Source organism: Solanum verrucosum, unplaced genomic scaffold (assembly GCF_900185275.1).
Source record: "Solanum verrucosum unplaced genomic scaffold, falcon-dt-bn FXZP01000196.1, whole genome shotgun sequence".
Classification (NCBI taxonomy): Eukaryota; Viridiplantae; Streptophyta; class Magnoliopsida; order Solanales; family Solanaceae; genus Solanum; species Solanum verrucosum.
Genome location: NW_026020420.1, coordinates 3,600,735 through 3,889,092, shown reverse-complemented (window position 1 = coordinate 3,889,092; position 288,358 = coordinate 3,600,735). Strand labels below are relative to the sequence as shown.

The 288,358-nt window shown below is 32.7% G+C and overlaps 34 protein-coding genes, 3 non-coding genes and 3 pseudogenes across 42 annotated transcripts; 19 read left to right on the top strand and 21 right to left on the bottom strand.

Annotated features, from left to right (window-relative positions):
- Positions 1–11,571: 11,571 nt before the first annotated feature.
- Positions 11,572–13,902, bottom strand: LOC125806985 (uncharacterized). Its single transcript, XM_049486735.1, has 3 exons — positions 13,858–13,902; positions 12,103–12,520; positions 11,572–11,693 (listed from the first exon to the last, which is right to left on the bottom strand). Exons 1-3 carry the CDS (start codon positions 13,900–13,902, stop codon positions 11,572–11,574), a joined length of 585 nt encoding a protein of 194 aa, XP_049342692.1.
- Positions 13,903–16,039: 2,137 nt separating this feature from the next.
- Positions 16,040–16,630, bottom strand: LOC125806992 (uncharacterized; annotated as a pseudogene).
- Positions 16,631–18,685: 2,055 nt separating this feature from the next.
- On the bottom strand, positions 18,686–19,273 carry LOC125806991 (uncharacterized). Its single transcript, XM_049486743.1, has one exon. It carries the CDS (start codon positions 19,271–19,273, stop codon positions 18,686–18,688), a length of 588 nt encoding a protein of 195 aa, XP_049342700.1.
- A 2,221-nt stretch (positions 19,274–21,494) lies between these two features.
- On the bottom strand, positions 21,495–24,829 carry LOC125806990 (uncharacterized). Its single transcript, XM_049486742.1, has 2 exons — positions 24,744–24,829; positions 21,495–21,996 (listed from the first exon to the last, which is right to left on the bottom strand). Exons 1-2 carry the CDS (start codon positions 24,827–24,829, stop codon positions 21,495–21,497), a joined length of 588 nt encoding a protein of 195 aa, XP_049342699.1.
- A 4,773-nt stretch (positions 24,830–29,602) lies between these two features.
- LOC125806869 (uncharacterized) lies at positions 29,603–47,008 on the bottom strand (annotated as a pseudogene).
- Positions 47,009–49,949: 2,941 nt separating this feature from the next.
- Positions 49,950–50,863, bottom strand: LOC125841110 (dirigent protein 17-like). Its single transcript, XM_049520124.1, has one exon. The coding sequence runs from the start codon at positions 50,800–50,802 to the stop codon at positions 50,314–50,316; it is 489 nt and encodes a 162-aa protein (XP_049376081.1). The 5' UTR covers positions 50,803–50,863; the 3' UTR covers positions 49,950–50,313.
- Positions 50,864–55,176: 4,313 nt separating this feature from the next.
- LOC125841114 (E3 ubiquitin-protein ligase SGR9, amyloplastic-like) lies at positions 55,177–56,831 on the top strand. The gene is made up of 2 exons (XM_049520127.1): positions 55,177–55,793; positions 56,394–56,831. The coding sequence occupies exons 1-2, from the start codon at positions 55,228–55,230 to the stop codon at positions 56,713–56,715; spliced, it is 888 nt and encodes a 295-aa protein (XP_049376084.1). The 5' UTR covers positions 55,177–55,227; the 3' UTR covers positions 56,716–56,831.
- Positions 56,832–62,766: 5,935 nt separating this feature from the next.
- On the top strand, positions 62,767–64,897 carry LOC125806788 (uncharacterized). The gene is made up of 4 exons (XM_049486538.1): positions 62,767–62,868; positions 63,103–63,223; positions 63,782–64,143; positions 64,619–64,897. Exons 1-4 carry the CDS (start codon positions 62,852–62,854, stop codon positions 64,851–64,853), a joined length of 735 nt encoding a protein of 244 aa, XP_049342495.1. The 5' UTR covers positions 62,767–62,851; the 3' UTR covers positions 64,854–64,897.
- Positions 64,898–66,270: 1,373 nt separating this feature from the next.
- On the top strand, positions 66,271–68,286 carry LOC125806785 (probable protein phosphatase 2C 38). Its single transcript, XM_049486533.1, has 4 exons — positions 66,271–66,615; positions 66,874–67,241; positions 67,584–67,820; positions 68,062–68,286. Exons 1-4 carry the CDS (start codon positions 66,315–66,317, stop codon positions 68,284–68,286), a joined length of 1,131 nt encoding a protein of 376 aa, XP_049342490.1. The 5' UTR covers positions 66,271–66,314.
- An 8,307-nt stretch (positions 68,287–76,593) lies between these two features.
- On the top strand, positions 76,594–79,280 carry LOC125841039 (glutathione S-transferase L3-like). Its single transcript, XM_049520034.1, has 10 exons — positions 76,594–76,751; positions 76,976–77,050; positions 77,173–77,233; positions 77,414–77,500; positions 78,009–78,107; positions 78,251–78,353; positions 78,437–78,513; positions 78,613–78,720; positions 78,857–78,937; positions 79,027–79,280. The coding sequence occupies exons 1-10, from the start codon at positions 76,741–76,743 to the stop codon at positions 79,030–79,032; spliced, it is 708 nt and encodes a 235-aa protein (XP_049375991.1). The 5' UTR covers positions 76,594–76,740; the 3' UTR covers positions 79,033–79,280.
- Positions 79,281–79,779: 499 nt separating this feature from the next.
- LOC125806957 (probable serine/threonine-protein kinase PBL7) lies at positions 79,780–82,640 on the bottom strand. The gene is made up of 5 exons (XM_049486709.1): positions 82,526–82,640; positions 81,042–81,157; positions 80,586–80,766; positions 80,091–80,503; positions 79,780–79,989 (listed from the first exon to the last, which is right to left on the bottom strand). Exons 1-5 carry the CDS (start codon positions 82,599–82,601, stop codon positions 79,780–79,782), a joined length of 996 nt encoding a protein of 331 aa, XP_049342666.1. The 5' UTR covers positions 82,602–82,640.
- A 1,963-nt stretch (positions 82,641–84,603) lies between these two features.
- Positions 84,604–88,650, bottom strand: LOC125807017 (WRKY transcription factor 44). Its single transcript, XM_049486767.1, has 6 exons — positions 88,579–88,650; positions 87,302–87,533; positions 87,024–87,155; positions 86,014–86,723; positions 85,589–85,744; positions 84,604–85,095 (listed from the first exon to the last, which is right to left on the bottom strand). The coding sequence occupies exons 2-6, from the start codon at positions 87,518–87,520 to the stop codon at positions 84,909–84,911; spliced, it is 1,404 nt and encodes a 467-aa protein (XP_049342724.1). The 5' UTR covers positions 87,521–87,533; positions 88,579–88,650; the 3' UTR covers positions 84,604–84,908.
- An 8,885-nt stretch (positions 88,651–97,535) lies between these two features.
- On the top strand, positions 97,536–102,322 carry LOC125806982 (protein REVEILLE 8-like). Its single transcript, XM_049486733.1, has 9 exons — positions 97,536–97,701; positions 98,615–98,672; positions 99,196–99,319; positions 99,415–99,570; positions 99,680–99,805; positions 100,734–100,843; positions 101,031–101,090; positions 101,821–101,942; positions 102,024–102,322. The coding sequence occupies exons 1-8, from the start codon at positions 97,547–97,549 to the stop codon at positions 101,920–101,922; spliced, it is 891 nt and encodes a 296-aa protein (XP_049342690.1). The 5' UTR covers positions 97,536–97,546; the 3' UTR covers positions 101,923–101,942; positions 102,024–102,322.
- A 946-nt stretch (positions 102,323–103,268) lies between these two features.
- On the top strand, positions 103,269–105,778 carry LOC125841028 (60S ribosomal protein L4-1-like). The gene is made up of 2 exons (XM_049520021.1): positions 103,269–104,425; positions 105,512–105,778. Exons 1-2 carry the CDS (start codon positions 103,310–103,312, stop codon positions 105,623–105,625), a joined length of 1,230 nt encoding a protein of 409 aa, XP_049375978.1. The 5' UTR covers positions 103,269–103,309; the 3' UTR covers positions 105,626–105,778.
- Positions 105,779–116,481: 10,703 nt separating this feature from the next.
- Positions 116,482–119,706, top strand: LOC125807006 (APETALA2-like protein 3). Its single transcript, XM_049486757.1, has 10 exons — positions 116,482–116,975; positions 117,662–117,687; positions 117,810–117,840; positions 117,955–118,042; positions 118,114–118,259; positions 118,415–118,459; positions 118,552–118,655; positions 118,765–118,907; positions 119,026–119,139; positions 119,365–119,706. Exons 1-10 carry the CDS (start codon positions 116,485–116,487, stop codon positions 119,614–119,616), a joined length of 1,440 nt encoding a protein of 479 aa, XP_049342714.1. The 5' UTR covers positions 116,482–116,484; the 3' UTR covers positions 119,617–119,706.
- Positions 119,707–122,060: 2,354 nt separating this feature from the next.
- LOC125806956 (serine/threonine-protein kinase STY13-like) lies at positions 122,061–123,113 on the top strand. The gene has a single exon (XM_049486708.1). It carries the CDS (start codon positions 122,061–122,063, stop codon positions 123,111–123,113), a length of 1,053 nt encoding a protein of 350 aa, XP_049342665.1.
- Positions 123,114–124,061: 948 nt separating this feature from the next.
- On the bottom strand, positions 124,062–126,356 carry LOC125840972 (subtilisin-like protease SBT3; annotated as a pseudogene).
- Positions 126,357–126,599: 243 nt separating this feature from the next.
- LOC125806955 (OVARIAN TUMOR DOMAIN-containing deubiquitinating enzyme 9-like) lies at positions 126,600–128,328 on the top strand. Its single transcript, XM_049486707.1, has 2 exons — positions 126,600–126,607; positions 127,743–128,328. Exons 1-2 carry the CDS (start codon positions 126,600–126,602, stop codon positions 128,326–128,328), a joined length of 594 nt encoding a protein of 197 aa, XP_049342664.1.
- A 6,885-nt stretch (positions 128,329–135,213) lies between these two features.
- On the bottom strand, positions 135,214–137,633 carry LOC125840973 (subtilisin-like protease SBT3). Its single transcript, XM_049519963.1, has one exon. It carries the CDS (start codon positions 137,509–137,511, stop codon positions 135,325–135,327), a length of 2,187 nt encoding a protein of 728 aa, XP_049375920.1. The 5' UTR covers positions 137,512–137,633; the 3' UTR covers positions 135,214–135,324.
- Positions 137,634–138,652: 1,019 nt separating this feature from the next.
- Positions 138,653–141,160, bottom strand: LOC125840971 (subtilisin-like protease SBT3). Its single transcript, XM_049519962.1, has one exon. It carries the CDS (start codon positions 141,144–141,146, stop codon positions 138,831–138,833), a length of 2,316 nt encoding a protein of 771 aa, XP_049375919.1. The 5' UTR covers positions 141,147–141,160; the 3' UTR covers positions 138,653–138,830.
- Positions 141,161–144,470: 3,310 nt separating this feature from the next.
- On the bottom strand, positions 144,471–146,229 carry LOC125841040 (40S ribosomal protein S23). The gene is made up of 4 exons (XM_049520036.1): positions 146,101–146,229; positions 145,021–145,176; positions 144,786–144,912; positions 144,471–144,693 (listed from the first exon to the last, which is right to left on the bottom strand). Exons 1-4 carry the CDS (start codon positions 146,103–146,105, stop codon positions 144,553–144,555), a joined length of 429 nt encoding a protein of 142 aa, XP_049375993.1. The 5' UTR covers positions 146,106–146,229; the 3' UTR covers positions 144,471–144,552.
- Positions 146,230–147,287: 1,058 nt separating this feature from the next.
- Positions 147,288–152,673, bottom strand: LOC125806987 (interactor of constitutive active ROPs 2, chloroplastic-like). Of its 2 annotated transcripts, XM_049486737.1 has the most exons (4): positions 152,610–152,673; positions 150,768–150,857; positions 149,638–149,818; positions 147,288–149,131 (listed from the first exon to the last, which is right to left on the bottom strand). In XM_049486737.1, the coding sequence occupies exons 2-4, from the start codon at positions 150,791–150,793 to the stop codon at positions 147,467–147,469; spliced, it is 1,872 nt and encodes a 623-aa protein (XP_049342694.1). In that variant the 5' UTR covers positions 150,794–150,857; positions 152,610–152,673; the 3' UTR covers positions 147,288–147,466. The 2 variants fall into 2 exon arrangements, with proteins under 2 accessions (XP_049342694.1, XP_049342696.1); XM_049486739.1 differs by lacking the exon at positions 152,610–152,673 and having other exon boundaries at positions 147,288–149,128; positions 150,768–150,963.
- A 2,156-nt stretch (positions 152,674–154,829) lies between these two features.
- Positions 154,830–159,041, bottom strand: LOC125841041 (protein IQ-DOMAIN 3-like). The gene is made up of 6 exons (XM_049520037.1): positions 158,803–159,041; positions 157,726–157,825; positions 157,305–157,625; positions 156,882–157,103; positions 156,329–156,448; positions 154,830–155,927 (listed from the first exon to the last, which is right to left on the bottom strand). The coding sequence occupies exons 2-6, from the start codon at positions 157,798–157,800 to the stop codon at positions 155,220–155,222; spliced, it is 1,446 nt and encodes a 481-aa protein (XP_049375994.1). The 5' UTR covers positions 157,801–157,825; positions 158,803–159,041; the 3' UTR covers positions 154,830–155,219.
- A 3,139-nt stretch (positions 159,042–162,180) lies between these two features.
- On the bottom strand, positions 162,181–170,662 carry LOC125806795 (importin subunit alpha-9). Its single transcript, XM_049486547.1, has 11 exons — positions 170,338–170,662; positions 169,824–170,049; positions 169,059–169,212; positions 168,569–168,671; positions 166,395–166,579; positions 166,028–166,107; positions 165,087–165,237; positions 163,863–163,944; positions 163,725–163,783; positions 163,344–163,649; positions 162,181–162,718 (listed from the first exon to the last, which is right to left on the bottom strand). Exons 1-11 carry the CDS (start codon positions 170,387–170,389, stop codon positions 162,554–162,556), a joined length of 1,563 nt encoding a protein of 520 aa, XP_049342504.1. The 5' UTR covers positions 170,390–170,662; the 3' UTR covers positions 162,181–162,553.
- Positions 170,663–176,348: 5,686 nt separating this feature from the next.
- LOC125806797 (uncharacterized) lies at positions 176,349–177,769 on the top strand. Its single transcript, XM_049486549.1, has 3 exons — positions 176,349–176,456; positions 177,037–177,224; positions 177,582–177,769. Exons 1-3 carry the CDS (start codon positions 176,393–176,395, stop codon positions 177,600–177,602), a joined length of 273 nt encoding a protein of 90 aa, XP_049342506.1. The 5' UTR covers positions 176,349–176,392; the 3' UTR covers positions 177,603–177,769.
- A 3,214-nt stretch (positions 177,770–180,983) lies between these two features.
- On the top strand, positions 180,984–184,692 carry LOC125807007 (cell number regulator 8-like). The gene is made up of 3 exons (XM_049486758.1): positions 180,984–181,443; positions 182,938–183,140; positions 184,305–184,692. Exons 1-3 carry the CDS (start codon positions 181,134–181,136, stop codon positions 184,536–184,538), a joined length of 747 nt encoding a protein of 248 aa, XP_049342715.1. The 5' UTR covers positions 180,984–181,133; the 3' UTR covers positions 184,539–184,692.
- An 869-nt stretch (positions 184,693–185,561) lies between these two features.
- LOC125841014 (cytokinin riboside 5'-monophosphate phosphoribohydrolase LOG3) lies at positions 185,562–287,612 on the top strand. Of its 2 annotated transcripts, XM_049520012.1 has the most exons (8): positions 185,562–185,566; positions 283,488–283,621; positions 284,302–284,399; positions 284,694–284,724; positions 285,448–285,547; positions 286,691–286,761; positions 286,878–287,021; positions 287,127–287,298. In XM_049520012.1, exons 2-8 carry the CDS (start codon positions 283,496–283,498, stop codon positions 287,217–287,219), a joined length of 663 nt encoding a protein of 220 aa, XP_049375969.1. In that variant the 5' UTR covers positions 185,562–185,566; positions 283,488–283,495; the 3' UTR covers positions 287,220–287,298. The 2 variants fall into 2 exon arrangements, with proteins under 2 accessions (XP_049375969.1, XP_049375968.1); XM_049520011.1 differs by lacking the exon at positions 185,562–185,566 and having other exon boundaries at positions 283,423–283,621; positions 287,127–287,612.
- LOC125840989 (L-type lectin-domain containing receptor kinase VIII.1-like) lies at positions 188,145–190,573 on the bottom strand. Its single transcript, XM_049519983.1, has one exon. The coding sequence runs from the start codon at positions 190,540–190,542 to the stop codon at positions 188,380–188,382; it is 2,163 nt and encodes a 720-aa protein (XP_049375940.1). The 5' UTR covers positions 190,543–190,573; the 3' UTR covers positions 188,145–188,379.
- LOC125841002 (peroxidase 21-like) lies at positions 198,266–201,393 on the bottom strand. Its single transcript, XM_049519998.1, has 5 exons — positions 201,292–201,393; positions 200,618–200,766; positions 199,992–200,180; positions 199,190–199,355; positions 198,266–198,848 (listed from the first exon to the last, which is right to left on the bottom strand). Exons 1-5 carry the CDS (start codon positions 201,371–201,373, stop codon positions 198,445–198,447), a joined length of 990 nt encoding a protein of 329 aa, XP_049375955.1. The 5' UTR covers positions 201,374–201,393; the 3' UTR covers positions 198,266–198,444.
- LOC125841016 (uncharacterized) lies at positions 206,599–207,692 on the bottom strand. Its single transcript, XM_049520013.1, has 2 exons — positions 207,522–207,692; positions 206,599–207,109 (listed from the first exon to the last, which is right to left on the bottom strand). The coding sequence occupies exons 1-2, from the start codon at positions 207,690–207,692 to the stop codon at positions 206,624–206,626; spliced, it is 657 nt and encodes a 218-aa protein (XP_049375970.1). The 3' UTR covers positions 206,599–206,623.
- On the top strand, positions 208,884–208,955 carry TRNAP-AGG (transfer RNA proline (anticodon AGG)). The gene has a single exon. It is a non-coding gene; the product is annotated as a tRNA-Pro (tRNA).
- On the bottom strand, positions 209,583–216,283 carry LOC125840988 (protein FAR1-RELATED SEQUENCE 12-like). 4 transcript variants are annotated; one of them, XM_049519978.1, is made up of 2 exons: positions 213,771–216,283; positions 209,583–210,197 (listed from the first exon to the last, which is right to left on the bottom strand). In XM_049519978.1, exon 1 carries the CDS (start codon positions 216,144–216,146, stop codon positions 213,804–213,806), a length of 2,343 nt encoding a protein of 780 aa, XP_049375935.1. In that variant the 5' UTR covers positions 216,147–216,283; the 3' UTR covers positions 209,583–210,197; positions 213,771–213,803. The 4 variants fall into 4 exon arrangements, with proteins under 4 accessions (XP_049375935.1, XP_049375936.1, XP_049375937.1 ...); XM_049519979.1 differs by having other exon boundaries at positions 210,043–210,142; XM_049519980.1 differs by lacking the exon at positions 209,583–210,197 and adding an exon at positions 210,624–210,642.
- Positions 221,216–226,365, top strand: LOC125841007 (syntaxin-71-like). The gene is made up of 9 exons (XM_049520002.1): positions 221,216–221,505; positions 221,608–221,733; positions 224,361–224,520; positions 225,323–225,408; positions 225,521–225,589; positions 225,667–225,711; positions 225,793–225,855; positions 225,937–226,013; positions 226,158–226,365. Exons 1-9 carry the CDS (start codon positions 221,350–221,352, stop codon positions 226,171–226,173), a joined length of 798 nt encoding a protein of 265 aa, XP_049375959.1. The 5' UTR covers positions 221,216–221,349; the 3' UTR covers positions 226,174–226,365.
- Positions 226,919–226,991, top strand: TRNAK-CUU (transfer RNA lysine (anticodon CUU)). The gene has a single exon. It is a non-coding gene; the product is annotated as a tRNA-Lys (tRNA).
- On the top strand, positions 228,195–229,614 carry LOC125806954 (peroxidase 44-like). The gene is made up of 2 exons (XM_049486706.1): positions 228,195–228,410; positions 228,490–229,614. Exons 1-2 carry the CDS (start codon positions 228,195–228,197, stop codon positions 229,612–229,614), a joined length of 1,341 nt encoding a protein of 446 aa, XP_049342663.1.
- LOC125806953 (peroxidase 44-like) lies at positions 234,724–235,783 on the top strand. Its single transcript, XM_049486705.1, has 2 exons — positions 234,724–234,939; positions 235,019–235,783. Exons 1-2 carry the CDS (start codon positions 234,724–234,726, stop codon positions 235,781–235,783), a joined length of 981 nt encoding a protein of 326 aa, XP_049342662.1.
- TRNAK-CUU (transfer RNA lysine (anticodon CUU)) lies at positions 237,494–237,566 on the top strand. Its single transcript has one exon. It is a non-coding gene; the product is annotated as a tRNA-Lys (tRNA).
- LOC125840999 (zinc finger protein JACKDAW-like) lies at positions 244,306–247,078 on the top strand. The gene is made up of 3 exons (XM_049519995.1): positions 244,306–244,815; positions 245,233–245,632; positions 246,003–247,078. The coding sequence occupies exons 1-3, from the start codon at positions 244,674–244,676 to the stop codon at positions 246,928–246,930; spliced, it is 1,470 nt and encodes a 489-aa protein (XP_049375952.1). The 5' UTR covers positions 244,306–244,673; the 3' UTR covers positions 246,931–247,078.
- On the bottom strand, positions 251,519–252,034 carry LOC125806952 (BAG family molecular chaperone regulator 5, mitochondrial-like). The gene has a single exon (XM_049486704.1). The coding sequence runs from the start codon at positions 252,032–252,034 to the stop codon at positions 251,519–251,521; it is 516 nt and encodes a 171-aa protein (XP_049342661.1).
- On the bottom strand, positions 252,541–258,010 carry LOC125840996 (small RNA degrading nuclease 1-like). The gene is made up of 12 exons (XM_049519991.1): positions 257,828–258,010; positions 257,112–257,291; positions 256,930–257,019; positions 256,352–256,420; positions 255,844–255,984; positions 255,563–255,679; positions 255,415–255,484; positions 255,097–255,197; positions 254,589–254,723; positions 254,394–254,501; positions 253,460–253,564; positions 252,541–253,321 (listed from the first exon to the last, which is right to left on the bottom strand). The coding sequence occupies exons 1-12, from the start codon at positions 257,858–257,860 to the stop codon at positions 252,977–252,979; spliced, it is 1,494 nt and encodes a 497-aa protein (XP_049375948.1). The 5' UTR covers positions 257,861–258,010; the 3' UTR covers positions 252,541–252,976.
- Positions 287,613–288,358: the final 746 nt, after the last annotated feature.

Here is a 288,358-nt window from a genome sequence, read left to right as displayed (position 1 = left end):
TAGTGTAGACCATGTTGAAGACATCCTATATGGAAGGCCCATTAGGTCAAGGTTTGGTGCCTATAAGTAAAGGGCTAGCTAGGTCGCCTCTCATCTTCTTAACCGTATGGAGACCACCGCATTCAACTCCTAGTTGTAGGAGAAGCAATGAGAGGAAGACCTAGTTGAATGTTCCACATGTCTGAAACACGCTTCCGCATTGATAAACAAGATGACTTAACAGGTATGCATCTTAATCTAGCTTTCTTATGATGTTTATTTACAAAACATAGTAGATCTGAGAAAATTAAAAGCAGCCCTTCCAATGATTGGGTTCGACTCGTCAAAATTCAACCTTAAATAGGCCAACTTAGTGTGTCCTACAACTAAGGATTTCTCCATCTTCATTCCTCCTTATATCTCATCTATTGAAGGCGCGCAACTTCTTAAGATCATATGTTTCTCCTTCAAGCCAATTTGAAAGAGTAAACATGAATGACAAACTTGGCTGAAATTCCAAAATGATTTTGTCTCAAACATACTTCTTTTCGAGTAAGTGATATCTCAAAAGAACTGAAACAAGAGGGGAGTCAGAATTAGGGATGGCAATGGAACTGGGCTGGGTGGGGGCGGGAGGGTTTCGACTTATGCGGGGCGGGTTGGGTTTCAACTTATGCGGGGCGGGAGGTTTCAACTTATGTGGGACGGGGCGGGGCGGGTTTCGACTTATGCGAGGCGGGTTTGGCTCTATGCGTGGATGGGGCGGGGCGGGGTGGGTTGAAACTTTTTGTAAAGAATTTAAAGCGGGTGTGGGGCGGGTTGCGGGTTCCTTGTCTTCACATTAAATTTTGTTGTACATTCATTCTTAAAATTAAATGTTGCATTTTAAATTGGTTTCACAAGTTCGAATTCAATCATCTCTTGACTATTGTCATCCAATTTGTATCAAATTCCCCTCCTTATTAATAGTAAAATATAATTACTCATTATAATAAAGTTAATAACAGACATATAATATAACTAGACCAATTTATTTATAGGCAACTGCTAGAAGTTAATAACTGGCATATAATATGATTAGAGAAAAATATAATTGGTAATCACAGTTATTTAGAGTATGTGATAAAAAATGCTAATCACAATAATGAAGTATAAATACCCTCTCTTTGTCCGTTTTAAGAGTTTAGATTATAACATTTCACTTTGTTGCAATACTTATTCTAAAAAATAAATCAGTATTTTATGATTTTTTAATCTTATTTTTATATAAATTTCAGTTTTAGTATGAAACATAGTTAAAAAACAGAACAAATTATGAGGAGTGGAGCAGGGTAGGCGGGTCTATGTGGGGTGAAGCGGAGCGGGTTAAAATCATAATTTTTTACTTTGCGGGGCGGATTAAAATCTTTCCGGGTTCACCAGGATTTTCCTGGCAACACGCCCCACCCGGTTTGCGATCCCTAATTAGAATCTCAAAATTTGGGGATAAAATTTGATCTTGTTTTGAACTAAATACCCTTTATCATTCACAAGAAATTTGTAGAAGGTTTGTTCTTTTAAATGTTAATAGAAAGTTCAATGGGGTTTAATTTTAAATATCACATTTATTGTATACTAGCATGGTGCGTAAGAAAGCAACAGGGTGCTAGAAAACTGTAATAGTGTAAAAAAAGAAAATAAGAATATTGGTTACCACTTTGGGAAGAATAACTATCCAAGATCGACATTACATTCTCTAACAAGTTCATTGGCTTTCTTATATATGGCCAAACACCATCTAGAGAATGCGGCACACCAATTGACTTCTTTTCTATTTTCACTATTGCGATTTTTTGGCATCTTGCTGCTTTATGACCCTCCATGCTAGAATTAATACAATAAAAATATATAATACATTGATCAATTGTTTTCAAGAAATGTGTCTGCGCAAAAAAAATTTGATCAATTGTTTTCAAGATCAATATATAAAACATTGGTCTGATGAAGATATATTGAAATCAGATATACAATGTGTGTTTGATTTATAGACTAAGGAGATAGAGGTTAAAATGAAAGGTATACTAATTAAGAGTTAAGTGAATTTTACTAATTTTCTAAATGGAGAGTGCCTAAAATGCCATTCAAATTATTTGAATTAGTACAAATCTACCCTTCATCTACCTTTTGTTTCGCCAGATACCCCTGGCGTCAAATATTTGGGGTCGAAAGGTGGATGAAAGATAGTTTTATATTAATTCAAATAGTTAAGGAAATCCACTTTAACTTATTAAAATCCACTTTATCTCTTAATTAATATACTTTGTATCCCTTTTAACTTCTATCTCCATATATAGTCTATAAATCAAACACAAATGTTCTTTCACATCAACACCTTCTTCCTCCTACATTCAGCTTTGAAGCATCGATAAAAATCATACCATCCATTAACAAGTTACTAGAGGTGAGGTTTGTCATTATTTTCTTTGTTTTTCACCTTTGTTCTTCACGTTTTATCATCATCATCATCAACACATGATAAAACTTTAAACGCGAAGAACAAAGGTGAAAAACAAAGAAAATAATGACAAATCTCACCTCTAGTAATTTGTTAATGGATGGTATGATTTTTATTGATGCTTCAAAGCTGAATGTAGGAGGAAGAAGGTGTTGATGTGAAAGAACATGTGTGTTTGATTTATAGACTATGGAGATAGAAGTTAAAATTGGCTAAAAAAGTTTATTAATTAAGAGATAAATTGGATTTTAATAATCTTCTAAATTAGTCAAATCTAATCTCCTCGCTGAAAATATTGTTTCCTCCCTAAAAAAAGAAGAAGAAGGCATAATACATAAATTAGACCCTTAATTTGACTTCAAATTATAACTTTGACCTTTAATGTCACGCCCCGAGCTACCCCCGAGACGCGGACACGGGACCTAGGACCACAAGTGATCCCAAGCTAACCCTGCTGGCATGATCATGAGCATACTAAAGAAAATAAACTGATGCGGAAGCTAAATCATAAATAAATCTGAAAATATGGGAAATACCCATATACTGTAACTGAATATATCAAATCTGAGAGTTTAATACAAAAGAAATATCAAACTCAAGATACTAAGCTGAATCTAACTATGTCTGAAATAAGCCTCTAAACTGACTAGAAATGTTGGGACATGCCCCAACTAGATCTAGCAAAACTGAAACTAAAGACTAAGAATACTGAAAAGAAACTCATGACTATTGTCCTCGGAGAATGAGGACTCACCACTGATTCTGCTGAACTGGAGATCGGGAACCGATCTAAGCGTGATCTGGATGCTGAGAACCTGAACCTACATCACGAGAAGATGTAGCGCACGTATGCGTCAGTACTTGAAAGGTACTGAGCATGCAGGATGGAGTAAAGCTGAAATAACATATAACTGAACAAAGCATACTGAGCAATGATATAATCTGAACATGATATAGATACTGAAATACTGAATACTGAGCTAACTGAATGCAATGACCAAATTTATAACATGCTGAGACTGAATACTGACTGTACTGAAATATGGTCAATGCAATAGAGTCTAACTGAACTGTGGGAGCTACTAATAACCGACATAAAACCACATGAGCTAAATGTGGAGTCCGATGTATACGCCCCATCGAGAGGACCCAATATACCCTGCCAGAGGTATAGAGGCATGCTGGCGTGATCACTAAACTGATGTTGCCCACAGAGGGGACTTACACCTACGTGGCTCGTAGTTCTGGGACTATATGGGTACGCTGAAACCCTAGTCCAACTCGGTATTATGCTACTCCCAATGAATTAAGTGGTTAACTAGTTATGACTGAATTTCTGTAAATACTGGATAGCTCGAAACTGAACATGCAAACTGAGAATGCAACAATTAATCTGATAATGATGCATTCATAAACTGAGGCATGTATAACTGAATATATTATGACTGAAATACTGAATAGCTTAAAATACTGACATATAGATACTCATACTTGAAAACTCCTTTTTAGAAAACAATACTCTGATCATTGATGACTTGGGAAGTCATACTGCATAAACATTGATGGTACCATACTATTCATACATTGATGACCTACTCAATTGTCATACTAATCATGTTTTAGAAGCTCTTTCTCAAACTCATCTTAACTTTCTCAAAATCTCAGTTTAAAACTCAAGTGTTGTCTTAAAGAAAAGCTTCTCAAGATTTATAACTCAAAATAGGGTGTATACTGAAATATACTGATAATGTGGCATAAAACTGGAGCATGTATATCTGAATAACTGAAATATCTGACCTAGCATGTGTAATTCAAGAACTAACGAAATACATAGCTAGGGTTCTGAAATTTATGCGATAAACTGAGCATTAACATGATAATCTGATTTGGAACATTTAAATAACTAATTCATGATGATCTGTTGAGATTCTAGAAACCCTAGGTCTGTTCATAATCATGGAATCAAGAATCTGGCTGAATTCTAGGGACCTAATGGGCGAAAGGAACCCACTAGTGAAATCCCACATACCTGGTGACGAATTCCACGGAGAAATCCTTTGATTTCGGGGTTGGAACTGAAGGAAACTTGTTGCGTTCTTGAACTAGGGTTCTTGACCTTTTTCTCCTCTCTTGCTTCTAATTTTCTAAGTTTGATTAATGATTTGACTTAGGTAAGTTCTAGTTATGTTTCTAGGTTTAAACTGATTAAAATCTCATGATTTAGGGTCTAAACGACGTATCTTAGGGGTTAAACGAAATAGGAAAAGACCAAAAGACCCTTGAATTAGCTGCTGTCGGAGTGACTGACGGACCTGACTGACGGTCCGTCAATCAATCGACGGTCCGTCGATTGGGTCCGTAGGTCGAGTCTGCCCGACAGGTTTTCACTAAAACGGGCATAACTTTTTACTCGGAGGTCAGAATTTAGTAAACTCGGTGGCGTTGGAAAGATAATTCAATTATCTATCTAACCATAGTTCATGGGACACATAATTCATTTTGTGCTAAAAGTTATGACCATCTGAAATTGACCCATCAGAATTTTCAGCTAACTGGCCACTATCCTTCGATCTACGGTCAGACCTACGGACCGTGGATCGAATGACGGTCCGTGCTGGTCAACCGTAGTTCATGTCAGAGGCTGGGTAAAGGAGGTCTTGATCCACGGACACAGACCACGGACCGTGGGTCTGTCCGTGAGTCGAGACTTAACCAATTTTCTGAGCTGGCTGGGGAGGGGTTGCAGTGGCGAACCACGGACCACCAGCACGGGCCGTGGTCTGACCTACGGTCTGTGGATGGTGACCGTAAGTTGCACCTGCAACTTCTCAAAATCTGCATTTTTGTCTATTTTGAATACGGGGTGTTACATTTAACTTTGTCACTGCACAAGTAGACACTTTAACTATCCAAAACTTAAACAAAAAAAATACTCAAATCCTACCTTGCAAAATGCGTGAAATACACCCAAATTAGGCGCGCCAGAGGTAAAATTGAGGGCCCCAACAGTAAAAAAATTATTGAAAAGACTATTAAATCTTTAATCAATCCTTTTATATATATATGCCAAAAAAATAATAATCAAATTACAAGTCTTGGGGTGTGTTTGGTATGAAGGAAAATGTTTTCCTAGAAAATATTTTCCTAGAAAACAAGTAAATTTTTGACTTATTTTCTCATGTTTGGTTGGTGAATAGAAAATAGTTTCCGGAAAAGATTTTTTAGTGTTTGATTTATGAATGAAAAATATTTTTGAGAAAATATCTTTTAATTTTACTAGAGAGTAGAAAATGATTTTTGAATTGAAATTGAAAATATTTTTTTAAAAATAAACTAAATTTTTTTTGGGGGAAGGTGGGGATGAGATGGGGTAAAAAAATAAAAAATTTGAAATTAAAAATATTTTAAAAAAACAAATTTAAATTATTTATTTTGGGGGAGGGGGTGTCGCAAGTAGGGGTGGGATGGGTTGAAAAAAATAAAAATTTGAAATTGGAAATATTTTTTCAAAACAAACATTAATTTTTTTTTGGGGGGGGGGGGGTTGAGGGTGGGGTGGGGTGGGGTGAAACAATTAAAATTTGAAATTGAAAATATTTTTTAAAAACAAACTTTAAATTTTTTTTTTTGGGGGGGGGGGGGGGGGAGGGGCTGAGGTAGAGGGTGGTTGTCACGCCCAGAGCCTACACCCTGGGTGGGACCGGCACTCGAAGACCATTGCTGACCTCAAGCGAACCCTTGGCCTGGCTTTCTTAACTCATCAGAAACTTAACTTAACAGAATAACTTCATGCAATGCAAAGTCATAAGACAACTTAACTGATACAAATCTGGCCAAAAGGCACCTCAAGTCTCAAAATAGAATATTTACCTATATACATATAGATGAGAGACTCAATTCTAACTGACTGACTGTCTATGAAGCCTCTAATATACTGAGATGGATGTTGGGACAGACCCCGCAACACCCTAATAGAACAAAACTAAGTACACAAAGTAATTGGGTCCTCCGGAATGCAAGGAGGCTCACCACTGACTCTGGAGTGCTCAGCTGGATCAACGACGTGCTGGATGCTGATCCGGGGTACCTGTATCTGCATCATAATAAGATGCAGGCCAACTGGCATCAGTACATAGAATGTACGAGTATGCGAGCTGGAAAGCTAAACCACGACTTAAGCTTGAAAGGAATACAAGAGATAATACTTACCTTGACTCTGTTCGACTCATGAACAATTGAACTCAAAAATAGAAAGCAATAAGACACATGCAATATATATATTTAGCTTACAAAACAATGTAAACAACTTAGCTCGTTAATGATAAAACAATAACAAACTCAACTTTTCTTGTTTAAAGGTAATATAACTTTTGTGGGAGGTTCTTTAACCGACAACCACCACTATGAGCCCTAGTGATGATACAACGTTTTACCTCACGTTGCCCAAGGACCATCCTATACCTTGCCGTGATATAGGACCTTACTATTGCTTAGTGGATCCACTAGCTTAATCTCACGTAATCATCTAAAAAGAATGATACGTCAAGTCCCATGTTGGCGCATGGTTCTTATGGAGAGTTGAGTTAATGTGAACTCGTCTCCCCAATTCGGTGCTCAATACTACTCCCAAAATACTTTGGCTCATAAATGCTTTAAACACATCTTTCTTTAATTGAGATAACTACTCAAAACTTAGCCCAAAGGCTCTTTTGGAAAACATGGTTCCCTCCTTACTTAAATGTAAAAACATTTATAAACTTCTTTGGGAATACTTAGTTCCCTAATAGCTTTTGAGAGAATGGACTCAACTTTAAACTCTTGACTTAACTTGAAACCCAAGACTCTTACTCAACTTGAAAATCTATACTTTTCACTTGACTTGCAACTTGAACCTTAAAACGACATTATAACGTTCAATAACGACTCTTGAAAAGCTTTAACGACTTGCTTGGACTTGCTTCTTAACTTTACTTGACTTGACTCTAACTTCACTTGACTTTGATACTAACTCGCCTTGAATTGGATTATGGATTCAAGACATATAATCGCATGTTTATAGATGAGTTCGGGAGGTTTAAATGTACATTAGAGTGTTGGAAACAACTAAGAAACATAGGTATAACACCTAGGAACATGCATGAGAAAGTGTGGAAAGAAAGGGGGAACTTGGCGTCCTTGGCGCTCTGCAAGGCGCGGAGCGCCAGCCCTTGAAACTCAGAGGGCCAACTGAGGCGCTCTGCATGGCGCGGCGCCCCAAGGGGTGAAGGCCAGTGCACTTCTTGGGGCGCTTTGCAAGGCGCGACGCGCCACCCCTTTTCTCCGACAACTTCGACTTTTCTCCTCCTTTACTCCAACTCTAAACCTTCTAAACTTCAAGGTTTCCAGCCCCAAACATTTAGAATCATAAATCCCTCAATATTCAACAGATTACAACTCAAAAACCAACCGGAAACATGCCCCAAATCACAAGGGACTTCAACAACACAATCAACAATATCAACAACACAACCATCAACTTCAACAACACAACTAATCCTCTTTCTCAATAATAAAATGAGTTGGGTGTGTGGGGGAAAGAATCAACCCACACTAAGAACTCACATACCTTGGTAGGGATCACCCCTGACGAAAATCCACGATGGAACTTGACGGAAACTAGTTGATCTCCTCTTTCTTCTCTTCTTCTTCCCCTTCTTCTCTTCTTCTTCTCTTCTTCTCCTCAAGCCCTAGCTTTTTACCCTTTTAAAATGGGATACAAATGATCCAAAATCAGCCTAACACAAAATATAACCCCAAAAGAAAAACTAGGGAAAAGACCAAAATGCCCTTAAAATTTCCGAACGGATTCCCTGCCAACTGCCCAACTTTCAAAGGGCATAACTCACTCATATGAACTCGGAATTGAGTAAACTCGGTGGCGTTGGAAAGATCTTTCCAAGGGATTTCCAAACATAACTGGAACTACTCCTAACTCATCCTGATCTAGGAGTTATGACTGCTCAAAGTTGGCCAAAACTCACTGATTTCCCACACTTGACCAAATTTCCAGATTTTAAATTTTTCCAAAAAATGTCTATTTCCAATTTCAAGCTTTTTCATAGTTATTTCAAATTGCCGGATGTTACAGTGGCGGGGAGGGGGGGTCAGGGTGAGGGTGGGGTAAAAAAATAAAAAAATTGAAGTTGAAAAATATTTTTTAAAATAAGCTTTAAATTTATTTTTTCAGTAAAAAAAAATTAGTTTTTCAACAAAAAAATTGTAATTTGAAGTTGGAGAAAAGTTTTGGAAAATGTTTTCCTTAATTTTGTAAGGGAAGTCTTTTTTTTTTTTTTAGGAAAATGTTTTCCTTCATACCAAACATTTTCCGGAAAATGTATCTAATTTTCTGTGTGAACTTATATGATGGTTTTTATGTTTTTAGTTTTTACTATATCTTTAGCATGATTGTAGTCAAAATTCAAGTGATATACTGTCAATAATATAAATTCTTGTTCAACGAATTCACTAATCCATACTAATTAATAATTAGTAACCAAAAAAGTTTGTTTCACTCCAATGAGTTGCACCCTGATGAACCCATCACATCTGGTTCTCTTTTTGGGAATGAATTAATTTATGTTTGTTTTAGTATAAAATAATTCATTTAATAAGTGTAGAATTATATGTATTCCTGATGATTCTTTTTATATGTATTCATTAATAATCTAGAATAAATTTACTTTTAAAAGGTAATAATAAAAGGTACTATTAGTATGATTGTAGTTAAAATTCATGTGATATACTATCAATAGTACAATTCTAGTACATACTAATATGACTGTTGTTGGCAATTCACATTAGAATCTTTGCAGCCCGATTGACTTCCTTGTCCGGCATATCATCATATGTGTTTTTTGTCATCTTTATTTTCTATATATTTCCTAATAAATAAAATAAACAAAAGTAAAATTGAAAATCAGCTTTAAATATAGTTGTAATATCTATTAGTGTCCATTTCTTAGTCGAAGCATAAAAAAAATATACCAATTTACTTGAGAAGAACAAGTGAGCGAACAATTAAAGCATGTTTGACCAACCTTCTGAAAGGTCAAATTTTTCTTTATCTAAAAAGAAAAATATTTAATTTGTTATAAAGATATGTTTGACCGAGATTTTGGTGTGAGAACAAATATTTTGGAGTACTAGTAGAAACTTTCAAGTAAGAACTGATAAGATGATGAAATTCAATAAAGACTTTGATTCAATCATGGTAAAGATTAAAAATCAGTCAATTCTAAACAAAATATACCGAAATGAATGAGATCGAAGAAAATCTTTTTAGCTATCTTTAGGTAAAATATCATGTATTTATATATTAGGAAAATTTTATTAAATAGGTACGAATATTTATTTTTCAATCCAACAACTAAACAAAATGGTTGATTATATGTGGAAAAATATTTGGGATAACTCATTGGGAGATTTTAAACAACAAAAATTATTCCAATCAGATTTTTAATCTCCAACTTAATCAAAGTGAACACACAAAATTAGGATGGGCTAAATACTGAACCCTTAAATATATATATATATATATATATATGAAGAATCATCATCATCTTCAACACACGATAAAACTTTAAACGAGATGAACAAAGGTGAAAAACAAAGAAATTAATGACAAATCTCACCTCTAGTAACTTGTTAATGGATGGTATGATTTATATCGATGTTTCAAAGATGAATGTAGGAAGAAGAAGGGAGAATTTTGTTCATTTCAAGATAAAAAGGAGGAGGAAGAAGATGTTGACCGAAAGAACATGAATGGTGTGATGAAGATATATTGAAATTAGATACACAATTTGTGTTTGATTTATAGAAGTTAAAAGGACTAAAAAAGGAATATTAATTAAGAGATGAAATGGATTTTAATAATCTTCTAAATTAGTCAAATGAAATCTAATCTCCTCACTAAAAATATTGTTTCCTCCCTCCAAAAAAAATAATATTCAAATTCAAATTACAAGACTTGATATATCTAATTTTTTTGTGTGAACTTATATGGTGGTTTTTTTTTATTTACTATATTTGGAAGCTCTACATATAATATTATAAATTACTATTTTTCCTAAATATAAGATAAGATATTTAACATGGTTGTAGTTAAAATTCGTGTGGTATAGACGTAAACAATCTACATATAGTAGGATTCTTTTTTCGATGAATTCAATAACAACAACAATAACATAACAATTGTAATCCACAGGTGATGTTTAGGAGGGTCTAGTCACTAGTGTATTCAGACCCCACCCCTACCTCAAGAAGGTAGAGAGGTTATTTCCAAATGACCCTTAGCTCAATCCAATTCATTTTTTTCTTATTTGATTCCAATGAATTGCACCTTAGTGAATGCATCGCGCCTGGTTCCCTTTTTAGAATGAATGTTATATTTGTGAGGTTTGGGAGGGTATAGTATATATACTCAGAACTTACCCTTATCTCAAGAAGGTAGATAGGTTGTTTTCAAGTGACTCTCGGCTCAAGCAGTGCATATTAAAGCAGTTTAATATATAGCAATCAAACCAGCAAAGGAGTAAATTTGTCAAATTGTCCCTCATGTTGATGAAATTGTATAGTAAAGCTATTTATCTCGTCTTTGTATCAATAATGTCACTCAACATAAATCTTGTCTTCTACAAAGTAATTCCAACCTAAAAAAACACCTTGCACCAGAAATTTGACATGAAAGGGGGGCCAAGAATCAAATTGAGTGGCCAACAACAACAAACTCAGTGAAATTACACGAGTACGATTTAGGGAGGTTGGTGTGTATGCAGCTTTCCCCCACCTGTTGAAGGTAGAGATATGTTGTTTCTGATAGACCCTTGACTCAAATAAAGCATATCAAAACAGGTATCAACATGAGTCGCCATTTAAGAAAGTTACAAAACTATCAACTTATAGGACCATTTGATTTTTCTTTCACATGGTCAGATATTGTTTTAATTAGGAACTAACAAGCATTAGTAAACTAATGATATTTATATTAAACTAAAAAAAAAAAAGATGATTACAACTGAAAGTCTTTAATCTTTTGTTTACAAAATTCTTTCCAAAGTTCACGTTGAATCATCTTCAAAATCTTCTCCTTGTCTATCTCTATGTAGATAAGTCCACCTACGCTTTTCCCTCTCATATTTTACACATGGATCGTCTAATTCATAGTGCAGACGGTCCAGCCCTCCCCTCAGGGGCGTTGCCATGTGCATGTTGGACACCCTTCATCGGAAAAACATACCGTATATACAAGTAAAATGATACACAAAGTGATTAAATAACATATTTTGGACACTTAATACAATTGGTTGTAGTTAGCTTAGCGGTTTTAGACCCCTTTGACGGTTCCAGATGCCTTGAATGAGCTAGTGCTTGCGTGTTCAAATCTCACTAGCAATAATTTTTTTTCCCTTTTTGAAAAGAGCTTTTGTTGTGCAATTTCTGGACACCCTTTTGTAAAATTCCTAGCTCCGCCACTGCCTCCCCTTACAACTTTGTTAAGTTGTGAACCGGAGATGTTTCCCCTTTTTGAAAAGAGCTTTTGTTGTGCAATTTCTAGACACCCTTCATAAAATTCCTAGCTCCGCCACTACCTCCCCTTACAGCTTTGTTAAGTTGTGAACTGGAGATGTCCTCAACGATGAATTGTGAGTCCCTTGCCAAAACACAAACATCATCTCTAGTCCTAACACCTCCGGGCAATCTAGCAGCTGCATCTCTTACTAAACAGTGAAGAGAAAAATGAGTCGGTCTATTTGTCTTAAGAATATGGTGATGAAGAATCCTTTTTAATGGTTTGCCTCCACGCCTTTTTAGCGGAGCAACAACAGATTTATGACCATCGATAGTTGTATATGAGAAAGCCCTTTCAGGTTCTCTATACCTTAGAGCTTCTTCTCTACGGAAACAAGCTCTTATTTCCTCGCTGCGGGGGTGAATCGTTTCGAGACTATTCACAGCTCTTGATTCCTCTGACCTTTCGCCAAGATTGAATGACGTGCATGATTTGTTGTTGGCTTTAATGAACTCAAATCCAATGTAACAGTAACCAACTTCTCAACTATATCAACAAGACTAGAGTTCAATTACAAATCCACAAAGTAAATGCAATAACCGCAAACAACAAAAATCCAAACAAAATCATAGAAATACTAAACATAAGAACTAGGGAATTGATAGACGGTAGAAGGGAGATGAGAAGCTTAGACTCAGATTGGGGATGAGAAATGTAGAAACTGCCTTTTGCACATAATTGACGATCCCTCTGATAGTGATGCCCTGTTCTATTTAACGACAACCAACAGTACCCTCAGCCTGGATCCCAAATTATCCTTTGTGAAGGCTTGGCCCGATTGCTTTTACTTGGCCCAATATCTATTTGTGTGATATCCTTGTTGGTAGGGGTGTACATGACCGGGTTGGTTCGAGTTTTTCAAATATCAAACCAAACCATTTGTGTCGGATTTTTAAATCTATAAACCAAACCAATAAAACTCAAGTTTTTCAACCTCGGGTTTTTTCGGATTTTTTCGGTGCTTTCGGATTTTCGGGTTTTTTCGGTAAAGTATTCATACAAACATATAATTTATGTGTACTTCAAATATTTCTTTAGTGCTACCAAAATACAACTATCTAAGGTGTTTCTTAGGAAAATAACCCAAAATATGATATGAGTAATGACACTAAAATATCCAACAAAATAATAATAATAATGAAATCGCGTAAAACAAATATTGCAAATTAACAAGTCATAATGAAAATTATCATAATTTAAAAGTACTAAATCATGCTAAAATAAGTTTAATAAGTATTAGTTACATGACTAAATATTAAAGGAAATTAAAATTAGATAATGTATTTGAATTGTCTAAACCAATATAAAACAAAAGAACAAATATTCAATATTATTGTCATTCTTAGTGTTGAATTGATTTTCTTTTTGCATTAGTATTAATTTGATTTTATTTGAAGCTTTATTATAATTATCAACATATGTGGACTATACTTTTTATTGAACCATTAAGAATTCTAGGTTTCAAATTGAAATAATATATTAAAAGATAAAAACTATGAAAAAGTATAAGAAATATTTAAAAATTATATCAAAGTAAATATTTTTATGTATAAAATAAAAATTTTAAATTATATATATAATGTCGGATTGGTTTGGTCTCGGGTTGTTTTTTTTTTAGTTAAAACCAAACCAACCCAAATATAGTCAGGTTTTTTTTTTTCAATACCAAACCAATCACTAGTCGGGTTTTTTCTCTCGGTTTTCGGTTCGGTTTTGTACACCCCTACTTGTTGGTATCCTTATTGGGCTGGGGCTGATTCACAACATTGGCCATTTGCATTAGAATCTTTGCTGCACGATTGACTTCCTTGTACGGCATGTCATCAGATGTGTTTACTGTCATCTTTGTAAGGAGTAAGGTGTTTGATCAAAGTTTTTGGTGTAGAAACAAGTACTTTTCGGATAGACAGTGTGTGTTTGATTTATAGACTATGGAGATAGAAGTTAAAAGGGCTAAAAAGGTATATTGATTAAGAGATAAGTGGATTTTAGTAATTTTCTAATTTAGTCAATCTAATCTCCTCACTAAAAAGGTATATTAATTAGGAGATAAATGTATTTTAATAATTTTCTAAGTTAGTCATCTAATCTCTTCCCTCAAAATATTTCTTCTACCCTCCAAAAAAAAATAAAAATTCAAATTCAAATTACAAGACTTGATGTATCTAATTTTTCGTGTGAACTTATATGATGATTTACTATATTTAGAAGCTATATATATAAGTTTATAGATCACTATTTTTCCCTAGTATAATGAAACATCTTTAATACAATTGTAGTTAAAATTCGTGTGGTATACAATATTTTTCATCTTCATTTCTCCTTTATCTCATCTACTGGAGGCTACTTCTTAAGATCGTATAGAAAGGGAAAAATCTTAAAAGGCACTGTAATATTGAATGATGAAGTCCTGCACCAAATGATCTCAGTTTATGTAGCTTATGTATGCAATATGATCTCTTGTGGTTTCCCATGCTAACAGTCGAAAAGACCTGACGTTCTCAGCTGAACTCCATCTCTTGTGAACTTATTTTGGTCCAGCAAAAAGGAAAAAAAGTCCAAGCATCGATTGATCAATTAGACTTGCACAATGCATCTAACTCTGTACTTGGAGATCAAAGCCACAAGCAATACATCAAAGATGACTTTTAGTGGCAATTATTAACAATAATAGCTTAATTGCTGCTAAATATGTTTCTTTAGTGGCAATTATATTTTAGCACTATTTGTAAATGCGGCAAAAGCCTATAGCGACATTGGATCAATGACAATTAACTAATATTGGTAAAGGGTTTAGCACTCTTTGTTGATGTGCATATTTATTGACACTAAAAACTGTTTTTATTGTAGTGAGGGGAGTCTTTTAGCTGAGAGCGCTGGCGTGTTTCTATTGGAATAAGCATCATTCATGAGTCATGACCCCATTGTCCTGTTTCTTTATGAACCAGGACAATTAGTGCTTCAGGTGCCGCTAACACTGTACTTCCGAGCTTGATTCGACTAGTGCTTGTATAGTGCTAAAGGTCATGCGAAATTCAGGTCAAGGGGGAGATTTGTTAGGTATTAATTGTCTTGAGTTTCTTACCATAAATAGTTTTTTTTTTTTAGGAAAATGTTTAAAATTTGACTAGTCTTAGCGTTTTGAAAGTTTTGATTATGGGGGAGAATTTGTGAACCTCCTTGTATTCCGAGTGAATTGGTTGGGGTTATTTCTCTCTATATTTTGTACTTTCATATTTATAGTGTATTGCTCATCTCCTTTGTGAATGTAGGTCGGTAGACTGAACCATGTTAAATCTTTGTGTCTTTTGGTATATTTCTCGTTTGTCTTCTTACTCATGATCTTTCGAGGTTTGCTTTGCTAGGTTCTACATGACATTTACTTATTTCGGTCCTAACAAATTTCTCAAATTGTCACTCATGTTGATGAAATTGTGTAGTGAAGCCATTTATGTCACCTTAATATCAATAAAATCACTCAACCTAAATCTTGTCTGCTACAAAAAAACTCCAACCGAAAAAACAACCTTCTTGCACTGGAAATCTGACATGGAAGGGGCCCGGGAACAACATGAGTGGGCCAGCAACAACACACCCAGACCCAGTGAAATCCCACAAGTAGGATCTAGGGAGATTGGTGTGCACGTAGCTTACCCCTACTTTTTGAAGGTACGTAGAAATATTATTTCTGATAGACCCTCGGCTCAAATAAAGAATATCAAAACAGGTATCAACCTGAGTGGCCATTTGAGAAAGTTACAGAATTCTCAACTTATTGGACCATTCGATTTTAGGAACTAACAAGCATTAGTAAATCAACAAGCACATCTTTTTTTGAACTAATGATATTTATATTAAACAGAAAAATATCCAGAAAGATGCAGTAATACAGAGACATGATTAAATTTTACAGCTGAAAGTCTTTAATCTTTAGTTTACAAAATTCATTTCAGAGTTTATGTCGAATCATCTTCAAAATCTTCTACCTTTCTATCTCCATGTAGATAAGTCCACCGATGCATTCCCCTCTCATATTTTACACACGAATCGTCTTCATAGTGCAGACGGTCCAACCCTCCCTTTACAGCTTTGCTAAGTTGTGAATCGGAGATGTCCTCAACGATGAATTGTGAGTCCCTTGCCAAAACACAAACATTATCTCTAGTCCCAACTCCTCCAGGCAATCTAGCCGCTGCATCTCTTACCAAACAATGGAGTGTGAAAAAAGGTGGTCTATTCCTCTTAAGAATATCATAATGACAAATCCTTTTGAATAGTTTGCCTCCACGCCTTTTTAGCGGAGCAACAACAGACTTCTTTCCGTCAACAGCTGTTTATGAGAAAGCCTTGTCAGGTTGTGTGTACGTTAGAGCTTCTTCCCTACGGAAACAATCTCTTATTTCCTCGCTACAGGGGTGAATCGTTTCAAGACTATTCATAGCTCTTGATTCCTCCGACCATTCGTCAAGATTGAATGACGTGCATGATCTGTTGTTGACTATTTGCATTAGAATCTTTGCAGCCCGATTGACTTCCTTCTCCGGCATATCATCAGATGTGTTTTTTGTCATCTTTATTTCTATATATGTCCTAATAAAATAAACAAAAGTAACATTGAAAATCAGCTTAATTTAAAAATATAATTGTAATATGTAATAGTGTCCAACTTCTCAATGCACCTCAATTTCTTAGTCGAAGCATAAAAAAATATACCAATGTAGTTGAGAAGAAGAAGCGAGCGAAAAGTGTGTAACTTTTTGCTGGAAGATATACGATGCACATCCAATCATAGATGTAATTATATTTTTTTAAAAGCGAGCAAAAAGTTAAAGCATGTTTGACCAACCTTCTGAAAGGTCAAACTTTTCTTTATCTAAAAAGAAAAATATTTAATTTGTTATAAATATGTGTTTGACCGAGATTTTGGTGTAAAAACAAATATTTTGGAGTACTAGTAGAAACTTTTAAGTAGAACTGAAAAAAAGATAAAATTCAATAAAGACTTTGATTCAATCCTGGTAATTAAAGACAAAATATCAGTCAATTCTAAACAAAATATACTGAAAGAGATGAGATGGAATTAAATCTTTTTAGCTATTTTTAGGTAAAATATCATGTATTTATATATTAGGAAAATTTTATTAAATATGCATGAATATTTAATTTTCAATCCAACAACTAAAACAAATAATGGTTTCCGTGATATATTAACAAAATGGATAGTTATATGTGGAAAAATATTTGGGATAACTCGTTGGGAGATTTTAAACAACAAAAATTATTAATTCCAATCAGATTCTTAATCAAAGTGAACACACAAAATTAGGATGGGATAAGTACTGAAACCTTAAATACATATATGAAGAATCATCATCATCTTCAACACATGATAAAACTTTAAACGCGACGAACAAAAGTGAAAAACAAAGAAAATAATGAGAAATCTCACCTCTAGTAACTTGTTAATGGATGGTATGATTTATATCGATGCTTCAAAGCTGAATGTAGGAAGAAGAAGAGAGAGTTTTGTTCATTTCAAGGTTTTGGAGGAGGAGGAAGAATTACATTTTAGCCCTCTTTGTAAATGCCACAAAAGACTATAGCAACATTGGATCAATGACAATTAACTAATGTTGGCAAAGGGTTTAGCACTCTTTGTTGATGTACATATTTATTGACGCTAAAAACTGTTTTTAGTTGAGAGCGCAAGCTTGTTTCTATTGGAATAGGCATCATTCGTGACCCCATTTTTTTTTAAAAAAATTATGACCGTATGTTGGTGAAACCTCTATATTGATGAATAAAATTACAAAGCTAAGGGGAGCTTAAGCTCAACCATTGTTCCAATAGCTGCTTCGCAAAAACTAAGGTTCTGACAAAAACTATACAAGTTTTGCAAAATTTTACAAGTCCAGAGTGCCTCCATTGTCCTGTTTCTTTATGAACCAGGAAAATTAGTGCTTCAGGTGCTGCTAACTCTGTACTCAGAGCTTGATTCAACTAGTGTTTATATAGTGGCCGGTAAAGGTCATGCGAAACAGCAAAAGATAGCTCAAAACGAAAATTCACTAGCCATGGGGTAAATTTCTCAAATCGTCACTCAAGTTGATGAAATTGTGTAGTAAATCCATTTATCTCACATTTATATCAATAAAATCACTCAACTTAAATCTTATCTCCTACAAAAAAAACTTCAACCGAAAAAAAAACCCATCTTTTTGCACCGAAAACCAGATATGGAAGGGGGTCCCAGGAATCAACTTGAGTGGCCAGACATGTAGGATCTAGGGAGGTTGGTGTGTACGCAACTTTCCCCTAACTTTTGAAGGTAGAGATATTATTTCTGATAGACCCTCGACTCAAATAAAGCATATCAAAACATGTATCAACCAGAGTGGCCATTTGAGGAAGTTAGTGAATTCTCAAGTTTTGATTTTAGGAATTAACAAGCATTAGTAAATCAACAAGCACATCTTTTTTTGCACTAATGATATTTATATTAAACATAAAAATATCCAGAAAGATGCAGCAATACAGAGACATGATTAAAATTTAGAGCTGAAAGTCTTTAAATCTTTAGTTTACAAAATTCACTTCAGAGTTTATGTCGAATCATCTTCAAAATCTTCTACCTTTCTATCTCCATGTAGATAAGTCCACCGATGCCTTTCCCTCTCATATTTTACACATGGATCGTCTTCATAGTGCAGACGGTCCAACCCTCCCCTTACAGCTTTGCTAAGTTGTGAATCGGAGATGTCCTCAACGATGAATTGTGAGTCCCTTGCCAAAACACAAACATCATCTCTAGTCCCAACTCCTCCAGGCAATCTAGCCGCTGCATCTCTTACCAAACAATGGAGAGTGAAAAAAGACGGTTTATTCCTCTTAAGAATATCATAATGACAAATCCTTTTGAATAGTTTGCCTCCACGCCTTTTTAGCGGAGCAACAACAGACTTCTTTCCGTCAACAGCTGTATATGAGAAAGCCTTGTTAGGTTGTGTGTACCTTAGAGCTTCTTCTCTACGGAAACAAGCTCTTATTTCCTCCCTGCAGGGTTGAATCGTTTCGAGACTATTCATAGCTCTTGATACCTCTGACCTTTCGCCAAGATTGAATGTGCAGGATCTGTTGTTGGATATTTGCATTAGAATCTTTGCTGCACGATTGACTTCCTTCTCCAGCATGTCATCAGATGTGTTTTTTGTCATCTTTGTTTTTTATATGTCCTGATAAAATAAACAAAAGAAAAGTTGAAAATCAGCTTAAAAATATAGTTTTAATATCTATTAGTGTCCATTTCTTAGTCGAAGCATAAAAAAATATACCAATTTACTCGAGAAGAACAAGCGAGCGAACAATTAAAGCATGTGTGATCAACCTTCTGAAAGGTCAAACTTTTCTTTATCTAAAAAGAAAAATATTTAATTTGTTATAAATATGTGTTTGACCGAGATTTTGGTGTAAAAACAAATATTTTGGAGTACTAGTAGAAACTTTTAAGTAGAACTGAAAAAATGATAAAATTCAATAAAGACTTTGATTCAATCCTGGTAATTAAAGACAAAATATCAGTCAATTCTAAACAAAATATACTGAAAGAGATAAGATGGAATTAAATCTTTTTAGCTATTTTTAGGTAAACTATCATGTATTTATATATTAGGAAAATTTTATTAAATATGCATGAATATTTAATTTTCAATCCAACAACTAAAACAAATAATGGTTTCCGTGATATATTAACAAAATGGTTGATTATATGTGGAAAAATATTTGGGATAACTCGTTGGGAGATTTTAAACAACAAAAATAATTCCAATCAGATTCTTAATCTCCAACTTAATCAAAGTGAACACACAAAATTAGGATGGGCTAAATACTGAACCCTTAAATACATATATGAAGAATCATCATCATAGATCTTCAACACATGATAAAACTTCAAATGCGAGGTGAAAACAAAGAAAATAATGAGAAATCTCACCTCTAGTAACTTGTTAATGGATGGTATGATTTATATCGATGCTTCAAAACTGAATGTAGGAAGAAGAGGGGAGAGTTTTGTTCATTTCAAGGTAAAAAGGAGGAGGAAGAAGATGTTAACTGAAAGAACATGAATGGTGATACACAATGTGTGTTTGATTTATATAGAAGTTAAAAGGGCTAAAAAAGGAATATTAATTAAGAGATGAAATGAATTTTAATAATCTTCTAAATTAGTCAAATGAAATCTAATCTCCTCACTAAAAAATATTGTTTCCTCCCTCTAAAAAAATATATTCACATTCAAATTACAAGACTTGATATATCTAATTTTTTGTGTGATCTTATATGATGGTTTTTATGTTTTTTACTTTTTACTATATTTGGAAGCTCTACATATAAGATTATAAATTACTAGTTTTCTTAAATACAATATAAGATATTTAACATGGTTGTAGTTAAAATCCGTGTTGTATATACGTAAACAATCTACATATAGTAGGATTCTTTTTTCGATGAATTCAATAACAACAACAATAACATAACAATTGAAATCCACATGTGATGTTTAGGAGGGTCTAGTCACTAGTGTATTCAGACCCCACCCCTACCTCAAGAAGGTAGAGAGGTTATTTCCAAATGACCCTTAACTCAATCCAATTCATTTTTTTCTTATTTGACTCCAATGAATTGCACCTTAGTGAATGCATCGCGCCTGGTTCCCTTTTCAGAACGAATGTTATATTTGTGAGGTTTGGGAGGGTATAGTATACTTAGAACTTACCCCTATGTCAAGAAGGGAGATAGGTTGTTTCAAGTGACCCTCGGCTCAAACAGTGTATATTAAAGCAGTTTAAATATAGCAATCAAACCAGCAAAGGAGTAAATTTGTCAAATAGTCCCTCATGTTGATAAATTGTGTAGTAAAGCCATTTATCTCGTATTTGTATCAATAATGTCACTCAACATAAATATTGTCTTCTACAAAGTAATTTCAACCTAAAAAACACCTTGCATCGGACATCTGACATGGAAGGAGGAATCAACTTGAGTGGCCAACAACAACATACTTAGTGAAATTCCACAAGTACGATTTATGGAGGTTGGTGTGTACGCAACTTTCCCCTACCTTTTGAAGGTAGAGATATGCTATTTTTTATAGACTCTCGACTCAAATAAAGCATATCAAAACAGGTATCAACATGAGTCGCCATTTAAGAAAGTTACAAAATTATCAACTTATTGGACCATTTGATTTTTCTTTCACATGGTCAGATAGTCATGTTTTAGGAACTAACAAGCATTAATAAACCAACAAGCACATATTTTTTTTTGAACTAATGATATTTATACTAAACAAAAAAAAGAGATGATAACAGCTGAAAGTCTTTAATCTTTTGTTTACAATTTTTTTTTAAAAGTTCAAGTCGAGTTATCTTCAAAATCTTCTCCATGTCTATCTCTATGTAGATAAGTCCACCGACTCTTTTCCCTCTCATATTTTACACACGGATCGTCTTCATAGTGTAGACGGTCCAACCCTCCCCTTACAGCTTTGTTAAGTTGTGAATCGGAGATGTCCTCAACGATGAACTGTGAGTCCCTTGCCAGAACACAAACATCATCTCTAGTCCCAACACCTCCGGGCAATCTAGAAGCTGCATCCCTTACTAAACAGTGAAGAGAAAAATAAGACGGTTTATTTCTCTTAAGAATATCGTGATGACAAATCTTTTTTAATGGTTTGCCACTACACCTTTTTAGCGGAGGAACAACAGATTTATGACCGTCAACAGCTGTATATGAGAAAGCCCTTTCAGGTTCTCTGTACCTTAGAGCTTCTTCTTTACGGAAACAAGCTCTTATTTCCTCGTTGCAGGGGTGAATCATTTCGAGACTATTCACAGCTCTTGATTCCTCTAACCTTTCACCAAGATTTAGTGTGCATGATCTATTGTTGGCCATTTGCATTAGAATCTTTGCTGCACAATTGACTTTCTTGTCCGGCATGTCATTAGATGTCATCTTTGTAAAGAGTGAAGTGTTTGATCAAGTTTTTAGTGTCGAAACATGAAGTATTTTTGAATATTTTTCAGATATACACGAGTGTGTGTGTTTGATTTATAGACTATAGAGATAGAAGTTAAAAGGGCTAAACAGGTATATTAATTAAGAGATAAAACTGATTTTAATATTTTTCTAAATTAGTCAATCTAATCTCTTCACTAAAAAGGTATATTAATTAGGAGATAAATGTATTTTAATAATTTGCTAAGTTAGTCACCTAATCTCTTCACTCAAAATATTTCTTCCACCAAAAAAAAGTCATAACACATAAATAGGACCGTAAACTTGGCTTCAAATTATAACTTTGACTTCAAACTTTTAAAGTGCACAAATAGGCACTTTAACTGTCTGACTTTTAAATAAATAAACACTTGAGTCCCACCTGGAAAAACGCATGATGTGCACTCATTCTGCATGCGTCAGGAGTAAATTCCGAGGCCTATAACAATTAAAAATGATGAAATGACAATTATACCCTTAATGAATCCCTTGTATATATATCTATATATTTTCAAATCAAAATCTCATCTTTCTCCCTTTCTTTCAAACCAACATTTTTTCCTCCTCTTTAGCACGATTTTTGCTCATTTTTAGTACAAATGGCTTCTAATTTTTTTGTCATCGTGGAAAAAGAGCTATAATTATAATATGACCCATATGTATGAAGTTGTAAGAAAAGAACTGTTAAATTAGGTCTTAGGCCTAACTCACACCCCAAAAGCTAGCTCAAAGGGAGGAAGATTGTCCAAGCCTTATAAGATGTCCACGCATCTCATTAACCACCAATGTGAGACTTTTTGCTTTAACACTCCACCTCACGCCCAGTGCTTAGACATCTGGTGTGTGGGCAATTTTGGGCAATTTTTTGACCCACCTCACGCCCAGTGCTTAGCCTCTGGTGCGTGGACAATTTTGATTATTTTTTTGGGCCCCAACATTAAGTGAGATGGACCCTACTCTGATACCATGTTAAATTAGGTTTTAGGCCTAACTCACACCCCAAAAGCTAGCTCAAAGGGAGGAGGATTGCCCAAGCCTTATAAGGAGTCAGCCCATCTCATTAACCACCAATGTGAGACTTTTTGCTTTAACTTAAGAATGAATTTACACTCATGGTGACAAAAAGATTCTACCATGTATCAAAAATAAACTTTCAAAAGGGCAAAATTAAGGCATACCTGGACTAAATTGAGGAAGATGAACAGATAAACATCAGGTTCAACAGAAATCTTGAACGATTTTTCCTTTGATTTGCTAGATTTTGGTTGTAATCCCTAGCTAGGGTTTTGAAATTTGGAGAGACAACCGGATGAAATGAAGCTATCTTTAACCCTTTACCCTTTTATATTTATTTATTGAAATTAATGTTGTTTTTTTTTTAGTTCTAAAATTGACGTGTAAAATATTTAATTAATTGATAGCCATTGAGTGGCTCACTAATACACGTTGGAGCGTTTGCAATTCACGCTCTTTAGCTGCAAAAATCGAGTGTTTATTTATTTAAAAGTTGGATAGTTAAAATGCATGTCTGTGCACTTTGAAAGTTTGACGTCAAAGTTATAATTTGAAGCCAAGTTTAGGGTCCTATTAAGGTGTTAAGCCAAAAAAAAATCAAATTCAAATTACAAGACTTGATGTATCTAATTTTTCGTATGAGCTTATATGATAATTTTTATGTTTTTATTTTACCATATTTGGAAACTATATGTATAAGCTTATAGATCACTATTTTTCCCTAGTATAATAAAACATCTTTAATAAAATTTTAGTTAAAATTCGCGTGGTATACAATATTTTCCATCTTCATTTCTCCCTATCTCATCTACTGAATGTTTTAAAAGGCACTGTAATATTGAATGATGAAGTTCTGCACCAAATAATCTCAGCTTATGTATGCAATATGATCTCTTCTGGTTTTCAATGCTAACAGTCGAAAGGACCAGACGATCTTAGTTGAACTCCATCTTTCGAGAACTTATTTTGGTCCAGCAAAAAGAAAGAGTTCAAGCATCGATCGATTAATTAGACTTGCACAATGCATCTAACACTGTACTTGGAGATCAAAGCCACAAGCAATAAATAAAAAATGATTTTTAGAGGCAATTATTAACAATAATAGTTTAATTGTCGCTAAATATGTTTCTTTAGCGGCAATTACATTTTAGCACTATTTGTAAATGCGGCAAAACCCTAGGGCGACATTGGATCTAATGACAATTAACTAGCCAGTAAAGGGCTAAATACTCTTTGTTAATGTGCATATGTGTTGACGCTAAAACTTGTGTATGTTGTAGCGAGGGGAGTTTCCAGAAGGCGAGCACAAGCTTGTAACTATGTGAATAAAAATCATTCATGACCCATTTGTCCTGTTTCTTTATGAACCAAGAAAATTAGTGCTCACACTGTACTTCCGAGCTTGATTCGACTAGTGCTTGTATAGTGGTAAACGTCATGCGAAAGATAGCTCAAGAGAAAAATTCACCAGTCAAGGGGTAAATTTCTCAAATCATCACTCATGTTGATGAAATTGTGTAGTAAAGACATTTGTCTTCGCTGCAGGGTTGAATCGTTTCGAGACTATTCATAGTTCTTGATTCCTCTGACCTTTCGCCAAGATTGAATGTGCAGGATCTGTTGTTGGATATTTGCATTAGAATCTTTGCTGCACGATTGACTTCCTTGTCCGGCATGTCATCAGATGTGTTTTTTTTCATCTTTGTTTTCTATATGTCCTGATAAAATAAACAAAAGAAAAGTTGAAAATCAGCTTTAAAAAATAGTTTTAATATCTATTAGTGTCCATTTCTTAGTCTAAGCATAAAAAAATATACCAATTTACTCGAGAAGAACAAGCGAGCGAACAATTAAAGCATGTGTGACCAACCATCTGAAAGGTCAAACTTTTCTTTATCTAAAAAGAAAAATATTTAATTTGTTATAAATATGTGTTTGACCGAGATTTTGGTGTAAAAACAAATATTTTGGAGTACTAGTAGAAACTTTTAAGTAGAACTGAAATAATGATAAAATTCAATAAAGACTTTGATTCAATCCTGGTAATTAAAGACAAAATATCAGTCAATTCTAAACAAAATATACTGAAAGAGATGAGATGGAATTAAATCTTTTTAGCTATTTTAAGGTAAAATATCATGTATTTATATATTAGGAAAATTTTATTGAATATGCATGAATATTTAATTTTCAATCCAACAACTAAAACAAATAATGGTTTCCGTGATATATTAACAAAATGGTTGATTATATGTGGAAAAATATTTGGGAAAACTCGTTGGGATATTTTAAACAACAAAAATAATTCCAATCAGATTCTTAATCTCCAACTTAATCAAAGTGAACACACAAAATTAGGATGGGCTAAATACTGAACCCTTAAATACATATATGAAGAATCATCATCATAGATCTTCAACACATGATAAAACATCAAACGCGAGGTGAAAACAAAGAAAATAATGACAAATCTCACCTCTAGTAACTTGTTAATGGATGGTATGATTTATATCGATCCTTCAAAGCTGAATGTAGGAAGAAGAGGGGAGAGTTTTGTTCATTTCAAGGTAAAAAGGAGGAGGAAGAAGATGTTGACTGAAAGAACATGAATGGTGATACACAATGTGTGTTTGATTTATAGAAGTTAAAAGGGCTAAAAAAGGAATATTAATTAAGAGATGAAATGGATTTTAATAATCTTCTAAATTAGTCAAATGAAATCTAATCTCCTCACTAAAAAATATTGTTTCCTCCCTCTAAAAAAATATATTCACATTCAAATTACAAGACTTGATATATCTAATTTTTTGTGTGAACTTATATGATGGTTTTTATGTTTTTTACATTTTACTATATTTGGAAGCTCTACATATAAGATTATAAATTACTAGTTTTCTTAAATACAATATAAGATATTTAACATGGTTGTAGTTAAAATCCGTGTTGTATATACGTAAACAATCTACATATAGTAGGATTCTTTTTTCGATGAATTCAATAACAACAACAATAACATAACAATTGAAATCCACATGTGATGTTTAGGAGGGTCTAGTCACTAGTGTATTCAGACCCCACCCCTACCTCAAGAAGGTAGAGAGGTTATTTCCAAATGACCCTTAACTCAATCCAATTCATTTTTTTCTTATTTGACTCCAATGAATTGCACCTTAGTGAATGCATCGCGCCTGGTTCCCTTTTCAGAACGAATGTTATATTTGTGAGGTTTGGGAGGGTATAGTATACTCAGAACTTACCCCTATGTCAAGAAGGTAGATAGGTTGTTTCAAGTGACCCTCGGCTCAAACAGTGCATATTAAAGCAGTTTAAATATAGCAATCAAACCAGCAAAGGAGTAAATTTGTCAAATAGTCCCTCATGTTGATAAATTGTGTAGTAAAGCCATTTATCTCGTATTTGTATCAATAATGTCACTCAGCATAAATATTTTCTTCTATGAAGTAATTTCAACCTAAAAAACACCTTGCATCGGACATCTGACATGGAAGGAGGAATCAACTTGAGTGGCCAACAACAACATACTTAGTGAAATTCCACAAGTACGATTTATGGAGGTTGGTGTGTTCGCAACTTTCCCCTACCTTTTGAAGGTAGAGATATGCTATTTTTTATAGACTCTCAACTCAAATAAAGCATATCAAAACAGGTATGAACATGAGTCGCCATTTAAGAAAGTTACAAAATTATCAACTTATTGGACCATTTGATTTTTCTTTCACATGGTCAGATAGTCATGTTTTAGGAACTAACAAGCATTAATAAACCAACAAGCACATATTTTTTTTTGAACTAATGATATTTATACTAAACAAAAAAAAGAGATGATAACAGCTAAAAGTCTTTAATCTTTTGTTTACAATTTTTTTTTAAAAGTTCATGTCGAGTTATCTTCAAAATCTTCTCCTTGTCTATCTCAATGTAGATAAGTCCACCGACTCTTTTCCCTCTCATATTCTACACATGGATCGTCTTCATAGTGCAGACCGTCCAACCCTCCCCTTACAGCTTTGTTAAGTTGTCATCATGGAAAAAGAGCTATAATTATAATATGACCCATATGTATGAAGTTGTAAGAAAAGAACTGTTAAATTAGGTCTTAGGCCTAACTCACACCCCAAAAGCTAGCTCAAAGGAAGGAAGATTGACCAAGCCTTATAAGACGTCCACCCATCTCATTAACCACCAATGTGAGACTTTTTGCTTTAACACTCTACCTCACGCCCAGTGCTTAGACCTCTGGTGTGTGGGCAATTTTGGGCAATTTTTTGACCCACCTCACGCCCAGTGGTTAGCCTCTGGGGCGTGGACAATTTTGATTATTTTTTTGGGCCCCAACATTAAGTGACATGGACCCTGCTCTAATAACATGTTAAATTAGGTTTTAGGCCTAACTCACACCGCAAAAGCTTGCTCAAAGGGAGGAGGATTGCTCAAGCCTTATAAGGAGTCAGCCCATCTCATTAACCACCAATGTGAGACTTTTTGCTTTAACTTAAGAATGAATTTACACTCATGGTGACAAAAAGATTCTACCATGTATCAAAAATAAACTTTCAAAAGGTTAAACTTAAGGCATACCTGGACTAAATTGAGGAAGATGAACAGATAAACATCAGGTTCAACAGAAATCTTGAAAGATTTTTCCTTTGATTTTCTAGATTTTGGTTGTAATCCCTAGCTAGGGTTTTGAAATTTGGAGAGACAACCGGATGAAATGAAGTTATCTTTAACCCTTTACCCTTTTATATTTATTTATTGAAATTAATGTTGTTTTTTTTTTAGTTCTAAAATTGACGTGTAAAATATTTAATTAATTGATAGTCATTGAGTGGCTCACTAATACACGTTGGAGTGTTTGCAATTCACGCTCTTTAGCTGCAAAAATCGAGTGTTTATTTATTTAAAAGTTGGATAGTTAAAATGCATGTCTGTGCACTTTGAAAGTTTGACGTCAAAGTTATAATTTGAAGCCAAGTTTAGGGTCCTATTTATGTACTAAGCCAAAAAAAAATCAAATTCAAATTACAAGACTTGATGTATCTAATTTTTCGTATGAGCTTATATGATAATTTTTATGTTTTTATTTTACCATATTTGGAAGCTATATATTTAAGCTTATAGATCACTATTTTTCCCTAGTATAATAAAACATCTTTAATAAAATTTTAGTTAAAATTCGTGTGGTATACGATATTTTCCATCTTCATTTCTCCCTATCTCATCAACTGAATGTTTTAAAAGGCACTGTAATATTGAATGATGAAGTTCTGCACCAAATAATCTCAGCTTATGTATGCAATATGATCTTTTCTGGTTTCCAATGCTAACAGTCGAAAGGACCTGACGATCTCAGTTGAACTCCATCTTTCGAGAACTTATTTTGGTCCAGCAAAAAGAAAGAGTTCAAGCATCGATCGATTAATTAGACTTGCACAATGCATCTAACACTGTACTTGGAGATCAAAGCCACAAGCAATACATAAAAAAATGATTTTTAGAGGCAATTATTAACAATAATAGTTTAATTGTCGCTAAATATGTTTCTTTAGCGGCAATTACATTTTAGCACTATTTGTAAATGCGGAAAAACCCTATGGCGACATTGGATCCAATGACAATTAACTAGCCAGTAAAGGGCTAAATACTCTTTGTTAATGTGCATATGTGTTGACGCTAAAACTTGTGTATGTTGTAGCGAGGGGAGTTTCCAGAAGGCGAGCACAAGCTTGTTTCTATGTGAATAAACATCATTCATGATCCATTTGTCCTGTTTCTTTATGAACCAGGAAAATTAGTGCTAACACTGTACTTCCGAGCTTGATTCGACTAGTGCTTGTATAGTGGTAAACGTCATGCGAAAGATAGCTCAAAAGAAAAATTCACCAGTCAAGGGGTAAATTTCTCAAATTCTCACTCATGTTGATGAAATTGTGTAGTAAAGACATTTATCTTGCCTTTATATCAATAAAATCCCTCAACCTAAATCTTGTCTGCTAAAAAAAACACCAATCGAAAATACCACCTTCTTGCACCAGAAATCTGACATGGAAGGGGGCCAGGAATCAACTTGAGTGGGCCAGCAACAACATACCCAGACCCAGTGAAATCCCACAAGTAGGATCTATGGTGGTTGGTGTGTACGCAGCTTCCCCTACCTTTTGAAGATAGAGATATTATTTCTAATAGACCCTCTGCTCAAATAAATCAACCGGAGTGGACATTTGAGGAAGTTAGTGGATTCTCAATTTATTGGACCATTTGATTTTAGGAACTAACAAGCATTAGTAAACCAATAAGCACATCTTCTTTTGAACTAATGATATTTATATTAAACATAAAAATATCCAGAGATGCAGCAATACAAAGACATGATTAAAATTTAAAGCTGAAAGTCTTTAATCTTTAGTTTATAAAATTCATTTCAGAGTTTATGTCGAATCATCTTCAAAATCTTCTACCTTTCTATCTCCATGCAGATAAGTCCACCGATGCCTTCCCATCTCATATTTTACACACGGATCGTCTTCACAGTGCAGACGGTCCAACCCTCCTTTTACAGCTTTGCTAAGTCGTGAATTGGAGATGTTCTCAACGATGAATTGTGAGTCCCTTGCCAAAACACAAACATCATCTCTAGTCCCAACTCCTCCAGGTAATCCAGCCGTTGCATCTCTTACTGTTGGAATGTATGCATCCACGACTATCGATGGGACCAGGTCCTCAACATAGTTACAATTTTAGACAGTAAAGAACAAATGCTGACAGTAAAGATTGACAAGCAACTTTACGTGGAAACCTCCTTGCTCAAGGGAGTAAAACCACGACATGTTCTCAACAGGACTTTTCAAACTGCTTCCACTAATCTTCTCCAAGCAAAAGTAAAAGCCAGTTTACAAAATGAGATTAGCCTGCTCATCTCCACACTAAGTAATATCTCATATCACTTAGCTTAGCCAGAGCAGATACAACACTGCCCACTATACTAACCCTCACCGATTAATATAGAATTTTCTAAGCGGATACCACACCGCCCACTAAACCACCACTCTCTGGACGATTTAGATTTTGACTAAGCAACAATAATGTTGCCCACTAAATCACGTAACTCTAGATGACTTAGACTTTTAGAAATCGAAAGAAGATATGAATCATTTATAGATTAGGATCAGATTTACAATGTAAACACATAAGATACAAAGCTCTTAAGTACAACAAAGACTCTTCTTCACTCTATCAGGTCCCTTTCTTGAGTTGAGCAATGTTCTTCCTTGAAGATGGCCTTCTTTTCAAGCTTATGAATTTTGAGAGAAAATCCAAATTTAGTTTGCCAAATCTTGAGTTTGTGTATTTTGGAAAGAGATAATATAAATCAACACAAACTCGTTTAAACAATCCTATTGGCTGAAGGCCTGTTGTTTAGAAAAGTTGTGCACCTACCACATCAGAGGTGGCAGCTTTTCTGACAGCTGTCTTGTAACCTTTTTATATTGCAGTCTTGCAGGGACCAAGTCCCTTGCAAACTTCTTTGTGGGTTCTTGAAAAGGTTTGCTGGCTGACTTCCTTCTTAAGATGAATGAATTTAATATGTTGTTTGTCATGTAGAAAATATCAACCATAAAGAGTTATTACCCGTTGGACAAACACCCTCGTCCATTTTGATTGGTGTAGTACGCTAACGCCTCACCAACCTCTGACACAACAGCTTTACAACCGTACCCCATTATAGATCTGGACGAGAGAACTCTGCCTGGGATCAGGACCCTGCATTTGTGAGACATTGAAACATACAATCTCGTCCGCTATTGCTATTGGTGTAGGACACTGCATTTTTCACCTACCACCTGACATGACAACTTTAAAGATGTACTCCATCTGTATCTGGACGAGAACACTCTGCCAGGGACCAGGTCCCTGCATTTGTGAGGATCATCAAAACACCTAGAATATAACATTTTCTCCCTTTTTGATGATTACACACAAATATTCCTCCCACTAAGTTTATTCCTTCTTTTCCCTGTCAGCAGTCCCAATAACAAGGATATGGTTCCTTGTTAGATCGATAAGTTTGTTAAATCGTCAAAACTTCATATCAACTTCGAATTAACATCTCATATCAGCTTCGAACTAACATTTTCCCCCTTTTTGATGATAACATACTTATTCACCAGTTCCCTCTATCAACAAGACCTCTTCGGGTAATTGGAGTTTCATTATCCCCGAAGTTTGTCAAATCATCAAAACATCAAACTAGCATTTTCCTTTTTTGATGATGACAAACTTTTTCACCCGTTCCCCCTTTCAACAAGAGCTCCTTAGGTAACCGGATTTTCATCATCCCCGAAGTTTGTCAAATCATCAAAACATCAAAATAGCATTTTCACTTTTTTTTTTATGATGACAAACAACTTCTTCCCCCTATCGGTAGGACCAGGTCCTCCTCAAAGTAACTAACATCATTGATCTCTCATACCTTAACAATTTTCCCCCTTTTGACATCATAAAAAAGGGTTAAAGCAGTAAACCAAGTTGACAGAAAGGCAGTTCAAGTAAATTCATGGCCACTTGGGCAACACTGAGCATGAGTAAAAATGCATAAACTAATGAGACAAGTTAGTAGAAACAAGACATTATTTCATTCATACACAAAAGATCGGCAATCAAAGCATTGCACATATTATTACAAATGAGAACCAAAACACTGCCCACTGAGTTCCGATAGAAAACAAGAAGGACTGACACGGGAGTTTAGGAAGAGAGGGGATGACTTAGAAGCAAGGGATTTAAAAAATAGAGCTAGAAGATCATATCCCTTAGCATGATTTTTCAGAATATCTCTTGAAGTTCAGCATGATTTGCTGCCCAGGCTCCATGTTGAACCTTCAACGCTGCCAGTTTTTTTTTCTTTCTTCAACCTGGTCCCTCGGATAGTGCTATTTCAGAAGCTGAGCCTTTAGGCAAACCATTTCAGTATTCCTGTTAGCAAGATCAACTTTTATAGCTTCCAACACTAGCCTGAGTTTCACATAACAAAAAGATTGATAAAATCAAACTTACTCAAGGCTTTCGAGATGAATAGATAATAATTGAGGAACCAAAAAGAGAATTTCAATTTATATTTTTTTTTTTGAATCAGACACCCTCATATTCAGAATACTTTAGTTCTCAGAATATCAACTTCTTTTTTGAACATCATCTTTCTCACCATCTCATTTTTTCTTGTAGGACCTGGTCCCTCTTCACACTTAAAAACATCTTCATCAGAAAATTCTCCAGTAGGAGCAGAGGGTTTACACATTTGAAGTGTTTTTTGAGAAAGTAGAAAAAAGGTTCTGAAAATTTCTGATTTTGGATGGGGATTTGAAAAGAAGTATAGAGTATAAAGGAAGAGAAAAGAAGTATCATTTTGGTACTCAAATGATGGGATAACGGTGAAATACCTGAATGACAGACATGTGGCAATTGCAACGGTTCTCATGCATAATTCAAACTGCAATGTTAAGATTGCTAACCTTCGAGAACGGACCAGGTCCCTCTCTATAGTTTGAATGTGATAGCCTAGATCTGTCATGACCTCCTTTTTCCTTCAGCCCTTTTGTCATATGTTTATACCTACAAAAGTTATAAGACTGAACTTCCTAAAACATGCATAACTGAAAAAACAAGGATACCTGCTCCCTTTGCATAGTCATGAGAGAGTTGATTGCTTCAGGCAAGATCCATTCAAGCCAGTTTCAGCATTCCCAACTTCAGTTTGATCATCTCAGTCAGGTCTTCTAAGAGCTTCAAGTTGCTGCTTGATTTATAAGAATTGATCATATCAAGTTGCACTTGCTACATTCTCTGCCTCAGTTGATGAAAGAGCAACTGAATCTTGCCTTTTAGTTCCCCATGAGTGAGAGATCAACCTATATCATAAGTCACTCCTGAGGTACTCTTTCCATCAACTTGACACCCAGCATAATCAGCATCACCATGTACTCCAAATCAAATGTCTCCTGATGGACAGAATAGAACCGGGTCCCCTGTCATCTGTAAATGTCTCAAGATTCTCTCAGCAGCCTTCAAATGTGATTCCTTTGTATAAGAATGGAATCTTTGAACCAGGTTCATCAACATCCAACTTCAAGATAGTGCCCATGGGAGTATGAATTACCTAGGCATCCATAACATGAAACTTTTTTTAGCAGCTTCTCTGAACTGGTACCAGATCCCTGTCTTTGATCAGACATCAATTGCCTTGAACGTTGTGCTATCTTCTTCTCTGTAGCTATCTTCCTATGAGAGTATACAACTGGTCCTTGCTTAGGGCTACAGTGAAGAAGTCAGCCACTTGATCTTCCATTTTGCAAAACTTCATTATGAAATTACCCCTCCTTAACATTGTCTTGACTTCAAGCATGTTAAGCCATGCAACTCATTGATGTACTTTTCTTGACACCGGAGGATACCTTTAGAGGTTTGCTTGATCTACAGCTCCAAGAAGAAATTTAATTCTTCCATTTTGTTCACTTCAAAACTCATTATTCATGAGTGTAACAAACTCTTCATACAACACCTTAAAGGTTGCTTCAAAGATGACATCATCAGTATGTACTTGAATAATCAGCAATTTCTTTCCTTGTGATTTCAACAAGAGGGTTTTTGACAATTTTAGCTCTTTTGAAGCCATTGTTGAGGAGGAACTTGGATAACCTATCAGCTTGTTGGGGAACCAAGTGTCATACTTTGCTTCTTTCAAACTGAGCTTGATCAGCTTCTTCATTCTCACCGTCAGAATTCACATTATCAGTTTGAAATGAGTCATTTTTGTTCAACACTATCTAACGGACCGGGTCTTTCATCAGGTTCATCATCTGCATCAGCTTCTTTGGGGTTGCTGGATTCATGAGGATGATGTTCTTCAGCAAGCTCACGGTTTAGATCATCTCTCTGAATCTGAAACATCTTTTCCATCTCACAATTTTCTTTGTTTTGCAACTTACTTCTAAATTCTTCAAGACTCATCAAAAATCACATGAACATCTTTTTCAATGCACATATTTTTTTAAACACCGGATAAACCTTGCTGGAGGAAGAGTATCCCACAAGTAATCTTTCAACATCATTGAGATTACACTTCTCAAATATCATCATTTTGGTCACAAAACATGTACTATTCACCATTTCAGCCCGAAAGTCCTTTGAAAGATAAAAAGTCTGTTTATACCACCTGAAGGATGGTCTGATCTGCTTCTCTTCAACACCATCGTCACAACATTTATCATCTGCAAATTTCATTTTGAGAAGACCGAGGACCAGGTCCTTTGACAAAAGTTTGTGCAGTGGAGAATCACTCACATGAGCACGTCTTTTGTGTCATACCTCAGCATTCTTACCTTGAGCATTGAGGCAAGTTAGGCAGTCACCACGAGCAGCATTCAGATCCGCAATATACATGTTCTTGCATCTCTTTTCTGTCAAGATCATCATCCGAGAGAGCAAGTTTGTGACAACACAATTATCTCACAAGAGCTTGATTTCGTTTCTGTTCATCACAAATTTTTGAAACACTTAGAAGATTGTACTTCAACCCATTGACATAGTACACAGCTTTCACAAGAATGTTCCACGGACTTTCAAGTCCAACCTACACAAAAAATGTACAATTTCTTGCCATTGCCAAAAGAGACACCTCCACACTGAAGTGTCTTTTGAGAGAGGAAGTTTTCAGTTTTCCCAGTCACGTGTTTTGAGCATCCGTTATTCATGAACAACCACTGACTGTTACTACTTCCTCTTACTTGCATTGCTAATCACTTGTTAGCCTTGGGAATCCATTTGAGACGGAGTTCCCAGTACGCAGTTAACGGTGTGATAAGAAAGTCTTTTGTCCAGTGAGGCAGACTAGTTTTCTTCAACTTAGATCGATAAGCAGGACCAGGTCCCTTTTTCAGTCTATTCCTTTGTTGGGAATAGTTTGATGAGCTTTCTCCATATTTTTTCAGAACAGGACAATCATTTCTAAGATGTCCATCTCGACCACAATACACACACAACAGATTATCAGCATCAGAAACAGATTTTTTGTGAGGATTGTATGGGGGATCTATCTTCTCAGAGCCCAACCATCTTCAACTGTTGTTTCCTTGACCAATTAGATCTGTAAGGATCTTAGAGGAATTGGTCCATTTGAGGGATTTTTGAAGTTCCTCTTTTACACGGATCAGGTCCCTCTCCAACTCAAAATTTCTTTCCAAAGCCAATTTCATCTTCATTTCAGCAGTATGCAGCTTATTTTCAAGCTCCAGTTGCAAGCTATTTGCCTCGTTTTTTCCTTTCAAAATTGTATTAGTTACCCCCTTTATCTTTTCCTTCAATTCTAGATTTTCAGCTTCTAGAATAACCATTTGATTTTCAATATCAGATATTTGGGGAACTAAAGCAATTTTTCCATCTCGAGAGATATCTAGGTTATTATTTACGAGAACATCCTCAGTTGTTAGCGTACTTATCACATCAAGTAATACAACAACTAGTTTTCTCAATTTACTGGTAGAAAAGGTATTCAAGTTTTGCTTGAAATATGATAGGGTTACCTTTTCATCAGCATCCTCCTCATCTGACTTTCCCATGAAAGCATCATTAAAGTGCTCAGAATCATCTGAATCACTTTAGGAAATTTCCCATGCAGCCACATCTTTCTTCAGTGCCTGGAAAAAGGCTTCTCTTCTGCTTAGCTTGTCACGGACCTGGTCCCCCTCTTTGTCTTTACCTTCTTCATTCTTGACAGATTCCATGTGGTCAGCTTTGTGCATAGGACAGTTTCCAACGGAGTGACCTGGTAGATCGCACTTGCCATACACTTCACTTGAGCTGGTAGCCTTGTCATGATTTTCTTTCTTCTGATCGGCCTCATCAATCAGATATGTCCTCTTGTCTTTGCCCTTAAGAAAGAGACCCTGCCCTTTTCTATGCATCTCATGAACTTGAAGATGCTCAAATAGTGTATACATCGTCATTACATCAGGTTCTCTTGTCTCATTTTCAGTCACAAAATCATTTGTCCAAGATCTAGGAAGAATTTCTAGTATCTTAGAGAATTGTTTGGCAACAGGGACTGGTTCTTCAAGGAACATGAGCTCATCTATAATGGTGGAGAATCTGGTGCGTATTTCATGAATGGGTTCACCTTCTTTCATGGTGAAACCTTCAAACTGAGTGATAAAGAGATCTAGCTTAGATTTTTTTATTTCCTCAGTGCCCTCATAAGTTGTTCTCAACAGATCCCAGATTTCCTTGGCTGATTCACAAGATGAGATCAGATCGTATTCATTTACACTAAGGCCACATATCAGTAGCTTTCTTGCTTTGTGATATTTCTGAACTAGTTGTTTGTCAGAGTCATTATACTGTTTTCTAGTTTTAGGAATGACTCTTGTTATCTCTCCAACCTTAACTTCCATAGTTGGCACATAAGGACCTTCACATATCACGTCTCACACTTCAATATCCTCAGTCATGAGATAGTCTCTCATCCGAATCTTCCAATGTCTATAGAACTGACCATCAAGAAGATGAGGTTTTGTGGAAGACTGACTTCTCTGCCTGTTTAGTGGTGCAGTCATTCCTTTAAGATATTTTCTTTTTTTGGTGTTAACCAGATAGAAAAGTCAAACTCTGATACCACTTGTTGGAATGTATGCGTCCACGAGTATCGATGGGACCAGGTCCTCAACACAGTTATAATATTAGACAGTAAAGAACAAATGCTGAAAGTAAAGATTGACAAGCAACTTTACGTGGAAACCTCCTTGCTCAAGGGAGTAAAACCACGACATGCTCTCAATAGGACTTTTCAAACTGCTTCCACTAATCTTCTCCAAGCAAAAGGAAAAGCCAGTTTACAAAATGAGATTAGCCTGCTAATCTCCACACCAAGTAATATCTCATATCACTTAGCTGAGCCAGAGCAGATACAACACTGCCCACTATACTAACCCTCACCAATTAATATAGAATTTTCTAAGCGGATACCACACCGCCCACTAAACCACCACTCTCTGGACGATTTAGATTTTGACTAAGGAACAATAATGTTTCCCACTAAATCACGTAACTCTAGATGAATTAGACTTTTAGAAACCGAAAGAAGATCTGAATCCTTTAAAAATTAGGATCAAATTTACAATGTAAGCACATGAGACACAAAGCTCTTACGTACAACAAAGACTCTTCTTCACTCTATCAGGTCCCTTTCTTGAGTTGAGCAATGTTCTTCCTTGAAGATGGCCTTCTTTTCAAGCTTATGAATTTTGAGAGAAAATCCAAATTTAGTTTGCCGAATCTTGAGTTTGTGTATTTTGGAAAAAGATAATATAAATCAACACAAACTCGTTGAAACAATCCTATTGGTTGAAGGCCTGCTGTTTAGAATAGTTGTGCACCTACCACATCAAAGGTGGCAGCTTTTCTGACAGCTGTCTTGTCACCTTTTCATATCGCAGTCTTGCAGGGACCAGGTCCCTTGTAAACTTCTTTGTGGGTTCTTGAAAAGGCTTGTTGGCTGACTTCCTTCTTAGGATGAATGAATTAAATATGTTGTTTGTCATGTAGAAAATATCAACCATAAAGAGTTATTACCCGTTGGACAAACACCCTCGTCCGTTTTGATTGGTGTAGTACGCTGACGCCTCACCAACCTCTGACACGACAGCTTTACAACCGTACCCACTATAGATCTGGACGAGAGAACTCTGCCTGGGATCAGGACCCTGCATTTGTGAGACACTGAAACATACGATCTCGTCCGCTCTTCCTATTGGTGTAAGACACTGCATTTTTCACCTACCACCTGACATGACAACTTTACATATGTACTCCATTTGTATCTAGACGAGAGCACTCTGCCAGGGATCAGGTCCCTGCATTTGTGAGGATCATCAAAACACCTAGAATATAACTCGAGGTCAAAACGTGTACAACATATTGGTGATTTCCAAATTAATTAACTTGAGAAGTCGCCACCTAATTATTTTTAAGGTAAATTAGGATACCTAAATTTTAACTATGTAATGCTAAAATTGACTTCAATTAAGGTCTACTAACTTATGTGATTCCAGGTAAGAGTTCTAATTTATCCTAAAGGGAAGGGGTAAGGCATCCTTTAAGATTAGTTTTAAAACTATTAACCGGCCAAACTTAGGTTTATAACAAAGAGATTATCTATTTCAATTTTAATCGATTTTCTAGGGGGTGTAGAAAAGGATTACTTTTTGAGAAAAAATGATTAAAAAAAAAAAGCATTTTAAAGTTATAATGCGTGAGAAATGCATATATGCATTTTATATATATAAAAAGGGTATATGCTTATGAATGATGTATCATGATGAAAAAGTGGTATGAGAATGCACAAGAATGTTGCATATAAAAACAGAGAATTAGTAAAAAATAAATAATAAAGAAAGCATGTTTGGGTTAAAAATAAATAAATATCTTTTTTTTTACGTAAAAAGAAAGGTTGTTAAAGGGGTGGGAATGCACTCTTAAGTTCTGTATTTTTTTTTTGCCAAGAAAATCTGCACTCTAGAGTTCATAAAAACTATGTTTAAGTCTCAAAAGATGCTGCATTTTTTTCAAATAAATTCAAACCATAAAAGATGATAAAGGGGGTGCATTTGAGGCCTAAAAAAAAAATCTGCACACAAAGCTATTAAAGTTGTATTTTATTTCTCAAAAATCTACATTTTAAGGGTTCAAAATATGTACGTTTTTGGACTTCGAAACTGATTTTTTTTAGACTCTTTAAAAGCTGTATATTTTCACTAAAATTTGCATTTTTGCCATTAGGAAAACTGTCTCTTTGCACATAAAATCTGCACTTTTGAACTTTCTGAAAATTACATTTTTTATGCTAAACAAATCCATATTTTGGCTTTACTCTTTATAGAACAGATAAAATAAGAAACAAAGAAAAAAAACAATTGGTTAGTAACCATATATGCATATCTACTCAAGAGAGGAAACTACATATCACAAACTACCTTTCTAAGGTTCAAGTGTTCTAAGCCCAATTCTTTATCAATGAAATCAAAAGAAATAAAAACACAATAAAAGCAGATAAGTGCAGCAAACTACATAACATAATTAACGGCAAACAAAATAAAGGAACAAAGATAGAAAAACAAGATATAGAGATATTTCATCCACTCTCGCTTCATTTTCTTCGGATAGGAGAGAGTAAAAGAGATGAATAATGGACATCGCTTTCTCTTTCCCCATTTAGGTATGTAGGAGGAGGACAAGAGACATGCTTGAAGGGCGAAATGCAAGTATACTCGTTCTACAACAACGTGGAGTCTCGTTTGAGACTCATTGCGAGCTCCGGCAAACCATGTGAAATAAGAAAGAAGAAGCAAACATTAGAAGAAGAGCATTTAATTTTAGATGAACATAAAAGAAAAACAAATCAACACCAATACATATAGGATCATGCTCATCACAAAAAAAAAATTCATAAGGTATATAAATATACAATACATCACAGTAAGTATATCGAAAGCTAAAAAATAACTTCACTAGTGAGACAACTCAAACCCTATGCAAAATAAAAGAAAGTTATGGAGCAAACTTCTTTAGAACACAAAAAAAAAACGTTCAAATGGACCATAGTAATCAAGTAAAAAAAAAGTTTTCATATAAATAGACATCATTTACTAACTCGAATCCACTCCTTTAAATAAAAATAAAATAAAATCAATAAATCTAACACATTATATAAATAGGCGAAAACTTATGTATTTTTTCAATAGGAAACTGTTAGTCAAAAATCTGTTCATGCTAAGATCAAAAAATAACATTTTGGCTTGCTATATAATTATTTCGTGATCATTTGCAGAGTTGAAACAAAGAAAATTATCTCCGATTAAAAGTTAAACGTCAAACTTATAACTATACAAAATGCATAAATAGATTAAAAGAAAAACTAACACAGGTTGCTGATGTAAGGACATCTCCATAGAAATCTCAACAAAACATATTCATACGATCTTAATACATGGATTAAAATGTCTAAAGCATATGTTCACACAAACAAAATCATGCCTTACAGATAAAAATGGAGAAAAGCAAATATTATAAAGTAAAAGAATAAGATAGCATTTTCACCTGTTTCGGAGCAGCAAACTAGAGTCCTTGATCAAAGATCTACACTGAAACTCGAACTACTTCACACTCGTCCACGCGCAAGACTCCGGAGACAACGAAACAATAAGAAGCTGAATATTTTCCAGAGTAACAGAGATGTTTTGCAGCAGTTTGGTTATACAATATTTGACTAAAAATTATCTCCAAAAAGCCCCCCTCAAAACGGATGCTTAAGGCTCGCATTTATAGAGTAAAAAGCTAAGGTTCCGAGGGTTCTTTAGGCGGGAAGATTTATTTCAAAATCGAGTCACAAAACTCCTTTGAACTTCGAACATCATACCATGGCAGAAAATTTTTCAGAAGCGATTTATTTCTTATGACCAAAATAGTGAGTCTTGACTGAAGCGTAAGGATCTGACGCATTTTTGAACGTAAAAGTAGACGATCTTCTGCCACACGCCATGGGAAGAAGGAAACTTGCTGGAAAATGGCCAAGCCAAATCTGAAATTTTGAGGAGTGGAGCTCAAGATTTGTCAAAAATGGAGATGAAGCCAAAAGAGAGTTCCCTTGCTAAAGAAAGAGAGGGAAGCGTCTGATGACACCAAAGGAAAGATAATAGATTGTTTTTTGGGAAATCCAAGGGTATTTAGGTCACTTTAGGTGGATTAAAGGAGGGTAGAATAGGTAGTTTAGGATATTTGGGATTCTAGGACTTTAATTTTGAATTGACTGACCAATGAGGAGGAGACAAGTGGCAAGAGTGTGCTGATCAATGAGAGGCATGTGAGGGCGTATGGCAAGCATGTGTTTTGGAACGTTGGCGCCTTATGTGGCGCTTACGTGGATGTTCGTGTGGCGCTTACGTGGAAGGAGGAGTGTAAGAATGGGCTTCTTCTTGGGCCAAAGTTGGGTTACATTCTAGCTTGGGCTGAATTTTGTTTGGGTCTTTTCTTTTCTTCTTTTAAAGTTTTTGGGCTTCTAAATTAATAACCAATATTATAAGATGACAATTACTAGTTTATGAAATAAAAATATATTATGACTTTATACTAATATAAGATATGAATACTAAACAAGAACTTATAATTGATTTAATAAAATGCAAAACTTGAAATAAGGTGAAAACAATCGATTAATAAAAAGAAGGTCTAATAAATGATAATAGTAATTTCGATAATAAAACATATAATTTAGAAGATAAATAGTCGTAGTAGTAAAAGTAGTTGTGAAAAGGATAGTTTTATACGTTATCAAATTAAAAGCTCGAAAACAATAAATCAGAAGAAAGGAGGGTCAAAATTGGTCATCAACAGCTTGTCCCTCTTTGACCAGAGACGATGTAAGAGTTTTTGGGCAAAGAAGTTGACTTAGAAACCAATTTTGTCCCGACCAACAACTGCATCAAAGTTTGCCCCGGTACGAATTATGGTGTTATTGGGTATTGAGATCAAGGAGAGTATTTGAGAGTGAAGTTCGAGGTAGACCTTTGACCTTTGTTGGTGAGTTTGACTCTCCAACAAATTGCTCCAGTTCGCTGCTTAGAAATAGTTCCACGTTGTGCTAAAGCTCCTGCAGAACTCAAACTTGACGAAACAGTTAAATAATATTAAACATAAAGCATGGTGTGATAAACACAAGGAAATAACACCTCCTGGGTGTGAATTTATGAAAATGTGGCCTTGCGAACCGAAATGATTTAATGAGATGAATCTTGCAAAATTTATGAAAAAGGGTTTAAGGCCGCTGATTCATGAGAAATGATGCTTTTCGGCGATGATTAATGAAAATGAGGCCTTAACCATATAAATTATGGATATGAGGCTTTTAGCCAAATGATTTAAAAATGCGACTTTTTAAGCCATGTGATTTATGAAAAGGAGGTCTTTGAAAGCAATGCAGACTGGTAAAGCATCAGTATATTTGAAAGCATATGTGCAATCAACTGAAAGCATTTGTGCAATGCATTAGAAAAGCGACAAAGCCATGTAGGATTCCTTTTAAATACTTGAAAGTATTTGTGCATTTGAAAATATGCATTTGTGCGAAATATAAAGCTTTTGAAATATTTAGAAGCATTTGTTCAGTGCGTTTGAAAATAATTGAAGGCATTTGTGCAGTGCATTTGAAAATATGTATCTGTGCGAAGCATTTGTGCGGTGCATTTGAAAATATTTGAAAGCATTTGTGCAGTGCGTTTAAATTATTTGAAAGCATGCATGCTAAAAATCTGAAACTTTTTGTGCGGTGCGTTTGAAAAATATTTCGAAGCAAATGTGCAGTGCACTTGGAAATATCTAAAAGCATTTGTGTTGTGCATTTAAAGGCATTTATGCATAGCAAAATCATGCGCAATGTGTTTTATTAAATAATATTTGTTATCAACACATTTGAAAACTTATAAAGCTTTACTTATAAGTTTTCGAATTATAAATTTATAAGTAAGTAACTCAAACCACTTGACATATAGTCCTTTCGATGCTATGAATGTTATTGACTTCTCAGCTTCTGGTAATTCTGATAAACCTACACTCAAAGAAAAATTATAAGTTTTGGGGGAGGTTGATTCGCGTTGACTTTGAAGGTCTGGCTCTTCATACTTCTTTCTTCCAGCTTTGCTTGGACTCATAACCTCTGTCCATTCTAAATCTTGGTTAAATGAATAACAAGAAAATAAATAAAAAGGAAACGTTTGATTGAAAATCATATTTGAAAATAAGATAAAATTATATACGTATATATATAGCAAGAATTTGTCGAACTTCAAATTGTGGCATGTCATGAAACAAAGCGAACGTCCTTTATCTGAAGTATTTCTTCTGTCGAATGATTCGATTGACCATATACTCTTCAAATATCTTGATATCTTCTTGCAATGATGCCCCTTAAAAATTGTCCCAGTTTTGCGAAAGAGATGCGTTGTCCTTTGGTCGTGATGATTCCAAACCTTCTATAGGCTGCACACTATTCTATCATGGCACCAAGCCAAACATAACCTAAGGATACAATTAAAATTGAAATAAAGGGGCCGAACCCTCCTCGGGTTGCCTACGTATCCGAACGGAATCAGGCCATACGTAGTTCGCTTATACAAAGAAATGGAGAAATAAAAAAAAATTGAATAAAGTGACCGAAGCCGATATAGGCCGCCTACGTATCCCACCAAGGGTATCAGGCCAAGCGTAGTTCATATTACATAGAAAGGAAATTTGCAAAACCTATTAAAGGACCAAATCCGATGTGGATTTCCTACGTATCCCGCCATGGGAATCAGGTCAAGACGTAGTTTCCAATACATGACAAAAAGATTACAAGAAAATGAAATAGAAACCTCTAGATGTAGTATCTCTTAACCGCATCTGCATTGATAGCTTTTGGCCATATCTTGCCATCCATTTCTGCTAGAATCAAAGCTCCTCCAGTCAGTACTCGGTGAACTATGTAAGGTCCTTGCCAATTAGGTGCAAACTTTCCCTTAGCTTCATCTTGGTGCGGGAATATTCGTTTCAACACCAATTGTCCCGGTTCAAACTGTCTCAATCTTACTTTCTTGTTGAAAGCTTTGGCCATTATGTGTTGATAAAGTTGCCCGTGACAAACTGCATTCATTCTTTTTTCATCAATGAGCATCAATTGTTCATACCGGCTTTGCGTCCACTTGGCATCACTTAACTCAGCTTCTTGGATGATCCTCAGAGATGGTATTTCGACTTCCATTGGTAATACTGCTTCTGTTCCATAAACCAAAAGATAAGGCGTTGCCCCAGTCGATGTCCTGATTGTGGTGCGGTAGCCAAGAAGGGAAAAGGACAAACTCTCGTGCCAATGCTTGTAGTTATCTGTCATCTTCCGCAATATCCTTTTAATATTTTTGTTGGCGGCCTCAACTGCTCCATTCATCTGAGGTCGATAAGGAGTGGAGTTGCGGTGAATAATTTTGAACTTCTCATATATCTCATGCATCAAGCCACTATTGAGATTAGCTCCATTATCTGTAATAATTGACTCGGGGATCCCAAATCTACAAATGATGTTATTGCGAACAAAATCTTTTTAGCGGAGCAACAACAGACTTCTTTCCGTCAACAGCTGTATATGAGAAAGCCTTCTCACAGGTTGTGTGTACCTTAGAGCTTCTTCTCTACGGAAACAAACTCTTATTTCCTTGCTACAAAGGTGAATCATTTAAAGACTATTCAATGCTCTTGATTCCTCCGACAATTCGCCAAGATTGAATGGCGTGCATGATCTGTTGTTGGCTATTTGCATTAGAATCTTTGCAGCCCGATTGACTTCCTTCTCCGGCATATCATCAGATGTGTTTTTTGTCATCTTTAGTTTCTATATATGTCCTAATAAAATAAACAAAAGTAACATTGAAAATCAGCTTAATTTAAAAATATAATTGTAATATCTAATAGTGTCCAACTTCTCAATGCACCTCAATTTCTTAGTCGAAGCATAAAAAAATATACCAATGTACTTGAGGAGAAGAAGCGAGCGAAAAGTGTGTAACTTTTTGCTGGAAGATATACAATGTACATCCAATCATGGATGTAATTATAATTTATTTTTTTAAAAGCGAGCGAAAAGTTAAAGCATGTTTGACCAACCTTCTGAAAGGTCAAACTTTTCTTTATCTAAAAAGAAAAATATTTAATTTGTTATAAATATGTGTTTGACCGTGATTTTGGTGTAAAAACAAATATTTTGGAGTACTAGTAGAAACTTTTAAGTAGAACTGAAATAATGATAAAATTCAATAAAGACTTTCATTCAATCCTGGTAAGACAAAATCAGTCAATTCTAAACAAAATATACTGAAAGAGATGAGATGGAATTAAATCTTTTTAGCTATTTTTAGGTAAAATATCATGTATTTATATATTAGGAAAAATTTATTAAATATGCATGAATATTTAATTTTCAATCCAACAACTAAAACAAATAACGGTTTCAATGATATATTAACAAAATGGTTGATTATATGTGGAAAAATATTTGGGATAACTCGTTGGGAGATTTTAAACAACAAAAATAATTCCAATCAGATTCTTAATCTCCAACTTAATCAAAGTGAACACACAAAATTAGGATGGGCCAAATACTGAACCCTTAAATACATATATGAAGAATCATCATCATCGATCTTCAACACATGATAAAACTTTAAACGCGACGAACAAAAGTGAAAAACAAAGAAAATAATGAGAAATCTCACCTCTAGTAACTTGTTAATGGATGGTATGATTTATATCGATGCTTCAAAGCTGAATGTAGGAAGAAGAAGAGAGAGTTTTGTTCATTTCAAGGTTTTGGAGGAGGAGGAAGAATTACATTTTAGCCCTCTTTGTAAATGCCACAAAAGACTATAGCAACATTGGATCAATGACAATTAACTAATGTTGGCAAAGGGTTTAGCACTCTTTGTTGATGTACATATTTATTGACGCTAAAAACTGTTTTTAGTTGAGAGCGCAAGCTTGTTTCTATTGGAATAGGCATCATTCGTGACCCCATTTTTTTAAAAAAAAATTATGACCGTATGATGGTGAAACCTCTATATTGATGAATAAAATTACAAAGCTAAGGGGAGCTTAAGCTCAACCATTATTCCAATAGTTGCTTCGCAAAAACTAAGGTTCTGACAAAAACTATACAAGTTTTGCAAAATTTTACAAGTCCAGAGTGACTCCATTGTCCTGTTTCTTTATGAACCAGGAAAATTAGTGCTTCAGGCGCTGCTAACTCTGTACTCAGAGTGGTAAAGGTCATGCGAAACAGCAAAAGATAGCTCAAAACGAAAATTCACTAGCCATGGGGTAAATTTCTCAAATCGTCACACAAGTTGATGAAATTGTGTAGTAAATCCATTTATCTCACATTTATATCAATAAAATCACTCAACATAAATCTTATCTCCTACAAAAAAAACTTCAACCGAAAAAAAAAACCCATCTTTTTGCACCGAAAACCAGACATGGAAGGGGGTCCCAGGAATCAACTTGAGTCAGACATGTAGGATCTAGTGAGGTTGGTGTGTACGCAGCTTTCCCCTAACTTTTGAAGGTAGAGATATTATTTCTGATAGACCCTCGACTCAAATAAAGCATATCAAAACATGTATCAACCTGAGTGGCCATTTGAGGAAGTTAGTGGATTCTCAAGTTTTGATTTTAGGAATTAACAAGCATTAGTAAATCAACAAGCACATCTTTTTTTGCACTAATGATATTTATATTAAACATAAAAATATCCAGAAAGATGCAGCAATACAGAGACATGATTAAAATTTAGAGCTGAAAGTCTTTAAATCTTTAGTTTACAAAATTCATTTCAGAGTTTATGTCGAATCATCTTCAAAATCTTCTCTAGTCCCAACTCCTCCAGGCAATCTAGCCGCTGCATCTCATACCAAACAATGGAGTGTGAAAAAAGGTGGTCTATTCCTCTTAAGAATATCATAATGACAAATCCTTTTGAATAGTTTGCCTCCACGCCTTTTTAGCGGAGCAACAACAGACTTCTTTCCGTCAACAGCTGTATATGAGAAAGCCTTGTTAGGTTGTGTGTACCTTAGAGCTTCTTCTCTACGGAAACAAGCTCTTATTTCCTCGCTGCAGGGTTGAATCGTTTCGAGACTATTCATAGCTCTTGATTCCTCTGACCTTTCGCCAAGATTGAATGTGCAGGATCTGTTGTTGGATATTTGCATTAGAATCTTTGCTGCACGATTGACTTCCTTGTCCGGCATGTCATCAGATGTGTTTTTTGTCATCTTTGTTTTCTATATGTCCTGATAAAATAAACAAAAGAAAAGTTGAAAATCAGCTTAAAAATATAGTTTTAATATCTATTAGTGTCCATTTCTTAGTCGAAGCATAAAAAAATATACCAATTTACTCGAGAAGAACAAGCGAGCGAACAATTAAAGCATGTGTGACCAAACTTTTCTTTATTAAAAAGAAAAATATTTAATTTGTTATAAATATGTGTTTGACCGAGATTTTGGTGTAAAAACAAATATTTTGGAGTATTAGTAGAAACTTTTAAGTAGAACTGAAAAAATGATAAAATTCAATAAAGACTTTGATTCAATCCTAGTAATTAAAGACAAAATATCAGTCAATTCTAAACAAAATATACTAAAAGAGATGAGATGGAATTAAATCTTTTTAGCTATTTTTAGGTAAAATATCATGTATTTATATATTAGGAAAATTTTATTAAATACGCATGAATATTTAATTTTCAATCCAACAACTAAAACAAATAACGGTTTCAATGATATATTAACAAAATGGTTGATTATATGTGGAAAAATATTTGGGATAACTCGTTGGGAGATTTTAAACAACAAAAATAATTCCAATCAGATTCTTAATCTCCAACTTAATCAAAGTGAACACACAAAATTAGGATGGGCCAAATACTGAACCCTTAAATACATATATGAAGAATCATCATCATCGATCTTCAACACATGATAAAACTATAAACGTGATGAACAAAGGTGAAAAACAAAGAAAATAAAGAGAAATCTCACCTCTAGTAACTTGTTAATGGATGGTATGATTTATATCGATGCTTCGAAGATGAATGTAGGAAGAAGAAGGGAGAGCTTTGTTCATTTCAAGCTAAAAAGGAGGAAGAAGATGTTGACTGAAAGAACATGAATGGTGAAACACAATGTGTGTTTGATTTATAGAAGTTAAAAGGGCTTAAAAAGGAATATTAATTAAGAGATGAAATAGATTTTAATAATCTTCTAAATTAGTCAAATCTAATCTCCTCAGTAAAAATATTAATGTTTCCTCCCTCCAAAAAAGATATATTCAAATTCAAATTACAAGACTTGATATATCTAATTTTTTGTGTGAACTTATATGATGGTTTTTATGCTCTACTTATAAGATTATAGATTACTATTTTTCCTAAATATAATATAAGATATTTAACATGGTTGTAGTTAAAATTCGTGTGGTTTATACGTAAACAATCTACATAAAGTAGGATTTCTTAATTTTTCGATGAATTCAATAGCAACGATAACAATAACATAACAATTGTAATCAACATGTGAGGTTAAGGAGGGTCTAGTCACTAGTGTACTCAAACCCCACCCCTATTTCAAGAAGGTAGAGAGGTTACATCGATTTAAGCAATGCATATCAAAGCATGTTAAAAAATAAGATACACAAGTAAATAAGACTAATCAAATACTCTAAAGCAAGAGTAAACTCAACTAGCTACTGACCTTTCATCCTAATTTTGAATCTCTACAAACTCCTACCTAAGGTCAATTCTTGATAAGCTAAACATTTCTCATGTCCTATTTAATCACCCCATCACAATACTTCTTCGGCCGACCTCTACCTCTCCTTAAATCCATCATTGTCAAATTTCCACACCTCCTCACTAGACCTTTTGTGTATCTCCTCTTCACATGCTTGAACCATATCAATCTCGCTTTCTTTAGCTTGTCCAGCACAATCTCTCTGATCACCTTGTCTTATATATCTTTATTCTTAATCTTATCTCTCCTAGTATTCTCACATAGCCACTTCAGCATCCTCATTTTTACAACTCTCATCATCTGAGTATGAGAGTTTTTAATTGACCAACACTCCACCGGTCCACCCCCATACACATAGTCGGCCTAACCACACTACTCTATATAAAACTTGCCTTTAAGTTTTGATAGTATCTTCTTATTAACGAATTTACTAAATCCAATTCCATTTTTTTTGTTTGTTTCCAATGAGTTGCATCTTAGCAAACCCATCGAGCCTCTAACCAAGTCCACCTTTACAAACTTGTTTATTCCAGATAATTGGAGAAGCTTACTCACTACTTCAATATTGTATAAATGACTCTTGGAAGGTACCTTAGAGAATGCAGGAAGAGGTACTGCAGGAGATCAAGATACTATTAGTAGAACATGGAGTGATTACTAGGCACTGCTTTAGAAAAGCTAACAAAATAGCGGACAAACTGGCTTCTATGAGCCATAATACTAATGTAACTAAGGTATATACACAGTATAGAGACTTACCAACAGCCATCAAATGTTTGCTAACTACCTATAGATGGCAATTCCCATCATTTAGAGTCAAGATCAGAAAACCGGGAAGGCTCCAATATGAGCCTTCTTGAAGCTTTCCCTTTGCCACTGTTTTGGGCTAACTTTTTTGGTTTCCGTCATATGTATACATCTTCTATAGAATGCTAATCCTAGCCCTCCTTCTTCATATGTAATCAAATTTCAGTGGCAATCAAATCAGTTTTGGAGGGGAAAAAACCATCGCGCCTAGTTCTCTTTTTGCGAATAAATTTGTTTGTTTTAGATTGAAATGAGTCACTATAAGAATATATATTCTATATGCATTGATGATGTGATTTTTTTTTATTATGTATTAATTAATAACAATAAGTTCACTATTTTAAAAGCTACATAAACAATTTACAAATCACTATTTCCTTAATAGTAAAAGACATTTAACATGATTGTAGTTAATATTCATGTGATAGAAAATAGTGCAATCCTTTTTTCGATGGATTCACTAAAACCATATGAATTATGAATTAGATTCCATTAAAGCTGCACTTAGAGAACTCATAACTCACTTCACTTTTCACTTGTATTAAGTACAATCAAGCATAAAAACTATTCCAAATATTTTTTACAAAAAGTAAAATCAAGCGCTAACTCTCTCTTCAATTACAAGAAGTCAACAACATATATTTCAAAAAAAGAAAAAGTTAATTTTTTTTGGATCCTATGACGCCGACTAAGTATTTTTACACAACTACTTAGAATGAGAACTTAAATAAAATTGAAAAAATGATGTCTTTGGACTAATGATTATTAAACTGGTCGACAAAACTATAGAGATTCAACTCACCAGACTACATCTAACCTACCGTTCTCCACAAGACGTCTCGGAATTCTCATGGCTTGCTCATGAAGCTGGATAATGAGCTAAAGTACGTCATGCCATGTTTGACATTCCCGGAGTTCTACATAAAAACGACGTTTTTCTTCAACATGTCTTTTTCATCTTTTATACCTTGATTTCTAGTTATACCCCCGAATTCCTGAATGGATCTCTGCTTTCTCTTATTGACCTTTGTGGCTACTGTTATCAATGGAATAGTAATGTCCAAAGGCTGAAGGAGTTGTTCCAACTCACACCACTCAAGATCTTCGATGTCGCCATCTTCATACTTCACCCTGAACCAACCAACTTCCCCATCAAATTCAATAACTTTCCCATAGTAATACTGGTCCCCAAACAACTTGCGAACTTCTCTTCCTACAAGCCATTGACCAAAACTAGAATTCTTATGTGATTCTGCATCAGTAACTATTGGACAGGGAAAATTGACGTCAGCATTTGAAGAAACAAGAGGCAACCCATTAATAACAACAGCTGGCTCTCCAGGTATCTCAAATACTCCAGGTGCTAAAAACTCCTCCACGTCACTTTCTTTGCACGGAAAATCCATTTACAGCAGTCCTTCCAATCAGCCCTATGAGTAGATGACCAAGTTTCTGTTATACAATGGAGCTTCGCACTAACAAATAATAAAAAATTAAACCGAAACATCAATAAATACGGAAAGAATAATCACAACACTTGATAATCGCAATTCAGATCCTTTTCAAAGAAAAACTAGAGGAAAACAGAGAAGATAATTCAATTAACCAATAGCCAGTTAACAGCAAACATGCCATTTCAAAACACTATTATGACTGCTAGATTCAGAGCAGCTTTAGCAAGTATACGACTAGTTGACAATAAATGAAGAAGTTTAACGGCATGAGGAAACAAAATATATAACCATAACACTCTTCATTTACCTTGCGGATTAATTGCCAAGAAAATAATTTCTTGTATATTTTTTATAAAAATATGAATAAGATTATGCAGACATTGGACACTTGCTACCTGTTTGTATGTAAAAACACAATAGTAATACTGATGGCAACAGTTCCTTCCCAATATAGAAGGAAAAAGATTTAAAGCTGTAACTACATTGCTAATATGTTACTCGCTTGGTCAGAATTTTTCTCTCTTTATCATTCTTATTTATTATTTATTTGCAAATTTAAGAAAAATCCTAAACTACCAAAGCCACGCAGTAAGTGAAAAGAAAATCAATAAAACTACCTCATTCCACATTTTACATTGTATCTTTACCAAAAGAAGAGAATAAACTGAAAGAAACAACACTATCAAAGTCGGCAGGATATGCAACATTGCAGCTATTCACTAGAGAGCTAAACTATCGACAAAAATATTATTATTAGTGCTAGGGGTTCCAGAAATCCACGTTATCAATGCACTTGCAGACTATATAAAGGGAAAATCGTAAAAGGCACTATAACATTGAACGATTAAGTTATTCACAGGTAACTCTGAACACCAAAGCGACACAGTAAGCGAAAAGAAAATCAATAACTCTACCTCATTCCACATTTTACATTGTATCTTTACCAAAAGAAGAGAATAAACTGAAGAAACAACACTATCAAAGTCAGCAAGATGTCTAACATTGCAGCTATTCACAGGAAAGCTAAACTCATCGACAAAAATATTAGTAGTATTAGTTACTACTAAATTTGACCATCAAGTTCACTCTGTACTAAAAGATAATCTTTACAACAACAAAAATATACACGGAGTAAGGTGGGGTCTGGAGAAGGGGAGGATGTAAGTAGACCTTCGGCTCAAATAACTCATAACAAAGCAATGTTAAAAATAGCATATAGACGCAAAGCAGACATAACAAATAATAACGGAAATCATTACGTAGCATTCAAAAAAGGCACAATACCAACATCAAAATAATTTGATAACCGAAACAAAGAACAATATGTATTAACAGAAATCAGAAACCGAGTGGGCAGAAACTACGAGATTAGTGCTAATGCTAGTTTAATTAATTGGAAGTTTAGTACTATAAAACAAAGCACAACATAGCAGATAAACATTTTCCGCAGAAATGTTCACACACTAATACCAAAAAAAAGGCGGATTAAGAAATAGGATTAGATCACTAAACTGAAAGGTTAGTACTAATTTGAAACCGTTAATCGCACAAAAAGCAATTGAAGTAAATTAACAATTCGTCGTGCCTGTTAATAAAATTGACAGGGGAAGGGGTTTAGGGCATTCGAGTTCATGAGAGAATAAGAAGATCATGCGTGAATTGGAACTCACAATTAATATTATTAACCGGAAAGTGATGGACAAAGAGTTCGCCGGAGAGAAAAAGGTTGAATTTTGACGCCGGAGAACGAGTTCGATGACGGCCGGCAAATTCTGGAATTTTATCAGATGAACTTTATCCAGTCAATTTGCGGTCTTATTATGTTAAAAAGGCAAATATGGATAAAAATTTATTGTTAAATCATTTTTTATGGATGAAAATGAAAATGGATAATTAATTAATTTCAGTAATTAGTGTAAAGTGATTTTTTTTAATCTTTAATTATTTACCTGTGTCTTAATTTTAGAATAATTTATGACAAGGACAAAATTGAAAGGAAATAATTAATTCTCTCTTAATTTTTTTAAATTGATAAATATTTAGGAATAACTATATTTAGAATACATTGTAACTACTTCAATTATTTAGTTCTTGTTACCGGTTATAATTTATAGGTCATAATCATGTAAATAAGAAATTATGATATACGAGATTAAACTGAAAATGTATTAATGTAATTCTACAAATAATCTAGGATAACTAGTGTACTTCTTATGATTTATTTGGTACTTTTTCATAACGACGATAAAAAGTTAAATATATTTTTATAGATGTATAGCAAAGTACTCTCATAATATGTCAGGCACACTACTTATTTATTCAGTATGAAAATGATGCAAGAAAATATTGGAGAATATATTTTTCCTTAGCTTGCTGAAGTTTGGAAGTACTTCCTTATGTGTGAGTAAGAAATGTTTAAAATTTTGTTATTGGGGCAAATCCATCCATAAAAGGTGTTCATTATATTGTTATTGACCTATATTAGTTGACCGTCCTCCTAAAACTTTACTGATATATCATGTAAATATACCATTATAGGTGTAGGGATTATATAAGGTTATTTTCCTAATGTTTCGAATGAAAAAAATAGATGATTGGATTAGCTATGTACAAAAATGCATACCTTGCATGAGTGAGTCCAGAGGCGGAACCAGTATTAAAAGTTTGGAGGTTCTAAATTTCCTTTCACTTCTTTAACATTGAGTTGTCAATCAATTTAGTTAGGACTACACAAGTTATTACTTAATTTTCTAGTAAAAATATAAAATCTATGAAAAAGCTATTGGATTCGTCTGAACTCATGAACCCCACCTAGCTCCGCCCCTGCTTGCATCTTCTAGAGAATATTAAATTATATTGTGAAAATCAAAAAATTATTTGTCTTGTAATTATTTCTATTGAAATGAAATTCAAGTTATAGTTGAAAGAGATCCGTTTTTACAAGAAAAAAAACTTTTGTAAATTTCCTAAACTAGGTATTTTCATTGAAATGTTACATATAGTACATCTAATAAATTATAAATTTGTTTGTATGGACATTAAAAGTAATAGTTCATATAGCAATGACATTGATTTATTTCTTTATCAAATAATTAAAGCTATATTTTGACTATGATTTCCGCTCAAATTATTATCATCTCTATGATATTGTCATTATATTCCAAGAGTGGGGAAATACATTTTATACTCTTCTGCTTGTTCTTTTACACCTTATTGTTAACAGAGATAATGATAATAAAAATAAAAAAATAACACAAAAATAATCGTTCATCAAAATTATAATGAGAAAATATGTAATTTTTATATATTAATGTATAATATACATAAAATATATTTTTATATTATACTTAATTAATGAGTATAATTATATTAATGGATCGATCAAATATGTAATTTGTTCGTGATAATAAAGGATCGTATTGTTGAAGTTGTTTAAACAAGACACTAGCTTGTGGACATTATATTCCTAGCCACTCCATTCCATTCTACTCAACCAACCTCACATCCCTATATGTCCCACTAACACATTATATTGTCCCACACACATATAATTACAGGTATGACGTGATGGAAATGATTTATTCTTAATCAAAAATCTTAGATTTGAGCTCTAGATATGGGGAAAATTTTATTTGGAACGTCATCCTATATTGCAGTGCGTGATTCGAATCTAGTCAAAAATTTATTATAGTGCGTGATTCAAATTTAATCAAAAATTTATAGGACTATAGGTAATCTTTTTACGCAATTTCAATTTATACAACTTGATTAATTTCATTCTCAAATGTACCATTATATAGTCTTGAACTACAGTTGTCTTGTTTTTCCTCCTCTCGTATCTCTTTCATATGTGGCCATAATTTTGTTATACAACTTTTCTTATAGTGGTTGTTTTGGTCTAATGCAATTTGTTTTGTTGCTATTTTTAAGATTTGATAATACTTTTTTAGTATTTTTGGTAAATAAATCTTTTTCCAACGCGCTGTTCCCTAAATTTAATAAGAAAATAAAATTTGTTAGCATCTATATCTAATGAAAACTTAGAAGTGTTCACATTTTAAATACATTAAAAGACCAAAAATGTTCAATAATATATTTGAAAACCTATCAAAAGTCCCAAATATTTTCTTTAATTCTAAAATGTCTATGTTATCCTTAATGAATATAGCTACATAAACGTCTATGATTTATTTCAAATTACAAGTTTAATTCTTTATTAAATTTTGTATTGAATTAAATTATATCATATAAATTGGGACAGAGATAGTTAAATTGTCATGCATGATTTAGTCAAACACACGCCCTATATATAAACCCCACACTTTCACCAAAAACTCAATTCCTTTTACCACCAATAATGCACATGATCCCATAAAAATGATGGAACATCAAAAATCCTTAGAAGCCATAGTCATGGAAGTTCTTTCTACCCTAACCCCTCTTCAACTCACAAAATTCACCCACCACTTCTCCTCCCTCTACCACCACAACTGCCACCGTATTTTCTCTCTCCTCTCTTCTCCCACCCTCTTCTCCCTCACTCTCCACCACCTCAACTCCCTCTCCCTCCACCGTAAATCCCTCCTCATCGCCCGCCACCTCTTGTCTAAACTCGCGATTTTAGCCTACTTCGTGGAGAAAAACACGATTCTACTACCATCACCATCAATCACTACCATGAGTCTTCGGGATGTGGATGCGGTTTTGATGCTCTTACTATTATGTGAATTGCGCCAACATGAACCTGGGGCGTTGCACAACGCCCCACTATCGTGTTGGCGCAATATTCTTCGTGACTATATGGCTAAGGACATGTTGAAACTATCCGGTATTGAAAGTTGTAGTAGTGAAGTGATAATCAAGTTCATTGAGCTAGTGGCTAAGTGCAAGAATTTTGTTAATGTCATGGCTTGCGATGGTGGTGACCAGGGGCGGAGCTATGGGTAAAAACATTCTCTCCCCCATCAATATATATACACGTTAATCGTATTAATTTATATGATGTTGCTTGACTGAACATAAATTTTAAAAAAGAATTTTATGGTCTAAAACAACTCATAGATCGATATTTTTGTACGGTGAAATTAACCTTTTAAAGTTAAATGGTTAAAGAATGTAAATATATGTTATTCTTTTTAATGTTGACCAAGAAGAAAATTATGTCATACTCTCTCCGTTTCAAAAAGAATGACCTTCTTTTTTTTTAGTTTGTTTCAGAAAAAATGACCTCTTTCCTTTTTTGGTAACATTTTACTTTCAACTTTCCACGTGAAATGTTTAAGACCACAAGATTAAAGGATAATTTTGTACATTTGACATAACTTTAATTTAGGGCCACAAGATTCAAAAGTCTTCTTTATTGTCTTAAACTCCGTGTCAAGTCAAACTAGGTCACTCTTTGTGAAATGGAGGGAGTATAAATTAAGACGGAGGAAAAAAATATTTACTTGTCACACGTAAAATGTTGTACTCCTTGACATAATTAAAAAGAATCTTTGAGTAACACAACACGTTCAAAATCCTAATATTTTTTCATTTGTTAGAATTTCTGACTCCGTCACTGATACTGATGAACGTAAAGACAAGAAGAAGTTAGCGGCATCCGTGGCGGTGGTGGTGTCGTTGTCGTCATCTAACGGTGGTGGAGATGATCAATGTGTGATATGTAAAGAAGACATGAAATTAGGGAGAGATGTTTGTAAATTACCATGTGATCATTTTTACCATTGGAAATGTATATTGCCTTGGTTGAAGAAGACAAACACTTGTCCATGTTGTCGGTTTCAGTTACCGTCCGATGATGTTTTTGCTGAGATCCAACGGTTGTGGGATGTTCTGGCTAAGATTAGTGGTGGTGCCACGTAGTTAATTAATTGCAGCCAGAAAATTAAATTAGTGGATTAAATTGTAGTAGCTATCTTTTTCAGCTTATCAATAATCCAAAAAAATATCTGTACAAAATTTATTGTTACAAGTGGAGTACTCTTTTTTCCACTTAGAACACGTGGCAAATGCATAGATATACATGTTTTGTCTTAGTCAATCATGAGTTGTGGACTTAGACCGAAAGCCCGACACGAATCGCAAGCGCGTAAGCATAGATTTTCTGTTTCAGCCTTCTTTAGCCACTTTCGCATCTATCGTATTTGGAAAAGTTTATTTCATGGCGGAACATTTAGCAATGTCAGCAGATTGGCGAGGGGTGTCTGAGGATAGGTTAAGGCAGTGCCTGCTGGACTTGAAATATCATGAGCAGCAGGATGTTGAGGTCCGAAGTAGGGTCACTCTTTGGTTTATAAAGATCTTGTAGTAGCGGATTTAGATGAAAAATTATATTGTATATATAAAATAAAAATTATATTTTGTAATGAATATGTATAATATATGCTAAAGTTTATCATTATATGTGAATTTGGGAGTTTAATTGGTTTAAATGCGAATAGTTAGGATTAATCTGGATTTAGTAGAAAAATATAACTGTGGATTATTAGTCCATTAAGGATATAAATGCCTCCGCTTTTATTACGACGAGGATTTAAATTTGTGCAAATTCTTAACGGAAGGGAAAAAATGTTCATTGTTGGATAGTAAAAAAGGCAATTTTAATCTTTTTCAGTTTAAAACTATAGACTATTAATTAATAAAACATCAGAGATTGAACTTATAGAATTTATTCTAATTGCGTCTCTAAGAGCACATCAATGGATTATCTTATAGATTCAAACGAATTCAAAAGCTTTTTGATGAATAGATCTTATATTTTATATTTAAAAAATTATTACATATATATATAAATATACTGCGAATCCAATTACTAATAACGTTGAATATTAGATGAAAAGGAATAAATATAATGGATTAACATGGAAAATGTGTAATATATTAATAGAGGTAAAGCAATGGGAATCACTCGTTCTTGATAACGTACTTCGTTGACTCTTTTGCTTTGTGGCTGAGCTTATGTGTTTAGATATACGCTAGATATTCATTTTAATCTGTGTAATGATATTTAATTAAACATAATTTTTAGTGGATATAAATCGTCTATAATAGGTATACTAGTGATTACTATATGTGTATTAATATTAATTTAATTTGGGTTATTATAAGATTCACATCAAATATCATATATGCAATTTTATATCGTCAATCGAAAATTTAGATGCTAGATCAATAGTTATATTTTATTAGTAGGAATTTCTTGCGTATGATTTTTCCTTATGGACTTTTTCTTTAGTAAGTTTTATATGGTGAAATTTTCAAAGCAGATGAGATAAATTTGTATAATTGATGTCTTATGTTTATAGGAGAAAATATAACTATCTATCACTTTTTATAATTTTTCAATCGTAATATAACATTCGATCATTATTGAAGTAACTTTCTCGTATCCATAATCTTATAAATCTTTGTAAAAGGCAAAGGTTCATATGAACTTGTTTTCTTTATAAAGTAGATTAAGAAATTTCTTTTTGGGTCAAGATGTATATATGAGAATATGTATATATCATAAATGTTTATCTAACCATATTTAAGGTTTTTATTGATTCAGCTTAATATTATTGATATGAAGATTGAGCTTACTTCATCTTAATAAAAGATGGGGTGGCAATAACTCAAGTTATCAGACAAACACACATAGTACACTTTTTTTTAATGTTTATTTGGTACATGGAACTATTTTAAATTTCTAAGGATTTAAAGTTGCAACTGTCAAGTGCAACTTTGGGGGAGTAATACACGAGTTTGTATTACTTTAATTTGACATGAATTTGAACTTATGATAGTTTTCTTATTTGCATTTGTTTAATGAAATTCATTTACATTAAATATGTTATTTATATGTATTATTACAAATTAAAAGGTTGGTGTATATTAAAAATCTATTATTTATTTATTTTTTAAACAATTTGTGGCGGCGGTCATAAGGCTCCACACATGAGATTATGTAAATATTGATGATATCATATCACTGTAACTTTAAGCCCATGGAAATTACATTTTTGGAAACATTGATCATATTAGGGAGGTCATAATGATCATATATTAACTTTAAAAACCTCGATTAATTAAGAAATAATCTTGTATGTGGCCGTGACGGTTATTATGGAGGTTTTTTAAAATTGTCACGCAGTTCCTACTTTTTTGCTTTTCAATTTGTCCATTTTCATCATAACCATTGTACTTATAAAGATTGTCATCGATAACTCAATATGAAATTCAAGCACGAAATTTAAATCAACGTCAAGCACTTGAGACACCTTCAATAGAGACAAGTGTAGAGTGTAATAGCAATGTCACTCAAATTGCTAGTGAACCCATAAAACGACTCATTTGATAAAAAAACTTCACGAGGCAGGACACTTAATAGAAATCGTGTTATAGTTATATATCAATTCCTTATTTGGATTTTTGACAGAGATTGTGAGGTTCGATTGAAGTGAGAAGCATCATGTGTCGTTATACCTCTATATCAATAGGAATATTCGCCGAGCTTGTTTGAATTGTCTTAAAAATTGATCAAATCTATAAATTAATATGAAAAAACAATGTATACAAATACAAATAATAGTAATAAAGATGAATACAATTATAAGAGTGCTGAAAATAAAGTGTAAAGGTCATGTTTGCACTATAGGATGAAAGTAATTACATTAATATTATAATTTTTATTATACCATAAATTTTAATTTTTTTCTCATTTCCTCCTAAATATTACTGACTCTATCCCTTTTTATATGTCATTCTTTTCTATAAATAGTTGGTTCATAATACTTGTCATTTCATAAAATTAATACATAAATTATCATATTGTTCCTTTTTTACCCTTGTGAGTTATTAGCTTTGAAAATTAATATACATTTGGCCAACTTAGAAAAGCTAAGTAAATGATTCATGTTCGTTGGTTAAATTAATTAATCAAAATAAATCAATTCATATTCATTGATTGAAAACTTGAGTTCCAAAAAAATTAAATAAGGGTAGAAGGGTAAAGTTGCATCATTTCTTGATGCAAGTGCAAAGTAAAAAGGTGGCATACTCCCTCCATTCGATATTAATTGAATTTGAGGCATTTTCCATTTTTCAAATTAACTTAATTGTTCAGTTTTCAAGACTACTTTTAGAGTATTCTTCCAATTTTACCATTCATTTGGATTTTCAATCTGATGACTTCAATAAATTTGACAATAATTAATAAGGGTAAAAATAGAAAACTATGTTCAATTTATGTCTTAATCTATTTTTCTTAAAGGGTGTGAAACACCTCAAAAAATCAATTAATATGGAATGGAGGGAGTATAAAAAGGGACAGAGAGAGTATTACTTACTCCCTCTGTCCCTAATTATTTGTCCATTTTTTCTTTTTTGATTGTTTTTAATTACTTGTCCATTTTGACAAATCAAGAAAGGACAAAAAATATTTACCTATTATATCCTCAATTAGTTACTTTAAAAAAGATAGAATTTCTTGAAAATCTTAAGTTTTTAATTCATCCACTTCATAATTAATATGGATAAATTGATAATCTCATGACTATGTCATTTTTATTAATAAGTGTGTCAATTCAAAAATAGATAAATAATTAGGGACAAAGAAAATAATAAATATCACGTAATTTGAGGGGGAGAGAGCAAGTATTTATGTAGAGTTGAGAAATAATTTTAAAGTAGTTAGTACAGCAGTAATACTTCAACGTTGGTAGGGACAAATTGTGGCGTTCTTTTCTTATCAATAAAAATTTGTCAATCATTTATATCAAATCAATATATACATTTATTATACTTTCTTTGTCCCTAATTACTTGTTTATTTTCTAATTAACACACTTATTAAGAAAATAATTATTGACATAGTAAGTTTATTATTTTACCCCTACTAATTATGAAGTATATGAATTAAAAAGTTAAGGTTTTCAAAAAGTTCTATATTTTTCAAAGTAATTAAATGAGGGTATAATAGGTAAAAAAATTATCCTTTCTTGATTTGTCATAATGGACAAATAATTAGAAACAACTAAAAAAAAAAAAATTGACAAGTAAATAAGGATAGATAAAGCATGTATTTGCATGAAAATTTTTAGTACTTAATTACAATAGTATATTTAATGGAGTTTTACAATTTGGGTCTAGAGATGATACAGGGTATGCAGATTTTATCCTTTTCTTATAAGTATAGAAAAGTTATTTTCGAAAGATTCTCGATTTAAAAGTAGTAAATTCAAATACAAAGAATCAAAAAACATAGCAATTATCTCCTCTGTCCCTAATTACTTGTCCACTTTTGAATTGACACAATTATTGAGAAAATAATTAATGACATAGTGAGTTTATCATTTTACCCCTATTAATTATGAAGTGGATGAAAAATTCTACATTTTTCAAAATAATTAGTCATTTAATTGAGGATATAATAGGTAAAAATAATTTGTCATTCTTAATTTGTCAAAATGGACAAGTAATTAGGGACAACTATAAAAGGAAAAGTGGACAAGTAATTAGGGACAGAGGGAGTATTAGTTAAGGGAAGCAACAAGAAAGGAAGAAGAACATAAAATAGTGTGATAATCGAAACATAATAAACAAAAGATGGTGATAAATATCAAAAGCAAGAATTACGTTAATATAACTAGTACAAAAACAAATACGAAAAAGCTTAAAATCCTTGAAAAACAAAACGATATTCCACTGCCTACTAATCTTATACCCTGATACTTAATACATAATTAAATAAATTTACATACTTCATTAAATTATTTAATTAGAATAGATTAAATTAATTTGATATAAACACCAAATAGATTTCGGTGAAATAAAAAGGATATAATCAACACGAGCAATGAGTGAAGCGAAGAGACAACAGTGCGGTTTGGGCGGTTGAACTACGGACAAATGCTGCGAATATCACGTGACTATAATCTAGCCACAACCTCATTCATTTCAAAATTTCAAAAATATTTTCATTAATTATTACTATATTTTAATTACAATGATCAATCATTTCAACTTTATATTTGAAAAATAGAATCTAAAGTTTGAAAAATAGGACGAGTTTTAATTATTATTTTTTTGTTTTACCTTATAAAGTCTAAATGTGAGTTTAACTTTCAAATACAATTCTTCAACTAAATCCACAGATTATTATGAAACAATTTGAAACTTAATATATTGCATGAGTGAGAACTTAAACTGGACTCTACACACGGTTCATTTTCAAATAAATCGATGAGCAGAGACGAAGTCAGAATTTAAAGTTTATGAATTCAGAATTCAAATCTATTTGAATTTTTGGGTTCTAAATTAAAAATTTATATATATTCAACAGATTCTTTACGAAAAATATAAAATTTTGACAAAAGTTATTGGGATCGGTCGAGTTCTATACTAGCTCGGCCCTTGTTGATGAGGTGATAGGTCATATCGAACTTAGATCAACAATAGATTGTTACATGTGTGAACATCCTATATTAATCGCTAGAAAAGAAAAAAAGGTGCATATAAGATGTAATAATATCTTTCAATACTGTAATACCTTTTGAGGAAAATTTCCAAGCTTAATTTGAACGTTAAAGTGAATAATATCATATCATATTATGAGTATTTTGTCCTTACTTTTAACCCAACAATATGTTCTACAATTTTTTGTATTCATTTGAATCATGTAAATTGTTATGTTACTTAATATAAATTGCATTAATGAGAAGTTAAAGTGGGACAGGTGCAACTTTGAAGTGAAGTAACAGAAAAGGTCATTTATAGTGAGTGGGGCCGACACTCTACAGTTGTGTATTTAAAATTAATTCAAATTCTTCCTACCTACTTTATTATCCTCACATAAATAAAAGATTTTTTGCAAAATCTACACTCCTAAAGTACTTAACAATAAAAACAAAATTTAAAAAAATAAATAAAATTGAGGTGTGAGTCCCCTTATTAAAAGGGAATCAACACTATAGAGAATTTACTTTCTTGAAGTAAGAGCCAAATAGAAGAGATAGAAGAAAATGCAGATCAATAACATGTTTGACGGAACTCAATAACTTTATTAGATTATGTAAATTATTTGTTATAAATTTATTTAATATGTATAAATTATTATTTTAGAATCTACCAACTCAAATGAGGTGGTATTTTGAACTCGTACAGTTTAAATTTTGGATCCGATTCTGCTAACTACCAACCTCTGTATTTTTTAGTGTGCTTTGTCTAAAGTTTCTTACATATTCTGTTTTCTTTCTTTTTTTCCTTTTTTCAGTGAGAAGAAAATGGAAAAAGAAGATGGTTTGAGGACAGTGGAGTGTCTAAGAGGAAGATTAATTGCAGAAAGAGCAGCTTCTAAAAAAGCAAAAGAAGATGCAGAGCTTATGGGAAACAAGGTTTTTTTTTCTTCATCTCTGTTTTTTTTTCCGAGTGAATATGATAGTAATGGACATTTTGTTTAATTCTACAAGTTTCTCATGATTAGATTTGTTTGATTATAAGTTACATTGTTCGGATTCTTCAAAATATTGCCTTATCCGTGTCTGATTCTTTGAAAATGCATAGCTTTCGAAGGATCTGATATACCTACATTATGCCTCACCTCATATAACCAGCTTTCGAGCTAGCCAACAAGCAAAACGAGTTATGTTAGAAAGAGAATAAGGTGGTGGGGGTGGGGTGGGGGTGTCTGAGGCTTTGATAGAGGGTGTTGTTGATGATCCGTAAGCCCTATTCACTCTTCTTTTGTTTTAAGCTATCGATAGTCATGTTCTTATATTTCTATATAAAATTCCTTCTCGGAATTGCAGGACAATAGATGTTACAGATGATAAATCAATTTTTTTTATATATCTGTTACTTTATCTTTGTCTGCCTATGATGATACTACTAAAATACTTTGTCAGAGTCCGAGCAACATAATTTATTTATTTATTTCATTTTGAAATTTACAGCTGATTGAACTGGAGACAAAGTTGAAAGAAGAGAGCAAATCAAGAAACAAAGCTGAGAAAAAGCTCAAATATTTTATAAAAAAACTTGAATCCATGAACATATGTTATATTTCAGATGAATCAGAGCACTCAAGTTTGTTTGATAAAAGTGAAATTTCATCTGTTACATCTACAACAACTACTAGTAACAGCAGCAAAATAATCTCTGAACAAAATTCCCAATTTAAAGACTCTATGATCAGTGATTTTCAAGATTCTCAAGAGCTCATATCCCAAGAAAACTCAATCAACTTTGACAAAAATAGCAAAGATGATGACAACAATTCTAAGGAGCTGGAATTCTCAAATTCAGATGCTAATAGGTATGTAAAATGTCTAAACTCGACGTTGAAAATCTTACACAGAAATCTTAGTAGCTTAGTTAGTTGGCTACTTGAACTCTCACTTTATTGATGAAAGTTCGATTATCCACGTTATAATCCTCAATCCCTACCCTAATTTTGAAGAAGATTTTGTTTTTCTAAATATAAAAATATGTTACTTGAATAGTAGAAGGGTAAAATTACTCCAAATCAAAGAGTAAAGGAGTAAATTTGACCCAAATGAGAGGGAAAAATAATTGAGTTAGAGACACTTTTTCATTGTCATGTTGGACGTCAATTAGCCCCATAGTGGAAGGGGGTATATTTTGGACCTTAGACTTCACATCTATCGCCCTTTTGTTCAGATAGTATAACAAAAGGTAAATTTAAACCTTTTCAAATAGTAAAGAGGCAAATTTATTTATTTTCCCTTCGATTCTTTTATTTGATCTAACATTTTTATCTATTATTCTAGCTCAAAATCATTAGTCCACGAGGAATGGGAAAATGGAGAAGATGAAAGTTATTTTCAAGGAGACAATGTCAATAACTCTTTGGCATTAGTTCCACTAGATTTGCCAAAGCCAAAATCAATTGATCCAATTGTTCTTGATGCTACTGTTAGAGAAGTTCTCGATGCACTAAGGCATGCTAAAGAGAAACTCCAGACACAAATGGAGAGAGGACGCGGTATGATTAAAGTTGGCTAACTTAGATATATAACAAATCTTGTTCGTCTTGATTTAGAGTACCATGAGGCTAATTAGTATTTATAGTCGGTGAGTTCCAATTGAACGTGATCTTATTATATGTATATATTTTAATTTTCTTTTTTTGCATTTATATGTTGATAATGTCATACTATATTTAAGCAAACTGAGGTTGATGTCATGTGATATTCTTGTAATAAAGGACATTATTTGGTGATCAAAGATATTTATTGAAGTATAATTTGTCATATGTTTGGTTGGTAAGTAAAAAAATATTTATCGAAAAACATATTGCATATATTAAATAATATTACCAAATTTGGTACGAGTTTTAACAAAAAAAGAGTTTAGTACTATTAAATATTGGTAATAACACACTTTAAAATTAAAAGTTACGATAGTTGTTAGGAAAATGACTTTCTTATGAGAAACATTTTCTTCAAAAATGACATTGGTCCTACCAAACATCTTGCTTTCATGTATGGAAGTAAAAAAGAGAAAACAAGTAGCGAGAGCGAATCAATAAAATTGTTGACCTAAAGCTAAAATCTTTTTGTTTCTAATTAATAAATAAAGTCTCGTATAAAATTGTATTTGAAAATTCTTCTTCTTATTATTTTTTTGTTATAATTCCTTTTCAATTAAAGACAGCTATTAACATAATTTATAAGTAAAAAATATCAATACGCGTGCTTATACAATTTCTCTTAGATCCTTTAATTTCGTAAATACGCGTAAATCGTTAATATCGGAGTGACAATAGACAAAAGCTTGATGAAAAAAAAACTAAAAATATAATTTTAGCCTTATGATTAAAGACCTAGAGAGAACCCTAACCGCAATCACAACCATTATAACAATAACTTAAATTGTTCAAAAATATAACAACCAAGAAGCATAGAGACACTCAAATAGAGATAATTACGGAGGTTCACCATGTATTATATATACCCACAAAATAAAATAAAAAAAGATTGTGGCAAACAATTTGAGATCTCATTTAACATCAAAACCCAAAAAAGATCATTTGGTAAAGAACTTCCAAAATCCCAAATTTGTTTTTTTTGTTTCCCATTCCCTCTTTTGATCCAAAAAATTAAACAAACTCTGTCACATCTTTTTTTATGGGTTTTTACAGCTAAGGCTGTTGTTGAAAATTGACACATTCATACAAGGACCACAAAGATTGACCATATACTATATTCTTTGAACTCACATAAAAACTTTTTCTTCAATTTTGCCCATACACATTTGGTTTATTTCATTTCTTTGGAATTTTGTTACATATTCATGATCTATAGGCCTTGTAGTGCTTGTCATTCATTCAGAGTTGGAGTCAGCTATATGAATCCTCGAGAAATTTAGTAACTTGTTGAATGAAAATATTCCAAATTACTAGTTATTATTTGGAGAAATCGCGTATTCATATATAGATAGTACTGATTGCAAGTGAAAAAAAACATGGTTATGTTGTGTTGGAGGCCTTCTGTTAAACGGGATGGTAGTCGTAGAGGCGGAGATCCGAATGGGAGGTTTAAAGGATTAATGTGGTATAAGGATTTGGGAGATCATGCAAATGGAGAATTTTCAATGGCAGTTATACAAGCAAATAATTTGATGGAAGATCAAAGTCAGCTGGAATCAGGGCCATTGAGTTCTGTGAAATTAGGACCTCAAGGAACATTTGTTGGTGTCTATGATGGACATGGAGGACCTGAGACTTCGCGGTTTATAAACAATGCTATGTTCTCCAATCTCAAGAGTACGTATGTGTAATGTTTTTAATTCGATTGCATGATGTTTCATTGATTTTGTCACGAACCTTATATGTCGAATCCAACAACAGCTAGCATATCCAGTGCAACCCCATGAGTGACTATCTGGGAAGGGTAGAGTGTACGCAGAACTTACCCCTATCTTATATGTCTAAATCTTTAATCCGCCTCTCAATGTATTATTCTCCAAAGTTGTTTGTGTTTGAAATCTGAGAATATCTTTGTAATCTTATTCTCATTTTCAGAATTTGCATCAGAACATCAAGAAATTTCTGCTGATGCCATAAGAAAATCTTTCTTGAAAACTGAAGAGGAGTTTTTGTCACTTGTAAAGAGACAATGGCAAGAGAAGCCACAAATTGCAACAGTAGGATCATGTTGCTTGGCTGGCGTAATATGTAGTGGACTCTTATATACCGCGAATGTTGGAGATTCGCGTGCAGTACTAGGCAGAGTAGATAAAGCTGCAAAGAGTGTAGCAGCTATTCAATTGTCAACAGAGCATAATGCTAGTATCGAATCCGTGAGAGATGAGCTTAGGTCATTGCATCCTCAGGATTCACAGATTGTGGTACTCAAACACAACGTTTGGCGTGTGAAAGGTATTATACAGGTATGTGTTGATAAAAATAGTCTCAGTTCTTTGGTTATCTGTTGTTAATAACAGAAGCTCTTATTTTCGCGTTTCTCATTCCTTACCTTAGAAGTACTCTTTCCCCATCTGCCTGATCAATGATTCTGTATGCAACATATAAATGTATTTCTGCATCAATATATCGACAACTCTCAATAACACAGGCAATGTCAGCTCGATCATATGTTTATATTGGCAACAAGAGGGTACCTAATGCCCCGAGCCAAATGGAATTAAAATACATCTAAGAATTGTTGATGTAATTGATCTTCAAAGGCATTTGATTGATAGTGATGTTCCTAATATATCGTCTTAATATAGGTTTCAAGGTCCATTGGTGATGCATATCTTAAGAAATCAGAGTTCAACCAGGCACCATTATTGGCAAGATTTCGGTTGCCAGAGCCCTTCTCGGAACCAATCCTCAGCGCGGAGCCATCAATATCAGTTCACAAACTCAGTTCCAAGGATCAATTCGTCATATTTGCTTCGGATGGTCTATGGGACCATCTTAGCAACCAGGAGGCTGTTGACATTGTTCACAATCATCCTAGAAATGTAAGCTTTCAATAATCTCTACTAGTAATCTCTATTTTTACCTATGTTGATCGGACTCTCCAAAATGCTGCCGAACTAGTGTTGGATCCTCCAAAAATGCGCTACTTTTGGAGGATCCACCACGCACCTGACAACATTTTTGAAGAGTCTGAGCAACATAAATTTCTACATCGACAATCATTACTGAATGCACAGCTTCTGAATCAGATTGTTAACATATACTCCTCTTCACTCTTAGCAGGGAATTGCTAGAGAACTTATCAAAGCTGCTCTACATATAGCAGCAAAGAAAAGAGAAATGAGATATTCGGACCTAAAAAAGATCGATCGAGGAGTAAGAAGGCATTTCCATGATGATATAACAGTTGTAGTTGTGTTTATTGATCCATATTCTATGAATAGAAGCTCTTCTCGCAGTTCGATACTCTCCATTAGAGGAGGCACTCCCTCCTCTCCAAAAATGTAGTTCTAAATGACACTTCATGAGTCAATCCGCTTGCCAGAGGCGGAGCCAGAATTTGAAGTTTATGAGTTATGAATTTGCCTCTGGATTTGTAGCTCGTTTTAGTTACAGGGTTCAATTTTCTAATACAAATAAAGGGTCTAAGCAAAAACACGGATTCATCTGAACTCGTAACTAATAGCAACAAAAGAAGATGGCAGAGCTTCTCTTTGTGAGGATTCAATGTCTTAGTCTTCTTTCATTTCCTTGTAGTTTTAGAATTGAAGTATGTTGTTCCCTTCATTGTTTTTTTTTTTTTAATTGATGGTTACTTCCTGAGTAACCAAAGAAAAACGTCGATACAAACATTTGATAAGTCATCTTGTTGCACCGTGCAGAGTAAACAGTGAATTTGACCGGCTATATATGTTAAGATCCCCTTATTGAGTCTAGCATATCCTATTCACCATGCACATTTTGGAGTTCAATATTAGGTACCAATTAGAGTGGTGCAATATTTTATAGCAACAATCAAAGCTTTGAGTATACCTTGATTTGTAATTTGAATCATGTATAACTTGATACATCAATTGGTGTACTATTTTATATCAACAACAACATGGATAAAGTACTAAGGGGTCGTTTGGTTTGAAAATGAGTTATGATGGGATAAGTTATGTTGGAATAAGTTATGTTGGGATTAGTTATGATGGGATAAGTTGTGTTGGGATTATTTTTTATTGAGTGTTTGGTTTGTTGTATTCAAAATAATAAATTTTAAGAACAATTTATTTGTTTACAAAAATGCCCTTCATTAATGTAAAAAGTGATATAACAAAAGGGTTGAAAGAGACATTTTTGTCATTTACCTATTTTATCCCGGGATAAGTTATCCCGGGATTACTATACCACCCAAGGAGAGGGATAACTTATCCCGGTACTAATTATTAATCCCGGGATAAGTTATCCCGAACTTGCCAACCAAACAACAAAATAAGCGGTACTATAATTTAATCCCGGGACTATTTGTTATTATACCTCACACCAAACGAGCCCTTAAAAGAACAAAACTACTTTTATCTTTTCTAATAACTAAGGTTAAAGCATCCAGGGTATAATTGTAAGGTCACTACTTCTAAATTTTAAAAATAAATTATGGGAAAATGCATAAGTACCCCCAAACCTATGTCTGAAATCTCAGAGACACATTTATATTATACTATGGTCCTATTATCCCCCAGAACTTATTTTATAAATAATTTTCTACCCCTTTTCGGCCTACGTGACACTTGTTGACACCCAATTTTGACCCTCCACAATATAAATTAATCATCGAGCTTCTTAAATATCAAACAATTTGAAATAATCGTCTTGAAAAATCCTAAAAAATATATATTTTAAAATCTCTTTCTAATTAGTTTTGGTTAGTTTTTATTTATTTATTATTTTTTTCCAGAAATAATTATATAATTTTACATGTTGGTTTATATAATTTTCATCTTTTATACAAATATTTAATAAATAGCCTAAAAATAATATTTAGCATAATTACACATTTATTTCTTTGAATTAGTGAATTTTATAATTTTCTATAATTAGCTCTCTATTTTAAATAATGAATAAGTCTTGATAATTATTTTGTCTTGTTTTAAATTAAAAAGTTCAAATAATTAATCGATAATTATTCATCTTATTTTAGTGTTGACTCGATTTGGCTATATCTAAGTTCAATTCGGTTAGAATAGCAATTAAAGTGGCCAAATTTTAAATTAAAAAAAAAAGGGCCATCCTTTTGTTCTTAAAACCTGTACACACATCCACGCTCAAACGCTCTCTTTCACCTTTCCCAACCCTCACACACGCCTCTTCTCCCCTTTCTTCTTCCCAAAACGCTAAAGTCAAGCAAGAACCTAATTTCTTCATTTGCCCATCACCCCTGTCAGTTCCTCTCCTTATTTTCAAAGATTACAGGCCTCGGAACAAGGTTTGTTGACTTCGGCTGAGAGAAATCTCACCTAAATCTGATACGGATCAAGATGTATCACATCGAATCCAGATCTGCCGGGGTAGGTTATTATCTTGCTTGTTTTCCTTCCATTCTCTCCCATCAATCTCTCATCTCCCGCTCAAATGGCTATTAGAATTCAAACCTTTATTTTCAACTATAAATACATGGTATTGGTGCCATTTAGAGAGGACAGAAACACGGAAGAAGAGGAGAATAGTATTCCACGAAATCGAACCACGAAGGTTTGAGCCTCAGATTTTTGATTTTCTTTCAAGTTCTTTTACTCATCTGTTGGTGGGTCGAAGGTCGAATCATTCAAGCTCGTCGTCCTAGTCTCGCTGCCCAGAAGGAGGTAAAATACTTCTAACTTTACTTTGTGTAATTCCTGTTAGTTTTAAGTATACCTTTCTTGATCATTGTATTGGTTATTATGTGTTAAGATTGAGTGGTTTAGTAACAAAAATCTGATTTTATCTTGTGAGAAGTTTAGTTTGTATGAAAGAACTCATAATTCTTGGCTTGAGTGTTAGTTGATCAGCTTTCCTCTATTTCGTTTCCAATGTCTATATTCACCTGCTCGCATCTCGTATTCAAGTTATATGACTAATCATCTCACTGAATGTCACTGCCCGACCTTCAGAACGAGCTTATATTTTAGGGTTGGTTGATTAATGTTTGGTATTACTTGATTAAGCATTCTGTTGGAAAGTCGTGTTGATCGAGTACGCTATAGTTCTTATTTGTGCTATTGCCTATTTGAGTTATATAAAACTGATTGTTTGCTGTAAGTTTTGGCAGAGTTAAGTTCACTTTCTTATCGTTTGTCAGATTGAGATTCGCATCCTTATCGTAGCTGCATTTTGATATCATTAAGATCTCGTTAAGTTCGAAAAGGGCACGAGGCTACCTCTTCTTTAAAGCCATATTTGTTAATCAGCACCGTAGGTTGCCATTTTGTTTTCACTATTTTTCGCTCTTAGCATATCTGAGTTCATGGTTATTCGAAATTCTATATTATTCATCTAAGTTGTGGTTTGGTTGCCTGTCGGTTCTATTTCGATTTATCTTAAATGTTGTCTTGTTCTATATTCAGCATGGCAGATTCTACTTAAAATCTAATTCCAGCTTCTGTATAGCTGATTAGGTTCTTTGTTTAGCCCAAGCGTAAAAATCATAATCTGGTTGTTCCAACCTGTTTGCTACCTATTGTTTAGCTTTAGTCCTTGAAGACTACTGTTTAGAATAAATGTGATTACTTTGAATAATTTTAGCTAGTACATGCGGAGAATTAGTTGAGTCTTAATTTGAATTAATGCTTCTAATTGTCTAATTTGTCTTCAGCCTTTAGTTGTGATTTAATTTTGAGTTTAAATGGGTGATATAACATTCAATTATCAATGTCTACGATGTTCTACAATACATTGCTCCTGCTGTGCTATTTCTTCCTTCCTTAGGCAGTAATAAAAAATGTTAAATAATTTAGTAGTTGCATAACTTGTTCTTTGCGGTGGTTCAAATTTTAGTGTGTTTTTTCATGAAGTTATCTCTTGCAATTTCTTTTCAACAATGGTTGTGAACAATTTCAAGTTAAATAAATTATCATTCTAATTCTTGTCATTTTTTTTTATGCATGAACTCCCTCGGTTTTGAGTCCGTAGGACTCCCCTTTTCCTCTTGCATCTCGAGTTGGTTGAAACTCAACATTCCTCCTTCTTCGAGTCAACTTGGCCATTGTTTCCAAGTTTTGGAAGCTGATACAAATAATAGGTTTCGAGAAACATAGCTTGTATACACTGATATACGGCGATATACGCTGACATATATGGTAAAAATGCAGCAGCCACAGGTTGAGGTCGGGAATAAAAAATACAAGTGTCCGAAAGCAAGAACTACATGAAAAGGGCTAAGAAACGATCAATATACACCGATATACAACCGGTGTATATGCAAAAAAGGGATTTGGGTTAAAGCCCCAAAAAATTGGCCCAAAAGGGGGCCCAAATTCATTTCTCCTTTACCTTTAAAGCATTTAATTGTCTTTATTTATTGTTTGTTTTTCTTATCATTAACTCTAACTTTAGAATTATTAATTAACTTAATTAGATTCCCCAAAAGATGAGTTATTTCTTTGTGTTGGTTTAATTTTAATACATTTCATGTTTTGTGTTCATTTTTTTAGTGATCAAGTATATTGGTCAAAATTTTATATTTTCAATTAAATTAAACTTTTGTACTTAAAGAGAGATGTTCTTTAATGCTTTTAACTTAATCACATTTTACTCATTTTAAAATTGTTTTAAGTTAAAGTATTTTTCTAAAAAAAAAACTTTAAAAGGTGTTAGTCAAAACCTTTTCAATTAATTGAAATAAAAATATACTTAGTCTATTTCTCAAAGAGGTTAGTCAATTAATAAAAAATAATTTTCATGCTTTAATTATTAAATTGGTTTAAATTATTATTTTTTAAATGAATTAAATAAATTCTAATTAGTCTAGTTTATTTAATACTAGGTAATGTTGCCCGTGCTAAGCACGGGCACAGGCCCAATAATATAAATGATATGTTTTGGGCTAATAATGGAGATTTTTAAGCGATTGTTTGTGTGGATAAAGAAATAAGTTTTTTTATCACAAACTTGTACTTTCTTTAACGTTATTCAAGGCACAATAAGACTACCCATATACAACATTTTTGAAATATTTTATGTTGTCAATTATCATGATTTATAGTATTTTTACGATAGATTCACTTAAAGAGTGAGTGTACTTTTTTGTATTTTTTTTCAAAACATATTTTATGTTGTCAATTATCATGATTTATAGTATTTTTACGCATTTTTTAAATATAAAAAACCCAAAAAAAAATAAGACAAATAAATTAAAATGGACCCAATTTATGTTGCACAAATAAAATTTGGAGAGTCATCCAAATTTTATTTTTAAAAAAAATGTTTTAAGTTATTAATTATTGTGATTTATAATATTTTGATGTAACTTTCAAATAACCAACATTACTGGTCACTTTGTCCTAATTTATGTGATATGGATAAAATTACAAAATTAACCCTTTAAAAATGTCTTTAAGATATTTTTAGTTGTTAATTATTATTATTTATAATACTTTTTTGGTAATTTTTAAATGATATGTGTTATTTTTTCTGTCTCAATATATGTGAGCCTGAAAGAATTCTGAGAGTGAACCTATTTTATTATATAGCTTCTAAATATTTTAAATTGATAATTATTGTAATTTTTAATATTTTTTAAGTCATTTGTAAATGATATATGTTGCTTCCTTTGTCCCATTTTATATAGTATAAATAAAATTGCCGAAACCAACTAAATTTTTAATATATTTTTTAAAATATTTTAAATTATTAATTATTGCGATTTATAATATTAAAAAAAAAAGGTACAAAACTTGTATCAGCCTAAAAAATGACCACCATAATTCGAAGCCTACAGAAATCAATATGGTTGTACGTAATTTTTAAATACTTAATATGTATTACTCCACCTGTCTCAATGTATGTAGCATTGATAAAATTTCAAGATTCAATCAAATGTTGTTAATTGTTAAGATTTATAATACATTTTACGTAGTTTTCAATAATTTCACATTAAACAATACATATTACTACTTTTGTCTCATTTTATGTGACATTGATAGATTAATTTTAAGAATCAGTCAATTTATTTTTTACGTTTTTTTAATAAATATTTTAAGTGGTCAAAATCACGATTTATTGTATTTTATACATAATTTTTAACGATAGATTAATTTCAAGAATTAATCGAATTTTTTTATATGTATTTATTTTTGAAATATTTTATGTTGTCAATTATCATGATCTATAGTATTTTTACGCAATTTTTAAATATAAAAAAAAATTAAGACAAATAAATTAAAATGGACGCAATATATGTTATTTTTGTTGTCTCAATTTATGTGACACAAATGAAATTTGAAGAGTCATCCAAATTTGCATTTTTTTAAAAAAAGTTCTAAGTTATTAATTATTGTGATTTATAATATTTTTATGTAACTTTCAAATAACTTACATTGCTGGTCACTTTGTCCTAATTTATGTGATATGGATAAACTTACAAAATTAACCCTTTTAAAATGTCTTTCAGATATTTCAAGTTGTTAATTATTATTATTTATAATACTTTTTTGGTAATTTTGAAATGATATATGTTTTTTTTTCTGTCCCAATATATGTGACCCGGATAGAATTTTGAGAGTCAACCTATTTTATTATATATCTTTTAAATATTAAATATTTTAAGTCATTTGTAAATGATTTATTATATTATATTATATTATATTATATTATATATATATTATATTTATTTCTACTATATAATAAAATGGAGTTTATTATGATATTATATATTATATAAACTCCCTTTTATTATATAGTAGAAAAATAAAAATATATTATATATATTATATAGTAGAAAAAATGATTTATTATATTATATATTATATATTATATATTATATATTATATAGGGAGTTTATGATTGGACATCACAATGTCCCATCATAAACTCCGTCTTATATAATAATAGAATTCTAATCACTTGCAATCTAATTCAAATATTTTCATTTTTGGGTCCCTTTTCTCTAAAAATAAAAAATAATAAAAAAATAAAAAATGTGTCATTTATTTAGTTATTTTCTCAAAGTTAATCAAATATATTGTAAGTTATTATTTTTACGCTAAATCATCATTTTCTTAAAAATTAGTCAAAACATGTTTTGGTCAAGTCACAGGTCAACCGTATGTTAGCAGACACTTCGAATGCTTAAACCCTTCTCGAAGTGTAAATTGAACCCCGAACTCTCTTTGGTATTTTCAAATGATTTTTTCTGTTTAAATCTTTGAAAATTACAAGTTTTCTTAATTTCTTTAAAAAATTAAGTGGCGACTCTTTCTAAGTATTTTTCAAATTGTTTTATGCTTAGAACATTTCAAAAAGTGATTTTTCTAAAGATAGCTAAATTACGACACGACAACAATATCCTTGAAAAAATTGTCAACACACGCTGGGCCCAGAAGATAGTGCCACGTAGGCCGAATAAAATAAGTTCTGGGGGGTAATAGGACCTTAATATAGTATAAATGTGTCTCTGAGATTTCGGGCATAGATTGGAGGTACTTATGCATTTCCTAATTATTTTAATTTTTAAATGGTATCGTGTATATTAATTTTAGTGCAATGACCTAAACACCAACAAGAAATATTTTTTGTATTACTAATCTATATATATAACTAGTTTCTATAAAATTAATATGTGCATTATAATTTCGATATAACTTTGTCTAACAAACGCCCCCTTAGTACTCATATCATATGACTTTGTGTAGTCAAGGATAAATGTATAAATTAAGCACTCATATCATATCGTCAAACTAGATAGACGTGTCATTTAATTTGGCTTCAATTTGTATCTATATCCTTTAATTTTAGATGTACACAAATAGACATTTAAATTTATATAAAATTAAATAAGTAACACATGCATCCTACCTAGCGTCTCAAATGGTCAATTTGCGTCCTACATGACATTTTATATGTATAATGTCACATAAGACACATGTCTGTATTTGTTAAATTTTATATAAGTTTAAGTATCTACTTATACATATCTAAAGTTTAAGGACATAAATACTAGGCATAATGCATAAACATGACCCTTGACTTGGCTTCAGCAGACAACTATGTCCTCCAACTTTGAGTGTACACAAGTAAGTACTTAAACTTGTATAAAATTGAATAAGTAGACACACGTTTCCTATATGACATAATACACGTAGGAAGCCACATAAGACAGTAAAATTGTCATGTAGGGTGTCATTCAGGACAAATACGTCTATTTGTTTAATTTTGTACAAGTTTAAGTGTCTACTTATACACACTCAAAGTTAAAAGTCATAGCTATCCGTTGACGCCAACTAAGGTCATGTTTATGTATTACGTCTAAATATTAGCTGAGCACAAGTCAAATGACATATTTATGTATTATGCCTATCATTTTTGATTATCATAAGGAAATTGGATTTTTTAAAAATTTCTATAGTTCTTTTATGGCCTTTTTATCCTATATTTTTATTATTATATGTAAGAAATCTAAAATTACTAAAAAAATTATTATTTTATAAGTGGTTAAGAAATCTTAATTTCTCGGGCACAGTAATGAAATTATGAATGCGGATGGTTTTTGAGGAAGCTAGATGAACATATCTACACTTTTGGAGAATGTTCAAATTGAATAGTCATAAAAGAGTACAATTTCCATTTCGTTTGTATAACGCTCAGCGATGACACACTTTACTAAATTTGGTCAGTGCTCACCGAATAACCGAAACCCCCATCCCCTATAAAAAATCCAATTTTCCATCCCATTTGTTCATCAAAACTCAAAAATTGTATCTTTCGTAGTAAATCCAACAAACATTAATGGCTACTCCGTAAGTCTCTCTACCTTCCTCCTTTTTTTCTTTTTTCTTTTTCTTTGCTTCCTTCCTCCTTTTGTTTCTGATTTTTTTTTCAAGTGTAATTCATGGTCAAGATAATATCAATTAGTTTAATGTTTATCGAGAAATCAACCAACACATAGTGGTTAGAGTGATATTGATTAGTTTGATTTTGCACTTTTAATTTTTTAATGAATGTTAATGGGGGTTTTCTGCAGAAGTGTACAACAAATTCGTCCTGCATCTCTTGATTCTACTTCCGAACCGCCAGCCCTGTTTGATGGAACTACAAGGTTAATATCCTTTCTCTTATGTACAAATCTGATTCAAATTTCAAAATATTTAAATGAAGTTTGAGAAATTATAATCAAAGGAAAAATAATTTGATAGATTTTGAACTTTTTTTTTTTTGAAGGTTGTATATCAGTTATATATGCCCTTTTGCACAGCGTGCGTGGATTACCAGAAATTTCAAGGTTCCTTAATCAACTGCAAATTCATTTCCGTATTTTTTGTTGTTGTTAATATTATAATAATTACTCTTGTTTTATTTTTCATTTTTATTTTGGATGTAGAGTATACTACTTAGAATCTTTAGTTTATGTAGATGAATAATGGTGTCATAAAATAAACTTTGAAGTTATTGACAAATGCAGGGTTTGCAAGATAAGATCGAATTAGTTCCAATTGATCTTCAGAACAGGCCTGTTTGGTACAAGGAAAAAGTGTACCCTCAAAATAAGGTACTTTCTATTGAAGCACAAAATTCATCTTCTATCGATCCAGTATATATACATAGCTGAACTTTATACTAGCTGTAATGTTATATCAAAGCGAATACCTTAAGCCTTATTGTGAAAAGTAAGTGAAACTGGCCTAGTGTTGTCAGGGGTGGATCTACCATTTAAGTTACAAGTTCGACAGAACTCAGTAGCTTTGGCTCAAACTTTGTGTTTATGTTAAGAAATTCACTTAGTATGTACGAAAGATCTATTCAGAAAGCAGTAAGCAAAAATGTCCATGGTTGTGGTTGTGAACTCATAAACTTAAAATCCTGAATCCGACTCTGAGCGTCATGATAGATGCCAAATTTTTAAATGCTAGAGAACTCGAAAATAAGATGCAGTGTGCTTGCGACTTTTAAAGAAGTAATCTTTTTTCTTCAAATTCGAGTTTTCTGGCGAACCTGATACATGAAGAGCATATCCTTTGCTTCGATTTGGTTATGTGTTTTGTTCTATTCTTCCGTAGGTGCCCTCTCTGGAACACAAAAACAAAGTGATTGGAGAAAGTCTCGATCTGGTTAAATATATCGACAGCAACTTTGAGGGTCCGTCTCTTCTACCTGATGTAAGCTGCAAAACTCATTCTTGGCCTAAACAGACTATTCTTATTTTCAACCCTCCCCTCCTTCCCGACGTGGCACTAAAACGTTGACAAAAGAAAAGGAAGCAAAAGTTTTAAATTTGATGTGATTTGGTAAAATGGTTTAGGACCCTGAAAAACAGAAGTTTGCTGAAGAGTTGATAGCTTACAGCGATACGTTCCTGAAAGAAATATATGGTAACTTCAAAGGAGATATTGAGAAGCATGCTGGTGAGATTCTTGAACATTTGTGTTTTCAACTTCATTTTGTAATTTTCTCACGAGATGTTAACAATAGTTCACACTTGCACCAGGACCTCAATTTGACTACTTAGAAAAAGCTCTCGACAAATTTGATGACGGACCTTTCTTCCTAGGCCAATTCAGTCAGGTCAGTTATATTAGTACAATGTGTAAAGTGTAAGAAGGTATCTTTAGCTTTCCGAATTTTAGAAGTTCATCATATTGATGTTGAAATTTGGTGCATCAGGCCGACATAGTGTATGCTCCCTTCGTTGAAAGGTATCAAATCTTCTTGAAAGAGGTGTTTGATTATGATATCACATCTGGGAGGCCAAAACTAGCAAAATGGATAGAGGTATGCTAACTTTACTTGCCTTAAAATTGTGTCATGAAGGTACCTGGCGGCTTTATGACAGCCGAACTAGTTTAGGACTGAGGCATAGTTGACTGATTAATTGATCGAATCGTTGTGTTGTACGATTACCCTGCAGGAACTGAACAAGCTTGATAGCTACATTCAGACAAAAGCTGATCCTAAGGAAGTGGTGGACTTATATAAGAAAAAATATTTGGTAGTTACTCATATGTAAAGAACTTGATATGTTAATTTTGCTTGGTGTGAGCATTCTATGCTAATTCTTTCTCCATCTGTTCATTGCAGGCGTAAAACTGAATAAAATGCTCGATCCATCAACGTTGTTAAATTACGAATAAGGGGTGCTTCATGCTCAGTTCATGTCAAGAAGTTGAAGGATTATACATTAGTAATACATAAATAAAGTGGTTCTATGTTTGTTTGTTATCTGGGAGACTTGTATCAGCATAGTAATAGCTGTTGTAGCATCTCATGTATTAGAATTCTGTTTTGTGTGTGTATATCAAGCTAAGTACTTAATGAAGTATTAAAGTTCATAATTCTCTCTTGACATCAAGAGTTGATTTTTGAGATTGTTTCACATATAAAGATGAGATGGGACGATCGTTCAGAGGCCACAGCGCGACTACCATAGGAAAACCCGCCTGAAGTTGAAACATATTCTTTGGCCTGAAAATAATCTAATATTGGGTATTCATGCAAAAAAAAAACATAAATTGGGTATCACCTAAACGCCATGAATTTTTTGCAATAAAAGGAGTCAAAAAGATGTAAATAGAACAACGGTTAGTAAATGCAAAATTCAAGTTTTGCCTCAGAATTGTCAGTTTTATTTATTTTGACATATATATGACCATACTCAAGGTTCTGTGTACATATTGATATTCTTGTCCTATTATCTTTATTTTTTTTAAAATCGTGGCAGCTCCTCGATTAATTTCTTAGGTACCTATTACCTTCCACCAGTACAACTAAGCATTTTAGATGCACAAGCACTTCAATATTTGATTTTCAGCAACACTTATCAGTTGCCACCATTCAGGACAGAGTTACAGAATCATATTTTCCTTGAGCAATATAAGTTAAGGATGTTACTACCTCTGCCATGGTAGGACGCCCGTGAGGTTGCTTTTGGACACACGTGTTTGCGATTAGAACAGCTTGCTTCAAGCCTGTTGCAGGATAATGGCCTTGAAGTGCTGGATCTGCCATTTCTGAAAATTTGTCATCTTTGATCAATGGTCTTGCCTGACATACAAAAAAAATTCAAAAGGAACACCACAGCATTTTCGTCACAGATAGTATACTAACTTGAACGAAATTCATACAAAGGGAAAACATAAAGTTACCCAAGCAATAAGATTGGACTCTTCTCCATCTTTTGAATTTCCGATATCTTTCCTTCCTGTAAAGATCTCCAAAAGGACAACCCCAAAGCTGTAAACATCTGATTTCACACTCAATAGCCCTGTTTGTACACTCACCTCGCATGTTGTGGCATGCTCTGGTGCTTGGTGCCCATAATTTCCCTCAAATGTTGCAGATACATGGGTTTTACCGTCTGGAGGCCCCAGTTTTGCAAAGCCAAAGCCAGATAACTTAGCTTGATATCCCTCCCCAAGCAAAATGTTAGAGCAGTTTATACCGCGGTGTATTACAGTTGGCTGTTGTTTGTCATGTAAATACTCTAATCCTTTTGCTGCTTCGGAAGCAATTTTCATCCTAGTGTTCCAATCAAGTTGGTTCTTATCAGGAGCGGAATCTGCAGAAAATCTTTAACTCCAGACATCATATGAAAACAACTAAACACAACAAAAAGCATAACCAACTACGAAAACAAATACCATGAAGATGCTCTTTCAATGATCCTAGTTGAACGTTTTCATAAACGAGAAGTCTATGATCACCATCAGCACAATAGCCAGCTAGACTAACAATATTAGGATGGCGTAACCAACTTAACATACAAAGTTCACCAAGAAAATTCCTTTTTCTATCATGATCCACTTTCTGGATAGCAACAACCTGCACCAAATCATATAGAAGGTTTCAATCTACAGTTCTGTCACAACTTGGATATCAAATGCATATAATCAAGCGTATTGTCATACTGAACTAGCTAATTTTATCAAATGATCCTGGTCATTGACACATTTGATTTACTTCGGTTCAATCTATTGTTGAAGGAACACGTGTTGCGCCATATCTACAATATGAGGCCTCAGACATACAGTTTTGAGAAAGCCTGCCACTTCTCTCTCTGTCCTATCTGATTATAAGAAAACCATAGGAGCATTAACCTGATTAGAATCGATCTGTCCTTTGTAAACTCTTCCGTAATCACTCTCTCCAAGAAGACAATCCTCATGAAAATTGCTTGTTGCAGCTGCTAATTCCTCGAATTCAAAAATCTTGACTGCAATGTGAGTGGAATTCATCATTAACAGCTTTGTAACATGATGACAAAATTGTGCATCATCAATTTACAAGATATAACTAAAACTAAGTGGAAAGTTTCCAAATATGTCAAGAGTAACCAGCTGATGAACTAAAACCAAGCGAAAAATCAAGAAACTGGCACAAAGATTCATCTTTTAATTTTTTGTTATTCCTATTGTTTGTAGGAGAGGTCATATCAGTTAACTTCATGAAATGAGATAATTTGTTGCAGCACCTTATTCGATGACAGTAACATCAATTTTTTAGAGAGTTGAGGGACATTAGATCAGCTTCCTCAAAGAAAGTATTATCCTTGTTAAGTGTCCCACTTTAATTGAGGAACGGTCTCTATTCTCCTTATATAGTTTTGGATAATCCTCAATTCATCTAGGATTATATCATCTCTAGTCACGGGGTCAACAGTTACCAAGTACGGTTGCAATAATGATCAAGTTGCCTTAGCCTAACCAAGTAAGATTGCAGTAATAGTTAAGTGACCTTAGTCAACTGATCTGAACAAGTTTTTGAGTTAACGATCTATTTTAGGAGGTCTATAAGAAACTATAGTTTGATAAGTAAACCACTCACTAACCTCCAATAAAGGGATGTTATGAAGAGACAGCTAATGCAACATAGGCTGTCACTAAGACATCTGTTGTGGAAGTGAGTTGGTGCACTGATGATGCAAGATACACAGCCGATTGCCTACGACAGTTTGGACTTAAAGACTAGTTATCAAGGCGGTTTTTAAGTGTGAAAAGAGCTAATTGCATAGCTGATTGAGGGGTTACCATTGAATTGCAACAGAAGGGGCACACTAAGGCTAAGGCCTTCAAAAAGGAATAAAAAAGGTGCTTAGAAACTAACCCCATGTTTCCGGGTCAGCTTGTGCACCTAGACTAATTCGACACAATACCTACTGCTTCCCACCAGCAAGGGCGGAGCCAAGTGGGAGCAAGGGGATCATCCGAGCCCCTTTGATGAAAAATTATATTATATATACAAAGTTAAAAAAAAAACTTTATGTGTTTTTGTATATAAATAGATGTTGGAACCCCTTGGACTTTTTTCGTATGATTGCTTCTTTTATGTTTTGATTCCTAGTAAAAATCTTGGCCACTACCCACCAACACATGTTGGTGGATAACTCTGCCCATAAAGGCTTGGGCAGATTGGAAAAAAATCATTACAAATCACGTGTTTTGGGAGTATGATGAGTGAAATCACCAAATTCTCTTTAAATTCTACCGTTTTCTTCTTCTTTTTCTCCAATATTCTGGAATTCCTAGAAAATTTAAATGCCAAATTGAAAAATTAGTTCTAATGAGTAAAGCTTTATGGGTACCTGCAGCAACTGGTCGCCGCCGGTCAATCTCCGGTGACGTCTTCTTCCATTGACCGGTGCATAAAAAACACTTCATCGTTGACTTTGTGTCGCTGGAAAATCATGACTCTGCTTTTTCATGTTCACATATATAGACAAACTAGTTATAGTGTTATAATCAATTAGAGAAAAGTATTTGAAAATCACACAAATTATTAGTTTTGTCATCGAACGAACAGTTGCAAGATCAAAAATGTATTTAAGTTCATTTAGGGGTCGTTTGGTAGAGTGTATAAGAATAATACTAAATAGAGTGTATTAATAATGTTTGCATTAGTAATGCATGTATTAGTTATGCATAGTTTATTTTTATGCATTAAAAATTAGCATGCATTGCATAAAAAATTTAATTTACAAAGATAGCCTCCACTATTATGGTAGAAAAGATGTAAAAGGGATTTTGAAGGGCAATTGGGTCTTTAATCAAGCTAATGCATGCATTAAAACCATTGTATTGCTAATACCTAGAAATATGTGGTATTAGCAATACACACCTTAATAAACAATAGAGTGTATAATTAATGCAAGCATTAGTAATACATAGGTTGGAAAAGAGTATGAAACAAGATACTAGTAATACACAAGGCTAATGCATGTATTATTTTTTCTAATACACTCTACCAAACGACCCCTTAGTGTTAAGAGTGTTTTTAAGGTTGTTAATAATTCAGGTATGAAACTAATCCCACCGTTCACTTTTACTTGTCACAGTTTGATTTCACACACCTATTGAGAAATATTAAATGATATAGATATTTACCAAACTATCCCCTATTAAATGATGTCTTTGAAAATGATTTGGAAAATAAGTATTTAATGTTAGGGTAAAATATGGAAAAAAAAAATTATTGTTTTTTCTTGATATGTCAAAATTCAAAAGTGACAAATAAAAATAAAAAATTATTTTAGGAATAAGTGACAAGTAAAAGTGAACGGAGAGACTAGTAATTCTCTTTTAGAGTTCTTTAAATACATCTCTTTTAATTATAAACAAGTAATTTTATTGCCTACTTTGCTCTCAATATTGCCTTTTTTCCTTTCTTTCATTACTTACTAGTGAAATTGTTTGAAAATGTTTGGTTGATCAAATTATTTGAAAAACCTTTTCTTCGTTTTCTCCAAGTTGTTTACTCATTTTCAAATTTTCGTATATTTTGTTGGTCAAAATGCCGGGAAAACATTTGCTAAACAAAAAGAAGTTTCTTAAAAGAGAAAAATGACTTCTCTAATGAAAAAATAAAAAGTAAATGACTTTTCAAATTTATTATCTCATATCCTCTCCACGCAATCCCCACAACCCATACCCCTTGACCATCTCACCTTCGTCACCCCTGAACCCCACTCCCTACCTTATCTCACTCTATCGTGTTTACTGATAATATATAGTACTCTTGCTTTCATGATGTTTATTTTTTTTTTTGTTTACTTACTAAATATTACTCTATTTGTTTAAAAAATAATGACCTCCTTTCATTTTTAGTCTGTTTTAAAAAGAACAACCTATTTCTTTTTTTGGTAATATTTTAATTTAAACTTTCCACGTGACATGTTTAAGGCCACAAGATTAAAGGGAAATTTTGTACATTTGACATAACTTTAATTTAGGACCACAAGATTTAAAAGTCTTCTTTATTTTCTTAAACTTCGTGCCAAGTCAAACTAGGTCATTCTTTGTGAAACGAAGAGAGTAGAAAGTAAGTATAAATCCACTTTCCACTTATTTTTCAGAAAAATATTTTTCTTTCATACCAAACACACCCTTAATTCCAAAAGAACAAATATTGTAGTATGCTCTAACAGCGGTAGATCAGAAAAAGAAGTTGATGAGTAAAATTTGCAGAGATAAAATAAAGCATTAGGCGGAACTAGAATTTGAAGCTTATGAGCTTTAAGATTCTAGTTACTTTATGTTACAGAATTCTAAGTTAATAATTTGTAATATTAAATGAAGAAGAAAGATGCACACTTCAAAACAGTATAATAAGGTACCAAAAAAGCTATATTTACTCAAATAAGAAACTCATATTTTGAAATTAACTGTTTGTCAACTTAACAATATAATATTGATGTCTTGAACATATATAGATAACTAATTATTAACTCATTAGAGGCCAATTGTTTACATTCTTGATGCTTGAAAAGATCTCAATTGTTGCCTCTTCTAGCAAACAAATAGGAACTCCCAAGCATTTGGCGCTCTCAGATGGTTTAGCAAAGGAAATATAATGACTACTGCAATAAGATTAACTTCATTAATTTCCGTTTTGCTAAACCATCTTCTTGAGTGTATAATATTACCATATAGTTTATTTTTGCTGGGATGAGGTTATTCTGATCACGAAGACTATGATTTCTCTTTCATAGCTGAAGATTTTGAGCTCGTCTTGGACGCCTCTGAATTTGGTCTTCTGTTTGGAACGACATGGTTGTGTTTTCCCTCATATGTAGTAATAAAGGCTTTTGGATCATCCATGGTTCTTTCAACAAACTTCCGCACGCTGCATTTAGGACTTGTGCATCTATAATAGCTCCTGTGTATAGCAGCAATCAAGACATGATTAATAGGAAAATATGTCAAGAGGGTAATAGGACAAAGCATTTTTTACAAGCAAGCATTATCTACATAAACATAAACGAGGGTCGAGAGACATTCTAGTAAATTCTCATATTTTCAAAAGTATCTGTTTAACTTGTTCTCTACACAGTATGAGTATCCAGTCATCCATGCTTCGTGAGGGATGTCATATCTAAAACAATGATGTTTGGCATTCGAAAAGCTACAAAATCAATGCATAACCTTCATCATATGAAGGTTTTGTGAGTTATTATAGTTTTTTTTTAATAGGGGAGGGGATTACAATGTGGGGGAATCGAATCCTCACCAACAAGGTGGGAGTTCAGGTGACCAACCAGCTAAGATACTAAGATTCCTCAAGTTATTGTAGTTCCATTCCACCCTGTATGGTATTTCCTGTGGATTTTGTCTTCTAAAGTTTGTGCATAAGGATGAGAAAAGAATTTTACCTGGGATATGAACTTCCCTTGACAACCTTCTGGCCATATTTTCTCCAGCGAAAACCATCATCGGTAATTTCAGAGTCAGTAGTACTTTGGTTTGGTATATAAGGAAATGTACTTTCCCCTGATGTACCTGCTCCCTTGCATTGGCCTTTAAGTTTCCTGGAAGGTAAAACCCCATAGTTGTCACTAATTAGAAAGTGATAACATGAAAGCTCACAGTGGTATTTTCGAATACCAAGTCGAATCAATACTGAAATACACATAGGAAAAATCTCACCTTAAGTTCTTTGAAAAACAGAAGTGTATGATGAACAAATACACGAACGACTTAGCAACAAGAATGAGTGAAATGTAGTGTGCTAGCAACGGTTCCGTAGATATACTAATTTCAGATAGCTGATAATAATTGAATTTACTTTGCTTCTAACCTTCTTTTAGTTTTTGGTTCATCACAAGTAGTTTCCAACTTTCTACTTCCTTCAGCAGAATCTTCAGAATTTCTGACAGCAGTGTGCATTCCTGCAGCTGCAATGGGATCATAAAAGCATGGTGCTTTGCTAGAATGAGCTGAATTTATAGTCAACCCGACATCATTCGGATTTTCTATCCTACAGACGTAAGCTTCACTCGTCTGAGGATGTTGGTTACTCCATGCAGGATTATTTGTTTCTTTAAAAGTGTCATTGCATACGCCTGCTCGCACATGTACGTCTGACAAGTTGCGCTTTGGAGGCTGAGGCTTTGGGTGGTTGTGCTCACCCCTGTAAACAATTTCAGCAATCTGGCCATCGTATGATCTTTCAACCTTCTTTTTCACAGGACACTTTAGATGCGTGCACTTATAGTAACTTCTCGGGTATTCACTTCCTTTAACTTGCTTTTGTCCATATTTTCTCCAATTATATCCATCATAACTAGGACGATCGACATTACTTGTGTTGACCAAAGATTGTGGAACCTCTTCTGTGTTCTCTGATACAATTGTTGAACCCACTATTTTTTTGTCCTCTCCTGATTTTGCTAAGAGACTTCGTTTAGATTCTGTCGTAAGGTCGCGATGTTGTTTAACTTCTTTTGCTGATTGAACATCAGCCTTAGCCTCAGCTTTTTCTTGTCGCTGATCAGATGCAGAGCTTCCCTATGCATAAGATGTGCTAGATTTTATTATTGCTGCAGAACAATATTGTAGTACATTTCTTCGGCTATTCATTACTCGTATTGTGAGACAACAATTTGAATAGTGCAGGAAAACTTCATCCCGCCTGAATTTATGCACTATTGTACACTAACAAAAAAGGGTCGTCCCATCATCGCAAGTCGCAACCTATGTAGCTAGATTCTACAAAAATGTACTACTTTTGGAGGATCCGCCACGCACCCATTGACATTTTTAAAGAGTCTGAGCAACGTAGATCGCAACATATAAAAGGAAACTAACCTTATTTTCAAGGAGAGGAATTGTTTTCCTTGGTGCAAGTTTAGCTATGGGTTTATACAGGACCTTGGGTTTCTCTACCGATTGCAAGATGAAATCAGATCGACAACCAACTGGTGCCTCAGACACTCCAACCTGAAGTAACAAGTTTTTCTATATGATTAAAAAGTGCTCAGCAAAACAATTTGAGTATTTCTTCAAGATGCACAATTGAAATAAAACGAAATAAAGAAAACATTCAAGCCATTAATGATGGAAGCTTATAAAGAGAGATTATCGACCTGTGAAGAACGCTCTCCAACTAAAGCATGGTTTGTTACAGGCTTCAGCCTGACAGTTTTTGGTCTTATGGCGGTAATCGCCATTTCAGAACTAGCATTTGTGGATGATATATCTACCGCACCAGCTAAGAGCTCAGAGAAAGATTTGTAAATAGGACATCTTGGCCTTGAAGCTACTGGTCTAACTATAGCTATTTTCGCGGTTTCATTGACCTCCATCTTGATCTGTTGTCTTTCAAGTAAAAAATTGAATAAAAATAAGGACTAGAAATGCGCGACAGATATCTAGTACAAAGTACATAATCATAAAACTGTAGTAACAATAAGACCAATTGACAGAATGTTTTCAAGTCCTTAAGCCTTCGAGTTCTAAGGTTTTCCAGTAATGTAGAGGAAGATATCTACTCGGTCATTTCGTTTGCACTTGACTGGGTTTACATCATGGAAATTGTCCAATCTTACCGACTCTGTCACGTACTAATGTAACTGTCTGATTCAACAGCATGACTACAGTTAATACTTTCTAACGAAGATTACTATAGCAGCTTCGGATATATATCAAGAACTCATAATCTCAAAAGTTGAAGTTTTGACAGAAAAACATTGTGTTACCATACTTAACTCACAAGAGTAATGTTGGATTACTCCTTGTCCTATCAGTCAATAAATGATATAGCAACTTCAAACTACTCAAAAGTACTAATAAACAAATCAAGTTCAAGTCCTTTTCACTAATAAATTTGCTCCACAAAAGTTCCAATTTAAAAGATAGTAAACAAAATCAACCACCATAAAAGCAACTATCATACCCCTCCGTTTCAATTTCTTTGTCTTACTCTATCATACTCCCTTCGTTTCAATTTCATTGTCTTACTTTCCTTTCAATCCATTTCAAAAAGAACGTTTCTTTCCTTTTTGTGAACTCCTTAATGGTAACTTTCATACAACATATTTAAGACCATAAGATTAACGGGCAATTTGGTACATTATATATATTTTACTTTAAAACCACAAGATTTAAAAGTTTTATTCATTTTTTAAAACTTCATATACCAAGTCAAAACCAGACAAACAAATTGAATCGGATAGAGCATAACTTCTTTTTTTTTGCTTCCACCCGGTCCCACTTTGGGCCCAACTAATCCAGAAAGCGCTCCTTACCAAGATTTTTCCATTTTCGACCTCTGGTTAATGGTGGAACGGAGGAATAGTGTTCATCCCACCACACACACAGAGTTTAGAACCAAAGAAAAGGATAAGACCCCAAAAGAACAAACCTTTACCAGATGGAGGTAGAGAAAAACCCTAAGAATTCATCAGAGCTCCCATTGAATCCCATTTACTGGACCTGCATTGCAAAACCAAACAATATCAAGAATGTTTCAAAAAGCTTCAATTCAATCAATTTAAAAAAAGACCAACTTAACCTTGAAATGAAAACTTCTATTTATGTTTTGTTTTAGTATGAAAAATTGTCCCTTTTTTAAGAACTACATAAAGATAAGAAATAGGTGAAAAGAAAAAAACAAATTAAGAGATTTCTAATTAATGTACAGACAAGGGAAGATTTTGTTTAGTCTCTTCCACTATTTTTTTTTTTTTGTGAAAATAAATTGTGATAAGAGCATGGAGGGACTGAATAAAAAGTTATAAAAAGATAGTGTTATACAATTTTAATAAAAATAGTGTCAGGTCTAGTGTGTGTGTGTGTCTAAGGCCAACTAACTGTCTATGTTAGCTGTTGCTCTTTTGACTTTCTGATGAGTGTGTGATGTGCTGCTTTTTTTGTATTTAGTTGCTAAGCAAGCCAACAAACTTTTTTACCCTACCAAATCAAATGATACTATTATTTAACGCTGAGCCAGAATTTTTATTAAGGTATAAAGAATTTCATTTTTTTTCGTTTTATTGTATGTGGTACTGTTTAATCTAATCTAAATAGTCCTTGTGAATATGATAGGTAAGAAGAATTATCTAGTATTTTTTATCTTTGTTGAAAATTGAACATGAAACTTTGCGGTTTTCAACCATTAGGTCACATTCTTGGTGCGGTAAAGAAAACTTTTAAAGTTAAATTACTTATTATTATAGTAAGGTAACATTCTTTTTGGGACGGACTAAAAACAGAGTGTCACATAAAATGAGACGAGAGGGAGTAACAATTCCTGATTGGATATTTGAACTTTCATCTTATTAGTAACGATTCCTCACTATCATTTTCCCTTCCATTGCCCCACTTATTTTTTACAAAATAAAATAGTAAGGAGTTGTTTTGTTATAGGTTAGAGTTATGCACTTATTAGTAATATATGAATTAGTTATGAGGAAATCTATGTGTAATTTTACGGAGGGATTAGTTATGGAGGGTTTACTTATTTATGTATTTTTTTTATTTTATCTTCTATCTTGCATAAAATAATACATAGGTTTCCTCATAATTTATATATGTAGTATTAGTTATGTGAATTTCTAAATTACAAAAACCAAACAACACAATATTAATTTCATACATAAATAGCTTATTTCTTAACCAATTACCAAATATGACATTATTTATGCAGATTTTAACACTAATTACTCATTCAGCTTCAAACTTACTCCTAAGGGATTCAAAACATTTTAAAAAATAAAATAGAGATGCATCTAGACTCAAAAGAAATTTTATAATCGTTGCTACTTACATGATATTCTTTTTAGAGTCAAAATTTTCAATATGAGATTTAAAATATAAAAAAGATACCTAAAGAGTCGAAGCGATTTAATAGTTACATAAAAAGTAATTTAAATTTTGTATGTATGATAAATATAATTTTCCAACGAAAAGGTGAATCCCTTGTAATTCTTGCCTAGTTTCAGCATAAAGTTCAAAAAAGAAAAAAATTATAATTTATAATCTAAAATAAACTTAAATATTAGGTAAATAATAAAATGAGAATTTTAATTTTTAAGGTTACATATTATTTTAAAGTAAAACAAAAAAAAGTACGGAGGAACTGAGGAATTATATGCAAAATATGACTCGAATAAATCAAAGAATTTTCATTAAGCGAAACATAATTAAAATTGTATATAGTAATTTGATTTTTCACTCCTCAAAATTGCAATAAATTTTTGAGGAACCTAGAAAAGTTAGGTGGACACGTGCAATGGACCATAATACCAAACCGGTAGTTGAATAAACCTTTAATTTTGTCTCCTCCTCCTCCTTAAGTGAAAAACGATTACTCCTTATTCACAAAAAATATCATTATCGTCGTCATCATCATTATTCATCTCATCATTCTAAATAAGTGGTGGTTTCGTTGGACATTCGGAGGGTAGTACCGTCATTTTGGCTTGTGGATGATTCTTTAAGTGATTCCAGCTGTCTTATTTTTTGTTTTTGTTTGCTTTGCTGTTTTCATTACTGATTTCTTGATATTTTATTTTTATTTTTATTTTTATTTTCCTTTTGGTGTTCACTAATTGTTTCATCTTTGTTGCTTAGTCCATCATTTCTGATCTAATAGATGTTCACAAGCTCAGGTTAATGCTTTTTCTCTTCCTTGTTTTATTTTGAATCCTATTCCCACAGTCAGATATGTAACTATTTTTATTGCTTCTTCTCTTTGAAATCCATACAAGAAAATGCTAATTATAGCCTTAATGCCTCAATAAGACGAAGCTAATTTGTTGATTTTAGTTAAAGGGCAAATACATAAACAATATCATTCAATTGTCATTTGATTTTTATTTATTTGTTATTGGTTGTTGTTCTTATTTCCAATCTATTTCCCTTAGCTTAATTTTAATAAAGGGGGATATTTATTTTTATTCTATCAAATTACCCTCATAAATAAATTGAATATAATTCTGCTCACTATAACTATAACAATAACAATACACATAGGTGGGATTTGCAGAGGGTAAATTTAGTGTACCCAAACCTTACGTCCATTACAAAACAGATGAATTTAAATAGGAATTCAGACAGAGTTGAACACGGAATAAAATAATTGTCTGAGATAACTTCTCTCAAAAATTTGTCAAGTATAAAGTTCTTCTTCCACTTTCTGAAATTAGAAGATCACATATAAATATTTGTTCATAGCTTAGTGTAGTTGCTCTCCGTTGTATTTATTTTCCATGATGCTCATTCTTAAAATATCTTGATTGTGCAATTTACAAATATTGTAACAAGTGATTGTCTCAGTGACTCTTCCAAATTGTTGCATCATTGAGCTGTTGAACTGATTGGAGTTCTAACTCTTTTATATACCTACCAACTTTCTGTAGACAATGAATCCTGAACAAACAAGAACATTCCCGCACAATGAAAGAGGCTTATGAAAAGAATATCAAACGATGTAAAATCTATTGTGATATGTCGTTAACTGAAAGTGCCTTTATTTTCCGTTTATCTTTCTTCCGAGTAGCTAGCACTTTTTGACTATTTCCTCTACTTCTACAATTAATTCACTAGGAAGATTTCTCCTCACACAAGGTATATTTTTTGCTCAATTATAACTTATTTAGGAATAACACATAGTTATTATTGTAATCTCGCCTTTATTTATTTGTACAGAGATTGTGAGGAAATCATGAATTTAAGTTTACTACTGAACCTCACCACTTTTTCAGGTAAAGAATTGGAGCCTACTTTAATTGAAATATCATCCCGCGGTTTTGGTGCACATGGAAAATTAAATCGAGTTTTGTTTATGGATGAAGTTGTGGATTGTTCCTTTAAAAGTTCCTGCAACCTTTTCTACTGTGTCTTCTTCCTCTTCTGGACTTACTATATCTTTGTCTATTCTGCTAAAGTGCTTCGTCTGCTTTAATGGTTATTATAGAAGCATTTTGTATTACGCTTATTATCAAAAAACTAATTTTGGTCTTTTACTATTTTTTTGGAAATAAGTAACTTACTTAGGACTTCCACTTATCATTTAGAATTTGTTGTCGTTCTGCTTTTCTTAGAGCTGAAGGAGAAATAGAAAAGGTGAAGGATCTCGAGTTCTCAATTGTGTATGCTCTCAGGTGGTAATATAATTATATCGGGTAGCTACTAGGATTCGGTTACTATATAGGTATTAAATGATTATTATGAAAGCATTTTCTCCATGTTTGTTCTACTTATATTTATATTTCTCTTCTTTTATAATAAGTGTGAGCTTGTGAAAATTTCCAGACATGTTGGATGAAAGATACATCTTTTAGAGCTTGTGGAAAATTTTTTTGGAGGTTCGGAAGTGTCTTATTTATACGTACGCAACCATGTTGAATGAAAGATGGATCTCTCAGAGCTTAAGGAAAAATATCATCATCTCTAGAGGTTTGAAAGTTGGAATTTGTTTGTTAGAATTATTACAAATAACTCTTCATTTGAAGGACATTTCATAATTGTTTGAATATTTCTGTAAACTTTGTTCCTCAATCCAAGTATTGTGAAGTGTTAATATGTTGTAAACATGAGATTTATGCTTCCTCTTTTAGTATTTTCATATTGAATTTCTTTTTATCAATCTTATGAAGTACTCATAATTTATAGGCTCGTGCATTTCATAGGAACCACTTATCTAGTATTATATAAGAGACAGTTTTTGCTGGAGCGGACAAGTCTTCATTGACGTACCTACTTAAGCATGTTTCGGAGAAAATATTTAAAAAATTATTCCTTTTTTGTTCTACTTTGACAAGTACAGTTTGTGCTGAAGCAGACACGTCGACATGCCTGCTTCAGCGTGTTTTGGAAAAAATATTTAAAAATTTATTCATTTTGTTCTACTTTGACAGTTTGTGCTGAAGCAGGCACGTCATCCCTGCTTTAATTAGTGTATAATATTTTGTGCTGAAGCAGGTACGTCGACGGAGACGTGCCTGCTTCAGCGTGTATAATTTTTTAAAAATTATGGAATCCATTTTAGCTATGACTTTTGGTTTTAAATTCAAGACTTCACGCTGAAGTAGGCACGTCGACAGAAACGTGCCTGCTTCAGCGTGTTTTGGAATTTTTTTTTTTTTTTAAAATTACTTCTTTTGTTCCGCATTAAATTAATCAATGCATAATTTTTTTGAAATTATAGAATCCGTTTTAGCTGTGACTTTTAGTTTTAAATTCATATTCTTTTGTTATTGCTTTATTATTTTGAATGTCGGGATATTTGTTTATATCTTGTAATTACTTTGAGTAAAAAATTAACGATTGATGACGAAAAATGCATTGAATATGGACATCTTAATGGATCTCTTCACAATAAATTTACGCAACAAAAAGTAATTAACAACTTAAATATCTAAAAATCATATTGAAATTTAATCAACTTTCTAAATTCTACATATATCACATAAATTAAAATAAAAATACTAAAATACTGAGCCCATGCTAGCACGGGCACCTGTGTCTAGTACTTATATAACTGTGACTATTATCATTACTAATACAAAAAAAATCTATACCTAAAAGCACCTAATATTACAATTACCTTTTAGAAAGGTAGTCATGATTCATGAATGTATATTAGGCCTCCACCAAAAAACAAACTTTAATAAACTACAGTCTTTGCTTAAAAACAAAAAGAATTCATACTACTGTCTTAGTAGGGTGTTTGAGAATAGTGCAAAAATCTTATATTAGTTATGTTTGTACATTAGTTACTGTGAATTGTGATATTTCTCATATTGTGTTTAATTTGATATATTGAAAATAATATTATGTTGCATAATTTTTTTAAGAAAATATTTATTTACAAAATATCCTCCAGAAATATGATATTAGTCGTGAGATGCTCAAAATAAAGTTTTTCATCACATAAGGGAGATGTACAGTATAGTAGTGCTGAAATTGTGCTCAAGGGAATAATCTAGTGCTTGAGTGTTTTAATTAAGTTTAGTTTACAATAATAATTAATAATATATGCAATATAATCCTAAAAGTAGGATTGTGATTAATTAATATATTTTACTTTTCTCATCTAAACTCTTACTCGAGTTGATGGCAAGAGTGATTCAGGCGGAGGTATGAATTGGCGTTCCATTCGAATTGAACTATAAGGCATCATATTCTTTAGATTAAGAAAAAATACTAACGGTTAAGAATTTGCATATCGAAAAAGAGATGGAAATTTGGACTCTTTATATGAAATTTGAACAATTCTCCTCTCATAAGCTAGCTTTTAGAGTTGAATTAGGTCAAAGATCCATCCTGATATGGTGTTCGAGTCAAACTCATCTCAATTTTTTGTTCACCGAAGTTGGGCCCCCATATTATAGTGTCAACGCTCCAGTTAATGAGGTCTGGGTGTGCGGGAGAGTGTTATGAACTCCCACATCAGGTGCTGGAAATCAGTGTCATTTTCTGACATGTAAACTCACATTGTGCCTAATGAGTCATCACTATTTGATTTAGAATGACCAACATTTTGGCAAGAAAATAGAAATGCGTTAGATAAATCTTTTAGTGAGTGGAATATTCTTTTTGGAGATACATGGATGTTCAAGGCATTTGATTTGAGTCACCTTAAGAATATGTGCTTTGTTAATTGGAATAATTGTCCAATGGATGAGTAGATTTTTATTTTTTTATAATGGTATGCTTAACTTTAGAGTTGTGATAAAATTCATGAGTGGGATAGTGTTGATATGATCACATTAAAAAAAAATAGTACTGGTTAAAGTAGAATTGAGCTATTTAACATTAACCACCAATTATTTTGTCTTATAAAAGGATATATTTAAGAACCTTTGGCCATAAAAATTGTTTACATTTTTTCAAAATATTTTTTCACTTTATTTAAAAATTAGTGCTTGATCATAAAATATTCAAATTCAACTTTAATTTCAAGTCTGAAAAATAACTTATAGACTATTTTCCAATTCACTTTTAAAGTTGTGTTTAAGTATATTTAAACACAAACATTATTCTAAATATTTTTTTTAGACAAAATGCTCAAATCCCTCCTTAACCTATATTCGACTTTTCAACTACGCACTTAAATTTTACGGGGTTCCTATCATCCTCCTAAACTCTTTAAAACTGAAATTATTATCTCCCTAAATGCTTACGTGGCAAAGTGAGTGTATTACACTCTCTTTGAGAGAGTGAAGCTCAAAAATAAATATTAAAACTTTACTTTTAATTTTTTTCCATAAATGTACGTATTTTTATGTTTCCCCCCTTTTTCTTGTATTTGTTTCTAGTTCTAATTTGTTTTCTTCTTCATACATATTAGAAGTAGATCATCAATGGCAGCCACCAAATTTCATCGTCACTCATCATCTTGAAATCACTGCCATTACTATGTCAATTTACAAGCCACAAATCGTAGATAACAGTTTCACCCCAGCTCTCTACAATCAAGAATTATGGACTCAAAATCTTTCAAATCTAACAAATTTAAAATTGAATAAGCTTAATACAGTGACAACCAATTGATTTTCTTCTATAAACTTTCAATACAAGGAAAATTTCTAATCCTATATTCAATTTCCAATAGATCCACATAAATTCTTGTAATCATTGTCAATTTTTGTGATTTGATTTCTCTCAAGTTCCATCAATGTGGCTCTACATATCTTTCTTCAAGTTTTAGACAATCAATTCAGTGGATTAACCTAATTTTAGCTTCAAATAATATTCTTCAACATATTTAACAATTGATAATTTCCCTGCAAATCTAAAAATGCAACCTAGTTCTTCATCTTCTTTAGAACGATTGCTATAAAATTTTGATGCAAAATCACTTCAACTCTTCTTCAAATCACTCCAAATTCTAGATATAAACTTCTCTCAACGTTTCGATTCAGGGGGTGATAAGATCCCGTGAAATTATATGACTTACTTTTCTTTTTAGTCGATCCCAAAAAGAATGACACGTTTATATATTAAGGAACAATTTAACTTTAAAATGTTCATTTTACCCTTAATGAAATAATTTGTACACATACAAATATCTATCACTTATTTTAAACTACAAATTTTTTAAAAAAATTGTTTTCTTTCTTAAAATTTATATCAAGTCAAACAAACTCATATAAAATGAAACTGAAGGAATAGTATTGTTATCATCCTCATCCTAGGACATGTTGGAACACCATACATATATTGCAAAAGAAAAAGGAAACAAAAAAAAAACAAAAACATGAAGTGCTTAAATTTGGTTGTGGTTGGCACTCAAGAAGGGGCCAGCAACCAAATATTGTTGGCCAAATGTTGAAATTGAATGGATAATCTTATGACAAGTGTCACCTTCAAAATGGACATATTGTTCACCACACACATATACTAGTGTGGGCCCCATTGAAGATGACACATCATAGGGATCAATGTGAAAAAAACACAATCTTTATCTTCAAGTAGGAAATGACAACACCCCATAAAAACCCCACCTTAAAAAACTAGTGGACATCATTAATAACACATACGTATTTGGCACAAAGTGGGTCCCTTTCTTACTTTAAACGCTCCCGATTCCTCGGCATATTTTCAATTAATCGCCCCCTTACTTGTAAACATAGATTGTTTCGTCTTAAAAATGACATGAAAAAAAAACAAAAAATTCATTTAGTTATTTTTTTTGTTTAGTATATTAAAAATATTTTTTATTTATAGCATACATTTTCAAAATCGAACCAAGTTGATCGATAGATAGTTGCAATTCGTTCATTCAAACTTGAATCATGTTTGAGATAACTTATCCAATCATTTATATCAGAGTGATGTGATAAGTTACCATATACATGGTGAGATAAGTTATCCTAGAATAACTAATTCTAGGGTAATTAATTATGGGAAAACCTATTCCCAACCAAACAACCACGTATGGTGTGACCAATATGCATCCTATGTGACATTTAATGTGTAATATGCCACGTAGTACGTGTGCTTCTACTTATTCAATATTATATAAATTTAAGTATCTATTAGTGTATATCCAAAACTAATGATATATATATTGATTATAACTAAATGAAATGACATGTTTAATAATTATAATCAAATTAAATAACATATTTATATATTGTACGTTTAGTTTTGTTTCATCCAAAAGTTATTTGTAAGAAAAAGAAAAAAAGAAAAAAAAAGTCAAACCCCACCAACAGCCGATTAAATCGGCGTAGACCACTAGTGCTAGATCTGGCGATTAATTGTCTGGCCTGTATTGATTTGCCCAGACAGTAATGCCCAACACCCCGCCCAAAATTACCCACCCAACCTGTGTTTGTATATTTTTTCATCCACAAAAAAGTATGAATGGTTTTGAAAACATGAATTCAAGCTCCGAAAATTGTGCATCTATGGCTAATAATTCTACTCCCACCGACGCTTCTAGCAAGAAGATTCGGAAACCATACACCATAACCAAATCTAGAGAAAGTTGGACTGAAGAAGAACACGACAAGTTCCTCGAAGCTCTTCAACTGTTATGTCCCTTCCTTTTTCTTTTTTTTTGACTTCTCGTAGATTTTGAAGTTGAAATTTAAAAATTGAGTTTTTTGAAGTTGTATTTGGACATGTAGTTTGTTTGGAAAAGATTTGTGAGTAGAAGTCCAAAAATTCTTCTACCTTTTCTTTTTTGACTTCTCTTTGCTCTCGAAGATTTTGAAGTTGAAACTTTATAATTGAGTTTTTTGAAGTTGTATTTGGATATGTAGTTTATTTTGATTTTTCTTTTTTGAAGTTTTAAAAGTTGATCTAAGCTGGTTTTTGGAAACTTGAAAATATTTGGATAACATATTTTTTAAATTTGATCAAATTTCATGGTCAAATGTATATTTGAAAATAAATTTACTCTCAAAATTTGTTCTTTTAATTGTGAAGAAATGTGGATTTATAAATACAATTGAGTTTGTTGTTGGTTTTGGATTATAGTTATATATATAGTGGAACTACTAGATCAATTTAGTTGACACTTTCTGAATTTCGAGATTTCAGTAAGTTTCGTAAAAAAAAATTTATGCATCTTTTAAATATTTGAATTGTCTCAAATATATAAATTTTGTTTATGCAAACTTGAAAAATTCCATGTTCAAATTAACAATCAAACTTAAACGGTTTGAATCTCGAAATCTGAAATATGCAACATAAATTGGGATAGAGGTAATACTTTACTTAATGTAAGATGTGTATCTAATAGTAATTTATAGGTTTGTGCTCAATTGATGCATTTTCTAGCATAGACTCCGAGCTAATTTGGATTTAGCTCCTTTGTGTTACAAATTGTTTGTATGTTTCATCTGTTTTAAGGCTGACTGCATCGTTTATAATCGCAGTTCAGAAAAAAAATTTGCATTTTTCTGAAGCTTTGTTGTTTCTTCTTAATTCGGATTATTCAGGTTTGACCGTGATTGGAAGAAAATTGAGGATTTCGTGGGCTCAAAGACAGTAATTCAGGTGTGAGTTCAATTGTGTTTCATCTTTCTGAAATACTTGTTACTTTTGTTATGTGTATATGTATTTGTTATATGTTGTTGATCACCACTTAGTTATTACTATAATTATATGTGATTGACTCATTCGTAATCATGTGTGCGCGGACAAGTACAAATTCTCTTTGGATATCATTTCGTTATCGTTAGTCGTTTACTTAATGTGTATTGTATGTTGCCAGGTACATTTGTAAAGCTTTGCTTACAAATTTAAGCTCTTTGGAGTTAATTGTTGGTGTGTGACATGCATTCAAACGTACCTGGTATATAATCTAGAGCTGACTTATACATGTTTTAATGTGCGCGATTTTAGTATTTTATTAGGCCTTTTTCATTGTTCGATTTGGAGAAACTTTTCATCAATTCCTTTCATTCTGTTTAGGTTCAGAGCACTTGGCATAACATAACGATGTATTAGAGTATGCTACGTATGTATACATGGAAAATCTTTTTATACAAAACATTTGCCCTAATTTTCTCGGTTACAGATTCGCAGTCATGCACAAAAATACTTCTTGAAGGTCCAGAAGAATGGTTCAATAGCACATGTGCCACCACCTCGGCCCAAGCGTAAAGCAGCTCATCCTTATCCCCAAAAGGCACCAAAAAATGGTTGGTTGGTCTTTTCAAAGTTTGTTTTATGTCTTATTTGGTATATCCAATCTTATATAGCTTCTCACTTTTTTCCTGGAAATACTTTCGTGTAGTGTTAGTACCGTTGCAAGCATCCATGGGTTACCCTTCTTCAATGAATTCCCTTCCACCTGGATATCCATTATGGGATGACGCGTCTGTACTTATAAATTCTCCTTCAGGCGGAGTAATGCCATCACAAGATGAATACCATCTTCAAAGAATTCAGGGTACACGTAAGTGATTGTAACATGACACTTTATCTGCATACATTGTAAATTTTCTTTATTGTTAAGGGATTTTTCTACACTTATTTCAATGTACACGTTACTGATTCAGCTGATATTGGATCAAAGGGAGCTACATTGATTAGTAACAGCAGTATGAGTGGCATAAGAAGTTCCAACAGAACGGCGCCGAGTTCTGAACTACCAGACCAGAGTAAACTAGGTTCTGTTCCTCATGGTAAGGATCTCTAGCATAGTTTTTTTAACTTAGCCTTGCAACGCGTTGCTTGAGGTAAACATTATATATGGTCTCCATACATTTCGCCTATTATGTCATAAGTTTTCTCGGCATATATGTTATATAGGTTTTTCATTCTTAGTTGTCCACTTGTCCTACCTCTTTATTTGGTACCGCATATCATTTCGGGCCCATTTGGTCATAGATTTTCCATACAATTTGGCAAGTATTTTTGGCAAATATCTCAAATTCTCAAATACTAGTTTTTTCTAGTATTTGGGCCAAATCTCATTATTTGGGATTTTTTGAAAATTGAAATTTTACATTAAACTTTTATTTTTTACAAAAACATCCTCTATATTAGTTGTTGCGTTGTATTACATAATTTTTTATGTGAACATCAAAGTAGTGATGAAATATGAAAGTGATGATATGGTTGTTAATGAAAATGATAAACAATCGGCTCAGGGTAACAAAGTCACGTGCTTTGTCTACTTCACGATGTATGGAATGATGTTTGTTGCACTCACTCCAAACTATCACATTGCTCTAGTGTCATGGACACTACTTGTTATTTGTTACAATGAAGATCCAATTGACTTGTAATACAAATTTATGGTTAGTTTTGATAGTTTTTAAAACTTATGGGTATGAATTATATTTTTCTAAAAAAGTGAAATATATTTCTCAAATACTATGACCAAACACATGGTGAAATTTCACCCAAAGCTTGGGGTAAACTCAACTGGGGTAAAATGTTTCTTTTGTCAGTATTCTCTTGATATTGAAAAATATGGTGTGGAATTTCTAAATTAAATATATCCGTAAAATTTATAACTTGTCTAAGTTGATAGTTGTCGTACTTCTTTTGATTTTAAAGTGTTTTGTCTGTATTAAATGAAAGTGTGTTCCTGTACTCCCGCTACAGGCATACCGGACTTTGCAGAAGTCTATAGCTTTATTGGGAGTGTCTTTGATCCAGACACTAGAGGTCATGTACAGAAGCTGAAGGAGATGGACCCTATTAATTTCGAAACTGTGAGTTTTCGATCTATGTAAATTAAACATTATACATTTACTTCATATATTGTTGTAGTACTGTTCTATTACTATCTCTGTCTCCTTTCCCCTCTCACCGTCCTTAGTTAACGTCTTCTATATTGCCTTAAAGAAATTTAAATATGTGGATTCGCTAATCATGTTCGTGTGTTTCCTCTGGTTGCAGGTTTTGATGTTGATGCGAAATCTTACAATGAACTTATCCAACCCGGACTTTGAGCCCATTGTGAGTGTGCTCCTTTCACTATACACTTAATGAATGTTTTATCTATGTAGCTTTTACATGAAGATGAGAATCTTTATTCATCTTCAGATATTAAGCACATTCCGTGGAAGGGATATATAGGAGAATTATATAAGCCATATTTATCCATTGATCCTACAGCAATCTGGAATCTTCACACCATTGACCATTAATTTTCAACCATGAAATATTTTCCTGCCTCCCGTTAAGATTTGAGAGGCTTAAAACTATTTTCTTACCATTGAAAAGGTTGATTTGGATCATTCGTTTGTTGTTCAACAGCTATTATACCTGTTCAAATGGATGGTGAGCTGTTCATAAATGAAACTCAAATATCGAGTACGAATTCTTGATCTATAATCTAGTTTGATCATGTGTCAAAACAATCAAATGCTATGATTTGGGGGTCGAGGGCCAGCTTACTTGATGACACGTTGCATAACCTACGCCTTCCCCTCGCCCACTGCTCACCCTATGTATTAATGAAAGAATGTGTGCTATTTGGCAAGAATACTGTACCGTATTGCATATTATACCCATGCTACCAGAAAATCTCATATTGGAGATATTCCTCGATAATATTATTTTTCAACTCACTCACGAGGAAATCACAATGCTTTCGAGGATAGGTTTAGGGCATACTAAGCTTCGTTATTTATATTCTCTGCCTTAAGTCTTTCATAACTGACTGTGTTTGCCATTTTTTGTGCAGAAAAATGTATTGTCAACATATGATCTCAGTTCAAAAGTTGTCGGTCTTCCTACAGGTGGTGCTGTCAATAACCGCAATGATCTATCATGTCAAACCATATGATAGAAACTCTAGTTACTACAGTCAGTATCTTTTCCTAGCTCATTTTTCAAAATTTTCTTATTATTCCTTCGTCATACTAAGAGATTAATCCTCCTTTTCAGCGTATTTGTCTGTAAGACTCTCCAATCGTGCATCTAAGAGCTGATAATTCTTCATCTCTGGAAAGAGTCTCAGAGTCGTGTCTACGGATAAGAGCATCTTCCTCTGGTTTTCCGCTTTATGCTCAGTGGTAACTGGTCATGGAAGATGTTTCATTTCGAAGTTGAGCTTAGCTCTAGGTTCTTTTTCTTTTCTTCCTTGAAATGTATATCACCTCAATTTTGTGTAGTGTAATATTTGGAGTTTGTGTAAAACTTGTAGCTTTAATAGGAATAATATAACAAGGAAAAAGTTCTTTGTACCTCATTGCCTTCTTTAAGTATGGATGCAGGACACAATGAGGCTGTGCATATGATAAAATGGCCAAATTGTTGCATTATGAGACTCAAGTTTAGCTATTATTTCTCTTTTTGTTTGTGTTGTGTGCTGAGCACTGATAGTTGCGGATCACTTTCGTCGAAAAATTAATTGTATATTATAAAGTTTGTCAACTTCAACTCAATTAATTTTCTTCAATTTCAACTCAAATTTTGTCAAAATGCTACTTAGGGATTCAAGGAAAATATGATACATATGAAGGCCTAAGCACACCTCAATCTTGGGCCAAAACTTCATCAATTAGTCCTATATTCATGTTATACCATTCAATTGAATCTTCCTTAAACCACACAATATTTATTTGACATTAAGTTTTACGTGTAAAATATAAGTTTAGGTAAATATTCATGATAAGAAAGTGAGCTAGATCATAATAAATGTTTCGAATATTATGATCAGTAATGATGGTATTGATGAGGTTGCAAGATTGAAGGTTTATCTGTGCCGCACCTGAACTGTTATTATAGGTTAAATTGCATTGTGCAAAAACTAGTTCCACATTTTTTAAAATTCAAACGTGTCTTGATAAGGCAAAATTCTCACATTTTTATTTGAGATTTCAAATATATTCTCTAAAGCTTGAATTACCAATCTTCAACTTTGTCAATGTTTCTAAGTTTTTTCAACAAACACTTAATGTAAACTCAATTTTCATATTTAAAATTTTCGATAAATATTTGTAAAAAAAAAAGTAGTAAATTACTTCAATAAAAAGGTAAAGAAGAAATAATGGGCTTAAAGCCCAGTAAAGGTCCAATTAGTTATAGTACTCTTTCAGTACTTTGAAGGCTTGCAGGCCCAGGCCCAGGACCAGGCCCATTTACAATTCTACATATAAATTCTGCATGAGCAAAGGAGCTGCACTCTGCTCCTCTTTTACAAAAACCCTAATACCTTCTCGCCGTCAGCAATGGCCACCGCTGCCGCCATCCCAACAACCACTGTCCAATCGTTCGAAAATGACATGGCTACTGACGGTGGCTCCGCCGCAAACTCCGTTCCTCTTCCCGCCGTGATGAAGGCTCCGATCCGTCCCGACGTTGTCACTTACGTCCACGCCAACATTTCGAAAAACGCCCGACAACCTTACGCAGTGTCGAAAAAGGCCGGTCACCAGACCTCGGCTGAGTCATGGGGTACTGGTCGTGCCGTTTCTCGTATCCCTCGTGTTCCTGGTGGTGGTACTCATCGTGCTGGGCAAGCTGCTTATGGTAACATGTGTCGTGGTGGTAGGATGTTTGCTCCGACTAAAATCTGGCGCCGTTGGCACCGTAAGATCCCGGTTAACCAGAAGCGTCATGCCGTTGTTTCTGCCATTGCTGCATCTGCAGTTCCTTCACTGGTCCTAGCTCGTGGACATCGTATTGAATCAGTTCCCGAACTTCCTCTCGTTGTTTCTGATTCAGTTGAGAGTATTGAGAAGACTTCTAGTGCTATCAAGGCTCTGAAGCAAATTGGTGCTTATGCTGATGCTGAGAAAGCTAAGGATAGTCATGCTATTCGCCCCGGAAAAGGTAAAATGCGTAACCGTAGGTACATTTCTCGCAAAGGACCACTCATTGTTTATGGAACTGAAGGGGCTAAGCTTGTGAAAGCGTTCCGTAATCTCCCTGGAGTTGAAATCTGTCATGTGGATCGATTGAATCTCTTGAAGCTTGCTCCTGGAGGTCATTTGGGAAGGTTTATTGTCTGGACTAAGTCTGCATATGAGAAATTGGATGAGATTTACGGTACATTTGATAAGCCATCTCAGAAGAAGAGGGGATATCTATTGCCTAGGCCCAAGATGGCCAATGCTGATCTTGCTAGGATCATCAACTCTGATGAGGTTCAATCTGTTGTGCGGCCAATCAAGAAGGACGCGAAGAGGGCAACATTGAAGAAGAATCCTTTGAAGAACCTGAATGTGCTGTTGAAGCTTAACCCATATGCGAAAACAGCGAGGAGGATGTCTCTTTTGGCTGAGGCACAAAGAGTCAAGGCTAAGAAGGAGAAACTTGACAAGAAGAGGCATCAAATCACTAAGGTATATCCTTCAAATTTATACTATAGTCTATAGTCTTTGATTTACCTTATAAGCATTTTATTGATAACTTCATAAAATTAAGTACTTTAATGGAAAAAAATGAATTTTAATCTATTTGGCTGCCTTAAGCTAATCATAAGCTAAATATTGAAGTAACTTAGTTGTAAGTCATATACTTTAGAAATATAAAAACGTGTATGCAATGTCTCATAATTGCGATTCATTTATTTGCCTAGACATACAACTAATGTTCACTAGAAATAATGATGCTTTTGCATCTGCTATAATGGTTTAACTGTTTCTATATGCTCTGTTTGCTTAAGATGAGTGTTATGTGATGCCATTATATTCCTTTCCCTTCCTGAGATTGTGTATCACATTATAAACTTAATTTTATGTTTGATAAGCTCTAGTGAAGTAAATAGCTTCTGAAGAAAGAGTGAGTTGTGAAGTGACAAGGGATCCAGTGTGATTCTGTTTGAGTTGGATGGTTCAGTGTGCAAAAAAAAAGGAGCTAACAACTTATTTTTTGAAGAATTTGAAACTAAAATGATATGGCCGTTTCATTTATTTGCCTACATATATATCTGTTGCTTACTATCTGTGTGCTCATTGTCATATGTGTTTGCGTCTGCTATATCACAAGTACAAGTGTTCTCTGCTTGCTTAAGTTGAGTGTTATATGATGCCAATGCTATTATCTTCCACTCCCTTTCCATCCCTTAGATTGTATATACTGAATGTCAATTATATGTTTGATAACCACTAGCGAAGCAAATCATTTCGTGAAAAGAGTGACTTGTGAAATGACTATGGGTTCAGTGTGATTCTGTTTGAGTGAGATTGTTCAGTGTGCAAATAAAGAGAACCTTTTTTCTCTTTTTTGCATTGTCAAGATTCAAGAAACTTAAAAGACTAAAATGGTAGTTTAGTGCTTTCACCACAGATAAGAGTGTCTTCAAGTATGGCAAGAAAGATCCTGGTTTTGATCATAATCTTGTATTTGTTTTGTGCTTTACGCACTTAGTTGTGTGTAGTTTAGTGTAATTGTCACTGTATTATTTACTCTACTTTTTTATATTACAGGAGGAAGCATCAGCTATCAGGTCAGCAGGCAGAGGTTGGTTCAAGACAATGATCTCAGATTCCGACTACACTGAGTTCGAAAACTTCACAAAGTGGCTTGGAGTTTCTCAGTGAAGGGATTTTTCTTGTTGTCAACAAGTTTCTGGTCTTTTTACATTTGTAAGGTTACACTTGAAAGTTTTTTAGTGCCCATATTTTGATGTTTTTGTTGGAGAATTTTGCTGAGGAATGGTATCAAATATTTAATAGAATAGTTTGTTATTTATGATAATTTATACATGCAACTGCATGTTTGATCAGTTTGTTTGGCTTCTCATGATGTAGTTCATTTGAAGATGACAATAATGTTTGTTATTTAGTGTTTGTTGGTTTTTATGCTATCAAAAAGTTTATCGCAAGTACTATGAAAAATTGAATGGTTTCATAAGGATTGTATCTTGGTAAAAATTGTTAAAACTTTGGAACACGAACTACATCAAAAGTGAATGCCATGTAATTATGACTAAAATATGAATATTGGAAACTATCTGCTCATATTTTACTGTCAAATTTTATTTTAGTTGCAAGTATTTTTCATAAGGAATATGGTGTTAAGGATATATGTTGTTGACGATAGCTTATTATTTATGTATTATCTCCAACATTGCATCACTGACCAATTGGGTGGTTTTGAACTTGTGACCCTCTTTTCTTCTATGAGAAACTTTCAGTGTCCATAAGCAAAACTTGCTGACTTTGAAGTTTTGTCCATGCGACAAGTGACCTCCTTTCGCATAAGTAATGTCAAAAGTTCAAGATCACTAATCTCCAACGATGTGCTTGAAATTAGGAAAAATTACAGAAATCTCACATTTTAGTTTACTTATTACCATTATTCCCTATAAGTTTTACAAATTTCCAAAATCCTTCATTTTCGCGCATCAGATTAATGTATCAGCACTTATATTATTGTATATCGCGCATCAAATTAGTGTATCATGTATAAAATGTAATGTATCTTACTTAACGATTAATGTATCTCGTGCATCAGATGAATGTATCAGCGGTTATATTATTGTATCCGTTTGAGGGATTTCTATAATTATAAACTTTTAAGGGATAAATTGTAATTTTACCTTAAAAGTATGTGATTTCTGTAATTTGCCTATGAAATTATCCGTCTAGAACCGAGTCGGCCCAGTACCCCATGTTAAACTGTTGTGGCCCAGCCAAATAGGGGGTTAGGATTGGGCTTAGATTGATACAAACAAGATTGTCCCAAAGAAGGGAAAATTGTATATAATAACAAACTATTAATTCAAATTAAATGTTATAAATATAGTTTGATTTAATTGTACCCCATAGCAAACTATTGTTATTTAACCTCTTTCCTGGTGAATCTCGCTCGCCACTCTCGTTCTCTCCCTCGCCTCTCTTGTTTTTTATACAAACGCAAGTGTATAAAATGCGTTTGTGTTTGTATAAAGCGAGAGAAAATTGTATATATACATATATTTTCGTTCCCCTCTCTCAGATCTCGCTCGCCACTCTCCCAAATCTCGCTCTCTCACTCGCCTCTCTCACTTTATACAAAAACTGCAAATTGTATAAAATGCGTTTGTGTTTGTGTTTGTATAAAGTGAGAGAAAATTGTATATATACATATAGTTTCGTTCCCCTCTCTCCCCTCTCCTAGATCTCGCTCGCCACTCCCCCAGATCTCGCTCTCTCACTTTATACAAAAACGCAAATGTATAAAATGCGTGAAAATTGTATATATACATATATTTTCGTTCTCCTCTCTCCCCTCTCCCAGATCTCACTCGCCACTCTCCCAGATCTCACTCGTCACTCTCCCAGATCTCGCTCGCTCACTCGCCTCTCTCACTTTATACAATTGATCTTTTTGTATATGTATACCAAAGCAGATTATACAACTGCTTTCTTTTGTATATGTATAGCGAAATATACATATTTATGTTTGCTATAGAACGCAATTATGTAAAGTTTGCTATAGCATACAAATATGAATTTTGTGTTTGCTATATGTGAAAGTTGCTCAACAAGAAATCAAGAAACTGAAATTTTTCCCGGTTTTCCTTTTTTTGGGACAATTATTTAGTAAATAACCTTTATTTGATTTATAAATCTCAAGAGAAAACGTTAGATCACGGTTTAAAATTGTGTTGATTCAAGAGAAGTTCTTGCTAGAACAGTAAGAGACTATTTATCTTTTATAACTTATTATAAATGATAAACGACGATCTAACATTTAATTGTAAGATTTCAATAATATATAAACGAATCAAACATTACTAGAAGAATTATTTTTAATGAATAATAGTTACATAACTTTTAATAGCAGAGACTAAATTTAAATAATGGCCTAAAAAGAAACATTTGGCAATTACATCAAGGTCTTATTTTCATATTTTGTGTGTCTAGCATATTAGTTTTTTTTTTAAAAATAAAATAAGTTTACCCTTATCATTTAATTAGTGGAAGCAGACTGCATATTATAAGTGAATCTAAACTTTCACTTTTACATTGAGTTGTCTCTTTTCATGTCAAAAGACAGAAACACAATTATCAACATTCGAATCAGCAATAGTAAATTTCAGCAAAGTAAACCTATCATGGACATACATCATTTCTCACAAATTAATAAAATTAATTTTTTTTGTTAAAATTTAAAAAAATATTGAGAAGGTGCAGGGTTGTGATGAAGTGACAAATACTTTCCATACCCCCAAATTGAAAGGTGCTAGACAAACTAAGGGTAAGCGAGATAAGGAAATTAAGCAGTTGGCCCTATGTGTAAAACCTTGCCACGAGAAAGTCTTTCTCCAATGAGAATAAAGAAAGTTTTTGGATAAGGCAAGAAAGGAATCCACCCTATGACACCAAGGGATAAGAGGTGATTGCTTGCGATAACTTGGTGAAGGAAATCTAGAGGTCTCGAGTTAAAGTCTTCTTTGTTAGGGAGTTCGTTACCCTAATCATGTGTGACTCTCTGATACATCTGAATTTAGTCGGGCTTTAAGATGAATATCAGACACCCATATCCACCAAATATCAAGAATTTATAAACTTAAAATTTTATTTCCGCCTCTGATATCAATGAAATTAATTTGCTGAAAGATCTCATGCTTTTAAGATCTTTAACTTGATAAGATCATATATTTATGCCTAACCTAATTTGGAGGATCTAAAACAAACTTTATTAGGTTGAGTAGGCTAACCTTTTGCTTATCTTATTGATTAGCTGTTTTTAAGAAAAAACCTAAGTGTTAGAGTACGATAATATATTTTCCCTTTTGGATTTATATCCACGCAGCATATTACATTGACAATTATTACTTAATTAAAGTAAAAAAAAAGTCCCAAAAATATACATGATCTTTATGGTTATCATGATTATGGTTAATTCCAAGTCATAAACATTATTGTTCTTCCTTAAAGATGAAAGTGATGTTTCACCTAATACATGTGAAACATAAATTGTTCACAGCTAATTGCACAATTAATTACTATATATTATAGTACTAGTTAGTTTCATTATTCGATTCTTGGCATGGTAGCCTTGTAACATAAATTTGGTGAGTATCAAAGTGAAAATTTTCATTAAGAGGATTCAATCACGTGACTCAGCTCTGAATGTAACCAACTACTTATATTGAATTGTGGTCAATTGAACGATGTATTCAGAAACTTATATGTAGTATATTGATTAAAAAATTGATTTTTATAGTTATATATTACTCAATTTAAATATCTTAGCAAAAAGAATTTGTTCTTTCTTTGATAGTTGCTTAAAATTATTGATGTCTAATAAAAAAGGTAATCCATCTAGTCCAATATAAATGAATTATTGACACCTTTTTATGATCCAAAACAAGTGAATTCTTCAAAGTTCAAAAATGTATTACTTCCTCTGTCTTAATTTATGTGACACATTTCGAATTTCGAGATTCAAACAAGTCTATCTTTGACCGTAAATTTTTCATATATCTTTTAAATATTTTGAATTATCAATTATTGTGTTTTATAGTACTTTTTATGTAGTTTATAAATATATAAATTTCATTTTAAAAAAATTGAAAATTCCATGAGCAAATTCTCGGTCAAACTTAAATTGTTTGACTCTCAAAAAACAAAATGTGTCACATAAATTGGAACAGAGGGAATACTTTTTTTTAGAATAACCCTTCTTTGTAATGGAATTTCAAATATTTTTAACTATGATCACTCTTTTTCAAGAAAAAGTTTTGAAAGAATCAAAAGAGTAATATCAATAAATTATTCTTTGACTAATATTTTTGAATATCTTTTTGATATATTATATTCTAACAATTTATTTATATTGGATTAGACGGATCGGAGCACATACTATAAAATATAATTTGAAGTGACACTAATAACTGTTAAAACATGTTTTTTGCACAGTAGATTAGGACATTCCTAGGCCAATTATTTTTCTTTTATCATTTTCCTTTGACTTTTTACTGCAATATTATTATATTTATTTTCCTTTCTTTTTCCTCCCTCCTTTTGGGGTTTTATTAATATATATTTTTGTCCTTTCTATTCTTATTTTTAGAAAATCATGAATTTTTGCAACTAGTATGTGTTTCGTAATTTCAGAATTTTCATAGAATAATTGAGATCATGTAGAACTTAGAAAATTAACAAAAATAATGTATATTTAGTGTTTTCAAAAGATGGAAAGAAATCAACAAAAATTATGATAAGGTGATTAGTATTTTTTTATTCTTGATAAAAAAGTTTTGTGATGATCTTTTTTCTAGATATAGAATCATCTTTATTATCCTCCAATGTAAGCGTTTTCACATAAATTCAAATTTGATCAAACCTAAATATAAATATTGAAACCGAGAAACCAAAATAAATAGGTGAAGGGAGGGAAACAAAAGAGTGTAACCGTCGATTAGTTAAATGTGTTACACAAAAGGCACCTCAGGCCCATGTGAAACCAAGGCAGGTGATGTAAACGACGCGCAACATATACGCGAGTGTGCCCACTCTCTTTAATTTTGTATTTATACTAGTATTAAATAAAAGTTGTAAAAGAAGATTTTAGATTTTCTTGATAAACCGCATCGAAAAAATAATATTTTTTTTTTACAATTTGTTATATAAAAAAAATCATAATCTGAGGAAAAACCTTCTGTTTTTGCAGAAAATAAAACCTCTTTTGATATCGTATTTCTTTTTCATAGTTATATACAACAACGACAATTATGTATCTAATATAATCTCATTAGGTAAACCCTTGGCCTTAATATCTCTATTTTTATGGAATAAAAATGTTGTTTGCGATAAATCGTAGGCTTAGAATATGATAAAACAAGTATTGGCATAACCATATGTCCCTATAGTTCATTACTTGCCCCTCGGAGATAAGAACAAAAGTCAGTATACAATTTATCCCTTCAGATTCTACGAAATTTTTTATTATGGTAGAGGTTCAACCAACAAAAGGTGTGTGAGACTCTATTAATTTTTTGACATGTGGATAAGTGAGTCATTTATCTACTTTAAAGCAAAAATGCTACCACTAACAAGAGAGAGAGAAAATATATTTACACAATAAATTGAGTTGAACAAATATAAAAAAATGCAAGAGAAATAATACGCATTTGCTGCTTTTCTTTTTTAGTTGTTAATATTATGTTAATTTTGAGATTGCATTGGATATATTATTATTATGAGAGAAGGGTCAAATATGCCCCTAAACTTTTCGAAAAGGTCTAGATATACCCTCGTTTAAAGTTTGGCTCACTCATGCCCTCGCCGTCCAACTTTTCGTCTAGATATGCCCTTATGGGAGTTAAATGTCAAATGGAATTGCCACGTCATTTTTACATTACCACGTGACATTTATATTAAAGGGAAAATGGTCAAATATACCCCTAAACTATTCGAAAAGGTCTAGATATAACCCCCTTTTAAATAAACTATCCGACCCATTTTCAACAAATTTTTTTGGGTAAATCCCGAAAATGAGTAATTGCCTAATAAAAAATAGGAAAAATATGAAAAAAACAATATAAAATCAACTCCAAAAATTCGCAAATAAATATAGTAACCTTAAATTCAACAATTTTTTTTTATTTATTTTTTTGATAAATCACGAAAATGAGTAATTGATTAATAAAAAAAATATGAAAATGACTTTATGCTGAATTTTTAGGTTATATTTTTCATATTTTTTATTAATCAATTACTCATTTTCGGGATTTATAAAAAAAAAAAAAAAAAATTTAAAAAATTGTTGAAATTAAGGTTACTATATTTATTTGTGAATTTTTGGCGTTAATTTTATATTTTTTTTCTTATTTTTTCTATTTTTTATTAATCAATTACTCATTTTTTGGATTTATCGAATTTTTTTTGTTGAAAATGGGTCGGGTAGTTTATTTAAAAGGGGGTATATCTAGACCTTTTCAAATAGTTTAGGGGTATATTTAACCCTTTTCCCTTTAATATAAATGTCACATGGTAATGTAAAAATGACGTGTCAATTCCATTTGACATTTAACGCCCATAAGGGTATATTTAGATGAAAAGTTGGACAGCGAGGGCACGAGTGAGCCAAACTTTAAACGGGGGTATATTTAGTCCTTTTCGAATAGTTTAGGGGAATATTTGACACTTTTCCCTATTATTATTGTAGTTTATGTTAGTTTGAAGAAATTTTATAAACCTAGAACAAAAATAACAAAAAGTAAAATAAATTTTATAATTAATCTCAATCCCATCAGAAATAATACATTTCACTAAATATATAATAATAAAATGAAAAATGATTGTGGATCCACATTTTATACTTGTTGAAAAATTAAATTTTGAATTTTCTTTCCTAATATTTTTATAAAATCAAAGGATGGTAAATCAAAAACACATATTTTGACGTTCAAACTGAATCTGTAATTTTTTATTTTTTAAAAAACATTTTTGTTGATGTTACAAAAAAAGTTACACCAATGTTGAAAAGAAATAAAGATTAATTTTTCAAATCTTGATTTTCTCTCTAAATCTAGTCATCTTTAACTTAAATAAATCATTATTTAAAAGATAAAAAAAATATTTTTAAAAAATAAAATAAATTAAACGTATTCCACAAAATTTTAAGTACTATTTTATCAAAAAAAATTAAAAGTAGAAAAGTAATTGTGATGGAAACAAAAATACAAATTATATTACGTAGAAAAATATCATATCAAAATAAATTTGTCAAACCAACATATAACTACGTAACATATTCAATATAATCTCAAAATATTAAAATAAAGAAGTAAACCCACATTTTAATTTCTCTTGCATTTTTTATGTATGTTCAACTCAATTTATTATGTAAATATATTTTCTCTCTCTGTTAGTGGTAGCATTATAGCTTTAAAGTAGATATATGGCCACTTATCCATGTGTCAAAAAGTTCATTGAGCCTCACCCACCTTTTGTTAGATATATGGCACACTTATACATGTGTCAAAAAGTTAATGGAGCCTCACTCACCTTTTGTTGGTTGAGCCTCTACCGTGATAAAAAATTTCCAGATTCTACATGTTAAATTACATTGAATATGTTATTGTTATTGTCGTCGTAAAATCAGTACTTTGGTCATTTCTTCCTATTTATTTTTTCAGTATCACTAGTCACTTCAACAATATATTTAACCCCGTCCCCGCCGCCCCCCCCCCCCCCCTCCCCCACCAATCATCTACAACAACATTACTATATATGAACAATGCACATAACTGTTGGAAGTTGATTGATTTGTTTGCACATAAAGTAGCTAGATCAGAATTCAGTTCATAGGAATAACTTTATAAATTGGAGTGCAACTACCACTTATTAATCAAGAAACTAATTAAGAATGACATTGATATCTCCACATTTTTATGTAATTAAAATTAGACCTAAATTAATCTAACAGTGAGATAAATAATTCTAGGTGGTAGTAAATATATTACTATCATCTAGTGAGATTTATGTTACCTACCGTTTACATATATCTGTACATATAGGATGTTTATACTACATCGATTCAACATATCAGAGTTAAGTGATAAAAGTATATGCACAAATATGTACATATCAAGCATCTATATTTGTTTGGGAACTTTTTTAAAACTCAGAAATACTAATTAATATTGTCACAAATCTTTTTTTTAGTTTTTCATCAATATTTAATATCTGTATTGAAACTCGATTAATTCGGTGAATTCGCTCCCATATAGCTCATAAATCTTGTAATGCATGAGTGATGTAATTAATAGGCTTTCTTGCATGTTGGTTATTGAGCATTTTAATATTATTTTTTATATTAAAGTTGCTCATTATTTTGGTGTCTTAATGTTGCCTAATTACTCCTGCATTTGGCCATTGACTTTGTGGTCATATAATGTTGGCAGAAACGTTCCAGTGAACGTTGGAACCTTGGCAGCATGTTCATCAGCCATTGATGACATTAGTTACCTCTCTCATTATCTCATTCTTTATTCCTCCATTGTTCTTTGTAACCTATGTAACACATGTAACTCTAAGACCAGTTATCTTCACTATTTACCACTTCATTATCTTCCTATTTATTCCTAGGAAGACTTCTTCTAGTATAAATAGTGGTATTCTTCATTTGGTTTGGTACACACAACACACAAGAAAAAATATAGAGTGAAAGAGTTGGTCAAAAAGGGAGTTCTTATTAGTTGAAGGGAGGTGTTTTTTTTTGTGGAGCTTTGGACTCAACTCTTGTCCAGAGTTGTTGAGTTATACTTTGTGAAGACTGTTGTATCCTGGAGGGGACAAATCAAAGAGGACTATTGCTGGACCGGTGAAAAATATTTGCTGCAGTGGGCTTGAATCTCCTTAAAGAGAGCGAGATATCCGCGCCTCAGCCTGAAGAGATTTTTATTTCTTCATTTCATTTTCAGTTGTAATCTTGTATTTTTGCTATCTTGTAAGTTTTTCACTAACATTGCATAATAATAAGTAACAATAATAATCCTAATAAGAGAAACATAGTTCCTTCTTTTTTATATCAATCGTTGATTACATATTAGGAGTGATTTGATAACATAATTGGGCTACTTCTCAATTTGGTTAATTCTTTTTTGGTACAATAAAAAATATTATATAAATTCCTTATATAATTTCTTAATCTATACGACTAAAATCAGTTAGGAAAAGAAATTTTATATTCTTAAGTGAAACTTCCCAAATCAGGAAATGTCTTGTTGTTAATGCCTTCTATTTTTCAATAAATTGACATATTGATTTACCTTCTTTTATATATGTGTGCAATCGTGGACTTTTTGGCTTTTAGCAAATATTTATGAATTTCAATGATAATCCTCAATGGATAATATCGTATGTCCTTCTCATTGATAAGTAGGTTTTGTGTGGAAAACACTTCTTACCATAACACAAATACAAATATATAAATACACTTTAATATAGTTATCTTTAAAAATATTACATGATTGTACCGCCGTTGTTTCTGCCCTTGTCATTATTGTTGTTGTTCTTGTCCATAAATTCTTTCGAAAGAGAATTCTGTCATTAGGGCTTATTACTCATGCGTCACAGATGATGAGTGCACCTAATTGGTCTCTTATCATCGATGATTCAATTACTTTTTCGATCGATTTTAGGGTTAAGGACCAATCGTATCCGGTTTGTATATTTAAGTAATAAAAGTTCTTATGGGAATTGGTAATTTGTATATTTTTCTTGTTATTATTTGTACATATACATAATTGTACACTGTTAACAAAAATAACAAATATGCATTATTTAGTGGACAACAAGGGTATACATACATCATTTGTTAAATAACAAGAGCATTTATCCATAACTTTTTTAACTTCTAAATCACAAAATAAGAGTTATATAACTACCCTTTTTCTTATATTGGATGTCGATTAATCCACACTTTTATTCCCTACAGAGGAAGGCTACAATTGCTTGTTAGCTGAATTTTAATGATCATTGATATGAAAGAGTTACATTTTAAAGTTTGGTATACCAAACTTAGTACAAGATCTTGAGGTAGAACTAGAGTTAGATAAACTCTACAAGTTAACACTAAAAAAGGGGGGAGTCTAAGTTAGCTATTACTCTACTAACTTGACTCCTTGACAAAGAGGATTCAGGGGGGTTCGTAAGTAAAATTAGAAGGTTTAACATTTTGCATTCTGAAGGAAGGGAGCTCCCATCTGTCTGTGTTAATTAATCCCCTAACTTTCCTCGGGAGATCAGAGAAAGAGTTGAACTCTTGTATGAGCAATAACGCCCACGTACAATTCCATAGAGAAGAACGACGGAGGTTCTATTGTTGTAATACGAATCACAAACTCATAAAATTAAAATTCTTAATTCGTCTCTACATTTATTAGCTACAATTAATGTTCTGTAGAGATAATGGTATGAAGGAAAATATTTTCTACCTAAACTGATATCTTAGAAAATGTTTTCTCGAAAAACAAGTGGATTTCTTACTTATTTTCTCGTGTTAGGTAAGTAAACGAAAAAAATATTTTTCTCCGTACCGAACACACTCATTCGAATGTGAATCACACGCTCTATATGGTGGGAGTAAGAAAATATTTTTGAAGAAGAGCATCAAACGCCCCCTGCTTTCGGAAGTCGCCCTATATACTACTGCTTCTTCACTCCTCAGACACCCAACAAATTTCCAAAAAATTTTCTCCATTAGAGACAGACAAAATTCCTTGTTTCCTTCTTCCCCACTGCCTCTGTAATCTCCATTGCCGGCTTCCCTCATAAACCAATGCAACTCTCATTTGTCACTTTTCTATATCCCTGAAACCCAACTCAAAAATTCCCAATTCTTTCGTTATTTTCTTTCTTTTCTTCAATTCTCATTCTGTAATTCAGGAGTGAACCATTTGATCTTTCTATACTTTTTTGTGATACCCTTTTGGACATACTGTAGTGTAGTTTTCGAGATGTTTGATCTTAATCTTAGTTCTGATGATGTTCCAGTAGAACCCATCTCTGTTCTAGGTGAAGTAGCGTCGGAAAAGGTTAATGAATTGTTATTTAATCAAATGGAAAACTCAGGAACTTCTAATTCCTCTATTGTTAACATGGAGACTTCGAGTACTGCTGGTGATGATGAGTATTTTAGTTCTGATCATCGTCACCGCGATGGTTTTACATTTGCTATACTGAAAGCTGATAAGGAAGCTAATAATGAATACGAAGGAAGTGGGGATCGTGGTGGGTTTGTAATAAAGGAGTTGTTTCCATTGGTGAATGGAGAGGTGGGGTTGGATCTTCCGGTGAATTGCGGTGATTTGAATGAGCAGAGGATCGGTAAAACTCCGCAACAGAGATTACAGGCGAAGAAGAGTAGAAGAGGACCTAGGTCTCGGAGTTCTCAGTATCGTGGAGTTACATTCTATCGAAGGACTGGAAGATGGGAATCCCATATCTGGTTAGTGATCATCACTTGTGTTTTCATTCTCGAGCAATTTTTTTTTGTTGTTTCCTCTCAAGCGTAGTAATAGCGACGTTCAATTTCTTGAGATTTCTGCGATTGTGATATTAGAAAATCAATGGACTAAACATAATCTCAAAATTGTTGTGTTGGGGTATATAGACTAGTGATGGCTCGAATGGTAAGTATCCTCCACCTGGGTTCGACTCACCAAGGGGAGCAAAAAGGGCGGGAGCCTCTAGGGAGGGGTAAAAAAAATTAAAATATTGTGGTGGTGTACATAAGTTTACGGCAGTTTGACTTTCTGGCTGTCAACATGCTGCAACCCTCCTCAGTTATCCGTGCTTAGGACATAATAGAACTGGTTTTCCTTTGGTATGTTAGGCGTCAGCCCCATTGCGATACTCTTCACTATCCGTGCTTAAGTCTGGACAAAATTAGTGGTCGTTCATCGTACACTAACATAATGAACTTATGCTTACGTGGGGGTGCTTGGAGTTGTTAGTTCCAACTATCTAGCAATTCACTTAGATACTGAACTTATGCTTACCCGGGGTTGCTTGGAGTTGTTAGTTCCAACTATCTAACAATTACTAATAAGCTGCTTCCACTTTCAAGTTTGATAGCAACAGATAATAAATGTGTTAATGTGAATTTGAATAGTTTCTTTATGGGCTTTGCAGGGATTGTGGGAAACAAGTTTACTTGGGTAAGCAATCGTGTTTGTAATCTCATGTTTTGTCGATACGAAGTATATTCATTTCCAGCTTTATTCATGAATTGATTTGCTGACTGCAAGCTTCATTTGTCATTTGGAACTTGTATTCACAGGGGGTTTTGACACTGCACATGCTGCTGCTAGGTACTGTATAATTTTGAATGCGTTTTATCTTAGCTCCATACCTTGATTTTTGTACTTCTTAAAAGAAAGAACTTGGATAGTTGTAGGTCTGAGTTTTTATTTTACTAATATCAGGGTGTATGACCGTGCTGCAATTAAATTCCGAGGACTTGATGCAGATATCAATTTTAACATCAGTGATTATGAAGAAGATCTGAAGCAGGTTGGTTGAAGTCCCTTTTCAATTTAGAGTAAGATTGCCGATTAATCTAATTGTCTCTGACTGGCATGTAGATGAAGAACTTTAGCAAAGAAGAGTTTGTGCACATACTTCGTCGTCAGAGCAATGGCTTCTCTAGAGGAAGTTCAAAATACAGAGGAGTCACTCTACATAAATGTGGGCGATGGGAAGCACGGATGGGGCAGCTTCTTGGAAAGAAGTGAGTGACCACTTGTTACAATGTGGCTTAGAAATGTCACACCATTGTTTATATGTCTGTTTCAAGTTCTTCACTATCTAATCACATGATAGCACTGATCTTTATAAGTTAGAGGGAGTATTGCTAACTTGTTACTGTACACTATGTTCCTGCAGATATATCTATCTTGGACTATTTGACAATGAGATAGATGCTGCAAGGTCCAATGATCATGGCCCGACTCTTCATCACTTTTTATATTATGTGGTTTAACCTCTCAACATTGACTGAACTTGGTCTTTGGGGTGATCAGGGCATATGATAAGGCTGCTATAAAATGCAATGGGAGGGAGGCAGTCACCAACTTTGAGCCAAACACATACGAAGGGGCATTGACTTCGGAGGCTGACATTGGAGGTACTAGCAAGACTTGCACACTTTTCTGGACACCGCCTTTATGTTTGTCTCTTTTTTCTTCAGCTCCACTTAGCTGGTTGAAAACTACCAATCTTTACATGTGATGCAGGCAGAGATCATAATCTTGATCTAAATTTGGGCATATCTCTCTCTTCCTATGCTGAGAATCAACATGGAAACACTAGCCAAATTGGAAACTTCCAGTGCCGGCATGGTTCAAACGGTTTACCTGAACATCATGGAGAAGTCCAGGTAATTTGAGACTTTCATGATCTATCTCCAATCACGGTATTCCATGATCTGTAACAAAGGTAGATTTGTATTCACCATGTATCTCTAAGCAGTCTACTTGGTCTTGACTCTCTTACAGACCCCTGCTTCTACAACACTGAGAAGTAAACTGCTACTTCATGGTCAGCATATGCTAACTCAGCATCCCCTCCATTGGAACGGATCAAATGACAGTCTCTTTCCAACATTTAAGGTATTCTTGTTAACGTTGCTTGAATTATTTTCAGTTCTTCTTCTCATAAGAATGGTGCACTTAATGCAACATTCATTACCTAAATTCATGTACATGTTGCTTATTTCTCTCTTTTCCTGCATGGTGATTTTCAAATTACTATCTAGTAGTTCAATTTATATGCCTTGTCTTATGAATTTAGTCAGTACATTGTACCGAATAAACATCCTATGATGTTTCCTCCAGGGTTCAGCAATAGAGAAGGGCTTGGAAGTCGACACCTCTTTGAAATGGATGGGGCATGACCAAAATACTTATGATGGGAGTCCTACATTGCCACTCTTCTCTACTGCAGCATCATCAGGATTCGGAAATTCAGCAAACACTGCACCCTCAGCTGCCACTCATCAGCTGCACTTTGGAAGTGGAGCACTACCTTTCCCCCATTCACCATTCCTCACCAACATGAATCTTTCACATCATTATTTCAAGAGCTGAACAGTCGGCTGCTAAACCTATTACAACGATCAATATCTTTTCTTAGGTTGATCAGGACCATACCAGTACACATCCGATTACAATGGGTTTAGTTTTATTAGTTAGGAGATGAATACTGAGTTTTAGACAATTTTTTGCTTTGCAAAGTTCAACTAGGCCACGAATCTTAACAGCAACTACGTGATTGCAAGCTGCTTATTGGCAATTTTCTTCTATGTACTCTACGTATTGCTGGTGCCTTGACAGTTGTGATTTACGACTATTTTTATGAGAGAACATTTGGTTTCATTTTCAAATGTCTTCCTTCTTTCATGTATTAAATCTTCCAAAGGAGGGTTCCTTGCTCAAACTTGGTTCTTGAAATTAGCAAGAACTGCTGATACATTGACCTATTTTCCCTGCTAAAGCACATAGAGTTGTCATTAACACTGATTATGCAATTTATTATCTATCTTGCCTGTAAAGATATGACACCTTGACCTAACTCAACCACAAAATTAAGCCAGCTCATGTGAGGGAGGGTTGCTCAAGTCTATATAAGCTGACCATCAATTCATTCTCCAACTAATGAGTGACTTTGACCCACTCCAACAACCTCCTTTATGCTCTGTTGTAACTCAACTCCAAAAGCTAGCACGATTGCCCAGTCCATTCCCCAACAATGTAAGATTAACCCATTTCCAGCATTGCTAAATTTTGTGTTCTTTGACATGATTTAACTTAGTAACTTCAGATAGTGATAACCAGTTGTTAAATTTGTTGCTGCAGCTAACAGAAGGAGCTTAAATATAGCTACAAATGTGTTAATGGCATGAGCATTAATTTGAAGGGACTTGAAATGATGAGAGTGTCCTAGAGGTGAAATTTTGTTTTATTGCTTTACAGGGTAGTGAAAGTACTATCATCTGCAATCCTTTAACTTAGATTTTAGAATCAAATACCAACATGATTTTGTCCATATTTTCTCTAGTGTTGGCAAGTATGGACAAAGTGTGACAATTATATTCTCTTTCTTCTCAATTATTAGGAAGTGACTATGTCAATTAGCCTAGACTCTTACCAAACTTAACCAGATATCTCGGATTTCAGCTTGAGAATGAAAAAGATCTTGCTAGGGCTTCTCCCTAATGAGTTTTACCGAACAAGGAATGCACGGGAGTGGGAAAAAAACGAAAAGAAAATCAATGCCTTCGAAGATTTTTATATCAAGAACTATTTTTTGACTTATCAAAACCCCACCCCTCCTTGCATAAAGTCTTCACGAAAAGTGATGGAGTCATATTGGGTCAAAATGTATAATGTGTCAATAATCTTTGTGAAAAGAGTTATGTGAATCAAACCCTCAAACATAAGGCTAGCTAAAGTAATTAAGTGAGTACCTACATTGGATTAAATGACTGTTTTATTATTGATAATAGATATTTTAATAAATTTTTCAATCAATACAAATATAAGATCTCAAAAACCCTATATTGCTCCTTGTTTCATTTAACTTTAATAACTCTAGACTAGGGAGGCAATATATAGTACAAATTGTCAGCTGGCTCATAAAAGCAAAACTTAAAGAATGCTGTTTGCAATTAGTCCAAACAGATATACTACTTGTAGACTTCATTAAAAGTGCATTTTTAACAGTTAACCACTAACTTCACATCTGCTCCTAATTATTCCACTCATGTACTAATCTAATAACCAGTCTTTTCTACAAAATGTTCTTTGTCTTAAATATGTCAAGTACAAAGTGTTAGGATCGAAATTAATCAGTATCATGTGTAATCTAGCAAAGCAAAACCTCGAAAGATCATGAGTAAGAAGACAAACGAGACATATATCAAAAGACACAAACATTTAACGTGATTTGATTAATCGATCTACATCCACAAGAGAAGATGAGTAATATTTACTATATAAAGAGAGTGCAAAATATAGAGAGGAATAACCTCACACAATTCACTCGAAATATAAAGAGGTGCACATAAGTGTTAACGTAACACATTCTCCCTAAACAGAACTCTCTAAGCCAAATATGAATATTTTTGTGTCTCTATTTATAGAGTCATAAACATTTTCCTACAAAAAAAGAACTAGCGAAATGTAAAGACTTTTGTGTTTTCCTTTTAGGAAAAGGAAAATTCATTTATGATAAAGAAATGCAGAACAAATATCCAACATAAAGTTGGAATTAAAAGTTGCCAAAAAAAAGAAGAGAAAATAAATTCTTTTTGAAAGGGAGTAAAAAAGAAAATAAGACAAATGAATTAAAATAGAAAAAATAAGATTTTTTTTTTTTTAATTTTAGAAACTTGAAAACTCTAGTCTAAGAGAAATCTGAATTACCCCTTTCCCAATCCTTTTCAAATTTGATTTCGATACCTATAAATATAGTGCCATTTCAGAAGGAACGTAACTCCAAATTAAACAAAGCGTTTTCTTTTTTGTCTTTAATGGCGAAATCAAGAATTATAGCAAAGATAGATTTAAGAAGAATGGATGAACAACTTGAGAGGCATTTAGATAGAGTATTTAGCAATAATAATGGTTGTACTGAAGAGACGAATAAATTGGAACTGATCATGACGAAGAAACAAGAATGGGAATTGGATCCTACAAAACTTAAAGTCAACACTATTATTGCTAAAGGAACATACGGATCAGTTTATAAAGGTGTTTATGATGGTAAACAAGTTGCAGTTAAAATACTTGATTTAAGCAATGAAAAAAGAAGGAATATAGTAACAAAGGCTTTCACACAAGAAGTTTCAATATGGTACAATTTACATCACCCAAACATTGCAAAGTTAATCGGAGGTTCGAAAACATTGCCCCCTGAATCTACAAGATGGATGAAAAAATGGACAAGACATCCTTCATTGGCAAAACAAACAATACTTGAATATGGTATCGTGGTTGAATACGTCCCTGGAGGTACTCTTAGATCACACCTCTTAAAAAATCATATAAAAAAGTTGCCATTGATTTATGTAATTCAACTAGCATTAGATGTTGCAAGAGGGTTGAGTTACCTTCACTCTAAGAAAATTGTTCATAGAGATGTAAAGAGTAGTAATTTAGTTGTGGATAAGGAAGGAAGAGTAAAAATAATTGACTTTGGAGTATCTCGAATCGAGGCTTCATGTCCTATTAACATGACTGCGCAAACTGGGACTATTGGTTACATGGCTCCTGAGGTTCTTGTTGGTTTACCATATGATCATAAATGTGATGTTTATAGTTTTGGAATTTGTTTGTGGGAGATATATTGTTGTTCAATTCCATATATTGGACAAATTTGTCCTTCTCATGAAATAAGTCCAAATGTGTACAAGAGTCTAAGGCCTGAAATACCTAACACTTGCCCAAGTGCTGTGGCCAATATAATGAAACAATGTTGGAATGAAAATCCAAAAAAGAGGCCAGAGATGAAGGAAGTGGTGCTCATGTTGGAAGCCATTGACACAACTCAAGATGCACAAAAAGGTTGTTTTTGCTTCATTTAGATTAGCATTGGTCATTCAAGCTTGTTTAGATTTAGGATTAGAGGTGTGCATCGGTCAGTTTGGTTTGACTTTATGTATTATCAACTATTCTACAAGTATCTATTAAGTGTTGATTCGATTCTCACGGTCCCTTTTTACTATTATGTTAAGAAATTAACAAAAAATATTAGCCCCTTTTTCCCCTTTGGTTCAAAGCATGATTCAGTATGCAGCTAGCTAGTCAAAAAGATCTTTGTATTTTGTATAATGAGTGCAACTTTTGTTGTGTCATTTTCTAGCTGTGTCTTTACTCTTTAGTACTTTTATTGTTTTGACTATTGACTTGATATGGGAAAGTGCTTGCTTTTACTGCAGAAGGGATCTTTCTATCCTGTTTTAGATTTCCCAAAGTTAAGATGGAATTATTGAATATAAGTTTTTTTCTTAATGGTGTAAAAATATTTATGTCGTGTTAGTCAGGGGCCTAATTAGGGGACACAAAGGGGCTTCATCTGATAACCTCTTTGTCGGAAAATTATATTTTAGTCTCTACATATTGAATCTCCCTTGGATTCTTCACGCGTTTACTTCTTTATATTTTGAAATCTCTTAGTGAAAATTCTGACTTGGCCATTGTCGTTAGTACCAACAGGTTAGTCATACTGGGTATTAGAATATAAACTCAGAAGAGGTGGGCACACATTGTAAGTCTCATTATTGAATGTCAACTGATTTTCCGAAGGGAGAAACTAATTACATAGAGGAAATAGATGTGGAAACATCTGCTTATTTTAGTTCATGTAACAAAAAAATGTTATACAGCAACAAAGTCATGCTTAATTGATAACCAAGAATAAACATTATGCAACAATTACTTCAAACATACATGCTTCGAGCTACTTAAACAGAACTCTCTTGGGAAGTGTTACAAACTAAAAAAAATGAAACTGTTTTGTTGACTGCAGCATTTCAGGTCCAGGCATCGAGCGCTGGAGCAACTACTATAGGACTTCTTACGGTGTGATGCCCATTCTCTTCTACCCAAATGATGGAACCAGATTGTGCTTGGTCGTCTGCAATGCCTTTGTAACGTATGGTCAGAGTGTAGTCCTGCTTCTGATTTTTCTTCTCAAACACCAAGGTTTGTGGAGAGATAGAAATTGTCTAGTTTTTTGGTGCTGTCACTTTTGCTTTGTAATTAGCAGCACCAGGTCCAACATTTGTGACTGTCCTCCTGAATTTCTGCCCCAACAAAGTATAGTCCTCATTTGGGTTGAAGAGAGCAATAAATGATGGGTAATTCATATCATCGAACGGATTTGAGCAGTTGTGCTTAGCTGATGATCTAGCAATTGTTTTGAATTGCTTTTCTGTGAGATTCATGGAGCAGAGAAGATTCACATAGTCTTGTGGAGTTGCATCATATATCAGGCCTGGATCAACTGCACGGTTTGGATCTACGCACCCAGCTCCCATGTCTAATGATGTAGCATCCCTTGTAATGAAGTAATCCGTGGTCTTGATGGGTTTGTCAGTATTATCCAAAGGGTTGGCAGTGGTCATCATGGCAGATCGAATAGCCGAAGGACTCCAATCAGGATGTCCTCCTTTAAGCATTGCCGCAATTCCTGCAATGTGAGGAGTAGCCATGGAAGTGCCTGAAAGAAGACGGTAATCACTATCCAAAAATGTATTGACACCAATAACTGCAGCTGAAACGTTCGATGGCCAGGCTGCTAAAATTAACACTCCTGGTGCCACAATATCTGGCTTTGCAACTCGCAGATAGCTTCGTGAAGGGCCTCTCGAGGAAAATGAAGAAACAACTGGAGCAGGCATAACATCAATATGTGTTTCCTGGAAACTGATGCTGGCTGTAGGTCTAACACTTTTGGATGCATAGTCTATTACTTGTTTCCCTTCCTTGGTGCTAATCACAACTCCAGGATTTGGGAAAAAATTGGCTCGCAGAACATCTGGATAATCAGAAATATAGATGGCTCCACCAAAACTTGACTCTGAGATAGCTGCCATTTGATCCTCTACATCTATTGCAGTGCTATAACAAATTATGATGCTACGTCGAGCATTAGGGATTGGAGATGATGGGTCAAATGAATCACAAGGAGATATACTTTCGTTGTAAAGCACTCGCAAATCCTTGATGATGGTTTTTACTGGAAACAAACTAAATCCAGTAATCTTTAAGCCATTCCCAAGAGTTAAAGTCCCAGAGAATGATCGGTCAGAATCACATGCTGCCACAGTAAATATCCAAGGGACTCCATTATTTAAAGTTCCCATTTCAGGGCCACTATTCCCAGCTGAAGCAGAGACTAAGACACCTTTCATCATGGCACCAAACGAAGCTATCGCAATAGAATCTTCATACAACGGAATGTTAGTCCACCCATAAGAAATGGTTAGTATGTCAACACCATCTGCAACAGCTTGGTCCATAGCAGCAATTAAATCAGAAGTGACGATCCCTTCTTCAAAGCTAAACTTATACACAGCTCTCCTAGCTCGCGGCGCCATACCTCTTGCTGTTCCAGGAGCATATCCAAAATATGAAGCTCCTTTAGAAAAACTACCAGCAGCAATGGAAGCAACATGAGTGCCATGTCCATCAGTGTCCCTGGCGGAATTCATTGAAATCTTCACAGTAGAATCACTAGCCAAAAGCCCCTTATTGAAATAATTTGCCCCAATGAGCTTCCTGTTGCACAATGAAGAATTGAACTTTGTACCTGGCTTGCAAATTCCTTTCCACTTTTTGGGAATTTCAGATAGTCCATCATCTCTGAAACTGGCAGATTCTGGCCATACACCAGAGTCGAGTACACCAATGATCACATCTTGACCAAAACCAGAAGCCAGCCATAGCCCAGAAGCAGGATTGAGGTCAAGAAACTTAGAGGAATGTGTTGTGTGAGCTTCAACAGGCCTATCTTTATAAGCTGAAAGGAAGCCCGGTGACTTCTTGAGAGCTTCAAATTCATCTTTAGACAAAACAACACTGAAGCCATGAAGCACATTGTCATAAGAATAAAGAAGCTTTGGAACTGGATGGTAGCCATTTTGTGTAGTGGGAGCTTCAATCTTGATGGTATCAATAATGGAAGAATGCCAGTTTTGGTGAGTAGCAAAGATTTTAGGTATAAAAGTCTTGTCCAAATGGACAATGTAAGTAGACCTCTCTGCTAATAATAAAGAAGGGCCAAAAAGAAACCAAGAAAAGAGAAGAAAAGGTACTCCTCTCATAGTTTTTTCTCTACACTTTGTGTTTCCTACTATAACAAAGCCTCCTTATAATATACACCCTTATGAAACAGCCATTGTTGGTTATCTGTCTTTTTCTATAACAGAAGAAAAGATTTTGTGAAGTAGATATCAATTTGACCAATCGGTTAGCTGTCATTTTCCAAGACTTGTCTGTTGAGTCAATGGATCTTTGGAGACTTTTTCTAGCTGTGTGCTTACCTATGTTGCATGGACTATTCAAACATGCCGCTGTATGTGTGTCGGATCCTTCAAAAATAGTGCATTTTTGGAGGATCCGACACAGGTGCAGCAACACTTTTAAAAAGTCCAAGCAACATAGGTGTTAACTACACAGGAAAAATGTCAAACCATATTTGTAAGTGATCAATTGAGGTTGGAATATATATTAGTTAATACTAATAACTATGCAACAAACAATATATAGAAGACCAAAATACTTATGATGGGAGTCCTACATTGCCACTCAACATCTATCGATGGAGATTTTGAAGAAGATGGGAAGTAGGTCTTTTAATAAAGAAGAAAACTCAAATTGATAGTGCCACGTGACATTTTTACATTGGTTTGAGGGTGTATTTTTACTCCTCCACGTGCCTATCAAACGTGAGAACACATCTATTGTGAAAATGGGTCAAAAGTGTTTATTTATTGTGATTTGAAATAGGTCCATGGGTAATAGGATGCCCGCAAACTTTAGGTGTCTTTTTGAAAATTCAGGACAACTTCAAGTATCACTTCTAGATATTAATTGAATTTCCTTGGCTTCTTCATGCATTTATTTTTTTATATTTTGAATTCTTTTAGTGAAAATTCTGACATGGCCACTATAGTTAATACAGCAGAGGTGGGCAAACATTGTTATGTCAAGAACATAGACATATCATTACATGTCAAAAGAAATTTAAACACAAAAAAAAAATCATTTTCCCAAAAGATCGAACTTATTTCATCTCAGTTCAATCTTCTCACGAACAAAGCCAACTACTTATGCTTGCTTGGTAACTTGATGTACTCTAAAGATATGTGATATCATGTTTCTAGTTTCTTCAACTCGATTCTGATCAAGTTGACAAACTTACAGGTGTCTAATTTCCCTAATTTATTTTCTCTAGTTTTGGTTGTGTTAATTTTAGTTTAGAATTATAAAACTCTTCTTCAAATTTTAAGCGGGGATTTTATTTTGTAAGAACAAAACACTTTAGGAAACTATGCCTAATTAAGTCCTTTTCGTTTCCTATTCCAATTTCGATTCCGATTCAAACCAGGTTTATAGTTACATATTTTCTTCAATATAAATACACCTTGACTTCACATATGATTTGTCTCTCAATTTTTAATTTTCTTCTTTCTTTCTCCAATTCAAAGAACAGATCCTCATCCTGATACAGAAGACATCGTGAATTGGAATCTCGATATTTGTCGTATAAACAAGGTTGATTCTCAGTATTACATGGATTTTCCCAAGTGTAGGCCATACAATAACAATGACATAATTTCAGCCAAATCAGATCAACAAAGGCAGAGAGAGAGATTAGAATTATACGAATTCACTGAACAAGAAGTTTCAGGAGATGGAAATTGTCAATTCCGCTCAATTTCAGATCAAATATATGGGAGTTGTGAGAATCACAAATTAGTAAGGGAACAAGTTGTTAAACAACTCAAATTTTATGGAGAGTTGTATGAGGGGTTTGCTGCAATGGAAGAGTATGATGAATACTTGAAGAGAATGAGCAATTGTGGTGAATGGGGTGATAATATAACTTTGCAGGCTGCTGCAGATTCATATGGGGTTAAGATATTTGTCAAGGACACCGACTACATTGAGATTCTTCCGCAAAGTGATTGTGATCACAAATCGAACAAGATGATTTATTTGAGCTTTTATGCTGAATTGCACTACAATTCAATGTATCAGTATTCAGCTGGAGAAACCTACGGGTGGGCATAGATACCGAAGAACCGAATCAAAGAATCCCATAGTAGATATTTTTCGGAACAGAGCAGGCTCTGTGATAACAATTCCGAATCGTATATTGTATTAAGTATACGGTTTTGCCAATTTTAGGCCTTCACTCTTTATGTATATATTATTTTCATATGATTTTTGTAGTTATTAGCTCTTCTATTATTATAATTTATTTATTTCATGCAATGCTTTTGTGCCAAAAAAAGAAGAAGAGAAGTTATTGAATTTATTTTTTCAATCGTTTTTATTTAATTTTCAGCTTTTATTTATACGATGAATAAATCTGTTATTGACAAGGCAAAATTATTCATGAAGTCTCTGCATAATATGCTCTATCGAATTTTCTTGAGACGTATAATCATGAATTTTCTGCATCAAGAGGTATTTATACATGCAGCATGTATAACATGGTGGAGATGGGATATTCATTAATGTTGTTGATGAAATGTTTTATACAGTGCGGATAAATTATGCAAATATCAGTATTTGTAATCTCTTTAGCTCAATTTATTTAAATTACTTAAAGTGATGATTCAGAACTATTTTTTCCAAAAAAATTATCATCATCTTCTTTTCCTTTATAATTTGACGTACTGCAAATTATCATTTGGCAATTTGTTCGCAACAAGTTTTCGTGGCGTTGAAAGTTAACTTGCAACCAAAATAAATAAATGATTTTCATTGATAAATCTTGTGAGTACAATTCTGTTGTTCTTTTGATTCTTATCTCCTAAACTTCTTGTTGAGATTTCAGTTCCGATTTCTTCTTTAGCTTCAATGGAGAAATGCAGCAAAGAGAATGAGGACAAACAAGTAAAGAAGAAGAATCCTAGGATTTGTCGAAATGTCTCAAAGCACACGAGTGGTGGCAAGACATTTGGGCTTCCTCAGATTGGGCCTCGAAATACAAATTTGAATATAGGCCCAACTTGATAAAATTTCTAGCCTGTGTACATATTGGATACCTAGAAGTAATTTCAGCTAGATTGTCTATTTTATCCTTTTTCTTTTCCTAGACATTGTTAGAGAATAAAGTTTGTTATTGAATTAGCAAATAGTAGTAGGACACCTGTACAGTCAGTTAGGAATAGAACGTTCTTTTGATTTCCACATAGTTGTATATATACATGTATTTAGAAGAGATGAATACACAGAAAATTTCCAAAAGCTATCTCTTTATTGTTTCTTGCAATTCCTACATGGTATCAGAACAGTAATCACATAATCAATCATATCCAATCATGACTAACGAATCTGTCACAAATCCTGAATCAACACCTGAAGCTTTGGTGGCTGGATCATCCTCAGGAACAAAGATTGATGTCAATCATGCCTTTTATCTTCATTCTTCAGACTCTCCTGGAATGGGACTGGTGAGCAGCATTTTTTATGGAAGGGGCTATCCGGGATGGAAGAGATCAATCCTCATAGCACTTTCTGCAAAGAACAAGTTGGGTTTCATCACTGGAACAGATCCTTCACCAGATCCAACATGATGTGCAACCTTGGAGTAGGTGCAATGACATGGTAACATCTTGGCTCCTTAATTCCCTTTCAAAAGAAATAGCAAATAGTGTTATATACTCTAGAACTGCAATGTGTGCCTTAATTCCCTTTCAAAGGAACTCTGGTTGAGTTTGGAGCATAGATTTGGTCAATCAAATGGTGCTAAACTTTTTCATTTGAAAAAGGAACTTAATAGGCTAGTGCAAGGAACTAGCAACATTGCAGGATACTTTACTAAACTCAAGAGACTCTGGGATGAGTTGGCTTCACTTGATTCACAGGATAAGTGCACTTGCCTGTGCATCTGTGAAGGAAAATAGAAATTGGAAAAATTTGTGGAAGATGAAATGCTCATACAGTTTCTCATGGGACTCAATGATACATATGCTCAAGCTAGGGGCAACATTCTTGTGATGAATCCTCTTCCTAACATTAATATTGCCTATTCTTTGATCTTACATGATGAGAACCAAAAGGAGACATACATGAGCCCTATTATGCCTAATGACTCTTCATCTTTCATGGTTAACAATATGAATCAAAACAAAAATGATAAGCAGTTTCAGAAGTTAAGCCCAGGTAAATCAGGATCTGGATCCAAGCCAAACATGGGCTATCCTAGAATGAATAACTACCAGCAAGCACCTAGATACCCAAGGCAGAATCAAAGGTTCAAAGGAAAGAAGAAATATAATCCTAATGTTTCTTGCACTCATTGTGGTAAAACAGGTCATGTCATAGATGATTGTTACAGATTGATTGGGTTCCCTGAGGATTTCAACTTCACAAATAACAAAAACTATTCAGCACCAGTTAGAGGGAATGCAACTGTCTCTATGGAGGAGGAAGATCCTAACTACTATATGGATCAAATCAATCAGCACATGAGCAAGGAACAATTTGGCCATTTCATTCAAGTGATGAAACAGATGAAGATCCCAGAATCAACAACAAAAAATGCAGCACCTGAAATTAATGTTAATGCAGTGGCTGGTACTATTTTAAAGTACTTTGGGACTTGTTTTTTTGTTTTTAATTCTAGAACTTGGATCATAGATTCAGGGGCATCAGAGCATATGTGTTTCAATTCTGACTCATTTATTTCTTTATCTACTCTTAAAATTCCAATCAATATAAATCTTTCTAACTCTCATTCTATAAGTGTCACTCATATAGGTAGTGTACAGATTTCCTCTGACTTGACAATACACAATGTCTTGTATGTGCCAAGCTTCAAATACAACTTATTATCAGTTCATAAATTTTGCAGTCAGTTCAGAAATATAGTTCTTTCAATTCTAACAACTGTATGTTACAGGGCCATTCAATGAAGAGGCCTCAAGTTTTTGGTGAAACAAAAGAAGGTCTCTACTTGTTGCAACCCTTTCCTAAGAAGCCTAGTGCAAGTCAAAATACTTTTCTGGTGTCTCAAAAATGTAGTAAAATAGTAGTTCTGTTTGTTTTCCTGATTCAGTTTCAGTTTCCTTTCCTGTTTGTTCAAATGTTTCTTCCAATGTAAGATTAGGGCATTTGCCCTATGCATCAATGAAAAATGTCAGTTTCTTGTCTATACCTCAGTCTTCTGATTGTTATTGTGATGTGTGTCCTAAAGTTAGACAGTCTAGATTACCCTTTTCTACTAGTGAGATCACCACGAAGAACTGTTTTGATCTAATTCACATTGACACTTGGGACTATACAAGGTGTCCACCTATAACTTATAGGTATTTTTTGACAATAGTGGATTACTTCAGTAGAGCTACATGGACATATCTAATGAGCACCAAATGCAATTCTTTTTCTGTGATTCAGAGTTTTTTGTCTATGGTTGAGAGACAATTCAATACTAAGGTGAAAATAATTAGATCTGACAATGCCATAGAATTAGGGAAAAGTGAAGCAGCCTCAGAATTTCTGAGATCACAAAGAATTGTCCATCAGACTTCCTGTGTGGCCACCTCACAACAAAATGGGGTAGCTGAAAGAAAACACAGACAACTGCTAGAGATTGCAAGAGCTCTATTGCTTTAGTCTAAGGTCCCACTAATCTATTGGGGTGAATGTATCCTAACAGCTACTTTCTTGATCAATAGATTGCCATCAAGAGTTATTCATGGAAAAACTCCTTATGGAGTTTTGTTTGGTACACCACCCTCTTATCAGATTCTCAGATGTTTTGGATGTCTATGCTATGCTAGTACATCAGCTCAGGGAAGGAACAAGTTTGAGCCAAGAGCTCATAAATGTGTTTTTCTAAGATACCCAAGTAACCAGAAATGGTAGAAGTTACTTGATTTGAAAACTAAGAAGGTCAGTGTTTCTAGAGATGTTCACTTTGTTGAAAAACATTTTCCTTTCTCACAGTCATCTCCTGATAATTCTATCTTCATCACTCATGATCCCATTGATTATTCTTCTACTCCCCCACATGATCCTTCAGATTCTGAGGATTCCAACATCCCTACAGGTCCAAATTCTTTTCCATCATCAAATGTTCCTATCAATTCCCCAAGTTTAGAAATCCATCCAGTACAACTAACTGTTCTTTCTGAACATGTTGCATCACCATCATCAGTTCCTGTTAGGAGATCTCACAGAACAAATATTGGGACCCTGCCTTTACATCTTAAGGATTATATTTGCAACACCATTTATCTTAGTGATGTTACAAAATCTTGTCTTGTTGTTCCCATCAATCATTCTAGTTTTTCTTATGCTAACCTTTCTAAACCTAGTCAACTAGTCCTAAGGTCTACCTCCATTATATCAGAGCCTAGAAGCTTTTATGAGGCTTTTACACATGCAGGTTGGCAACAAGCAATGCAAGATGAAATTGATGCCCTCCAATCTAATCATACTTGGGATGTTGTGACTCTACCTAAAGGAAGGAAAGCTTTACCCTGCAAATGGGTTTACAAGGTTAAGCAACATGCTGATGGGACAATTGAAAGATTGAAGGCCAGACTTGTTGTGAGAAGGGACATACAGAAAGAGGGGATTGATTATAATGAGACATTTTCACCAGTGGTAAAAATGACCACAATCAAATGCTTATTAGCAATTGCCACTAAGAAATGGTGGGATATTTTTCAGTTTGATGTCAACAATGCTTTCTTGCAAGGAGAATTGCAAGAAGAAGTCTACATCAAGTTTCCTAATGGTGTGGATCCCCCTCAACCTAACATGGTGTGTAAATTGAGAAAATCTCTTTATGGGCTAAAGCAAGCCTTAAGGCAGTGGTATGCTAGATTAGCAGGGGCATTAAGTTTTAAAGGATATGTAGCTTCACTCAATGACTATTCACTGTTCTTTAAGCAGACAGGTGAATTCATTTCAATTGTTACTGTTTATGCTGATGATATTTTAATAACAGGCAATGCTACTGATGAGATCCAAACTTTAAAGGAGTTTTTGCATACAAAATTCAAAATCAAAGACCTAGGTCTCCTACATTATTTTTTGGGTATGGAAGTATTAAGAGAAGAACATGGCATGATTATCAGTCAGAGGAAATATACCTTGGAGTTACTTGATGAATTTGATGTTTCCCATATATCTTCAGTTTCTTCTCCAATGGATCCTTCAGTTAAGCTATCTGCAGATTCAGGAACACCTTTGTCAGATCCCACCATTTACAGACGTCTTATTGGAAAGATTAACTATTTGACTCACACTAGACCAGATCTATCGTTTGATGTATTAACACTCAGTCAGTTTATGCACATGCCTAATAATAATCATTATAATGCTGGTCTAAGAGTGATTCGTTACGTGAAGCATTTCCCAAGCCATGGTCTCTTCTTTAGTGCATCGCCTTCTTTGTCATTGGCCACTTTTTGCGATGCTGATTGGGCGTCTTTGTCGTGATTCTCGCCGATCAGTAAGTGGCTTCTTTATCAGTTTGGGAGGATCTCCAATCTCCTGGAAATCAAAGAAACAAAGTTCAGTTTCACTCTCTTCCGCAGAGGCGGAATACCGTTCAATGAGAAGGTTAGTTGCTGAACTAACTTGGCTTACCAGATTACTCACCGACCTGTCGATTCCTCCTCCCCTGCTGGTGCCCATTCACTCAGATAGTCAAGCCGCTATACATATAGCTCGCAACCCTGTGTTTCATGAACGGACAAAACACGTTAAGCTGGACTGTCATTTCGTCCGCCAGCAATATCTCGCCGAATTGATTTCCCTGTCCTTTGTTCCGTACAAGGATCAGTTAGCCGACATTTTCACCAAGCCACTCACCGGACCATCACATCATAACAACATGCGCAAGTTGGGGCTCACTTTGTTCCCCTCCAACTTGAGAGGGGATGTTGAGATTTCAGTTCCGATTTCTTCTTTAGCTTCAATGGAGAAATGCAGCAAAGAGAATGAGGACAAACAAGTAAAGAAGAAGAACCCTAGGATTTGTCGAAATGTCTCAAAGCACACGAGTGGTGGCAAGACATTTGGGCTTCCTCAGACTGGGCCTCGAAATACAAATTTGAATATAGCCAACTTGATAAAATTTCTAGCCTTTGTACATAATGGATACCTAGAAGTAATTTCAGCTAGATTGTCTATTTTATCCTTTTTCTTTTCCTAGACATTGTTAGAGAATAAAGTTTGTTATTGAATTAGCAAATAGTAGTAGGACACCTGTACAGTCAGTTAGGAATAGAACGTTCTTTTGATTTCCACATAGTTGTATATATACATGTATTTAGAAGAGATGAATACACACAAAATTTCCAAAAGCTATCTCTTTACTGTTTCTTGCAATTCCTACACTTCTCCATGATTCGAGGGCTTTTAACGTATTTCTCGAATGTAGGATGATGTAGACCTCCTTGAGTTGTATTTGATCTACGAGAAACACTTGGTCGTTTCAAGGCAAAATTATGCATCAAGTCTCTGCATACTATGCTGTATAGAATTTTGTTGAGATCGTATAATCATGAAAAGCCAACTGTATGAATGTTACAACAGATTAATGATCTCTATCTTGATGACTATTGAAGTGAAAATTCTGTTCTGTGGTAAAGTAAGTTTTCCCCTCTTCAATCCATATGATTAAATGAAGCTAATCGGTTTTCTGTTTTCGTGTAGCTCTGCTTGTCATAGTTCTTTTGAAATGTCTGGGAATACACAGAAACTAAAGCATCTTAGGCACTTTAAATTTTCTAGTTTCCTCGCTCTTTACAACAAGAGGATTAGAATTTTCAGTTGTATCAGCACAACATCTTTTATGCAGTCATAGATTCTGCCGTGAGTTCATTAAGTGGATATACTACTTTATCGTGATATCGCCAACAGATATCTAATGAGTTGAATTCAGCATCTGCTTATTTTAGTTCATGTAGCAAAAAAATGTTAAGACAGAAATAAAGTCATGCTTTATTGATAACTCAAATGCAACAGTTCCAATTTCAACAGTACTCTCTTGGAGAGTTACAAACTTAGAAATGCAACAGTTTTGCCAACTGCAACATTTCAGGTCCAGGCATCAAGCGCTGGAGCTACTACTATAGGACTTCTTACGGTGTGATGACCGTTCTCTTCAACCCAAGTGATTGAACCAGATTGTGCTTGGTCATCTGCAATGCCTTTGTAACGTATGGTAAGAGTGTAGTCCTGCTTCAGATTTTTCTTCTCAAACACTAAGGTTTGTGGAGAGATGGAAATTGTCGAGCTTTTTGGTGCTATCACTTTTGCTACATACTTAGCTGCACCGGCTCCAACATTTGTGACTGTCCGCCTGAATTTCTTCTCCAACCAAGTGTAGTTCCCAATTGGGCTAAAGAGAGCAATAAATGACGGGTAATTGATATCATCAGATGGATTTGAACAGTTGTGTTTAGCTGATGATCTAGCAATTGTATTGAATTGCTCTAGTGTAAAATTCATGGAGCAGAGAAGATTCACATAGTCTTGTGGAGTGGCATCATATATCAGGCCTGGATCAACTGCACGGTTTGGATCAACAAGTCCGGCTCCCATAGCTAATGATGTAGTATCGCTGTTACCATCCTCGGTTTTGATGGGGTTTTTAGTATTATCCAAATGGTTGGCAGTGGTCATCATGGCAGATCGAATAGCTGAAGGACTCCAATCAGGATGTGCTCCTTTAAGCATTGCAGCGATTCCAGCAATGTGAGGAGCAGCCATGGAAGTACCTGATACAAGACGGTAATCACTACCCAAAAATGTATTGACACCAATAACTGTAGCTGAATTGTTTGATGGCCAGGCTGCTAGAATTAACTCTCCTGGTGCCATAATATCTGGCTTTGCTACTTGCAGATAGCTTAGAGAGGGGCCTCTCGAGGAAAATGCAGAAACAGCCGGAGCAGGCTTTACATCAATACGTGTTCCCTGGAAACTGAGGCTGACTTTTGGTTTAGCACTTTTGGTTGCATAGTCTATCACTTGTTTCCCTTCCTTGGTGCTAATCACAACTCCAGGATTTGGAAAAAAATTGGATGACAATACATCTGGATCATCTGAAATATAGATGGCTCCTCCAAATTTTGACTCTGAGATAGCCGCCATTTGGTCCTCTACTTCTACTGCATTACTAAAACAAATCATAATGCTACGTCCACCATTAGGGACTTTGGCTAATACATCAGATGAATCACAAGGTGATATACTTTCGTTGTAAAGCACTGGAAAATTCTTGATGATGGTTTTCACTGGAAACAAGCTAAATCCAGTAATATTTACGCCATTCCCAAGAGTTAAAGTCCCATAGAATGCTCGATCAGTACTGCATGACGCCACAGTAAAGATCCAAGGGACACCATTATTTATAGTTCCCATTTCAGGGCCACTATTTCCAGCTGAAGCAGAGATTAAGACACCTTTCATCATGGCACCAAAAGAAGCTATCGCAATTGAATCTTGATACACTGGAATCCTAACCCACCCATAAGAAATAGTTAGTATGTCAACACCATCTGCAACAGCTTGATCCATTGCAGCAATTAAATCAGAAGTGAAGGTTCCTTCCTCAAAGCTAAATTTATACACAGCTATCCTAGCTCGTGGCGCCATACCTCTTGCTGTTCCAGTAGCATATCCAAAATACGAAGCGCCTTTAGCAAAATTACCAGCAGCAATGGAGGCAACATGTGTGCCATGACCTCTAGTATCCCTTGCAGAATTCATTGAAATATTCACAGTAGGATTATCAGCCAAAATCCCTTTGTTGAAATAATTAGCCCCAATGATTTTCCTGTTACACAATGAAGAATTAAAATCTGTTCCTGCCTTGCAAATTCCCTTCCACCTTTTTGGAATTTCAGGTAATCCATCATCACTGAAACTAGCAGATTCTGGCCAGACACCAGAGTCGAGTACACCGATGATAACATCTTGACCAAAACCAGAAGCCGGCCATAGCCCAGAAGCAGGATTGAGCTTAAGAAACTCTGAGGTATGAGTTGTGTGAGCTTCAACACTCCTATCTTTATAAGCTGAAAGGAAACCTGCCGATTTCTCAAGCGATTCAAGCTCATCTTTAGACAAAACAGCACTGAATCCATGGATGACATTGTCATAAGAATAAAGAAGTTTTGGAACTGGATGGTGGCCATTTTGTGTAGTGGGAGATTCAATCTTGATGGTATCAATAATGGAAGAATGCCAGTTTTGGTGAGTAGCAAAAATTTTAGGCATAAAAGACTTGTCCAAATGGACAATGTAAGTAGACCTCTCTGCTGAGGTTCCTAATAACAAAGAAGGACCAAAAGACACCAAGAAAACAAAAGAAAAGGTACTCCTAACATATTTTTTTCCTCTACACTTTGTGTTTTCCTTCTATAACACAGCCCCCTTTTAATATACACCTTAAGAAACAGTCATAGTTGGCTGATTTTGTGAAGTAGACAATGCAATTTGATCATTTGGTAAGCTGTCATTTTCTAAGACTTGTTGGTCAGTGGACCTGTGGAGACTTTGCTAGTCTAAGTTGTGTGCTTACTGTATTCACACTACACAGGAAGAATGTTAAACCATATTTCTTACTGTTCAATTAAGATTGGAATATATATCAATTAATACTAATTATTAAGTAACAAACAGTATATAAAAGACAAATATTATATTCTTGGCAATCCCTATATTCTTGTTGCTTTAATGCACGCACTAGATAAATTTTTCACATAAATGCTTATAAGCTTTTCTTTTATATATATATATATCTCCCTTTTTTTAGTTATATTATATTGTGAGTAAATTGAGAATCTTTTGCAAGTAAAAAGTTATATTTTTCTTTAAATGACCCTACCATATTGTGATTGATTCATATGTCACATATCAAAAAATGACCCTACCATATTGTGATTGATGATTAGTATGTCGCATATTTAAAAATGACCCTACCTTATTGTAATTGATTGGGAGGTACATACTTTCTAATTGTATGCATCCCTTCTCCCTCCTATTTACACACAGAGACTCTCTTTTTCTGTATATCTATATACTCAGTTCTAGTGGAGTATATGTACTATTTTTGTACTCTTTTTTATATTAGTGAATTTCTCATACTTGATCAAACCACGTTAAATTATTGTCTCGTTTGATATATTCTTTTTGTTTTTTCATTTATTTTTCGTACAAAATTGTATTGTTAAATGTTAGCTTCCACATAGCATCTAAGTATTTCAGTCCTATTGTGTGAATGTTGCTACTGATTAATGACCCCTATCGCCAATCAGACATCTATTCAACAAAGTCTTGGTTTATTGATAACACAAGAAAATAAAACATTATTCAACAAAGTCTTGGTTTATTGATAACACAAGAAAATAAAACATTATTCAACAAAGTCTTGGTTTATTGATAACACAAGAAAATAAAACATTATTCAACAATTACTTCAAACACACATGCTTTGCCAGAATACTTTCCAGCTACTTTAACAGAACCCTCTTGAGGAGAGTTACAAACTTACAAATGCAACAGTATTATCAACTGCAGCATTTCAGTTTGGGGCATCAATCATTTTCATTTGGGGCATCAAGAGCTGGAGCTACTACTATAGGACTTCTTACGGTGTGATGACCGTTCATTTCCACCCAAGTGATTGAACCAGATTGTGCTTGGTCAAATTCAATGCCTCTGTAACGTATGGTGAGAGTGTAGTCCTGCTTCTGATGTTTTTTCTCAAACACCAAGGTCTGTGGAGAGATAGAAATTGTCGAGTTTATTGGTGCTTTCACTTTTACTTTGTACTTAGCTGCACCAGGTCCAACATTTGTGACTGTCCTCTTGAATTTCTGCTCCAACCAAGCGTAGTCTCCATTTGGGATATAGAGAGCAATAAATGATGGGTAATTGATATCATCGGATGGATTTGCACAGTTGTGCTTAGCTGATGATCTAGCAATTGTCTTGAACTGCTTTGCTGTGAAATTCATGGAGCAGAGAAGATTCACGTAGTCTTGTGGAGTTGCATCATATATCAGGCCTGGATCAACTGCACGGTTTGGATCAACAAGTCCGGCTCCCATGGATAAAGATGTAGCATAACTGGTTCTGAGGTAATCCATGGTCTTGATGGGTTTGTCAGTATTATCCAAAGGATTTGCAGTGGTCATCATGGCAGATCGAATAGCTGAAGGACTCCAATCAGGATGTACTCCTTTTAGCATTGCAGCAATTCCGGAAATGTGAGGAGCAGCCATCGAAGTGCCTGAAAGAAGACTGTAATCACTATCCAAAAATGTATTGACACCAATAACTGCCGCTGAAGTGTTCGATGGCCAGGCTGCTAAAATCAACTCCCCTGGTGCCATAATATCTGGCTTTGCAACTCGTAGATAGCTTAGGGAGGGGCCTCTCGAGGAAAATGCAGAAACAACTGGAGCAGGCTTAACAGCAAAATGTGTTTCCTGTAAACTGATGCTGACTTTTGGTTTAGCAGTTGTTTTTGCATAGTCTACCACCTTTTTCCAATCCTTGCTGCTAATTACAGCTCCAGGATTCGTAAAATAATTGGATGTCAATACATCCGGATCTCCATAAACATAGAGTGCGCCTCCAAATTTTGCCTCTGAGATAGCCCCCATTTGATCAGAGACTGATAAGTCTTCTTGTGCAGTGCTATAACACATCGTGATGCTACGTGCTTTATTAGGGACTTGGGCTAAATCATCAGATGAATCACAAGTGGCTAAGCTTCCATTGTAAACCAAATCAAAATCCTTGATGTTGGTTCTCACTGGAAACAAGCTAAATCCAGTAATCTTTAAGCCATTCCCTAAAGTTATAGTCCCGGAAAATGATCGGTCAGTACTGCCTGATGCCACAGTAAAGATCCAGGGGACTCCATTGGATAAAGTTCCCATTTCAGGACCATTATTCCCAGCTGAAGCAGAGACTAACACACCCTTCATCATGGCACCAAAAGAAGCTATTGCAATAGAATCTTCATACAATGGATCAAAACCATACCCATAAGAAATTGATAGTATGTCAACGCCATCTGCAACAGCTTGGTCCATAGCAGCAATTAAATCAGACATGACGGTCCCTTCTTCAAAGCTAAACTTATACACAGCAATCCTAGCTCGTGGCGCAATACCTCTTGCTGTTCCAGGAGCATATCCAAAATATGAAACTCCTTTAACAGGACTACCAGCAGCAATGGAAGCAACATGAGTGCCATGGCCTCTCATGTCCCTTGCAGAATTCATGGAAAGAACAATAGTAGGATCGCTAGCCAAAAGCCCCTTATTGAAATAATTCGCCCCAATGAGTTTCCTGTTGCATAAAGAAGAATTGAAATCTGTTCCTGGCTTACAAATTCCCTTCCACTTTTTTGGTATTGCAGATAGTCCATCATCTCTGAAACTAGCAGATTCTGGCCAGACACCAGTGTCGAGTACTCCGATAATCACATCTTCACCAAAACCAGACGCCGGCCATAGCCCAGAAGCAGGATTAAGCTTAAGAAACTCAGGGGAATGTGTAGTGTGAGCTTCAACAGGCCTATCTTTATAAGCTGAAAGAAAGCCTGGAGACTTCTTGAGTGCTTCAAATTCATCTTTAGACAAAACAGCACTGAATCCATGAAGCACATTGTCATAAGAATAAAGAAGCTTTGGAACTGGATGGTGGCTATTTTGTGTAGTGGGAGCTTCAATCTTGATGGTATCAATAATGGAAGAATGCCAATTTTGGTGAGTAGCAAAGATTTTAGGCATAAAAGACTTATCCAAATGGACAATGTAGGTAGATCTCTCAGCTGAGATTCCTAAAAACAAAGAAAGAAAGCAAGAAAAGAGAAGAAAAGGAACTATTGTCTCCATAGTTAGACCTCTTTATTTGTGTTTTCCTACAATGACAGAGCCTCCTTCTTATACACACTCTAAGAAACAGTCATTCTGGATTAGCTTCAGATTTTCATTGGAGGGTCACTTTAATAATGTTATTAGTTTCAGTCAGTGGACCTGTGGCCACTTTTGTTAATGGAAATTGAAGTGGACATGTACTATTCAAACAGGATTCTTGTACATTCACCAATTTATATTAGAAGTGATGATTGAGGCTATAATATATGTTTATCAAAACAGTAATTCAAATAATAGAGGTTATATAAGAGACCAATATTATATTTCATTGTCATGATTTTGTGACAATAAACAAACATAAACTTGAAAATTTTAAACAAGTTGTGGATTTGCTGAATTTGAGCCGAAAGTTTTTCTAAAACAACTTCTCTATGTACATTTTACCTTCTCTAGAACCCAGTATGGAATTTAAATAGGTATGTCTCTTTAAAAAAAGTACTTGGAATTATTTCTCAAAAATATTTTTTTCCACTCACATACAGTTATATTTTCAAAAAAATTACAAAATGAACGTTTCTCTGTCAATGTCTCACAAAATCCCAAAAAAGTCCTTCGATTTGTCAATTCACCAGGACAGCCTAATCTCTTCTTTTGTGTAAAAGATGCCATCAATCTTGTCATCACATCTCTTTTGTCCTTCAAATGTGATACATTTAAAACACATTTTGTATATGGTGATAAAAATTGATTGGTTAATTGGAAGGGGGGCCATACTTTTCTAATTTATTATGCATGCCAACTCATTCATTCCCCACCCCTGTAAATTTTGTATGTGTCTAAAGGATTTAGTTCATGTAAAATCATGATTTGTTTATTTTCTTATCACTTCTTCTAGTGTTACTTTTGATTAAAATGTTGATTATTTTAACCCTTCAGTGGATTCTCTCACTTTTGAAATCTTTGACTGGAGATGAAATATCAATGAAAAAGGTGAAGATACATGCAACAACATAATCGGTGTAATATCGCACGAGTCTAAAGAAGATAATGTATACACAGATCTTACCATTATCTTCCAAGGATAAAGTTACATCCACTAAACTAATAGGCATAGTGTATATGCAGATTTTTCATTTATTTTGCGGGTAGGGCAGGGTGAGGGGGAAGCAAGATGATGTTAGGTAACACCAGGAACTCAACAAAAATGAACCAAAATTCCAGTGAAATGTGCCTACATTAAAGATAGTTGTTCAAAAAGTACATACTCAAGAAAACTAAAAGTCCATGGCAACAGTATCTTGGCAAATTAAGATCTTGGCTTCTCCTTAAAGAGAGCCAAGAGAGAAACACCAGAAACCTTCACAACTTTGAACCTGACACCAGGAATATCTCCTATGGCATGACCCTTTCGACCAAATCCAGTCAAAAGTTGAATTACCGTTTTACCCTTTTTATATAATTTTATATATATATAAATTAAAGAAGCAATTATCTGTTCTACATTAATAATATTGCATTAAAAATACTCATAATTATGATTGAAGTCAATAGACTCTTCCTTGTTTGCTGGCACGATCTTCAATTCCCTCTTCATCTTTTGTTTGATGAAGATCAAAGGTCAAACAATTAAGTTTGGGAATTGATGGGTCTTTTTAATTTTTGGCTAAAAAATCTTTAATAATTTGATTCTTTTCATCTTCCCTGAACTAAGGTCCCTTATTTAAGTCACCCAAAGAGCAATTGAATTTGCAAATCTCATTGAATCTTTTTACTCAAATATGGTGGCGAAACCGTACAAGCTTTTGTTGATCGATCCACAAGATCTTCCTATAGATTACTACGCCTTCATAGCCGTCATCTTCGGCGTCTTTGGTACCATGTTAGCAGATACAAGATTTGCTCATGGATTGTTATTATATTCAGTGTGCTATCCCTTGCTAACATAAGGAATATGGAAAGATCTTAAGCATATCTCATTGGCCATGATGTTTGGTATCATAACAAATTACTTGGGTGTTGGTCCCCGGGCAAGCAAGACAATTTGATGGATTGGTTTCAGGCACAAAACTCATTTATAAGAATATGTGGATGTCGTTTCGAAATATTTGCATTCTTTTGATGATTCTTAGCTAAATGAAGTTGTAGAAAAGATTTTTGTTTTTGTAGTTTGAGCTCTTTTTATAGGGCTATTCTGTCCCAACTTCTAATGGCTCTAATCTTAGCAAACACTGTCAAAATTATTATTGTGGTGATATAACATTTCAATAGGTATTTTTTTTTTTTAAAAAAAAAAGTACTTTGGAATTATTTCTCAAAAATATCTTTCTCCACTCACATAACAGTTATATTTTCAAAAAAAATTACAAAATGAACAATATCATGTATTTCTCTTTCAATGTCTCAAAAAATCCCAAAAAAGTCTTTCGATTAGTCAATTCACCAGGACAACCCAATCTCTTCGTTTGTGTAAAAGATTCCATAAATCTTGTCATCACATCTCTTTTGTCCTTCCAATATGTTGTACATTACGAACACATTTTGTGCATGGTAATAAAAGATATTGACATTGATTGGTTAATTGGAGAGAGGGGTGGGGGGGGGGGGTATGCATGCCAACTCACTCATTCCCCACCCCTCTATAAATTTTGTATGTCTCTATAGGATTTAGTTCATGTAGAAACATGATTTGCTTACTTCTATGATCCATCATTTCTTCTAGTGTTACTTTTGATTAAAATGTTGATTATTTGTAACCCTTTTGAGTGGATTATCTCACTTTTGAAATCTTTTGACTGGAGATAAAATATAATGAAAAAGGTGAAGTTACATCCAACAACATAAACAGTGTCGTAATACCCCTACCTTCGAGGGGGTAAAGTTACATCCACTGAACTAATAGTTATTAGTACGTGACTACATCAAGGGAAAGGGGATGTTTGGAAGTTCAATTACTCTATAAACTTTTTTAGTCCCAAGTTTTATTAATGTGACAGCTTGGTATTGTCACCAATGGTGTTTGCGTAAAGCAAATGAAACACAAGACATGTCATGTGATATTATGTAAAAAAGGATTATGACGTGATACAAATCTTCATGTGCCATCCTTCAATCATATAACTTCCATCATTCTGAAGAACACTAACAGGAAAGTTCTTCCCCATCCAATACAGCAAATGCCCATTTTCTCAAAGCACAAGCATTTTACAACCTAAAATACATGCAATTTCTGTTTTTTTTCTCTTTCCTTTATGTTGTGGGTGGGGTGGGGTGAGAAGTAAGATGGTGTTAGGTAACACCAGGAACTCAACAGAAATGAACCAAAATTCCAGTGCAATGTGCCTAATATTAAAGATAGTTGCTCAAAAAGTACATACTCAAGAAAACTAGAAGTCCATGGCAACAGTATCTTGGCAAAATGGCAAAATTAAGATCTTGGTTTCTCCTTCTTCTCCTTAAAGAGAGCCAAGAGAGAAACGCCAGAGACCTTCACAACTTTGAACCTGACACCAGGAATATCTCCTACGGCATGACCCTTTCGACCAAATCCAGCAATCAACACCTCATCCTGCAACAACAAGAATCAATGTCGGGAACTTGAAAAAAATAACATCAAAATCTTGTTTTGTGTGGCTAGATATATGGAAGCAAAGGACTCACGTTTTCTTCAATGTAGTTCAAACAACCATCGTTAGGAACGAATGCAGCAATCTTCTTCCCATTTTTGATCAACTGAACCCTAGCACATTTACGAATAGCAGAATTGGGCTGCTTAGCCTCAATACCTCTGCAAAAATCATTTCAAATAATTTTGATTGGTTAGAAGCAAAGACCAAAAAACAGTAAGGCTAAAGAAGATCAGCAGCCATAAAACTTGGAGTATAAGATAACTTACATCTTCTCAAGCACAATGCCTTTAGCATGGGATGACCCAGCAAATGGCTTCTTCCATTCATTTCCAAGATGGGACTTCTTGTAGGACTTGTCAGCCCACCTCTGTCTTCTACGGTGGGACTTCAGCTTGCGTCCAGCTCCCATACCACGTGTCTTCCTGAAATTTTTACCCCGTTGAGTGACAACATCACAAACAGAACCATCCTTCATTTATGCTCTCTCACTTCAACTAATATATTCTCAAGTACTATTGGAACATCTCTACTATTAGTCAATTTGGGCAATGAAAAAGTAACGAATTTCCATTCCACCACAAAAAGGGACAAAATATCCATCTACACAAACAATGATCTTCCCTATCAACCCCCAAATGCTAATTGTCTTGGCATTATAGAATTCGTCACTATAATCTAGGAAGAAGCACATCAAATTTCTTCCAGTTAATTCAGATCACGTCAAAATGTACCTATCCTACATTCCAGAATTTCTGAACATACCATGCCTTCTCCTTATACAACAGTGCTTTAAACAACAACATAAATAACACTTGCATCTGCTAACTTCAAGAACCATCAATTCGTGCAAACAGATATATATACTGTTCCTATAATCTCAATTTCCACCATTACAAATCACAATGATATTCTTCTTTTTTTTGTTAAGTACACAATTACATTCTTCTAATAATGAGATACTTCTAATTTCTCAATTTCAACTATCGTGGAGGTACAGAGGCTGTTTCCAGAAGACACTCGGCTCAAGCAACAAATTTCTCAAGTTCAGCAATTTATTAAACAATTATTGCATATTGGAGACATCGAAAAGCTATAATTCGCATCAGCTAGTTTACTCATATAACTTATCCCATACAATTCATAATATAAGCTTTTCAAACAGACAACCAATAGTTTACAAATGCTAAGATATGCAGAAGGAGGAAAAACCATCAGGAATCCGATAAACAGGGAATGAAAAATCTGGACTTAAAATACAGATATAGTAAAGTTTTTTTAAATAATGCAACTTGTAGTATAACTATAACACATAAAAATGATTATAGGAGAAAAAAATGAAACCGTACCCCATGTTTGCTGAGTGAAGAGAAACTCAAACTTCAGATTAGGGTTTGAGAGGTTGAAGAAGAGAAGAAGCAGCCGTTGTCAAAACCCTAATCGTTATAAACAGCTTTCAAACTCCAATTGTTGAATTGGATCTCTCAGATTGGGTTTGTCCAAATTGGGCTGAAAAGATTTGGGCTTGCGGAAACTGAAAGATTAGGCCTTCTTATGAGTTTATAAAGGAGCCGCTCCGAGTCTCGACAAAAATATTTACATTCGCTAGCTAATATATTACACAATTTTTTCGAATTTTTTTTATGTGGGAGTTATTATGTCAATTTACTTTTTTCAAAAGTAACTATGAAACTTGGTTTTTATGTCATTTTACATTTTTCTATTACATAGTCAATTAGGGAAATGAGACAATGAGAATTGAACTCACACCTATTATCACGAGACTCCCACTAGTACCACTTGTAAGTTCTTATAACAATGTGAATCAATTTCTCTTTGCTTTTATTTAGCATGATCAACTGTTTCCTTTTACAGTGATAAAAAAACTATCGCATATAAAGAGTACAAGTTGATTAACTAACATCCTCCAGCCAATATTATTAGTTTCTTACTTTCTACATACTCTTTTTCCAAGTGATAAGGATAGACATTATTTCTAGTTGTCATCCACCAGCTAGAAATTTCCAATAGAAGGCAATTAATTGTATTAGAGTCGAGATCATCCCAATTCATTGTTTCCAATGTTGGACCTTTTATCTTATATTGTCCACGCTTCAGATGTTCAATCATGAACTTGTGGGGAGATGTTGGAGCCCCACATCATTTGTGGGATGGGATCATGGACTTTTTATATGGTCATGAACAATCTTCTCTCGTGAGCTTAACTATTGAAGTTGAGTTAGACCCAATGTACATTTCTTTACCACTTAGAAAGTAGACCCTTGCACAAAATGAAGATGAGTCCAGAAAAATCTATGAAGCACACACCACAAATCTACACGTGAAAATTCATCCAGATTACCATCGTTAACGTACAAATTTGAAGAACAGACAGTAAATTCTACGATTAATCAACTGCCCAGGTTCATTACACTTAGTAGAAACATTGTTGGGATGCACAACAGTCTACATACGAACGCTTCAACAGAAAATTGCAAATGAAGTTACATTGCTTACTATCTCCTAAGGAAGCATATCAGTACTGGCAGGTGAGATCATAGAGGTCTCAGCAATTCTGGAATAGCTTTACAAAAATCAGCTAAGAGATTTTTCCAGGAGGCCGAAGCTCAGCAAGAGTACCTGGGAAGGGAAAATAGTAGATTACGGTTACTAGAGAAGAGAACAATGTTTATTTGAAACATGCATGATATGCATCTATTTGTGGCCCTTTTTTAATAAACTACCAATCTTCTTCAACATAGTGCCATTCTTCTTCTTGGGTGAGTAATCAATATCCATATCTTCAGATAACGGAGAACGCAGCTTGCCACCAATAGTATGGTAGTCCAAAGAGCCTGTTCTCTCGACGTATCTCCCATTATTGTTAGTTGAGAGCATAGCTGCAGCTGCTTCAGCAGCCTTCCTCCATTGATCAGATTGTACTTTTAATTTCCTCAACTCAGCTTCCATATCAGAGTTAGTTGTCTGCACTGCATCCAACTCCTCGATGACTCGTGCTGCTTTTCTGCTACTTTTATCTGCTTCCTCACTCAAATACCCCAGCTTCATCAGGGCCTCTCTTTCAGCAAATCTCGCGGCTTCTGCTAAGGCAAGAACCTCATCATTCACTTTGGTACTCTCCATTTCCCTCTTCTTGATTTCTGACTTCAGCATCTCATTCTCCTCAGTAGTACTCTGCAACTCTGACTCTTTGTCAGATAAACTTGCCTGTAAATCAGCTAAGAGCGACTCTGATTTCTTCAGTTCATCTTGTAATTCAGACTCGCGGTCAACTGACTGCATTACTTCAAGTTGTACATTGAGGCCCTTATTTTCATCTGAAATCATTTGTAATTCAGCTTCGTTGTTCATCAATTTCTCCTTTAACTCTTCCATATCTGCTTTTGCAGCACTTAACCTTGAGGTCCATTCAGTCTCTCTTTGAATTGATTCATACTTTGTGTGCTCCACTATCTCATAAGCACTTCTTATCTGCAGTGTGTTCTGAATGCATTCTTCCTGATACTTTCTCTCAGAATCCTCCACTGCAGCTCTTAGTTGATTTGCCTCGTCTTTAAGATTACTGAACTCAGTTTTTAGTTCGTCAGCTTCCACATTGATTCCAATTTCTTGTGCAGCTGCAGAACTTTCTGTAGGATCTACCAGGTTCATGTTTTTGCTGCTTTGATCAGACTGGAGTATGTTGACACGTTCCTCCAATGCAGCCACTTGACTCTTTGACTGTTCCAACTCCAATGCCAAGGATTTGCAAGCCTCCATTGCCTTCAGACCTTCCGAGCGTAAAGTATTGCCTGTCATCATTGCAACTTCCAACTCCAACTGAGCTTTACTCACTTCTTCAAGCACAGTAGCTTCAGATTCCTTGCTTTTGTTTAACTGGTTTTGCAATTGCTCAAGCAATGTAAGGGTTTCTTTGAGTTGTACCCTTAAGCTTTGGGTCTCAGAATGAGCTGATTCAGCATGGCGAGCTTGAGTGGCTTCAGAATCAGCTACTCTATCAAGCTGAAGTTTAAGGTTCTGGATTTCATTCAGGGCGGACGCCAGAGCAGCAGAGTCCAATCCATGCTGCTTCTGTGCAGCCTCAAGTTCAGATTTCCATTCTCGATCCCTATCTTGTGAGATCTTGCGTAGCTCCAAGAGTTGAGTTTCCTCAGAATCGGAGCATTTAAGCAGCTGCTTCTCAGACTCCTCAAGCTTCTCTGACATGACTGCTAACTGCCTCTTAACTTCGTCAGCCTCTTGTTGAGACGTTTTCTTCAATGATTCCGATAAACTGAGTTGTTCCTTTGCTGCCTTCACCTCCTCGCGGAGTTGAGCAAGCTGGTCTTCCAAAGCGGACATTCTGCCTGGACGCTTCTGCTGTGTTTTGCAAAATAAGAACAATGACCATCTTAGTAACAAGAGAGCAACTTAAACAGCAATAATATATAAATAAAGAGACAATTCGTGAATTCTTGACTTCTAAAGTTGTATAAACAAAGTTTTCCATCAAACAGCAGAACTGACGTGAACCAGCAAGTCAGACAGGCAACAACTGTCAAGGAAAAAGTGAAATAACAGGAGCACCATGTTCAACAAATTTGCTACAATTATTTTCCACCTTAACAGAATAACAAGTCCAACAGAGCAGAGAAAGCTACAGATGCAGAGGGTTCCGCAGATTTTAAATTAAGCATAAAGGGACATTCTAACTGCTAACTATAAGAATGAAAACAGAAGAAAATGCATTTGCACATATTTGATATACCATGTCCCAGTACTGATAATCATTGATGAACATTAACATAAGGGTTTTAACATTCTTCAAGTAATACAATAAATTTTGTGCCAAAGAAATGTTAAAGATTAGTATATTACTCAAGTACCTCCATTGCTGGACTTCGTGGTGACCGGCGACCAATAACTTTAGGACTCCTGTCTTTTGGTGTCCTGCTTGCTGGATTTGGAGATGAAACAGAATCAACCTCTGGTCCTGTAGTTCTGAGCTTTCGAGCTGTCTTTGTTGTAGATGAAGATGTCCTTTGTGGCACCTCAACAGAAACAGTCCTTCAGCCAAAAACGCGTGAGAAGGAGAACGAGATACTCAAACAACAAGCTCATACAAGAGATGAACTATCAGCAGAGAATGATTTCACAACAGTCATGCAAATTAACTTTGCAGAACTAACGCAGTAGTAGTAGTATTTCTTTTCTAATAAATTGTAGAAGTTAAATAATACTCCCTTCATCTCATTTTTTGTTTGTCTTAATTTCCTTTTAAGTCCGTTTCAAAAAGATCACCTCTGTCCTTTGTTGGCAACTCTTTAGTTTCAATTTTCCACATGACATGTTTAAGACTGATTAAATGACATTTTGGTACATGCTACATATCTTAGTTTAAGACCACAAGATTCAAAGTGTTGTTTACTTTCTTAAACTCCATGCCAAGTCAAAACCAAACAAATAAATTGAAACGGAAGGAGTATAGATTTTCAAAGATGGATCACATATCAAATAATCTGCAGCTGCAACATGAAAAGACAAAATGGAACTTTGAATTATTGTTATAACACTCCTTCCTTTCCTCAGGATCACTTCAGTGTTATTTTTTTTTTAGATAGAAAAGCTGATCACATGTTCATTTTCAAAGCACAGATATGAGCATCTAAAAAGATTATCATTCAACAACTATAATTAAGAATGTAGTATTTTTCGTTCACTGTCACAGAGCAGTTGCACACGCGATTCTTTGCTCAAAGGACCAATGGCTCAAGACAATCATCATCTGCTGTTTTAGAAATCAATTTGCCTATGCAGGAATGAAATGAAAGGGACAAATTGAAACTGTGAATTCATAGTTGTTGATTAGTTAAGATACTCTTTGAATTGATCTTACAATATAACCAATAAACCACTTTATTCGAATCTCATGGAAGGAGGGGTAAAAAACATAAGTTGAGGCCTTTGAATTACTTGCAAAGTTCACCAAAAGCAGCGTGAATGAATTTAGAAATACCTTGCTTTTGGTGTCTGCATGCTCATTTCCTCTCAATGGAAGATGTAGAAATGACAAACTTAATTTGTTTTCTTCAAAGACCAACCTGACCTGCAACACGAGAAACATTTTAGCAGACTCCCTATCTGTTAAAGAAATGCTATTGAGGGATCTGAAAACTTTCACATTCATAATAGATACTTATAAAACAAAACAAACAGCACTATCAAGAAAACAACTTAGAAACTGCCTCCACTTGCACCAACAAACCTACTACCGGAGGAAGAAACCAAAAATAAAAAATAAAAAAATTGGAAGACAAGGAAATTTGCAATCCAAGAAAACAAAGTACTATCATTATGTAAGCCATTTATCAACTTTCTTAACTTTTACTTCAACTTTTAGTGCAGTGCTTATACTGTATAGAAACAACATGGTGCATAAGAAAATGACATTTGAAACCACATTTTAGCAAACAATTCAAAAGTCCCAATTTAACACAGTAATCACTAATGACCTTTAAGGATTGACAAACAGATATGCTTTTCAAAAGAAGGGAAACTTGAAAATTCATCAAGCTGCAAAGAGACAACTGATACAGCACCAAAATAAGATCCATTATTAGCTTTTCCACACCCCATACCCTCTACCCAAATGGATCAATCATGTTTACACTTGAGATAAAAGTCACTTGTGAGTTGTGGGACTTCTAATTATATTTTTTATGCAAAAACACAAAGCAATACTAAATAATCTAAAAGTTTCTGGGTGATATTTTCCTCTCCTTCTTCATGTTTTTGTTAGGTGACATAGATCCAAAGAAATTACAAACTCTTCATTGCCCTCCCCAAGTAGACCACAAAATAAAACAGTTATATCTGCTTGTGGAAAACAACAAAGCCTCCAAAATCAGAGCTCTAAAGCTATGTCTACCTACAGTTTTAAAAAAAAAAACACAAAAGCTTCTTAAGACTGAAACTTTATCAAACAAGAAACCAACTCACATGAAAGATCAGACTTCTAAAGCTATGTTAACCTAGTACATTGTAAGACAAACTCAAAATTTATCCAAAAACTGAAACTTTATCAAAAAAGAAACCGACCCACAAGAGAAATCAGTGCTATAAAGCTATGTCAACCTAGTACATTGTAAGACAAACTCAAAATTTCTCCAAAAACTGAAACTTTATCAAAAAAGAAACCGACCCACAAGAGAAATCAGTGCTATAAAGCTATGTCAACCTAGTACATAGTAAAACAAACTCAAAATTTCTCCAAAAACTGAAACTTTATCCAAAAAGAAACCAACCCACATGAAAAAGCAGTGCTACAAAGCTATGTCAACCTAGCACATTGTAAGACAAACTCAAAATTTCTCCAAAGACTGAAACTTTATCTATAAAGAAACCAACCCACATGAAAAATCAGTGCTCTAAAGCTATGTCAACATAGTACATAGTCAAACAAACTCAAAATTTCTCCAAAGATTGAAACTTATCAAAAAAAGAAACTAACCCACATGAAAAGGCAGTGCTATAAAGCTATGTCAACCTAGTACTTTGTAAAACAAACTCAAAATTTCTCCAAAGACTGAAACTTTATCCAAAAAGAAACCAACCCACATGAAAAATCAGTGCTCCAAATCCATGCCAACCTAGTACATTGTAAAACAAAGGCAAAATTTCTTCAAAGACTGAAACTTTATCAAAAAAGAAACTAACCCACAAGATAAATAGTGCTCTCAGCAAATACAAAACACACCCAAATACATATAAACAGAGGAAACACCAACATTCCAAAGAACAAAAAAGCAACCCTTCTCCAATACTTGTGTAGATAAATGAACAGTTTCTTAAGACTTACCCAAAAAGATCTCAAGAAAGTGAAAATCAAGAAAACAAGCTGCAGCAGTTCCTTAGTGGGGGGTAAAAAATGAAAGAAAGAAAATGTGGCTCAAGCTCCAAGGAAAATGAAGCAGATGAAAGAACCCTAATGGGGGTGAAGCAATCGAGGGTACGTAGCTTAATTTACGTTTGTACACACACAAACACACAATAGCTATAGCTATCAGCTAAGCAAAACACAGTTTCCCAAGTCACTGAGCACTGTCTTCTTTCACTTAACTGTGTTTGTTTTTGACAGTGAGTATGGGATAAAGAAAATAAAACGAACTTAACTAGAAAAGAAAGAAAAATTAATGCAAGATAATAAATGTCCTGATATGGAAGACCCACCCTCGGGGAACAAGCGTTTGACCACTCTCTATGTGATCGGAGGTAGGGGGTTTACGTGGTCGGATTAGTTCGAATTTTTCAAATATCAAATTAAATTATTTGTGTCGGATTTTTAAATTTATAAACCAAACCAAATCAATAAACCTCAGATTTTTCAACCTCGAGTTTTTTCAGATTTTTTCGATTTTTTGGATTGTTTCGGGTTTTTCCGGTAAAGTATTCATAGAAACATATAATGTACTTGTACTTCAAATATTTCTTTAGTCCTAGCAAAATACAACTATCTAAGGTGTTTATTAAAAGATTAACATAAAATATGATATGATTAATGACACTAAATTATCCAACAAAAATAATAATAATGAAATCGCGTAAAACAAATAATGCAAATTAACAAGTCATAATGAAAATGATCATAATTTAAAAGTACTAAATCATGCTAAAATAAGTTCAATAAGTATTAGTTACATGACTAAATATTAAAGGAAATTAAAATTAGATTATATATTTTAATTGTGTAAACCAATGTAAAACTAAAGAATAAATATTCAATATTATTGTCATTCTTAGAGTTGAATTGATTTTCTTTTTGCATTAGTATTAATTTGATTTTGATTTAAGTTTTATTATAATTAGCAACATCTGTAGACTATAATTTTTATTAGACCATTCAGAATTCTAAGTTTCAAACTTAAAATAATATATTAAAAGATAAAAACTATGAAAAAGTATAAGAAATATTTTAAAATTATATCAAAGTAAATATTTTTATGTATAAAATAAAATTTTAAAATTATATATATAATGTCGGGTTAGTTTGATCTCGGGTTGATTTTTTTTAGTTAAAACCAAACCAACCCAAATATAATCGATTTTTTTTTCAATACCAAATCAAGTCAAACCAAACCACTAGTCGGATTTTTTCCAATTTGACTCAATTTGCAGTTTGGTTCGATTTTCAATTCAATTTTATACCCCCTAGTCGGAGGTGTTTATCATCTGAGCAAACGTCTTATACACTTCCTATTTTGGTATTGCTAGGAAAAGAATTCAATATTTTAGACCAAATGAGTAGGTTTTATTGTTATCACTTAATCATAACTGGAATAAGGACAAAAAAAAAATCCTAAATTATTTGAAATAGATCAATTTTACTTTAATTTTATTGTTATTTAAAAATAATGTCGTGTTAGTTAACTAAGTTCTAAAATATTGCTCACTACGTTAACTAGCTCAAAAATACTCTTCCTACTGATAGTTGATCCAAAACAAAGAAAAATTGGTCATTTTTCTATTGAATTATTTGAAATGAGGCAATTTTGCTCCCCATTTAAAGTTCGGGATAAGTGCTTATACTTGTAAAGAGTCAAACAAAAACTTATATAGGAGATTATATACTTTGATTGTTTGAAATGACAATTTTCTCTCTAATATATTACCAAGATTAGATTTTCAATTAACTATTTCCTTTCAAAATTATCGTATTCATAATTGAAATCTAAGATGACTTAAAATAACAATAAGTATTAGGAAAAACGCTCAAATGCGTAATCAAATTATCAAAAATATCTTGATCATGTCACTCGTTACTCGTTAAAAGTTGTATATATTTATACCACCAATGTGACACATTTTGTTCATACTTGCCACCAAGGTGGTGCTATGGTGGTATCAGGGTGTCCAGATGGACACTCTTCATAATAATAATAATAATAATAATAATAAAATTTAAAAAAAATTAAAAATAAAAAATAAAAAAAAATAAATATATATATCCATTTGAATTGTCATTAGTAGCACATCTCCATAATTCTTGAAGGCAAATACCAGTTGGTCTAAAGACAGTACAACAACAATGTCCATTGACTAAATAAAGAAATAGTCTCTCTTGTTTTACCATTTTGTATACATAATAAAGATGGAATCATATATAATCACAAACAAGAAAATGCTTCCTCTAAAATAAATTCACAACTATCACAATCTCAAATGATCAACACTCGTGGGAGAAGCGAATAGTTTTAAAAAAAAAAGTATCATTTTTTCTATGATAAATTAAAAAATCAAGCACCACGCAGGAATGCACATACAGTAACGAACTCGTGTTGATTTTATGAAGAAGTTGAAGTTGCATTGAGTCGATCACGAATGCCTTTGTTCCAAATCTTCATGTATCTCCTCTGCGTTTACCTGGTATAGCAAGGCCGCGGTACAGCTTATTACTTTGTGATAAGACAGGCTAATTGACAACTCCATTCACATATTTCTCAGCATTAGAGGTGTTTGTGGAGGTAATTTCAACCTTTGGTGGACCTGAATGCCGTCTTGTAATGGCTGGTGAAGGTGAGTAAGATAGTCGCTTCTTCACAGAACCTGCTGATCCCTTTGCTGGTGGTGTGCCATTTTCCACGCCTAATGGACTCTGCAATCGTGTTGTTCTTGCTTTTGCTGACTGAGTGGACGCCATATAACTTGGTACGGATGAGCAGCTTCCCAAGCTCTCATCATCTCTTACTGATGATCCTGCAATGCTATGCCTCCTGTTCATTTCTGATTGAACGCTAAACACGCTTCGTGTGTCATCTTCTTGGTTTATTTCACTGACTCTTGCACTTCCTGGTTTCGGTTTTCTAGCTGTGGATGGCTTGGAAGGTGTAGTAGGAGACTGGCGGCTTGAAGGACGGTTTGGTTTTTGGCTTAAAGGAGAAGATGGGAGTTCAGAATTCAGCTGATGACGGGCAAATGCCTTGGTAATTTCCCCTCCAGCCATGCTCATGCTGGCACTTCTAACAGACATTTGATCACTTTTTAGTTCTTTCTCGGACATGTTTTGGTTTTCCCCAGACCTAGCACCCATCCACCGCTCTAACCAGCTCCAACCCCATTGAGGATTGGTTGGATCCATAAATAACAAATTGGTAGCTTTTGATGACTTCTTCCAGGTTTGCTGTCCAGACAACATTTTTGACATAATCAATGACTAGTAATGTCGTTAAAAGCTCACGAGGAAAATCATATATGTTAAACATGGAAAGTTATTCCTTTGAAGATATGCATAGGTTATTGGTTAATGCAGCAATTCAAAGAGAAGAAATGAAGCCAAGATATATCAGCAATAAAATCATCATTAAAGTTTTGATTTTTCCTTCTTCTTTTTTTCCTTTGGTAAATATCATTGTAAAATTTTGACTATACAAAAATATGACTTTTCGAAACATCTCCTTGGCACAACGGTAGAAGGCTACATTCATCACCATTTGCATACCACACAACATAGCCTTGGGAATTGAACTGTCCTCTTTTCAAAATGTTAATAGTTGTATATAAAAAAAAGGATTAATGTAGTACCTGGTGGGAATATGAATAGGCGAGTGCTCTCTCTCGTCTCATTGCAGCTTCATATCTGCCGAGCAAACTTGCTTCAATTTGCTCTTTTGATTGTAGAGTATCATCCCATTCCTCCCCTCTCTATCAAAACAGAAAACATTAGACGAGGTGCAATTAAAAAACCTCACACACCCTTACACCAGAGGGCCCCCATCCCCAAATCCTTCAAAGGAAACAAATAAAAACAAAGAGATCAGCTTGGGCTGCTAGCACAAAATATGTTACTTACAAGATCTAAGCCGTTAAATACTCAGCTATAGCATATTGTTAAAAACGCAAAAAGGCATTCACAAATTACACAAAGATTTTGTTCACAAATGTAGGACAAACAGATGAATTGCTCCTGGTGAAATATCCAAACACAATCTCAGTTACCAGTAAACTTCACTTGAACACTGTCACAGTCGATTTGAGAACAAATTCATCTCAGTTATTCTAATGGAAAATGAAATTCCATTATTCCAGCACCAAATCCATTTCTTAGAAAAAGTTGGAATTAAGGAAGAATACTGACCCTCAAACTCTCAAGTTCTTTTGCATGTTTCTGCATAAGCTGCCTCTGGAGAGTTCTGTTCTCTTCCAACAACCTGCTCCTTCTAGAACTAATCTGAGACTGTGCACGAGATAAAGTCTGCATGCATTTCAGAGTATTTGCAGTTTGCCGTTTGACAGTAGGTCCATCAACTAATGTTTTGAGTCTGACAAGTCCTCTTAAAGCTCTCAATGCTCTTCTGGCCTGCAAATGAAACGCCGAACGCAAGTTCTATCTCAGTACCAAATCATGTTTTCACAAGTAAAGTAAAATTAAACAGCAAACTAGCTTTCTCTTGTTTTTCTTACTAAGAGAATCAAGTCTATTATAAACTAGCTGAAAGAAATTCTCCCGAAAAGGGGAAAATCACTTGAAATGACAAAACATGAGAGTAGAAATGCATACCAGATATCCTCGAAATGTTGTCTGAATCCTGATAGCAGCTATTTCCTCCTTGGATTTTCCTGGGAATTGATTGACTGTAGTTAATCGAACAACCTCTGCCGCAGCCTGGGCAGCTGCAACAGCCGCTTCGGCTGCTGCAGCTGTAGCAACTGCAACGGAATACACATGTTTCGTCTGTTCTTCTTCCACTTCAGCCAGTTTGACCTCTTCCACCAGAGGAACAGGTTGCGGAGGAGACACTGAGGCAACCACCAAAGTTGAAGAATCCGGGAGTGGCTGCTTTTCTTTCCCAAACCATTTCTTCTTTGATTTACCATCTTTCTGAAATAACACTCAAGAAATGTCAGGCACCAGTTATATGTGTCAAAAAAATGTTGCATCATTCTAGAGAAACACTAGCATATGATTATTTCAACATAACCTTGTCAGACTTTTCCTTAGAATTTGGGCTCAAAGCCTTCTTTACTGAAGAAAACCAGCTTCCTTTCTTCCCCATCTTCTCGTTCGACAAATTGTCTTATCTAGAAGACAAAACACACTACATTACAGAAATGATTCAACCTTTTCAATTGGAGATTTAGGTAAACTTAGTAAAATAACAGAAAGAGAAATATCCAATCTAATGCCTGAAAAGTACTTGGTATGAAGTATCATGTGAAAGATCACAATTTCACACTAATGTACAAATGCCTAAAGGTCTTTTGTCCATAAAATTCCGGAATACGACTTCAAGAATTCGAAAAACACCAAATAACTGTTTTCACTCCAAATTACTCACAAAAATCCGAAAAACAACTTAAATTTGTACTCATCGCCAAACACAACAATTTTCAAATAATCACTTTTCACTTTGAACACAAAAAACTACTTTTTCAAATACTCACAATTTTCATGGTCAAACGCCCCCAATGTACGATATGCTTGTGTTTGAGGAGAGAGGGGCAAGGAGAAGCTAAAATCACCACAAGGTACAAGTTGAAAAATGTAAGAACTGAAAGATCTATGGATAATACTGTCTAACCAAGTTACACAGTTTTTTTGTGAGCCTAGATTATCCAAATCTAATTTTTCAACCAGATATACAACCAAACAAGATTCTGAATCCATAAAACTAGGCTGCTAAACAAGAGAATCTCATCAACCCATAAATTGACTCTCATACTCAATACTTCAAAGAAAGAAAAAAAAAATACAAACTTGGAAGATAAGATAATGCACCTATAGCCTGAAGAACAATGGCATTTCAATTAGCTTCCTTTTATCCCATAGCTCAAATTCAAACAAAGATACCAACTTTTCAAAAACTATGCACTATCCACATACCAAAACAGCAAGAACTTCAAGAAAACAGAAAAAAAAACATCAAATTTATTGATTTGAACGATACCCTTTAAAATTAAGAAAGATGTCAACTTTTCAGAAAACTATGCACTACCCACATACCAAAACAGAAAAAACTTCAGGAAAAAAACATCAAATTTAATGATTTGAACAATACCCTTTAAAATTGGAGCTGCACAGATCTCAGAAAAGCTTATATTCTGTTCTTGTAGTATTGTTCAAAGACTGCAGCTTTTTTCTTCTTTTTTCCAACTGTCAAGAGTCACAACAATGTGGCATCTTCTTCTTCCTCTTCTTCTCTGTAACAGAAAACAAAAAGATAAGAAAAGAGTTGGACCCCTCTATCTTTTGACCCTTTTTTGCATTTTGTATTGTGTGTGTGTGTGTGAGAGAGAGAGAGAGAGAGAGAGAGAAAGTAGATCTTGATTAAAGAACAATTCCAACTAATGAATTGAGAGAAATTGAAAGAAGAACAGCTGGTTTTAGCAAGTGTAGGGGAGCTGGAACACTGGACCCTACACTAAATTATCAGATTCCTCACCCCTCAACAGTATTTTTGTAGTATTTGGTGAACAATGATTAAGCCGACACAATTTTCATTGTACCGTTAAGCATTGATGGCATCAGTGAAGAACAGTTTTTACATCCCAAAGAGCAAAAAATCAATTTTTATGGCTAGTTGGAATATTTATATATTTTTGACGGAATGATCTGGGAGATCCTCGTTATTGACTTTGTTTGTCTGTCTATCACTTTGTCAACTAAACTCTTAAAAAAGAAAAGTATTGATACCATTGAACTTCACATAAATTATTAGCTTTGTTCTGAAATATTAGCAACCTTAAAAACACTTTTTGACTAACTCAACTTAGATATACCCCTGTCATGGGGCATCCTAAATTTGACGACAATTTAAGAATGTATTTCACTCATGTTGCAAGATCGAGATGTATTGAAGTTCAATTAGTCAAGTTAAAAGGTGCTTCTAAAACTATTAATATATAGTTCGGAGATAAAACTATTAATTCTGATGAACTAAGAAGTATTTGTAATACTTCTCTCCTAAAAAAAATTGAGTCTAACTCAACCAAAAACTAGCTAACAAGAGAAGAGTTGTCCAAATCTATATAAAGAGTCTAAATTCTCCATATCCCATCACATAAATTATTAGTTTTGTTCTGAAATATTAGCAACCTTAAAAACAATTTTTGACTAACTCAACTTAGATACACCCCTGTCATGGGGCATCCTAAATTTGACGACAATTTAGGAATGTATTTCACTCATGTTGCAAGATCGAGATGTATTTAAGTTCAATTAGTCAAGTTAAAAGGTGTTTCTAAAACTATTAATATATAGTTCGGAGATAAAACTATTAATTCTGATGAATTAAGAGGTATTTGTAATACTTCTCTCCTAAAAAAAATTGAGTCTAACTCAACCAAAAACTAGCTAACAAGAGAAGAGTTGTCCAAATCTATATAAAAAGTCTAAATTATCCATATCTCATCGATGTAAAGAGTCTAAATTATCCATATCCCATCGATGTTGAACTTGACAAATCTACTAGTGTAAATTAAAATATATTTTTGTAACGATTTCATATCAATAGACAATGCATCTATCAATCTTTTATTAATAATAATAATAAAAATTATTAATAGAGATAATTAATTACAAACAAAGAGAGTTAGCCTCTACCTTATTGATCCTAAATAGGTAACGAAACAATAATTTAGAAATTTTATCCTATTCACTCTAGTTTTTTTCATCTTATCATTCGATTACGGATGCTGCCATGTTAGATAAAGTAAAAAACAAATTATTATTATTACAACTAACAAGATATACAGTTGGTGAATATTAATGGAGTTGTGAATAATAAAGGACTTGTGACAAAGTTTAATGAAGCATTTATTCCTTCGTGACTCCAAAAATACTGAAACAAGCATCATCAGTTATTACAATATCAGAAGTGGTCACAGAAACTACATGCATGTGGTCGGTCCTTTTGGTGTCTCAACAATTAATGAAAAAATAAATCATAATGCATAAACACAAATTTAAATTTGATCTTAGTTAATAAGTAAATACTTCAATTTTAAATATATATCTAGATAACTTAACTTATTTTCATGCTTAGTTGAATCCTTCAACTTAAAAAATGATCATCTACATATTTCTTAAATTTATGTATCACGTCAACATCGGATGTCCATGAAACACAATAGGAACGAGTTGAAGTGCTTAGTTACCAGTTGAGACCAAGTTGAAATGACTAAATGTATACTCTCAAAGTTAGTGAGACCAACTTTAAATGTCTATTTATATATTATACCAAAAACATAAATTAACTTACAATTCAACAACATGGTAATTAAAATAAAATTCATATGTAAAATAACTCGACATATGGTACTGAATGGCCAACATGGATTGTTGTTGGATGGTTCGGATATTGTTGGTATTCTTTACATCTTGTCTAGATATTTCAAGTTCAAACTCATTAAAATGGAAAAATAGAAATAGGCTTTGCAATATGCAAATGAATTTAATAGTCAATACAAATATCAAAAATCTGACAAATGGTGAAATATGAGGTTGATAACCAACTTAATTTGAATTCTCTAGTCTAGTTAATATAAAGCGTACAAGTTATGAATATATTTATTTTTTTTATTGTTGTTTGGTTGATGATTTTCACAGTAAAGTTTTAAATTCTTTAGTGAATAAGATATTTACATTAAGTCAATAAATATAAAACATTTGTACGTATATTAAAGTAATATGTATTTTTAATTTAATATGCCAACTCTAAAAATTACATGTTTAGTAAGATGTTAACACTCGATACGAATAAATATTTGCATATCAATAGACCAAATCTTCCAGCTGTTATCTTAATATCTCTATATATATACACAAAAGTGGCTAAAATTATTCAGATTATAATTTTGTTCCCCAACCAATAGACAAAACTTAAGAAGCCAACTATATGGTATAGCTGCAAAAATAGTTAATGGTGGTTGGATGTCTGATTATAAATTATTCACTGCTAATTAAATTGTATGTAAATTGTGTTGTTCAACCTCTCCATCACATTTTTTTTTATTTAGTCATATTAATCATTGTAAAATTAGTTGTAAGTATTTTCTTAATAGGTGGAATTGGCTGTCATTTGAAATTATCTTTTGGGAATATAATTAGTCGTTGTTGTTATAGTACTTGGCTGTCCAAACTCAATGATTTCTATGAATAGAAACACAGGAAAAATTTACAAAAATGATATTTATCAAACTTTGATTACTAAATTTAATGAAAATGGTGAAAATAAGAAATATTTAAAGAGAACTCACATTTGGTAGTACATATTTGATAGTTTTTATTATTTTTTATCTATTTCAAGAGTCTAATGCAAATTGCCCTTGACTATGCAAAATAGATCACTTATACCCTATATTACATTTTGGGATAAAAAATGCCCCCGATGTTATCTCAGGAGACCACAAATACCCTCAAGAGTTAACGACCCAAATTTTTAAATGCAACAGAGAATATTATACAAACTATATTTGAAACTTGAGGATGTTATGTTAGAAAACATATGATTGAAAGATAGAACAAATAGGATAAACACATACAATCTTAAGACATCTACTGTCAAATCCTATTTTTTTTGGTGTTAGAAACATACTAGTACAACATTAGAAGCTTGTTACATCCATGATCCAAACCCCCCCCCCCCCCCCCCAACTCTTAATTCAATACAACTACATCTGGAAAACCTGATAATCCAAATTCAGATAGCATAAAACCATGTAATTGCTTATCTAATATATGCACATCTTGGTGAGCCACAAGCTTCATAGTAGTTAGAGAACCAAATCAGTTGACACATGGACATGTTCTTATTCATCAAGCCCATATTCTTCTCCGAAATAAGTATCAACCAGTTCGTTCGCCATGCTCCTGAGTTCTTCATTTTCATGAAATTGATATCTTTCCATTGCATCAATACCATCTTCCCTTTCAACGAGCTTCGGACCCTCTCCATTTGGCATTCCTCTCAAGACCTGTAAAAAGAAAGGTTACAAGAGACAATGGGCTTTGACTATGCAGCTAGGATAACTATCATCCGTCGTATCCATATCAACATACAATTGAAACAACACAAGATAGCAAGTCAGCCAGGGGAGAGCTACATGATCCAAAGGGGGTTCAAATGAATCTCTTTCGTTGGATGTGCAAATAGGGTAAAAACAACTTTTTTTGTATTATACAATAAGTTTTTGAATCACTTTACACAAGGAAGCTTCTAATGTAATGGCAAAAGTTGGATTGAAAATTGCTTTAGGTCGCAGATTCAAATCCAAGAGTGGAATTCTTGCGGTTTTTTGAATCCCCTTGATTCTTTTCTTTCTTGCTCACTGCAACATCATTGTAATCTAGTTTTATGACACTAGAACAACTAATGACAACAATATGCCGGAATGAACCATTCTAAACAGTCGTTATCCATTCAAGAAAATATAATCGTGTGTGTGAGAGAGGGGAGGGGGGGGGTTAACTCCTTTTACTACCTTCATTATGATTTTGTTGGGGTATGTAAACCATAACAAGCACACTCTGTTTAGAGAAGGAGAAGATAAGAAGCAAATAGAAGATAAGATTTATCAACAACAACCATTCTCTGCTTACCAGCTCAATGAATTGCAGTCCCAATCTCGCTGCCTCAACATCAGCAGATCTTACCAAATCCAGAAAACCAGTTAGGCATCCTCCATGAACAAGATTGACCAAGTGGTCAAGAATCACATTTGGCCTTCCAGAACCTTCAGCAGGGGCGACACAGATGTTTCCCAGGACATACGCTACCTCCTTTTTTATGTCAAATGCAGCTTTAGAAAGAAGATTTAAAAGAAGCGGCATAGCTTCACTTGAATATATTAACCGCTTATGCTCCACTGAACCAGCAGCTATATTAGATAGCACCCATGCAGCTTCCTGGACATTTTCAGAACTTCTAATAAACAGTATAACAATCTCTTAATATAAAAATAGCAAGTACCATTAGCATACCTTATTCAAGATGCGGTGTTCACTCTTTAAGCACTTTACTAGTGCTTGGATGGCATCACCTGGTAATATTAAGTTGTTGGAGGTTTAGATGTCATATAGCTTCTATGCCAAAAAAGAAGGGAGAAGTTCAAAACTAGCCTGTTAGCGCATGTCTCACAACAAGAACAAAATTAGTTATATGAGGTTCACCAGCCACAAGATTTCCCAAGCTCCGCAGCACCTGATTAAACCATAGTTGTCAAAGACTCAACATTAATGACATACAGATAGATGAAGGAGCACATATCATGCTGATTAACAAAAAGATCCACATCTTCCATCAGTAACACTTACCTAAAAGGCAACTGAACAATGAGATTTAATTAATTATTTTCTATAAGTCAAGAAATTTAACAATTATTTACCACACAAGCTCTCAAATACCATCAAAAACATTACACAGGGCTTATTCTAGTTATAATACACATTCTGCATCAACTGTTATTAAAGCAAAATCTTGTGCTAATCATGAAATAATAAGAACAAGTGTGGCTCTTTTTCATACTAGAAGAGATATGTCATCATGACAACACCTTGATGGGGATGCATATATAACAAGTAATGCTCTCTCTCTCTCTCTCTCTCTCTCTCGGGGTGGGATGGGAGTTCAAGGGTTCCAATGATGCTGTGAACCTGTGTGACCATAATTTGATTCCTGTAAACCTCTTTTGACAAAAGTAAATTGACACGATCATGATATAAAACAAGTGTGGTTTTGACCTAACCTTTCAGTATTCACTAATCAAACAGTATACACTACGAGAAGCCATATAATATCGGACTACCTGAAATCAAGTTTTCAGAGATATCCTTGAAGAGTTGACAACTTAATACATGTGAGTCCTAAAATTTAAAATTGCCTGTGGCAACATCTGGATCGAGAGCGACTTTTCAGGATTCTTTCCTCCATGTCGTAACACTAAAAGTGCAGCTTACTATCTTATCCTTCAATTTCACAAGCAAAAATATTGTCCAGCAAGAGCTACATAAACTCAATTAGCAATCTGAAGTTGAGAATAAGGACAACGCAATTGAAAATGGGGAACAGAAAACCCAAAAGGAACACAATGTTGCATGTGATCGCATATATTTTCTATTCAACAAACAGTTTTAGTTTTTCAAGAACGACACTTATCCTTTCAATTTAAGAGACCCAAAAATGAAGTCAGATCAGTTTTTTTATTCCATCAGTGATTTATTTAATTTTTAGTTTTATTTTGACAAGTTCCATGTGATTGTTCTCAAAGCTCAGCAAGTACAAATAATAAGAATCTTTCTGGTAGCATAAATCCACTAAACCCATAATATTAGTATGCATGTTACCGGGATAAGCAGTTGCAAACTAGTTGACATGTCCAATATTTCTACCAGTACTTGTACGAGATCACTCTTTGCCAGTATTGTAGTTGCAACATTTGAAAGGGCAGTGAGATACACAACAACCCATGCTACTTCAGTGGCCAACTCATCATCCCTGGATGTGCCCAGCGAAATAATTAGAAAAGGACATTGCAGAAAGATATCGGATAATTTGAATAATTATCTAATTTTAAGAGGCAAGTCACTTCTCCTTATGAGATCAACAGATATTACCATAACATCTATGACAAAAAATTTAGTGTCATACACTTATAAGAAAGTATAGCAAACAAATGACAGTAAATGAAATGCATATCTTTGTAAATTGTAACCAAAAATATAACAGAATCAATAGAGTATATATACAGATATACTCTATTATACATGGATATACCAGAAACCAGTTAGTTGGCACTCATAAGTACTGCCTTCACTAGTTTTTTTTTTTTTTTTGTGTGTGTGTGTGTGGGGGGGGGGGAGGTAAAGTAGTTTATTCAATACAAGGACTTTGGGCCTAATTCAACTCTAAAAGTTAGCTTATGAGGGTAAGGATTGCCCAAAACCATATAAGGAGATAAACCCATCCTCATCCAATGTGGAAAACTTACCACCTCCGCACAACCAGGCTTGCCAACTGAAGTGTGCACTGCACAACACAGCATAGGGGCCCAACATTGGGACATACAATAACAGGGATGGACCTGGCTCTATTGCCGTGTACACAAATGGATCTTGGTCAAAACTCAACGACAAAAGCTTGCTCATGTGGTGAGAGACAAACAACCCATCCCTCAACCAATGTGGAACACTTAGCAGTAGTAACATTACCAACAAGGTACAGTAGATAGTACAAAAAGTATGAACTTGTACATCGCTACAAACCAAGTGACTCCGAAACAACCTACCCTTTCTTTAAATGTCGAATAATTCTATCAGGTATTCCATCAATTTTTATCAACTCCGTTGCAGCTCTAGGATCTGGTCCCTACACAAAACAAAGAGGATCTTATATTTCAAAAGTTCAAAAAAAATCAGAAGACATCATGTTCAAAATAAAAATAAAAATAAGAAGACATACACTCAAGAGGAAAAAGAAGTAACAAGTAAACCATTCTCTCAGATTGTCAAAAAGAGTTAGTAGAATAAAAGCAAGCTCAATTTGCTTTTGGTAGTCACCAAAAGATGAATTGTACTGATGGGACAGACAGTAATTTTTTTTAAAAAAATAATCAGATAATATGCACAATAAGGAGAGGAACTTCATTCTTGAACCTTGATTAGGTTTGATAATGCCCAAGCAGCTGTTCTCACTGTTGACCTCTTGTTAGGCAGCAGCATCCTTGCAAGAGCTGGTAAGGCTCCTTGTAATAGGAGAACATTTCTCAGCTCTTCACTTTCACCAGCAACATTTCCCAATGCCCATGCACACTGCTCCACGACATGTAAGGAACTCTTCTCTACAAATTAATAAGAACAAAACAGTGAATAATTAATCAATTTTAAACTTAACAAAAGAAATATCAAATCTATCCATTGTCCCAATAACTTAACTGTGAAGAAGCAATGGCTTATTATGGTTGGCATCAGACCCTGCTACTGAGGGAATAACTACTCTACGTTATAATGCTTGATCTTTATCACATAGAGACAATAATAAAATGCCATTAAGTCTTGACAGTCAATGTAATACCAGAGGTGAAATTTTATTGCCTTAAAGTCTGATTAATTTCCAAAGGATACAATCAGATATAAGGTCCAAATACGATCAATTTTTTCTCTGGTGGCTAAAAGTGCCATTATGTGTCTCCTTATCTCTGTGGTACCCATATTTTCACTGGTCCTTTTGTCAATTGGTAAAAAGATGTTGTATTACTTTTGTGGAAGTTAATTAAGCAATCAAAGTCGAATGTGTCAATCTGTTTAAGGCCTCAATCTCCAAGGGCATGATTTGGCTGTTCTAGCTCATATTTCCAAATGAAGCAAACCGTTCAGTATTTTACCAATATTCTTCTTCTTTCTTTCTTTTTTCTGATAACCGAAAAATCTCCAATGCACAGTAACGCACAGTTCGAAACTCAGTGGTTAATGGGCCGGCCACTTTATCCTTCTCCACTTAAATACCAAGCTTTTCTTTATGGTAGGCCAGTAGGATTTGAACTTGTCACGCGCACCTAATCCACACATCACATATTGTGATCTTACCACTAGATCAAAACTCGGACTTCCCTAGTTGCTTGTGTTCATGACACTATCCTGACATGTCATGATCATAAAGGGTTGATCAATTTAAATAGCACCCTGTCATTTCTGGAGCAAAAACTCGCGAACTAATATACCTTTTGGGAAAAAAGGCGGCAGAACTCTGGTACGCTGGATCCAGACTTATTCATCCTCTAAGGATCCTTTATTCCTATATAATTTTTTTGATACTGGTAACATTTTATTTATTCCTATATAATGGGGCCTTTTAAATGACCTAGGACTATATAGGAGATTTGTTCACAAGATCAACTTTCTCAAAATCACGCAACCTGATATATCATTCATTGTTAGCCAGATTCTGCTGGCTTCTTGTAACAGATGTTGGTATGCTTTAATGCGCATTCACAGGTGTATCAATCACCATGATAAGGACTAATTATTAAAAAAACAGAGGACGTGTATCAATTCTTGGGTATTTTACTTCTGGGCTCCGGCAAGCAGAAATTCCCTTGGATAGACAACTCACCTCATCGAGTCTCTTAGAAAAGTAAAAGCCAAAGATGTGATGACCAAACCAAGTGTGGACCTACAGTATTGAGCCATGGCCTTAACCACGTGAGGGAATACGATAAAAGTTGTTTCATAAGAAGCTAAAATCCAACAAAAAATTGATACAATTAAACCACTACAAATTCCCACGTTTCGTCGAAGAAAGAGAAATAGATTGTTGGCAAAATATTGACCAAAGATAAGTAGCTATGACTTATGAGTCATCAATTCAGATGACCAACTAGTAAATATTCTTACATAATTCCAAGGTCCCAGAATTGGCGGCATCTAAAAAATATATTTTTTAGATTACATCAATCTTTGTAATTGTGGCAAGGATTTGTGAGAATCTTCAGATAGTTTAAATAAGGTAGATGTATTCTGTAATTTTTCTGTTGTTGACAAGGGAACCCACAGCGCTACCTTTTGGGGGCGCATAGGGTAAACCCAGCTCCTGTGCAATAGCCCACAAATCACACATGAGAGGTAAATTGCACTAGGCAAGCCCCATGCGACGAGCTCAACCCCCTGTTGTCGTAGGCAAGGGGTTTCAGAAGACTTCCATCTAGTCACTGTGTTAATATTTCATTATATGTGTTATATGTACTGCAAACTCGAAGCTGGATATGGTATTTCAAGAAATAACTTAAAGTATACTTGAAAATCAAACTGAAGAAAGAGAGGCTTCCACCAACCTCCTAGATGAGCCACAAGCAATGGTAATGCAGGCAACAAAGCTTTGGTTTCCTCGGGTTTTCCAGCAGCAATATTAGTTAGGCACCAAGCAGCCTCAAGCAACTACATCAAGATAATGACCCAGGTAAGACATTGTCAATATATAGGTCTCAAGTCATTAAAACTTTTTCCCATTTTCTTTAAAAGAGAGATAAGGCCACCATTAATCGCTTGGTTACCAAGCATGAGAGAGGAATTTCTATATGCGATGATTCAGTAACATGTATATAACTTGTTAACAGAAGCTGCGACATCGTGTGAAATCAAGCCAATGAATATCACAAAGATTTGACCAAATAAAAGTGTGATCTTCCATCAAGCATAAAGCAACTCCCAACAAAGCCAAAAGTACAACTGTACAAGTATGCTATGTGTCATGAAAAGTCTTTAAGAAGAAATCAGAACTCCTTACATTAACAGTCAGCAGAAATTTTTAATGCATTCCTTTACCTGTTCATCTGGAGAGCCAAATGAAAGACACTGAATAAGAAGAGGTATAGCTCCAGCCTGTAGGGCAGCTTCAACAGGAGGGAATTCCGACCTAGAGAGAAAGCGTCTCAGCTCACGAAGAGCATTCACCCTTTTCTCTGTTGCCCCTTTACCCCTAGCAATTGTGAGACTTCACTTAATCAGTAACTGAAAGGGAAAACATATGGCATGATGAACTGTCAAATACATAAAGCTTATAGCGAATCACCGGTGAAGACTACAGCAGAAATCATTTTCAAGGCCCCGTCCAATAGTCTAGGGGGAGCTCCAAAGATCAATGGCAAGGCAAACTCTGGAAGGACCACACAATTCTTTATTGAAGTACCTCTACTACAACAAGCCTTATGCTTCAATCCCAAACTAAGTTGCAGGCAGTTACTATATACCTATTCACTCTATCTGATTCTGTTTCTTTCCGACACTTAATATTTTATCTTTTCATACAGATTAGACATTTTCTATATATCACACTTATTCCTATGAAATCACTAACAAGAAATACACCAAGAATGTTATATGAATGGGGACTCCATGAATAGTCAATGAGGATTAAAGGTGTTAAAAGAGGATAGGTAAACCTAACATCACAAGAAGACAACGAAAATAAACTGAAGCAATTACAACTAATCAAGATAACTGAAATTTAAGATAGAAAACAACATGTAACACAAAAAGCCACTGTTAACCAAAATTTCTTCACAGCAAAACAAAAAGTATTCTCCATACTGGTAGGCAACATCAAGCTTTAATTCTTCCACAGCTGCCGAAGTCAAGGCCTCCAAGATTGCTTGATCTTCTTCAATCATCATATCACTATCATCAATAGAGGCCTCATCAAAATCACCACTAACTCCCACTCTGCATAGCCGCTTTGTCCGCATCAGGGCTTCTCTCCTTTCCTTCCCCACTGTAACAGCATGTTGCCGTCTTCGCTGTGCTGCAGCATTGCCAACTGAAAAAAACAAATTCACACTAAATCAAACAGAAACAAGACATCCATTCAACACATAAACATAACCAAGTTCAAATCTTGAAACTTTAGCAATTAGGAGAAATGAGCAAAACTTCACTAACCAACTAATTCTTTAGCTAAGAAAAAACCCAATACCACAACCAAGCTTATATTTTTGTTGGACATTTAATCACAGATAAAAATTTGGTCTTTACATTTCAAAACTACCAAGATTGAATTTTTTTCAACATAAACTGAGCAAAATGGGATAAAAAGGAGTTTCCATACCTGAAGCTTTGATGGGGTCTCTTTTATGAGAACCCAAACCTTCATCTGCCATAGTTTTGATTACCCAATGAAGCTCTTCAAATGGGGGATTTCGTCAATAGCAGAAAATATGATAACTTTTTTGAATTAAACGAGAAATAGGGTTCTTGAAGTACCAAAATCTTTTGGGTTTTTGAAGAAAATGAAAAATCTTGCACTCAATTTAACGATGAATTTTTGGGAAAATTGAATTCCAGCTAGGTATAGTTGGGTGCGTTTTTCCTATTGTGTTTTCTTTTTCTTTTTTTCTGTAGTTTTTGTATTTTTTATCTTTTTAGTTTTTGTTGTTATTATTGATTCTCAAAATTCTTCTTTTATAGTCAAAAGATTCTGACATGAAAATAAAATAAAGTTAGAATGCAATTTATTGGGAGCCTTTGACGACCTTTCCTTAGTGAGAGATTTGAGATTCGAGTTTTGGGTATGATTTTTTATTTTTTTTATAGATAGCGCTTTTTTTTAACGGGGTCTTACATAGCACAAATCAAAATAATTAGCTTTAATATGGAAATCGAGCATCGGATACAAAATAAATTATAAAAGGCCTTTTCTCCCGCTTTATCAATTCACTAGTTATTCAATAAAGGGCGGATTTAAAATTTGAAGATCTTGGATGTCATAATTCGAGAAAATGATCCTTAATGTATGGCAGATAAAATGTTTTGGTCCTTTATCTATCCCACTTAATGGATATAGTCCTTAATGTATGTAAATATGATCATTTTGATCCTAAACCTAAAACTTAATACTTATTCGTTAACTTTAACGGGAAAAACTAAAAAAGCATCCTCCTCCTCTACGCGTTCTCTCCTCCTTTCTTCCTCGGCGTTGCTGCTTCTGTAATTGAATTTCTATGTTCTTTTTTTTCCAAATTGTTTCACAATTGGTTCCAAACAAAAATTAATTTTCTTTTATTTATAAGCAACATATATTTTAAATTGATATGAAAACTCTTAAAAGTAGTATTGTCTGTGTTTGTGTCGTGTTTCTTCCATCAGGTCTGCCCAATTTCTCCTAAAATTTTATCAGATTTCACCCCTTTGAATTGATGAGGCTTATCATTTACCTCCATGGATATTCTAAATCGTGATCTTAAACTTGATTCTTGTTGTAAGTTGGCCAAAAAAAAAAAAAAATTCTCTTTAATCCCCTTCATCATCAATGTCTATTTTTCTCTGGGAGTGTGTGGGAGTTTCTTAAATTTTAAATTGTTTTGTTGAAATCCATGTCGTGGTAGAAGCAATAGCAGGGAGGAAGAAAGGAGGAGAGAGAGGGTAGAGAATTTGAGTTTATCTGTTAAACTTTAACGGATATTGTCAAGTTTTAAGGTTAGGACCAAAATGATCACATTTTATATACATTAAGGACCATATCTATTAAGTGGTCTATATCAAGGATCAAAACACTTCAACCTCCATACATTAAGGATCATTTTCTCATCATAATTCATTTCAAATAAAAGAATATGTTGATTTGTTCAATTTTGAGTTATGATTCAAATTACTTATTTTTTTCAAATTATTCGATCGAATATGTATGTTTAGTAATATCGTCTTTTAAATATTTTGAGATTAAAAATACTTAAGTAATTTAATTTTTCTTTTATGATATATTAAATGAAATTTCATATACATTCATTGTTAATTTGTTATATATAAATTCGCACATACGTGCATTGGACATATGATATCTTAATATGCGTAAGAATATTTTCTTAAAGAAATAACGTAAATGATACTAAATGTATATGTGATATAACTATACATAATTATAAATTATGGAAAAATGATAAATATTATCGTCAAAAACACATTCAAATTTATAATTTTTCGAGTTTCTTTATATATGAACTATCATGTACGCAAGGTCTTTTATCGAATTATCACCAACTTTTTGTTAAAACGGTACATTTTAACTATCAATTATTTTCCTTTCTACTAAAATCTCACATATATGATGATTCAGCTATACAACTCAACAAAAATAAGATATTTTAAATATGTTTTTGACTCCTTCTTTAACTAATTTGATTAACAAATATGAATAGACTTTGTTCAGATTTGATCAGAGTGAATGGAATTAGTCTATGGTATTATAATATTTGAGATGCATCGCTCATAAAATATTATATCCCAAGTTCAAACAAAAGAGAGAATAATTAATTAGTTAGAAAGTAATGTATTGTTGTTACAATTTGTCGTCACATATATATAAAAAAACTAATAATTGTTATTAAAAAAAAAAAAAAAATTGGGACTTGGGAGTAGGGTGAGGGAAAATGTAGGTTACAAAGTATGGAATCGGGACCGTCATTTATAAAGAAGTGAAAGTTCAAATAATCAATCAATTAAATTATTAAATTTTTTTATAAAAATATAAATTTAAGATATTTGTTTGATTTAAAATTAAAATTAAAATCAACAAAATATTACGTTAGAACGTGTGCAAATTAACCAAATTTAAATGTGCAACCCCTAAGAGCTGTTATGAAAATGAAATGTTACTATTATAAAATTAATTGTAATCTCTTCATCTAGATAAAATTAAGTGAATCTATTTAAGAATCATGTTAATTTAAATTAAAAGAATATAATAATGAAATTGAATTGTACTGTCATTACGTATATGGAGTTCCTTTTGACAATTTTGAACAATATGTATATATAATTAAATAAGGGTGATTATAGATATGTACTTTTGAAGAAGTTAAAACTCAAATAGAAACAAGTGAAAGATATATTCTCACCGTTTAATTTGTTTGTCTATTTTTTATTTGACATGAAATTTTATAATAGTGAAGAAAATTTTTAAATTTTGTGATTTTAAACTAAAGATATGTCGAATGTATTACGACATTATTTAATCTTATGATTTAAAATACATTACGTGAAAAGTTGAAACTAAAGAATTATTAAAAAAAAAAAAAGACATTTTTTCACTAAAAAAAAGTAGGACAAACAAATTGAGACAAATAAAGTAATTAAATAAGATCATAGATTTTATATCGAATTGAAAGATAAATATCTTTAAAACTTTGTTTGGCCATAAAATTTGAGCAATTTTGAAAAGATCTGATTTTCAATTATTTTCAACTTCTCAAAAACTGATCTGATACAGATCATTTCTTTTGAATTTCCACTCATAAAACTTTATTTTTTTTCTAAGTAAAATGATCCTCAACACAACATCAAATTTCAGAAAATTACAATTTTCAAAACTTAATTTTTAAAATTTTAAATTTTAACTACAAAATTTATGATCAAACGAAAACTAAGTCGTGGAGATTAAACCACCACACATGCCATTTGGACCTTTTTCATTGGTGAAAGCTTGGAAAGTATATGAATAAATAAAGTACACATTGAATAATATCAGTACAATTTTGAGGTAGAGTAAATTTTGTGTATATAAATTTTGTTTTCTCAAACTTACTTTACTAGATTATATTTCATTAGATATATTATCGTTAACTTTGAAAATAATCAAGAAAGTATGTAAATAAATATTAAATTTGACATGATAAATAATTTAAGTTTCAGCTCGTATCATGTGTGGTATATATTCTTTTCCCAAGCAATTATTGAACTAGAAATATCTTCGTTGAATTTGTGTTCAGATGAAAGCATTCTCATATCTTTTATCAGTATTCGATATTTATACACATCAATAAACATCTTCATTGTGTGCTTGTTAATAGACAATTATTGTACTATTTGATCATAGTTAATATGAGTAAATAATATTTTTATTACATTAAATCACTTAATTATATACAATAAGTTGATATAGTTTGATGTAAATATAAAATGCACATAAATTAGCCGCTGCACCGAAAGTTTAATTATTCTCTTTTAGTCAGTGAAAAGTGACAAAAACTATAGGTGACAATAACATGTGTTGCAAATCCCAGTAATTTGAATAAAAAAGATATGGTTATATCCACCATTATTGGGGCTACATAAATAAAATTACAAACTATATATTACAATTATTTTAAAAGTAATTACAAAGTCAAGCTAATAGCTATTATAAATAAATTAAAGGAGCCACTACCAAAAAAAAAAGTTTTGGGAGTTAAAATAAAAGGTTCGAGCTTTTATTAATCGTAACTCTAAAATAGACATTAAACTTTGAACTCTATGAAACAAATCTCTTGTTATTCTTTATTAGCTTAATAAGGTTGATTATTAACCGATTGATTGATAACCAACAAAGTTATACACATAATGAAAGAATAAAAATGAATATAATGATATTATACTAGTACTTAATTAATATGATTTCCTATATTAATTATTAAGCTGATTGGTGTATAGAAAATTTTCATCCAGGTTTTAATTCTCTCTATATATATATACATTATATATAATTATTTTACACGATCAAATTCCCTATAATAACACATACGTAACTATTATAACAATTAGCATGTCCCCAAACCCGAAAAAAATAGACTAAATATCTTGCTAATTAACGAGTTAAAATGCATGTTAATATAGTTTATTTTACTATAAGATATTTGAAGTGGAGATCGTAACGAAACTATAATATTAAGTTTGATTGAACATATTCAATAACTTGCTTAGATTTTGTATTGCATTAGAAAATTGTTAATCTAATAACTAAAACGAGCTCTAAATTCAATAATAAGTTCAGAATAGATAAACTTCAACGATCACAAAAAGGTATGGGATAAAAGTATCTGTCACACAGAGAAGTTGACATAGACAAGGAAGGACCATGCCCATCTCACATAGTTCATTAGCTGTTGCCTGTTGGTCATGCCATTCAACTCAACATATCACCATGTCATTGTCCTATAACTCATTATAATTTCGAAACTCAGACATGAAATCTTTAAGTTTTTAAAAATAAAATTTACATATTTAAAAATTACGTAAAAAATACTACATGTCATAATAAATATTCATTTGAATCTCAAAATCTGAAAGATACCCCAGTATGCTACAAAGGTGCCCCATATTTTTCTACTATAAATTCCAAATACTACATATCAAATTGAAACGAAATTACATTTTGTCATAAAAAAAAATTAGAACATAAAGTCCCCATAATGTGTGTAGTGTCATTCTATTGTTGAATTTATTAAATTGAAGAGGAAAAAAAAATAAACAGAAAAATAGTAGTCAAGAAAACACAAGGGTAATTTATTAGTGGAATTAGGTCCAGCCAAATGGGGTCTGCTAAATAGGATGTCCTTCTATGACATTTGCAATAATGCACACATGGGACTGTCTACACTCCACTTCCCCCTTCTCTAGTTCCCAGACCAACAAATAAAATAATCGTAGTGTCTAAATCAATATATACGTAATTTATGCGTTCTTCATCCATTAATTATCTTCCGCTAGTACATGTAATCCGTCAATATTTGAATAAATAAAAATAAACTAATCACCTATTATTTCTTATTTCTGATTTTTGTTGAGATTTGAACTTGATGAGATCTCATAGATAGTTCTCAACTTATTTCATGAACACTAGCCACACTCTTGATGAAAATAATATTTACATAATTAGGTGACTCAAAACATAAGTACAAGATGCCATCATGGCTAAATTTGGTTAAGTGATAAGCTGCGTTACCTTACTTACGTAAAACACATGATGTGTTGCTTAGGTGCACGTCAAACCTATTATTCACAGAGTTTTCAGGTGATGTGTCGGTTGTTCTTCGAAGATTTTTCAGTTATAAAAAAAAATTAAAAATATTAACTGCAGGCAACATGACTGACTTTTTTTTTTCTTTTCACTACATAAATGTTCATACCCAACATATCTACATCAGGACCTTGTAACTAATTGCTGTGTTAGATGGTGACATTTTTAATTGCCAAAAATTGTGAAATTCCTTAACTATATGTATTCCACTTCATGTTTGTTCCTTGATTCATTTTTCCTCCCTATATTATTTTAGATAGTTAATTTCTTGATCCTTAGCACAAACTATATATATAAAAAGTTCTTTTTTAGTAGTCTCTTTGCCATTGAGATCATGAAGGCTAGTTTCATTTGCATTTTCTTGATTTTCCTCCTCATTGATCCTTGTTCTTCTTCAGGTAATTTGTCTTCAAATTGATCTTTTTAATCTCTTGTTTATGATATAATTTCTCTTTTTCTTTACTTAATGTCACTATTAAAAACAAGTGAATTTTTCCGACGGATATTCTCATGGTATGGTGCAACTTATCTTTCCCCTAGATTACTTTACTCACTAAAAATCATCCCACCTATATATATTTCTTCATTCGAACTAGTCTCCTTCGATCAACTTGCTTGTGTCTGCTATTACCTATTGTATAGGACCCCCCTCCCCCCCTTCCCCAAAGTGAAGAAAGAGGAGCCTTCAGGCACATACAACAAGGATCAAGGGAGATCTCGTTGTTACATAATCCTTCACATCCGAAACAAGAAAATTATTAGTTGGAGAATCCTTTTTACAGGGTAGGCATGGTAAAGGCAAAATGTTAGAACGTCATCGAAATTATGAAATATCCGATAGAAATTCCAATAGAAAGTCCATCGGAAACATTTCCATCAAGCCAATTTTCGACAGATTTCATTAAAAATTTGCCCTTTTTTTAGTAGTGTATGAAATTTAATTGTGACTAATTATGAAAATGATATTTTTGTTGACAGGGAAAATGGATTTATTAAAGATGGATTCAGAAATATATGAAATTGATTATAGAGGTCCAGAAACTCATTCTTATATTCCTCCACCAAAAGGATCAAGGGGAAAACATAATTTTCATCATCAAAACATGATGTTAAAACATCATCGCAAATTCAAAGGATTGAAAGTTAGTAAACCTGAAGAAATTAGTGTAAGTAATTTAATTTTACTCTCTTCATATATAAATGAACTATTCAATTTTTCCTTAATTTACGTAGAGGCAGATCCATGATTTCAATTAAAAGGATGCAAAATATAATTACGTACGTTAATATCTTTTGTGTCACAAAAGTTCGAATTAGTTAGAATTTTTTTTGAATTATATAATAAAGTTTGAGTTAATTGTAAATACAGTGAATGCGGCGGAGCTAGCAAAAGTTGAGGGGTTTTCCTTCGGCGGAAAATACATAGTTTATATATATTTATAGATGGAATAGGATTTCGTGTTTCTTTTTGTTTCCATTTTTCTTATTCAATTTCTGATTTAGTATTTTTCTATTTTTTGTAGGGGAAGAAAATTCATGGATGAATTTAAAAGAAATTTGATGTGTTTGTTTTTGGAAATTTGGATGAACAATCAAGAAGAGTGTTTCTGCAGTTTGGAGATACATATTAAATGAATTAGAATGTGATTTAATTTTATTTTTTTCATTTATAATATATCTCCCAATATTTTTGTATAAATGAGGCTTGTGATAGACTTCAATTATTGCTATTGTATCCATTATAATTATTTTGTGCATCATAATTTTTTGACCATGGAATATTCAATCCTTTTTTCTACATAGTTCCATCCTGGTTAATGAATGATTTCTCCAATGAGAATATTAAGAAGGCCTAAACATAGATAGTTTGCAGATACTTGAATTATAGCATATTCTAATTGAATATCTGAATGAGTGATAAAATGTTTATAATAATAACTTTTGTTTAAATTTGGAAAAAAAGAAATTTGCCTATATATATATATATATATTACGTAAATAAGTTAATCACTTAAAATATGCTATTTTCTTTAATTATATGAATTAGCTCAAGTAAATTGTAAAAAGCTCATGTTTATTTCAATTCTAATAGAATCTGGATTTAGCTGCCCAGATACAAATATTGAATGCCGAGTAGAAACTAAAATAAAAAACAAAAAAAATGACAAGCAATAATTAGAGCCTCTAAATGAAATTGATGCAAAGTTTTAGGGCCTGTGTATTAAGGAGTCGTTTGGTAATTAATTAGAGTTATACATATTACTATAATAGTAATGTAGGAGTTAATTACGAGCGAATTATGTATTTTAATATATATGTATTAGACTATTAGTTATCCCATCTATTAAAGTTATCTGGTACATGTTGTTAGTGGGAGGTGATAGGTATCTTATGAAATTAGTTGAGCTGAACAAAACCCCAATTAATATGGAAAAACTACACAATTAGATATACTTCACTACCATATATACTATTTGTTACCTATACTTTCAAATTATTACGTATCTTATCACTAATTAAAAGTTCCCCAAGTATCTTACATTTAGATACATATATTTTTGCTATTGATACACAAAAATAAGGAGAGAGGCGAGCGAGATTCATATGCATCCCAGATACATGTGAATCACACTAGATACATGTATTTGCATGTATCGGAAGTGATTCTCATGTATCTGGGATATACTAGATACATGGGGAGTTCGGAACCTAAATAAGCCACAGAAAGATAAAAGTTACCAAAATAAGTCACTATTCTAGTAAGTAACTAAAATAGGCTTAGTGGAAGAAAAAATTTCGTTTTATGCAATATTCCAAACGTTTTTCATTAGTATCATAACGTGTATATTTTAATATAAAATGAAACTATTTTTTACACTTTGTAAAACAAAACTATTTCTTACACTTTGTAATGTGTAAGTTTTTCTTACACTTTATAAAGTGGAAGAAAATCTTACATTTCAAAAAAAGTTACTTTCGCAAAATTCAGAATGATGAGTCTCTTTTTAATATATATAAATATATATATATATATTTATGTATCAAATTTTATATTTCAAAAGTTGAATTTTCGGATCACGCTTTTTGGAGAATTTTGAAATTAAATTTCAAATCATAATTCCAAATTGCATATTCAATCATTAATTATAAATCATGACTTCATATCGTATGTCCGAACACAAGCTAGACACCATCAATTCTATGTTTGTACTGATGAAATAGCGTGGTGTAGATTGTTGCTCGCGAGCTAGTGGACCCCAAATGATGTTGTTTGACAAAATATTATTTTTATAATTAATTTTAATTTACCTAAAGGAAAAATATAAATCTTCCGTATTTGACTAATCCTTTGATTCTTGGAGTAAAAGATTTTGGACTCTTATAGATTGAGATTCGACATTTCTTCTCACTTTACGTTATATACAATGTACAGGTAAAGTAACTTTTCTTAAAGTATAAGATTTTCTTCTACTTTCTAAAGTGTAAGAAAAACTTTCACTTTACAAAGTGTAAGAAAAACTTACACTTTATAAAGTGTAAGAAATAGTTTCGTTTTACAAGGTGTAAAAAATAGTTCCGTTATATATTAAAATATACATGTTATGAGACTAACGGAAAACGTTTGGAATATGACATAAAACATAATTTTTTCTTCCACTAAGCCTATTTTAGTTACTTACTAAAATGGTGGCTTATTTTGGTCACTTTTATCTTTTGATGGCTTATTTAGGTTCCGAACTCATACATGGGAGAGTGACAACTTCATTACCATATATATACTATTATTACTTATACTTTTAAAAAATTACGTATCTTATCAATAATTAAGAGTTCCTATGCATCTTACACATAGATGCATGTATTTTTGCTAGGTACACAAAAATAGGGAGAGAGGCTGGCGTCATTAGTATATATCCTAGATACATGCGAATCACATTAGATACATACTAGATACATGTATATGTATGTATCTAGAGTGATTCACATGTATCTGGGAACGAGATGGAAAAGAAACGAGCGAGGTTTGCTTTTTATCCTAGATACATACTAATCCACTTGGATGTAATGTATCTAGAACAAATTACAACTAAATTTGATCCAATGTATCTGATATACATGCATGTGGAGACACCAAGATTTGATAAAATACATAACATTAGAGTGTAGCTAACTAATTAAATTCTAAATTAATGAAATTTACGTAAATTCCCCAATTAATATCTATATTGCTCATGTCTAAATCAACTACCAAACGACCTCGAGGCTAGGGCTGTGTATTGGTCGGTTCGGTTCGGTTTTGAAGTTTATCGGTTTGGCTTATTGGTTATCGGTTTGTAGAGATGCTAAACCGTTATCGAACCATTAAGATATTGACTTATCGGTTACTGATTTATTGGTTTTTGATCGTTATCGATTTAATCGTTAAGATTTGACATAAAAAAAACATTGAAAATCACTTAGAAACAAGGTGACAAATCAAATGAACCATGCACATGAGTTCACAAGTTACATCTTGCTAAAAAACAAATATTTTTATATTGTAGAATAACTAAGTGTTTAAGACAACTAGAAATAAAAGTAGGAAATCAAACTCTAAGTCAAGGACTTTATATACAAAATGATATTAATTTACTATCAGGTTATCGATTAACCCGTTAAGAAAAAACAACCCGCTAAAAAAAAACAACCCGATAAGAAAAAAAATCAAAATCGTTATCAAAACCGCTAAACTAATAACCCAATATTGATAAATCAATAAAAAAAATGCGGTTCAAATTATTGGTTTTGAACCGCCCTACTCGAGGCTATTAAGAAAGAAAATGAGTCATTAAGATTAATTTTCCTCCACTGTTTACGGTCATCCTCAACCATTAAAAAAAAAAACATTGTTTCTATTTATCGCATTCCACACAGTTTTACTCACGTAGAATCGAGAGATCTTTGAGGTTGTCATCCTCTTTTCTTCTTCTTGAGACATCTCTTAGATCCCTCAACTCTCTTTCCAATTCTTGAAAATCCCAATATTCAAAATCAATTTTGGTGTTTTTTTTTTTTTTTGAAAATTTTCTGTTCTAATGGCGAATGTGGAAGAATCAAGCCCATTTCTACCCAGTCAAAAATCTGATTCAAACAATGAAATGAAGCCCACAAAGCCCAGTTCTTCAAATTCCGGCAAAATCCCAGCTCCGTCGGCTGCGGCGGAGCCGGTTAAGCCAGCTTCATCTGCTGTTTCGATGGGGTGGACAGCTGAGGGTTTACCTATGGGCCATAGCGTTGGGACGGCGGTGGTGGGGGAGCCAATCATGCGTAGGGCTCAATGGGAATCTAGCCTTTGCTCTTGTTTTGGGAAGAATGATGAATTCGCCAGCAGCGATTTTGAAGTTTGTGAGTTTTCATTCTTACAAAGTTTGTTGCTTTGAATGTTTTTTTTTTTGTTTATATCAAAGTATTGATTTATGTTATGTTTAGGGTATTCAAGGAAAATGAAAAATGAAATTAATGGAAATGACTTGGTTTGGTATTGAAATTCAAAAATGCCAATAACCATTAGTTAATTTGGTTTAGGAAAATGTTGAACTGTTTTATGTCGAGCCGAGGATCTATTGGAAAAAGCCTTCTACCACTGAGGTAGGGGTAAGGTCTGCATACACGTATCCACTTTGTGGGATTATACTGGGTATGTTGTTGTTGTTTGGTTTAGGAAAAAGTAAGAACAAAATATTGAAATTAGAAATATCTTTTAAAAACAACTTTTAACATTTTTTTGGGAGGGGTGGTGGTAGGGGTAGGGGTGAGGGTGGGGTAAAAATATTGAATTTAAAAACAAACTTTAAATTTATTTATTTTTGGGGGGGCTGGTTTGAGGGTAGAGACCAAATAAATTGATTTTTTCAACAATTTTTTTTTTTAATTGGAAATTGAAAGAGAGTTTTGGAAAATGTTTTTCTTAAGTTTTGAAGGAAAGTCATTTTTCTTAAATTTGAGGAAAATGAGTTGATTTGGAAAACATTTAACCCAACCAAACATGAGAAAATTGGAAAACATTTTCCGGAAAATGTTTTCCATCATACCAAACACACCCTTAATGGTGACCAAGAAGATATTAACCAAATGATATTGTCAAGTAAATTTGAAAAGATATTCTTCCAGCTTTCCCAGTGAAAAGAATAGCTTGAAAAATGTAATGGATAGAGGTGATGACTGTGGGAGGGAAGTTGTATTTTGTTTTCGACGTTGAAAGATTAAATCAATGGAAGTTGTAAGAAACCGTTTGCACGTTCTAGAAAAGATTTGTATTGCTTCTTCTGATGAATCATTTGAAAGAAGGATGATACTATTAAGGAGGCAGTATCAGGCACTTAATCTTTTAGTTTATGTGTCCAATCAGTCATTATATTGGTTCTAGAAACGAAAATGTTTATATGTTTCATTTGATACAACTGCAATTGCTATACCAGTGGTGCAAACTTATTGGAACGGGTCATATGCATCGACATACGGAGTCATACTATATGAACTATCCTGTTAGAAAAAACAAAACTGTGAACTTGTTGACACATAGTTTATGTTAAAAAATTGTTCTCTAACTTGCTTTTATATAATTTGTTCACATTCTCCATTGTGTTCAACCTTGACAAGTTCTATATGTGCCATGTGGGCACAATTTCTTGAGTATTCTGCGGTGTGCTTCACTGAATAAGTCAATTTTGGTTCAAGTTGTTGCCTCTTAGAGTTATATTTGCAGTAAGATTTCGTTCTTGATATAGTTTCAGAAAAGAATTTCATTCTTGATACTTAAAGATGTTATGGATTCTGTTCCCTTGCTTTCTTGTCATCTCTTCATCATACTAACAATGCCAGTTGTGGGGCAATGCACAGGTCTGTTAGGAACTCTGGCACCATGCGTGCTCTATGGAAGCAATGCGGAGAGAATTGGGTCTTCTCCTGGAAGTTTTACTAATCACTGCTTGCCTTACACTGGTCTATTCCTGATTGGACAGTCCTTTTTCGGCTGGAACTGCATGGCACCCTGGTTTTCATATCCCAACCGTACAGCTATCCGGCAGAGGTTTAATCTTGAGGTTGGCTGTCTCCTTGTTTTTTTTTTCTTTTTATCCTATCAAGTGCTTTATCTATGTTGGTTTTATAACCTAGTCTTTTGGTTTTTGTCAATAAAGAATTTGATTTATTTGGGTCTAGCAGCTTTGATTTATTGTTTTGCTGTTTTTTCAATTTTGATGCTGAGGATGTTATCTGATTTGTTAAAATCTCATCCATACATGTTAAATTTGCTCTTAATTTCTTATTCAAGCTCCCATGTCTTATCTACTGGTGCTAGACAAGTTTATGTAGGTTTTTTTCTTATTTGTTCTATTTTTTCATCAACTGCTTGCAAACTTTGGTAGTAAGTGTGACTTTTCACACATTATTTAGTATTTACTTGAAGTTATTAAAGATGGGGACCTTAGTGGTTGAATTTAAAGGATTTGGTGGTGAAAAAGCTTTCCCCGCGCTTTATCTGTGTCATTTGTGTGACCTAAAATTTCGCAGTTGTTTCAGTGCATGTTAATATTTTATATGGATGTTTCTGTCCTCTTTGTGAGGCTTGTGATATTGAACTTACCTTTCTACATTCTTCTCATGAAGATAAATGTTCAATAACAAGATACTTAATGGATGTTTCTGTCCCCTCAGTGACACATTCTTATCACATAGGACAACAGTTACGAGCCACCATTTTATACACTCCCATATACAATGTGTGACATCCTTGTCGATCTCCCCATTTCCTTGGATTATAGACCCTATAGCTTGAAGTTTCCTATGTTGGGATGACTTGTGTATCAATCCTCATTTCCCCATCCGCCTCCAGTGATGCGACACTGAACTTGCACTTGTTGTACCCTGTTCTAGTCCTGTTCAGCCTGAAGTCATTAGACTCTAGGGTCTGTTTACAAATCTCCTGTCTATCGTTAACTCCGCCGCATGTCTCGTCGATCAATTCTATCTCGTCCACAAATAACTCTATGGATCCTCACTGACCATGTCATTCTATACAAGGCTCATCTAAACCATGATTGTTCTCTCTAGTCATTTACTGCACATACATTTTGGTTAACATCATCCAGCTTTTGTTAGATCCTGCAGTTTCCACATCAAAATGGTACCTAGGAGAGCTCTTGCTATCATTTCTTATTCTACAACGGATGTTTGGAAACGCGTTCTAAGAGTTATTTCCTTTGCAGGGTAACTGTGAGGCAGTCACCAGTTCATGTGGGTGCCATGGGGGCTTTGTTGAGGATGAGGAACGCCGCGAGCATTGTGAGTCGACTTGTGACTTCTTAACTCATATCTTCTGCCACCCTTGTGCTCTTTGCCAGGAAGGTCGTGAACTTCGTCGTAGGCTTCCTCATCCTGGATTCAACGCCAAACCAGTCCGATTTATGATGCCTCCTGGGGACCAGACCATGGGTCGCTAATACTAACCGCTATGCCATTGACTCCATAACATTTGCTACTTGATTTTATTTGTTACAATGTTCTCTAATATTATACTTGGAATTTTTTCCTTAATTACTGGAAAATTTACTTGTAAAACTTGACTGTGTAGGTTATAATATATAGTAATGTATACATACATATAAAAGAGATGGATTTGCAATTTGTATGAAGTCAGGATTAATCATACAAGAAATCTGTTGATGAATCTGATTTTGTGTACATATAGTAAACGAGATTATTTAACATTTTCTTCTTTAATTGGATTCGATCCTAGTTTTCAATGGTCTTTATTTCAACTTCATCGACCTCAAGATCACACCGAATATGTAATAATTACCAATTATTTATCAAAACACACCTCAAAGCTTACTAGATCAAATGTTTAAATACAATCACAAAAATGGTGTGACAACTTAAGTTTGCTCATAAAATTATGTCTGCTTAACAACTGACTCATTGATATCGATGTGTGTTTTGATAAATAGTTAATAACGATTCAAATACAAAACTTGGTAAAAAATAATATCTCATATAAGTGTTTTTGACCATACATTATCCCAACTAAAAAAAAGTGTTTTTCCCCTCTCTTTTTTTATAAGTCGTTGATATGTCAATTTGTGCTGTCTAGATGGTCCAAATTGATTTATTTTAAACATTTAGATGTAACACAATTGATTGGTCAATTATTCTAATTCCCAATCCAACCTACTCAGACTTGGATAGGTTAGACATGTTACACTTATATGTAAGTTGTTTTTTAATAAATCATTGACATCCTTACCCATAACTGTCCAAAAATATCATATTGCATGTGAGTCCATTCAGAGATTCATGTTCACATTTGGTGAATAATAGTAATAATTATAATAATAATAATTTCTAACTTTTATTCTTTGGGATGTAGATGACCCGGGGTTCGAGATCGATCTCCCTCAATGCATTCTGAGCTGAGTATGTCGCTCAGGATTTGCCCAGTGCAGTTTATATTTTTGGTGTAATTTGCAGACTATTAAACAGTGAAAAATTTTACTCAATGCACACAAAATACTCATTCGAAAAATAGAAATTATAACGACCACAGAATATAATAGAATTACCAAAAAATAATATCTAAAACTTTTTATTTCACCAATCAAGATTCTCACTGGAGCCTGTGTGCATGTGGGATTTTATCATCTTATTTGGTCGGCATTTAATCAGTGAAGAAGAATTTTTGCAGTAATAATGAGTACAAAAATTAATTTGGGTTACTATGAATATTGACAAACTATACTCTGACATTAATTAATTTAATTTAAATTTTGTTGCTCCAAGATTTGTCATTGAACACGAATAAGTATTTTAAATTTCTGTTTTTGTCTAACCAAAGTTTGTCTCAACAATACAAAATTGAAGAGTTATATATATCAACAATACAAAAAAAAAAAGGTATACTATCACGTCATCTAAAGCATATCTATAAATTATACATATGAGTTTCTTCGTAATCATAAAAATAAAATTAGTTACCTTATAAAATAGGTAAGAATGCATTATTATATACGTCCAAAGGCGAATCCAGGTAGAATTGAAAGGTTTGAATCTCCTTTGATGAAAAATAATATTATTATTATAATTAAATTATTATTTATGCATATCTATTAGATGTTGAATCTATTTAATTCCCCCCTTATTAATTAGGAAGAGCTCCGATCCTTTCTTCTCCTTATAATGAATTGTGTATTATTAAACTATAAAAGAGAATGACTGAAAGACTGTGACTTGTCACGACACTAAATTATTTCAAATAAGTTTTTACTATGTTGGATGTCAATATTGTGCTATTTGCCTAACAATTCCACCATAGTGTGGGCTATGAAAGCATTGGAAGATTTTTTTTTTTTAGAATATATAGATGATCTCCCACTCTATATCTATTTGAGAAAAAAAACAATACAAAACAAAAGAGGATACATCGTAGAGCCCGTTTGGATTGTTTTAAAAAAAGTGGCTTTTAAATCAAAAATAAAAAGTCAAAGTGAAATGACTTTTAAGTCAAAAAATAAAAAGTAGGGGGAGACCTACTTTTGGTTTTTGCCTTATTTTAAGTCATTTTGAACTTTGCCAAATACTTTCTAACTTATTTTAAGTCATTTTTTTACTTATTTTAAGTTAATTTTTATATTTGTCAAATACTTCCAGAAGTTAAAAACTAATTTAAAAGTAGATTTGACTAACTTTTAAGAGACGGTTGGATTGGCTTAAAAGTTCATCAAATCCACTTTTAAGTCAGTTTTTGACTTCTGAAAGTGTTTGGCAAATATCAAAAAAAAAACTTAAAATAAGTTAGGAAGCGTTTGGAAAGGTAAGAAATGACTTCTAATAAGTTTAAAATGACTTAAAATAAGTCAGAAATCAAAAGTAAGTCTCCTCTTACTTTTTATTTTTTTGACTTAAAAGTCATTTCAGTTTGACTTTTTATTTTTAACTTAAAAGTTACTTTTTTTAAGTCAATCCAAACGGGCTCTAAGTCAATCCAAACACCCTCGTAGTTATAAATGAGAAATGTCCCAGAAAAAGGATGGCTGCGAAATTGGCCAATATAATTGAGTAATTATTTAATGACGGTTGGAGGAAGAAAAAAACAAACTAGATTGATCCCTGAGTATGAGTTATCTTTGTTAGGGAATACTTTATCTTTCAATGTTGGATTTCTCCGTGCAAATTCAAATAAATCGAGTGCGAAACAAAAAAAAAAAACTTATGTCAAGTCATATTATGATGATGTGAAAGGACCTTCAATATTTTAGCTACTACAAGACTCATTCTATAACCGACACTTAATTAAAAAGAAAAATAAAAAAAAAAGTTGTCCTTTGCTCAATGTCACAAAGGCCGTTTGGTTAGCGAACAAAGTTATTTCAAGTTTAAAATTTAAGATAATAATTCCAAAATTTATCTCTCCCGTCTTCTGCGTGGAATAAAATACATAATATTCTATCTACATATTTTAGTTAAGTGGAACTACAAACTAATAACCAAAACATTATACTTAGTGCACGTGCTGAATTATTTACTTTACAATTAAAATATTATTACTGACTATGTTGATTTTAATACTCGAATCATTCACTTACTAGCCAACAACTAAAGTATATCAAGTGGCATGCTTTTTAGCAATTGTGAGATAAGAGATAATATCCCGGGATAAATTGTTAGGATTATTTTAACAAAGAAATAAACATTTCTAGTAGTGGTAGCTATTAATAGGGAAATTTTATCCATTAAGGACTTTAAAAGAAATGGAAAGAGGAAAATTCTTTTCTTTGCAGCCAATTATACTAAAGAAGTACAAACATCTATCTACCAATTAATATGCCTTATTTCTGGTGGTTGTCACACTAAACAACACTTATTCACACTTTACCAAACCCCAACTCAAACTCTCATGTAGTCTTTTGACTAAAAGATAACTTCAAAAAGAAACTAGTCACCTCATTACAAAGACAATCCACCAAACCAAAATCAAGAAAAGGACTTTATATATTTATTTATTTTCCCCACTAAATATCTCTAATCTTGCACTCAATGGACTAGAGTATATGAAAGGAAAAGGAGAAAATTACATTACTAAATCTTAAAGCTTATTTGGTACATATATATTATAAATAAAATTAATGAATTATGAACAAAACAAAAAAGATGCCACTTTTTCCTTGTCCACGCCCGATCAGAGTAGTCATTGTGTCTGTTCCGCCTTGATGGTGGTCCCATATGTGGGATTGTTGGTCTCTTATGGGTGCATTAAGTCGAAAAGTCAAGTCTTTTCTAGTCTTGCATTTAGACCAACTCCATGCCATTGCCATTGCGACCACCGGTGAAGCTACTTTCGGATGATGAAGGGGAAAGTGTGATCAAACCATTCAAGTCAGAAACACTATCTTGCAAACTCATTAGGAGATGTGATGTGCTGAAACTCATAGATGGTCTAGTTCTTGGGACAATTGGGATTTCAGATTCACCTTCCAGCATTTGGACTACACCTCTCATTGTTGGTCTAGCCGTAGGGTCGGGATGTGAACAAGCTAGCCCAATCATTAGAACCCTTCTCATTTCTTGTTCATCAAACTCACCACAAAGTCTTGAATCAGCTGCATTTAGTAAATTCCCTTCTCTATGCACCCCCCATACCCATTCAACCAAGTTGCTATTCACTCGAACTTTCTCAACTTTAGTTGTTTCCCTCTCAATTGGCCTCCTTCCACAAGCCACTTCAAGAACCACTGCTCCATAGCTGAAAACATCAGTTTTTTCGGTTGCCCTACCGGTTAACAAGTACTCTGGAGCCAAGTAGCCCATTGTCCCGGCTGCTACCGTTGCATCGGGGGACTTGTCATGCTCAACTTGCCTTGCTAATCCAAAATCTCCTAATCTTGCATTGAACCCTTCATCCAACATGATGTTACTACTCTTAATGTCCCTATGAATCACCTGGTTTTCGCATTCTTGATGCAAATATGCCAAGGCAGAAGCAACACCTATCAAGATTTTTCGCCTATGTGACCATGAAAGAACCATTCTTGATTCAAATAGTACCTTATCAAGACTCCCATTAGGCATAAGATCGTAAACCAACAAAATTTCACCTTTCTCATGGCACCATCCTTGAAGCCTAACAAGATTTCTATGCCTAAGGGTTCCAATTATAGATAATTCAGATAAGAACTCTGCTTTCCCTTGTCCATTATGACTACATCTCTTCACTGCCACAATGCCACCGGTATCCGATAAAATGCCCTTGTAAACAGTCCCAAATGCACCACGGCCTATAATTCTCGTTGGAATGAAACCTTTTGTGGCCAATTTAAGCTCTTTGTAGCTGAACTCCTTAGGCATTTTGATGATATCAGATGCCACAATCTCAGAATTTTTCACTCTCTTGAATCTTTTGGAGTATAACCAAATAAGTACCAATGTAGCAAATGCAAGAAAAAATGCACCAGCAGTCACCACACCAACAACAGCTCCAGGACCTTGTTTACAAAAATTGCTATGACATTTCCTACTTCTCTTTTCTTGCAATACACCTGTGCTACTATTAGACTCTGATGGAGCCATAGAAGGTGGTGGCAACGCGACAGAATCTGCCGTTGGGTTCATCAAACTAGTCGTTGTCGGTGGTGGTGGCTGAGCCGCCACCGCCCCCGAGTTTGGAGTTGCATCAAATGATGAACTGAAACTCCACCACACAATATTATGAATCTCAGTACTCCCTTGAGTTGAACCAGAAAACCCCACAAACATGAAATCATTTACATACTCAGCAAGATTGATGTTAACTGATAAAAATGATTCTTTTGGCTTGAGATTAGTATATGACACAAATATATCCATCTCTCCATTAGAACCTGAATATTCAATCCAACAATTAATCAAATCACCACTCTTGAGATCAATATCAATGGAATCCAAATTACCAATTTCAGTTGAAATCATTGAATTTAGATCCAAACCAACATGATTTCCATTAATATCTTTGAATTCAACATCCATAAGGGTGTCAAATTCCACAGCAATTGTACCAATTTGTGTACCTTTAGCATCCAAGATTCCCATATACCCTCCAGCATCACCTACTAACTCATCACCCGGCGTAAGCACAAAAGCAAGACCACCACCAATCGACGATGGGTTCAAATTAGTAACTGAAAATGTAAAGAATGTCGAGAAACTCGCCGGAAAATCAAACCCCGGTTGCCGGAATCTTACTGGTTTTGAATACAGAACTTTTCCGGCACCGGAATTTGGTACAGCAAGATCACCTGTCAACCTTACAGTGTTGTTACTCAAGTGTGCATCACCAAGAAGCTTTAAACTACTCAGTGTTAAATTTTCAAAATCGAAATCAGTTTTACCAAATGTTGAACTAATACTACAGAAACAGAACGATAAGATGAACCATACAAGAAAGTCCCTGAATTTTTTTTCAAGATTTGATGTCATTGCTAGATTCTAGCAAAACCCATCAGAGAATGAAGATACAAAAAGGGTAGGCTTTTTTTTTGGGCTAAGAAACAGTGAAAATGCTAAAAAGTAGAAAACTGACACAGTAGAGTGAGGATTAAGGAGAGAACAACACCATGATGACTTTTACAGAAGGAAATTTCTTCAAGAATTGATTTAGCAAAACCCCATTACACAATGAAAATCAAATTGCACAAAGATTTGATTTTTAGCTACTTTTTGAGCTTAGAAACAGTGAAAATGCAAGAAAGTAGACAGGAGAGAACAACACTACAACAGGATGACTTTTACAGGAATATGTTGCTGGAAAGTTCTTCAAGAATTGACTTCATTGGTAGATTTTAGCAAAACCCCATCACACAATGAAGATCAAATTGCACAAAGATTTGATTTTTAGCTATTTTTTGAGCTTAGAAAATAGTGATTTTTTTTAAAGAAAGCTGGAAACTGGGGGTGAAGAGTGAGGGGTGTGAATGAAGCAGAGAATCCAAAGAAAACACGTATTATTGGGTACAACGGTAGAAAACTTTCTATGATAATAAAGTAAAGATACCTTTTGCTATTCTCTTTTAACTAGACTAGAAGAGGTCCCAATCATATTTTATTTTGTAGTGAAGTATGATTAAGAGGATAATATATAATGATTGTAGGGAAGGAGAAGACTTAACAGGGAATGGCAGTTGGTAACCAGCTAGGATAAAACATTGGGCATTTAATGTGGTTTTCACCACCAACACACATGGATAAACTTCTCTACCGTTCGGCATCAAAACAAACACTTTTTGAATCATAAATATCAAAAGAGATCATCTCTAAAAACACACACCAAAATGAATTGTCTATAATTATTATTATTAACATTGTCATTCCCGTTAACTCCAAATCAATTTAAAATAATATTACACACACTTTAAAGATAGTTCGCCTGCAAATGAGCGAACTACAATTCTTTTTATTAACTCCTCACGTGAATCTATTATCTATTTGACGAAGGTTTAAGTTCGAACTCTCAATATTTTTTTTATATATGATGCCATTTTTTCTATTAAAGGCTTTACACGAGATAGATTCATGTATTAGCTTTTATGGACAATGTTAGAGTTAAGATTTTCAGTAAAGAGATTCAAAGTATAAAGAGCAAACATACAAAGAGATCAAAGAGGATTCAATATCTACCCTCAACCCTTACTAGCTCCGCGCCTGCTTATGGGTTCAACCTATTTTTAGTATTGAACTATATATATATATATGAGTTCATATTATTGCAACTTTTCTTGATTTCTTGCGCATAAATTATACTGCGCATTAAAAGTACTTAATTCAGATCATGAACTGTTATTTTTGAATTGTATTTACCCAAAATTGAGGGCGATTTATAAGAATAATAACGTTGTAGGTAACTACTCATCTTGAACTTTTGACCTTTAGTGGTCGATCGATATAAAATTAAATTCAATAAGTTTTAACTTTTGATCTTGAAAATGATATTGATGATGAGACCAATGGGAATGAAAATTTCAACAATATCCATTTGTAAGCTCATTCGGTGTAATTTCCTGAGTTATCATGCCTCATAATGAATAATCAATTTTTATTTTATTTTATTCATAATAATATGATTTATAATTACATAAAAGTATATAATATTTTTCTAAATTTTATATTCAATCAAATAACATCTAAATAAGTTTCATAAATGCCTTTGCAATTCTAGAAAGAAACCTAAAAGTAATGAAACAACATGTGTTCAAAACGGATCTCTCCCTAAAAGGTGGTGGGCTAAGATATACAATGGATAATATTACCAACTTTTAGCGGTAAATTCGAAATTTTAACTGTATCACATAAATTAATTTATTGAAAAGTTCATTGAGATGTGAGAAAGTTCTTTAGGAAGATGCTTGTAGTGAAAATTGGAGCAAGAAAAGCAAGCAAAAAAGGAAAAAAAAAATGCACCACATGACTGAATCTTGTAGAAGAAAGTTTTATACTTGTGACTGCATTTATTAATCTATTTCATGACTTAAACAAGAAAAAAATACATTCACATATTGTTTATAGACTTTATACTTACCTTGTGTAATTATAATTATAGGGCCATTCATATTTTTTAATATGTCGATTATTGAGAAAATATAATTTTAAATATTATTATAATATTTGACTTAACACATTTAAACTTCGAACTCAAATCGACAATAATGAATTTTTTTCGCTATTTCTTTGACTATATCTACGTGGAATTATAAAAAATTTATTGCAAGTATCATCCTAGAGAGCATGCTAGATAATATTCTTTTTTTCCCACCAGTTAAAGTGCTTTGAATTCTTCTTGTTACTTAGTCTCTATTAATTTTATAGTTTAACTATTTTTATTTAATTATTTACTATTTGAAACTTATTTATCTGACTAATTCAGATTCACACTTATATAATTTGTCAAGTGAGGAAGTGCTTCCTATAGTTTATTATTCTCAAAATTGAAACTCGAAACTACTGATTAAAGATGGAAAATTTTCATTTATCTCATCGCATTTGTGATGAAAGTATAGCTTAATTCATTTCACATTAACAAATCCAAATTGCGTTTATATGTGTTATTCTAATAACGTCCGTACTAAAGGTTTACGTCTATTCTATTAATTAATTAATTAAATAAAAATAATTAAGAAACAAGACTAAAAGAGAAATAACAACCACTTCAATAATTAATTACTTAAAAGAACAACAACCTTGACAAGACAACACAAATAATAATTTAGATAAATAATGGGGAAAAAACTACAAAATATTTTGGTTGGTATGATATATAGTTGATGATTTAATATTTGTTCATACTAACTACGTATACAATCAACCAAACCAACATGAGTTGTGATATTTTGGATTCCTCCGTCCTGTAACAAAAGGTTTCGGATTAAGCCTATGAAAAAAGAAAATTTTATTGGTAGTACCGCTTCAGAAATGAACATTGTAATGTGTAACTTCGAATTTAACTAGATTTCAATATAAATACCAAATATCAATTGAAAAAAAAAACAAACTACAATCTACTAAGATTGGTGCTTGCTTAAAATACTATGTTAATTAGTTTGGTTTCTTACTTACTCTACACATGCTCCTTTTTTATTGTTTTTATATTTTTAATAACCATTGTTAGATCATGATTTTCCCAAATTAAAGAGAGCAAATAATATAGAAAATGGAATTATATACAGGAGAAGAGAGTTGGATATTAGTTAGTATGTCTAAGATCCCTTATCATGTGTAATTTCCCATTAATTAATTGTTTAATTACATAATTGATAATACACATGCAGTCGTTTTACACTCCATATTATATTTGATAAATAAATATGATAATTAATGTCATTGACTAAATTTAAAGAGTTTTTAGCATGATTGAGTCTGCCATAATTAGAGTCAGATCTCTGATATTGATTTAATCTCTTCATGGTTAGATGATCATAATGATGTATATTATGACTCTCATATTATTTGTTCATACAAAGATTTTAATGATAGAAAATTAAACATTGTGCAAGTAAATCACTTTCTTTATACGTCTCTTAGAAAATATTAATTATGAGGAATTAAAAAAATCATTTTACTTGTATTTGTAACTAAAATATAATATTTCTTCATTAAATATTTACTTATAGATGAAAAAGAAGTAACTAATTGTATCTTGAACTTCTAAAGTGATTAAGTGACATATAATTTGAGATAACTATTTTTAAAAATCATGACAAAAATCGTTACTATTAAGTATTTTTGACAATTTTAATTTTACGTAAAGAATTTCTTAAGCATTAACGGAACTAATTAATTCAGATTCTTATATATATATATATATATTCTTAGCTTTTCTCGTATGATATAATTAATTTTACAAGCTTGTCATCTACTAGCTAATGGTACGATGAATTGTTGGAATATTAATTAGGTGGATTCTATATAATATCATGTAGTGTAAAAATAATAAAAGAGGGAGATAAACATGAAACACACTTATATCACTAAATAAGCTTTATTTTTAAAATCGTCGCAGAGTCATAATTTTTTGTTAACAGGATTCATAATACAAAAGAAGCTCTAAATTAAACGCAATAAGAAGTCAATGATTCGTATGTATAGTACAATTTTTCGAAATTAAATACTCCTTGGATAAGTATATAGTTCCGCTAATATAACAACATAATTACAAGAGAGATTTTTATCGGTTAGATTTGACAAGAAACACTTCGAATTAAACTCACATTTAATAAATGATTTTACACGCACTATGAACTTAACCGTAATTACATAAAATCATACCTAAATAAGTTAAGAAACCACATACCTAAAGTAATTAAATTAAGGAGATAAATGAATCTAGACACTTAACATTAAAAGTACTCTACCATTTCCCACGTGAACTCATCATCACTTGCTATTCCTCTCATGTCTCTTATTTTTCACTCGATATTCGATATTCATTTGAAGTTCTGAAAAAAATTAGAATTGTATTGAAAATCTCACATTAAGAATATGACGACGTTCTCCAACAAATATGACTTCATGTTTTAACTTATGAGCACTAATGGTGTCAATTGGACCAAACATGAGAACTAATTTTATGCTGAGAAGGGGACCATAAGTTAAAAATGGGTTGACAAATTAAAAGTGGAGGCCCAATCAATATTGTTACATTCTTTTTGTTTGTCTTACGGTGAATATATATGTAGCAACAAAATATGAAACTAACTGGAAAAGGGAAGGAAAGACAATATTTTTAACATTACTTTCACAATGAGAGAGAAGATAAAAGTTGATTCTTTTCCAAAAAAATGTCTAAAAGTAAAGAAACTTTGTCCATTAACATATATTTCACACCCTTCACTTATTTTGTCCACATGGTGTTATAATTAGTTAGTGATTGAAAAAAATAATAATGGTGGGGAGAGAATATTGCAAGTTGCTCCTTATTGGTAGAATAATTAAGAGTGGTAAATTAATTAGCTCATAAAAATATAATCAGTCGAATTCGTCCAAGTTTTGATGGGTTAATGATCTACTCATATGTTAATATGGAACTCATTTTTACTTGTCCAATTCAACCTAAATTTTGGTTAAATATATATTCAAGTAGATTCTTGAACATTATTAGAAACTAGTGTACTCATCCGCGTTTTGCGCGGAATTAAATATATTTTTGGATAATAGATATCTTAATTGACTATTTTTTTAAAAAAAATAGCGTATAAGAAAAAAAATTCAAATCGAGTCACGATCTTAATGTTGTTTGTTCAAAAAATTGCTAGAAAGATATTTTCAAACTGTAATTTTCGCTTTACATTGCCGTTTAAAAAAACATAAAATGTTAATCTAAAAATTTTCAGTAAATTGATTATCATTGTTTCTTATTAAATTCAATGAATTTTATAACAATAATATTAGTTCAACCAAAGTAGCATTAAATTTAATTCATTATAAATTGTATGACTTTGTGTATGTATAAATCATTTAATTTGTAATACAAATAATTTAAAATATATTTGTGACGCATAAAAGTAAGAAAAATACTTGAATTATGTTTCAACATCGGTATACATTAGGAAATAAATATCTTAAGTCGAACATCTCAAGAAAAATAAATTAAGTCGATTATATAATATTATATCGGAGATCATACTTTGCAATAGAAAATAAAAGAATTGAAAAACATAACATAAAAAATAAAATGTATATTTATAAGAAATCATAATGTCATTGGTAATTTGAGGTGTTACTTACTCTTTTCGATTATATAAAGATTATCACAAAGTGACAAAATATTAAATTTTCAAGAATACATCAAGTGTCAAGTTATAGAAAAGTATATCAAGAGTTGAATCAATATTTGTCCCTAATACATATGAAGCAGTGGAAGAGTTTTATAACGTTAAGCTAATGAGTATTGTAGTCATCATTAAAAAAAATTAATGTATGATAATGATATAACTATTCAAAAGGTAACTCCTTCTTAAATGTGGAAAATTTAAGATAAATTATTTTTGCTTTAAATAATTACAAGTTAAATACACATCAATCACATATGCACATTTATTATAGTAAAACTATTAAATTTTTTTATATATGTACATCTTATCTACTATATCATAAAGAAAAATATTTTATGTATCCAATCATACTAATAGATATGTTATCAGGAGAATTAAGTGAGGGAATTTAAAGTTTTTTTTACAATAATTAAGAAAAGTTAAAGAAATAGTATTTTTTTTAAATTTTAATATAATTAATGTGATAAAGAGGAAAAAGTGATTTGACTTTTGAGCTTTTATAATATGAAACTGAGAATTTTTTCTTCATTCTTTTTATTAAATAATTTGTTTATTAATTAAAAGTTTTAAAAATACTAAAAAGATTATTTATTTATTTATTCTGTGACTGTTTTTTAATATGATAAACTACATCAGATATTTTTAAGGGCAATAATATGTAATAGCTATGAAAAATGTATCATGGTAATATTATATCTTTCAACCTTGACAGAAATTTAAAATATTAATTAAAAATTGATAAACATATATACACAAAAATAAACGTATAATTTTCATCTTCATTCATCATAATAATAATAATAATAATAATAAGGAGAGCAACATTAAACGAGTAAAAAATGTTAATTGAGCTTTCTAATATGTTGGTTAGTAGAGTTTCATAATGTCATTTTTGATGAATAAAAGGAAATTATATATCTAATCAAAATAAAATATAAAGAGTAGAATAATATTAATTGAAATCAAAACAATACATGAATGAATCTTTAAAATATATTTGGAAATCATTCAAACTTTTGTACTAAATATGACCACCTCTCTTGATGAAATCTTTCAAGATCATTAAGCTTCCTTCTTCATTTTGATGAACGTGTACCAAACTAATGTGAATATCTATGGTGATGAATCTTGAAGAATATATCTATGATCTTTATGATGACTTTTTAATAAATATATTTATGATCTTTATCAAAATGAAGACCATATTGTGATATCATTAAGTACATGATTGATGAAACAGATGAAGAAAACAAAATTTAAAAAAAGAGGAAAACACTATACTAATAAAAAGAAAGAATGAGAAAATGAAGATGAAAATGAGCATTCAACATCTCCAAGATAATTGTTATTTATAGATTATGTAAGTCATAAGAATGGTTAAAAAGAATTTGAAGAGACATGTTATTTAAGTAGGGATTAATGTAAATAGATGGAGGTTTTTTTGTAACTTATTAGATATAATTAGAATAGTAAATATGATTGAATTCTTTTAATTAATAAACAAATTATTTAATAATAAGAAATGAAGAAAAAAAAGCCAAAAAAAAAGAGAAAAAAAAAATAAGAATGGAGGCCATAGAGAGGTGCCACATTACCTTGTCTATGTTTCTCCTTTATATAGTAAAATATATATATGATTCTTTTTAATGTGATGTTATTATACATTATTATAACAAAGAAAAAAAAAAGGGTTAACAAACAAAGAAATTACATCAAAATTATGTAAGAATTGGATATATTCGACTATGATAAATTATATATTTTGCCATCTTGATCCAACTTGTTTCAGACTAAGGTAACTTCTACCTGGGTTGATGTTTGTCTATCTATTAACTCGCCCTCTTAATTCAGTACAATCGCAATTCCATTTGACATATTTTAAGCATAATCGTAGATCTTTTATATATTGATATATTATACATCACGAAAAACATAGAACATTAGCAATTATGTGCACATACATTACAACGTAGGCACATTTTTGGTACACTTTATTAGTAGTGTTGTGGACATACCAACAAGATAAATAAGAAGTACATTTAATTAAAACACTAATTAATCACTTGTTGACATGACGACATACCTTTCTAATCTCCCCTTGATCACCACTAAGTGGATTATTTTCCGACAAAATAATCAAAGATTTAGCAAATTGATCATTAAAATAAGAATTATTAGCAGCAAATTTCTCCACAAATGGATATGTTGTTGGATCAGACACTAATTGTTGGTCCACAATTAATAACCCTTTGTTGCTCATAATGTTTTTGTAGTACAAATTATCCCACACCATTGGATTTACATGGTCATTTCTAGCATATTCAACTGCTTTCGGGTCGGGTTGTGGTGATGGACATCGGGTTTTGAGGTAGTTTGCAAAGTCCGGGTCAAGAGTCGGGTCAACCGTCGGGTAGAGTCTGTGTACTATGTTTACACAATGAACTCGTCCGACCGTGTGCGCCCCTGCATCATCAATCGATCACCATTATATTTCGAAAAGTCAAATAAGTTTTTCTTTTAAAAAAAAATCGAATTAATAACTATATTGACTTATACTAGTCATACAATTCCTCTGTCATCTCACTTTATGTGACACTTTTCATTTTTCAAAATTTAGATTATGTAAAATTGTAATGTATTGACGTGAGAAATGCTTTGTATAGTTTTTGAATATTTTAGTTTTAGAACATTAAGTTGATATATATAATCCGATTGCTTCAAAGATTGGTCAGACTGACTCTCGAGAAGCAAAATGTATCACATAAATTGAGACGGAAAAAATAGTATAAGAGAGGGTGGTTTACCAAGTAGAGCAACAGTTCCTTGAGTATCAACACCAACAGAATTGAAACGAGAAAGAACTAAAGACATTGAATCATTGTGATTTGGAATGAAACTCTCAACTTCTGCTAAGTAACTATCTTTGCTGTCCCATCTGCCTGTTTTCATTTCAATTTGTGGCCCTCCTAACTATGTCAAACACGCAAAATAAAATTAGCTGGTGAAAATATGATTCGTTAAATACTTTTAAATTTGGATGAGTTAATAATAAAAGTTATGGTCAATAAATCTAATTTAAGAAAAATCTTTCTTTGGGGTTTGAGATGTTATGCTTAAATAAAGAAGTAGAAAAAAAAATTACTATTAATTTTTGTTTTTGGTAAGTGAACAAATTAAATTTGGTAAAAAGAAATAAACAAATTAGGCTATAACCCATTGCTAAATCTATTTTCAGCTGGCCCAACTAATTTTTGGACATAATTGGGCAAAATTAGTACTCTTGGTGGTCTTAAACTTTTTACCTCGCTTGCCTCATGAGCAAAACTTCACGCTCGACAGATTTTGACTTTGAACTCTGAAGGTATGCTTAATTGCTCATGTGGTAAGTGAGATTCAAAATTTTAAAATCACCAATTTTCAAGGTCGTTCGATGTAATTTCCTAAATGACTCATTTATTAATTCAATTTATTTTAATTTATTCAAATTCAATCTAGACGACCTATTTGTCATTCCTAATATGTAAACCATATATATATATATATACACTTTATTTTATAAGAGAAAAAATAAAGTTGATGAGAGGAGGCTAAATACATTTAACTTACCATAACAATACCATCCCTAGCAGAAAGAGCAACAATATCAGCACAAGAAACAATATTGGGACATTCATTCTCAAGAGCCTCTTTGATAGTCTCAATATACTTGAAATTTCTCATCCCAAAGTTTCTTTGAGATGTCTTCTCTGATGTTTGTTCCTTTGTTTTGTCCAACAGTATTGATGCATCACATGACTTCAACAACAATATTCACCATTTAATATAATCGGAAAACAAAAATGTCACATTTCTATATTTGATAAACTGGGGTCATTTGGTTATTGGGCTTGGGATACAAATCTAGATATAAAATTATTTGAATTATATTACGTATATTTTTTCCGTGTTTGATATTGGCATTATCTATATATTGAAACAAATTTTATACCAATATCTTGGTATGTCTATTTATCTATATTCGATGTGAGATTATAATCGTAGAATAACCTTATTCTGGATCAAATGACCCCTTAATAACATGATCTTAGCCATAAAAATGACATGACATGACATGTATAAAGATCACAAGTTCTTTAAGGTACTTTCATTATATGCACTAAAAGTTTTTTAAAAAAAAATTATCTTTTAAAGTTCACGTTCAGTCAAACATAGTCGTATAAAATATATATTACCTTAACCATGCAATCATGAAATAGATTTCTGATCCAAGAAACAGCAGTATTCCCATGCTTGTGGTACAACTTGTTGACTTGTTCTTTTATGATTTCTTCAGCCCTTGGGCAACTCTCTGAGTAGTAATTTAACTTGAGATCACTTTTTGCTGAAATAAAATCAACAATTACCACATAAATATTGTTAATAATTCATAATTACAACTAGAAAAAGGAAAAAATACTTGGACAAAAAGGTCGTTTTACTTCTAAGTAAAAAAATAAAATTGAAGTTATATAAATGAAAATAAAGCTTTAGAAAAAACTCGGAATATTTACATAATATCATGCCACTTCAATAAGTAAATCTATTTAATAGCATTAATTGATAATATGAAATAAATGGTAAGTAACCTACTATAGCAAGTTACTCTTTCTTTTTGTGTCCTAATTTATGTGAAGGAGTTCAGAATACGGGGTCAAAAGACTAAAGTTTGACCATAACTAATGATGTAAAATATTTTTTACAAAGTTTGAAAAATTATAGTAAAAACGAATTGTTTAACACCAAATCTCAGTAACACATTCACATAAATTAAAACAGAGCGCATATATTTGATAACTTCATTATACTATATATGAATGTATATAATTTAAGCCAAAGAATAAATAGATAAATATAAGGGGAGAAGTACCATAATGAATGTGGAGGAGTAACGCTAAAAATAGAGTGATGAATGTTGATGAGGGACCAAAATGTTGGGTTTTTGTGGCCATATCTCTAGTCTTGTAATTTTCCTCTTAATATCAAATACCCAAAATGCCAAATCCTTATATAGTAAAATTAAAGTTTATGTTAGTGTAATGTTAAGTGGAAGAAGGATTAAAATGCAAGCATAGTTCCACTAAGACACTATATTTGACCTTTAATTTTGGCTACAAATATTCACCCACGCATGGATTTCTCCCACTGAAGGCAACTGCTCTCAGATATATATACCGATAACGTAAATATCACTCGTTCGAGTCCATATTAAATGAATAAGTGAATTGTTCAAAATTCAAGAAAATAATTAAATTTTCTATTTCATATTTGCCCTTCAAGATTCTTCACTACTTAACATTTTCTAGGAGAATAGTTTGAAATAATCAAAAGGGTGATGGTATGTAGAAAATAGCATTTTATTTATGTCCTAAAATATTTTTCTTAAGAGGTGTGCCACGACCGAACATTTCACTTAATATGGACTAAAAAGAGAGTATTATTTTTCAGTCTATAAGAATTAGACATTGACAAAACATATATGGACCAACAAGGATTGAAGTGGAGTGATAAATACTCCTTCATTGAGTGCACCTGAGTATATAGTTATCTTTGTTAGGGAGTATTTTACATTTTACCCCAATATGGGACTTTTCGAAGTGAAAGCGAATTTAATTAGATTCCAATGTTTATTTTTATCGGACTTTAATGTGAATACCAAACTCAAATATGAAACAAAAATAAAAGTCAAAATATCTGGTCCATCAACAACTAAGGTCACAATAGACAAGAAGAACATTGATTATATATGGAATAATATGTTTGACATTTTGTATGGCTTTGCCACCCCTTTTGTTGGTGAAACAAACAATAACCACAATTTAGTGGGAAATTTCATAGTGGGGACTGGGGAGTGCAGCATTGTTATCAAATATTGAAACTCACATAATTAAGAGGGTGTTTAATTGGCATAAAAGTTGGTCAAATTTATTTTTAAGTCAGTTTTTGACTTCTGAAAATGTTTAGCAAATATAAAACTAATTTAAAATAAGTAAAAAAAATGAGTTAAAATAAGTTAGGAAGTGTTTGACAAGGTTAAAAATAACTAAAATAAGTTTAAAATAACTTAAAATAAATTAAAAATCCAAAAACAGATCTCCCCTACTTTTATTTTTTAACTTAGAAGTCATTTAAATTTGACTTTTTATTTTTGATTTAAAAATTACTTTTCTTAAACCAATCCATACGGACTCTAACTTCTCATAGCTTGACGTGTGCTTGTGATATATTTCACTCAATTTGGATGCATTTCTCAATATTCAATAAGCTTGTAAGGTAAAAAAAAATAATTAGAAATGAGAATCTACAAAGATTTTTTATTATAGAAAACCAGTAAAAAAGAATCAAAAAAAGAAAGAAATTCCCATACAGTAACTCACTGTTTTTCACTCTATTCTTAGCCAATCTCTATTTTCCACTTCCTCTTTTATTTGGTAACTAAATTTGTATTAATCACCAAGCGTCAACATTACAATACCATAGTCAGTATAAATTTATATAGGAAAAGACTATATCAAAATCTTCCAACATTTTAAAACAAGAGTTAAGAATAGTAGTAAATGACCATAAATACAATTGATTCCACCAAATTAAATTTATGAAATATTGGCATCAGTTATGTTTGATAAAGAAAAGTAATGGTAGATAATGTTGCCTTTGAAGGCTAATAAAAATGTCATTAATTCTTTTGAGTAAAATTAATTAGAGAAATTTCTAATAATCCTTAATTTTTTTTAATAATATTTTTCTAACAAACATTAACAAGTTATGTGAACCACAATAATAAACTATGGTTGATATGACTTTTAGTACTACCCAGCATGCACTTACCCCACTGTTACTTTTTTGGTGGCACTCATCGCTGTCCCTCCAAAGTAGCATCAAATTTTATTTAGACGCTCTAATTAGATTTTGTTCATTTTAGACACCTTCTATCATGTGTGGCGTATCATTTTGACACATTTTTGACAACCAATCAAATGTGTAAGATACTTGTTGATGACGTGTCAAAAATAGTGAATTAAATAAAGACATGGAGCATATATAGTGAAAATAATTCTTACATAATAAATTTTGAGTAGAAAAAAAAAGGGGGATTTGAAATAGATCTGAACTTTGATCGAAATTGTTGTAACAATCCCAAACTTTGGGCAGGACCTATTGCCCCTGCCCAAAGTTTGGAATTGTTAAAACGATTTCGGTCAAAATTCGAATATATTTGAGACCTATTTCCCAAAAAAGGTCAATGATTTAATGACATATGACAACTTTTTATCCAAATAATTTTTAAAAAAAATTAACCACTTGCACAGCAATTCCTATGTTTTTTTCTCCACCACCCCACTTGCACAGCCATTCCTATGTTTAAGTTTGAAATATCTTTGCGATGAAATCCGTTTCTTCCTCTGTAGTACCATTAGATCTATTTCTTCATGGAAGGAGTTTAAGTTTTGGGAAATGGTGGCTAAAAATGGGGAAGAAAAGAAGAAAAAAAATAAAAAAAAAAAGGTTAAATAAGCTTTCCACACTAGGGTAAGCAGTCTATCACACTCACTATGTCATGTCAATAAAAAGTGTCAAAATGATATAGTGGAATATGACATGAAGTGTCTAAAATGAACAAAGTCTAATTAAAATGGTCTAAGTAAAAATTGATGTCAACTTTAATCCTAAGTTAGCAGCATTATAACTGCTAATTAATGGAGTAAATCAACTAAATCATCAGTAAAGCATGTGGTGCTGATTTTATTTTGTATATATAATAATAATAAAAATTGTGAGTGGAATTAAGTCTAGTTTTAAATAATGTGGTTGGATTTGTACCGTCTGATTTTCGACCGCCAAATACAACTAAAAAGTTCTCGTTGGAAAATTGAGACGAAATTCCGATAGATCATCGACTTAAAAAAAAATAACGAACATAAATTTGATAAATTATAATAATAGTGATGAAAGTTTTTCTTTTTACCTTAGAAGAAAATATAAAAATTGACTAAACACATTTGGTTTTAAAGTTATAATGCTCATACACAAGAAATAATTATAAGGTTCACAAAATGAGAAAATACCCATATATCATTCATTATAATCCATAATAGATTTAAACACTCGACATAATTTTGGCAATGATAGAAGAATAAATATGTATCATGTTAAATTTTGATAAAATTTTAGTAATTGTAATAAGATGATTTAAAGTTGATTTTGTACTGTTAAACATCAAATCAAATATTTTTTTTCTTTATATTAGAGTGAAAACATATATTATTCCGTCACTATTTTTTTTTAATAGACAAGGAAAGGCTTGATAAAGGAGAATATGTAAATAAATTATTGTTATAGTAAAGTTACATTTAAAACCATGCTATAGTGCAAATTAAATGTCAATGTCCGGTGCTCATGAGATGCCTCATTTTTTTTGCCATGGTCAAGTCAATACGTTGAAGGATTATTCATGTTTTGCTATCGCCTTATCTAGACAAGTTTTGACTCATTAACTCATCCTTCTCAACAGTTGACTTCGTATTTGTAAACGCTATCCACTTCAAGTCAGCATTTTATCGAATATAAAATTTTCTATGTTTTTTATCAACATCAATTTTTTTGCTTCGCGATCGTTGCTTCAAACTCTAAAATAATCAGCTCCACTGTTATCTTAATCCAAATTTGTTTTCCTTTGTCTTTTGCCTAGGCCAACAAAACTGCCTATCAATCAGTTGTTTTAACCTACGGTTCTTTTTTATTTTCAAGTTTTTTTAACTCATTATCATATTTGTGATATTACTAAACAATTAATGACCAAAAATTTGGCAATGTGGGTGGTAATGTACGTTACATTCACAAAATTGTTTGGGTTGGATTTAAATACACTTCTTGGCTCATATGTTTTCTAATATTTCAAACAAGTATTATTTCTTGAATTGATACACATGTACCTTTAATCCTTCAGGTAGGAGATATATGACTCCACTAGGTAGCCACATATACTTAGGTAACTATATATCTCTGCTTGTTTGAATTTTTTCAATTTTTTCCCTAATATTTATGAGATCTAATTTGTAGCATTAGTAGAAGATTATATTTTGTCTAATTCAGAAAATATACGAAAATTTTCAACTTTGTTTCATTAAAAACACTATATGTTGTATCTACACATTGATTTCTTCAAAATAAAAAATCTGTACAAACAACTTATTCAATGTATTTATTTATATTTGTAGAATTATTTCAAATTAATAAAATATTAATCATATGTTGGAATATACAATCTTGGATTTCATTATAAGAAACCTTAACTATAAATTTGAAGATGAATAATTTCATTCAAGTTCCTAAAATATTAGACAAATATTTTGACAAAGGTATAATCTCATTCTTGTCGTGCGAGTGGAAAATGAAGGGAAAAGGTATATACTGTTTAAATTTGTTTGCTCATTCTTTACCGTAAAATATTTTATGGGTATTTTATTTAGATATTACTATTTATTTGTGTCTAGTCGGCTATCTAATTCAGAATAACGGAATCACTTTAAATATATATATATATATATATGGTATCTGAAGTTATAAATCTTGATAAAATCTAATTTTAAATGATTCAAGTTGAGACATAATAATTTATTGTTTTTATATATAAAACTTCAGACATTTTGTTTGCAATTGGATTTTGTAAAACTAATTCCATTCACATTTCTTAGAACTGAAATTGATTTAAAGCGAATAAACATATAAATTTTATAAACTTAAAATATAACTTAAATAGTGACATTAAAATTGAGTATCTTTGCACTTTGATCGTCTTTACCAAATATAGCCTAAAAAATATCACCTAATGGATGCCCCATATCGATAAACTTTAAACACATTATAAATCTGGCTATAGTTTAAATATTGTATCAAAAAGCAGCTACTTGGTGCTATTTATTCAATACAATCTTCACTCATATGGCTAAGTATGCAATACCCTTTTCTCTATTTGGTTAGTCTGAATTCACATCAAATAAGCCAACTAAATAGCTCTCTACTGAAATGTTCGAATTCAAAACCTCGAATTAAAGACAGAGAAATTTCAATTATATCTTACATTTGGTTGGTGAATGCAATATGTTTAAACAATATAAGTTCTAGAAAATAACTTTATGAGATAATAACAGTTAATTGAATGATCATCTGAGAAATCAACGCGAGATACTCTGTACACAAAATCAAGATTCTTGCATAACCACAGTTGCAACTGTTTTAGCCCAATATCTCAAATGTTTCTTCATATCAGAAGCTGCAGAAATTCTTGGTATCCTCATATTCAACAATGGTGAATTAGGCCTTTTAATAAGCCATGCCTCAGACAAATAAGGTCGCGCAATTTCCCTTTTATCATCTTCTTCTCCTTCTGTTACAATTGCTTCAGAATTTTCACAATTTTTTTCTTCGTCTTCGGATATCTCTATTTCAAGCCTCTGTAATCCAGGAATTACATTTATCATTCTCTTGCTTATATGTTCTTTGCGGAATATGAATCCTAAATCCATGAAACCTCGTAATTCTTCAAGCTCGAGATCTCCAAGACTCTTGTAATTACTCAGTGTTTTCTCCAATACTCTGTTTCTTGAATATTTTTTAGGTGATAATGAATGAGACATGTTTCTTGTTGGTCTTTCCTTCTCATTGTCTTCTTCTTTTTCACAAACATCCTTCAATGACAAACAATACAACCTTAATTCAAACGACAATTTAAGTTATGTACACTGACAGTAACAAATTCCTTTTCATCTATCGCGTAAAATTGAGATATTATAACACTATACATAATAACATAACTCTTTATATCAAGTCTGATATGGTAATTTTGCAAATAGAGAGAACAACGCCTAACACCAACTCCCAATCTCGACGAAAAAAAGGAAAGAAGGAAAAACAAGTACATCCTTAACGGACTCTATTTTTTTAAATAAACAACAATAACTACTTTTGTTGGAACGAATTCATAGGCACTTTCTATTAGTTAGACTTAACGGACTATATAAGCAAAGAGTTGAAATGTGCAATAGGAAAGCGGAAAAATGAATTGATTGACTATTAAGTGCAAGCTCGTTAATTTGTTACCTGTAGAAGAATGATTTCTGATTCAACTGATGTCAGAGAGTCTTGAATAGGCAGGGGATTTTCAAGATTTTTAGGAAATGAAATTGATGGGGGTTTTGAAAAGAGAATAATTTGATGAAACCATAATTGATCCATTATACCTAACAAACCTATACTATATTTTTCTTCCATGGTTATCAAGACAAGGATGAATGAAGTTAGAGGAATTAATGTGAATTTGAAGGGGGTAGAGAAGGTATCTTTTATTGGAATCAACTTAAAAAGATTTTATTATTAATGCTTTCTCTGTCTCAATTTTATGTCAAATCAAACAGTATCAGAAAATGGTATGGTTATATGGTAAGGAAATGTCAAGTCTCAATATGATCCAAAACTCTGTGGGGTTCATTTGAGAGTGGCAGATGTGGTCATGAGTAATGCTTATACTTTTTCCACATTTTTTCAATGTGCCAAATGACAAGCTTACTCGAGGTATATTCAGAATTTCGAGAGAATGAAATATGGATGTATTATTATAAAAAAATGAATCTAAGATATAAATTAAATCTAATTGACATCGTTGAACCCTTTTAACTTTTAATAGAGGTTCATCTCTTTACGAATGGAATATGCATTGTCTCATCATTACTAGAAATAGAGGTTTATCTCTTCACGAATTAATGAAAAATTTATGTTATAAATTATGATTTTCTTCACCTATTCTCATCGAACAGCTCACTTGAGAAACAAGAACAATTGACTGCAAGAAAACAAAGTTAAACAAACAAACATACCACAACTAGTTCAAATGGTCCCTCCTTAATTAATTTCATGCAGACAACCATAGAAATTAGAAAAGACAACTTTGGAGCAAAAACAGACAATTTGAATATAGAACTTACCATGAACAATAATAATTATAAACCACATAAGAGGCTGCCAACTGGAAAAGAAAAGAAGAGAAAAAGGAAATAAATATTCCCTTAAGTCGCAATTTATGTGACACCATTTAACTTGATATAAGAAAAAAAACAAACCTTAAATATTTTTGTGGCTATACGTCATCTCATAAAGAGTAAAAGGAAATTTTTTAAAGATAAGTTATCTCTAATTATAGAAATGAACTAACATTCTTTTTAGGGAAGATAACAAAGGAAAGGATATCATATAAATTGAGACGGAAGAGTAAGATGTTAAACTAAGAAAATAGAATGCTCAAAATAAGGTTTTTTTTCTTCTTCTACTGCTTTTAAAGAGTTAATAACACTTTTGGTCCCTTAATTATTGACGAAGTATGATTTTAGTGCTTATGATATATATTACTAAGCTCATCTAACCTTCAAGTAATTTATAATTAAAACACAGACCACAGCTTACAACAAAGGGCATTTGGTCTAGTGGTATGATTCTCGCTTAGGGTGCGAGAGGTCCCGAGTTCAATTCTCGGAATGCCCCCTTTCTTTTTTTCCAATGCTTTTCGACTAATACGATCTTGCATAAATTATTCGTACATATTAAATAAATTTTCCATAAATGTATTAAGAGAATTCTCACAAAATATATATTGAGAGGAACCATTACCAGCCAATTCTTGAAAGGCAGCCAGCACCATCAAATGACCCAAAAACTCCTTCTCCCTCCGGCCCAATTTATGTCTCACCATTTGATAGAAGCACGAAGTTTAAGAAATAAGGAAAAACTCTGTAATGTCTACCAAATTGTCCTAATTGAAGTTACTTAAGTGCTCGTTTTTTTATTGATTTTTCTTCGCAATAAAGTGTTAAAGTAAGACCCAATAAGAGTGTCGAATAAAGGATGTCCAATGTATCAGAGACCACAAAGTATTTGAGCTTACTTAAATCCTTGTGAAATCCCACAAGTGAAGTGTGGGGAGGCAGACCTTGCCACTACCTCGTGCTCGTGGAGGTAGAAAGCCTATTTCCAAAAGACCCTCCGCTCTAATATGACTGACTAAATATTTCTTCAATTGTGTGATTTTCTCATAGTCTAATGACTATATCATCAAAATATAGGACCAGATGAGCTATAACAATAGAAAACTCAATGGTCACAATTGTCCAGTTTTTTGATAAAGTAAAGAGTAGATTTCACTCATCCAGCATCCAGAGGATGCAAATAGATTACAAAAACAACAGCTCCTGTACAATTTCAAATGGCTCCTATAAAAAATTTAAGGAGCTTACAAAATCCAAACGCGAGTCGATACTATTTACATTAGATAGTCTGCTCCAAGAAAAACAGATCCATCAGAATAGCATTGGTCTCTTTCTTTCCAAATGCACCACATGATCACTGCAGGATCCATTTTCCAGAGGTTGATGATGGATTTTCCAACTGTCCGTTTTGGTCGAGCTTTCTTTCAGTACCACAAATTGTCCAGTTTTTACTAAGAAGCCCTGGAGAGTATCATTTGTAGCAACATTTTTAATTTACAGTTGCAGTTTGTGATTGTGATTGAGAAAGAAAATTAGTCATATGATGGTTTGTTTGCTTCAGGAGGAGGATCACTATTTGGTAGCATCAATCCTCGAATTATCATTTGGCAAAATACTCTGACTTGATCCAAAATATGCAGCAAGTCTTGTAAGCTCTGGAATTACCAAAATTGTTGGTACAACAGACTGCCACAGCATCACACGGGGTTGATCATCAAACTTTGACACTGGCTTCAATGTTCTGCAAGAATATCACTAAGTTTTCAAGACGACTAATGGTCTTTGACCTAGGAACCAAGTTTAGTATGACATGGTGGAGAAGAACTTTCCTTGTTCGGATATTACTAAAGGATTACAATAATCTAGAGTAGATGATTCAAATAGAACCCCCTCCAGCATCCAATTTTTTCATATAAGGGAATCAAGCAGTTTAATTGGGAAATAGTAACATAGAAAGTGAATGCTCCGCGATCTCCTCAAGTCAAGAAGAGTTAAAAAAACTAAAATGTAGTACTCAAACTGCAGCAACCCACTCCAGGAGAGGTTATCATTTTAAGGTTTGTCATCGACCACGTTAAAGCCAAGCAACGGACTTCGCAATAATTCTTTTGACTCAGCCACTATATATGCAGTATGATTGTATAACAAATACCTCCCTTCTTACTTCATGATTATGATCAATATCTCTTCAAAGAAGTAACCTAATGAATTAGTGATTCAAATAGAAATTCACTCCCTTCAGTAAGAAAGTTGAATAATGGATTTAAATGCTTCATGTCAAATTCAGATCTTTTCTTGGATGCTCACTGCATCTGTACACAACAATTGACATTAATCGGGAAAAAAAATGCAACAAAATGTCACCTGGCAATGAAAAATATAAGGCAGTTGTGTATAAATGGTAGCTGTTTGATACGCTTAATAAAAGCATTTACATCAGCTTCGGTACATACATTATTGGGATAAGACACAAGTACCCCCTCAAACTATACCCGAAATCCAAGCAACACACCAAAACTTAATTAAGGATCCTATTACCCCTAAACTATTTTATAATGAAATAAATGTCACCCTAGATGCTGACGTGGCATAATAACCAAATGAGTGTCCTCTGTGTGTATTACAAGTGTCACATTCTCTTTTTTTTATGACAAGGGAAACCCGCAGCAGCTATCTTTTGGGTGCGCACAGGGTAGAACCCCGCTCCTATGCAATAGCTCACAAACCACACAGGAGAGATGACCCTCACTAGGCAAGCCCGATGCGACGAGCTCAACCCAAAAGGCAAACCCTTTGCTTTCACTGGCAAGGAGTTTCGAACTTGAGACCTCCATCATGGAAGCCACATTCTTTTTAAGCATTAAATCTTTTTTTTTACCATTAAAATCCCTTTTCATTAATTGCTGACATTGCTGGTTCATTAGTTCCACAACCAGCTACTTGAATCGTTTTTGTGGTTCTTTTCCACCTCAACTTGAATCATTCTTGTGGTGAGATCTGTTTTTTCAAAGGGAAGTAAAAATGGTGAGACTGTGTTGACATGCTAGGATTTGTACTCCTATTGATGCATGACGATCGGAGAAAACGCTGTAGAATACAACCGGAAGAGACACCGGAGAAACGGAAAGGTCATCCTCATTCTCAGCTACTGACTCATAATCCTCAACCTCAGACTCATATTAATTCTCACTAACATTCAAAGAATCCTTCCCAAAACCCAATTATCTTAAACGCTTCTTCAGTAAGCATCGAAAATTAGGAGTTACCATAGCAGAAGCCAGAAAATGACTGGAAGAAAGACATGCCATGTGAGACAAACATGAAAATGGGATTTTTCATTGGAGAAAGGAAGAGATAAAAGAGGGGTAGCGTTGGGTCTTCGAGAAAGTTCGAGTGAAGAATTGTTTTGGATAAGGGTGGGAAGGTTTATAGTGTATGAATGCTACGCCGGAGAAGACACCAATGGTTAGCAAGCAGTCAACATCAATTCTAATACATCCCTTCTATTTAGAAGATGAAGGAGTCTATTTAACTAGACTTAATTAATTAAGTAATGTCCAATTAAAAAATGACATTTGTACCTGTTAATTACTTTTAAAATTATTTTTGTAATCTTCAATTGTCTTCAAAAGAGTGTGCACACTCTCTATGCCACGTTAGCATTTATAGTGTATTTATTCCATTTTAAATTAGTTGGGGGTAATAGGACCCTAGTTAAGTTTAGGTGTGTCGCTGGAATTTCGGGTATAGTTTTTTGAGATAAAGGTAACTGTGTATTCACAAAAGGCTCATCATCAAATAAATGATGAGCATAGGTCACTTACAATCTCATCAGAGCATATCAAACTACCCTATGGGAGATTACAAATTACCTATGAAGTCATCAAAAAGTTCTATATCCCCCATCATATCTTGTTTACACCAAAAGTACAAAAGACTAAGACAATTCATTCTAATTTTCTGGATGTTGTTTCTCTTATCCTCAAAACATCTTCCGTTCCTTTCTTTCCATAGGGACCACCAGATGCAGGCTGGGATTAACTCCCACCAGTCTTCGGGTATAGTTCGGGGTGGTACTTGTGCCTTATCCCTACATTATTTGGAAAATAATCTGATGACATTGAGGCTAACTCATACTCAGAAATGGTCGAGTCCAAAAATTAATTTACAAATAAGAATTTTGATGAAAGCCTCGATCTGCCAAGCAAAAAAATAAAAGCTAAAAAGAAAGCAGCTTAACAAAACAAAAATATAAATTGATAGAAGATACGAGTAATTGACTAATACAATGATCAATAACGATAGACAAATTAGCAGATTTTTACAAGTCTTTGGAGCAGGCAAATAACCTTGACACAATGGAGGATAGTTTACAATGGCTGAGGGCCAACAATGGGAAGTTCACAATAAAATCAGCTTATAGACATTTTGACAGGCCAGCTGAAATGTTGTTGCCATGGCCTTGGAAGATGATATGGAAAATTAATGTTCCTCACAAGGTGGCTTGTTTCACCTGGTTGGTAGCTAGGGAAGCAGTACTAACTCAGGACAATCTAATGAAAAGGGGAAGACAGTTATTCTCCAGGTGCTTTTTTTGTGAAATAGAAACAGAGATAACAAACCATCTCTTCCTCCATTGCAGAGTGACAGAGAAATTGTGGTAGGTCTTTTTGAATTTGAGGGGAATCAGCTGGTCCATGCCAAGACACACCTCAGATTTTCTAGCATGCTGGAATAGAGAAGGGAATACATCAGGTCACAAGGAGAAATGGAAGATTGTCCCTGCTTGCATCTGGTGGACAATTTGGAAGGAAAGGAACCAGAGATGCTTCGAAAACAAGAGCATCCCTTTCCAGAGTTTGAAGTTGAACCGTCTTATAACCCTTTATTTTTTGTGTAATCATGTCCTCCCCAAAGAGGTGGAAGATATTACTCACTTTTTAGATAGTTTAGGAGGGGTATAAATGATAGATCTTTTGGTTTTGCTTACTGTATACTCCTGATGTAATTACTACTGAATTACACCATTGGTGTATTGTTGTCTATAAAATGTTAACTTTCCCAAAAAAAAACAATGATCAATCACGACGGAAATAAAATGCATCTATGTTTATGATCAGTGATTCAGATGAATAATCAATCACAACGCAATATAACACTAAAGTAATTTTGTGAGGAGAAGGCAATGAAAATAAATAAGCATCTTTTTCCTTTTCTTTTTTCTGAAAAGATCCAAACATGTACAAATCTTGAAATTCATCGCTGGAGATACAGTTCAACTCATAGCAATGAAATAAAAGGAGGAGGAAAATACCTCTTATCTATGTTTGTTAAACCCCGTACTTCCCTAGTTTTGCCAACAAAGATTTCTTCTACCCTCCTGCATGATCTCAAACGCAAGTTTATATCTTTCTAAAGATGCTGTTCCTGCCTCAATGTAATTCTTTGCTTCTTCTCTTAAGCTCCACGACATCAATGCCTTATGATCTTGAGAAGCACCCCCTGAATCGACATCACGTAGTATACCATATTTTGCATCCTTTGTCCAACGATGTAGGATATAGCGAGATGGAAGCTCCCTTATGTTCATTATCTGAAAAACTTTCAAGGCATGTCTACACAGCACACCTTCAAACTCAAACATTTTACAACTGCAACTGATGTTAATATTGGAGGCATTGAAGGCAACTGTATTCCTCTCATCTCCATTCCCACACTTCTGCACCAGATACCTACTAATGGCACCTTCAACATTTATCTTAATTCCAACATAACTATAGCACTCCAAAAGCTCTTTCTGGAACACTTTGAACGTCGTAATAGTGTAAAGCCTTCTACACTGGTCCTCTATAGGGTCCTTTGTGTGCAGAACTGCTTGCAAATTGAATGAGTTAAAATCCTCTTTTCTTTCCTCTTCACGACGTTGTTCAAGGGCTTTTTCGTACCGTATAAGAAATTCACTAAGTGGTGCTTGAGATGTCAATATTGTGCCAAAATATGACTTCAAGCTTCCGTCCGTTGGAATGCCAGCAAAGAATGTGCCTTTAATGTATAATGGCACCCAACTCTTACGCATCCTATACATATCCTTTAACCATGTGTTCTCTCTCATATTATACTTGTTAATAAGCACATTCCATGCTGCTTCAAACTCATTAGCTGTCTGGCTCTGGAAAATGCAAGTTTCATATTCATACTTAAATTCAGGATTCATCGAGAGCAATGCACCAATGTTTTCCTGCTCCTTAGCCACAACTTGCCATGCAGAAAACCGATGATGTGTTCCGGGGAAAACTTGAGCAATTGAATGTTGAATGACCCAGTCTTGATCAGCAACTATGGAGATAGGACGACGCCCTGACATTGCCCGAAGCCAAGCTTGGAACAACCAAGTAAATGACTCTTCAGACTCTTCAGCAATTAAGGCACAGCCAAGAAGTACTGGTTGCCTGTGGTGATTAACACCAATGAACGAAGCAAGTGGCACTGAGTAACTACCCCTTCTATAGGTTGAGTCGAAAACAATTGCATCCCCAAACTGAGTGCAAGAGAATCTAGACCGAGAGTCAGCCCATAATACACTCATGGCTCTACCCTTATGCATTTCCACTGCATAGAAAAATCCCATATCTTCTGCCTGCCGAGCCTGAAAATAGTCAAAAAGCTCATTATACCAATCACTTCCAATTTTACTCTCCCTGGACCTTGTAACAAGGCTAAACCCTCCATTTGATTCAACTAAATCCATATTCTCCAACCCATGGCTTAATTCTTCTTTGAATCCTTTTGATGACACTCTCTCACTAGCATCAATGGGAGCTCCAAGCTCATGGTTATGTTCATTTTGAAAACGATCAACCAACCACCTTCCTGATTCTTGTCTCTGTATCCTCATGAAAGCTCCACACCCTACTCTCGACGGATGCTGATGCCCTTCTTTAGAGCAAACAAATCTCCGCGAGGTAATCGACCCATCATTCTTCGAACGAAACAGCTGACCAATCCTAACTTTAAACCCAGTATTAGCAGCATGAGTATGATAAAACTCATACGCTTCACCAGCAGAAACAAACTCCAACCCCTTATACGGTTCACTTCTAGTTTCTCCATTAATTTTCTCCCTTTTAAGACGCTTAAAATCGAGAATCCCAGATGGGCCATCCTCATCAAGTGATCTAAGTCCAGTCCTAGTTGATAAAACAGAAGCTGATTTCGATTTCGGGGTTGGGGTAGGGGTAGGGGTAACAATTTTTCTTTGAATTCGAGATGGGCAAATCTCACCTGGCTGTTCAAGCTCATGATTGTGTTCCTTCTTAATATTAGCAAGTACCCATTTCCCAGAATCAAGCCTTTGCACTCTTATGAAAGCTGGACATCCCGTTCTTGAAGTAGTCTGAAACCCCTCTTTGGAACAAACAAATCTCCGGGAAACAACAGACCCATCAATCCGGGAACGATAGAGCTGACCAATTCGAATCCTAAATCCAATTTTCGTAGCATAGAGATTGTAAAACTCTTGTGCATCTTCGGCTGAATCGAACTCTAACCCGACATTTGGTTCAAGCCTCGACTCTCCTTCTTCATCAATATCGCGATGGTGACCATTATTCTTTACAATAGTAGCTATAGCTAATCCTGCTGCTGGTTTTGCTCTAACAGTCATCGTATTAACAATCTCTTCTCTACTCATATCAATATCTATTGCATATCAATTTCACGGTCGACGGCCGGCGGCGGCGGCGGAAAGATTTGGACTTTGGAGAGAAGGGGTTTTTGTCCTCTGAAAAATGGTGTCGCAATCGGTTCACTTTTGTCTTCTATGTACTTTTTTTTCTTTACACTCCATGCTGAACTTTTAATATATATATATATATATAAGTGATAAAATATATTTCGAAGTTCGAATTCTCAAAAATAATATAGCTATACCCTTAGTTATACTATTGGGACACTTGAATCTTTGTCATCCAAAAAGTGGAGTATTTGTATCATTTACAATAACAGATGAACAAATGTCATCATCTTATGCATCTACTCAATTATTCACTTAATTTTAACCCAAAAGAAAACCATCCAAATTTTAAAAAAAAATCGTAATTATCTTACTTACTCACTCATTAACACCCTAATAATACACCCAAATCAAAACACCCCCAAGTTCTTCTTCATTTCTCCTTCAGACTAAATAGCTACTTTGACAATGCTGGTATAGTGATGATAAAAGATCTGTTTATGTAAAGAATTTGTGCCCTCCAAAAAGTACAGTCCATTTTATTTTTGAAATCATCATGCAGGAGTGCTTTTGAGCTATTTGTTTGAAATCATCATGTAGGAGTGTTTTGATTTGGGTATATTATTAGGGTGTTAGTGAGTGGGTGGATTAGATAATTACTTGGGCGGGTTATTCTTTAATTTGGATGGTTTTTCTCTGTGGAGGAAAAATTACTTAAATACACAACATTTTTTTTACCTATTTTCAATATTTCCCTACTCTTTTACTAAAATACAAAAATCCCTTATTTTCCCTCAATTCAACTTAACCGGATACTTTATTAGTTTAAGTATCCGCTCATTATTAATTAAAGTATCCGCGCTACTATATTATACATCCACCCGTTAATTAAGTATCTGTGCTGCTAACAACTTAATAATTTAAGTATCCGCCCGTTATTAATTAAAGTATCCGCGCTGTTATATTATGCATCCGTCCGTTAATTAAGTATATGTGCTGCTAACAACTTAATAATTTAAGTATCCGCCCGTTATTAATTAAAGTATCTGCGCTGCTATATTAAGTATCCACACTGCTATATTATGTATCCGAAAAACACTAAAAAAGGGATTTTTGGTAATTAATGAAAGAGTAGGGAAAGGAAGTAATTTCTTTTTTATACTATGTCATTTGCCTAATTTTTACTTAAAATTAAGTGAATAATTGGGTAGATGCACAGGATAATGACACGTGTCCGTCCATTAGTGTGAAGAATATAAGTGCTTCACTTTTGAACGATAAAGACTGTGGTGTCTCAATAATATAACGAAAGATATACATAAAACATTTTTTATAGTCCGGGGTATATCTGTTATTTTTCCCTATATATATGTAGAAATTATATAATCAAAAATGGAAATTTTACATGCTGAAAAAATTATCTCAATATTGAGTTTGTGTAGTAGGTAGTTTTGTATAAGGAAGGTTAGAGATCAATTTTTTTTGTCAATGCCTTCTTAGTCGAGTTCGTCACACTAAACTTGTTTAATGTGAATTCACATTTTATTTGTAATTTATAAGTTATGCGCATATAAGCAGGATTATATTTCATGTGTGATTTACTAGTTATATGTATGAGAGTGATTGAGTGAATTTACTTGATGTATACTTATAAGATAGTGGCTGCAAATTTTTTTCAAGATTTCAAAAAAAATTAATTTGTTCTTTGTTCTTTTTTAAAAAACAAAACAAAATATTTTTCGCCATTTTTCTTTTTGCAATTTTTTTTTTATAATTTTTTTATTTACTTTTAATATTGGGGATCACGAATGATTTTAAGTAAGTTTGGAAATCGACTTCTTTATTGAAAGAAGGAAGAAATACCTTTTTCTACACTCACTCTTTCAAGACTTTTATTTGTAGGTTAATCTATTTAACTTTTTCTTGCAAATTTTCTCTTTTTTGCTTTCTAAACAATGTAAGTTTATTTGTTTATGAATTCTTTGTGTATGAATTGAATGTGCAATGGGACCCTTCTTTGATAAGGATTGCTAAAATCTTTCATTTTTATATATATAAAAAAAGTTTCTAATTAAGTTCGATTTGGGAAGTGGAGTTTTAGTAAGGTGAAACTCATTTATAGTAAAACATTATGTCATTTCAATTAGTTCTAATAGTAAAGACATAAAAGCACAACTGAAATTGTTTCAAATTTTCATAAAGACACCTTAACTTAGAGGGCGTCCTATTACCCCACAAAAGTATTGAATATCTTTGTAAAAAGACCATTTTGACTCATTTTCTCACTATGTTTGTGACCACGTACATGACGCATGTGAAGGTCCTTTTTTATTGTCAAAAACCAATTGAAAAGTGTCACATTTCAATTACTTTCTTTATTAATTATTTACCTAATCATTTTTTATTTTATTTTAGTTAAAACAGGACCAAAGGTCTACTTTATTTCAACTGGAAATAGGACCAATTTGACTTATTTTGAAAAAAACCCATAAAAATTCATGTATTAATTTTTTTACCTTTATTAGGAATAGTTTTTATTTTTTCAAATCTTTTTTCTCATCTTCCCTACCATCATTAGCTTATACATATTTCTTGGGGCATCCATGTCTGCCTTCATTTTTTTTCCTTTTTTTCTTTTTCGTTTTATGGTCATTGTTTTTTTTTTTAAAGAAAGAACTAATGTTTAGTAAACAAATTAGTTTAGTATTTTTTTCCTCCTACAAATCAAGATTGGGATTTTGGAGCAATGAAACTATGGAAAACTTGATTTGGGAGTAAGGAGTTGGAGAAGGTGGTGATTTAAATTTTAGATTTTGACTTGGTGATATTTTTGAGTATTTGGATTTTGATTATTTGACGGTGTTTATTTTCATAAATAAATTAATTGGTGATAGTTTAACAAATAATTGATAGTGCTATTGCGAAATCAGTCGCGCCACATCGGGATTGATGATTGTTGCAGGCTTGCAGCGATGATGAAGGAATGGGTACTTGAAGAACACAAGTTGAGGCGAAGAAGAAAGAGAAAAAGAAATAAAAGAAAAGAAAAAGAAAAGCAAAGAAATCAAATAAAAATAATTAAAAATTACTTTTAACACGTGTCAAGTGACTATTAGTGCGTGACTTACAAATATTTTTGTACAAGTGGTATTGGGTGGAAAACGGGGTATACATACTGTTTTGAAGTTGTTCAATGGGATAATAGGACACCCACAAAGTTACAGCGTCTTTTTGAAAATTCGGGACAACTTTAATGGTTACTTTATGTCTTTACTCTAGTTTTAAAGAAGAAAATAGATGATTTGTTGAAGCTTTCCCATCTTTCAACTAAGGTTCAATGTAAGGAAAAAAGTTTTTTTCCCGAGTTTATCACCTTATTAATTTTGTCATAATTTTTTTTGTATGAGTATATCATATCCTTTAAGTTTTCATCATCGATCATTTGGACGGACAAGTATAGACTATGATAGAAAAGCAGAAAAGATGTGTATTGCATCTCCTCAATGAAATAAAGTCGTCTTTGTATGATCGATATAAGCACTAAATCGTAAGTGGAATAATGATCAATTGACGCTGTCTTTCACTGACAGAGAAGAAAGAGAGAGTGCACTCTCCAAGTTAAAAATGATTGTTAAAGAAAAAATTTACAAGCTAATCTATCTGCTGTTATTATTATCGATCCATTATTATCAAGTGTTATTGCTAATAGTTATTATTAATAATCATATTATCATTATCACCATTCATCAAGGTAGTTAGAAGTGTGCATTTGATTTTCCAATTTGATTTTGTATTATTTGATTTCAATTTTCAATTTTCAATTTTGAAATAATCCAATTCGAATAAATTTGATTTGATACAAACAATTTTGCGATCAATTATCACTATAAATAAATTACTATTCATAATTATCAACATTAATCATCACGATCATCATCAATCATCTAAAAATAACCATCATATATAACTAACCATTGATATCAATCGGACAATCACCATTACCAATAGTTATCAGCAGTTCAACACCTTTTATCAAAATTATAAGGCATAATACATAAATATGATTCTTAAGTTGGTGTCAACTGACAACTATGACTTTTAACTTTGGGTGTGCACACGTAGACACTTAAACTTGTATAAAATTAAGGAAAAAAAGACAAATATACCCCCGAACTATCGTAAATGGTATGTAGATACCCTCCGTCATATTTTTGGGACATTGGTGCCCCTGCCGTCTAAAAACTAGAGCATATATACCCTTATACTGACGGATATACACGTGTCATAATCTTATCCACCAACCCGACATTTATTAAACATCGGATCGACGGATAAGATTGCGCCACATGTCCCTATTTAGTCTTCTGTTAGAGTGAAGGACATATATGCTCTAGTTTTTGGATGGCAGGGGCACCATTGTCCCAATAGTATTACGGAGGGTATCTGCATACCATTTACGATAGTTCGGGGATATATTTGTCCTTTTTCCCTAAAATTAAACAAATAGACACATTCGTCCTACATGACAATTTTGTGTCCTATGTATATTATATCATGTAGGACACGTGTGTCTACTTGTTCAATTTTATACAAGTTTGAATGTCTACTTGTGCACACTCAAAGTTGGAGGACATAGTTATCCGTTGAAACCAAGTTAAAGATCATGTATATGTATTATGCCAAATTACAAATTGTCTTCACCAACTACCATTGTCATTGCTAGCAACTATCATCAACCATTATCACCACTAATCACTACCTATATATGTATCCTATATATAAATTATCAACCATCGTCACCCTCGATTCTTCGTGAATAGTCACAACAACCATCGTTATTATTAGCAATCACAACCACCAACCATCATATACTAATATACATTTGTTTTTATTAATAAAGTACTAAAAATAGTTGTATTTTATTTAAATTCTTCATTTTTAAAAAAATATTAACACTATAGAAATTAATTTGAATACTATTTGTTCCTTTAAATAATAATAATAAAAAAAACCCTGTAATAATTTATTTTTTTCAAAATCTCCAGTCTGTATTATGAAGTGTTGTTTTCTCCATCTGCAAAGTAAAATTCCTCTGCTGTATTATTTCTTGATCGGAGAAAACTGTAATCTTCACAGAGGTTGAAGAAGAAGAAGAAGAACAATGAGTGTAATTGATATTCTCACAAGGGTAGACTCGATCTGTAAGAAATACGACAAGTACGACATCGATAAGCAAAAGGATTCCAACGTTGCCGGCGACGATGCCTTCGCTCGTCTCTATTCTTCAGTTGAATCCGACATAGAAACGGCTCTTCAGGTTTAAAAAAATGATCTTTTTTACTTTTTCTTTTGTGGGTTTGTGTTTTAGGGTTTAGTTTCGGACAATTGAGGATTTAAAGATCTTTTTTTGCGGTTACAGAAAGCGGAAACAGCTTCTAATGAGAAAAACAGGGCATCTGTTGTGGCCATCAATGCTGAGATTCGGAGAACTAAAGCGAGGTTACTCGAGGAGGTTCCGAAATTGCAGAGATTGGCTGTGAGAAAGGTGTGGTTTTAGTTTTGAATTTTTTGTTTTTAGCTGATTTGGTTGTGTAATTGTGTTGAATTTTGCTGATGGGTTATATTGTACTTGGATTTTGTTGATGTTCTGTGGAATATTTAAGGGTTATGTTAATTTGGTTGATTTGGCTCTGGATTTTGATAGAAAGTAGGATTAAAGAAAGATCTGGGAGGGATGGGGTGAAAAGTGAAATTAAGGAAAGATCTGTGAGGAATTATAAAGAGAATGGATATATAGGATTCATATAGTTGATCGCAACAAGTTTTTTACTACACTGTAGTTGATTGATTGATTGACAGTGATATAGTGTATTGTTGGGTCATTTGCTTTGCGGAGGGCAGCCTGCATACTTGTAGAAAAAGGGGCATTGCGGTGGAGGGTGTTACCTATTATGCCGGAAGTTGTGTAATTATTAACACTGTCTTTGATATTCGTTTCTCCCCCTTTAATGGTTCAAGAATATGATAGATAGTCCTTATGAAAAAGAAAAATGGATAGCAATAGGGAGTTTGATCGACAGTATGAGCACCAGGTTTTGATGCAAGGCATTACGATTCTATTTTACGTAACAAAGGCCCAAAAGTTATAGGATTTAGTTCTCCTATCCTATTCAGCAACAAAATGTCCTATAATTTGGATCCCCGTAGTCCAAGTTGCATGGACTCATCACTTTTGATGCCGCACCCGTGTCGGGTTCTCCAAAAATACACTTCTTTTGGAGAATCCGAAGTGTATTTTTGGAGAACCCGACACGCACCCGTTGACATTTTTGAAGAGTCCGAGCAACATAGCCCGTAGTTATTTCAAATGGAAAACCCACATGAACTCAAGGAATCTGCAATTTTCCGTTCTATTAGCCTGATGCCCCTAAAGCTTAGTGTTGTTTTGTGGTTGAGTACATGACTACCTTCCAAATTTGCATTCTTTGCTTTACTTTTGGAGTGATATACTTTAAGTGTTACTTTATACCATGTTAAACGTTGCTAAATCAAAATTTGGCTGTCCAATAGGTAAGAAAAATAGAAGGCTCACCAAATCTTACACGAGTCTAACAATTCAAATTACTGAAACCATGTCACCTGTTGATGACAATTGTGTTCATGTACTGCTTTGGGCTTCCCTATTTCAGATTTTGTTAAAATACTTTGTTAAGCCTAGAAAATAAGGTTGTTCATTCAGTTAGTTTTCAGTTATTCTATTATCTTACACTATCGCTTGGTTCCTCAATTTGAGTTTGCTTTGTTTATTTCAGTTTGTTCTTTTGGTTAGTGTGATTTTTATTTTCGATCCGGAGATAGGTTGGGATTCAAGAGTATATAAACAAAAAATGCAAATGGTCATGTTGTTTCCTCACTTCAGTCTTAAGGAAGAGAACTATATCTATGAGAGAGAGATAAAAAGAGTAGGTGGGGAGAGAGAGATGGAGGTGATGTTGCATTGGACTGTTGACTCGGCATTTGCTTGAAATTCCAAGAACAATCTGAGAGAAGGCCGTCAACGGTCAAGCTAATGGGAAGTGGGAACTAGAGTTTAAAGGAGTGGGAGAGTGAGATGAAGAGGGCTGAGACAAGAATGGAAGTAGAGCACAAACTCAGTTGCCTAAAAGAGACTGAGAAAACTCTAATATTGCTCAATCCTATTACGAAAGAAAACAAATATGGTCCTTTCAATCATTTTTTTTTCTTTTCCTTGGTTAGATTGAAGCAACATAAATATTTGCACATACATTATATAGCGTTCAGGGGATTTTGTATTTTTACTTATCATCAATTGTTTTCTGATTTCATGTCCATCTACATAAAAGTTAACTAAAGATAATTAGGAAGATATTGAGCAAAGTGACTTGAGTATGGGAGTGTGTGTGATAAAGTGCCAAACCACTGGATTCAGAGGTTTTGAATCAATGGTATTCCATCAGATTGAGGGATTAATAGTTTGAGAGCCTCCATGTGTATATCCAAAAATAATTAGATAGATAGAAGTGAGAATGCACCCCCTCCCAAAACAAACCAAGAAGCTTCTGATTGTATTCGAGTATTTGATGAGAAAAATTTGAGACTCATCTAGAGATGGTTGGGGTAGACATTACCAAATGAGGTTGTGGATCTTGATGCTCTAGTGTCTAGCCTCATACACGTTTCTTAACCAAGTCATTGCAGCATATTTCCCTTGTAGGGCAAATAAGGACCAATAGGTGAACTTGTGTTATTCTACCTCTACTTATTAATGCTAGAGCATTTCTCTTTATGAGTCTGTGCTTCGTATTGTATCATTACAAGTGGGTATCTGCCTCAGTTTTGACAGGCATGTCTGAGTTATTAACCTTGATCTGCAAAACTGGCGTTAGCAGCTTGCTTCATTTATAGAGTAAACAAGGACTCAATGGCAAGGAGAAACTAATGTATAGCTTAGAATTCTTTGGTATTTGATACTTCGAACTCTGTTCATCTTCTTTTCAGTTACTTCATACTTGATAACTGATATCTCTTGCAGTGTTCGCTACCCTTTTTGTGCTCTCCCTTGGGCCTCCCTACCAAAAGAGTGAATCTGGGTTTATATGGTAATCTGTGGGACTAAATAGTTGCCTTGGTACTAAAAACCCTCAATTTCAGGTCAAAGGTCTTTCGGGTGAAGAACTTGCTGCCCGTAATGATTTGGTTCTTGCACTGCCAGATAGAATAAATGCCATACCAGATGGCTCTGCAGCTCCACCCAAACAAACTGGAGGATGGAGGGCTTCAGGTTCTCGCACGGAAATTAAATTTGATTCAGGTGATTGATAATTTCTGCCATTTGACTGGTCTTCCTGTAAGTTGTTCTCTGCATGTGTATTTAGTGTCGTCAACGACAAAAAGTGCCCAAGGTCTGCTGGGGCTCTAAGTGACCACAATTAAAGCACGAACTTCTGAAAGAAAAGACGCAATGAAGAAAAAATAGAAGTATATATGTAATGCAAGAAACATACAATTACAAACACACAAAAATTAATTGAAAAAACTAAAATTATATGTAGTAAAGACATGTAGGTAAAATCCAACTTAATATTTTGTTTAGATGCAAAGATGCAGTTTTAAGTTTCTTATGCAGCTTAACTGACTAGTTCACTACAACAAAAAAAAATTGAATTAGCTACGAATCCATCACAGATATTCTCGTAGCTAACAGAACTTTGGGATAATCCATTTCTAATCCGTCGCTAAATAGGTTTTCCGACGGACTTTGTTGTTTAGCTACAGAATTTGTCTGTTGTTAGTTCCTATATTCTTAGTAGTGGTTTTCTTCAAAGTAACATATTCACTCATAACATTTCTTTAACAATTGGTCTAGCTTTTTCAGTTATATTTATTGTTCAGTGCGACCCTCTTCAAGATAGAGCCTATTACGATTGATAAGGCTCATAACCGTGCTGAAGCGCTTGCTAACCTAGGCGAGCCACCTAACCTGAGCTTCACCTAGCTTCAGGGTTTAAGTGCGACTAAATGGGCCTTTAACAACACAATTTATGACTTGAAAGTATTCATTCTTGTAGGCTACAGTTGATTGTATTCACTTACAGAGTGTGCTTTGTTTACAGATGGACAATTTGACAATGAATATTTCCAACAAACTGAAGAGTCAAGTCAATTCAAGCAAGAGTATGAAATGCGAAAAATGAGACAGGCATGTGTTTTTTGGGGTAGTTTATCATGAATTTTTTTGAATTAGGTTTCTGTTTACGCTTCTTTGCTGCTTCCTGGACTATGTTTAAGATTTAGTTTGGCATGTTGCACAGGACCAAGGTTTGGATGTCATAGCAGAAGGATTGGATACTTTGAAGAACATGGCCAGCGATATGAACGAGGTTTGCTGCATTTATGATTTCTATTTTGTATCATCCCAATTGACATAGGCACTAAAGATACGATGCAATGCATGCAGGAGTTGGATAGACAAGTTCCTCTGATGGATGAGATTGACGCAAAGGTTGGTAACTTTATTGGTTTTTGTAATAGTTGATATGGAAAGAATCATAGCTAAAATTGATATGGTTTGACTTCTCAATAGGTGGACAGAGCTACCGCGGACTTGAAGAATACCAACGTTAGGCTTAAGCATACAGTTAACCAGGTAAACTGAATTACCGCTCTCTTCAGTTGCAGTAAGTGATCTGCACACAAGGATTACTCATGAGCTTTGGTTGTTTTCCAGCTGAGATCTAGTCGCAACTTTTGCATTGACATCATTTTGTTGTGCATCATTCTTGGAATTGCAGCATATTTGTACAAGTGAGTTTCCAGATTATGTCTTGTCCTTTTTTCATCATTTCATCATATAATGTCAACAATCAAGACTGTCATCCCCATTGATTGTTTTCATAGTTTATACCAGTGTAAAGATCCTAGCTAACTGGTTACTCTCATCAATTGCAGTGTCTTGAAGAAGTAAAACTCCGCTTTAGTGCCTGTTGGATCGACTTGTATGTTGGCCTTCATGATTCATTTTAGTTTTTTTCGGTGTGTATGCATGTATAACAAGTTATTATTGGTGATTAAGCCTAGCATTTGTATTCTACTTGCTTGTGTGTTTTACTAGTTTGAGATTGAGATGAAGTTATTGTTGTTTTCTATCTTTGGACAATGAATTTCCGGTTTTCTATCTGATGTACACATATCTTAAACCTACCTTTATATATGTCACTACTACATTTTTTGAAGACTTAACAAATGAGTTTTCAGTGTGTGAACATATTTTCTTCTTATATTTATTAATTACGACAACAACATATTCGATATACACGCATACTTCATTCCTACATAAATGTCACTATTTGACTCTTTGAAGACTTGACAAATGTATTTTGGTACGAATTTGCATAGATAGTTGTTTTTTCTCATATACATTACATTTATTAATTATGACAACATCGTACTTGATGTATGCAAACTAAACTTTATTCCTATCTTTTTTGGGTGAAAAAGTTATTTTCAGTGGATTATCAACTTAAAAGAAAAATAAATCATGTTTTGGAACATGTTTGTACTTTACAACCTTTTCGCTAGAGAACTATATCATCAAGCTTACAAATATTTAAGGATTGTGAATAGAAAGTTAGCTAATGTTCATAAAATAAAATACTTTAATCCTATTGCTAGTTAAAAAACAACAGTTTGTCCATTTAGAAAAATATCTAGCCCGTCTAGCTCAGTTGGTAGAGCGCAAGGCTCTTAACCTTGTGGTCGTGGGTTCGAGCCCCACGGTGGGCGTTTGAGATTATTATATTTTTTAGCTAAAACAAAATTAGAATAATTTTTTAGTATTTGTTATTATTATACTTATATTATGGATAATTTCACATATTCACATTTGACTTCATGACAATTTTTTTGGGTGATTGTTTAAATAACTGAACTGTACAGATACCGAAAACAAATTGAGATGATTGGAATAGCTTCAAAATGTATAATTCTAACTATACACAATAATGTAATTAATAAATTGATAATAAATACAATCGTTAGGGCCGAATCATGATTACCCTAGTTAACACTCAAGTAGTAGGTCAAACATATTGATATGATCAAAACTTTTTATCGTTGGAGCTTGAATTAAACTTATCAAATTTGCTTTTATGATGATCTATAACTTCGAAAATGATTTTATTATATATATATATATATATATATATATATATATTCAAATTCATGCATGATCAAAATTTAAAAGTTTAACTTTCGAAATTCAAAAGATGCCACATAAATTAAAACAAAATGTGTGATTTTTGAAGAAAAGAAAATAATCTCTAGTTTCAACTTATAATAATTCTTGCAATATGTTTTTTAATTAGAAAAACTAAAATGTAGATTTTCTCAGTTTTTCGTGTATGTTAGTCAATAATTTTTATTGTTCTGACTTCGGAACATATGAATGTTATTCCCTGATCATATTAAATAGATATAAGTTCAACTAGTATTTTTCAAATTGTATTTTATTTTTCTTAGTATTAGCTACTGAGAAGATGTTTTACACATTAGTGCTTTTTCATAGGTCAGAACTAGTATTAGTTATATTTAATAACAAGACATGCATCCCAGTTAAGCTTTGACTTCCAAACCTCAAACCTCTTAGTGGCCTACCACATCATTCCCCTTTACCCTCCAAATAAATTACAATACTCCCTCCGTTCCATTTTATATGAATTAGTTTGATTTCACACATAGTTTAAGAAAGAAAGACTTTCGAAATTATCTGGTCTAAAATAATTGATAGATATTTGTGTGACTATAAATAATTTCATTAAGGATAAAATAGACATTTTAAAGTTAAATTGTTACTTAATACATGAATATGTCATTCTTTTTTTACACAGACTACAATGAAAAGTGAATCACATCAAGTACTAGCTATATATAAATGCTGTGGCTTCTTTGCTCATTATCAAACCTTAAATCTGATATTATTTTGTTAAGATGGACAAGAAGATATTATTTTTGTTTTTCTTCTGTATTACTCTGCACTTAGCAACAATCGTATCTGCTCAACTTCAAGTTGGTTTCTACAATACTAAAGCTAGATGTCCAGCAGCAGAAACCATAGTTCGAGATACGGTGCGAAGCCGGTTTTCTTCGGATCGTACCATTACAGCAGCATTGCTACGAATGTATTTTCATGACTGCTTCGTGAGGGTGAGAAAAAACTACTATATTTTTTTCCTATTATTTGATAAAATTTTGAAGTTATAATAATGTGAGGTATGATTTTCAGGGTTGTGATGCATCGTTGTTGATAGACTCCAAAAACACGAAGAATAAAAAGTCAGAAAAAGATGCAGGAGCAAATGGATCTGTAAGAGGATACGAGTTGATTGATCAAATAAAGAGTAAATTAGAAGCTACATGTCCTAATACAGTGTCCTGTGCGGACATCATTGCATTAGCTACTCGAGATGCAGTTGCATTAGCTGGAGGACTGGGTTATAGTATACCCACTGGCAGGCGCGATGGGCTAGTATCAGACCCATCACAAGTGAACCTGCCAGGCCCTAGTATAACAGTGCCACAAGCAATTCAAACTTTTCAAAGCAAAGGATTTAATGTGAATGAAATGGTGTCGCTTTTAGGTGGCCACACAGTGGGAATTACACATTGTAGTTTTATTCAAGGGGATAGGCTATCGACGGCGGATGGAAGCATGGATACCAAATTGTTTAGTAGTCTTAAAAAGACGTGTAGTGCTAATGGTGGCTCGCCTGTGTTCTTGGATCAAAACACTTCATTTGTTGTTGATAACTCTTTTTACAAACAACTGAGATTGAAGAAAGGAATATTGAAGATTGATCAGTTACTTGAATCAGATAGATCAACTGCTGGGATTGTGACGAATTTTGCTTCTAATCCAAAAGCCTTCCAACAGGCTTTCGCGAATGCATTGATCAAGTTAGGTAACACTCAAGTTCTTGTGGGGAAATCAGGTGAAATTAGAAAAAATTGTAGAGCATTTAATCCTCCTCCATCTCCTCCTCCCAAAATCACAAAGAGTCCTCCTCCTCCTCCTCCCAAAATCATTAAGAGCCCTCCTCCTCCACCTCCCAAGATCACGAAGAGTCCTCCTCCTCCACCTCCCAAAGTTTTCAGTCCTCCTCCTCCCAAGACCGCGAAGAGTCCTCCTCCTCCACCCCCCAAAGTTTTCAGTCCTCCTCCTCCCATGATCACGAAGAGTCCTCCTCCTCCTCCTCCCAAGATCTTAACAAGTCCTCCTCCTCCACCACCCAAAATTTTCAGTCCTCCTCCTCCACCACCATCACCATCCATGGTTTCAGTTTCTCCTCCTCCTCCTCCTCCAGTTCCCAGTAGTAAGCCATTCCTACCTGTGTTTGGCCCACAAGCTTAAGCTAACTCCCCTTCCATCTTCTGCTTTACTCAATACTCTACCTCCAGTACCATTGTCAATTGTCGATGTACTATTACCACAATTAACTTTCTGCATGTACGTTCTTCATTCATTATTTTGTAATTTGTTGTTGTTGTTGGATCTATCATTCGTATTCTTTTTGGTAACTCCTCCTTATTAGAGGAAAAAGAATCAAATGTTTGTAAACATGAGAATTAACCTAATGTTATATAAACTTGTATCAATGAGTGAATGAATATCAATTTCTTATTTATATTTGTGTCATCATATGTGTAGATAATAAATTCACTACTTTTTTGGGCCTCCCTTGGTCAAGAGTTGTCACTTTATAATATATCTTTCAATTGTTTTCTACTATCTTCGAATATATATAAATATTTAGCAATTTTTTTTTATAAAGCAGTGTCACGTGATACCTTGGACCTTGGTAGATCCGTCCCTGTGCATAAATGATGCAATAAAGAAAAACAGAAGTATATATGTAATGCAAGAAACATATAAGGGATAATTGTACATAATGACAAACTATTAATTCAAATTAAATGGTATAACCACACTTTGATTTAATTGTGCCCTGTAGTAAACTGTTTGTCAGTCGCCTCTCTCCCTCAAACTCTCGCTCGCCACTCTCCCTCTCTCGCTCGCTCACCTCTCTCGCTTTATACAAACAGAAATGTATAAATTGTGTTTTTATTTCTATAAAGCGAGAGAAAATTGTATATACACATGCAAATACATATATCTTCGTCTTATACACTTATAATTATACAATACAAATATTCCACTGTCCAGTTCTCTTTTGCATTTCTCTCTTTCTCGCTTTATACAAACACAGATTATACAAAATACAATGTCTAATTTATGTTTGTATAAAGCGAGAGAGAGAACGATATTTGATATACAAACGTTTTATTTCGATTCAATTGTATATAAATTCAAATTTTATACAGATATACAAACACATAAAATTAAATTGACAAACTCTCAACGATTTATACAAACGAGAGGCTGACAACAATTTATACAAATGGCCTGCCAGCGAAATTATACAAATCTGAAGAGGAACCAACGAATTATACAATTGCTTCTTTTGTATATATGTATAGCGAAATAGCCTAGTCATAGCATGTTTGCTATGGAGCGCAATTATGCAAACATTGTTATATCATACAAATATGAATTTTGTGTTTGCTATATGTGAAAGTTGTTCAACATATAATTACAAACACACAAAAACTAATTGAAAAAACTACAGATATATGTAGTAAAACATGTAGATTGAGTTCAAAAATCCTACTCAAATGTTTTGTTTAGATGCAAAGATGCAGTTTTAAGTTTATAATGCAGCTTAACTGACTAGTTCACTACAACAAAAAGAAATTGGAATTAGCTATGCATTCATAGCTTATTTGCTTGTAGCTAATTAGGGGTGGACATGGTATGGTATATACCGAATTATCATATCATATTGAAATTTTTAATACCATGATTTTGGTATTATGGTATTTGGTATGGTATATGGTATACATTAATATTTTTTGGTATTCGTACGGTATTTGATATTTAGAAATAATAAATTGAAATACCGAATATCATAATGAGGTGTATATATATATTATTAAAATACTATCAAATATACAACCTAGTAGTAGTATAAACTAAATGTTTAGGAGTTGAAACTTTGACTACTCTATTTTGATTGAAATTTAATTGATTTACAAAATGAGTTGTTTGTACTTTATTTTGAATATATATATTTCTACACGTGTAATGTCAAATGTGTTAGTATGATAAAATTGAGACATTTTTTTAATTGTCAAAGTCATAATACTCTATTATCCGAGCATATATTAGTAGAAGTTGAACAAACTATGGTAACCGATTTATACCATACCGTAGAATACTGAAACCGAGCTTCAAAATATCGAACCATATCGAATTAAATTGATATGGTAATGGTATAATATTTTAAAAATCGAATACCAAAATTACGATATCGAAACTTTAAAATACTATATCAATTCAGTGGCGGCTCAACGTAATTGGGGGCCTAAAGCAAAATTTTAATTGAGGCCTAAAAAATTTCATACATATTTATTTAAAATTTATTTTTCTAATTGTTTAGATGCAAATTATTACTTCAACTTTTTTAAACATGATTTTTTTTGAGTACTTTTTTTATTTTATTTTTTAATTTTAGGTAAGATTTTATCAATTCAATGCTGAAAAATATCCTTTTACGAAAGTAATCTTTATACGAATTGTTAACATACTTCTATGAGTAATAAGTTGACAAACTTTAAACAAAAATAAGAGTTAGAACCATAGAATTTGACTCAAGATGTTGATAACTTGATGATATACCTTACTTTGATTGAAAATTAAGTTTAAAAAAAAATTGTGATTCACTTTGTTCAACATTGTTCGATTAATGACTCAGATTTTTGATAGAGTATACTTTAACTTATGAAAGATTTGAAGAAAAAGAGCGCAAAAAGAGTTTTAAAATAAATAAATATTGTGAATGTTAACAAAGAAATGTAATAAGACAAAACAACGTTCTCTTGATTTCTTCTATTTGAGTGGGGTTAAGGAGAATAAATTATATATATATATATATATATACTTTATTATAAATGATTAACTTTTTTATAAAAAAATAACACATAATTTGTTCTTGATAAAAATTTGAGGCCTCCCAAATTGGGAGCCTAAGGCATGTGCCTTAATTTTTATAAGTAAGAGTCGTCCCTGTATATCATACCATATCATGCCCACCCCTATAGCTAACAGAACTTTGTGATAATCCATTTCTAATCCGTCGTTAAATAGGTTTACCAACGTTCGACGGACTTTGTTATTTAGCTGTCTGTTGCTAGTTCCTATATTCTTAGTAGTGATTTTCTTATATTGAAGGTCTTAATTCCTTTTCCTAAGAAGTAACACATTCACTCGTAACTTTCATCAAATATGTATCTTGAAGAAGTAAAACTCTGGTGAAGTTTCAAAGCACTCTTTTTCTAAAACATTTACGGGGTCCCTCCGTAGTGATCTGGGGAACAATACGTAAAACATCACCACGATCCACCCTATCTTTTAGCATTTAGGGACCATTTAAAAGGAATATAGCGATATTCTCAGTTTGCCTATCTTTGAACTTTTTTTGACATTTTTTTAATTACATTTTTCTATTTATTTGTACTATTTTTGACTAATTTTTGGGATGATTTTTGAAACTTTTTTGCCTATAATTTTAGATGTTTTTTGACTTTTTTTGGGGGGGGGGGGATCAAGTCTAGTTTAGTTGGAAAAAGATTCTCTAAGCAGGAATTTAACAATAATAAGAAGATCTTCGCCATTTAATTTTTATTATATTTATTATAGTCAATATTTAGTATTATTAATTTAATGATAGAATATTTAAAGAAATAATGAAAAAAATGATTATTTTTTTTTGTCTAAAACGGGATCTTTAAATATTGGACAAAAAATTCAAACAACATTTCTAAGGGCTTCATGCTTTTAAGTTTTAATATAGTGTAGATAGATAGATAAATATATTCTCTTATATAATAAGAGGGAGTTCTAAGTACTTACCCCGGCCATCGATCTAATATTTTTTTTTATCTATTTCGTCCGAATCGAGATCATCAAAAGTGGCATAAGAGCCACCTGGATTTCATTCATTTGATCTATCTACTTCGTCTAAACCAAGTAGGCAACATGTCAACATGCATGTTTTGGCACTTCAAGGGCAGTATGATAATTTTTTAGTGGTTTCTTGTTCTAATTTGCTTGCCTTATTGTTTAGTTCTCTATGTATTCAAAAATTGTGGAAAAGGTATTATAAATTACGATAAATAACAACTAAAATGTTTTAAAGACATAAAAAAAATTGATTGATTTTAAATTCTACCGGTGTCACATATAGTTAATAGGATAGAGAAAGTAACATATATTATTTAGAAACAACATAAAAAGTAGTGTAAATTCCACAATTTGAAATGTTTAAAAACATATTAAAAAATTGGTTGACTCTTCAAATTCTATATGTGCCACGTAAATTACAACAAAAAGAGAAACATATATTATTTGAAAATTATGTAAACAATACTATAAATCATAATAAAATAACAACTAAAATATTTAAAAATACATATAGATTAAAACATCTAGCAGACTCTCAAAATTTCGTGATTACCGCATAAATTGGGTTAGAGGAAGTAACATACATTACCAAAAATGACGTAAAAAATTAATATAAATCACAATAATTAACTAACTTAAAAATTTAAAACACATAAAAAAATTTAACTGACATTCAAAATTATGTTGGCACTACATAACTTGGCACTGAGGGAATAACGTAACATACATTATTTTTTTAAAATTATGTAAAAAATATGATAAATTCAGAGTAATTAATTAACAACTTAAAATATCTAAAAATTATATTAAAATTTAATAAACTCTCCAAATTACAAATATATCACATCAATTGAAACAACAAAATAACATATATTAAATCTGTGCAAGCACGAAATCCTACCCATTGACTCCAAGGTTCAAGTGGTATTTTTCAAATTGAACTCACACGTATTTCCTTTTTCTTTTCAAGTATTAGCTACTGATACAAGTTAAACACACCTTAGTGCTTTTTCATAGGTCAGAACTAGTATTAGTTATATTTAATAACAAGACGTGCATCCGAGTTAAGCTTTGACTTCCAAATCTCTAACCTCTTAGTGGCCTACCACATCATTCCCCTCTACCCTCCAAATAAATTACAATACTCCTTCCGTTCCATTTTATATGAATTAGTTTGATTTCACACATAGTTTAAGAAAGAAAGACTTTCGAAATTATCTGGTCTAAAATAACTGATAGATATTTGTGTGACTATAAATAATTTCATTAAGGATAAAATAGACATTTTAAAGTTAAATTGTTACTTAATACATGAATATGTCATTCTTTTTTTTACACAGACTACAATGAAAAGTGAATCACATCAAGTACTAGCTATATATAAATGCTGTGGCTTCTTTGCTCATTATCAAACCTTAAATCTGATATTATTTTGTTAAGATGGACAAGAAGATATTATTTTTGTTTTTCTTCTGTATTACTCTGCACTTAGCAACAATCGTATCTGCTCAACTTCAAGTTGGTTTCTACAATACTAAAGCTAGATGTCCAGCAGCAGAAACCATAGTTCGAGATACGGTGCGAAGCCGGTTTTCTTCGGATCGTACCATTACAGCAGCATTGCTACGAATGTATTTTCATGACTGCTTCGTGAGGGTGAGAAAAAACTACTATATTTTTTTCCTATTATTTGATAAAATTTTGAAGTTATAATAATGTGAGGTATGATTTTCAGGGTTGTGATGCATCGTTGTTGATAGACTCCAAAAACACGAAGAATAAAAAGTCAGAAAAAGATGCAGGAGCAAATGGATCTGTAAGAGGATACGAGTTGATTGATCAAATAAAGAGTAAATTAGAAGCTACATGTCCTAATACAGTGTCCTGTGCGGACATCATTGCATTAGCTACTCGAGATGCAGTTGCATTAGCTGGAGGACTGGGTTATAGTATACCCACTGGCAGGCGCGATGGGCTAGTATCAGACCCATCACAAGTGAACCTGCCAGGCCCTAGTATAACAGTGCCACAAGCAATTCAAACTTTTCAAAGCAAAGGATTTAATGTGAATGAAATGGTGTCGCTTTTAGGTGGCCACACAGTGGGAATTACACATTGTAGTTTTATTCAAGGGGATAGGCTATCGACGGCGGATGGAAGCATGGATACCAAATTGTTTAGTAGTCTTAAAAAGACGTGTAGTGCTAATGGTGGCTCGCCTGTGTTCTTGGATCAAAACACTTCATTTGTTGTTGATAACTCTTTTTACAAACAACTGAGATTGAAGAAAGGAATATTGAAGATTGATCAGTTACTTGAATCAGATAGATCAACTGCTGGGATTGTGACGAATTTTGCTTCTAATCCAAAAGCCTTCCAACAGGCTTTCGCGAATGCATTGATCAAGTTAGGTAACACTCAAGTTCTTGTGGGGAAATCAGGTGAAATTAGAAAAAATTGTAGAGCATTTAATCCTCCTCCCAAAATCACGAAAAAATGAGTGAATGAATATCAAATTCTTATTTATATTTGTGTTATCATATGTGTAGATAATAAATTCACTGCTTTTTTTTGGGCCTCTCTTGGTCAAGAGTTGTCACTTTGTAATATATATTTCAGTTTTTACTGTTGTCTTTGAATTATATATAAATATTTAGCAATTTTTTTCGATGAAGCAGTGTCACGTGACACCTTGGACCTTGGGCCTAAGTAGATCCGTCAATGTGAATAAACGATGCAATAAAGAAAAACAGAAATATATATGTAATGCAAGAACTATGTAATTACAAACACACAATAATTAATTGAAAAGGCTAAAAATATATGTAGTAAAAACATGGATATTGAGTTCAAAATCCAACTTAATATTTTGTTTAGATGCAAAGATGCAGTTTTAAGTTTATAATGCAGCTTAACTGGCTAGTTTACTACAACAAAAAGAAATTGGAATTAGCTACGAATTCATCGCTAATTTATTCCTAGCTAACAGAACTTTGTGATAATCCATTTCTAATCCGTCGCTAAATAGGTTTACCTATTGTTTAGCTACAGAACTGTTGCTAGTTCCTATATTCTTTCGTATATTGAAGGTCTTAATTCCTTTTCCTAAGAAGTAACATATTCATTCGTAACTTTCATCAAATGTTGTGTCTTGAAGAAATAAAACTCTGGTGAAGTTTTTGTTGGATCAATGTTATGAACCCACATCGGCCCAATTTTGAGGCCTATACGGATGACACACAATTAGTTATTGGGTCGAGAAGAACCAACAAAACTGGAAAGTCTTTGCAAAGGTTGATTCAGGACCCAAGCCCAATTAACAACTAGCTAAAATGATAACGGATGAGAAAGATCGGTTTATACAAATTGTTGAGAAAAATGTCTAGTTCTCTCATTCCCTTTCTTTTAGTTGTGCTTCTCATCTCCTTTGTAGCTATCTTCTACAATACTACTCTTTTTTCGTTTTATGTTTCTGTTGTAACTTCGAGTTTACTGATTATAGTATTTGAATGTTTCTATTGTGAAATTGGAGTTGTTACAATCGACTTGTATGTTGGCCTTCACGATTTTATTTGTGTGTACATGTAAAACAAGTAACTATTGGTGATTAAGACTAGCATTTGTATTCTACTTGCTTGTGTGTTTTACTATTTTCGAGATTGAGATGAAGACTTGACAAATGCATTTTGGTACGAATTTGCAAACATAGTTTTTTTTCCATATACTTAAGTACATTTATTAATTACGATAATAATATACCTGGTGTATACGTATTTTATTTCTACTTTTAATAATTACGACAACAACTTGCCTGGTGTAGAGATACTACATCCGTACCTTCATGAATGTCACTACTCAACTTCTTTAAGACTTGGCAAATGTATTTTGATACGAATTTGTAGACATGATTTTATTTTCATATACGCAAGTACATTTGTTAATTATGACAACAACATATCTAGTATACAAAGACTTTATTCTTACCTTAGTTGGGTGGAAAAGTTATTTTCAATAGATTCTCGACTCAAGAAAAATCACGTTTCAAAAGATGTTTGTAGTTGGCAACCTTTTCGCTAGAGAACTATTTTAAGCTTACATAGATTAAAGGATTGTGAATAGAAAGTTAGATAAAGTTTTGTGGCATAGGAATTTTAATCCTATGGTGATATTTTTAAGGTATATTGTTTCTGTATGTTAGGAATATCAATAAGCCCGTCTAGCTCAGTTGGTAGAGCGCAAGGCTCTTAACCTTGTGGTCGTGGGTTCGAGCCCCACGGTGGGCGTGTGTTTGTACTTTTTTCTTTTAACTAAAATTTTTTTCCTGAAAAGTCGATTACACGCTTAAACATTATAACAAGTGACGACCATTTATTTACCTTGAGAGATGTAACACAACTCTCACAATATGTGGTGTACGACGAGTGACGACCATTTATTTACCCTGAGACGTGTAACACAACTCTCACAATATGTGGTGTACGTCAGCGCCATGTCAAAAATTAAAAAAAATTATATTCTTTTTTATTTTTAGTTAACTTTTCTTTTGTTAACTATATTTTACACTAATAATCTCCAATTAATTATTAAAATTCTCTAATAATTATATTTTCTTCATAGAAAAATTACAATAAGATGAAAATTTTAACAATGGCCGCCAAGAACACTAATCGAAACATGGAGCTAATTTATGGAGTGAAAAATTCTCCCGTTTCTCTAAAAAAAAGCCCACCATAGCTGCAACGGCTAAGAAATCCCTAAATTTTTATCCCGCCGATGACATTAAGAAATTTTTTATTAACAAACACAAATCAAAACTCACAAAACATAGATTGATGATAACTAATATGCTAAGCAAGCTGAGAAGAAGTCAAAGAAGGAAGAAGGAGAGATTTTTGCTTAAAAGAAAGAGGAGAAAAATGTGTTTCCTCAAGAGGGTGGGGTTGAAGAAGAAGAAGAGGGTGGGTTGTGAAGAGTAGAGTGGGGTCTAATTGAATTTTGAAAAAAAAAATTCTACTTTAATAAATCTGACGGGCCTGTTTTTAAAAAAAAAAATTATTTTGCCACATTAGTTTTAGGGGGTAAATAAATTCACTTTTAAGTAGTAAAGGTGTAATAGGTCGTCATAATAATTTAAGCGTGTAACTGACTTTTCGAAACAAGTTTAAGGGGGAATATATGTTTTTTCCCTATTAAATGCCCAAACAAATAGGTACATAATTATCCACAATGAATCATATCACATTGAAAATATACATACATGAATTCAAGTAATTCATGAATAAACTCAATGGACAATCCACTTAGTTCAATGGATTTATAACAGGATACAATATCTATACAAATTTTTAATATTTATTATTGTTATACTTGTTATTAGGAATAGTTTCATATACTTGCATTTGAATTCATTAGACTTTTTTATAAAAAATTGTGCTGAGAAATTTTTATTTAATAATTATTTTACTTTTTGCATGTTATTGGCAAAAAATTGAAATGCAATCAAGATAAACATCCGTTAATGAAGCTACAATCTTAAGAAATGTTGATAATTATTTAGACTGGACTATTACTTTGTGATTTAAATAATATTTTAATATATACTGTACGATGTTGTACTGAAATAAATAATTATTTCACATAATAAATATGATATTGTAATGACAATGCAATCCTTATGTTCTAAGATCAAAATAATAAATTACCTTGAACTGTATTAATATAAAAAAAATCAAAATGGTTGGGATAGTTTATCAAATATATTGATATCGATACTTTTTCATCGTTGAAGCTTAGATTAAACTTAAGAGATGTGCTTTTATGACATCTAACTTCGAAAAAGATCTTATTTTAACTTTTTCTTCTTTGGTATAAAATGAAATTTTCTTTTGTACAAATATATTTGGAGTATATAATAGCATTGGATCCCATAGAGTTCTAGCAAGACAACCCCATGTGTTGGTTAGTCCCAAAAAAAGTTAGAAATGTTTGGCTTTTGGGGAACGTGCATTGTGTTTACTCACTGTTTTATTCAAATGAAAAAAGCCATTTGCCTTTTTACTTAAAAAAAAATCAATAATTAATTATGGAAAAAACGAAAAAAAAAAATGAAAATAAAGAACTGATAGATTATTTCCTTTTAAATAATTAATTATCGTGACTTATACCTCTTTACGTAGTTTTTTAAATATGTAATTAAATTCTATTTTTAAATATCATATATTAGAGTTTATGATCAAAATTTAAGACCTTAACTTTCAAAATTCGAAAGATTTAGTAAGATGGAAGGATGATTTTTTTGAAGAAAAGATGATCTTCAAAGTTTCAACTTATAATAATTCTTGCAATATATTTTTTAATGTAGGAAAAAATAATCTTGTTATCTTAAAAAAAGTTAATAAAAATAAAAATAAACCACATCTAGTAGTGAGAATATATCAGGAGTTAAAAATATATATATATATATTATATATAATATAAAAATCGAGATCTTTAACCAAATCACGTCCCATACGCAATAATTCTTGCAATATATTAATTTGCATGGATGTTATCTTACGTTTAATCAAATCCATCTCACCCCTAGCCCCACACATCGACACTATTAAAAAAGAAATATTTTTTATGTGATATTTTTCGCTGAAAAATGTTCATTAGTTATTCCTATATGCAGATATTTCGATTGAAGCAATAAGAAAAAAATAGCAGTTTTTCACTTAGAAGAATTAATAGATTTTCTCGAATTTTATCGCAAGTCTATTTCCCATCATGTGTATGATTTTGAGCTAGTTCAGTGACATTTAGATGAAAAAATCATAGTTTATTACAAAAATAATCATATATATATATATATATTATCTTGTATAATTATGTCCCTTATTTTAATTGTAAAATAATTCTAGAGTAAGGACCACTTTAATTGAACTGTTGCCATGCTATCAAGCTAGTTTCTTTCTTCTTTTATTGTTTTTCAGAGGTTAAACATAGGGTGACGATGAGAGATCGCGGTGGGCAGTGGCAGAGCCAGAATTTTCAATAAGGGGTTCAAAATCTAAAAGTATAGACACGAAATAGTCGAAGGGGGTTTGACATCTATTATATATACCTAAAAAATATTTTAACCATATATAAATCATATAATTTTCTGGCGAAGGGGATTCGGATGAACCCCTCATTGTAAGGTGGCTCCGCCACCGGCGGTGGGCAATGTCAATAAGTATTTTTTCATTCTTGATTAGAAAGTTTGGATGAGGAATGAAATCGCTCTTTAAAAAACATTTTATTCCTCAAATTAAATAAGGCTTAATTAATTTTCACTAGAATTTGATTATTTGCTACCCAAAGCGAATAACAAATACCCGGGAAAACCAAGCAAAAGAAAAATAAAATGAAGAAGATAACATGAACTAGCAGCTTTGCCAAACAGATCCTTAAATTTGGATTCATTCAAAATAAATATCACTTTAGAAATTTAATTCGCCAACTTTAATATTAAGAAAAAGAAAATAATAAACTATATACACCTTGTACTTGTGAATTATTTTTTTCATAAAAAAAAAAGGTTATAAACAACAGTTAAAATGGGACATTGGGAGTAATTGGACTTGCAATCCAATATTATTCCTTATATATATCAGAGTACATTTCTCAAAGATCATGATGGAGACTATATATATATATATGTTTCACTCATTTTCAAAGGTACAATTATATAGAAATTACAACATGATTGACGAAATAGGACACGACAAAATTCTAAAATTAAATAATTTCAATAAATAAATAAAAATAAATTGGAGACTAGTCATGTGAAAATTGTCACGTCCAGAAAAAAATAAGGAATTAAAAGATTGAAAATGTGCATTAAAATTAGTGTTTGCTTGAATTTTTGGGACAAGCTACATATATATGGGCCAATCATGCGAGTATATAGCAAATAATAAAAGGAATAATTACGAATCTTATAATATATATATTGGTAAACTAATTGAACGAAGCGTATATATTTGTAACTTTCCCAATATAAAACACACCAACTATTTGATGTCACAATTATTTATTTCAAATCTGGTATAATTCTGCAGTAAGAAAATAGAAAAAATTGCCAACTAGCAAGCAGAAAAAGTGAGTGATGACAAATTTAAAAGAAGAAGTTATTTTCAAAAGGGCTATCATATATAAAAATGAAAAAAAAATAGTATTTTGAAAATGATAGCTAACAAATTTGATTCTTTTTTTGATTATTATTATTATTATTTTCTTGTAAAACATGTGTTATGTATATGAATTTAAGATTTCTTCACATGCACCTCGCTCTCGTGTGTTCCAACTTTATGTAGTACTCCAGCTATGTCTTTGAATGGTCGTAATCGTCGATGACCCAACCCATGTCCACTATAAGCTTGGCGAGTTGTCCCTTGAAAATATTAGACAGAGTTATCGTATATAGACTTTTCTTTTTTTCTCAAGATTGAAAAATAATCGAACTAAGAAAAGTATAAAATAGCTATTATTAGTTTATCCATCTAGTATCGAAGTTCATGGTTAACTAATCATGTTATATATAATTTTATCGTAAAGAATTAACACTTTCTATATATAAAAAATTCATAATTTACAAAGTTCATGCTTAAAAGCACACGATTCTTCAAGCATGCACATATGTATCAACAATTAAAATTTCCTCTTACGTTTTGTTTTATAGTTATATATATATAGTTAAATACTATTGTATAATAATTGTTCGATTTGTGGAGTCCTTATGTCGGTAGGTGAAATTTTTATGCCTCTTATATTATTTTAAATAATTTTTATCTCATGTTATGCTATTCAATGTTGAGTTAGGCATACAAATATTTAATATTTCTTATCATTTCAATTTATGATTTTCTCGATATTGGAACCGAACTCTGATTATATTTTCTCGATATACTTATAAATCATAAAAATTATATTCATCAAGTTATCCTCTCCTTTTCTAAAATTATCCTTATTATAGTTCAGACCTTTTAGATTATGTAGTAAGAGAAAACAAAAAAATATCTATTCTCTTGATTTCTAAAATCACATTTATATTTATTATTATAGTAACACACATTTTAAACAGCAGAGAATATATAAAACAAAGAACAAAATTACACAAGAACTATATATATATCACCAATCAAGTCCTATAATATATCTTTAATTAAAGATTTTAAATTTAAATTTTATATATAATTTTTTTTTAACTTCATAATATTAATACGAAAAATTTAAATTAGTTAAAACTCAAAACAAATATCGAATAAGAGTGTGGGAACCCCACGCTGAGTGTACAGTGACACACGTGACGAGAAGAGTATCAGAGATTCACGGACTAGCCCTTGGGAATTACAAAACAACAGAACTGGTCCCCTAATTTTTTGAATCAGACACATGTGGGTCCAAATTGAATTAATTATTTTGTAATCATTTTATTCTTCATGTCTCAAGATTATATTGGAACAAGTAATGAAAAGGTCTCAAACTTTTCTACTTTCACTTTCTCACTTTCAATTTCCAATTCCAAGAGTAATTTCATCTTAGTTTGTAAAAAAAAGTTGTATTACTCTTTACGTCCACCTTTAAATATCGTAGTTTTCTTTTTTTAGAGTCAAATTATTAAAAAATTGACTAACATTTTATGAGCATTTTTTCATCATATTGATATGAAAAAAATTGCAATTTATAGTATTTTTTGTATAATTTTTGAATATTTATTTTTTTATTTAACATATTGAATTAATGTAATCTCATTTAACTTTGAAAATTAGTCAAATTGATTTTCAAAAAGGATAACATGGACAAATAAAAGTAGATGGAGGGAGTAGTAAATTAAATCCCATCAATTTACATCTTTCCCTCCACTTTTTTGGTTATGGTTGAAAGATTTCATTTTTTATGTTCTTTTTCCTTATCTGATGTCCGATATCCGATTTCATTATCAGGGAAATTTAAATTCAAAACTTCTAATTAAGAATGAAAGAGTACTCACCATACTCTCACAATTCTAGTTGGTTATTTTTTATGTTTTTCATATAAGTTGTTATTTAAATTTACCATGGTTTTATTTGCATCGTTATCTTCAAACTTTAGTATTTAAATAATCATTTTTTGATACATCAAGAACTATTTCAATTAAGTAAGATATATGTAAAAGATTAAATTATCATTTTTTCTATATACTAAAAAATATTTTAACTACATAATATATATGAACTTAAACAATCATTTTTGCATACACTAAAATCATTTCGATTACATATATATGAAGGAGTAAAATATTCCAAACATAATTTTCTCCACATTTCACATTAAACAACAATGAAATTAAATAAATTGTGGTTGGTCGTGACTTTGATAATAGGAATATTTTAGCTCGAAAGACTACAAAATGACACACAGCTCTACACATTCTAGTTACAAGCAGCATACAGCCAATACATATATATACAACATGGTAAGATATGTAGTTAGGTCAAAACATATATTATTTTTATGTGATTGATAAATACATAAATTTGAACTTAAAGCTTCTAGGTTCGAATTCACACGATAGTTAAAAAAGTTTGAATTTCGAAATTTCTTATGTACAATATAAATTGAGACATAAGAAGTAATAAATTTATAATAATAAGTTAAACTACATCATCAATATAAAGAATTTTACATTTTCGATGTATAAAATAAAATTTACATTCCCTCCGTTTTAATTTGTTTATTTTATTTTCCATTTTGGTCTGTTTACAAAATAATGTCTCTTTTTCTTCTTGACAATTCTTTAATTTGAATTTTTCCACCAGATATGTTTAAAGGTCATAAAATGAAAGAGCATTTTAGTACATTCTTCCTATCTTTAACTTAAAATCACAAGATTTAAAAATTTCCTTTTACTTGTGTAAACTTGGTGTAAAATAAAAATTGGACAAACAGATTGAAACGGAGTGCGTAATATAGGTGGCCCCAGCTGCTAAATCTATGGCTGACCCTTTGAAAAAATAAAAGGTAGAGATAAAGTTGAAAGGAGAGTTGTATAGAAAAAGAGAGGAAAATATTCTCTTTAGCTTTCAAGTTGGTCATTCTTTTTTGGTGTTATCTTTTGAAATCAAACAAAAAAAAATCCCAAGAAAATATTGTATTTCTCTTCATCATGTGTTTTTAAGATTTACACAACTTTGTGTTTTTCTTTGTGTTGTTATTGTGTGCTATTACTACTACTACTACTACTTATGTTTGTGTTCTTTTGGCACAATCTAAACAAAAAAAAACTTGTGAGATTTGAATACTACCAAGGTTTTCTTAACTGTTTGTATTTGGAAAAAAACACACACTTTGTTTTGTAGCTTAGACACAAAACCAAAACATAAACAAAAATGATGTCTGGAGATGTGTTTTCATTTCCTTCTTCTGTTAAAGCAGTACTTCCTCATCATCATCAAGAACTTCAAACAACAAACCCTAACCCTAAACCTAATACTTCTTCAAAGAAAAGAAGAAATCTTCCAGGAACACCAGGTATATTTATAAGTTTCAATCTTTTGTTTAATTTATTGCTATAGTGTTATACATAACTTTGATTTGCATGTCATGTATAGTAAGCAAAATCATACGAAAAGAAAAAAGGGATATGAGATAACCATAACAGATACGTCAGATGATGTCAAGGGGTTAATTTAGACCATGTTTTTTTTAAGTTTTAGGAATCTTGAACTCATGATAAAAGGTCAAATCTTGAATCCGCTTCTGAACTACATGTATATAAAAGACTTGCTTTTTTAGATTTTGTTGTTTGGTTTTTTGAGTTTTTTTTAAGTTAATTTTTTATGAGATAACCATAACAGATGCGTCTAATACCATGTTTCGAATCTTGAATACATAAAGATCAATTCTTGGACCCGTCTCTGAACTGCATGTTTATTTGTTGAATCACAGATCCAGATGCTGAAGTTATTGCTCTTTCACCAAAGTCACTCATGGCAACAAACAGATTCATATGTGAGATTTGCAACAAAGGTTTTCAAAGGGACCAGAATTTGCAACTTCATAGAAGAGGTCACAATCTTCCATGGAAGCTAAAGCAAAGAAACAAGCTAGAACAAGTGAAGAAGAAAGTGTATATTTGTCCAGAAAAGACATGTATTCACCACGATCCATCGCGTGCACTTGGAGACCTAACTGGAATTAAGAAACATTTTAGTAGAAAACATGGAGAAAAGAAGTGGAAATGTGAAAAATGTTCAAAGAAATATGCAGTTCAATCAGATTGGAAAGCTCATAGTAAAACTTGTGGAACTAGAGAGTACAAATGTGACTGTGGCACACTCTTTTCAAGGTATTTTTTAGTTTCTATTTACATGTTTTTTTGTTGGAGAATATATGTTTTAAGTACAATAAATGCTCATCCATTCATTGAAGTAAAATAAATACTCATCAAATAATAGTTTGGCCATCGTATCGATTCTATTTTTGAAAGATCTTTCCTTGCTCAAAGGCAAGTGCTCCAAACTTAAACTCCACTTCTCACTCAAGAAACTGGTGAAAGTCATTCATTATTTGAAATATCGATGAAATTCATGAACAAACACAACTTCAAATTGATCCAAATACTCTTTTTCGATTTCAACTTCAAATTGATATATGTTTTGTTTTTTTCAATTTCAACTATTTTACTATTGGGATTTAAATGTATTCTTCAATTGCAGAAAGGATAGTTTTATCACACACAGAGCTTTCTGTGATGCTTTAGCTGAGGAGAGTTCAAGAATCACATCAGTTGGTGCTACCAATTTGATCAACTTCCCAAATAATGTCACATTGTTGAACCAACAACAATCAAATTTACATGGCGGATTCGCAGGATTTAGATCAGATTTTGGTAGTTACACAACTGGTAATACTAATAATTCTCTTCATCAGCATCATCAGCAGCAGCAACAGCAAAAACCAAGATTATCACTTTGGTTAGATCAACAAGCAGCTCAAATATCGTCAAGTTCAAATCTTTTTGACAATTCAAGCACAGGGGGTTTTCAAGAAATGATCCAAATGCAATCCCAAAATGTATTTGGATCATCTAATTCAACATCTGCAAACTTTTCAATGGCTGAAGCATACAATTCTCTGTATTCCGATAGTCAAAACAGCCAATTAACCAAACCAAATTCGACCACGCCAATGTCTGCTACTGCACTTCTACAGAAAGCAGCACAAATGGGTTCTACAAAAAGTAGCAATCAATCAACTTTCTTTAGCAACAATTTCAGCAAACTGAACTCTTCTTCTTCATCCTCCCCAAATACACCAACTTTTACCAGTTTACAGAGTTGTGAAACAACAGATCAAATTTTCGCCAAGAAATCTGAAGATTACACAACGTCGTTGTTACACAGCAACAACGGGCTAATTGGGTGTCCGAATTTCACTTCTTCAGGGATTAATTTGGATGAGGCAATTATGCAAACAGTTGGTATGCATAGTACTCAAGCAGTTTCAATGAACGGTATGGATAATTGTTTGACGAGAGATTTTTTGGGAATTAAACACGAAGGGAATTGTCAGTTTTTGCCACAAGAGATTATTAAGTTTGCATCGATGAATAGTTCAGCTATGGGGTTAAGCCATTTACAGTAAACAGTTAGTCACTTAGCAATGGCGTCTGTCTTTTCATATATATTTTTGTATTTCGCAGTACAATAATGTAAAATGCTAAATTATCTTACAACTGTTGTAGCCCCAGCTAAGCCTATTGTTAACTAACTTTATCGATCTAACAGTATAACTCTTGAGTTGTCCCCTTTAAAATATAATAATCGGACAACGTTATACAAAGTTTCCACCGAGCTAACAAGTTCCTTCTACGTAATATTACTCCAGTAAATAAGTTGGATATTTAGAAAAAAAAAAAAAAAATTAATCTCTCTTTAACTACCATCTACTATTACAATATACTAGTAAAATTTGGAAAAGATATGTATAAGCAAATCTTATCACATATCTTGAAGATAGAGAGATTATTTTTTAAAAGCTCTTTGATTAAGAATTTAGTAGTTATTTCCTTGAATTTTAATATGTCGACTAAGAATAAAACAAGAAAAAATGCAATATTGGTATTAAGTTATTCATAATTCTAATTTCAGATCTTGTAATATTCCGATACGGTGTTGGTCTCTCCAATATTTATATTATATCATGAATCTTAACATATTTTAACTAATCACATCATTTATTTAATCCTTATTTTTTTAAAGTTAAGATCTGTTAAATTAAATTTGCCAGCTAAGGAGGGTCACAAGTACATAATTACGTACAATAATTTATAGTTAAACGTGTTTAATCACACATCAGAAGGATCAATTGTAAATGTCCCACTAATAATTAAGGGACCATAAACTTTATAATAATCCTCTAAAATAAACATAATTTTTTGGCTAATTTCAAGATTTGTAGGGTCTTAAAAATTCGAGTACGACCATTTGTGTTGGGAAGATACAAATACTAAAACGATGCCATGCATATTTGTGTTTATTTCTTGTGGAGAGCCAGAAATTTTATTATTTGAAATATAAAGAATTAAACATATTAATAGAATTTAAATGAATTCTTATTTCCACATGGCTCCGCCACGGTAATTTTGGAATTAATTTTTTTAATTATATGATAAAGACTATTGAGCTTCTATTTTTTTATATATATTTAATTTATCTTTTCTACCGTTTGTATTAATCCAAATTTGTTTTACTCCAACTATGTAACATCACACTCCTTTTTGTAACATTCTATTTGGCATTTTGTGTAGGATAAAAGGTGGCACGGAAAATTACGAGAAAGTGTATAGACTATTGTCAAACCAATCAGCCTATTTTAGTCAATCTTGGTTGGCTTTGAAGAATCTTTTGAGATTTTGGTTTGGTTTAACTTTTTATTTTTAATTCACTTTTTATATATTGACAAGATTTTTTTTAATTGTTATTTTTCATTCAGTGTCTAATATATATCTATATTGAAATTTAATTAATTTAAATTTGTGTCACATAAACTATTTTTAGGAGTAATTCATGTTATGTAAGTTATATTCAAGAGCAATGATCCAGGGCTCGAACACAAACCTGAAGCAAACTTCATCTATTATGCCTGATTAATGAGAAGATTTAGAAGGTGAGGGCTGTACTGTGTACATTAAGGGGAAGTTTGGTGTGTCGATAGACGATAGACAAGAGGATTTAATTCAGGGATAATTTTTAAGTGGTCTTTAATCTGTTGTATGGTTGTCAAGGGTGGAATAACTTATCCCTGGATTAACAATTAGTCCTGGGATAAGTTATCCCTCCAAGTGGGTGGAATAATAATCACATGTTAACTTATCATGGGATTAGGTAGGTAAAATAACAAAATACCCTCCTTAAACCCCATTTTTATACCTCACTTTACATTCATGTATATTAACATAATTTTTAACAACATTTATAATAGCATTCACAACCGTAATTATTCATTGTTCTTATGATAATATATTTTTCTATTAAAAAAATACATTTTGTAAATACAATTTTTATTTATGAATATAATATAAGTTGAATTTATTTGCCTAATTCTTATGTTCATTTATATTTTGATTTCTCTCAAAACGTTCACTCCACTATTAAATTGCATATTTTTAATTAAATAGTTTATTACTCACTTAAAAATTATATTTTATATATCAATTAAAATGTAGATAACTTTAATAATAAAATTTCTTTAACTTTTAATAAACTTAAATGGAAATTTTATTTTTAAACTAAATAAGATGAAGGTTTTATTTTTAAACTAAATAATATGAATGTTTTATTTTTAAGTTAAATAAGATGAAAGTTTAATTTTAAAAGCACACGATACAATCACGGAAATGCACACCCAAAAATATTTAAGCTAAATAAGATGGAAAGTTTTATTTTTAAGAATGAATAACTAAAACTTGAAAAAAAAAACTAAATAAGGTGGAGGATATTATTGTAAACAAACAACTTATTCTTAGAAATTATGCAATGAACATAAGTTTGAATAAGACAAACAAAACAAACAACAAAAATAAATCCCAGCATAACTTAAACAAATATAACTAATTCCATCGTAACTCATCACAGTATAATTTATTCTAACATAACTAATCCCAACAACCCTTAAAGGAGAGTATTGATAATGGTAAGATTATTTTGGTATGTGAAACTAGACTAGTAGTACTTCCTCCGTTTCACAAAGAATGACCTACTTTGACTTGGCACGGAGTTTAAAAAAATAAAGAAGACTTTTGAATCTTGTGGTCTTAAATTAAAATTGTGTCAAATTTACAAAATTGTCTTTTAATCTTGTGGTCTTAAACATGCCACGTGGAAAACTGAAATTAAAATGTTTCCAAAAAGGAAAAGAGGTCATTCTTTTTTAAACAGACTAAAAAGGAAATAAGGTCATTCTTTTTTAAACGGAGGAAGTACTATTTTAGACCCACTTTACTCTATGGAACAGTTTTTTTACTTTTCAGAAGTAGGCCTTGCTGCTATAGGCTTGGTAAGCTCTGCTGATGAATATTGTAATTATTGAATAATAATTAGTCACTAATAATTAATTTATTTAATAATATGTAACAGAGGTTACATCAAGCTGGTCATCATCGTCTTGTTTGCCTCTTGAGAGGTTAATTTAATATTATGGATATTCATGTAGTGCTTAAGCCTAACCACTCCTCTACTAGCCAAGTGTTACATCATCTTCACTTAATTTAATCTATTTCCACTCTCCAAGGTCTAACGACGACATTAGAAGCATGTATAATACCCCCCATATATCTACTACTACACACGGCTTTTCTTTATATTCCATCTTTAGTCCTTTACATTTATTTCATGTATATTACGCATTATTATTGGGCCCGCACGAATACCGCTTATCTAGTTTTTATATAGAGTTGGTATAAAAAGTTGTATTTGGAGAACTTTTGGGGTCAAACAATATTTATAAACATATCGCTTAGAATATGTATATATATTTATTCAATTTTATACGGTCTCTCAATCTCTTTCAAAGTAGTTTCAAACTGATTACACCCTCTTGAACTCTGTACAATCATAATCTGTCCAGAGTTTCTTTAGCTCTCCTAGTCCCATGGCCTTGTCTTCTTCTAATTATGGCAGAAATGGAACTTTTTGTAATAACATTGCATAGATGAGCTCAACTTTTAACAGATGACAAAGTTAAGCCATTTCTAATAGCTCAATGACATATTTAAATCTTTTTCTTTTTTTTTAATAATGTATGACACTGAGACTCGAAGACAAGATCTCTGTCAACTTTGATGCCACCATGTATCACACTTGGTTACCCTATAGGGCAATGAAATCAGCATTTATACAAAGAAAATACTGAAACAACACCAACCTTCTCTGAGTTGCCTTTAAGTTTTTTTCAAATGCCTCAATTTGCGTCCAAACATTTGAATGTTAATATATTGATACCAAGAACTTAAAACAAACTGTTCATTTCTAAACATATAAGCTGAAATACGAAAAACAAAGTAATGTATTGATAAAGGATCTGACACAAGTACGACTAACTTCTTCAAAGATGGAGGTGAGTGATCTTCCGTATATTGACAGTGCTCAAAAGTCAACTTTTTTCTTAGGCTAGTTGGCTAATACAAAGTCACAATTGTTGTTTGGCTCTTCTAAAGCATCCATTCCCTTGGAGGTTTGAATTAAATTTTGTATTTAAAACTTGAATAGAAAAGTAAGATTAACTACTCCTTCCATTTCAAATTGTTTATTTTACTCTCTTTCTTAGCCCATTTTAAAAAAATATTTCTTTTAAAGTCTTTGCCAAATCAAAACCAAAGAGTACATCATTATTAACAAGTTATAACTACAGACTGCAGAAAAAAACTCTCTGTTCTCATTTTTCTCCAACAACTCTCTATTTCTTCTACTCTGCTCTAGACGGATAAAAGAAGTAAACACACAAGAAGAAAAAAAAAAAAAAACCTCAGAAAGTTACATATACTATATACATATAAAATAAATAATTTTAAACAAATTAAAACAAGATTATTTTCTTATGGCTCCGCCCCAATGGAGCTACATGTTGTTCGCCCTCTAATCATTTTTAGTACAATTTGATGTTTGCTTGGTTTTCTGCACCCACACTCTTGCTCTATCTCGTAAGGTCTACCCACACTCTACTCGCAATTTAATTAGCTGCAGGAAACAATGGAGTCAACTTTTTCTTGCAAGGATATTGCCTTCTTAATCACACCCTTTCTGCACTCCCTAACACCAGCATCGACTCCACTAATGGAGTCCAACTTGAAAAGCAGAGACATCAGCGTTTCATTCACCCGCAACCTTTCCCTTTCGTCTCTCCGAATCAACTCCGCCGTTTCGCCGCATAAAAGCTTCCGCTCAATTTCATCCACCTCTTTTCGTATTGACATAATTCTCTTCACGTTTTTCCTCACCATATAGCCACGAAATACCTTCTGGATCCTTAACGCTGAAGCGGATCTTCTATCAGGCGCCTGCGCCGCCTCATCAGATTTCTGTGTCGGGAAGGACCGATCTGGATCGGAACTGACGGAGTGGACCGGAATCTGAACAACCTTCGTCGCCGGTTTGATTCCGGCAGATTTCTGATGGACCGATTGTACTGGTTTTCCTCTCGAGGAATAGCGAGGGCGAGCTTGCTGAGACCTATTGAAAAGATTTTCCATTGCTAACTTTGATCGGTTAGTTGAGATATTTTATTTGAATATTTGATAGCTAACGATTTTGTATTGTAAAATTCAATGAGACAAGCGGTTAGATTTTCTGCTATTTGAGGTAGAAGCTGAATTTTCCAGAATGAGAATTGAATATTCCAGAAGTTTCGAAACTTCTTCTGGAAGGCATCTTAGCTTTTGCTAGAATGTTCTTGAAATTCGCGGCAATAATTAAATATTGAAAAGAGTATTATATGATGTTTAATTGTAGTCAAATTCTTTGACAAAAAAAAATATCTCCAACCATATGCAGGATACAAAAAAATGACTACATTTATAATTTAACATACCAAAAAATATCTCCAACCAAATACAGGATACAAGAAAATGACTACATCTATAATAAAACACAAGCTAATACAAGTCGATAAAGTATTCTTTTACAGTGACATCATTTGACTGAATTTCATGGTGATATTATTATGTGTATAGAGAGCACAAAAATAAATAAGGTAAAGAGATGCACACAAACAAATCAAATAATACAGAGAAAATTGAAAGAGTTAAAAAAGTTCATAAGCTTAAAGAGAAGGAAGAAATCCAGTTGACAACACTGATACAATTGATCTTGCCTGCAATTCAGAGGAAGAAAACAAATAAGTAAAACAAAAAAAAACTATCAGCCCTTTTAGTAAGACTCTTGGCTGCAGTTGCTGTTACGATATTCGACGTCGTACTTTGAGCCCCGGAGATAACCTTCATTAACAATAAGGGAGATTCTTCTTTCTCCATACCCCTTCTCTTTGTCGCAGTCCTAAATGAAACAGCATAACCAAAAGCTATTAAACAATAGCTGCTCGTTTGACCTTCATGAAGCATAGGTCTCTGGTGTCGAAATAGAGTATTTGTATCTGTTTTCCAGTAGGGGGTGTTGCCCATAAATCCATCGAAGAGTTAAAATCCTTGTTTCCTCACAAGGTTAACGATGATTTTGTTCAAGCTGGAGATTTCTTCGTCTCTGTGACTTAAATCTTTCTTTAGTTTCTCAATCTCCATCAAATGAGTTTCACATTGATTACAACCTGCACCAGCAGTCTCCTTGAGTTCTGTACATTGGTCTTCTGTCCTTGGTTTCTTTGACTCTACAACGGCCTCTTCATCCTCAAGTGACCTCTTCTTTGGCGTGACCTCTTTATCTTTAGAATAATTATTGGCATCCATCTTACGAACATAACAAGACCCTGATACACCGGAATCAAGATGAAATGAAACGAGCTTCTGTGGCCGTCCACCAATATCCTAACAAAGACGGATATACAAAAGTTATGACAAAGTCAGTTAAATTACGACATATGCCTCTTTCGTTTGCACAATTTGGCTTCTCTGATAGGACAATGAAAACACTTTTGTACAAACAAGTCCTGAAAGTATACCAACCTTCTCTAGGTCACCTTCAAGTTTATTGAATGCCTCATTTGCCTCATGCTGATTTTTGAAGTTGACAAAGGCAGAATACTTGTCTGCTTGCCCTTTTTTATTAGCCTGCCAGCAGATCATAGATGGACAAACTAAGTATTATCCAGCGAAGTTTGAACTAGAAAGTGATGAACCGTACAGATTCTTACTCAAACATCATTCGCGTGCAAAAATCTTGATTACTGTTACTGTTTCTAAAGAAAACAATAGTTACTCGTAATTCTTAAATTGTTGGTTCCCACAATATTCTAAATATAAGAGAACTATAATGTATAATTCTTTGTCACTAGTAGCATGATATATGAAAACAAGTCATCGATCTAACTTAAAACTTGAACACCTTAGCCTCTAAACAAGATCTGTGAACTAGTTTTTTTGGGATTAATTGACTTAGTTTTCATAATATTCAATTTCATTGCAATTTTCATAATTATTTGATCCATATAATTTAATTTTGTGTGTGCATGCACATTTTTCTCCATTTGCCTCTTTTTACATTAAATCCCATGCTTTCATTGCGCTTAGCATTTCCAGTCTCAACTGACAGAATAAGTGTTGTCACGTTTTAGCCTTTAACAATATTGCCTTTCACTTGCATCAAGTAGCTGCTATGGCTTTTTAATAATGTTGGCAATGATTCATGTCAATGGACTTGTTTACAAGCACGTATCACGTGTGGGTAACTGTTAACATTGACATGTACATGAGTAGCTTCTTGCAAATAATAATGTATTTTGAAGAATTAGCACAAAGCATGAATACCCATGTCATACCAGCATGTGATTCTTCACTGATTGAATGTTGACATATGCTTTTATAAACTAGTTCAGACTACATAAAGATATCATTCATCAATGATATGAGATGAGAGAAAAAAGCATAAGATTCTCCTAACCTTAACTTCCACAGTAAAGTCTCCAGGAATAACTTTGTGCAACTCTTGGCTATGAACAGCTGCAGGTATTCTGTGGACAAGTAGCTTTGACGTCTCGGGCTCTTGCGCCTAAATTTAGGAGTAGATGATTGATGACCATCTTATCAATCAGGAAACAAGGAACTGAAATTTAAAATAAAAGGATCTAGACATTACCTCATCACAAACCAATGGTATGATATTATCACTTCCACATTCAAGCTTGGCAAGAACAAGTTTCATTGCAGTAATCGCATCATCTAGACAATTATGCGGAGAGCCTATCTTTCGAAGGTCAAACCCTAACACAGACTATTTGGAAACAATAGTAAGTAACAATGGCATTGATCAAACAGAGCTTGTGATAAATAGTTTAATACTTGTTAAAAACTTAAAATCTTCCGCTTGTAAAGTAATGATAGTTGGAAAAAGGATAACAGCGACAGAAACAAACAAAATAATTTGTTGATAAAATGAAGCACGCTTGTTTTTACCAACATATAAAAGAATAGAGTTCTTTAGAGTGTTCAGATAACAAGCATTTGAAGAAATGCCTGCACTTTGAAATTCCAAAATAGAATTGGAAATTTGGAATCTTAAGGAGGGTTGGTATGGACAACCATTCAACAGAGTGGACAGATTGCAGCATGGAAAGATGTACCTATTTTTTTTTTAAATGTCTTACCTTACACAAGTTACTTAAGGAAGGTCTTCTATTAGAAATTTGACCCTGATATTTGAATACATATGATGTGTCAATCACTCTTGCATGATCCATCTTCAAAGCTGTTAAAAATGACATAACAGAGAAAAAAGCATGTCGTAATTCTCTAAAGAACAGGGAGAGAAAAGGGAAAAGGGAATAGAAATAAAATAAAAACCTGGGGTACTAAAAAGAGACATGATCATACAATCATGTTATTTCCAGTTAGCAGTAGATATGCACCAAAGATTTACATGTTAATTAAAAGAACCGACACTTATGATAGAAGATGTAGCTTACCACGAAGATCATTGTGTAAACTATGGCCAACCAATATGGTTCCATGTGATAATAGCTTCTTCAGGGATGTCTGGATCATAACACCCAAAAGTTCAGACAAATAAATTGTTAATGGCTACTGGACAACCTAAAGTGGACAACTTTATACCTGTACATCAGCCAATGAACAAGAAACTCCTTCTAAATCTCCAGCAGTTATGCCAGTAATGTCAGTTCTGTAATCTGCAACTGGTTTGTTGGGATTCACAAATTCATTGAGTTTAACCTGCAATTTCAGAACCTCAAAATAACTTATGGTGACATTAAAAAGAGAGTTGTACCTCAAAATAACTTATGGTGACATTAAAAACAGAGTTGTACTACATCAGAGATAAAGAGGCCTCATTTTGCCATTTGTTATATAACATAAGGTATAAATCATAAAAATACCTCTAAATTACGGTCCACAGCACAGATTCTGACTAAAGCTTCAGTACCATCTTGGCAAAGGACCATTTCACAATCAATTGCAACCATGTCCTTTGATTGAATGAAATTAGATTTTTTACTCCTTTTGGTGACTAACCAGTCCTGTTCCCATGGATGTTAGTTAGGGTAAGAGAAGTTTGGTTTTACAATAGAACAGCCAATTATACAAGGCACAGATTCCAGTGCCACAGAATTAATTCAAGAAACGACTATCACCAGTTGAATAAACAATCTAAACTAAAATGCACCTATCATTACCTGCAGAGGATCAACATGAGCAAGTATAGAAGGAAAGCATGAAAAAAATTCTCAAAAACAATATGCTCTATTTCAACACAAATAAGCTGAAGCATGGGACACTATACCTCCTATAAACTGTCACAGAAAACATTTTTCATTTAGGACTTTTTCTAGAAATTGAACTTCTAAAGTAGACAATAAGAAAAGAAAACAAAAGGAAGTAACGAACCTCCTCGTGTGATGGAAATGAGTAGTCTATCGGATATTGAGGGTGCTCAAAAGTTAAGCGAACGAGTCTCTGCACTGCCACAATGTCAATTTATTAAGTACCAAAGTGGTTAGATGCAGTGATCATAAAGCTTCACAAGAATATACCAACTAGTCACTTCATGGAAAATGAGTAGTTGGGGATCCAAAAGAAAAGATTGCAACTTTCTTTTTTGATAAGGAAAGATCGCCACTTTTTTGCCATACAATTTATCTGAATATCACTTTCATTTGTTTTATATATTTTATACAAATATCAATGATGATTGGGCTAGTTTGCACATCTTGACTATAACCCCCTGAGCAAGTTGCTACACTCACCAAGAAACTCAAGAGAAAGTAAGATTAACTATATTATTAACAAGTTAACAACAGTCTCCAGTTAAATACTAACAGAAAAAGTTATACCTAACAGTTAACTAGAGGTCAATTAACTATCTTCGATCCACTTAAGTAGATTTCCCAATTATCTAAAAGAAAAACTGCCCTAATGTTGCAGTTATGATTAATAACACCCAAAAGCCAAAATATATTGTTCACCTGTTCAGCGGATTCACTGTCCGGGGAACTTTTCTGGAGCTTCTCAACAGCGTCTCGGTTTGAATGACATTGAAACACCTTATCAAAAAACTGCACAAGAAAGGAACATTTTAGTATTCACATTAACAGAATGCTTTTACACTAATTAAACAAACGAAATCTAGAAGTCCATCTATAACCACCTTTAAGTCATCTTCGCTAAACGTCTTTAAAAATGTCAGCAGCACATCAATGGACCTCTTGGATGGGTCACTCAAGCTAACCCCAAGCTTCTTGTCGTAGGATCTCAAAAAATCTTTCCACCCTCCTTTACTTCCCTTCATCTCCCGCTTTTGAGCCAACTTTACAATTTCAGCAAGAACCTTTTATAACAGTTAAAATAAAAAGGCACAATATCATTTCTTCTGAACCAAAGTGTTACAATCCAATCTATTACACACACATATTTGCACACTTAGAAAGCCCTAATTACTATCTAATTTTAGAAAAACTAAACGCAAAACCAGCTCCAAAATACAGATGACATAAGGCCTATAATAATTGTCAATTCTACAGATTACTGCTCCTTTCATATAAGTAAACAAACCATTTAAAACGATTTTGGCTTCTTGACAATCTACCATCCAACAACAACTACATATACAGTGTAATTTCGATAGACCCTCGGCTCGAAAGAGATGAAAATGTACTATAATACCAATTTACCATTCAACTAAAAGAAAAAAATTGACACTTTATTACCAAACAACAACATACCCACTTGTAGAGTATACACAGACCTTTCCCCTACCTTGGAGGTAGAGAGGCTGTTTCCGATAGACCTTCGGCTCAAGGAAACTGTATAACCAATTCAAAAAAAAAAAAAAAAATTGCTACTGTATTCTGCCGAAGAGCTTACCTCTTTCTTGGCTGATTCAAGTTTCGATTCCATTGGAAATTGAATAAAGTTGAGATCTTGCAGGGAAAAATTGATAAACTTCTGAGTAACAAGGAAGAAGCAGGCGGAATGGAAGTAATTCTAGGGTTTATGGATTGAGGGTTTTAGGATTAGCCATGGTGGAGACCTAAAAAGGTTGATTTAGTACCCCCTAACTTTTGTTTTTTTATACATTTGGTGCTATAAGTTTCCTTTATTGCAAAATTTTCACAAAACTCTTTTCTTTTATGGTTTTATGCTCGCGTTAGAGCTACGACTAAATTCAAATTGCACACTACAAAACCTGTTTGGGGTGGGCGCTCCCAAAAGCATTATCAGCCAAAATATAATCTCATTGATTTTCTACTTCGCAACAATTTGCGATTTAATCCCATGAAGATAAATCTTTAACTTGTAAATTTAATGAATGATATTGAATTGTCAAATCAATTCGCTGAGAATTAACAATGAGAGACTATGGTTCATGAGTTATTTTTGTAAGGACAAAAGATAGAATACATATGTTTTTGTGCTTACAATATTTTTATGCTTTCGATGCATCACACACTATTTAGATGAAAAATATACATTACTACTAAATCACCTTATAAATTTCGCATTTTTATTCAACACGTACTTAAGTTGTTTGCAGTCCTAAGCAGTTGGCTATGTGATAATCTTTATCACATGAAAAATACATGAATACATCCCTTTTTTAAACGCATGAAAGTGAAGAAAATAGAAAAAAATAATTGTTTGAATCGTTAATTGTCGCATAGCCATATATTTCATCGATTACATTATTTCAATTGTGCATTTCTTCTTAATGTGTATATATATATAAATAAAATGGGCAAATTACATAAATCACATACTTTTAAGGCAAAATTATAATCTATCCCTTAAAAGTTTATAATTACAGAAATCCTCAAATAGATACAATAATATAAGCGCTGATACATTAATCATTTAATCTGATGCGCGAGATATATTAATCATTAAGTAAGATACATTATATTTTATACATGATACACTAATCTGATGCGCGAGATATAATAATATAAGCGCGCTGATACATTAATCTGATGCACGAGATACACTAATCTGATGCGCAAAAATGAGGAATTTTGGAGATTTGTAAAACTTATAGGGAATAATGGTAATAAGTAAACCAAAATGTGGGATTTCTATAAATTTTTCATATAAAATCCATAGTAAGAAAGCTAGTTCAATTAGAATGGGCCTTCGTTCGGCCCAAATCTAATTTTACCACAGTTGACTGTAAACCCAACTATGTTATCAAGATATTAGGACAAATCTAACACCACTTAACGGAAAATATGGTGTAAAATTTGGTATCATTAAGTTTTAGTACACTTGTATGTGATTTCTTATACTTCATATGCGTACTTGATAAATATGCAATGGAAAAAGAAGGGTAGATGTTTATTTCACATCTGATATTTACATCTAATCGTGTAGATTTACTATAATTAAGTGAATTAATAAGTTGATGATGCATATTAAGCGTTGCAAGCCTATGTCCGAACACATATATCATGTATCTATTTAACTTGAATTAAACATCGGGTCTAAATAAGATTTTGTCAAGAAAAAAATATATCATATACATATTGGTTTGATGTAAACATTGGGTGTAAATAAGTTTTTGTCCAAAAAAAAATAGTCTTTTTTATCGCAATTCATATGAAAAGATTCGAAATACGAGGATTGAAACACATATTTTTTTACAATGAACAATGAGCATGTGCTACTAGCTAGAACATATGCTCAATTAACTTAATTGGGATCTAGGCAATGACAATCCTAAGGAGTAGTTCATATACTTCTTATATTTCCTTAATAACTACATGTCTAAAATATGTTACTTCCGTGTTCATTTTTATTTGTTCATTATATTAGAAATATATATTCATAATTTATTTGTTCTGTTGGAAATCAAGAGATAATTTACCATTTTATACCTATTTTATCCTTATTATTAAGTATTATATAATATTCATTTCCCAACAGTTCGATAACTTAATAACTAGGAGTGATTCAATAGGTGTGTCAAATTCAACATTAATGGAGGAAGTATATTTTGGATAGCCAGAAGTGTGTAATGACTCAAGTCCAAATATCTAGGTATTGTCTAATTAGATTCGTGATCTCACAATTTTTATTCTTTTAAACTTTAATCTAAACGGTACCTCGAACATAGAATTCATAGGCTGCCCCTATTTAATCTCTAGTTTTTCTCCATCTCATTCATACGTGAGATTCTATCAAACAAGCATCATGATAAACTATGACTACGAGTCCATGACTGGGATCATCGTCTCCTGCCCATTATCCAAGCCTCATATAAGCAGAATGTTGGTGTTATCTAACCGTCACCAAAATAATAATTACTAGGAGTAGAATATGGACTAGACAGGGAAGACTCTGTGTTGAAGTAATAAGAGATCAACATGTTTTTCAAGAAATCGGTGAAGTGTCAAAATAGTAGTACCTTTTTCTTCCTTTGTCTCGAAGAAATTAAAAGTGTATACATACATATAAAACATTAATGTAAAACACTTAATTCTGTCTTGTTATTGACTTTAATAATACATTTCTCTTTAGGGGCGGAGCCAATACAGGGTTAGAGGTTCATTCAAACCTCTTTCGATGAAAATTTATAAAGTATTTTATACTTGGTATAAATTATTTTCAAAAAATTACATAATTTCACAAATATCTCTATCATATTTATTAATTTTTCCTATAATTTGAAATAATTACATATTGTCTCACTAATTAATAACTTCATATTAGATACACTATTACATGTATTTTTGCTATTAGATACACTCAAATAGGGAGAAAGGTGAGTGAGAGAAAGAGAGAGGCGAGTGAGATAGTTTATGAATCTCAGATACATGCGAATCAAACTAGATACAAGGAGAGATACGAGAGAAAGGAGAGTAGCGAACGAGATAGGAGAGAGGCGACTAAGATACTTAGATACATGTGAATCTACTTGGATACAATATATATATATATATATATATATATATATATAGAGAGAGAGAGAGAGAGAGAGAGAGAGAGAGAATAAATTACACTTATTTTTGACCTCATGTATCCAAGAAATATGTATCTGGACGTGCCAAAGGTATATATCTAAATCCAAAAATCTAAGACGTTTTGTAATAATGAAAAGTAAAGGAAAGGGAGGTTATTAGGCACTAAACTAGTGAGATTTCTATAAGTTATCAATTATTTTTACCCTTTGACCAGTGGCGGAGCTATGATTTTTAATAAAGGGTTCAAAATTTGAAGAAGTAAACCACGAACTAATCGAAGAGGGTTCGACATCTACTATATATAAGTAAAAAAATAATGTTAACCATGTATAAATAGTAATATTTTCCACCGAAGGGGGTTCGGATGAACCCCTAAGTCTATGCTAGCTCCGCCCCTGCCTTTGACTAAATCGTATATTTACTTCTTCGTATTTAGAACCTCTGAGTAAAAATTCTAACGCCGATACTATTCTCTTACTTATATAATATAATCATTGAATTTACTGATTAGATTGTTGATATTTTTGCTTTATCCAATTTCATAATTAAGATTAGTAAAAAATTTGAATCCTATTAGCGGTGAAGAGAAAAGTTGACTAGACTATAAATTAACTTGTCCCCATAACTTCTGGAGAAAACTATTTAAGTAAAGAAAACAAAAAAGTATTCAGATTTGACCCTAGAAGATTCTAATTAAAGAAAAAAAAAGCCTATAATTTAGAATGATTCATTACCAAATAATTATTATGTTAATTTGTTATGGAGTCTTTGGCTTCTCAAGTGTTTGAATCATTTTTAACAAAGTCTTTCAAGTTGTGACATTAATCATTTCTAAAATAGAATAGACAACTAATTAATGATGGTCTTTAATTTCACGTAGGATAAAAATGGAAGATTCTCAAAGTTTGGTTTTAGACCCTTAACTTAAGTATGTTCTCTAATATCAAACAAGTAGGATCAATAGTTTAATATTTACGCTATATTCAGTAATAAAAAAAATTGAGCAACTTTCACATATAGCAAACACAAAATTCATATTTGTATGTTATAGTAGAGTTTGCATAATTGTGCTCCATAACAAACATAAATATGTATATTTCGCTATACATATACAAAAGAAAACAGTTGTATAATCTGTTTTGGTATACATATACAAAAAGATCAATTGTATAAAGTGAGAGAGGTGAGTGAGCGAGCAAGATCTGGGAGAGTGGCGAGCGAGATCTGGGAGAGGGGAGAGAGGGGAACGAAAATATATGTATATATATAATTTTCTCTCGCTTTATACAAACACAAACACATTTTATACAATTTGCGTTTTTTGTATAAGGTGAGAGAGGCGAGATCTGGGAGAGTGGCCAGCGAGATCTAGTAGAGGGGAGAGAGGGGAACGAAAATATATGTATATATACAATTTTCTCTCGCTTTATACAAACACACTTTATACACTTGCGTTTGTATAAAAGACGAGAGAGGAGAGGGAGAGAACGAGAGTGGCGAGCGAGATTCACCAGGAGAGAGGTGAAATAGCAACAGTTTGCTATGAGGTACAATTAAATCAAACTATATTTATAGCATTTAATTTGAATTAATAATTTGCTATCATATACAATTTTCCCAAAAAAAATATTTAACCCAACAAGCTAAGTATCATAATTCGAGCTAACCAATGCCCAACCTATAGTCTCATTAGCATCAAGTGAATTTACACGAGCAAACATTAAGACTTTATGATAAATTATATAGCTCGACAGATAGAGATACGACTAATTAAATTAGTACCTAAAGAAGTGGAGAGTACTATCAGATTGTTGCCCATAATATGTCGATAATCTAAAAAATAGGATCGATAACCTACTATGACAAATAGAAAAATGTAAAAAATTTAAACTACCTATTAGAAATTAATGTTTATGACTAGAATCCTTTTTCTACGAAACTCACTTTAATTTCTTTTTCTTTTTCTCTTTTATTTTCACTACACGACTTCTTCTGATATGTATCCATCCGGAAAAAAAAACCTCTCTACCTACCTACCTTCACAAGGTACGTTAGGAATAAAATGTCTATATAAAACCCTTTTCAGACATCGCCTACTTATGAAAGTATAATAAATATGTTGTTATTCGTGTTGTCACTTTCATGTCTTTGACTAACTTGATTTGATTTTTTTGTTCAAGAAATGGGCGGTTACTTGGTTCAGTTAATATGTTACCGACAGACAAATTATAAAGATGGATTTGAGTGATTTGTTTTTTTTTTAACAATGACCATTTTAATTTCATCACACACATTTTTAGGCTTTATGGTTTACATAAATCACGGCTTCAATGTTTCTTCTGAAAATGGCTAATATAAAACACTAAATAACATCATTTGTCACTTTCATGATTTCATTTTACTAGAATATATTCAGAAAGTCTTGTAGGTCAAAATATATAACAAGAACTTTGGAACATGGAGCATGAAATTGTCTGTCTTTGATAGAGATTGATGAATGAACTTTGTTATGGAGGTTGTACACATTGTCTTTGACTCACTTATATAACATACTAATAAAGTAAATAATAATGAGTTTAAATTGTATATTCGGAGAATCTTAGTTGGTGGTCGACTACATGATGGTTTGATTTTCCGTCTTATAATCAGTTCCCTTTTATATATTGCAGGTCTTATTTTCAGAATCACAAATCTCACATATTGTAAGAAGGTCTATTGTAGATATCCTTTAAATGACTTTAACATATAAAAAATCATTACAATTACCAGTTTATATAACATAGACGTGCTTTATACACACTCATTGTTACGAGAGGATAATCATATAAATAATACTCCCTCTATTTCATTAATATGACATTATTTTTTAATTTTTTTAAAAAAAGAACAGCTATTTATATTTAAATATAATTTTAAAATATAAAATTTAAGATCATAAATTTCAAAGATTTTCTTATTTTTCTTTTAAATCTCAACTCCACTAAAACACCCTTACCTAAATTGAAGTAAAAAGAGTAATATGCATGCACCTACTGATTTAATATCTAAATATGGTTCTCACAAGTTGTGGGAGATGATTAGTAGCTTAGCTTTCAACTTTATGCATGCTTTAATTGGTCCAAATTAAATGGGATGTGAATTGCCAACTTACCATATTCATCATGATGAATATAAAAAAGGAATGGCCCTAGAAAATCGCGGAGTCAAAATTAAAATTGTGTAAAAATTAAAAATTATCAATATGTAATATATATACATACAAAAAAATATTACTATTTAGTCATACAATATAATTTTCAACAAAAAGATATCCACCAACACCTCTCGAGTATATGTGGCTCCGCTAATGAGGTGGGATGGGTGTGGGGGGTGCACAAAGTACCATGAAAAAGTAGGTGGACTTTGTATAAAGAGCCAATTATGGTAAAGGAAAGAAGTGGATAGGGTCAAATAGAGATGCTCAGTGGACACTAGACAATCTCATGAGCTTCAAACATAACATAGCTTCATAAAGAGAAACATATTAATATCACTAAAGTAGGAAACTACTACATACTATACTACTTCTTCATCATTTTCGTCAGAATTTGTGGCAAAAATCTTACTCCATCCGTTTCACAAATAATGACCTAGTTTGACTTGACACGGAGTTTAAGAAAATAAAAAAGATTTTTGAATCTTGTGGTCCTAAATTAAAATTATGTCAAAAGTATAAAATTGTTCTTTAATCTTGTGGCCTTAAACATGTCACGTGGAAAACTGAAATTAAAATGTTACCAAAAAAAGAAAGAGGCCATTCTTTTTTAAATAAACTAAAAAGGAAAAGAAGTCATTCTTTTTAAAACGGAGGGTGTAATAATTATCGTAAATAGATGTTATCGCAATTTTTATGATTAAAATCTTGATAATTCATCAAAATTTACTATCAAAATCGTTATAATTACCATAACTTAATATCAAGGCAAATCTTGATCAATAAAATATTAATTCTATCAACCCCTCAAGATTCTGATGCAAATATATGGTTATTTTAGCACCATTTGCAAATTATCCTTTGATAACGAGGATTATCCCAATATAAAATTTTGAAATTGAATTTGACCGGCGTTTGATTAAGAATATTAGCTAAAATCGAGATAAAATTTATACAAAAATTCTAAAATTATGTATCATACTATATAAAGCCTGAATATTTATTTCATATAAAAGATGAAATTACTCATTCTAATTATAATTTTGAAATAACCTTATATTAAACTCATCAAATTTTTTTTTTTTTTTTTTTGTCTTTTGAAGTGATGAGTTTCTTGTCATATTTACTCAGAAACTCCTTTCGGTGGTTAAGCTTTTCCATATTAGTCAGCTGAAAAAGGCCCACTTTGACTGATATGCTTTTTGTTTTGAATTTTTGTAAAAAAATTATAAATTAAAATAAACAAAATAATGATATTTAATTATTTATAGCAATAAAATTTATCGATATTAGAGAATTTTCCCCTTATTGTACAACTTAACATATATATGTGCACAGTCAGGGCCGGACCCACAACATATTGTTCTCGGGTGCCGAGCACCCATTAAACTCGTCTCGAAATATATATATGTGTGTGTGTGTAGAAATTAAGAGGAATTTGTATAAAATTAACATATAGCACCCAATGAACAAATGATTTGATCGGTTCATTGGCTCTTGAATGGGTGCTTAAGGCTCTTTTGGTGTTGCTGAACCCGAGTTCGAATCTAACTTTTAACATGTCTTTTATATTATTTACTCGAGCACCCACAACCTTAACATTCTAAATCTGCCACTGTGCAAAATGACCAATGCAAATGTACAAAATTCGAAAGAAACAATTCAAAATTTAAAATTGATAGATTTTAAATATAAGCATTTTTTATACGTCACTTATAAATTATAAGAATAACTTGTTATAAGTATTAACTATCGGTACATATTAGTTAAATCCTTTCCAAATTTAATTACAGAATTTTGATTTATACCGACTTCTACTTTTAACAACGATAAGATTAAAAAAGCATCTTTCATTTGATATTAAAATAATTAAAAAGAAAAAGCAATTAGGTGTACCTTTATTTTATAGAAGACTCTAGTTCAGTAGTCACATGTGAGAATGTTTTGTTTGACTTATTTGCTAACTATATTAACTGTCAAAATATATTCCATTCAAAAATTCAAATTTTAAGTTGAGAATTTGTCGAAAATAATTTTTTAGTTATCTTCGCAAAGTAAGGGTAAGACTAATAAACACTATTCTTTCAAATTGTACTTATAAATTACACTGAATAAATAATCGTCATTGTTTTTCGCTTGCCTTTAGTCTTCCTTTAACCAAACATATTTTCTCAATAAAGGTTAAAAAAGGAGATGATTTAATATACTTGAAATATTTATATTATGCCTCATTATTAGTGGAACCAAAAAACATTTGTTGTTTCAAAATGTGTGCCTCATCATGAGATATTCCTTCTAAGTTGGGCCTTTACAAAAGTATTGTGAAGACTGAAGTAGAGAGTCAAAAGCATTGGATGTTTTTTCCCCAACCAATGCAATTCAATCACTTGGAATTAGGCTTTTCCCACTTTTTTATGCTTATTGATAAAAAAAAATTAACATTACGAGGTAGAATTCATGACGAATCAATAAATTTATTAAGGCGATTTAATATATACATATATAACGAATTTAAATGGATGTTAAATTTATATACTATGAAATTTTCTGGTGCACTACCTAGCGCCGCTCTGCATGCCTGAATAGAAAATATAGTTCTAAGTACGTGTTTTTTACCATATATTTTAAATATTTTACATTTTTTAAAAATTTATGGAGTTGGAGTTGAAGTTGATTATACTTTTTGCAAAGAATATTTGAAATAATGTTTATGCTTAAATTGAATGCAATTAAATAAAACTTCATATCATAATAAGTTGTTATCCAAATTTGAAAAACTACTTAATGTTGGATTTGAAATACAACTTCAACTTGATTTTGAAATACAACTTAAAGTTGAATTTGAAAATTTTCAGGTCACCAAACACTGAATTTTCAAATAATTAAGTGAAAATTATTCAGACAAAAATTAAATAATTTTTATGACCAAACGGATCCTTTGTGAAGAAGAAAAGATTTGAAAAGTGAAAAACAAATCACATAAAATTTGGTTATTGCTTGTAACTTGCTTCATTTTATTAGTAGTTTTTTTGTCACCAAGAAAACAAATTTTGCAAATTAGTTACTCCACATACCAAAAGGATTCTTCAAATTCAAAAGTGGACAAAAGTGTCACTCAATTTTAGTTAGGAAAAAGGGAAGAAAATTGAAGAGTCGTAATCAAGGACTTTAGTAAAATAACAACACAATCTTCTTAAATAGTTGTGGAAACATTGTAACGTTATTGATTCTTGATGTTGTCTAATTATTCATGCATTAGACAAAATAAATTAATGGCTGGAAAGTGAAAATTAAATATGATTAGATTTTACACAATTTGATATGTTGTCAAGGTTCACTTAATAGTCATATAATGTTATAATATAGTATATGTCTTTGTTTTTAATTCTAAAATTTAAAACAAACTAGCTAAGCTAGGTGTTTGGTTAGTGAGAAAAAGTGGGATATAATAATTTATTCGTGATAAATTTATACCACTAATTTAGTATTATTTTATTCGACTTGAGAAATGAAATAAGTTTGGCTAGGATAACTTTATCCGTGAATTGAACAACCACGATTGAGCAAACATTTCACAATGTCAATAGTCCCTTGCTTTTTGCACCTCTAATTTATGCTCTATTTGAGCTGAAAATCTTTCGAAACAACCTCACTATCTTCACGGGATAGTTGTAAGATATGCATACATTTTATCCTCCTCAGACCCTACTTTGTGTGATTTCACTAAATATATTATTGTTATTGTTAATCCCCCCACCCCCACCATCACCACGAGGAAATGATCTCTTTTGTCTATTATATACCTAGAATTTCAGTGAAAAAAAAAACTATATTTTGTTTATAGATATATCGTGTTATTTTTCACGTATCGATGAAAGAGTCATTATATAATTAAATAACAAAACAAAATCTTTCAAAAGCCTGTGATTTTTCTTTTTGTTCTGTAAGTGAGATTATCGGTTAAATGTTTAAGCAAGAATAATCATGCTTATATTTTTCTTGATCCGCGAGATTATTGTTAAACCTCTGGTGATTATAAGTGGCTATCGATCTATGAGAGATAACTTGTTCTATTGATGATAATGATAGCTAATTATTTTCATTTGCATGAATTGAATCTCTTGATCACCTCACATACTTGAATTTTAGGATCCATTTGGCCATGGATTTTCCAGGTAAAATTTGTGGTGGGGTGGGGGGGGGGGGGGGAATTTGGCAAATAGTGTTTGTCCATACAATTTGTCATTATTTGGTAAATATTTAGGCAAATAACCCAAATTCTCAAATACTAGAAAAAGTTAGCATTTGGGTCAAATCTCATTATTTGGTAGCTTTTAAAAATTCAAATTCTACACCAAACTTTTATTTTTTATAGTAACATCCTCTATAGTAGTTGTTTGCATTGTGTTACATAATTTTTTATGTGAACTGTTGTTGATAAAATGATGAACAATCGGTTCAAGGTAATAAAGCATGTGCTTTGTCTACGTCATGATATATGGAATGATGTTTGTTGCATTTACTCTGAACTACCACATTGCCCCATTGTCATTAACACTATTTGTTATTTGTTGTGGAAGTAATGATAGTTTTTAAAACTCATAGGTATAAATCATATTTCTTTAAAAAGTGAAATATGTTTTCCAAATAGTATGATCAAACGCATTGTGAAATTTCATTCAAATTTTCAACCAAATAATATTTAAAAATCTATAACAAAACGTTAGCTTAATATCAACTTGAAGTGGCTATCAATATATGAGAGATAACTTGCTCTTGTTATTTGAATTTTGTTAATTAGAAGCTTTACTTACCATTTTCCTCTTCCTCTGTAGATATTCATTTTTTATTCGAGATGATAAGCTCTAATAGATTGAAGTTTTTTTGACTCCATTCTAAGTCTCAATAATAATGGACCGTTCACTCATTCACACAAATCTAGATATTTCCTCTTTAAAGTATTTTGAAGTTTAATTTTGTATATTAACTACATGTTTAGATATGTATGATGAAAGAAGACAGAAAGGGACCAATAAATAAAGTCACATCAATATTGGGGACAAGACAAGATAGCATGCAAGTGAAATGGGATTGGTGCAGAAAGTAATGAGTGTCTGTCTTTCAACCACACTCCACAAAGATAAGCCCATGGGTCCAAGTGTCTCAACAGGGAAGTACCTCTCCTTTTTCCACTCACCATCCATTCCACAAACTCCCTCTTTTTGTTTCATCTTTAATTCCGTATTCAGTATTTGTATTAAGCTAACGTTTTACTATAGATTTCTAAATATTCTTGACAAATATTATTTGGGTGAAATTTTATCATGTATTTGGCCATAGTATTTGGAAAACATATTTCAGTTTTTTAGAAAAATATGATTTTTACACATAAGTTTTAAAATTATCAAAACTAATCATAAGTTTGTATTACAAGTCAATTGGATCTTCGTTGCAATAAATAACAAATAATGTTCATGATAATGGATCAATGTGGTAGTTTGGAGTGAGTGCAACAAACATCATTTCAGACATCGTGAAGTAAACAAAGTACATGATTTTGTTACCCTAAGCCTATTGTTCATCATTTTCATCAACAATCATATCATCACTTTCATATTCACCGAATATTTCATCACTATTTTGGTGTTCACGTAAAAAATTATGTAATACAACGCAAACAACTACTATAAAAGATATTTTTGTAAAAGATAAAAGTATGGTGTAAAATTTCAATTTTTAAAAGAACTCAATAATGAGATTTGGCCCAAATACTAGAAAAAAACTAGTAGTTGAAAATTTGGGAAATTTGTCAAAAATATTTGCCAAATAATGACAAATTATAAAGACAAACACTATTTGTTAAATTTTCCCCCAAATATTACTTGGGAAATCTATGGCCAAACGAGTCCTAAGATTCGACCTCACGACAAATAATCTTGTATGGATGAAGTGTTCTTTAACAAAGACGAGTGCATACTCATAATTTCAAAATTGAGATATTTGATTAAAAATAAATGAATACTTACTGCTCATGACTATACTACAATACTTAGGGGTCATTAAGTAGCTAGTTAAAATTATACAAATATTAGTATGGTAGGAATTAGTACGATACGTACATATATTAGTTATGCAGATATTAATTATTTATGTATTAGTTATAGTATGTATTAGTTATTCCACTTTTTATGATGCAAAAAATAATTATATAGATTCTCTCGTAATGTATACATGTATTAGTTATGTGGATTTCTAAATTGCAAATCAAATTTCGTATTAATTTTATATATTAACAAAAATACCTTATAACTAATTATCAAATATGATTCAACTTATGAAGGATATCTTATCCCCCAATCCAACTACCAAACGACCCTTACAAGTATTAGTAATGAAGGTATTATGCGAGTATTAGTTAGGCGGGTATTAACTATTTCATCTTAACTAAATATATAAATAACGTACTTCTTAACTAACAACCAAACGTTGGAACTATTACGAAGTCCTAAAAAAAATTCTAAGCCTTTCACTATTTGACGGAAAAAATACTTTTGATTTTAAATTTTACAAATTCAATAAATTTGATTTCACGTTAAGTATGCTACGAGAGTTTAAAAAAACATTTTGTCTTACTCTTTATTTTATGTTCGATATCTATATTAAAGTGCAACTAATTTCAGATTTACGCATTTTAGCTAGGGTTCATTTCTAGGATCCTACGATCCCAACAATTTTACTTTTCATTTCTAGGATCCTACAATTAGGGTCGTCTTAACCACGATGCCACAAAAGTCATCGTTTGGGGTCCCCCATTTTTAAAAAAAGTACTTATAAATATTATTAAAAATATTATATTAATTTTTTGAAGAAAAAAAACGTGTAAGAGGTTTTATAGTTTTTCTTGAAAAATTGTTATTGTTGATATTCTTAAGTATATGTAAATTGTTTTAATTATTATTAAAATTTATTCAATTTTAATATGTCAACTAGAAAACATGATTCCGATTTTGCAAAAAGAGAGAAAAAACTTGAAAAATTAAATAAATCTTAAAAAAGAGCCCTTGATAGTTTTTTAACAAATAATAAAAATTTCGAATAAAAAATATTGGAGGATGTTCTTCAAATGAACAAGTCACCAATAGAATTGAGTTAGATGATAATAATATTTTTTTGAAACTGGTAACTATTAGCTGATAACAATATCCAAGAATAAAATCTAGAAAAAGTTGGTGAAAATGTGACATTGTTCCCGATATCAAGAACTCCTAAATAATTTAAATAGTTGCATCCCTAAAAATATATATGATCCAAGTCAGTGAATAATGTAGATACAAAATTGAGAGATCTATTAGTAGAAAATGGACCATTTAGGATGACTGATATAAATTTTCCACAAGATAAATATGTACAACATTTTTCTATAACACATTATATTCAAAAATTGGTAAACGGAGAAAAGCATGAAAGAAAATGATTAATCTACTCTAAAGATTTGGGTAATTTTTTTTATTTTTGTTATAGATTATTTAGCACAACTTCTATTATTTGTAATAGTAAACTAGCTAGTGAAGGTAGTAATGAATGGAGAAATCTTAGTGTTAAGCTCAATGTCCATGAAGTAAAGAATGAACATATTATTAATAATATGAGCTCGTGTATTGATTTAGAAATGAGATTGCATTAAAAAACAATTGATGAAATTGTGCAGGAGCAAATTGATAGAGATAAAGTGCAATGGAAAAATGTATTGTTAAGAATTATTGACATGATCAAAATTCTTTGGAAAAATAATTTAGCATTTAAGGGAACAAATGGAAAGATCTATCAAGAAAGTAATAGTATTTTTTAAAGCCTAATTGAAATGTTTAATAAATTTGATCCAGCTATGCAAGAACATATTTGAAGAATATGCATGACGAGATTCATATTCATTACCTTGGACATAATATACAAGTTGAATTATTAAACTTATTGGCAAGTGACGTGAAGAATAAAATTCTTAAAAAAAATACTTCTCAAAATATTAGGGCCTCTCTTTAAGATTTCACTTTAGGCCCCTAATTTTATTGAGTCGACCATGCCTACGATCCCAACAATTTTTCTTTTTATTTATAGGAACTCAATACGAGACCTTTTTATTCTAAAAATTGATGAATTTCAACTATTCTGTCACAATACACACGTTAGTAGAGTAGTAAAAGTTTTCTGCTAAAAGATTTTAATTCTCAAAATTCATTCATCTATTTATATCATAATAACACAATAGTAAAGTTTATATTTTTCTTGGTTACGTGTACCAATCATTAGCTGCCACATATACACAAAATTTGAGATCCTATATGGCCATTGCCCACTCTCAATTTGGGATTTCGGTAAGATATTTTTCGAAAGGTCACTGTTGTTTAAATCGTGGGAAAGTTTACTCCTGGTATTTGTTTTCTTTTACGCTAACAACATATTCAATATAATTTACATGTGAATTTTGGATATTATAAAATGTAAGTAAATTTTATTTTTATCTTTATGGTGTAAAGATGAAGGTTGTTTTCGATAGATCTTTAGCTCAAAAATGGGTAACCAATGCAAGATAAAAAGGAAATTAATAACGACGACAAAATTATAACATGAACAAACCAAATCAAGTAACAAGTTGTAGTAAGAATAAAAAAGGGAAAATACATAATTACCCCATTAAACTAAGACCTGTTTTTTAAGAAGACACCTACACTTTGCGAGGGTCCTAATACCCCATCAAACAATTAAGAAGTGTTATAAATATCCCACTTTTTAGTCAAACTCAGTTGCAAGAAAAGAAGTGTAGTCACATACCAATTATTTTCTGCCACGTATTAAAATTATTTAATTTTTTATATTTATTTCCATTTTTATTTTTTCTTAATAATTAACTTTATTTCCATTTCTCCTCTTTCTTCTTCAGTTCGTTACTCCAACTTTATGCTCTGTTTGCTGTAGAGCAGCCACCATCACCGACAACTTCATTGTCGTCGCTGCTCTTCATTCTTTTCTTTTAGTATTTTCAGTGTTTTTTACAACCATTAAACAACAATAAAAAATTATAAGTAAATAAATATATACAACCAAATCACTTCAGCTCTTAAGTTACTCAAATAATAACACATCCAAAATCAACATAATGGAGTTCTATAGTACTAATCTCTAATCGAATAATACCAATAGATCAAAATTTTTAAATTTACCTGCTAAAAAGACTTCATTATCAATTAACTTTTTCTATAAAGAGAACCATGAATTTTCAAAGAACAAACTTCACAGTTTTATTTTATTTTTGAAAAAACAGGGGATAAAAGAAGCAAAGTGAACAAAGAAAAACAAGAATTTAGGGAAAACAATGGCAAAATGGAGCGATGTAAATGGGTCTTCTAACTTGAAGAAGATAAAAAAAAGGTAATTGATTTTTTTGAGTTTGAGTGAAGAAGAAAATGAAAAAGAAAGAATTGAAAAAGTAGAAGAAAAATATTTCTAATTAAATAAATACGGAAATAATTTATTTTTTTACTTTGGCTAAGTTCACTCGCTATTGGAGAGTGAACTACACTCTACATGCCACGTAGGCTTATAATGGGGTAATACATTCATTCTAAGTAAGAACAAAGGGCTAATAGGACCTCCGCAAAGTTTAAGTGTCTTCTTCAAAAACACATCTCACTTTAATGGGGTAATTATGTATTTTCCCAATAAAAAAAAATAAGATAGTACGCACTCACATAAAAGTGGGATGAGGAGATTAACAGGGCCGGACCCATCCTTGGGCCGAGGAATGTCAAACGACATCTCTTTGTTGGATAAATTATATTGTATATAAAGTCAAATTTTGATTTAATAAATATATATATAAGTATTGACATTTATTGAAACAAATTGTATGTATAGAGACTGTTTGACATTGCTGCTAAACGACATCTATTAATGTACTTTTATTTTTTTACATTTATTAAATTAAAATGAAAAATATTTAAATTCAATCAACATTACACCTTTTGGGGAGGATCAAATCTTTAATTTTTCTTTTTTTCTTTTTTTCTTTTTCTAATTTTGTAAAAATATTGTTGTTATCTTTTTTTCTAATTCGGTTAAGTATTACATAAAATAATATATAATATATAAAATAATAATATATAAACGTAAAATAAATTATAAAATTTATTATATAAAAATAAAAAATAAAATTCTTGAATGAAATTTAACTGAATTTGTGACATATGCTAATTTATTAATAAGATATATTGGTAATATGTATATATGAAAAGGATATATTAGTACACAGAAAAATAATTTTACGCCTTATTTTTCAACAAAAATGTTTTTTTCCCTCAAAATAAGTGATTCTAGCCTCCAAACAGTAATGCCAAAAAGGCTCTTTTACAACCATTGACACCTCTTAATGAAAATCCTAGTTCCAACACTATCTACTAGCTTCGTTATAATTACAACTATTAACACCTCTCAATGAAAAATCTGGTTCTGCCACTATCCACCACATTAAAGTATGACAATACTCGGCTACTTACTACTCTTCTACCTTAATTTTCAACTTACATACTTTCTATCTAGTGTTATCTTGTGAAAAATGGATTTAGCTGGATTCAAACTCTGATCTCAAAGGATGAGTCCTCTAACTTATACCAAATTCATTAGTTTCTATTAATTTTTCAAGATAAATATATTTACATATACATGTGACTTATTTCCGAAGTTGAACATCTCATTTATAAGTGTGGGTCCGCCTCGATTAGTAGAACATAGTAACATAAAAAGATATGTACGTGCCTCCATCTATCTTTCTATATTTAGCTAAAGAAATAAAGTTCAAAATTAAAGAGATATTAGAATGTTTGGACAATTGTAGTTTTCCTATATTTGTGAGAATAATGAACCTATTCCTGCATTTGTCTCTCTTTTAAGTTCACTATTTTGTCCTTTTTTGATCATATTTTAAAAATTCATCATACATGCATGTACCTAATTATTTAATTTGAGTATGTGACTTGAACAGAACATATACTGGTCACTTTATTTTATTTTTCTCTCTTTTTTGGCATTTAATATGTGATGGAAATTAGAAAGTCACACCAAAAATTGAAATAAGTGAGACTTTTAAATATATAAAAAAGGAGAAAAAGTATTAAATATACTCTTGTACGGTCCAAAATTGAGTAACTTTGCCATTTGTTAAAGTTTTGGTCTTATATTGTCCCCTTTGTTATTTACGAAGAATTTGGACATGCGTGGAGCTCATTCATTTCATACTAGAGATCTATTAGTAAAAGAACAAATACAAAATGGTTTGTTAACAACAAAAGTTTAAACGAGTCAAAAATATAATGGAGAGCAAAATTAAATAATTTCGAATAATACAAGAACAAATCTAAACCTTTTTTCGTGATGGAATAACGTCGTTTCTACAACCTACATTGTTATTTTTGTGCTCTAAGTTTGAGTTGTAGTCATTACTCCGGAACAAATATGATCCCTCCAATCCTTCCCTCATAATCAAGTGTTTTAGATTCACGTTCTATGAATATAAAGATCTTTGTATAGAGTGTTTTCCTCTTAAATAATAAATCTTACACGGAGCGAGTAATTAACACCAAAAGAAAAACTAAAAAAAACTACCACTCCCCCCTCCCCCACCCCCACCCCCACCCCCCTTCTGCAACTTGTGACAGTGCCAACTTTTATAAATTTACCCCCATCCGTTAGAATTGAGCTACTATGTATTTTAGAGGTCTATTAATTATTGGTTCTCTTTAAAAAAGTAGTCATGTTTATTTTTGAGTGTCAATTTAATCAGTTTTTAAAATTAATTAATTCGATATTTTTAAAGTTAAAATTTAGATACTTGAAAACTATTAGCAAAGTACTAAAATTTAAATTTTTTCTCATATCAATAAGATAAAAAGATATATCTAAAAGTGCTGGTCAATATGATCATATCATTTGACCCTCACCTATGTTATGGGAGAAAAATCTTTGATTCACAAATTATTTTATGCTAATTCAAATCTTATCAAGCACACCGTACTTAAGCCATCAAAATTCGATCCTCAAGATTTAATACACGATTTGATTATCTTCTTGCTTTTATATTACATCTTGTTATTATCGTAATTTATTTCATTCATAAAATTTATTAAACTCACATACCTTTAAACTATTTTGAGAAATTCAATTACACAATTTTTGCGAGGTATAAACCAATTGTTACATTACAATCATCATCATATATATATGTTAAAGGGGAGAATGGAGCTAGTATATGGATCTTGATGAGAAACTAAAGAAAAAGGAAACTAAGGGCCTATTTGTATTCGCTTTTGGCTTATGACTTATAAGCCAAAAGACATAAGTTAAGATTTCTAACTTATGACTTTTGGCTTTAAAATAAGTGCTTATAAGCACTTTTTAACTTTACCCAAACACTTCAAAACTGCTTAAAAACTATTTTGGCTTAAAAGCACCTAAAATAAGTCAATCCAAATGGGCACTAACTAGGATTATATTCGATGATGCCACAAACGAGGAGTCTATTCCAAACGTCAGAGCTTTCCCCCAAGATTTCCCAAGGATGATGCCCTTCTTCCTCAATTTAATTTGAGAAAAAAAGACTGAAATTTGAAGAAAAAAAATGAAAAGTTGGGAATGAATAAAAAGTCGCTAAAATAATGAGATAATCCCATTAAAAGAAACTTAACAATGTGATATGAACACGTACACATTTGTAATTTAAAAGTTCATTGGATCTTAGAATTTATTTTTATTAGCAATAAAATCTGTAGAATTTTCTTTTAGCAATAAAATTTGTGGAGTTGCATTTATTTGAAAAAATTTGAGTTACACAAGTTCACTAAAGCTATACCATAGAAGAATTGAACAATATTTAAGTAAAAGAGATAGAGAAAATTTCGGGTATATGATAGAAAATTAAGGGGTGTGTGCTACTGTGCTTGTTTCTCCAACGTCGGAGAAGTCGATGGGGTGGGGTGGGGTAGGGAGGGAGATGCTTCTAGTAAAGATTTTTTAAGGTGATTTAATCCTTTTTTGTTATTATTTGGGGAAAAATGCCTTGTGTCATCGATCCATTGGCCATCTTCCTTTTATTTATAATTGATAGTTTAATATTTAAGAATTATTTTGAACAAAATGACAAGTGTCCTCATTTAATTTGACACTTTACACATCATCCGCGAATGGAACACACACCATCATATTTTTGCTGAATATAAAAAAAAGTGTCAAAATGATATATCAGGGTTATATGAGGTGTCTAAAATGAACAAAGTCTAGTTAAAATGTCTAAGTGAAAATTGATGCCAACTTTAGGATGTCACCGATGAGTTAGCCCAATTATTTAATTTGAGTATGTGACTTGAACATATACTGGTCACTTTATTTTATTTTTCTCTCTTTTTGGCACCTAATATGTGTGGAAATTAGAAAGTCACACCAAAAATTGAAATAAGTGAGAATTTTAAATATATAAAAAAAAGAGAAAAAATATTAAATATACTGTTGTACGGTCCAAAATTGAGTAACTTTGCCATTTGTTAAAATTTTGGTCTTATATTGTCCCCTTTTTTAATTACATCGGAATAAATTTTTCTTTTACGAAGAATTTGACATACGTGGAGCCCATTCATTTCATACTAGAGATCTGTTAGTAAAAGAACAAATACGAAACGATTTGTTAACAACAAAAGTATAAACGAGTCAAAAATATAATGGAGAGCAAAATTAAATAATTTCAAATAATACAAGAACAAATCTAAACCTTTTTTTTGTGATGGAATAAAGTCGTTTCTACAACCTACATTGTTATTTCTGCGCTCTAAGTTTGAGTTGTAGTCATTACTCCGGAACAAATATGATCCCACCAATCCTTCCCTCATAATCAAATGTTTTAGATTCGAGTTCTATGAATGTAAAGATCTTTGTATAGAGTGTTTTCCTCTTAAATAATAAATCTTACGCGGAGCGAATAGTTAACACCAAATGAAAAACTAAAAAAAACTACGACTCCCCTTCCCCACCCCCACCCCCCTTCTGCAACTTGTGACAGTGCCAATTTTTATAAATTTCCACCTTGAGATACTATTTATTTTAGAGGTCTATTAATTATTGGTTCTCTTTAAAAAAGTAGTCATGTTTATTTTTGAGTGTCAATTTAATTAGTTTTTAAAATTAATTAATTTGATATTTTTAAAGTTAAAATTTAGATACTTAAAAACTATTAGCAAAGTACTAAAAATTAAACTTTTTCTCATATCAATGTGATAAAAAAAATATATCTAAAAGTACTGATCAACATAATCATATCATTTGACCTTCGCCTATGTTATGGGAGAAAAATCTTCGATTTACAAATTGTTTTATGCTAATTCAAATCTTATCAAACACACCGTACTTAAGCCATCAAAATTCGATCCTCAAGATTAAATACATGATTTGATTATCTTCTTGCTTTTATATTACATTTTGTTATTATTATAATTTATTTCATTCATAAAATTTATTAAACTCAAGTACCTTTAAATTATTTTGAGAAATTCAATTACACTATTTTGGCGAGGTATAAACAAATTGTTACATCATTATATATATATATATATATGAAATTCTGTAATCTTTTTTGAGATATGAGTTTAGAGTTCAATTCTATTTTTTGAAATAATCATTCCTAAGAATTCTATTTCATTTTTATTTATTTCTACCTTTTTCTGGCTTAGAATAATTTCATTTTTTAAATATATTTCTGAAAATTCTTTCAGATTTGTTAGGTGTTCTTAATATGTCTTAGAACATATTAGTATGTCATCTATATAGACTATTAAAAATTCCTTTTCGAAAAATATTTTATCCATTTTTCTTTGAAAAATCTGTGGGCCATTTTTTAATCCAAATGGCATGACTATGTTAAAGGGGAGAATGGAGCTAGTGTATGGATCTTGATGAGAAACTAAAGAAAAAGGAGACTAAGGGCCTGTTTGTATTGGCTTTTGGCTTATGACTTATAAGCCAAAAGTCATAAGTTAAGATTTTTAACTTATGATTTTTGACTTATTTTTGTTATTTTGGCTTTAAAATAAGTGTTTATAAACACTTTTTAACTTTACTCAAACACTTCAAAACTGCTTAAAAGCTATTTTAATTTAAAAACACTTAAAATAAGTCAGTTCAAACGGGCACTGACCAGGATTAAGACTATATAGATCCTACCCATTAAAATTATAATAGGACACGTGTTAAAATCTGAAAACCCTATTGATATATACCGGAGGTAAATTTACTGGACTGGATCCCAATCCCGTTAAAGTCATTTTCTAACAATAAATTGATAGTTGGGTTTATTAGAAATTTTTTTATCTTTTTATTTATGTTGCCATTATCTTGCCATCCTTTTCTGGTCACCCCCTACTATCCAACATGTAGTCTGTAGCCTATATATACCTGTATTCAAGGTCAATTTGTCCTGCTACACACAGTCCACTAAACATATTAATCATATTTCAATTTAAATTATATATACTATGATATATATTATTAATTTTATTTAAATTTGTAATCAGTACTAAAGTATATGCGCGACCTTCTAAAACCAAAAACTTAAGTTGTTAGAGAGAGTTTTCATTTTTATATGCTTAATTATGTTTTTTATATGTTTCTCATGTGTGAGCCTGATTCTTTTCATATTGGCGTTGCATGCCTACTTGTCCATTAATTGGATGTTCCATGCTCACATAAAACATGTGGAAATTGAATTTATTTTTGTGGGTTAGAAAGTAGCTTGCAAAGACCTCTCAGTACAATTCTTTATCTACCATAGAAAAACTTGTGGATGTGTTCACCAAGCCTTTTGTCTCATCTAGATTTGAATTTCTCTGCTCCAAATAGAATGTCGTAACGTCACCTTCAGCTTGCAAGGGGTGTTATTATAAGACCATGCCTTATCAAAGCTAAGACTCAAAACATGATTGATTCATTGGGTATTATAAATGAGTATCAACATAACAATATCAATAACATATTCGATAAAATTTCATGAATAAAGTTTGAATAGAATAACACATATATATAATCTTACTCATACTTGAATAGAAAGCATATATAGGCCAACCTAGGGATTTATGAATGCTCTTTATATAACACATTAGTTTAAATGGCATGGGCTAACTTTCTCTCACTAGTAAAGCTTCCGGCTTTCTAAATCAAAAGTTTAAGTCGTTAGAAAGAGTTTACTTTTATATACTTAATTATGTTTCAATATGTCCTATATATTACGTGTGAATCTGATTCTTTCTATATTGGCGTTGCATGCCTACTCGTCCATTAATATGATGATTCTTTTCATATTGGCGTTGCATATCTACTTGTCCATTAAGAGGATGTTCCATGCTCACATAAAACATGTGGAAATTGATTTTAATTTTGTGGGTTACAAAGTAGCTCACAAAGACCTCTCGGTGCAATTCTTATATACCACATAACAACTTGTGGATGTGTTCATCAAGCCTCTCGCCTCATCTAGATTTGAATTTCTCTACCTCAAAATGAATGTCGCATCGCCACCTTCAACTTGCAAGGGGTCTTATAAGATCATGTCCTACTCAAAATAACAACAATAATAACATATTCTGTAAAATTTCATAAATAAAATTTGAAGATAATAATGTATACGCAATCTTGATTGAAAGAGATATATAGGCCAACCTAGGGATTTGTGAATGCTTTTTATATAACACATTAGTTTAAACGGCATGGGCTAAGTCACTCTCAATTCCAATTTTTTTTTTTGTAACAGCAGGAATAACAAAATTAATTTTTCACTAGTATATACAGTACGATAAAAATAATACAGGCCCATAACAGAGTCACTAGAATTATTAGATAATGCACCATAATTTGTCATGCCCCAAAAAGTTGTACTAGTGGTACTGTACAACAATAACTTACTTTAAAATAAAAATACTTATCTGCTATCCAAAATTTAACTCGACTAATCGAGATTTGTGATATATAAGGTCCATTAAAATGGGAAAGAAACTCTATTGAAATTTTTTATTACTACTATGATTTAAACTCGAAATTTTTAATGATCAAGGAATTCCATTAATCGTACTACATTCCATGGTAAAGTTAGTACAAGTATAGATATTTTTAGACTTTTATCTATACATGTTTAATTCATGCTGAAAGTAATGGTGCAGTATTGACCCACCACTTGAATGTGTATATACCACAATACGATTTAAAAAATACAACACTAAAAATATCTTTTTTGTTTTATTTTTATGTGTGTTGTTTGCTTTCACGATATGAAATTTTAAAAAGTACAACATTTTTTTAAATCTTGTATTAATTTATAATTAAAAGAAATGAATGTGTCAGATTAAAAGGAGTCGAGACTCGAGTAATATAAAACGGATGGGGTAGTAATATACATAGGGAATGGGGAATAGGGACAACATGGTAAGTGAAGTGATATGGGGATTTATGAAATACGTATAAAATGTTTCCTAAAAATACAACAAGTTTGTCTAGTGTATAAGGGTACAAGCCTGATACACAAATACCCACATGTTTTTTATTATTCAATCATCTTTGCACAGACCTCCATGGCTATTCCCACTTGCCTCCATTGCATTTTCCCATCTACTTATTGCCCATATATACAATTTGATATTAATACGTTTAAAAAAAAGTTCGATAGTACAAAGTTTTTACCATGTGAAAGGTTCAAAAATATGTTAGATTGGATCATAAGGATGTCTATTGTAACAGTTTTAATTTATATTTTTGTGAGTGATTTTTTTCACAATTTAATTCGTGATTTTTATTTTGATTATAAATTATTAAGTAGGAGTATATATATAACTCAAGACCTGATATCCAACCCTGACTTGGGACTAAAGATTAACCCGATCTGATATTCGAGACTCAAATTTGACCTAGAACTTCAAACTTGACCCCAACTTTGATCTAATTGATCTATTTTTTTAGTAAATATATTGTATGAATTGACCACAATCAACCTTATATTTTATTACTACTATTAATAATTGGCAAGAAGGAGATAGTTGTCTGTCGACATACTACTAGCCAAGGATATTATTTAGCTGACTCTTCAAATTCTGCATATATCACATTGTTTGCAAATTTTATAGTGATAGAAAATAAATTACAATCACAAATAAAATATGAAGAAATATAACTTTATTGACAAATATTGTGGGTACAATTATGTTCCTCTCTCATAAGATATTTATCCATAATTCGAGGGTCATTTGTGGTGTATTTCTCGAACTAGAAAGATTTGGACTTGATCTCCATAATCTGAGGGTCATTAGTGGCGTATTTCCTGAACTTAGATGATTTGGACTTAGTTTCTATAATTTGAGGGCCGTTAATGGCATATTTCTTGAACTAGGATGATTTGGATTTAATTTCTATAATTCGAGGGGCGTTAGTGACATATTTTCTCAAACTAGGAATATTTCATGAATTTGCGGAATATTTGAGATCTTGATTTTTTCTGAATATTCCATAAATTTGTTTTGAAAATTTTGAGATTTTAATCTTTTTATGGAATTTTCGAGAATGTCTTTTCAAGGAATATAGTACCCTTTATATAGGTATGGATTAGAGTTTAGGATTGAGTACCCTCCAAAAATCGTAGTTGGAGTTGAGCACACTTTATAGAGTTTCAACTCAAATTGAACACGTCTGGTAGAGTCTCATAAAAATTTTAATATCTACCTACACATACAAATTGAAATAAATAAAGTACTCCTAATTTATTGAATTGTACCCGGTCTGTTGTAATAGGACATTAGTATTTTATTTTGCGTTTTAAGTACTATATATATATCACACATTTGTTCATGTACCCTACGAGAATATTCAAGATTGACATAACATTTGTTTCTTAAAAAAGCTTCATGTTCATTGTATATAATAATAAAGGAAAAGTTATATATATATATATATATATATTGTATTATCAACTAATTTATCAACCGTTCAGTACACCATTTATGCATGTCTTAAATATCGTATTATAAATTAGTCGATCGAAGTGTTTAGAACCGTAAATTGGTCCAGTAGTGGTAGGGTTGAGTATAAAACAAATGTAATTATGTTTTGGTGACGTGGAGTGTGGCTCGTACATAGAACCATTTGGGAGTGGCCAATGGTGTGGTCAAGCTAAAAAGGTAGACACAATTTTCTTCTATATATGGTACGTATAACTCTACATATGTATAGGGTCCTATATATTGCTCTCTTTCAGAATAATAACATACCAAGTTTCTTATTTTATAATCTAATTTGCAGAAAAAGTTGGAAAAAAAAATGGAGAGGGAGAGTGGTGTTGTAGTAAAGGGTTCAAAATTCAAGAGGATTTGTGTGTTTTGTGGAAGTAGTCAAGGCAAGAAGAGTAGCTATCAAGATGCTGCTATTGAGCTTGGCAAAGAATTGGTAAAGAACAATGGCTTTTTTTAACCCTTTTCTTGATTTTAACTTTTTGTCACTCGTATTGTTTAAAGATTGTACCTTTTTGGGGTTTTCATGTAAATGGGGTGTTTATTTTGAAGTAAATGACAAGTCTTGATGATGATATTCAGTTTTTTTGGTTTTCAAATTTTAGGTTTATTAATCCCTTTTGTTCAAAGTTTCTTGATAATATGTTCTGTTACATGCACTTCTATTTTTCTCTCTGTTTCTTGTGTGTGTGTGTGTGTGTGTGTGTGTGTTTGTAACCACTCATGAAAGTTTCAATCTTTTTTTGCAAGTTGCTTTGATTATTGTTCACACATGGGAAATACAACAAAGTTTTCAGCTTCTAGTAGCTAGTTTTGTTTTTACATTGTTGTGTATTCTACTTACAGTTACTTTCATCTACAGGATTTTTATTCTTCTGGGACCCTTTTTCTCTGTTGTTTTCTTTCTCTGTACAATCTTTTGTATTTATGCTCTTTTATCATCTTCATATGTATAGATAGGACTGCACTAAAAAGTGGAGTACATTTGTTTTATAATCCATTTTTACCCTTTTGGCCTTTTTCTCTTTTTATAATATTATTAAACAGTCTAAATGTGCTTTTAGACTTAAAAGTGATTACTTTATGGTGTTGATCTGGTGTTTTGTCTTATGAAAGGTGTCAAGGAATATTGATTTGGTCTATGGAGGAGGTAGCATAGGCCTTATGGGTTTGGTTTCACAAGCTGTTCATGATGGTGGGCGCCATGTTATTGGGTGAGGAGAAAGATCAATCTATGCTAATTAAGCTCCTGTTTGCTCATAGATTTTGACGTTGAAACTTGAGTGTTTTAGTATCTGAAGTTGTGATTTTTGGAATTTGAAGTTGTGTTTGGACACAATTTTAGTTGGAAAAAAGTTTGAAAATATTTAAAGAACAAATTTTCAAATGCTAACCAAACTATCCCTAACATGATGAATGAAAGTGCGTCTCTCTTGTGTTAATTAGTGCAAATGTTCTTTTTTTATCAATAAAAATTGAATTTTTGTCATGTTATTGTCCGTCTGCAGGGTCATTCCCAAGACACTCATGCCTCGAGAGGTATGTCTGCTATGATCAAGAAAACTATTATACTACTCTTTAATCTTTTATAATCCATGTTTAAAGAGTTGATACTTTGAGTTTATTTCTAAATCTCTTTAAACTATTGATTCTAATTTAATATTGAATGTACCAAAGAGGCTATTTACAAAGTCCTATGCTGTGTTCTTTTCTCAAGTTCCTGGGCATTGTGAAGGAGTAAAGACACATTTTTTTTTCTTTCTTGTCTTTTGATTGCCTTGTCCATATACCATGGTGTAACTTTGACATCTGCCTTTTTACTAGTATAATGTATTTTTAGGTATCAAATGTTTTCCTGACTTTTTTCCTTCTGTATAGAAAGCTTTATTCACTCTGTGTTTCAGAGACCAGTATTAGCTCTTGTGTTTCTGCAACTCATATATCACGAGTAAGACTGCGTATAATAGACCCTCGTTGTTCAGTCTTTTCTTGAACCTTGTGCGTAGCGGAAGTTTAGTGTACCGGCGGACTACATTATATATGTCTTGAACTGGTGGTTGAGTATGGTAATGATAAGCTACTTTCTACTGCAATTGCTGACCCTATAGACTATTTTCAGGATTAAGTCTTCTTTTTCTGAAATAATACTCATCATTGCTTCACTGCAGCAACATTTACTACACTACAAGAAATTCTGTCTTTCCCTCATATTTTTATCTTCTCTCTTTTTTTCTACTGAAGTATGGTACTATTTTTTCACAGCTAACTGGTGAAACAGTAGGAGAAGTGAAGGCTGTTGCAGGTATGCATCAAAGAAAAGCAGAGATGGCTAGGCATTCTGATGCTTTTATTGCCTTGCCAGGTTAGTATTATGCCTTACAGTCAAAGTTTAACTTTTGCACACAAATTCCTATGTAAAAAATAATTGGGATAAATGAAAAGAAAGAAGACAATCAGTGGTTTAATATTTGCTATTTAAGGCGATAGATTCATTATATGTTTCCTGTCTTTTTGTTTTTCTGATAGTTCAAGTTGTCATTTTCTTGGCTTAGTATGTATTTCCTTTTAAAAGACACAAATAATAGAAATTTGGAGTTTTTCATGATTTGTAATAGCCTTGATATTCTTATTCTTGGATACAGGTGATAACCATAAAGAATAGTTATGCTCAAATTATGTATATCTCTAGTTGAAGGCTAGGGGTACGTGGATTTTGAATAAATGCCAAATGCATTGGTGTTAGGTTCTCCAAAAATTCATTACTTTTGAGGATCCGAGCAACGTTGGTCAGAGATTGCTTTTGTTGTGTTTATTAGACTTGTTAAAGAAAATGTAGATTTAAGGATCAACAGTTCAAACCTTAGTTGTTGACCTATCAACATCTAGCACTGAAATTGGGATTATTCACTGTGAGAGAAACTACTACTGTGATTTGTTCTTTTCCTTTAATGTACTTAAAAGCCATTGGGGGGTGATAGGTAAGGGAGAAAACTGTCACACTTTCACTAATTTGGTAATGCCAACTGGCTGCTGGACCTAAACAAGTTATCATGCTCACTCCACTTTAGGATTCCAGTTGGTTCAGAAATTCAAACTAGTCAATATTATTCCTTTTGGTTGCATCTTAATTAGTCACAAAACTTCAGAATAGATTAAAATTCTGTTATTGATTAAACACCTTGTCAACTGTACTACTGATTAGTACTTGTTTAGTATATTCTACTTGGTCCATTCTTTTGAGTTGAGGGTCTATCGGAAACAACCTCTCTACCCCAGAAAGGTAGTAGTAAGGTTTGCGTACATCCTACCCTCTCTAGACCCCACTCGTTGAGTTATGCAGAGGATCATTGTACTTATGAGATTCATATCCCGTATCATTCTTCTGTTGTTATTGTTTTATGTTTTCATGGTACATTATCATTAAATCCTCATTCATAGTTAAGCATGACATTTGACAGTTTCGGAACAATTAAGCACTAACGCTATCGTCTCCATTCATATCTAGGTGGTTATGGAACTCTTGAGGAGCTGCTTGAAGTGATAACCTGGGCGCAACTAGGCATCCATGATAAGCCGGTATATCATTTATTTTCAATGTACTTTTGGATCATCAACGTTATGTAGTTCTTGTACTTGAGTTTTTAGCTTAACATTCACAATTTTGAGAACCACAAGTAACATGCATTTTGCAGGTAGGATTGTTGAATGTGGATGGATACTACAATTCATTATTGTCATTTATCGACAAAGCTGTTGAGGAAGGTTTCATCAGCCCAAATGCACGCCACATCATTATATCAGCACCATCGCCAAAGGAGCTAGTGAAGAAACTGGAGGTAAGAGAAAAAGGCGATATTCAAAGTCAATTCTTGTTCTTCGTTAGAGTACTTCTTGAAATCGTACTGTGTTGAAAAAAGTGCACATTTTGTTTGCGATTGCAGGAATATGTTCCTTGCCATGAAGGCGTTGCTTCTAAGTTGATCTGGGAGACGGAACAAATTGGTTACCCTCAAGCACATGAAATTTCAAGATGAAAGCTGGATTCGCAGCATACTATTACGCGTTAGGACATGATAATATCGTATTATTACTGGAACAAGCTAACCTGAAATTCTAAATTTTTGTTATGGGAAATTAAGGGTGCTCTTTTTTTTGTTTTTCACCACCCTGTAAATTTCTCTAGAAATGACAAACATATCTCAACTCCCCCTTTTGTTCCCTTCAAGTAGAAATTTCCTTATTTACTGTAAGATGTAACTATTTAAGATATGCATATGGTATTCTTCTCTAATGTTTTACTAAGTCTGCAGTGTAGTTCTGTATTTCTTGTCCTTTTGTATTACCTCCTTTGTTTCAATTTGTTAGTCTGGTTTTGACTTGACACGGTGTTTAAGAAAATAAAAAAGACCTTTGAATCTTGTGGTGTTAAACTTAAGATACGTGGAATGTACAAAAATGTTCTATACTCTTGTATTTTTAAAAATGTCACGTGAAAAGTTAAAATTAAATGATGCATCTTTAAGTTAATTTGCAGCAGCAGCAACAACTGATGTCAATGAAGCCATTTCAATTTTTCTTTCATCTTGTAAATGTACAGTGCATTGAAAAAACAGTCACATTTTCCACAATGATGCTAGATCAGGACCATCTAGTATTAGACAATTGAATCGTTACCAAGGATTTAAGTTATGTACACCGACTATACCAGGTGAGTAATCATTATTATCAGGTTACTAATAAAATGTTTATTGTAGAATCTTCTTACCAATAATTACTTGATAAATAACATGATTGCATAAACATGTTTTACAACGTCAGTGCATAAAACTTGAACTTCTCCAAAAAGCAAAGCATCAACCGTTTTCATGAATGAGGAATGGGAAATAGGGACTCTATTATGTAAGTGATCAAGGTAGATCTAGAGCGAGTTCTATGAATTCACTTAAAAACTCATAGTTTTCGACTCATACTACATATACATATACATATACAAAAGACTTTATTTTTTTAAAAATGTACACATAATATTTTGAACCTAGTGACTTCAGATATTGAATTAGCCTCCGGTAACATATTATTCCTTCATTTCAATTTTTTTTTTCTACTTTTCTTTTTAGTCCATTTTAGAAAGAATGATTCATTCCTTTATAGACAAATTTTTAATTCTAACTTT

Coding starts and splice junctions, on each gene's coding strand:
- LOC125806985 (XM_049486735.1), bottom strand. CDS start 13,902: ATGCCGTACAAGGAAGTCAATCGTGCAGCAAAGATTCTAATGCAA. Junction 12,521..13,857: donor CAGCAAAGATTCTAATGCAA/ATGGCCAATGTT, acceptor ATTAAAGCCAAC/AACAAATCATGCACGTCATT. Junction 11,694..12,102: donor TAACAAAGCTGTAAGGGGAG/GTAGTGGCGGAG, acceptor CCCTGAGGGGAG/GGCTGGACCGTCTGCACTAT.
- LOC125806991 (XM_049486743.1), bottom strand. CDS start 19,273: ATGCTGGAGAAGGAAGTCAATCGTGCAGCAAAGATTCTAATGCAAATA.
- LOC125806990 (XM_049486742.1), bottom strand. CDS start 24,829: ATGCCGGACAAGGAAGTCAATCGTGCAGCAAAGATTCTAATGCAAATA. Junction 21,997..24,743: donor ACATTCAATCTTGGCGAAAG/GTCAGAGGAATC, acceptor TCTTGGTGAAAG/GTTAGAGGAATCAAGAGCTG.
- LOC125841110 (XM_049520124.1), bottom strand. CDS start 50,802: ATGGATTTTCCGTGCAAAGAAAGTGACGTGGAGGAGTTTTTAGCACCT.
- LOC125841114 (XM_049520127.1), top strand. CDS start 55,228: ATGATGGAACATCAAAAATCCTTAGAAGCCATAGTCATGGAAGTTCTT. Junction 55,794..56,393: donor GACCAGGGGCGGAGCTATGG/GTAAAAACATTC, acceptor TTCATTTGTTAG/AATTTCTGACTCCGTCACTG.
- LOC125806788 (XM_049486538.1), top strand. Junction 63,224..63,781: donor CAGAGCTTATGGGAAACAAG/GTTTTTTTTTCT, acceptor TGAAATTTACAG/CTGATTGAACTGGAGACAAA. Junction 64,144..64,618: donor TCAAATTCAGATGCTAATAG/GTATGTAAAATG, acceptor CTATTATTCTAG/CTCAAAATCATTAGTCCACG.
- LOC125806785 (XM_049486533.1), top strand. CDS start 66,315: ATGGTTATGTTGTGTTGGAGGCCTTCTGTTAAACGGGATGGTAGTCGT. Junction 66,616..66,873: donor TATGTTCTCCAATCTCAAGA/GTACGTATGTGT, acceptor TCTCATTTTCAG/AATTTGCATCAGAACATCAA. Junction 67,821..68,061: donor TTCACAATCATCCTAGAAAT/GTAAGCTTTCAA, acceptor CACTCTTAGCAG/GGAATTGCTAGAGAACTTAT.
- LOC125841039 (XM_049520034.1), top strand. Junction 78,354..78,436: donor AGATATTGAGAAGCATGCTG/GTGAGATTCTTG, acceptor CACTTGCACCAG/GACCTCAATTTGACTACTTA. Junction 78,721..78,856: donor AACTAGCAAAATGGATAGAG/GTATGCTAACTT, acceptor ATTACCCTGCAG/GAACTGAACAAGCTTGATAG.
- LOC125806957 (XM_049486709.1), bottom strand. CDS start 82,601: ATGAAGTGTTTTTTATGCACCGGTCAATGGAAGAAGACGTCACCGGAG. Junction 80,504..80,585: donor ATTGAAAGAGCATCTTCATG/GTATTTGTTTTC, acceptor GATTTTCTGCAG/ATTCCGCTCCTGATAAGAAC. Junction 79,990..80,090: donor AGTCCAATCTTATTGCTTGG/GTAACTTTATGT, acceptor TTTGTATGTCAG/GCAAGACCATTGATCAAAGA.
- LOC125807017 (XM_049486767.1), bottom strand. CDS start 87,520: ATGGAGGTCAATGAAACCGCGAAAATAGCTATAGTTAGACCAGTAGCT. Junction 85,745..86,013: donor GAACCAAAAACTAAAAGAAG/GTTAGAAGCAAA, acceptor TTTACCTTCCAG/GAAACTTAAAGGCCAATGCA. Junction 85,096..85,588: donor AAGGGAAGTTCATATCCCAG/GTAAAATTCTTT, acceptor TGCTATACACAG/GAGCTATTATAGATGCACAA.
- LOC125806982 (XM_049486733.1), top strand. CDS start 97,547: ATGAATTCAAGCTCCGAAAATTGTGCATCTATGGCTAATAATTCTACT. Junction 99,320..99,414: donor CCAAAAGGCACCAAAAAATG/GTTGGTTGGTCT, acceptor ACTTTCGTGTAG/TGTTAGTACCGTTGCAAGCA. Junction 99,571..99,679: donor CCATCTTCAAAGAATTCAGG/GTACACGTAAGT, acceptor TTACTGATTCAG/CTGATATTGGATCAAAGGGA.
- LOC125841028 (XM_049520021.1), top strand. CDS start 103,310: ATGGCCACCGCTGCCGCCATCCCAACAACCACTGTCCAATCGTTCGAA. Junction 104,426..105,511: donor AGAGGCATCAAATCACTAAG/GTATATCCTTCA, acceptor TTTATATTACAG/GAGGAAGCATCAGCTATCAG.
- LOC125807006 (XM_049486757.1), top strand. CDS start 116,485: ATGTTTGATCTTAATCTTAGTTCTGATGATGTTCCAGTAGAACCCATC. Junction 117,688..117,809: donor TGGGAAACAAGTTTACTTGG/GTAAGCAATCGT, acceptor TTGTATTCACAG/GGGGTTTTGACACTGCACAT. Junction 118,908..119,025: donor AACATCATGGAGAAGTCCAG/GTAATTTGAGAC, acceptor ACTCTCTTACAG/ACCCCTGCTTCTACAACACT.
- LOC125806956 (XM_049486708.1), top strand. CDS start 122,061: ATGGCGAAATCAAGAATTATAGCAAAGATAGATTTAAGAAGAATGGAT.
- LOC125840973 (XM_049519963.1), bottom strand. CDS start 137,511: ATGCCTAAAATTTTTGCTACTCACCAAAACTGGCATTCTTCCATTATT.
- LOC125840971 (XM_049519962.1), bottom strand. CDS start 141,146: ATGGAGACAATAGTTCCTTTTCTTCTCTTTTCTTGCTTTCTTTCTTTG.
- LOC125841040 (XM_049520036.1), bottom strand. Junction 144,913..145,020: donor GGCATTGTGCTTGAGAAGAT/GTAAGTTATCTT, acceptor TGATTTTTGCAG/AGGTATTGAGGCTAAGCAGC. Junction 144,694..144,785: donor TGAACTACATTGAAGAAAAC/GTGAGTCCTTTG, acceptor TTGTTGTTGCAG/GATGAGGTGTTGATTGCTGG.
- LOC125806987 (XM_049486737.1), bottom strand. CDS start 150,793: ATGAGCATGCAGACACCAAAAGCAAG. Junction 149,819..150,767: donor ATGCAGACACCAAAAGCAAG/GTATTTCTAAAT, acceptor TTTTGGCTGAAG/GACTGTTTCTGTTGAGGTGC. Junction 149,132..149,637: donor CACGAAGTCCAGCAATGGAG/GTACTTGAGTAA, acceptor TGCAAAACACAG/CAGAAGCGTCCAGGCAGAAT.
- LOC125841041 (XM_049520037.1), bottom strand. CDS start 157,800: ATGGGGAAGAAAGGAAGCTGGTTTTCTTCAGTAAAGAAGGCTTTGAGC. Junction 157,626..157,725: donor CTAAGGAAAAGTCTGACAAG/GTTATGTTGAAA, acceptor GTGTTATTTCAG/AAAGATGGTAAATCAAAGAA. Junction 155,928..156,328: donor CCTATTCATATTCCCACCAG/GTACTACATTAA, acceptor TTGTCTGGACAG/CAAACCTGGAAGAAGTCATC.
- LOC125806795 (XM_049486547.1), bottom strand. CDS start 170,389: ATGGCAGATGAAGGTTTGGGTTCTCATAAAAGAGACCCCATCAAAGCT. Junction 163,784..163,862: donor TGTGAGACATGCGCTAACAG/GCTAGTTTTGAA, acceptor TAATATTACCAG/GTGATGCCATCCAAGCACTA. Junction 163,650..163,724: donor AACACCGCATCTTGAATAAG/GTATGCTAATGG, acceptor GAAAATGTCCAG/GAAGCTGCATGGGTGCTATC.
- LOC125806797 (XM_049486549.1), top strand. CDS start 176,393: ATGAAGGCTAGTTTCATTTGCATTTTCTTGATTTTCCTCCTCATTGAT. Junction 176,457..177,036: donor TGATCCTTGTTCTTCTTCAG/GTAATTTGTCTT, acceptor TTTTGTTGACAG/GGAAAATGGATTTATTAAAG. Junction 177,225..177,581: donor GTAAACCTGAAGAAATTAGT/GTAAGTAATTTA, acceptor TATTTTTTGTAG/GGGAAGAAAATTCATGGATG.
- LOC125807007 (XM_049486758.1), top strand. CDS start 181,134: ATGGCGAATGTGGAAGAATCAAGCCCATTTCTACCCAGTCAAAAATCT. Junction 181,444..182,937: donor CAGCAGCGATTTTGAAGTTT/GTGAGTTTTCAT, acceptor GGCAATGCACAG/GTCTGTTAGGAACTCTGGCA. Junction 183,141..184,304: donor GGCAGAGGTTTAATCTTGAG/GTTGGCTGTCTC, acceptor TTTCCTTTGCAG/GGTAACTGTGAGGCAGTCAC.
- LOC125840989 (XM_049519983.1), bottom strand. CDS start 190,542: ATGACATCAAATCTTGAAAAAAAATTCAGGGACTTTCTTGTATGGTTC.
- LOC125841002 (XM_049519998.1), bottom strand. CDS start 201,373: ATGGCCACAAAAACCCAACATTTTGGTCCCTCATCAACATTCATCACT. Junction 200,767..201,291: donor ACTCCTCCACATTCATTATG/GTACTTCTCCCC, acceptor ATTTTATTTCAG/CAAAAAGTGATCTCAAGTTA. Junction 198,849..199,189: donor AGGAACTGTTGCTCTACTTG/GTAAACCACCCT, acceptor TTGATGATGCAG/GGGCGCACACGGTCGGACGA.
- LOC125841016 (XM_049520013.1), bottom strand. CDS start 207,692: ATGGAAGAAAAATATAGTATAGGTTTGTTAGGTATAATGGATCAATTA. Junction 207,110..207,521: donor CAGAAATCATTCTTCTACAG/GTAACAAATTAA, acceptor TTGTCATTGAAG/GATGTTTGTGAAAAAGAAGA.
- LOC125840988 (XM_049519978.1), bottom strand. CDS start 216,146: ATGAGTAGAGAAGAGATTGTTAATACGATGACTGTTAGAGCAAAACCA.
- LOC125841007 (XM_049520002.1), top strand. CDS start 221,350: ATGAGTGTAATTGATATTCTCACAAGGGTAGACTCGATCTGTAAGAAA. Junction 221,734..224,360: donor AGAGATTGGCTGTGAGAAAG/GTGTGGTTTTAG, acceptor CCTCAATTTCAG/GTCAAAGGTCTTTCGGGTGA. Junction 225,409..225,520: donor AAATGCGAAAAATGAGACAG/GCATGTGTTTTT, acceptor CATGTTGCACAG/GACCAAGGTTTGGATGTCAT.
- LOC125806954 (XM_049486706.1), top strand. CDS start 228,195: ATGGACAAGAAGATATTATTTTTGTTTTTCTTCTGTATTACTCTGCAC. Junction 228,411..228,489: donor TTCATGACTGCTTCGTGAGG/GTGAGAAAAAAC, acceptor TATGATTTTCAG/GGTTGTGATGCATCGTTGTT.
- LOC125806953 (XM_049486705.1), top strand. CDS start 234,724: ATGGACAAGAAGATATTATTTTTGTTTTTCTTCTGTATTACTCTGCAC. Junction 234,940..235,018: donor TTCATGACTGCTTCGTGAGG/GTGAGAAAAAAC, acceptor TATGATTTTCAG/GGTTGTGATGCATCGTTGTT.
- LOC125840999 (XM_049519995.1), top strand. CDS start 244,674: ATGATGTCTGGAGATGTGTTTTCATTTCCTTCTTCTGTTAAAGCAGTA. Junction 244,816..245,232: donor AAATCTTCCAGGAACACCAG/GTATATTTATAA, acceptor GTTGAATCACAG/ATCCAGATGCTGAAGTTATT. Junction 245,633..246,002: donor TGTGGCACACTCTTTTCAAG/GTATTTTTTAGT, acceptor CTTCAATTGCAG/AAAGGATAGTTTTATCACAC.
- LOC125806952 (XM_049486704.1), bottom strand. CDS start 252,034: ATGGAAAATCTTTTCAATAGGTCTCAGCAAGCTCGCCCTCGCTATTCC.
- LOC125840996 (XM_049519991.1), bottom strand. CDS start 257,860: ATGGAATCGAAACTTGAATCAGCCAAGAAAGAG. Junction 257,020..257,111: donor TTAGCGAAGATGACTTAAAG/GTGGTTATAGAT, acceptor TTTCTTGTGCAG/TTTTTTGATAAGGTGTTTCA. Junction 255,485..255,562: donor GTTCATTGGCTGATGTACAG/GTATAAAGTTGT, acceptor GTTATGATCCAG/ACATCCCTGAAGAAGCTATT.
- LOC125841014 (XM_049520011.1), top strand. CDS start 283,496: ATGGAGAGGGAGAGTGGTGTTGTAGTAAAGGGTTCAAAATTCAAGAGG. Junction 285,548..286,690: donor TGCTTTTATTGCCTTGCCAG/GTTAGTATTATG, acceptor ATTCATATCTAG/GTGGTTATGGAACTCTTGAG. Junction 286,762..286,877: donor TAGGCATCCATGATAAGCCG/GTATATCATTTA, acceptor TGCATTTTGCAG/GTAGGATTGTTGAATGTGGA.